General features: G+C 36.5%; 2 protein-coding genes and 1 long non-coding RNA gene across 12 annotated transcripts; all 3 read left to right on the forward strand.

Moving 5' to 3' along the window:
* The first annotated feature begins 11,253 nt into the window (after nucleotides 1-11,253).
* ALKBH8 (alkB homolog 8, tRNA methyltransferase) lies at nucleotides 11,254-83,042 on the forward strand. 4 transcript variants are annotated; one of them, XM_058545296.1, is made up of 14 exons: nucleotides 11,254-11,311; nucleotides 17,921-18,056; nucleotides 22,238-22,475; nucleotides 24,510-24,641; nucleotides 25,306-25,401; nucleotides 28,000-28,104; nucleotides 29,223-29,293; nucleotides 42,642-42,748; nucleotides 52,034-52,185; nucleotides 54,632-54,888; nucleotides 60,825-60,974; nucleotides 61,645-62,177; nucleotides 64,230-64,284; nucleotides 80,303-83,042. In XM_058545296.1, the coding sequence occupies exons 2-14, from the start codon at nucleotides 17,928-17,930 to the stop codon at nucleotides 80,441-80,443; spliced, it is 2,166 nt and encodes a 721-aa protein (XP_058401279.1). In that variant the 5' UTR covers nucleotides 11,254-11,311; nucleotides 17,921-17,927; the 3' UTR covers nucleotides 80,444-83,042. The 4 variants fall into 4 exon arrangements, with proteins under 4 accessions (XP_058401279.1, XP_058401281.1, XP_058401282.1 ...); XM_058545298.1 differs by having other exon boundaries at nucleotides 11,255-11,311; nucleotides 64,230-64,298; nucleotides 80,303-80,400; XM_058545297.1 differs by lacking the exon at nucleotides 11,254-11,311 and adding an exon at nucleotides 14,021-14,224.
* Nucleotides 83,043-108,386: 25,344 nt separating this feature from the next.
* On the forward strand, nucleotides 108,387-233,137 carry CWF19L2 (CWF19 like cell cycle control factor 2). Of its 4 annotated transcripts, none has more exons than XM_058545300.1 (19): nucleotides 108,387-108,509; nucleotides 110,094-110,204; nucleotides 110,921-111,043; nucleotides 123,586-123,690; nucleotides 124,396-124,518; nucleotides 131,833-131,926; nucleotides 136,856-136,971; nucleotides 143,109-143,764; nucleotides 146,366-146,398; nucleotides 156,929-157,025; nucleotides 158,880-158,972; nucleotides 175,990-176,106; nucleotides 177,866-178,003; nucleotides 211,784-211,996; nucleotides 215,523-215,639; nucleotides 222,506-222,661; nucleotides 224,570-224,650; nucleotides 229,537-229,638; nucleotides 232,447-233,137. In XM_058545300.1, the coding sequence occupies exons 1-19, from the start codon at nucleotides 108,417-108,419 to the stop codon at nucleotides 232,588-232,590; spliced, it is 2,712 nt and encodes a 903-aa protein (XP_058401283.1). In that variant the 5' UTR covers nucleotides 108,387-108,416; the 3' UTR covers nucleotides 232,591-233,137. The 4 variants fall into 4 exon arrangements, with proteins under 4 accessions (XP_058401283.1, XP_058401284.1, XP_058401285.1 ...); XM_058545301.1 differs by having other exon boundaries at nucleotides 124,399-124,518; XM_058545302.1 differs by lacking the exon at nucleotides 146,366-146,398.
* Nucleotides 233,138-259,061: 25,924 nt separating this feature from the next.
* LOC131408485 (uncharacterized) lies at nucleotides 259,062-274,708 on the forward strand. 4 transcript variants are annotated; one of them, XR_009220773.1, is made up of 4 exons: nucleotides 259,062-259,170; nucleotides 261,260-261,341; nucleotides 264,834-264,937; nucleotides 274,440-274,708. It is a non-coding gene; the product is annotated as an uncharacterized LOC131408485 (long non-coding RNA). The 4 variants fall into 4 exon arrangements; XR_009220771.1 differs by having other exon boundaries at nucleotides 264,834-264,915; XR_009220772.1 differs by lacking the exon at nucleotides 274,440-274,708 and having other exon boundaries at nucleotides 264,834-265,141.
* Nucleotides 274,709-288,358: the final 13,650 nt, after the last annotated feature.

Genomic DNA, 288,358 nt, shown 5'->3' on the forward strand with positions numbered 1-288,358 from the left:
CTTTATGTCTGCTAAGGGGATGGAGAGTTGTTTTTGACAAGCTAACTTGCCAAGAAGACCATGGGTGGACTAGCAGCATCACTTGTGCCTTCCAGGCCCTGATTTCACCCCGGTAACACTGTGGCTCTGTGGTACCTAGACCAGCGGTCGCTGGAGGAGAATGCTGCTCTGAGGCCTTACATCTTCTTCTTCATGGAGGAGGACCAACTCTTGAAGACCAGGCATATGGGACATCGCATCACAGTGCGGCACACCTCCGTGGCAGTTTGACATGTGAGGAGGAGTTACAGATGTCCTATCTAGCTATTTTCCTTCTTTTAGTTTTCTAGGGTGTAGAATCTAGTCATGGACCCTTCTACTGAACACATGAAAATCAGGCTGAAGATCAGGGGTAAGCAACCTGTTGTGTGAGTAACAGCCCCCATGATAGCATTTATAGGCAAGCCCTGACAAATTTGGGGGGAGGGAAACAGTGGTGTGAGAGAGAAGCAGTAAACTAGCTTTTTAATTCTAGGCTAGATGTCCCTGCAATGGAAATTGAAGTGCATCACAGCAGAGAGGAGCTGTTTACAGCGGACCTATGTCAACTGTGGTACTCTGAGAATTTCCCAGCCGTATGTCCACTGTACAGCAAGGGTGGAGATGGCTCACCTCCATATTAAAGGCCTGACAGCTCTCTCCAGTCTGTCTGCTCTATGTTGTCCACTTCCAGCACCTGCACATGACTTGGAACTCTGGCTTCCTGGCCAATGCTCGGTATGGAAACCGCCTTGTTTGGAGGGATGGAGGCTGCATTTTTTTCATATCTTCTTTGAATAGGACTCAATCTTTGTTAACCTTGGCTACCTCTTTAGTGACAGACTATTGGCTAGAGCCTCAGTCTCCAGGTCCATGTAGGACCTCAACTGCAGGCACTTCCTTCTAGCACTTGGGGTATCCTCTAAGTATTTATTTGGCTTGGCATAGCCTGATTCTAACCTGATACACCTGAGGGTTGAGCCTTCCTTTGAATGCTGTCTCTTCCATGGTCTATGGCCTGTTAGTATGGAGACCAGCATCCCACAGCTAATGGATAACATTCCCAGTCTCCCCGTTAGTGTTTTGGGAGCAAGGGGTGTTCTCACCATGTTTTTCATGGCCTGAGGGCCTAGATTATGGTGATCAAAGTCTGAAACCCAAATTCTTCACGGATTTCTACATATAGGACTTCCTTGAGGCTCTCTTGCCCCATTTGTGTAAGAAACAAACCCAGGATACTCTGGCTGTGGAGTACTTTGGTTTTGCCTGCCTTCCATCCTTTACCTCAGGACCATCTCTGCTAAGCACTTGTTCCAAACCTTACCAGGAAAGTATGAGCTTGGATCCTAATGTGAAAGAAGAGAGCCTTGAACGGACTTTTTGGACCCACCAGGAGCTGTTCTGAAGCTGTGCTGTGTATCTGATGCTGAGCACTAGGTCCTATAACTTAAAAGAAGAATGGGTGACTGATTCATGCTTAATCCTGGGCTCTGGACCAGACCAGACAGACAACCCAGTACATGTGGTCTTAACCCTGCTTTAACCAAAAAGTATGGCTAGGGGAAGTAATATTCCTGAAGCACATTTTCTCTCAGGAAAGGCAAATCATTGCTCAAATCTAAGTATTTTTGTTTAGAACATCAAACAAAGATTCTCAGCTCTTCTTCAGTTAATAGTTTGACCCCATTTCTCCACTTTCAGTGTCTCTAGGTACTTACAGCTCCAATCACCATCTCTGCTATAGACTTGTCTAGAAGAACTAAAGACAGGTCTAGATCATCTTGAGATCAAGCCATGTTTTATAAAATGGCCCAACCAAGAATGCAAGGCATTGTACTAAAAGTGAACTCCTTACTGTAATACCTTTCTTTATGATTACGTCTAACACTACCCCACCAATCTCTTCAAGATACTGGGAAATCATTCATTCATTGGCTTTCTTTTATCTCACTAATTGATACCCTGGATTCATTCGTCATCACTGTATTTACTTTAAGAGCTAATGAAAAGGAAGGGGGCACTTGTGATCTACACCATTCAATTTTAGCTGTTCTCATAGACACCTTCAGTATGGCCCAAGAAACTGAACTATCTCCAAATACACGATGGCTCTCCAATGCCACAATACCTCCTAGCCCAGACCCATCCTCCCAGGGACGCCTGCCCATATGGTCCCCAACACTACCTTAATAATTGGGAGAACCAAGGGCCCAGCTTAGGTCTTTGGCACTGGCCACTGTGTCAACATTTTTGGTTCCCAGTTAGATTTGCTTTTCACTCTGTTCTGTGATCTGTGGCTGAAATTCTTGTTCATCTTTCTGCTGCTTCTTGCAATGCTTTGGTGTCTGTTACTTCTAGTTGATTTTTCTTGGTATAAACTGGGCTGACTTCTGAGAGATCCTTTCTTACCATGGCTTGGTAACATCTGCTCAATACTCCTAACCCTTTTTTTTAGTACTTAGACTCCTATTTGAACTCTGAATGGAAGAAGCCTCGGATCACTTCAGTGATGTGGCACCTCATAAAGGCTTCCACAACAGCCAGAAGCCTTTGGTGATTCTGGAGCTCTTGAGGCAGGATTCTGATTTCCAAATATTGATATTTGCCCAGGACTCCTTTGTTTGTTTTTTCCCTATAAGTTCCTGCTTCCACTGCTGCCATCTCCTGGTTGAAGGTGCCTGCTACATTGAAAGGAATATGGCTATGAGCTACTGTATTTCTTGAGGTCCTACACTCCCATTTCTTTAACAATTTGTCCCTATCTCCTTTTGTTTCCTGAATTCTCAGCCAAGGCTTATCTAACAACCTCACCCCACCTCAATCTCCTTGGGTTATATTAGAACCAATTAACATGAAGCCACTGTCACAATAACATATTCATCAGACTGAAAGAGCATTTACAACTGTGGAGGAATCTGCAATAGAGGGGATGACATAAGAAATCTGTTAGAGACTCATAAACCCCAAATAATTATTTTGACAGGCATGGAAGACATTTTTTAACTTGAGATCGTGGTCTACTATATCACCACCTCAATAATTCAATTACACTAAGTTTCTTGTTTCAAATGATTTTTTAAAGCTATCTATTTCCATTATGGTGTGTTAAATTTCACGAAGAGTTCCATAATCGATGCTAACTAATTATTAATTCCTCATCCTGAGAATGTCAACAGCCTTCGTAGAGATGTTGAAAAGTAAATTCTGGGTCTCATTAACTTCCTATAAACCACATGGTCCCCCAAACCATGATTTCAAATAGGTGAGAAAATGATGATATCCAATCTTATTTATGACACACAAAGCTAGAACAACAGAAGAAAACAAGACAATGCTGCTTGTCTTTTTTTAAATTAATAATATAGCATCTAAACTTTCAATTAAGATTCTGGACACACTGTCTTTATTGAAGGTTTAAAAGTTATATTGTGTAAATTATGCTTCAATGTGTTTGCTTAAAAGATGCAACCATTTAAACATTTTTCACATTTGTCATGTCTATATTTTTCTCATAACGCTTGGATAGACTTCAAAATATCAAAAAGAGGACATTTTCTCTGCAATGGTGTCCATCAGCATAATGCATTCAATTGGAAAAGAGGAGAGACTTTGGGTAGGACTCCTGCCTCTTCACTGTGTGATCTTGAGAAAGTTGCTTAACCTCTCTGAGCCTCAGATTCCACATTCGTCAAACTGAGAACATAAAATTTACTCCTAGGGTTGTTTTTGTTGCTGTTAGGATTAAAAATGTAAGTTAAGTGTTTAACGCTTAAATACTTCACTAAAAGGTAGTTGTAGATAGCTATGTTTTTAACTTATAAAACTGAGCCCTTTTATTCACTTGAGAACACAGACATGAATGTAAATCACTCTCTTAAGAAATATCTCCTGCTTAAACAGCTTATACACTTTGTTTTTAAGTCTCAGTTGCTACATTTGTAAAATGGGATATGGAAATGCCAATAATTAGAATTGTTTTGAGACATAATTTATGGGTTCTTTAATAATTTGATAATTCGAGTGCTGTATCATCTGGCTTCTTGGTCCCTTGTACCTTATAAAATTAAAACATTTCACCTAAAATAAAAATCCCAAATATATTAGAAACTTGGCAGTTTGTTAGTCTGGGGCAGATTTTTAAAGAGCTCTATCTTGATGAATAATATACAGTATGTTTCTTCGATGGTTGAACACCTGCAAAAGTAGCAAGATTGCTTGTTAAGCATGCAGATTGCTGGGCCCTGGTCCCAGAGATGTTGAAATGCATGCTATAATCCATTGGGGTTCAGAGAAACTATTAAAACTAACATTTGTTTTTAGTTGACTCATTATGTCTAATGTGGTCTGGAACTCTGCATTTTTAACAAGTACTCCAGTAATTCTGATGCAGCCAGTCTAAGGACCACCTTTGAGAAGCATGCCCTAGTGCAGTGGCCTCTAAGGGACAGTAGGTACAACTTGGGTACCTGAAAGAATATGTTGGAAACCCTATTTATATTTTTATCTAAAGCAAACTATTCTCCACTCACATTTAGTATACTGGAGGCTTCATTAGGTCTGCAGGTCTGATTGTCACATGTCACAGACTTTGAGAGGTGCTCTAAAAGAAGAGTGGAGTGGGAGTTCGCAGGCAGGGGAGCTGCCTCTGGCATCCTCCCTCCTTTGCTTTAAGCAAGACATGATTCTTGTGCCTGGTAAATGCTTATATAATCTAAAAACTATTTTTGAAAAATGGACAAGTGGGTTAGAAAATTCTAAATTCCCTACTGTGAAGATGAATAAAGATAATAATTTAAGCACAAGTAACCAACAGAAAATGGCAAAATTGATGCTCCTAGTATGAGGTCTTAGTTAGCCATACTGCAAGTAAAAGCTAAGACCATCTAATCAGATCTAACAAGAAATCGCCCCAAATTAGAAGTGATCGTGAAAATCATATGAAATATGGATTTACATCCAGTATAATTAATGATGAAGCTTGCCCTCTTTGGGCAAGTATCTTTGTATTTTTGGGTCTTTGAGAGATTAATGATAGTATGAAGCCATCAAAGTAGTTAGACATTTTATTTTATTTTTTTTTGTGAGGAAGATCAGCCCTGAGCTAACATCCGTGCTAATCCTCCTCTTTTTGCTGAGGAAGACCGGCTCTGAGCTAACATCTATTGCCAATCCTCCTCCTTTTTTTCCCCCAAAGCCCCAGTAGATAGTTGTGTGTCATAGTTGCACATCCTTCTAGTTGCTGTATGTGGGACACGGCCTCAGCATGGCCGGAGAAGCGGTGCATCGGTGCGCGCCCGGGATCCGAACCCGGGCCGCCAGTAGCGGAGCGCGCACACTTAACCGCTAAGCCACGGGGCCGGCCCAAGTTAGACATTTTAAAATGAATTGTTTATAAATTTTTAAGAGAATTTTTTTCTTATAGTGTTAAGGAAAACATTTAAAAAAATTGTTTCATTTTATCATAATCTTTAAAAATCCACAAATCCCACTCCTCTGGCCATCCCAAAGATTTTCCTGCATCCTGAGTTGTCTGCTGTCTCTTTATTCTCTATTTGAAAAGTATGTTGCAGAAAAATAATTATTCTGTGAAGTAAGCAGGTCTTCAGCCTCAAGAATAAAACCATGGAGGGGTGGGGGTGGTGGCAGTTAATGCTTTACAGCTAAAATGTAATGTTTTTCAACTGACCAAAAAACAATCCTCCAAGCAGAGTTTTATATTTTGTATTACAAATTAAAGGCTGGCCACCTTTCTTTTTCTTTTTTTTGGTTACTTTTGCCTCTAATTACTGCATGGAAATAATTTCACCATATGACTTATAAAACTACAAACTTTTCAATGAATTTTTATCACCATGGCATGAATAATGCATTCAGTCCTCAAATGTCACAGTGAACATCAAATGGTTTTACATAATGCATTCTTGCTGGAGTTGCAAGATGCCAGCAATCCAGGGAAGCAGCAGAGAAGACAAAAGTTTGGAAAGGAAATTCGATACAGATTTGTCATTTACCCAAGAGGGATAAAATAAGTAGCAAAAGAATAAGTGGAGAAGAAAGACTGAGAAATGAAAGTGTTTTTGTTTTTAACCATAAATAGGAAAAAAAGCAAAACTACTATAGTTGCTATTGGCGACAGGTGGGGGTGAAAAACATAAGGTAGCCAAAAAACATGGTCTGGGTGGGGGAGAAGGGGAAGGGAAATTAGGAACCTCCTAAGTATAGGAATTGAATTTGAAACTGCAGTGGAACAGTATCACATTTTGGAACCACAGTAAAAATATAACAATTTTTAAGGGCTGTGGGGAACATTTTCAATCTTTTCTGATTGAGGAATCTTGAAGTAGAAATATAATAACTATTAGAATTCTATCTTTGAATGCTTTATTAGTTGATGAGAGTGCTCATCTTTCTAGCATCCTTTTCTCTTAGGTTTTGAGATAGACCACATTATGATAATCCAGCCAGATGAAGTGTTCAACCCCCTCATGGAACATGCTGTTAATTGTCTACCCAACAGCTGTTATCCCATTTTTCTTGCTAATAGAACCCTAATTTTATTTTTCTCCAGATAGAGTGTAGGCTATCAAGGTCTCTTGATCTCAGGGAGGATGGGCCTCATCCCAGCCCTATGGAATTAATCATGACTGGCCTAAAGCAGTTATAGTAATTCATTCTCTTTAGCTAGTGATTGGTCTGGGGTAAGCATATGTAATAGTTTTTGATTACTACTGTAACAAATTAGCACAAATTTATTTTACAGTTCTGTAGGCCAGAAGTTTGGGTTGGCTCCTGGTTTTTCTGCTCTGAGTTTCATAAGGACAGAATCAAGGTGTTGCCTGGCTAGGCCCTTATCAAGATGCTCTGGGAAAGATCTGCTTCCCAGCTTATTCAGCTTGTTGGCAGAATCCAGGTCCTTGTGGTTGTAAGACTGAGGTCCCTATCTCCTTGCTGGCTATCAGCTGGCGGCTGTCCCTAGCTCATAGATGCCTCTTTCCAGTCTTGCACATGGACCCTTACATCTCAGAGCCAGCAACAGTGTTTTGAATCCTTCACACTTAGAATCTTTTTGACTTCTTCTGCTTGATCTCTCTTGCTCCAGCCAGAGTAAATGTTCTGCTCTTAAGGAATCATGTGGTTATATTGGACCCCCTGAATAATCTATTTTAAGGTCTGCAAACTTAATTATATTTGCATATTTACAGGTTCCAAGGATTAGAGTGTGGATATCTTTGGGGGCCCATTATTCTGCCTATCATAGTATGCAACCCACGGGGTCAAAAAACAAGAGGGAGTCCATTGGGAGCTTCATTTCCTGGATTAAAAGACAGAGACTCTGCTCCTTTTTTCCAGCTAGAGATGCTAGTATGAGGACAAGATGTCTGGAGTGGCAGCAGCCACTTTGTAACCAAGATACATCAAGAATGAGGATAAAAAGTCAACCTACCAACGATGATGGAGCAGGAGAGTAGAAAGCACCTGGGTTCTTGATGACATTTTATTTTTTTAATTGAGGTCATGTTGGTTTATAACATTGTATAATTTCAGGTATACATTATTATATATCAGTTTCTGTATAGACTGCCTCGTGCTCACCACCAATAGTCTAGTTTTTTCTTTTGTTTTTTTGTTTGTTTTTGCTAAGATTCACCCTGAGCTAATATCCATGCCAATCTTCTTCTATTCTTTAGTATGTGGGCTGCCAGCACAGCATGGCTGCTAACAGAGTGGTGTAGGTTGGCACCTGGGAACCAAACCCAGGCCACTGAAGCAGAGCATGCTGAACTTTACTAGGCCACAGGGGCTGGCCCTAGTCTAGTCTTTTCTTGATGACATTTTTGAACAGCAGAACTAATGCCAATGATTGCTTTTGTCTGGATGGCTTGTCATTTGAGGAAAAATAACTTTGGTTTAAGCAGTCAGTTTTCTGTCACTGGCAACTAAAACCAATTCTAAATAATATGTTGTTCCTAGCCCTAATTTCTGGAATTCTACTGTGAGACAGACCTCCACTTTTCCATGCTTTAAAATGTAGTGTTGGCTAGTCTGATTAAATTCATTTATACTGTAATTCCTAATAAATGTCTTTAGTGGTGGCACCAATCTTAGCTTCACCTTAAGACTGTGCTCACGATGACAGAGTTCAGGTGGAGGGTCCAGGGGTCAGCAAACTATAGTTCATGAGCCAAATTCTGCTGGCATAAGCCAGGAGAGCTACGAAAGGTTTTTACATTTTTAAAGGATTGTTAAAAAAACAAAACCAAAAAATAAAAAAATGTGACCAGAGACCATTTGCGGCCACAAAGCTGAAAATATTTATTATCTACTTTTCTATGGAAAAATCTCACCAACCCCTGCACTACTCGCACAGAGGACACATCTCTCGTGAAGATGAGGTGAGGGTTTTACTAAGGAAAGAGTCATTAGGTCAGCATTTAATATCTTTGAAAAAATTATTATAGATCACCATGTAAAGCATTTGGCACAAGTGAAGGTGAATCCTGTCTTTATGTTTCTTTTCAGTCCAACATTTATTGAATTCCTCTTATTACAAGACTATGGAAGACACTGGAGTTACATAATGAACAAAACAGGGTCTTAATGTAGCTGAAAATTGCTTCAAGGAGTCATCTTCTCTGGGAGAAATGATCCATGCAATATTCCAGGCAAAAGATAAAGGCCTACATAAAAAGGACTGCATGCAAAATTTTATATGTATCTACCTTTTTCTAAGGATATGGAGGCAAGGATGGACAGCAGGTGGTTGGAGATTTGGGCCTGTAACTCAGGAGCACAAGAGTAGAAAAGGAATGAACCACCATTGAATAGCTACTTTATGTATGGTAGTTAATTATGACATCAATCAAAGGTAAATGCTGTTTTGCAGTTTCTACTTCAGGTCAAACTCTAATGCCCCTATTATTTTTCACTAAACCAAACTGCCTCCTAAAGGGAAATGATAAGAAATTTTCACATATTGAAGTATATGGGGTAGCTATTCTGGTTTAAACCTGAATTTGGCCTGAACTGTATGTGAACGGAAGAAGCCAGATTTATGGCCTGTCAAACATACGTTGTGTATTTACTTTAACCATTAAAGTAATGGATGCATTAAACATTATCCCAAAGTACGGAACGCACTCTTTGAAGATAGGGATGCATACTTCCTTTCTTAGGACACCAGTATCAGTACTCCTTTGATAATAAGTTTCTTTTCCCAGACATCAGGGTCATGTGGATCTGCCAATCTGTAACTAAATATCTCTCTGAAACTTTGAGGTCTATGTATCCTAGATGTGTTTGATGTATGTTCTTTGTTCTAAAAAGGTATAACTGTACTGAAAACCATGCTTCTCTGGAACGCTTTCTTCCTTTGTGGAGACTGCACTCCCAGGCTAGTCCTCAGCTTGGCTCAAGTGAAACTCACCTTATCTGTCCTATCTGTAGATTGGTGATTGGTTATTTGCATCAACAGAAGTCAGGGCTGAAGGAAAAAATTAGGGGATGATTCAAAAAACTCTTTAAAACTCTGGGGAGGCACACAGGGAAAGACTGAGAATAAGAGAAAAGAGTCAAACACAAAACGCAAAGGGTTGCCTGCATTTAATTGTGGAAAGAGGGAGGAAGCTAGTGAAAAACTCTGAAAACCAGTGATCAAAATGTGAAAAAGAGAACTAGGAGAGAGTACTTCCATGGAGGCTAAGAAATTCAAAAGTTTTAAAAGCTTTAGTATCTTTATGCAGGGTGGATACAGAGATGAAATCATTGAATTTGGCCAAGAGGAGATACGGGGATATTTTATGCTCCTGTCCAATTTGGTAGCCACAAGCCACATGCAGCTATTTACATTTAAACTAATTAAAACTAAATAAAATTCAAAATGCAGTTCCTTAGTTGTACTACCCACATTTGAAATACTCAAAAGTCACATGTGGCTGGTGGCTACCACATTGGACAACTCATCAACCATTTCCATCACCACAGAAAGTCCTATTGGAATGTGTTTCTGAAAGCATCCAGTAGTGCAGAAGCAAGACTGCAATGGGGAGATTGAACATGTTTTCCCTATACCCTCTTGAGTAGTTTGCAACGTCTGGTTGATCTGACCTCTCTAGCTTGCACGTGCCTCTTCACTTTTGCTATTCAGTTTTAGCCTCACCCTTTCTTTCCTGGACTATCACAATGGCTGCCTATCTGCCTCCCGACTTCTGTCTTTTCCCCCTTCTAACCCATTCTCGGTACAAATCATTCCTCCACTCAACAACACTCTCTTGTCAGGGCCACTTGTCCTGGCCAGCCCCCCTTAACTTGCACTGATAGTCCACTGTGGTGGGGTGCGGATGGGGGCACCCTATCAGCACTATAGAGAAGTGATTTCCTCCCTACTCCCAAGTTTCCTTCCCTGTTCTCCCACAGCTCATAATCCAGTGCAGGCAGAATGATTATAATACATTCATAACAACATTAAAGCAGGAACAATGGCTCATCATCACCCTCTCCTGTGTCTTTTATTTCTGATCTGTTACCAAATCTTTTCCTTTCCGCCTTCACTGCTGTGCCCCAGTTAACAGTTACTTTTCACTTTACCACTGCAATAGCCTGTGAAATAGTCTTCTAACTTTTAGTCTCTCCTCCCACCTTCTACTAGAAGTTCCGGTCATATCGCTCCGTTTCTTCCAGGGACCCCCTTAGGCTTGCAGAACAGAACGGCCTAAAGTCGTCTATTCCGGCGCAGCTCACCTTTCCTGCCCTACCTCCCTCAACATTCTTCCACACATCTTCCTATCACTCTGTGGTACTCACCATTCCCCTGGCATGTTCATGCACATTCACCTCCCTCGTTCTCGCCCATACGATGTCGTCTTTCAGACCCCAAGCTCCTCTCCCATTCCTCTAAGATTCAGGAGGAAAAACGAACAAACCCCCCCTCGCGGGGGTGGGGGACATTATTGAGGAACCGAGGGACACAAACCTGTTTAACCGTGTCCATTTGGGGACCTAATAATAAGCTGCACTCCCTACCCTTACTATTCTCCCAAATATCACAATCTAATTGTCACCGTAGCGCACAGCGCTTGACGGCCCAAAGCTTCCCGGCAGCGAAAGAGTCGAGACGAGGCTCCGGGGTGGGGGCGAAGGGGATTGTGGGAGCTCCGTTCGTCGCCCTGCAGACTCATGGGAAATGTAGTGCGGCTTTCTCCAACATGGCTGCGCCCAGGTGAGGTGGTGTGCCGGTAGCCGTAGCTGCTTTCTGAGATAGCTTGGAGAGGCTGGTTAAGGAGAGAGTGCCCGCGTGGTGAGAACCCAGCCTGAGTCGAGGCGGGGGGTTGTGGCACTTCTTACTGGCGGGAATGATGGCTGCAAATCGCCGCTCTCTCCTGTCGGCTTCTTCCGGTTTCGTCTATCTGCCTCACTGACGTGTGGCTGAGAACCTAGGGAGGGGAGGGATGGCCGGGGCGGTGGTCTGGTGCAGTCCGAGGGCAGTAGGGTGTCTGGCGTTTGGTGATCCTGTCCGTGCGTGTTTGAGGTGCACGTGTTTGTGTTTGGTGCGGATGCTCACGTGGTGTCTGTGTTAGTGTTCTGTTTCCTTTGGGGTTTTGGACTGGCGGTTGCAACTTGGGGAGTGTTAGTCTGGCGCTTCTGGGGCTTTTCTGACCCGTGTCAATCCAGTGAGGAAAAGGCATTGCTGGTGGTCTTGTAGCTCACACAGCTGAATCTTCCTGTGCTCTTATTTGAGTAAATCCGGAGACCGTTGGGCCTCTGGTAGTGTCAGCTTCTGGTTTTGACTGATTTCATTTAACAAATACTTACTGAGTGCCTGCTGTGTGCCAGGCACTCAAGTCTATGCTTTCAAGTAGGTGACAGCCTTCTGGGTGAGCCCATCACACAAACAGGTGATTATAATACAATGTGAAAACTGCAGAGATAGAGATACACACCAAGTATTAGTGAAAACACTGAAGAGGTCCACCAAACTCAGAATTCTGAAGAAGAGGTTTAGGAGGTAATCTGATAAGGTTAGTAGGTTTAGGTTTACTCAGTAAACGTTTATTGAATGGCTACTAGCTGCTAGATCTGTTCTAGGTGCTGAGTGCTACAGGATGGACAATAAAGACAAAATTTCTGCTTTCATAGAGCTTACTTTCTAGTAAGTTAGACAAGGAAGACTGAATAAAATTAATGAAGGCCTAAAAACAAATAGCGAGTAGGTGTTCTTCAAGGAATGAGAATGGGGTGATATGACAAGTGATGGGGTTAATTTTTTCTAATCATTTAAAATTTTTATTTTCTTTCTTAATGAAACTTGAATACCTACTAAATTAAAAAATTAGGAAAGAGGAAAGCTCCCTCACATTCCTGTACCAATTTACCCATTTCCCCTTTTTGGAGGCAACCCATATCACTAATTTCTTGTGTGTCCTAGAGATTTATATGTATACCCTGTATACCTGTGCTGTACTTGTTAATCAGGCCTCATTTGAGAGGAATTTAAGTTCTTTCTAATCTTTGCTATTAGTTAAGTATAATTTACATACAAGCACAGGAACATTTGTCTATACTGCTTGGTTCATTATAGGCACTCTGTTGTTCAAGGAGGGCATGGACACACGTGCTACTATTACCACTTAGGGCAATATCCAATAAGATATATTGGGGTTAAATTTACTAGTAGAGCATGTGTGATCTCTAAACTCTTGTTATCCTACAGAGAGTGTGCTTAAGCTGAATGTGATTAGACTGGACTCAGCATGGCTAGTATTCTAGTAGTAACTCCACTTCCGTGACATTCCATAACACTCCCATAGCATGGTGAGGGGCATCCAAGCCTTTGTGCAGTGGTGGAAATTCTTTGGCCAGAGAAGTGGCTGTGTTAGAAAGGGGGCATCTCTAGACCTCAGCAGCTAGTCTCAGTCTATTCCTTGTTGAGGTGATCAGACCTGCTGGGCCAGTGCATTGCCAAGTCATTGGAATGGGGAACAAATGAGCCTCTGGAGCTATCTGGATTTGTCTTTCTTCACCTGTAATGATATTGCATGACTGAGGAAAGGAGAAGGGAAAGGGATGAGAGAAATGTGATTATGAGGCTCCATCTGCTGGTGCTGGACACTTAGTGTCAGACTTTTAAAAAAATGTAGTCAATATCTTTTCTTTCTCATTTCTTCCATTTGCAGTCTTTGTCCATGTGACATATTAAGAAAAAATTCTTAGTGCATTCATCCCTTGTTCTCTATTGCCTACTGCAAAGATGCCATTCCAAAGATGATGATCTTGGAATGGAATGGCAATAAGATAGTTCCTTTGAGGGCCTTCAGTTTTTCTTTGTCTTCTTAAACAATTCTGATCTGGCTTTTCTGGAAATGAACAGTAATTTAGTAATTTGTTGTTAGTGCTGTGGAGTTGATTCTCACTGCTAGCGACCCTGTGTACAGCAGAGCAGAACCCTGCCTGGTCTTTTTTGTACCATCCTCTCATCCTCCGGCACTATTCATAGGGTTTTCATGGCCAATTTTTTCAGAAGTGGGTGGCCAGATCTTTCTTCCTAGTCTGCCTCAGTCTGGAAGCTCTGCTGAAACCTGTCCACCGTGGTGACCCTGCTAGTATTTGATATACTGGTGACATAGATTTCAGCATCACAGCAACAGGCAGCTGCCACAGTATGACAACCAACAGATGGTGGTGTGGTTCTCTGACCAGGAAACGAACCTGGGCCTTGGCCGTGGGTGAGAGCACAGAATCTTAACCACTAGACCGCTAGGGCTGACGTAATTTAGTAATAGACATAGTTAATACTTTTAACAAAGTTATGAGATAGTATCGAAGATTAACACAGCCAGACATTAGACTGGTGAAAACATTTTTTTAAGTAACTACTGACAGTAGGGGAAAGAGCTGAGCTCCATTCCAGTTTGTGTGGAAGTGATTTGGGTGTTTTAAAGGGAGCATGGAGAGGGGCATGGAGCAGGGGTTCAGTAGACTCAGAGAAGTGAAAAATTACAAAGGATTGGTCAGTGCAAATGCAGTTAGGCCAGCTGTGTTTGCTAGCTGGCAGTTATCAAACTTAGGATTCTCTCCTGCCACAGAGACTGGGAGACAGATGCCCTGTCCTTCCTGATGATTACATTTCAAAGGAATGGCTCTGTTATGAGAGGTTTGGGGATTCGATCAGAGACGTAAAAGAAACTTTCCACTCCAAACAAATGGACTGAAGGTATATTTTATTTTATAGAGGATAGTAAAGGCGATAGTCCGCAAACAGATCCGAATAGGTCAAATAATAAGAGGGAAAAAACACCAGCTCGACTGGAAAGGGAAAACATCCACATCGGCTGAGATAGCAGCAGATCCGAATAGGTCATATAATAAGAGGGAAAAACATCAGATCGATCGGAAAGGGAAACACCAGATCGACTGAAGGGAAATGACACAAATCAACCGGAAGAGAAACACCAGGTTGACCGAAAAGAGAACACATCAAATCAGTTACTTTATAGTAAATCAATTACTCACATCAAATCAGTTACTCACAATATCCACGCCCCACTGCCGGGAGAGCCCTGTCAATCGACGCGGCTGGGCAAGGATCACACGTCCTGGGCAAGGTGTCCCTTCCACAGGTGGAACTCTCACCGGGTCTCAGTCTCCAGCAGTTTATATAAGCAGTTACAGAGTTTACAGAGCAAGCATCTAGTGTTTCCATGCACAAAACAGTTATCAGTGGCGTACGTGCACTGAGCCCCTTGGCTAACGTCCCAGCCCAGTAGTTGTGTACGTGCATTGTTTTCTTTGGTTATCGTCTTAGCCCGGCACAGATGGCCAGTCCATCCCGTGCTACGACGCTCCAAGAGCCTTGAACTGTTACAACTTGCAACTCCCTCCATGGGAGAAAGGCCAGTTGCCGGGAAAAGGCCAGTTCCCACCACACAGAAAGCAGCTTTGTATTTCTTTGTGTGCTGGTGGCTATAGGTCAATGGAGCGGCCAAACATGGCTGTACTCATGTCAAGACAGGCTCTCAGATCTTTGAGAGAGACACTTCTGAGCTGCAAGAGATACATATTCACAATTGTAAGCCCCTTTTATTTAGCAAATGTTCTAAGAAAGGGAGGCCAGGGGCCTATTGTCAGGTGTTGCTAGAACAAATAGTAAGATTTCCTGGCAGCATTTTGAGTTTTCTCAGGCAGGTTTTTTCTTTTTTTGGCAGGAGAAGATTCTCCCGATGCTAACATCTGTGCCAATCTTCCTCCTTTTTTCTTCCCCCTCAAAGCCTCAGTACATAGTTGTGTATAGCTGTAAGTTCTTCTGGTTCTTCTGTGTGAGCCATCGCCGCAGCATGGCTCCTGACAGATGAGTGGTGTGGTTCCGCACCTGGGAACCAGACCTGGGCCACCGAAGCGGAGTGTGCCGAACTTTAACCACTAGGCCATCAGGGCTGGCTCTTAGGAAGGCATTTTAATGGTTAACTGGGGTCATCCTAGGGACATGCTTTATGCTGCTAGAAGCTGTGCTAGAGTTTGTTCAAGTTTTTTAGTGCAGGGATGGATGGAGTTATATGCCAAGAATAGGCACTATTATCCTTATTTTACAGATGAAGAAACCTAAGCACAGAAATAAGTAATTAACTCACACAGGATCATACAGCTGATAAATAGTAGAGCTGAGATTTGAACCTAGAACCTGGACCCCTAAACACTGTGTTATACTGTCTCATGGCACTGAAGGAGGCTCTGGGGAAACAAAGAAAAATATGATTTAATCTTTTCCTCAAAGAGCTCTTCGTCCAGTGGAAGGGGACAAACATTAGAATAAATAATTATAATTAGTGCAATATTAAAAATATCCATTCAGCTATCCCCTTCCTGTCTAATGATGACTCCTAAGGCTTTTCTCTAACTTTGTTCCCTCTCCTTTTAGCCACTTCATATTGTCATCTGCCAGCCAGACATTGCAACGATGTATCTCACCACTACCTCAAACATATTATATCCTAAATCTGACTTATTACCTCCCTTGCTCAGCAGGTCTTCCTGACCTTTTCCTGACTTTCCAGTTTTGAAATGACGTCACTAGCCTCTCAGTCATTCAGGCTCTGTCCTGTAAGTGATCTGTGCTTCCTCTCTCCCTCATGTCTGAGTAGTATTCGCACTGATTGTACCTGAACTTTTCTGTTGCCCTCCTACTCTCCATATTTCCTCGATTCCTACAGCCTCCACCCTCCGTCAGGCCAGCATTCTACTTGCTAAGCTGGATTACAGCAGGTCCTCTTGCCTCTCACTTCCCTGCTATGCTGTCCAGCCAGTCTGTGTTACCGGCCTTACCTCCGGTGCCGTGCAACCTGTGTGTTAGTTACGCTAGATTACTGTTCTTTCTATAGACTCCATTTTTCTTCTATACATAAAGATTAGTAATTCGAGTTTTGACTATTTATGAGTTGTTTTGGCATTTGATTTTATTTAACTTCCTGTATTTATTTCGTTTGATGACTTTCAAGTGGGTGAAGAGTGGGATCGGTGGATCACCCAACATTCTCTGCTTTAAAAAATTATGCCTACCTCTCACTGTGTTTGCCAGACACATCCATTCCTGTTTTTAGCTTCTACTCTTTATTACCTTACTGGATACCCTCCCTTCCCTATGACCCTGTATTTTTCTTGTCTTTCAGTACTCAGCTCAAGTCCCCTTCTGTTTTGAAGTTCTCCCAAACTTTTCTAGTCAGCATCGATCTTTTTTGTTTGTCTCTAATTCATGTCACACCTAAAGACTCTACCATTAACACTTAATTATATAAAGATGTGTCATGTTCTTTCATTGTTTAGTGTTTGTCTGTTTTCCTCAACTAACTTAGAAACTTTTGTTGAAAGCATAACCTGTGTGTTGTAATTGTATGCCGCAGAGCACTGAGACCATAAATAAGCACGTGTGTGTTCACCCGTTATCATTCATTTATCCCTTCAACAAATTTTTATTGAGCACCTTCTGTATGCTGGCATTCCTGCTCTCTTGGAGTTTACATCCTGATGGGGGATTTAAGCTAACAAATGAATCATCACAAATTGTGTTAAATTCTGTGAACAAAATAAAATAGGCCACTGTAATAAAGCCTGGTGTGGGGTGCTGATTTGGATGGTATGAAGGCCTCTTTGGGAAAGCACTTAGTGACTACTTGCTGATTTATTGAAATATGATTGACATATTTCAATAAAATGAAAACAATTCCATGGGGTTCTTAATATCTGTTATTTTAAAAATTATAGATATAAAAATATATAACGTGTACAGCTTAAAAAATAAACACCTAAACCACTATCTAGCTGAAGAAATACTTTTGATGCTTTTATGTATTCCTTTCATGTTACATCCTGCCCCATCCCCCTGAAATAACTTCTCTCCTGAACTTTGTGTTTATCATTTCCTTGCTTTTCCTTCATATGTATTTCTAAACAATATATGGCTTTCTTTTGGGTTTTGGACTTTATGTGAATGGAATCATACTGTATATTCTTCTGTGAATTTTTTGTTTTTTTTTTTCTTTCCTAACATTGTGTTTGTGAAATTTGTCTGTGGCACATTTTACCTAGGACTTCATAAGTAAAGGGCTGTATCATCTATGGGTAAAACAGCTCACTTAGTAGAGCTCAAGCACTGGAACATTTTGTAGAACCCCCAGAGCTGCTATTAGGTGTTCTTGCTTCTTTGTTGCCTTCTTAAATAGTCCTTTATTGTCCAAGCATCTGTTTGTTGTCACTTCTCTTGGTTGGTGAAATGTAAAGTAAGCATTTTAAAAAATTGTCACATAGAAATATTTATAAACTATAGAATGTATGTAGAATATATGAATAGCATCATTATAACTGTCCCTTCAGGGCTCTTAAGGTTGACATTTTGTACTGGTTTCTTTTTTTTTTGCAGCATTGCCATGGACAGCAACCATCAAAATAATTACAAACTCAATAAAACTGAGAAGAAGTTCTTAAGGAAACAGATTAAAGCCAGGCATACTTTGCTGAGACATGAAGGCATTGAGACAGTATCCTGTGCCACTCAGGTGACCTAAAAACTATTATTGTCATTTGAATGTAAATGTATTACAGTGTTAATGTGTTAGAGTAATATTTGTTAATAATTGCTCAGAGAGGAAGGCTTTAATTGTTCAGTCATGTGTTATGTTTATATTAAGTATACATCTGATAGGACCTGATAACTTTCTATTTTGGGACATAGCCTAGTATAGTTTGAATTTCCATTGATTATGTTGGTTGAACTAGAGGAAGTTGTGGGTATGTATTAATAACAATAACACTGTACAACTGTTTACAGTTTACGAAGCATTCTTACATTCATTATTGTATTTAATTCTCTAAAAATCCTTATGAGATAGGTGAGAAAACTAAGGTTCTGAGAGGTTGTGATATGTCCATTGATGTAAGGTGGCTGAAAAGAGACTCAAAGCTAGATCTTTTGTATCCTAATCCCTCTTCTTTCTTGTATTCCTAACTTCATCTATATGATAAAGTGTTTTGATTATATGCTATAAAACATTTTTTATTTATTAGACCTGATCTACAAAGCCTTTTCATTATCTGATGGCAATAATGAGGAACTATGAGACTTCCTGGGCTTTGAATTAGAAGAATTTAGTTTAACTCTCAGCTTTTCCACTTATTTGGGCATGAGCAGTACTCTATGACCTCAGCTTTCTTCATTTGTAAGGACATAATATTGCTTACCTTTTTATCTCATTAGATTGTTAGATTCTAAAGAGAACATGTATGTTACAGTACTTACTAGTCATTAAAATACCATATAAATATAAAGTGTTCTTATGATATTCTTTCTGGTTCTAAGTGTGTAAGAGGAGGAGGGAAGCTTAGCCATCATCTAGCTGAAGGGCCAAAGACATACAGTTGAGAGGGTGGAGCTAGGATTAAAGTTGAGGTCTCTTGACTCTCAGACCAATACTATTCTCTTATATCATGCTGATGCTGTCTTCTGTGCTGCATCATAGTTTAGGAATGAGTAGTCTGTTGAGGTAGATTTAAATTTAGCAGGTAAAAGGTCCACACTTAGATTTTGTTAAATATTAATGACTTTAGAAAATTTAAACCAAATTCCTATGTAAAGGATAGGATAGATAATAGATTAGAATTAATACGTCTGCACACACTTTCTGCCAAAAGCCACTGAGGCTGTGAGGCTTTTAGAAGATTAAACTGACATACCCTGCTCTCATCTCTTCCCAAGCTTACCTTGCAGAGGTCATGAAGAGAAGTGGTAAGAAAAGAAATGGGTTAAGTTTCTTTGCTGCCTCTGAAGCTTGTTTCTGGTTGAGTCTGTCTTTTCTTTCAGATCTCTAGAAGCTTTGATCTCACCTTCATGGCTTCCAAAGTGTCATCTTATTTGGGCTTGATTATTTTTTTATCCACAATATTTTTAAAGGAAAAGAGTAAAATTGTAGAAGACTCTCCAATTATATATTATCTATCCAGGGGAGAACAAATGCTCTTTTCGCAATGCATTATAAGTATAGATGTCTTTGTGCAAATTTATAGCCATTGTGAGATTTTTCTAGAGTGGTGATCTTCAAATTGTCAAGACTGAAGATAACTTAAAAAAAATTCTGAATTCTCTACTTTGTATTTTTGGGAAAATTGCTTGGCTGAACAATTATAAATAAAACAATTATTGCATTTAATTATATGGTATAACTCACATGTAGTAGGAAGTAAGTTCTTTCCTTCCCTCCCTGACTGCCCTTGTTTTTGTATGATTTGCCTTTAGAATTGCCCACAAATCACTTGGACAGCATCTTTGAGGTCTGTCAGTGTTCCTCACGTCACACCTCACCATCTTCCTCTGTTCCTAGATGGGGCAGTGGACTCTTGACATTTGCAAAACCTTTGCAGTTCCTTAGATTTGGGAATATGGAAATGTTTTTGTAACTATGGGTGCATGTAACCAAATTATTTTGGTACTTTAATTTACAAACTTCACTGAAGGAGGTTCAGAGCATGCCATCTGAGACTAAATTTTACACCATATATATATATTTTTTTGGTGAGGAAGATTGACTCTGAGTTAACATCTGTTGCCAGTCTTTCTCTTTTTTTGCTTGAGGAAAATTGTCCCTGAGCTAACATCCTGTGCTCATCTTCCTCTTATTTTATACGTGGGATGCTGCCACAGCATGGCTTGATGAGTGGTGTGTAGGTCTGCGCCCGCGATCCGAACTTGTGAATCCTGGGCCGCTGCAGTGGACTGCCAGACCTTAACCACTATGCCATCGGGCAGGCCCCTACATCTTATTTTATAGTGTTGTATTAGTGTGTTTGTTTAGTATGTGTATGTGTATACTTAAATTCATATAAAGTATTGGCTATCCCATAATGGAACAGAGCTTTACTTTCCTTACTATCCAATTTTATAATAATTCTATTACATTCTTTTAAAACAAGGTTCTAGATATTCCTGTTTTGTGTATATGAAACTAATATATTATGTTTTAATTTCTAGCTTAGTATAAATCAGAGTTTGACAAACTGCTGTCCTCAGGTCAAATCTGGCTTGTGAGCTAAGAATGAGCTTTACATTTTTAAAACATTGTTAAGGGGCTGGCCCGTGGCTTAGCAGGTAAGTGTGCGTGCTCTGCTACTGGTGGCCCGGGTTCGGATCCCGAGCGCACACCGACGCACGGCTTCTCCAGCCATGCTGAGGCCGCGTCCCACATACAGCAACTAGAAGGATGTGCAGCTATGACATACAACTATCTACTGGGGCTTTGGGGAAAAAAAAAAAAGGCGGAGGATTGGCAATAGATGTTAGCTCAGAGCCTGTCTTCCTCAGCAAAAAGAGGAGGATTAGCATGGATGTTAGCTCACGGCTGATCTTCCTCACAAAAAATAAATAAATAAATAAAATAAAACAATAACATCTTCTTTAAAAAAAAAAAAGTTGTTAAAAAATAAAAAGAAGACTATGTGACAGACTTACATGACCTGCAAAGCCTAAAATATTTACTGTCTGGCCCTTTTCAGAAAAAGTTTGCCAATACCTGGTATAAATGATGAAACTGATGAGAGTAGGCTATCAATGGTTTGCTTTTCTTATGCTACAAAGCTTTTAGGAGTCATAGATCATGAATTAAAGATCTTAACACCATGTAGAATGTTTTATAAGTACAGTCATCCCTTGATAACTGCAGGGGTTGGTTCCAGGACCCCTGCAGACACCGAAATCCTCGTTTGCTCAAGTCTCTTAGTTGGCCCTTTGAATCCTTGGGTCCTGCATCCAAGGATTCAACCAACCAGGGATTGTAAACATAGTACACATCCTGTTGGTTGAATCTGCAGATGCAGAACCCGGGGATATGGAGGACCGACTGTACAAAAACTGTAAGGGCACTAGGCCATAAGCATCAGAATAAAAATAGGAGACCTCCTCTGTACCCCCGCAAATCCCTTGAATAATGTTTAGGGCAGGTCTGCAAATGACGAGAAGTAAGCATGAAACTTACAAAGGAAAAATTTTTAATTGCAAAATGACCGAATTACTCAGACATAGAGGAAAATTTTCCTATTTTATGTTTAGTAGAACCTGTAATTGGTTTTTCTTTGAGCCAATACTTTGCTTTTAGTTTTTAGTAAACCTTATATAACGGTTCTGTCAAAAGTGTGGGTTCTGGGAACTGACAGAAATAGCTTTGAAACCCAACTCCTACTAATCATTACCTTAACCCAATTTTTCTGATCTTCAGTTTCTTCCTCTGTGAAGTGGGGCTAATATTACCCACTTTGTAGGATTGTTGTGGAGATTATGTTAATGAGGATTAAGTAGGAAAAAGCATATGTCTGACAAAAAGCAAGTATTATGTAACTCCTTGTTCCTTCTCCTCCTCTCTCCCTATGCTTTCTCTTTCATTATGTTAAATTTATATATATGAACAGTAAAAAAATTATCTTTTAATTTGTATGTTTGGTCATTAAGAAATAAATATTTTACTGAAAAGTTCTATTTTAAAATTAATATTTACAACATAGGATTACTTTTTAATCTCCAAATATTTAGTAAATTGATTTATATAGTTTGTATGAAATTAGAAAACCAAATAACTACCATAAGGAAACGTTTTTTAATTACACTTTTGTGGAAATCATCTTATTTTGAAATCTTATTTAAAAATAAACAGGTTGCTATTGATTGCTCATGTTATTTTCTTTTTTCTTTTTTAAGATCCTGGTTGTTGCCAATGGTGGTTTGGGTAATGGTGTGAGTAGGAACCAGCTGCTTCCGGTTTTAGAAAAATGCGGACTGGTGGATGCTCTCTTAATGCCGCCTAATAAGCCTTACTCATTTGTAAGATACAAAACTACAGAAGAATCCAAGAAAGCCTATGTTACCCTCAATGGAAAAGAAATAGTGGATGATTTAGGACAAAAGATCATTCTGTACTTGAATTTTGTGGAAAAAGGTATTATCCTACTAGTATCTTTTTAAAAATAGTTCTTGCTTTTGTGTGAGTTTTCTTTTCATGCCTAGGTTGGGAAGTTAAGTTGTTATGAAATAAAATAGGACATCAGTTAAGCAGCCCCTGTTCATTTAACAAACATTCTTTAAACACCTGGTTTGTGCAGGCATGGGACTGATAGTTGGAGGGAGGTGAGTCAGACATAGTCTGCCTTTAAGGAGCTGCTTCAAAAAAATACCAACCTATCAATGTATTTATTATGCATGTTACTTATTTTGGAACCCTGCTATGTAATTGTATCCTTCAAAATTTAATGTTGAAGGTTCAGATCACTAATTTATTTTACAGTGTCTACCCAGAAGCTTTCAATTAATCACTTAAGAATTAATTATGATCCAAGTGATTATGGACAAGCTTCATATTTATGGAGGAACACGTTTAGCCACCAAAGATCCCTAAAGCTTTATAGTGGTGCTGTCTACTAAACTTTCTACGATGGTGGAAATGTTCATACGTTCATATCTGCACTGTCCAACTCGATTGTGTGATTGAGGAATTGATTTTTTTTTGGTGAGGGAGATTGGCCCTGAGCTAACATCTTCGCCAATCTTCCTCTTTTTGCTTGAGGAAGATTGTCTCTGAGCTAACATCTGTGCTGGTCTTCCTCTACTTTGTATGTAGGATACTGCCATAGCATGGCTTGATGAGCAGTGTGTAGGTCTGCACCTGGGATCCGAACCCATGGACCCCGGGCTGCCGAAGCAGAGTGCGTGAACTTAACCACTACGCCACTGGGTCCAGCCCCCTCATACTTGTTTTATATCTACTACCAGATAGCCAGTTAATCACAAATACAAAAGATTTTTTTTAAATTCATTTTTTAAAAAAAACTATATTTAGAAAACTATGAATTACTTATACTATGAATTACGTGTCTTTACGGAATTCTTCCCATAGTTTTCCTTATATAATTTGAATAAATAATATAATGCCTGGCATATAGTAAGCACTCAGCAAATATTAATCAGATGATTCACTATTTATATTTCTAAAATTTTAATAAAATCTAGTAGATATTTATATTATTCTTGTGAATTTTTATATTAAATGAGTCAAAAATGAAAACCGTTCTGCAGAACAGCCTCAGAAATCATGTCTGTAACATGATCAGCTCTCTAATAGTAAATATGAGTTACACTGTTCCTTTTATCTAATCATAAATTCTTTTTTTCTTTGTCTTCTAGAGCTGTACTTATCTAAAACTTTGAAAGACATAGAGACTTAAATTATTTTAATATATGCTAAATAATTCTTCATACAGTGATATTTTTATTTCTTCAGAAAATTTTATGTTATTTTACATTTTTCTATTACTTGACCATAGCTAGTATCGAGAACCTGAGAGCAAATACGAGCATTTAAAATTTTTTTTTCTTTTTTGTGAGGAAGACTGGCCCTGAGCTAACATCTGTTGCCAGTCTTCCTCTTTTTGCTTGAGGAAGATTGTCACTGAGCTAACATCTGTGCCAGTCTTCCTCTATTTTCGTATATGGGACACTGCCACTGCATGGCTTGATGAGCAGTGTGTAGATCTGGGCCCGGGATCCGAACCTGTGAACCCCGGGCCACTGAAGTGGAGCAAGCGAACTTAACCACTACGCCACTGGACCAGCCTAGCATTTAAATTTTTGTATTCAATATTTAGAGATAATCAGACTTGGTTATAGAGGGGCATACTGTAGATATTATGAGAAACCTTGTTTATTAGTGAGATTTAAAAGGTGGGTCATTCATGTTCAAACAGAATACTTAACTAAATACTGTACTATTTGATAAATGCAGTGGATAAAATGTACCATAATTTTTATCTTGGTCTTATTTTTGTACTTTTAATATATCACGTGCCTTTTATCATTCTTATTTATGAAAATGAGGATTGGGAGTTTTATGAACTGAAAAATGGCTATTGGGACAGAATTATTTGTATATAGGAATTTTAAGTTTTTTATGTGAATATTTTAATTTGGTTTCCCACAGCACAATGGAAAGAGTTAGAGCTTCAAGCTTTACCTCCAGGCCTCATGGTAGTAGAAGAAATTATTTCTTCTGAGGAGGAGAAAATGCTTTTGGAGGGTATTAACTGGACAGAAGATACAGACAGTCAAAATTGTAAGTAAAACTTTTAAAATCTGATATTTAAAAGTTTCTGCAAAATGGTCATGGTACTGATCCTTCTTTCCTTCTCCTCCTTTCGTTTATTAAAACTGTAATATTTCCTTAAAATTACTGAAAGTAGCCTGGATCCAATGTTAGGCAAGTCATACCAACAATTCTTAGGAGCATTAATAATAAATAACATTTATAGAGCTATCAATTTTAAACTCCAAACTGATTAATATTTATTAGCCAGCTTTGTAGGGCTAACATTTATAAGCCCTTTTACATATATTATCTTATTTGATCCTCTCCACCTAAGGCAAATTTCCTCTGAGGAATCAGCAGTTCAGTGCCATAAGGTAGTAAGAACTTCCTGGAGATATTTGCAGATTAGTGACTGCCTCTTTCCAGATCATTAGCAGTTTTGTGAGTGGCAGTGTACATGTTTAGCTCTTTCAGATTGATTGGGTAAAGCTCTTTAAGCATTTGTTACAATTTTATACTTAAAAGAACAGCAGATATGAGAAAAAATGGTTAATTTTATTAAAGACGATAATTTATCAGTTAACAAAAGTTACCATTGCTAAACTAGTCGTTACTTATAATGTTGACTTTGAAATATATGAAGGAATGAAATTCTTTCTCCCAAGTAATTTACTTTCTTTTCTTCATACAGTTCAAAAATCCTTAAAACACAGAAGAGTAAAGCATTTTGGTTATGAATTCTACTATGAGAACAACAATGTAGATAAAAATAAGCCATTACCAGGGGGTAAGTAATTGTTAATAAACACTAAATGCTGGTTCAGAAAAAAAGATTTAATATATTCGAAGTACATCATAGTTGAGGGAATGTTTCATTTGTCATTTGTAGGTAAACTTTTGAAACAATTGTTTAAATTTAAAACATTTTTTTGTGTGTGTGTGAGGAAGATTAGCCCTGAGCTAATAGCCGATGCCAATCCTCCTCTTTTTGCTGAGGAAGACTGGCCCTGGGCTAAGATCTGTGCCCATCTTCCTCTACTTTATATGGAAGGCCGCCACAGCATGGCCTGATAAGTGGTGCGTCAGTCCACGCCCGGGATCCGAACCAGCGAACCCCGGGCCACCGAAGTGGAGCACACAAACTTGACTGATATGCCACTGGGCCGGCCCCTAAATTTAAAACATTTTAATTAGCTAAATGGTGCAGTTTTGTGTTAAAGAATTCATATATACAGATAATGCTCAAGTTCCTCTTGAGCGCTGTCCTTACTCCCATACTTCTCAGAAGTAGTACCAGTAGCAGTTTAGTATACATTATTCCACTCCTTTAAAAAACGAGTTGACGTTCAAATATAGATACCTAGAAAAGTATATAGTAGTTGTTAACATGTGGTAGTATATTGTGTGCTATCAGTTGTATAATCATATATAACATGTATCACTCCAACTTGCTTTTTCCCTTCACAATATGTCTTGGAGATCTTGCACATAGTTTTTCATTTTATTGAATGTTCAATATTAGCTTTTTCAGTTAGTTCCCTTTTTTTTTTTTTTGAGGAAGACTAGCCCTGAGCTAACATCCGTTGCCAGTCCTCCTCTTTTTTTGCTGAGGAAGATTGGCCCTCGGCTGGCATCAGTGCCCATCTTCCTCTACTTTATATGGGATGCTGCCACAGCATGGCTTGACAAGTGGTGCGTTGGTCTGCGCCCAGGATCTGAACTTGCGAACCCCGGGCTGCCGCAGCGGAGTGCATGAACTTAACCACTACACCACGGGGCCGGCCCCCAGTTAGTTCCCTTTTGATAGACATTTAGGTTATTTCTAGTTTTTAGCTTTTAAAGTAGTGAATATCTTTATACACGTCTCTTTATGCACTAAGCAAGAGTTTCTCAAGGGAGATTGCTAAATTAGAGTTGTGTCAAATTTACATTCATTTAAAAATGTTAATAGGTACTGACAGATTGCCCCCAAAACAGCTATGCCAACATATTCTCATCAAGTGTGTACCCACCCCTCCTCCCCCCACCAATGTGTGATATTGTAAAACTTTTAACTATATAATTACCTGATTACTAGAGAGGGTGACCATTTGTATTTTCTTTTCTGTGAATTATTTTTCATATCCTTTGCTAGTTTTTTTCTAATGGGTTGTCTAAGTTATTAATAAGAATTTACTATATAATCTGGATATTAATCCTTTGGTAGAATTCCTTGTTGAAGTTAAATTTATCTATATTTTTATGACTTTGGTCTTATTTAAGGGTTTCTTTCCCTCATAAAATAACATTTATGACTCTAATAAAAGTAAGTTAGTTCCACTTTGATAAGTGTTTTTTAAAGAGAACTAATTTAAAATAATTAAATTTGAAATAAATTAAATAATTTAAAATAACAAAAAAGAAAGTGGCCAGGCTAATTTTCAGTATATTTTCAGCAAATTTTATAATTTTATTGCTGTTTTACAAAATAGTAAAATTGTCAGCAAAATTGTTCTTTTGGATGTTTTATTTGATAAAATCAATACAATAACCTTAAAAGATTCTTAAGAAGGTTTTATTTTTATTTTGCTTTGCTTGTGGGTTTATTGTTATATTTAGATCTGACTTCTAAATTAAAAGCTGTGTGATTTTTATCATAACGGCTATTTTTTTCTTCTTGGGTAAAACATGCAAAGTAAATATTTTAATATGTTTTCTTTTATTGATGTCTTAATAGTTTATAACATGAAATTTTGGTTGTAAAGTTTTGTTTGTCAATCACCATATACATGCCTCCCTTCACCCCTTGTGCCTACCCTCCACCCCCATTGACCCTGGTAACCACAATACAGTTTTCTCTGTCCATGTGTTGGTTTATATTCCACATATGAGTGAGATCACACAGTGTTTGTCTTTCTCTTTCTGGCTTATTTCACTTAACATAATACCCTCCAGGTCCACCCATGTTGTTGCAAATGGGACGATTTTGTCTTGTTTTATGGCTGAGTAGTATTCCATTGTACATATATGCCACATCTTTTTGATCCAATCATCAGTAAAGGGACACTTGGTTTGCTTCCACTTCTTCGCTATAGTGAATAATGCTGCAATGAAGATAGGGGTGCATAAGCCTCTTTGGATTGTTGATTTCAGGTTCGTTGGATAGATTCCCAGTAGTGGGATAGCTGGATCACAGGGTATTTCTATTTTTAATTTTTTGAGGAATCTCCATACCGTTTTCCCTAGAGGCTGCACCAGTTTGCATTCCCACCAGCTGTGTATGAGGGTTCCCGTTTCTCCACATCCTGTCCAACATTTGTATTTTTTTGTCTTGGTGATTATAGCCATTCTAATGGGTGTGAGGTGATATCTTAATATGTTTTATCTTTATGATTATTGACTTCAGGTCTTCCTGACTTTTGTGATAGCATTTTGGAGAAATGGTTAAAGGAGGGTTTCATTAAACATAAGCCTGATCAATTGACTGTAAACCAGTATGAACCTGGGCATGGTAAGTATTTCTTCTTTTAAAATTCCAGTCATATATTTCATAACTAAGTAGATTATGTAACTCTCTAAGATCAAAGACGTTTTTTATCTCTAACTCACTCAGAGTAATTTGCTTATGTTTTTTACCTGTGTTGACTTTAATCACTTGCAAATCTACACATCAATCATTTGAGGAACTTGCGTGTCAAAGTGGAAACAGACCGACACAGTTGCTATTTGTGATTTTTTTTTTTTGGTTCCCTCTCACCATTTTATTTAGAGAGGGAGAAGATTGCTTTAAAAACATGAGACATGTATAATGGAAAAAACCAAATAATTTACAGATACAGAGAAAAGGCTAGTTAGTTGCATGGTCTTGCTCTTCCTCTTCTGTTGAGAATGTGGAAGATAATTCTAGGATGACATGTTAGTGAAAAATCTTGAGGTTATTGATTTTTTGCACTTGTTAGCAGCATCTTCATCTGATATTTGTAGTAATCAAATGATTTCAAGAGTTTTATTAATGGCAGGAGTTGTGCGGGTTTTTTTCCTGCATTTATCCTGATGTATTATGATTGCATATTTGCCTATCAGTCTTTCCACTGGTGTCTAAGCTCCTTCAGGAAGGGACCATGTCTTACTAGCTTTATATGCTCTCACCATGTAGCAAAGTTCCTTTCAGTTAATAGGTGCTCAATTAACAGAGATTGAGAGCTTGGTGAAGGAAGCCGTATCGTATTGTTATGCTTAGTCTTCACACCTGGTTATTGCTTTTGTTCTACAAGAACTTGGGAATCCAGTGTTCAAGGGAAAAGATGGCTTTGTTATTTCTCTTTCACATCTTTCTCTTGGGCTGGGATTGGGTAAATGTCCTAGTTAAGCAATGACTCTCAAGTCTTGATTTTCGAATCCAGTCCCAATGGCACTTTAAATCATGAAGTTAAGATATTTTTAGTTCAGATTTAGTTTAATTTTATTTGGTCACATTCACTGTAAATGTTTCCTTTTAACTAAAATTGTAGTACATTCCTGATTGTCAAACAATGTTTTCACCATAATAGTGTGAGGCTATATTTAGAGTCGTCTTAAATCTACTAAAAGGAAAAATGAAGTGATGTGTTATCCTATCTTCTATCTCAGGAATTCCCGCTCATATTGACACGCATTCTGCTTTTGAGGATGAGATCGTTTCTCTCAGTTTGGGGTCAGAGGTAAATGTTCAAACATTTTTATTAGCTATCAACAAATGTCTTACCTTATACAACACCCTTTTCAGAGAATTTTCCACATTTCTTAATTCAAATTAAGATTTTTAAAATGAAAGTAAAGGCACCATTAGCACTTTCATTTCTTACAGAAGTGAAATTATCACAGTGTCTTCTTTTAGATGGTCAAAGTTTTATCTATCAGCTCATCAGATGCCAGGAAAAGCCATGTAATTTAAATTTTTACACATTTTCCTTTTAAAAGTTGAGTAAAATTCAGACTTCTCTTGGCAACAACTTACTGAAGCAGCATTGCCATCTAGTGGCAAAAGATAGTAGCTGCAGGCTATGCAAAAAGGAAACAAAACTAAAATATGTCTGGAATTCTGATAAACTTTTTCACATATATTACCTGATTCAGTCCCTTCAAAAACTTTGAGTGGTAGAGGATAATATCCTCATTTTTACAGATGAGGAATAAGAGGTTCATGTTTATTCATTGACTTGTTTCTATAGCTGTACTTTACTTGAACTGCTAAGGAAGCTGTCAAAAACATGATTTAAAGTGATCCATGCAAACTGCAGATAGAATTTTACATAGAAATCAGAATTTAAATCTAGAAGAATCTGTAAAATATAGGGTCATCTAGTCTAACTAGAGGTTGCTTGAAAATCTGATCTTGTTCCTGGAGACAAATATACTATTTACTAGCATTTTTTAATATTTGTGTAGATCCCGTCACTGAGGCTTCCGAGCTTGTGTGATCATGTTGATACTATGACTAGAGATTTAGTGCTATTTGTTGATAAGACAAAACGATCTTATCAACTACATGTGTGGGGTCTTATTAAGTGCTTTGAAAAATAATGAGGATGTGAAGGGAAAAAAAGAGTCTTCTGTGTCTAGTCTATTTTCATTTTACCTCTTATCCTGGCTTGTAGCTTTAGGGGACCAGTAAAAAACATCCTTGTCTTTTCTTCTCAATTGTGAAACCAATTGAGAAAGGAGACAGAAGAGCAAAAGGAGATCAGAGTGTCAACTTAACTACTAAGAAAGCATGGAAGAGTGTGGCTCTAGATCTGTAGCCAAGTGGACTTGTTATACTTCACCTCTGAATTAGAGAGACATACCACCTTTTTTACTGGCATAGCCAGACAACTGGATACCTCCTCCATAGGACGTGAAGAATATACTAGATTCTGCAAACCAGCTGGATCTGAAAAAGAGACAGGAGAGGGCTCAGCCAAACAAGCTTGCTTCAGGCTAACCAATCAGTTAAGGCTTGCCTTCTCTCCTGGGGAGCTGGAAGTGAAGGAGTGGACATGTGTTCTTCCTATACTTTCACTCCCATGGAAACTCCCTCCCCTCCTGGGGAAATATGAGGAATGGGGACTAAGTGTTCCTCCAACACCCTACAAGGTCATTATGTAGTTTTCAATTAAAAGTAGTAAAGAAGGGAAAACTTGCCCTTTAGTTGCACTGAAAATCTGCTGTAACCGTTATCTCCATTTGGTGTCTTTGGGGGCATATAATGTTTAGCTGCCAGTTTGAATGATGGAGTTTGTGATTAAAGCCGTCTTTTTAATAGTGGGAACACATACATGTTATAGGTTATGACAAGAACAGTAGATTTTCTTGTAAAAGATAGCTTTTGAGGGGAAGTGAATCTTTGTAATTTTGAAAAAAAATATTTACTAAACATTTAAGTTTATCATGCTATTTAAAACAATCTGCTATATTTGGGGCCCTTTATTTCATCTGTAAAATAGGATTAATAATACCTCTTGCCTGGCTGAAGGATTGTGATGGGAATAAAATGAGTTAATGAATGTGAAAACGTTTTTCAAACTCAGTGCAATCCATACATGTAAAGGCTTATTAAGATATGCTGCCTCTTGGGCTCCTTACTTGAAGGCTTCACTCCTGTAACAAAGGGAATCTCATGTTTCCATTGCCTCGAAATAGGATTTCAAGTGGTAACCAGAAAGATGGCTTTCTTCTTTTCTTCTTGCATTTACCCACTGTAGCACTCAGTGCTGTTATGGTTTTTTTTTGTCCTCAGGAAGATTTGCCCTGAGCTAACATCTGTGTCAGTCTTCCTCTATTTTGTATGTGGGTAGCTGCCACAGCATGGCAGTTGTTGAGTGGTGTAGGTCTGTACCCGGGAACCAAACCCAGTCTGCTGAAGCAGAGCATGCCAAACTTACCCACTAGGCCCTGGGGCCGGCCCCCTGTTTGTTTTTGATGCTATGTAATTACTTAAATTCTCTCCTAGACCTAGAATCTGGGTCCCATACTTATGTCTCTTTTTCTTTATCGTCTCATCATTAACATCCTTAATTGTTTTAAGAAATTCACTGTAGTGTTTACTCCAGCTTCCATTTCATTGTAATAATTTGTTAGTGGCATCATTGTTTTTTTTTTTTTAGTGTTTGTTTTGTTTTGTTTGTTTCTCTTTGGCTAAAATCTTGAGGTTATACTTTAACTTTTTACTTCTCTTTTCCAAAAAATTTCTAAGATCTCTTAACTCTTAAATGCTGCAACACAAGGTGTTCCCATGAGGTATTCTTAACTGGTATATAAATCTTACTTAAATGCCTTATCTTTATGACTACTTCATATTCTTCTTAAAACTCTTACAGTTCTTCTAAAAGATACTGTACATGTCATAGTGAGCCAAAATTGTCTTTATTTTTTAAAATATATTAGTTTTGCCTTTACAATTAGATTGTAATCTTCTAAAATGTTTTTGTGCCTCCAAAATTGTTACAGATATACGTATATATGTTATGTGATGTGTATATGTTAGGATGCTTTTAGCTGCAAATAACAGCAGAAAACCCAATTAAAAATGATTATACAACAAAAACAAGTTAATATCTCGTATAACAAGATGTTTTAAGGAAGGCTAATTCCGAAAGTTTTAATTTGTTTGCTTAGCTCAGAGATTTCATCAAGGAACCAAGTTCTTTCCGTCTCAAATGCTCCCTGCTCCCTTACCTAAGGACTAGCTTAGGGAAATATCCAACAAGGAGTAGGATGCATCAGGACATGTGAGAATAAGCTACACCCTGTGGAGTCAAGTAGGCTTTTGCCTGTAAGTACTCCTTCTCTGATAGGTTTGTCCTGCTGTAAAATCCAGTCTGCCTTTGTTGGCCATGCGTGTTTTGAGATATATCCTTGACGTAAACCTCCTTGTGATAATGAACTAGTAGTGTTGTTGGACAAATAATCAGTTCAGCAAGTACCGTAAGACTTGGTCAGCTAAGGATGAAAGTGACCATTTAATGTGCATCTACAGAAAGCCAGAACCAAACTTTTATTGTAAATAAGATAAACAATTTTTTGATTAAGATTTACTTGGAAAAATGAAACTAAAAATTATGAAGACAGTTTAAAAAATTTTTTTATTTAACACATTTAGATTATATTTCAACTATACACTAATTTTTAGAGCAAAGAATGAGTCATATGAGCTTTGTTTTGGTATTATTTTTCTGATAAAAATATGATAGTGTGTTAAAAATTCCCTTAGTTAGCTTTTTTTATAGCTTGATTATAAAGAGCCATTTTTTGCCAAAAAAAATTAATGAAGTCTTTGTCAGTTTTTCCAAGAATCTCTCTTAATTCTTTGATATCCAAATTATTTCATTTTGAAGCACGTATTGTATATCATTATTGTTTTATTTTCTCTTCTTCAGTTGTGCACTTCCTGACTTTGCCAGAGCTCCAAATGTTAAATGGCTTTGCATGTGATTTAAGTGGTTCTGCGACATTTATTTCATCAACTTCTGAAAGTCTTCTGTCTTTTGTCAGAATTGTGATTTCGATTTGTTTTGTATTTGCATTGCATTGGCTAATATTTATAGGATCATGATTTACTGAAAGACTGACAACTCTGGTATTGAACAGAGAAATATTGGGGCAAGTACTAATTTTATAAGAAGTTGGTTCATCAGTAAATACTTCTTATTATGATGACTTTTACAACTGAGTGGTCTGGGTAATTGGGTATTTGGTTAATGAAGTAACCATTGACATTCAACAGGCATCTATTGAATGCCTACTAGAGGGCTACATCTTTCATTATATTACCTGTTCTCTCTCCAGGGTCATGCTTTCAGCAAATAGTTACTGAGTCCAGCTTGATCTCCTGAAATAGAGTATTGAATAAAAATTTTTTGTGAAATGTCTTGAACTCCCGATTGCTCTATTGCCAGCTGAGTGGTTTTGTAGCTTCCTTGGGTTTTTTTCAACCTGGTCTCTGTATAGTTTGCCCCAGAGATGTTCAATTCTCATTTATCAGGAATGACTCACAGGGTACTTCTCTTTTAGGAGTTTATTGCTTTAACGGACAAATGTTTCATCATTTTCTGATCTTCAGCACAAACTGGGAAAAAATACCAAAGATACTTTCTTTATAAAGCTTAAAACAGCAAATACAGTCTGGACCCTGGGCATATTGACCTCATCTCCAACCTCAAATTCAGCCCTCAAATTTGCATATATAAGCAATATTTACAGCCTCAGAAGCCAGACAATTTATTCTTCCCATTTTGTCTTGATTTCAGGCCTCAGACTTGATTCTTATCTTCTCAGATAAGAATATTCTTGCAATATTTACATTTTCTGAAGTTCTGTCAAATGGATTGTTTGTACTGAGTAGCTCCTTTCTCCCTTCTCTCATCCTTTGTAGCACATTTGTGATATTTTCCATAGTTTCAGTAGTGCCCTTAGCATTAAAAGGATAGTAATATGCCATCCTAGTGGGTGTGTATTTCTGCATTTGTGTGTGTGTGTGTGTGTGTGTGTGTGTGTGTTTGTATTCATAGCCATGGTTACTTCGATATGGCTGTATATATTGATGTAGTTGCAGAAAGAGAGCATAACTCTCACATGGGATATTTGGTTGCATCATAGTACAATCAACATGGCATTAGGCCAAATCTTCATTTTTCTTTTTATCCAACATGTCTCTAATATTGAAAACTTCTATGGCCAAGTAGATTCTGCTGGTTTGTGGGCCAGAAATAAATGCTCTACCTTATTTGATCATGTTCGTTGTTGTACATTGAGTTCTTTTTTCACTTTTAAGCATTTTCCCTACAAACTTATGTTCTGAGGCTCTTCTCTTTCTGCATAATTTTCTTATCTTTCAAGATCTCTTGGAAGGCAAAATTCCCTTTTGTGTAAATTGGGCAAATGGGATTCTGCTGACAGTTCTTAAAGTGTACTCTTTATCTCCTTTAAATGGAGTAAAATCTCCTTTATTCCTGATCCTGTGATAAGGATAATGGCAAAGAGATATACCTGTTTCAGCAAGCAATTTGCTAACAGAGTCTGCTTCACAGTGTGGCGTCATAAAATAGAACATTTTGCTGTATTTGGAGCCTTCAGGCTACTGATTATTCTACTTTTCAGTTAGAATTTGTGCATTTACTTTGTAGCAAAATAGCAGCATTGTATCACTCCAGTTATATTGTAGAACTAGAATAAAACTTACCACCTGAATGCAGAAAACTACAGTAGAAGCCTGTTTAGGAGATGTAGTTGGAACCAGTAGTTTGCTAATTGAAAAGTCACTTAAATTGGGGAATAATAATAATAAAAGATACATATGTATTGCAAATATTTTAATTTACATATAAATTCATTCACCAATATTTTGATGTAGGGTCTTTCTTTTCTTGAGGGTCCACAGTCTGCCTTCCAGTTTCCATTTCTTTAAAATGAAGCAAAAGCTTAAAGACGCCTATGAAACCATCTGAGTGTAGGATTTTATGTTTTGATGTTTTTTTCCAAGGTTTTATTATTGACTTTTCGTATCTGTTGTAACAATTTATAATTTTGTTCACTTTCATTGAGTCTTTCAACAATATTCAAATTAGTTTATATGGAAGAAAACCTATCTTATTCTATTTTCACTGGTTTATGTAAATATTTAATTAGATTAAATAATTGCAATAACAAATGTAACCAGCACAAAGAGGTTTGGGAATGCACACAACTGACTTGTTAAGCATATAGCTGAACTGCTGAGAACAGAAGTGCATGAACATGTTGGAGAGCTGCCTATTTTCCATAGACACTCAGGGCATGAGTGTGCTTCACAGAAGAAGTGAAGCATATTGGTTGGTGAAACGGATGTCTGTTAAAAGAGCTTTTATTTATGTGACCAGCATTGTCCCAGCCAATGTGGATGATACAAAAATATTTTCAGGCTTAATTTTTTTCCCCCTCAGATTTTCAACCCAAATATCCAACTCTGTAAAAGACATTTTCTCTTTTCTAAATCAAAATTCATTATCTTTGTCTTCAACCATTTACCACCCACTGCTATTCTCCCATAGAAAAAAAATTTTTTTGCTCTTCCTGGGTTTCCTGCTCTGATTAATTGTCTGCCAATTGATCAATTTAGAGCCTGGGAAATATTCTGGACATGTATTTTTAAGATTATGAATTTTGCTCTCAAGTACTAAACAGTATTAACTGAATCCCACAATGTATTTTTTAAAAACAGGTTTATAGAGGTGCAATTGTCAAACAGTAAACCACACATATTTAAATATGTACTCATTAAAACTTGACCACACTGAAGATAAGGAACATATCCATCATCCCCAAAAGTTTCATCATCTCCCCTGTTCCTCAAGCCCTTAGATTACTTAGTATTTTCTAGAGTTTTTTATACAGGAATCATACAGTACATTTGTTGTGCGGCTTCTTTGACTCAACGTAATTATTTGAGACTCATTCAAAGTCTAGCTTAATTGTTATCTTTACTTTCTTGCTGGACAATATAATAACTTTAGAACACTTAAACTCCATTACACCCTTCTAAATTATATGCTGTTATTATTGTGTATTTGAATTCTCTTAAATTTTTTAGATATTTCTTTGATTTATACAGTCAGTGTTCATTTAGATTTATTTACTGTTTTCTTTGCTCTTCATTCTTGTATCTCGCACATTCCATCTGGAATCATTTATCTTTTGTGTAATGTACAACCTTTAAATTTCCTTTAGTCCAGGTCTGCAGTTGGCTAACTCTGTTTTACTTTTGGTCTGCAAGTGTCTTTATTTCACCATCATCCTTCAAGGATATTTTCACTAGGTATAGAATTCGAGAGTGGCAATTATTTTCTTTCAGCGCACTAGAGATTTCATTTACCCTCTTCTGGCTTACATTATTGCTCTTGTTACCTTTGAAGGTGACGTTTGTTTATTTCTCTGGCTTCTTTTAAGATTTTTTTCTTTATCTTTCACTTTCTGTAGTTTTATTTGATGTGCCTGATTATTCTGTTTATTTTGGTGGGTTTGTTTATTCTGCTTGGGATTCATTGGGTTTCTTGAATCTATGAATTGGTTTTTTCCATCAATTTTGGAAAACTCTCAGCTATTATCTCTGTAGATTTTGGCTGGTGTCCCATTCTCTCTCTTCATCTACCTTTTCTCCATGTACTTTATTTCACTTACTCTGTCTTCGTTGTTTTCTGTCTTTTGTCTCTCCATGCTTTACTCTAGATAGTTTCATCTGTCACTAATTCTTTCTTCGGCCATGTCTGATTTGCTGTTAAACTCATTCATCAGTGGCCTAATTTCAGTCATAGTATTTTTCTGTTTTAGAATATCTGTTTGGTTTTTCTTCAAATTTACAATGTCCTTTTTTTTTTTTTTATTATTTCCATTTCTCTGCTGAAATTTTCAAGCTTAGCGTTTATATCTTTGAACATGATAAGCATCTTTGTTTTATAGCCTGTATTTGATATTTGAATATTTGAGGTCCCTGTGGTTAGTTTCTATTCTCCTTGGCAGACTGTCTTCTTCCAGAGCAGATACTGTGGTTTATTCTGATTCAGAATGTCTGAGATTCAGGCTGGTTTTCTGTATTTATAGAAAGCTCACAGGCAATTGTGATATTTAGCTAGGATTTTGAACCATTGAGTTAGAAAATGCTGAAATGCTATATCTATATAGTATGAACTCCAAAGGCAGCAAGATTTCAGATTAAGCTTTCAGATAAAGAATAAATAGAAATGAAGTAATATAGGCCTCAATGGCAGTTCTAATCATCATTTAATTAAATAATCCAATGCAGTGCTAGAAACTGAAAACGTTAAAGTCTGTGTGTCTTGCTTCCAAGTCCTTAGGTGTTTGCGCTGAGACTGGATTCAGCATTGGACAAGTCAGGAGACTTGGGTTCTAGATCATTCCTATTTGTAACTTTTAATGGACCATGGAGAAATCACTTCATTTCTGTGCTTTCTGTCATAAGTTGAAGTTGGCATATAATTCTTGAATTTTAATTGTCATAAGCAGTTGATAAGCATTTAATAATAATGATAGTAGCTACTGTCGCTTTCATTCCTACCACCAACACTACCATTACCATGATCATCACCACGAGCAACCACCTATTGTTTTTTTTTTTTTTTTTGGTGTATATCTTGTAGTTGTTTTTTAAACAATTTTTATTGAGATATAATTGTCATAAAACATATTAGTTTCAGGTATACAACATAATGATTTGATATATGTATGTATTTCAAAATGATCATCACAGTAAGTCTAGTTAATATCCATCACCACACATAGTTACAAATTTTTTTTTATTTGTGATGAGAACTTTTAAGATCTCTCTTAGCAATTTTTATATATATAATACAGTATTATTACCTATAGTTACCATGCTATACCTTACATCACTAGGGTTTGTTTTATGACTGGAAGTTTGTATCTACTGACCACCTTCACCCATTTTGCCCACCCTTCACCCCCCACCTTTGGCAACCGCCAATCTCTTCTCTGTATTTATGAGTTCAGTTTTTTTTTTTTTTTTTGAGATTCTACATATAAGTGAGATCATATGATATTTGTCTTTTTCTGTCTGACTTATTTACTTAGCATAATGCCCTCAAGGTCCATCCATGTTGTCACAAATGGCAGGATGTCCTTTTTATGCCTGAATAATATTCCATTGTGTGTATCTATCTAACTATCTATCTATCTATCCATATCACATTTTCTTTATGCTTTTATCCATCGATAGACACTTAGGTTGCTTCCATGTCTTGGCTATTATAATAATGCTGTACCTGGGGGTGCAGATATCTTTCTGAGTTACTATTTTCATTTCCTTTGGATAAATACCCAGAAGTGGAATTGCTGGATTATATAGTAATTCTGTTTTTAAATTTTGAGTAACCTCCATACTGTTTTCTATAGTGGCTGCACAAATTTACATTCCCACCAACAGTGCACAAGGGATCCCTTTTCTCCACATCCTTGCTAAGACTTGTTATTTCTTGTCTTTTTGATAATAGCCATTCTAACAGGTGTGAGGTGGTATCTCATTGTGTAGCAACTACCTATTCTATGCTAGGCCTGTGGTAGGTACTACAGTAAGTGAGTTTTTCCTTATGAGGAGGAATCCAGGGCCTCAGGATACTTTTGGGTGTATCATCTTTTGCAGAGAGACAGAAAACTCTATTTGTTTTATTAAAAATGTTCAGAGTTCCTCTTCTCCTCCACAATAGACTAATTCTCTCACGCTGTGGTGGGATTCTATATTTGTAAATCCAAGGAAAGTATGTAAACATACATTTTTGACATAGCTGTATTTCTTTGTAAATAGTTTGTAGTTTCAATCTTGTGTCCTTGCAATTGAGTCTGTCTCCCTTTTTCCTTCTCTCCTTTCCCACTTGTCCAAACATGGTAGACATGGCCATGATGAGGTATGTAGAATCAGTTGTTTTCTATTTAAAATAAAAAGTAAACTCTTACTTCATTTGGGTCCAGTGAAAACGTTAGTGCAACTACAGAAGATTTATATTTGGCAGGCTATGGGAAACAGATGGATTTCTCTCTATTCTGCTAAATTCTCAGCTATGGAATATTTTCTCGAGTTAAAGATAGTAACGTCTATCCTCTTAGCTTTCATCATTCTCTATGAATCACACATCATTCTTCACATCATATTGTCTCTTGTCAATATACCCTTCAGGGTTTCAAAAGGTTAATGAGCTCAGCCTATTTCTAACCAATAAGAATCGGGATTAAGTTTGTCTTCTTTCTCAGAAGTGTTCCCAGTAGCAATATACTCTTCATTTTCCTGTTTAGCCAACGTGGAGAACTGTTTATTTCTTCATGTACATTTCTGTCCTGAATCTTATCTTGACTTAAGTGATAGAGTGATAACTGTGTCTGGGGTTTTCACTCTATTGTATTTTGACTGTGTAAAGGTTTTATAAGATCAGAATGTCTAGGGTTTTTTGTTTGTTTGCTTTGAACTGAACATTATCCTCAGTCATGCCCCATGAGCTTGCTGGGAACTTGATCTTTATTGACTCTGCCATCTCAGCAAATAAAGAAAATAGGTAAAACCAAAAAGAATAATAGGAAAAAGCTCCTGTGGGACAAGGCTGTCACATGGCAGAATGATTCAGCAATTTTAGGGGAGCGTTACTGATTATGAATCCTTAGTGAATTTTTTTAAAAATCTTTTTTTCATCTTTTAATGAGCATTATTTAGTTAAGATACAGGTACTTTAAATAAGATGATATTGATAATACTTTATTTTTATGATGGAATGTTTTAAGAAAAATTTAATTTTCATAGAGAATGTACATTTAATTTTATAAATAGAAATTATTTCCTTAAATTGAAAAGAACTATACTCTCACATTATTTACCTGTGAGATAATAGAAAATATATATATTGGTTTCTGCCCCTGGTTCCTGGCACAGAACTCCTAAAACCCTTGTAATTTCCTAACTGATAAGAGCATCTTTTGTTCTAATATTTGGTCTTTCACCCTGGTTCCTGACACACAGTTCCTAAATCCCTTAGAATTTCCTGAGTGATAGCAGTGTCTTTTGTTCTAATGAGATGACTCTTGATGAGCTCCCAGATGGGGGCTGGTCACCAGTAAGACTGAGCAATGATTAGAAGCTTGGAATTTTCAGCCCCACGTCCCCATTCTCCAGAGACTGGGAGAGGGGCTGGAAATGGAATTCATAATTGATCATGTCTATGTGGTGAAGCCTCCGTAAAAATCCCAATAGTATGAGGTTTGGAGAGCTTCCAGGTTGGTGAACACCTGGAGGTGCTGGGAGAGGGGCATGCCTGGACAGGGCATGGAAACTCGTGCCTCTTCCCACATACCTTGCCTTAACGTGTCTCTTCCATCTGGATGTTCATCTGTATCCTTTATCATATCCTTTTATAATAAACTGATAAACAGTAAATAAACTTTTCCTGAGTTGTGTGAGCCTCTCTAGCAAATCAATAATGATCATCAATAATAATCATTAAGTATTCTGTACATTTTCTAACATAATTCCTATTACATTTGGCTTATTTGGTAGTGCATTTTTTTCCTTGAAACTTGGCTTGTATATTTCAGGACAAGTGTTTCCAAATTAATTAGCGTCATGTTCATACTTCCCTTGTCAGTTCTAATCATTTGTTTAAACTGAGATTTCCCTATTTTAAGATCATTACTCTCTGTTGATAGGAGGGAATGTTTGAATTTCACAATAATATATGTATTGTGTATTTGAAAACATGTTGAATATTGATTAGTTAGAAATTGTAACCTCTAGGTGGGCAGAGAACATGTCTCTTATTCACCATTGCAACCTTTGCTGCCTCACACAATGATTAATAAATATTTGTCTAATGAATGAATTGAAATCTAGTCTCTCAGAATATTTTCCCATCAATAGTTTTCATCCAGACAGTTTTCATTCTTTTAAACCACAAATGATTGTCTCTAATAATGAGCATATTTATTAATTATTTTATTTCCTATATGTGGACCTTAGTGTCTACTCAGAAAATTGAAACCTATATATATTGATTTAAAAATGGGCCACAGTGGGTTTTTTCCCCTTTCCCTAACATTTTATTATGAAAAATTTCATACAGAAAAGTTGAAAAAATTGTTCAGTAAATACCTATATATCCACCACCTAGATTCTACAGTTAACATTTTAATGTATTTGCTTTATCAAATATCTATCCTTCTATCCATCCTCTATCAATCCATCTTCTTTTATTTATATATTTCAGAGAAATCACAGGTATCAGTACACTTCACCCCCAAAACTTCAGAATTCATCTACAGTGTTTATAAATAGAATGCTTTTGGAGTGTGACTGTTTGAAATTATGTGGATCATTTGGAACAGATAATTGCTGGAAAATTAAATTCTATCATCTTACTTTGTTTTCCATACTGAGATTGGAAGAGCAGATGAGAAAAGGAAAAAAAGCAGCTTAGATCTGTATAATTCTTTATAGTTTACAAAGAAGTTCCATGTGCATTATCTAATTTGATCCAATATTATTAATAGTAGTAGTAGCTAACAGTTACTGAATGCTTGCTTTGTGCCAGGTGCTCTGCTAAGTTTACCTTTAATGAAGGTACTATGCTAAATTCTGTTTATCCCACTGACAATTGGTTGTCATTTATTTTTCAAATGGATTGATTTGTTCACTTAAAAAAATGTCAGCCCTGTGACATGTCTTTTAAATTCACATTTGTCAGCTACTGCTATAGAGTGAAGTCTTTGGTATTTGGGTTCCTGAGGACAAAAATATTTTCTTGGTGTTCTATCTTTATAGGTTGCTATTCATAATAATATTTGAGCACAACTTAAGAAGAGTTGCTGAAAATGTTCCTGTGTTCTTTGATTATCTCATATATCTCAGTCTCTAATATCCAAAATGTTGCATGACTTTAAAGGCAAAATGGATTCTATAAAAATCTGTATCTAATAGTTATTTCTTCTTGGATTATTAATTAATTATTAATATGTTATGAATAATAATAGCTACCATCTTTTGTATTTACTATGTGCCGGATCCTGTGATTTATATCCATTCTATATTTAATTCATGTGACAATCCTGTAAGAGTTGAGGAAGCTAAGGCACAGAGAGGTTAAATGGCTTGTCCTGGATCATATGGCTAGTAAATACAAGAGCCAAGACGTGAATGTTTCAGCTCCCAAGTCCTTGCATTTGACCACTACCCTAGTGTTTTGCATAGTATATATGATCCTCAGACCACCTGCATCATAATTTCCTGGAGTGATTATTAGAAATGCAGATTCCTGGGGCTCACTCTAGACCTGTTGAGTCTCTCTATGGACGAAGTATGTTTTTAGTCATTCAGTTGATTCTTTTGTGCACTAAATTTTGGGAACCACTGTGCTGTGCTGTTCTATAAGCATTATCATGTTTTAATCTTTATTAGCCTAGAAAGATAGCCATAATCAATGAATCATTCTTTTCCTTGGACTACATGACATTTTGGATTGATCTTTATGCTTTTATCTTCACTTCAAGATTGTCATGGATTTTAAGCACCCGGATGGTGTCACAGTGCCAGTTATGTTGCCTCGTCGGAGTTTGCTCCTGATGACAGGAGAATCTAGATACCTTTGGACTCATGGGTATGTATTGAGGTGACCTTGATAACAGGATACCTTTTGCTTTGTGAGAGTTCTCATTCTTTTCTGCCTGAGCCACCAGAACCATGCCCCATGCCTGCACTTGAGGCTTCTGGGTTTAAATCCTCAGGAACATCTATGTCTTTTTTTTTTTTTTTTTAATTAACCTTTTATTTTGAAAAAAATTTAAATTTAAAGAAAAATTGCAAGCATAGTACAGTGAACTCCCGTCTCCTTTCACTTCGATTTACTAATTGTGAACATTTTACCATGTGTTTATTTCTTTCTCACGTGTTATCATTATTATTTTTGCTGAGTTATTTAAGAGTAAGTTGCAGACAACCTATTCTCTTTACCTTTACATGCTTCATTGCATATTTCCTAAGAGCAAGGACATTCTCTGTATCAGGAGTTGGCAAACTATGGCTTGTGGCTAAATTCAGCCTTTAGCGTATTTTTATACAGTTCTTGAGCTAAAAATGGTTTCACAGTTTTAAAGGGTTGTGAAGAATAAAAACAAAAACAACAAAAAATATGTGACAGAGACTATATGTGGCCCTATATGCTTAAAATATTTACTATCTGGCCCTGTTACAGAAAAAGTTTGCCAATCCCTGTTCTATGAAACTGCAGTGCAATCCTCAAATTCAGGAAATTCAACATTGAAAAAATACTCTGATCATTCTCTTATACAATCCAGGTACAAATTTTGCTAGTTGTGCTGCATAGTACTGTCAAAGAAAAGCCAGGGCCTGACTAGTTAAAGCAGCAAAGACAGATTGTACTCAGGAACTATTGCAATAGAGGAAAAGAGACCACAGTTTTGAGCTGAGCTTAATTTCAAATACAGCAAGGAAAAGTGGGGATTTATAGCCACGGAGCCTGGGATTAGGGGTGGGGCAGTGTTGGTGGATAGAAAATTACTAAGAGGAAACATCAGTGGTAAGGGGGAGATCTGGCTAAACCGACTACAGGATTCTTGTTGAAAGCAGGCCAGGGTGATCAGATATCACCTGGGGGATAGTGGTGGATGAGGAATTTGGTCAGATATCAAGGATAATCGGATACCGAAGGTAGGGGATTCTGGCTAAACTGACTTCGCAGGATTCTTGCTAAAATTGAGCTCTTGGAGGGCATGCCCAAGGCTCGGGCCTAGTCGGGCTCAGAGGAGCCTGAGTAAAGTTTGGTGAAGGAGAGAATCTTTGTCAGGACTTCATGGTAAGTTTTCCCTCTGATCTAGAATTTGGTCCGTGATCCTGCATTACATTTAATAGTCAGTTCTCTTTAGTCTTCTTTAATTTGAATCAATTTCTCAACTTTTCTTTATCTTTCATGACATTGACACTTTTAAGGAGGCCAATTGTTTTATAGAATGTCCTTCAGTTTGAGTTTGTTTGATTGAATCTAATCTGAAGGAAATGGATTATGCACTTTTGGTGGGAATTCATCATTCATTCCTCCTTTTGAGGAGGGAACATCACACTGCTAAAATTTGCATATATTTTCACTCGAAATATTGCTGAGTTCTGTACTTATTAATACTGTCCTGCTTAGAGATTTTAGCTGACAGATTTTTATAAGAATTCAAGGAAATGAACGTGTAAATGAATTTGTAACCTGTCCTAAATGTGCGCCATAAAAACAGATGGCCTGATTTTGTGCACTGAGGCTTAAATTTACCTGATTTTTTTTTTATGGCCATTTTGAATATTTTTACTTACAGTACATGAAAGTGATAATGTGATCCAATGGTTTCAAGTATTTCTGGAATTTTGAGAATATTCATATTTTCTTTTTTAAGAAGCATTTTTACTATCCATGACATTTAGACTTAAGAGTAATGCTATTACAGCAAATACAAAATAAAAATTACTTTTCATAGGCATATGTTATGAAAATATTTTAATCTGTTCTGGGTAATGGTACAGATTAATTCTCCTAAACATTTTTGATCACATTATTCTGTTGTTCAAAGCATATTGTGCTGTTAAATATTAAGAGTAGTATCTCTGGAAGATTGAATTGCAGGTAATATTTATTTTTAAACCTTTCTCTAGAATCAAAATTCTCTACAAAAATTTCAGGGAAGAAAACTTCAGTATTATTTTTAAAGGTTTCCGTTGATAGCTGTTGCCTATAATGTGATTTTGTGTGTGTGTATTAGGAAGAGAGAGAAAAGGGGGCACAGATAGAGACAGAAACTGAGAGAGACTGACCAAACAAATGGCATACCAAATATTGAGATATTCATCAGAATCCCTGGGTGGAAGGGAGAAGAGATTGAAAAAGTACATTTAATATGCTTAAAAATATATGTAAACTATAGGAAATAAACCTTGATAAAAAATATTTTGATATCTCTGCTAAATTTAAAAAACACTGTTAAGGGATCTGAATTGAAGAAAGTTGATTAACATGGCCTTATAATATTAATTTGAAATACTTTTAATTTGATCTAGTTCAAGTTCACTATTCTGGCCACCATGCCCTAAATCAAAGGTGGCCAACTAGCAGCACATGGGTCAAATACAGCAGTCAAGCTATTTGGCTGGGGCAGTAGTGGTCCATATGGTAGAATTTTTTTTTAATTGCCTACATATAAAAATCAACAGGTTTCACATAAAAATCTCAATTTTCAGTTTCCTTTGAAAATTGAGAAGATCTGACAACATTGGGCACGGTATCACTTGGCAGCAGTGGCTGAGACTATCAATGGTCTTCCTTAGAAGAAGTCTTCATTTTCAAGTTCTCTACAGTTCCTGCCACTTTCTGTAACTCCCTGAACTAAGGCTCAGTATCAGTTGTCATTTATCACGGTGCTTGCACTATTGTTTTTATCTTATAACAGAGTTAAAATTAAATATTTCTTCAACTCATGTTTGTATTAAAAGTAGGAAATGGAAAGCTAGAATGAGTGAGTATGTGTGTTTTAAGAAAAAAGAAAGAGAACACTTTGTTTTTTGGACATGAAGTTTATTCCTATTTGTTTAGTGGCAAACAATATGTTTCTAAACAAATCCACCTGCTTCACTCTTTTTTGTTATTTGACTGGCCTTGGGAGGCATTAGTTCATGAGTTTATGTGAATTCTCCTTTTAAATTATTTTTGGAGCATTTTCTTTGTGCCAGGCATTGTTCTAAAAGCTTTACATATATTAACTCATTTAACTCACACAGTCACAGTGGAAAGTTTGTTCTATGGTTTTGTCCCCATTTTTAAAGGAAATTGGAGCATAAAGAGGTTATATAATTTGTTCAAAGTCACAAAACCATTAAGTGGCAAAGCCAAGATCAGAAGCCAGGCAGTGTGGCTTCAGGATCTGTGTTCTTAACTGTAATGTTATAGTTAAACTGGTTTGCTCCCTTTCCTCTGAATTTATATTGTGCTTTCTAGCCTTTGCACTTTTGCCAACTCTTAATGCAGTAAATTTCCTTTTCCTTTCCTTTCACTTAATTTTTAAGATACCAAACTTTTACTTCCTTTATAATTCATAAAGCTTTTTCTAACTACAGTAGCCTGCAATAATTTCTCCTTTATCTTAACTCCTAAAGACTGTGTTCTCTCCTACCACCTTGCAATGTCTTTTCTATTGTATTGAACTATTATTTAAGTCTGTAAAAATATTTTTATCTTTTTATTAAATATTTTCTCAGCTAGATTATAATTTGAGTGCAGGGGGGAAAAAGATGTTCAGAGTTGTTTAAGGAATTCATTGTTCTTAACATATGGATTAGCTATTCCTAAAACTCTGAGATTGGTGCCAAAAGCAGTTAAGTACAGGTTGACCTTTGCCTAAAATTTAACTCTAGGCAAGTGAAGTAACTGACTTAAAAGAGCCATAATAGAGAACTACTTAGTTCTCAAGAGAGAAATTCATTTGCTAATAAGAGTTTCAAGATACTCATTGTTGTAAAATATCTTGACTTTGTTCAACACCATAGTTTTGATCATTTCCAGCTATCAGAGTAACAATCATATAAATTCAGGCAATGGTTGCTTAATTTCCTTTAGCACAAACTCTTTGAAAAGAACCATTCTTGCAACTTGTTTTATGAGGCTGGCATTACCCTGACACCAAAACATGTCAAGGACGTTACATCAAAAGAAAATTACAGACCAGTATCTCTCAGAGATGAAAAAAATCCTTGACAAAATATTAGACAACCCAATCCTGCAATATATAAAAAAGGAAATACATGATGATTGAGTGGAATTTGTCCCAGAATTGCAAGAATGGTTTAATGTTTGGAAACCAGAGAATGTAATTCACCACATTAAAAGAACAAAGGAGAAAAAATATAGAATCATCTTGATTGGTGCAGAAAATATATTTGACAGAATTCAGCATCCATTCATGATAAAAACTTGGCAAACTAGGACAAGAAGGAAACTTTTTCAATCTGATAAAGGGCATCTATGAAAAAACCACAGATAACTTCCTACTTAATGGTGAAATATTGAATGCTTTTTCCTAAGATATTGAACAAAGCAGGGATATCTGCTCTCATCACTTCTATTTAATATTATATTGGATGTCTTAGCCAGTATAATAAGTCAAGAAAAGAAATACATATCACACAGATTTGAAGAGAAGTAAAGCTCTTTATTTGTAGATTACATGATTGTGGATGTGGAAAATCCTAGGGAATTTACAAAACAAGTACTAGAACTAAAAAGTGAATACAGCAAAGTTGTAGCATACGAGGTTAATATTCAAAAATTAATTTTTTTTTTTTTTGTGAGGGAGAGCAGCCCTGAGCTAACATCTGCCAATCTTCCTCTTTTTGCTGAGGAAGACTGGCACTGGGCTAACATCCATGCCCATCTTCCTCCACTTTATATGGGATGCCGCCACAGCATGGCTTGCCGCAGTGCGTCGGTGCGCGCCCGGGATCCGAACCAACGAACCCGGGGCCGCCGCAGCGGAGCGCACACACTTAACTGCTTGCGCCACCTGGCCGGCCCCCAAAAATTAATTTTTGGAAAATGAAATGAAATGCTTTTTAAAATAGCATCAAGACCTATAAAATACTTCTTTTCAATACTCTGAATTAATTAGTTAATTATGATGTGGCTTAAAAAGCTATCAGCCTGGGAATTCTGATTCTTTTTTTTTTAATTGAGATATAATTGACATATAACATTATATTAGTTTCAGGTGTACAACATAATGATTCTATATATGTTTATATTGCAAAATGATCATCACAATAAGTCTAGTTAACAACCATCATCACACGTAGTTACAAATTTTTTTTTCTTGTGATGAGAACTTTTAAGATTTACTCTTTTAGCAACTTTCAAATATACAATACGGTATTATTAACTATAGTCACCATGTTGTACATTACATCCCCAGGACTTACTTATTTTATAACTGGAAGTTTGTACCTTTTGACCACCTTCACCTGTTTTGCCTCCCCCCCAACCCCCCATTCCCCACATCTGGCAACCATCAGTCTGTTCTCTGTATCTGTAAGTTCAGGCTTTTTTTTTTGTTTTTTCTTTTTTTAGATTTCACATATAAGTGAGATCATACGGTATTTATCTTTCTCTGTCTGACTTCTTTCACTTAGGGTAATGCTTTAAGGGTCCATCCATGCTTTTGCAAATGACAGGATTTCTTTCTTTTTTATGGCTGAATTATATTCCATTGTGTTTGTAGGGTGTGTGTGTACACACACCACATTTTCTTTATCCATTCATCCGTTGATGGGCACTTAGGTTGTTTCCATGTCTTGGCTTTTGTAAATAATGCAGCAATGAACATGGGGTGCATATATCTTTTTGAGTTAGTGTTTTTGTTTCCTTTGGATAAATACCCAGAAGTGGAATTTCTGGATCATAGGTAGTTCTATTTTTAATTTTTTGAGGAACCTCCACGCTATTTTCCATAGTGGCTGTACCAATTTACTTTCCCACCAATAGTGCACAAGTGTTCCCATTTCTCCACATCCTCACCAACACTTGTTATTTCTTTTTGATGATAGCCATTCTAACAGGTGTGAAGTGATGTCTCATTGTGGTTTTGATTTGCATTTCCCTGGTGGTGGTGATGTTGAGCACCTTTTCATGTACCTGTTAGCCATCTATCTCTGTGTCTTCTTTGGAAAAATGTCTACTCAGATCCTCTGCTGATTTTTTTAATTGGATTGTTTAAATTGACTATTGAGTTGTATGAATTCTTTATGTATTTTGGATATTAACTTCTTATCAGATATATTATTTGCAAATATTTTCCCCCATTAAGCTTTTTAGTTTGATGTAGTCCCACTTGTTTCTTTTTGCTTTTGTTGCCTTTTGGGAATTCTAATTCTAACAACAGATTGAGTGAAACAATATAACAATGACAAAATGAAAATTAAGAATTGAATTAGATTACATTTTTTCATTTTAGGATCAAATTCATTTTAATTATATGATTGACTTTTTGTCTTTTCTAGATGTGTAGAAAAAACTTATCTGGTGTTTAATAAAGAAATAGCAACAACTTAAATATAAAATTATACTTTTTTATAATTTGCTGAGATCTTTCAGGCTTAGCACATCCCTGTGAATATGAAATCCACTTCTTCAGAGAGATGCTCTTGCTAGACTAAATCAAACAGAAAACTTAGCCTCAGAAGATTTAAGTCTTAGGAATAAATTTAACAAAAGATTTACAACACATATACACTGAAAATCATGAAACATTGCTAAGAGAAATTAAAAAGGATCAAAATAAATGAAGGGATAGAGATGCCATGATAATGGAAGAAATTTAATATTGTTAAGATATCAGTTATCCTCAAATTGATCTATGGATTCAGTGTAATTCCAATCAGAATCTTGAGGCTGTTTTTTAGAAATTGATATACAGATTCTAAAATTTATAAGAAAATATGAAGGATCTAGAATAATCAAAACAATCTTGAAACAAGAGAACAATGTTAGAGAATTTATTCTACTTGATTTTTAAGATTTATTATAAAGCTACATAATCAAAAAAGTGTAGTATTGGTGTACAGATAGACAAATAGCCCAGTGGGGCAGAATATATCCACACATATGAGATCAGTTGAGTTTTGACAAAGACACTAATGCAATTCAATCTGGAAAGGAAATTTTTCAACAGATGGTGATGGAAAATTGGATGTCCTTGTGGAAACAAAATGAACCTTAATCTACCTCACACCATTCATAAAAATTAGTATAAGATAGATCATAGATTTAAATGTAAAAGCAAAAACTATAAGATGTCTGTAAGAAAATACAAGAGAATATTTTTGCAACCTTGATGTAGGCAGTTTTTTAAGAAAGATTTCAGAACACACTATGAAAGAAAAAAAAAAGACAACTGAACTTTATCAGAATTAAAAACTTCTGCTCATCAAAAGGTACCATTAAGAAAATGAAAAGGCAAGCCACACATAGGGAGAAAATATCCACAGTACATACGTATATCTAACAAAGGATTAGGCAAAAGATTTGAACAGATCCTTCACCAAAAAAGGGATCTATGAATGACTAATAAGCACATGAAAATATATACAACATCATTAGTCATCAGAGAAATGCAAATTAAAACCACAATTTCATACCACTTACCACTTGCCAAAATGGCTAAAATTAAAAACTCAGACAATGCCAAGTGTTGGTGAGAATGTTAAGCAGCCTATAACTCTCATGTATTGCTGGTGGGAGTGTAAAATTGTGTGCAACCACCTTGGAAAACTGGTAGTTTCTTAACCCTATGACCCAACTGATTTCACTCCTAGGTGTTTACCCAAGAGTAATAAAAATATATATCAAAAAAGATATGTATAAAAGTGTTCACAGAAGCCTTATTTGTAATGATCCCAAGCTGGGAACACCAAAATGTCTATCAACAGGAGATTTTTGAATAAATAAATTATGGTATGTGCATACAGTGAAATATGACTCAGTGACAAAAGGCCTGTGAACTACATGGATAAATCTCAAAATCGTTATGTTGAATGGATAAAGCCTGATACAAAATAGTGTTAATTGTATATGAAGTTCAAGAATAGGCAAAACCATACTGATAGAAATCAGAACAGTGGTTGCTTCGAGGAGGGGAAAGATTGACTGTAAGGGGGCATGAGGGAATTTCCTCGGGTGATGGAAATGTTCTATATCTTGATTGAGGTGGTGATTACGTGAGTGTATACATTTGTTAAAACTCATTGAACTGTACACTTAAGATCTGTGCATTTCACTCTGTAAATTTAACTTTAAAAAGGGCCTATTTTCTTACCAAGTGATTCCTTTTTCCCATTTGAAAATTTGATCTTATCAAGGATTCCCTTTTTTATAATCCACAATTGTACTTCTCCCTTCTTATTTTTCAGTCTTTGTTTTACATATTATATCTATATTACAAAATTTCAGAGTTAATCATACACTTTTTCCCCATTATCTCTTGTTTTCTGATGTTGATGTCCTTGATGCTCAACTAGATTTTACTTACTGGAAAAGATGTATTAGAAACTCCAGTGATAATTATGTATTCGTTTATTTCTCATGTTAGATTTTTTATCACTTTTTGCTTTATATATTTTGACGTGGCATTATTAGTTAGGTGCATACAAATACATAGAGTTTTTAGATCTTTCTGTTGGATTGACCCTGTTATCATTATGAAATTTTACGAATTTTTCTCTCTAGTAATACTTACTACCTTAAAGTCTGCTTTGTCTGATTAGTATAGCTATACCACTTTTCTTTTGGTTTTGCTTGGTATAAGCAAAATGCTTGTTTTTGTGTGTTACATCTTTTTTTCTTTTTATTTTCAATTATTCTCCTTGCTTATATTTAAGGTATGTCTCTTGTAATCAACATATAGTTGGATTTTATTATTTTATCCAGTCTGATGATCTTTGTTCTTTAATGGGATTTTTTAGTCCTTTTACATTTAACGTAATTAATGATATTGGATTTAAATTTGCGGTCTATTTCTTTCCTCTTTGCCCCATCTGTTCCTTAGGTTTTTTTGTTGTTGTTCTCCTTTTTGGAATTGCTATTAATTAAATATTTGTTATTAGTCCATTTTTCTCCCTTGAATAATTTGTTAGTTGTACATTCTTTTAATACAATTATCCTGAAGATAACTTCCTTAAAGACACTTCTATTTCTTTGTTTTTCTACAATGCTTAACAATTCAGAGAATCCAACAGATATTTGTAATAAATTCTTCTAGATTTGTTCTATTCCCTTAATATTTTTAAACAACTTGAAATATTTTTATGAATACAGCGTTAAATAAATTATTTTGACTGTTGTTTTTAGAATCACACCCAGAAAATTTGATACTATTCAAGCATCCAAGGGTCACAAAAGTGGAATTATCACCAGTGATGTTGGAGACTTAACTTTAAGCAAGAGGGGAATACGGACTTCATTTACATTTAGGAAAGTGAGGCAAACACCTTGTAACTGTAGTAAGTACATAATTTTGTTTCTACTATAAAATGGAGTAAATCTAGTATGAAAATCTATTAAAATCCATCAGAACCAAGGAGAGCTTTGTCTTAACTTCTCTAATGGCAATTTCCCATATTCTGCCTTATGTTGTACTTACATATACCTTTCTTAACCACTCCCATTAGAGTTTACATTCCTTGAAGTACTGTATCTTATTCATCTTTATTTTCCCCAAACGTAGTACTTGAGCATGGTTAGATGCCAAATAAATATTTTATTTATTGAAGTCACAGTTAAGAGCGCTACAGTTGTAGGACATTAAAATATCACTTGTACCAAAATAGGTTTTTTTGGAAACAGCTTGTCAGGTTTCTAAATTACTTCTCATTAACCCAACAGGAAAGTTGGAGATGAGGAATTGTTCTATAGTAAGTAGATAACTCTAGGGAGATAAACAGTGGTTTATATTTTAGTCAATTTGGAAACCTAGAAGGGAATAAAAGAAGTACTCAAAAACTTGTCAAGAGGAAGCTATTTTGAATTGTCTATACAAATAAATCATGACCTGTATTTCTTGGACTAAAGGAATAAAAACCCCTTTTATTTTATAAATAATATTTTATAATGACGGTGATAGTAAGATCCTTTTTATATCCTGGGGGTTTCACTTATGGGCGGTATCTAGCAATAGCTTTTGGATTTAGTCATAATCTTAAAAACATTTAAAATGAAAAACCCTTATTATATCTACAAGGTGTTATCCTGTTAGAAAACTTGAAATCTCTATATTTGATATCTTGATGTTAGTGAAGCTTCATTTGTTTCTTTTGCTAAATGTGTCATGAGGCCTTAAAACATTTAATTTTCTTTCTCAATTAAAAATGTTTATTTAGTATTTGATGAGTGTCTAACACTGCCAGTAGCTTTACAAGATATAGAAAAATGAAGCGTGGCTTCTCTTCTCAACGAACTTGAAGTTGGAGAGGCAAGCTCCAACTAAATTTAAGGGATACTATAAGAATTAAATGTAATTAACGTAAGGGATGCTATAAGAAACTCTATATATCAGTGTACAGATTTTCTTTTAAAGTTCAAGGCCATCTTTTGGATACTTTGGGCCAAATTTTGTGGATTTATAACTGATAAGGGTTGCTCCTCCCTTTAGAAAACTTAGATGTTCACAATTTCCAAGAGAATAAAATTTTACTAAGACTAGGTTAAGATAATGGTAATATATATTGTAGTATAATCATAATTCTTACTTAACCAACATAATGTAACCCATCTGTTTTCACATGTATTTTTTCCTTGAAGCTTGGGAGAGCTTGAGCCTTTTCTTAAATGTCCACTTAAAATGTTTAGAGCTTTACTTCACACATTAGTAGGGGCTAGATACTCCCACCCCCATTCAGGCTTTCTCAAGATTTGGCATTCTTTAGTTATGTATATGCAAAATTCCTGAAGCCATCAACGCCGCAGTCCAATTCTTTGCTGCCACGCAATTTCTAATTACTGCCTTAGTCTTGTCTGTGGTTTCTCTGAGAACACTACTCCTTCTTCCTTTATTCTCTAGAAATACTACCTATAAAAAGATGTGTGTCACAGACTTTGGCTGAAGACAAAGGGCAATTATAGCATAGCAGAGAACAAGCAAGGATTTAAAATGAGCATTAGACATTATTGCAGAAAACAGGGAACAACTTAAAAATTAACGTGAGACATTATATCCTAAATGTCCTCTCTCGTCTCCCTGCTTGGTGGTGGTCTTTTGGGGTTTGCTCTTTCTGTTGAAGGAGGCAACACAGTGTAGTCATTGAGAATGTGAGTTCTGGAATCTCCACTGCCTGGGTCAAATCCTGGCTCTACAACTTGCTATCTTTTTCACTTTGAGATCATTATTTAACATCTGTGCTTCAGTTTTCCTCTTCTGTAAAGTGGGTATAATAGTACCTATCTCCTAGTGTTACTATGAGAATTGAGACAATATATATAAACTGCTTCAAATAGTGTTCATTAAATGCTTGTGATCACTACCAAATGACACTTTGCTTCCAGATCTTGTTATTCTTCTGAGAGTTCTAGGGCCCCCAGAATTTCTGTCTCTTTTACCTGCCAAGAGAAAAAGCCTAAATCCTGTTAATTTAGCTGAATTTCGTAGGCCAGGCCCATCAAAGTGCTTTCCTGAATAAGAGGACCCTTAGGCATCGTCATTATAAGGCAGATACAGAATTGCAGTCATATTTTGTTTCAGATGAATTTTTACCCCTTCTTTTTATAGTAGATCCTTCACACATATAAGTGGACTTGGTAGGTAACAACTGTTCTTTTAACTGATAAATCAGAGCCTACTCACCCCTAGTCACCAAATTGGGATTGATTTTCTTTTTCTTTTAAGAAAACTTGATACCTTATGAATCGTTTGGATAAAAATGAAAGGTTTATGTTGTCCTATTTTTTCTTTAGGTTACCCTTTGGTCTGTGACAGCCAGATGAAGGAGACTCCCTCATCATTTCCAGAGAGTAATAAAGAAGCCTCACAACTGGAGCAAGAATATGTCCATCGAGTTTATGAAGAGATCGCTGGGCACTTCAGCAGCACGAGACATACCCCTTGGCCACGTGTCGTGGAGTTTTTGAAAGCTTTGCCAAGTGGTTCGTTAGTGGCTGATATTGGATGTGGAAATGGAAAGTATCTTGGCATCAATAAGGAGTTATATATGGCAAGTAATTGTTGCTTCTGGCTTTCTTTTTGCTTTATTTTCAGTGGTTATTATCACTATCTTTCTCATGATATAATGCTGTTTTTTTGGGTCATTGCAGAAAAATTATAACCAAGAGATTGAAAATTAATGAACACTCCTATTCTTTTTTATTCCCCTAGAAATTTATGGGCATGCCATTGTTTGTAATTTTTTTCTCTCCCTTTAGATTTTGCTTTCTAAGAAGATTATTTTATCAGTAAAACTATCTTATATTTATAAAACTCTTTACATAAGAAGGATTTTTATAGAAACCATTTTCTTTGGTTAAATCCTCCTAAGTATGAGAAAGATAAAGTAGATATTTTCATCCATCTTTTATAAATGAAGAAACTGAGGCTCACAGAGGTTATATTACTTCCATGAGGTCATATAATTAGGGGACATAACTGGAACTTGAACCCCTGCCTTCTGATTCCAAATCTAGTGTTCTTTTACTCATAGTAGGAAGAAAAGAAAGGTTACTATTTGTTGGTGTCTTACTGTTGAAGAAACTAAGGCTCAAATAGATTAAAAAATTTGACCAAGAGTACAGTGCTAGACCCACGATTTAAACCCTTCTGTCCGATGCCAAAGTTTCTGTTTTCAGTTGCTTTAATTTCCTTTTTTATGTACACTTTTTTTTCTGCTATGCTAGGAAGTAGGAAGTTCTCAATTGTTGTTCTCAGCAACAATGCGCTAGTGCATTGTTGTAAATACTCACGTCAACCCTGCTCTGTGAGGACTGGAGCTTCCCTTTCTCAAGATTAGGGCAGGAAGGACTAGAGTAAGGGAGATGGGTAAGGAGAATGAGGGTAGTCTACATTTTTGGGCTATTGTAGTATATCAGGTTGCTTATAGTCTATTTTTACCTCATCCTAGATGTTGTGCACCTACATAGAGAAAGAAAGTTGCTACTGCAGTTAAGGAAAGGTAGAGTTTGTGGATTCAGATAAAAGAATAGCTTTTCATCAAGATAAGACATTAGTGTTCACATATTGTCATCACGTTTAAAATTAAACTGTAGTTTATAAAGAGTAAGGTCTAGTGAGTTAAATTTGTTCATGTTAAAAAGGAAGTAGGTTTTTGATGTGCTGCTTAAAATCACAGCTCTAACCACGGTTCAAAACCAAGTGATAGCTTCTGGTGTTTTAAGGTACTATACAAAATGTTTCTCAGTAAGCTCTGCTTTTGCACTTTCTTGATAATAACCCATGGCTTTATCCAGCTAGGTATCATTTGTGACAGTGACACTGACTTAGTCATAATGAGAAATAGAATTATGTATTATAAAAGGGAAGCCTGCGCTTTAAAGCCACCGAGGCTCCAACCTGGATTGAGAAATGATACTTGAGTGTATTTTGAGCAGCCATCTTTGAGCGTGAAAATATGTGCATTTCTTGACATTCGTGAGGGGATGTGACTTGAGACGTTCCTTCTAGGTATTCGAATGTAGGATAGTCTCAGAATCTAAAAAATTATTAATATCACTTTACATATAATTTTCTTAACAAAATGCATTTTTTAAATACCAGCTTGGGCTCTCATGAAAATAGTTTTATGAACTGCTCTTCATTTCTGTAAGAAGTGTATGTAGTGAATCTGTTCTTATCTGATCTGAACTACACTTCAGCTCGCTCTTCTCTTTAAAATTTCTATGTTCTGGTTAAGAACTTCAGTTACTCTTCATTTCTGTCCACTAGCTGTTGGCTTTATTTTCAGAGTTAAATTTTATAAGCAAAGATTTTATACCTTCAAGAGACTTATTGCCTTTCTAGTAGTACCAATAATAGATGAGATGTACATACCCAGAGCTTGGCCTGGCTCATTCTCGCAGTGATTGTTCTGTGCGTTGATCTCAGAGCACATTCAGTCCAAATATGTTTCTTAGATAAATAATTACTTAATATGTGGTATGGACTTTCTTAGTTGCTGTAAATAGTCGAGATTGCAAATATAATAATAATGTCAGGAGTCTATTTATAATTATAAGAATTGGAGATATGTTTATATAGGCCTCTTCTGCACATTTCTATTTTTGTTTGTTTTTTAACTTTTGACTACCTCAATAAAGGAAGGGCCAGAGAGGGAACTAATAAAGTCAAATACCTTCTGTGTGCTAAGTGCTGTGGTGTGTTTTCTCACATACGTAGTCTGTGAGATTGACTACTCCATTTTACAAATGGCAAAACTGACAGTCAGGTTATGACATGCCCAGGGTTTTTAAATAGTGTCAGGGCAAATAATAGAACCTCATCTCCAACTCCGTAGTCCTTATTCTATGGTGCTCTGCTAAGAGAGACCTTACAGGCCAGCTGTGGTGACAGAGAGCACCAGGCTGTAAAGTCAGACATGGCAGGAATCACGTCTTTTTTGTTGTTCACTTACTTGGCATGTAATAGAAGCTTACTAATTTTGTTTGTTTATTGAATGGTGAGGAGCAAACGTATGAATTCACTTTCAATTTCTTACATGAAAACCAGAATATATACAGTGCTGTGTCCTACAACCTTGAAGGAAATGTGACAACCTCAAAATGGGTGGACCGTAACTCAGAGTAAGATACCTTTAGGATACATGGATTTCTCTTCATATCTAGAATCCAAAACAAGAGTTTTTTCCCACCTCTTGTTACATATAGTGATAATAACTAAAATTGCATAGCAATTTTATGGTGAGTGAAATATTTAATATACCTTATTTCATTTGATTCTCATATTAACCCTGAGAAGTAGGTAATTTTATGATGAGTAAACAGAGGCTCTGAGATATTAAGTAGTTTTCCTAGGTTGTTTAGCTAGTTATTGCTGAAGCCAGACTTCAAATTGAGAGTTTAGTATGCTCTTTTTACTGTACTTTACTGCCTTTGCCTTTCTCTGCACTTTAAACTATGTATTGCCAGTCTGATTTTCCTGTAATTGCATATTTTATTAATAGTTTTTACAATGTTGTATATTTTTAAGAAATAAAAATAATGTGGCCACAATTCAGAAAATAGATGAAAGGTATGCTCCTATAATCCTAATACTAGTTTATTAAACCATTTTATTGTGAGAAATATTCTTCCAATGTTTTTCCTATACAATTTTTATGTAGTGATAAGTATGCATACAATTTGATAACTCATTTATATCACTTAATATTTCCATTTTGATATGTAGTCTTATATAATTCCTGGACTTTATAATATTGTAAGAGGTAGATGTTACTTGTCATTTGGTTGTGTTCAGTTTGGAGCTGTTATAAATAACACTGTAATGAACATGTTGCGAGACAGTGTGGCAAGAAGAAAGAACATGGATGTTTGGAGAGAGCAAGACCCAGGTTAAAACCCTGGGCCACCACTTAGCTACTGTTTGACTTGGGGCAAATCACTTATCTTCTTTGAGATGAAGTTTCCTCATCTGTAATATGGTGATAATAATACCCAACTCCAAGTGTGTTATAAGGGTTCAGGACGTTAATACAAAGAATCTTATTTACTACGTAGTGGGTACTCAGGAAAGGGCAATTTTATTAACCTGTTTAGCTTTTTCCATCTTTTGGATTATTTTCTTAGGATAAATTTTTAGAAGAATAATTATTTGGTCAAAAGTTGTGAACATTTTTATCTTTTTTAAAAAGTGGTTTGCCAAATTACTTTTTTAAATTAGTTGAGCCAGTTTGTACTGTCACCAACACTTTATGAGAGTAAGGCTTATCACACTGCACATTTTAAGCTCAACCAGTATGTGTTTTTATGTCATTGATCTCCATCCAACACACACAAATATATAGCTTTACATGAGTCCTTTACTATCTGTGAATATTTATAAATAAGCTATTTTCTGTCCTGTTGATATTATGCAGCATTATTAGGGAGAATTTCAAATACCTGGTGTTATCCTTGGTATAAAAACTTGAGGGAATTTAAAAATAGAAAAGGATGAGAAAAAAATAGTGATGATTTGACTGTAATATATGGAAGACTCAGGCAAAATAAGTGACAGATGAAGGTACAGAGCCAGGCATGAGTCAGGTCTACATGAGACCTCGTGCTCTGTGACTGCAGTTTCCCTGTTCTCTCTCGTTGGTAAAAAGGAGTGTTCTGTACAAATAACCGTAAGGGCCTGGCCGGAAGAAGGACATTTTCTCTTGTTTTGTTTGGCTATCTTTCTCCTTGTTCTGTTTTATCTGTGGTTCTCAGATAATAACTTTGCTCCTTTGAGTAACTATCAAGCTCTGTCTCTGGGGATTTGTTTTTATAGGCAAGTTGGATTTCTTCCTTTTTACATTTAGCAAGGTATAGAAATCCATCAAAATTGGGAATACTTGAAACTTCTGATTCCATGAACTGAATTTTATTGTAACAAAAGCTGGCAAGCACCAAAATTTAATATGCATATTATTTGAGTGGTATTGTCATCTTGATATTGTGACTGTTGGCTTAGTGGCATAGAATATTTATGAAAATAAAGAAAAGTAAATAAGCCAGTTATGTATCTTAGACACATAAAGGGAGCAATTAATTTTGAATTGTGCCACTGTTGTTGTTTACGGGCCCTTAGTACTTTTCCATCTTAAAATATATCAGAGGGAAATTGCTATAGTTTACCTCTAGCTTGGTACCTTTTATTATTCCTCAGAAATTAATGCAGCTCTGGGATAGAATATAGAAACTGTTTAATCCCAATTAGAAATTGAGCAAATTCATATTAAGTATGACTAGCATGGCTGTGTAATTTAACTCAGTAAGAATTGTTTTGACATGAAGATTCATATTCTATATTCTCAGATGGACTGAGGGAACCCTAATAATCAATGCTTTCTATATCAAAAATTAAATGAGTAAATATAAGCCTGAGGTGGCTACTTCTGTTTGATGAAATCTACTTATACATTTCTTTTCTCTATTGTAGAGATTGGGTTAAGAAGAAATCTCTGGCGATAATTATTAGTTATGATTTAACATATTTAACATCTTCCCCTCCCATTCCTCTCTTAATTTACATGTGCACGTTGCTTGTGCTCTCTCTCTCTCCATATATGTATCATATTCTTAGAACTAAACAGCAAAACTGTGTACAAAAGCAACAATAACAAAACTAGAGAGAAGATAGGTAGTCCTAGCCCCCAAACGGTTCCCACAGAACCAGACACACGCCTAAGGCATGTTATGCCTCACCTACTTGTGGAAATGAAAGGATACTAATAGCTGCCTTCAGTGCTATCATTCCCATAGGATGGTTTGGTTATACTAAAAGGTTTAATTAAGTAGCATTTTACAAATTTTGAATTCAGCACTTATTCTTGATATATATATATACAGGTTAGGTGTTTAGCAGAACAAGACTGAATAGCTTTAAAAAATGAAATAAATTATTTAACTTATAAATTTTTTTGGAATTTTATCTTCTGATTGTACAAGTAATACATAGTGAAAAGTATAAAGAAGTGGGAAAACAATCAGCCGTCCTCCTGCTATCTTGGCCATCACAGTATGGTTTATATAGTAATGAGAGATACCTTAGATCCTCTTATTTGTAGTTCCCCCCAAAAGAATAAATGTCTACATTTATGGGGTAATTTCCATTTTTAAATGTGTGATATTGCAAAAAGATCTAGATTCTGAATGGTGATTGATTAGATGCCAATTAGGACTCTCATTTCCACCCCTGTCATTTTCATTTTAGTCATTTTGTTACATTCATTAATTTGAGTTCTGTTTGATACTTGTTAAGGTAATAAATGCTGCCCTGTAAATTATATATTCTGACTTCATACTGGTTGTAAGAACTGATAATATCATGGTCTTAAACCATTTCACAATGAATATGAAATCTGTCTAATAACTTTATGGTGAGGGTTAAACCCATTGCTCTTAATTTCTCATGACATTTAAACAAGATGTTATGAAATTCTTTTGTTCTCTATTATAGATTGGTTGTGATCGTAGCCAAAACCTTGTGGATATTTGTAGAGAGAGGCAATTTCAGGCCTTTATCTGTGATGCGCTGGCAGTACCAGTCCGCAGTGGGTCTTGTGATGCCTGCATCTCTATTGCTGTTATTCACCATTTTGCAACAGCAGTAAGTATTGTCTTTTTCCCTCCCAGAACTTGTGACTAAAGTGGCAGGAAATGTCACTGAATTTTAGTGATTTGGAACTTATTTTAGCGTTTCATTTATTCCCATCCTCTTTTCTTGTTGTCATTTAATTTGCCCCATTTGTTAAGAAAGCGTGTGGAATGGAGATGAGCTACATGGGAGCTGTGCTACTTAAACAGAGGCCTGGCGGGACTCTGTGCTTTTATTTCTGCATGTTTCTGCCTTTTTCCTGCCCTGAGTCTTACTTATCTTCAAATGCCTTCCTCAAATCCCAGAGTCACAGAAATTTAGCTATAAGAGACTTTAAGAGGTCATCAGCTCTAGGCCTCTTGATACACTCTGTCCTCAGCCTCTGATCCTCTTCTCTATTTCTGCTTCTCAACTTTCTCACTTCTTACTCGCATCCCTGATATCTGAGTCTCACTTTCTTTCTGTTCTGTTTTTCCTCTTTCTCTCCTTTCCTTTTTTCCCCCTTCAATCACAGAATATAATTCCTCTTCCGTTTTTTTTCTTTTTTGTTATATATAATATATGTTAGATTTTTCTGGGCTGTTCATCTTAATTGAAAACAGTCCTATACTTGGTTATATTTTCCTATTTCCTGTCTGTATTGCCTCCTGGATGATAAATGGCAATATTTTTTTCTTACTAGGAGCGTAGAGTGGCAGCTACCCAAGAACTCGTTCGACTCCTGAGACCTGGTGGGAAGGCACTCATTTATGTCTGGGCAATGGAACAAGAATATAATAAGAAGAAGTCCAAGTATCTTAGAGAAAATAGAATTAGCCAGGGAAAGAAAGGGGAGATCAACAATGATACATCAGTGCAAGAGTTGCTTGTGGAGCAAATGCCTGTTGTGGGCAACCAAGATTCAGCATGTTCTGTCCCCTCCACTAATGATTTTCAGGAGGGAGGATGTAATTCAAGGGAAGTTACTAATTCTAAGCTGCCTATTCACACGAACAGGACTTCTTTTCATTCTCAAGACTTACTGGTTCCCTGGCACCTTCAGGGAAACCCTGGTAAAAACAAACTTGTTGAGCCATTTGGTGCAGTAGGATCCCATGACCCAAGTCCTGTGTTTCATCGTTACTACCATGTGTTCTGTGAGGGAGAATTGGAAGCTGCGTGCCAGACTTTGAGTAATGTCCGCATTCTGCAAAGCTACTACGATCAGGGGAACTGGTGTGTGATTCTTCAAAGGGTCTGATTATCTCTATGAACGTATCCTATACAGGGAAGAAATGCTGAGCTTTTTTTAAAGACGACGACTAAATTAATTGTCTTTTTAGTTAAAGAAAAAACTTGTGGAAAAGCACCAAAAGAGAGTGCCTGGGAGAAATTTGGAAGTAGAGATTAGTTAGGAAAGTGTACTACTATCACTGACCTCATTTTATCCATAAGTATAGGCTTCTCCTGTAGGGAGAACAGGGGTGGTTTTTAAAAGCGATTGAAGTGGTTTGTGAAGTATTTGAGATCCTGGGGTAAAAGTACAGCATTTTGAAGATTAACTTTTGTTATAAAATGTTACTAAAGGAACTAAATCATGTAGAATTTTAGTGAATTAATCATATAATATTTTAATAAAATATTCCTGTTTAGTAGAAAATTGTCTGAAATTTTATCTGTAATTGTTAGCTCCATAAAATCATAGATGGTAACCACTCTATCACCACACCTTACTAGCACAGGGCTTGATTCATAGTAGGTGCTCAGTAAAATTTGAGTCAATCAGATAATACCCATATGTTAGCAGGAGCTTCATTCAACAAGTACTTATTGAAGCCCTACTATGTACCAGTTACTATTTTAAGTACTGGGAGGGGAACAGGAAACAAGAAAGAACAAAGCCCTTGCCCTCATGAAGCTTATATTCTAGAAGGGAAGACAGACAATAAGCAAACAAATAAATAGATACTGTGTGCCAGATAGTGATAAATGCCATGGAAAAAAAATAGAAGGGGGGTTTCACTTGGGAACAAAAGATTATTTTTAAAGGGCTGAAATAACTACTAATCCTGACTGTAGTTTATTACCAAGAGTTAATTGATATACCTAATGCATTGATCTATGTGCTAAAGGCAGCCCAAATATGCTTTTTTAACTCCTTATTGAAATAGCAAAAGTTAGAGTTGTCAGTCAGACCTAATTATGCCCTTACAGCCAAAGCTATGGTGTCATTATTGGGTATTTCTTGTTCATTCAGAGTTTGTTGCAGTCCAGGTGCAATCAGGAGTTATTTCTTACCTACAAATATTTCATAGTTACCCAGTTAACTTACCACTTAGATCAAGTTTCCAGAAGGAACAAAGGTAGAAAGTTAACCATAGGTCAAATTATCATGCTGAAGGGAAAGGTTTTTCTTTTTTTAATACTTTACTCCCAGCATGCATTGCTTTTGTAGTAGTAATGATTAAGACTACTTAAAGAAAAATTGACTTCTGTGAATGATGGCTGCCTAGATAATTATATATCTTGTTACTAAATGTTAGTGATGCATATCTTCAAGCATCAAGCTTGCAGAAACTTGTAGTGATGAATAATAGGTCTTAGATGAGATAATGATTATTTTTTCATGGAATATCAGTACAAGATTATAATTGTTCCCTCCATATGAATTTATGAGGTTTATGATATGGGAAGAAATAATATAGGGCTAAAAATAGTTTTATTTCTGATACAAATTCTGGGACTTTACATCACAATTTGAAGTTCAACTCATACTAATAAATTTTAAAATCTAGATGAAGTAGATGATTTTCTAGGAGATGCAAATACCAAAATTAACTCAAGAAGAGATAGGAAATGCAAGATGTTGAAGAATAGCATAAGAATTCAGAACTTGGCCCTTGAATCAGATTTCGTAAAGTCGCATTCTTGATCTGCCATTTTTTTAGCTACAGGACTTGGGGCAAATTCCTTAACTTTTCTGTTTCAGTTTTCTTAACTGTAAAATTTGAAAGGTTGTTATGAAAATTAACTGAAATGATATTTGTAGAGCTCTTAGAATAGTATAAAAATATAGTATGCATCTGGGAAATGTTTATTATTATTACTCCCAAAGAAGGCCCACAGGAGTTTTAGATATTGAGTGATGTCAAATCCAATATGTTAATTGTGTAATAAAAATCTATGCTTTTACTGATTTTTTTTTTTTGTCTGCTTGTTCTTATCAGTTGTGACAGATGTATCAAAATTTCCCACTATGATTGTGGATTTCTCTGTTTTTCCTTCTAGGTCTGTCAATACTAATAGTGCAAAACTGGAAAAACTTCAAATGTCCATCAGCAGAGTGAGTAAATTATGGTCAGTTCATACAAAATGTTACTACACAAGCAATGAAAGAGAATAAACTATACTTACAAGTTACATTATGAATGAATCTCAGAAACAATGATATGTAAAAGAAGCCGTACACAAAATAATACCATAGGATTTCTGCAGAGTTCAGGGGTCTTTAAGACCACCCTCACTTCTGACACCAACTACAGAGTTCAGGAGTCCCCAACAGAAATAAGACCACCCTTACTTCTGTTGCCAACTGCAAATTCAGGGGTTCCCAAGAGCATCCTCAGGTTCTATAATTTGCTAGAAGGGCTCATAGAACTCACTGAAACTGTTATACTCATGGTCACAGTTTATTACAGCAGCAGATTACAGATTAGAATCAGCCAAGGGAAGAGGTGCATGGTGCCAAGTCCAGGAGAGTTCCACACATGGAGCTTTCAGTTGTCCTCTCCCATTGGAATTGTGGGCAGCGCTGACTTTTCCCAGCAACCATGTATGACAGTACACATGGAGTGTCACCAACCAGAGAAGCTTGTCTGAGCCTTGGTGTTCAGTGTTTTTATTGGGTTCACTCATATAGACATGGTTGGCTATCCATGTGGCTGACCTTTAGTCTCCAGCCCCTCTAGAAGTGAGGTTGATACTGCTTGGTGCAAGGGCCCCAGGTAAACAGACACTTATCAGGCAGGACATTCCCAGGGCTTAGAGATCACCTCCCAGGAGCCTAGGGCAAAGGCAAGACCTCCCTCTGGATAAGGTTAACTCTACTGCACAATTTCTTTTAGGTGAAAGTTCAAAAACAAGCAATATCAAATTATACTTTTACAAGGCTGGATAATAGTAAACTTTTGAAAGGGGGGAATGAGTGGGCTTTCTAGGGTGTTCACAGTGTTCTCTTTCTCTGGGTGGTGTTTACATGGGTGTTTGCTTTGTGATAATTCACCGAGCTCTACACTTATAATTTGTATACTTTTATGTATGTATAGTATAAACTTCAAAATTTAAAACAATTTATAAAAGAAAGTTATTTTAGAAGTATCTAAAATAAATGTTTTAAATATATTTTAATATCGGCTTTAACGAGATATAATTTTATATATAACATTCACCAATTTTAAGTGTGCAATTGGATGAGTTTTGATGAATTCATATAGTCATGCAGTCATCACCACAGTCAAGATAGAGAATATTTCCATCACCCTAAAAAGTTCCCCCTTGCCGCTTTACAATCAGCTCTCTCCTGTTATGGCAAAGACTGATCTTTGTATTGCTATACTTTTGCCTTTTTCTAGAATTTCATATAAAGGGAATCATACACTTTTTAGACTTGTATGTCTCTTTTGTTTCACTCAAGACAATACTTTTGAGATTCATCTATGTTCTTGCATATATCAATAGTTTGTTCTTTTTTATTGCTGAATAGTATTCTGTTGTACAGATACATCGTAATCTGTTTATCCATTCACCAGATGATAGACATTTGGGTTATTTCCAGTTTAAAACTAATAATTTTTTTAAAAAGCTGCTATGCACGTTTAGAAACACATATTTGTGTCTACATGTTTATATTTCTCTTGGGTAAGTACCTCAGTGTTGAATTGCTGGGTCATATGGTAAGTGTATGTTTAACTTTTAAAGACACTACCAAACTGCTTTCCAAAGTGGCCATCCCAGTTTGCATTCCCCTTAGCAATGTTTGCGAGTTCCAGTCATTCCACATCCTTGCCAACAGTTGGTATCGTCAGTCTTTTTAATATTAGCCATTCTAGTGTGTGTGTAATGGTATTTTTCTATATTTTTAATTTGTATTTCCCTAAACACAAGTGATTTGGAGCATTTTTACATACACTTATTTGCTATTTATGTATATTCACTGGTGAAGTGTTGGTTCAAATCTCTTGTCAATTTTTAAAAATCAAGTTGTTTGTCTTTTTTTTTTTTTTTTTTTGGTGAGGAAGATCAGCGCTGAGCTAACATCCATACCAATCCTCCTCTTTTTGCCGAGGAAGACTGGCCGTGGGCTAACATCCATGCCCATCTTCCTCTACTTTATATGAGACGCCGCCACAGCATGGCTTGACAAGCGGTGCATCGGTGCGCGCCTGGGATCCGAACCTGCGAACCCTTGGCCCGCTGAAGTGGAGCATGCACACTTAACCGCTGTGCCACCGGGCTGGCCCCACGTTGTTTGTCGTTTTAATGAGTTATACAATTTATATACATTCTGGATAAAAGTGTTTTATCATTTTTATGTCCTACAAGTATTTTCTTCCAGTCTGTGGCTTGCCTTTTTATTTTCTTAGCAATGTCTTTTGAAGAACAAACATTTTAAATTTTGAAGTCCAATTTATCACTTTTTAATTTGATAGATTGTGCTTTTTGTGTCCTATTTAAGAAATGTTTGCCTAACCCAAATTACTGAGATTTTCTCTTATATTGTCATCTAGAAGTTTTATAGTTTTAGCCATTACCTTTAGGTCTAAGATCCATTTCAAATTAATTTTTGTATATGATGTGTTGTGAGGGTTGGCTTGTTTTTTTGCATGTGGCTATCCGGTTGTTCCAGCATTATTTCGAAAAGATTCTTTCCCAAATGAATTTCTTGACACCTTTGTGGAAAATCAATTGACCATATATACGTGGATATATTTCTGCATAGTTTTTTTGATCTATATATCTGTTTTTATGCCAATACCACACTGCTTGGGTTATTGTATCTTAATAATAAGTCTTGGAATCAGGTAGTGTAAAGCCTTCAACTTTGTTCTTTTGTGCAATTAATAACAGCTTCAAAATACGTGAAGCAAAAACTAATATAACTGCAGGAAAAGTAGACAAATCCACAATTATAGTTGGAGATTTCAATAATTGATAGAACCAGTACATAGAAAATCAGTAAGGATATAGCTGACTTGAATAACACAATCAACCAACTTAACCTTACTGACATTTATAGAACATTCCAATCAACAAGAGCAGAATACACATTGTTATCAAGTACACAAGGAACATTTACTGAGAAAGACCATCTTCTGGGTCATAAAACAAGACTAGATACATTTAAAAGGATTAAAGTCATACAAAATATACTCTCTGGCCACAATGAAATTAAAATATAGATTGACAACAAAAAGATCTCTGGAAAAGCCCTCAATAATTTTGAATCTAACCCATAGATTCAGAAAGAATTCAAAATGGAGAGTATTTTGAACTGAATGAAAAGGAAAGGACAACATATCAAAATTTGTGCAGAAAAAAGTTAACATGGCAGGCCTCACATTGCTATCCATAGAAAGACCTGCTTACAAGGTTAGCCTTTGGCTGGGATCTGAGAGCTTGGATTTCGGGGGGTTCCTACCACCCTAACTGATAAGAGTGGCTCAGTGTGCCTAAACTGTTTATGCAAACTTTATAGTTTAGCTGAACCCTGCTTTCCTTCCGGAAGTCTGGAATTTGGGTACATGCCAGGCAGAGGCTGCCTACATGGCTAGCCCCCAATAAAAATTGTGGACATTGAGTTTCTAACCAGCTTCCCTGGTTTGCAACATTTCACACTTTTTGTTATAACTTCTTGCTGGGGGAATTAGGCATGTCCTGTGACTCCACTGGAAGAGGACTCTTGGAACTAAGACGATATGCTGAGTTCTGTGAGTCCTCCTAGTGACTCATTGAACCTAGAGTGTGGACTTGGGGCCTCCCCACACACTGCTGAAGTGGTACTTAAAGGAGATTTATAGCACTAACTGCCTATATTAGAAAACTTTCTTCTTAAGAAGGTAGAAAAAGAACAGCAACTGAAATGCAAAATAAGCAGAAAAAAGGAAACAATAAAGATCGGAGCAGAAATCAATGAAATAGAAAACAAAAAAACAATGAAGAAAAGTCACTGAAACCAAATGTATGTTCTTGGAGAAGACTAATAAAATTGATAAACTTCTAGCTAGACTGAGTTGAGCAGGGAGAGAATTCTCTGATTTTTATAATTGCAAAATTCACTCAATAAAACATGATGAAGAGGGGCCAGCCCGTGGTGCAAGTGGTTAAGTGTGCGCGTTCCGCTGTGGCGGCCCGGGGTTCACCGGTTCGGATCCTGGGCGCACACCAACGCACCGCTTGTCAAGCCATGCTGTGGCGGCGTCCCATATAAAGTAGAGGAAGATGGGCACGGATGTTAGCCCAGGGCCAGTCTTCCTCAGCAAAAAAGAGGAGGATTGGCATTGGATGTTAGCTCAGGGCTGGTCCTCCTCACAAAAAAAAAAAAAAAAAAAAAACGATGAAGATAGATTCTCATGTGTCCACTTTTCAAGGACTAACAGTTGATTGAAAAGGTTTATTATTCAATTAACAAAGACTTTTTCAAAAATATTTGCAGCGGGATTACTTCAAACGACAACACAATTTAATTAGGCAATTTTTCTATAATCTATTGAGGAAAATAAGACACTATTTATATATTAAAGAAATATGATCTTAAACAGTTGCTAAACATAAGTTTGAATATTGTGTTTGAGAATTTGAGATTCCAGATAAAGCAAGTAAACCATGTTGACTGACAATAAAAATAACAATATAACAATAAAAATTCTTAAAATGTACTATTTATTCTTATTGCTACTTTGATTATTTCTGTATTCCCTGACATTTTAAAAAGAAAATTAAGAGAAATTTTTTCTTTGCATCATTTCCTTCATTGCTTTTCTGCTTTGAAACAGCAACCTTGGCTGTCAATCAAGAATATGCTAAGCTGTAATTCCATTGTTCTTGCCAGGACATTAAATCAACTTGCTAAATGTTTTTCACTCACATAAGTGAGCAGAGAACATATTCTTTCTCTCTACACTGCCCATTTCCAGCTGCTTCTCGATGTCTAGCTCTGTGTCTGTAGTTTGTCTTCCCTTGAAGCTGAAGAGGAATCGTCAAGGTAGAATCTTGCTGGCCTTCTCCTAAAGAGTCTTCTTAAATAGAGGTCTTGATTTTGTCATAAAAGAACTCCCATAAAGGAATAGAGAATATAAGATATGGCTTCCAATTAACTTTTGTCAGTTATGACTCTAATTTTGAAGAATCATTAGAAGAATCATCATTCTGTAATTAATGAGAGAAAGAATCTTAAGTTTTAGTAGAGGGTGTTGAGGACCGTGGTGTAGTGTGCCTTATAATTCTTCACTCCTCCCTCTACTGTGTTTGATCAGCTGTTGAATGAAAATCCCTGGAGGCTGAGCATAGGGATTATTTGGTTAGAAGTAGTAGCTCCCCAAATGTGACTTTAAAACCTTGTTTATGGTATAGAAGATAATCTGTTCAAATCAGCACTGGGTAAGATAAGATGTAAGTATAAGAAATAATATCAGCTATGATGACCTGAATGATATTTTATATGCTTTAAGAATATATCTGAATCTTTGAAAATTAGCCTTGTTTATCAGATATAGTGGCAGCTGTGTGCCTGCTTTATTTTTTAGCATCTGCCTTGCTAAACACTCTTTACCTGGTGTACTTCTGACCTGAGGCAAATTGTTCTAATTGTTCTGGGAGGAATAAAGCATTTTCAAGTCAGATATGGATTTGAAACTGAACTCCACTACTTACTAGCTGTGGGACCTTGGGGAAATACGGATCTGTAAAGAGAAGATAATAATACCTGCCTTGCAAGTTGTTGGGTGGATTATGTGAGGTAGCATGTAAAATATTAAGCATAGCACTTATTACATAATAGATGGTCAATAAATGCCAGCTTGTATATTTATTGGTTGCCTACTACGTGCCAGGCACTATTTTAAATAATGGATACATCAATGAACACAAAAAGATCCTACCCCCATTGAACTTACATTCTCCATTGTCTCCAGGGAGCTTACATTCTCCCTTTAGTTGGAGGAAGTAGTATGATGGGATGTGGTGGAATAGACAATAAGCAATAAGCATAATAAATAAGTAAACCATATATTATGTTGTAAAGTGACACACCTTTTTCTTCATAGAGAAAAGAAGAGGTAGGGCAAGAAAAGAAGTTAAGGGATGGTATTGCAGACGTGTTCCAATTTTTAAAATGGTGGTCAGGATGGCTCTCTGTGAGAAGATGACATTTGAGTGAAGACTTGGAGAAGTTGGAGGGGTTAACTATGTACTTACCTGGGGAAAGAACATTCCAGACAAAGGAAAAGGCCAGAGCAAAGACCTAAGGTGAAAAGCCTAAGATGCAGGACTGCTAGGAGGCCAGTGGCTGGAGGAGAGTGAGTGAGAGTAGTTGGAAGTAAGGTCTGAGAGTTATATGGGAGGTAAGGTAGACCATGTAGGATATGCCAAAAAGTGTTTGGTTTTTACTCTGAGATGGTGAACTATTTGAAGGGTTTTGAGTGGACAAGTGACATAATCTCAGTTCCATTTTAAAGAGATACTCTGGCTGTTGTGTGGAGACTAGACAAGATGAGGGTAGAAGCAGGGAGACCATTTAGGAGGCTTTGCCATAATCCAGATGAGAGATGGTGATTGGCTTGTAAGAGTGTGGTAATTAATATTGGAGTTGATGAGAAATAGTAGGCTTTTGGGTATGTCATTTGAAGTAGAACCATCAGGATTTCTGATGGTTGGATGTGGTGTGTGGGAGAATAGAAGTCAATGATGTCTGCACACTCATGAGTGTGGAACTTTGCTGCAATTCTTAGTATCTGTCCTTTGGGCTGCCACCCTTTAGTTCAAATCCAATTTTGGTCTGCCCTTTGCTTCACCTCATTTCTTTTTAGGCATGGGTCCACCATGGTGCTGCCCTGAGCAAATCTCCCTGGTGATACATCTGTAAAAAACCCAGCAGGTACTTGGAGCTCAGATAGTCCATGCACTGCTGAGCAGTTGGATGTTCAATCAGTGTGTGAAAATAGAAATAAGCAGAATGCAGTGCAAGGATCGTGATCATAAATTCCTTTAGGGACCATTAGACCAAGATACACACATACATCCAGGGATTCAAAATCATTGTAAGCAATGGAAAGGCAGGTGATTGATGGTACTTTATTTTTAGTAAATCACTAAAGAGAAAATGCTTCTCCAAGAAGAGCCAGGTATACACAAGCATAACCTTCAAATGCCCTTTGCAGAAGCAAGAGGGAATAGATGGTGATGAAAAGAGGGAGTTAAGAGCTTTATTGTTGTCTTCCTTCCATAGTAGTTTTATTTACAGGTTCCAGAAAACCTGAAAAGCAAGTGTGAAAAAAAAAAGCCAGATATTCTGTCAGAGAGCAAAGTCTCATTGTCTTCACTCTTGCAAAAGCAATTGGAGTTTGTTATTGATTAATAAGAAATGGCAAATAAGCCTCTAATGCAATTTTTTTTTTTTTTTTTGTGAGGAAGATCAGCCCTGAGCTAACATCCGTGCCAATCCTCCTCTTTTTGCTGAGGAAGACCGGCTCTGAGCTAACATCTATTGCCAATCCTCCTCCTTTTTTTCTTCCCCAAAGCCCCAGTAGATAGTTGTATGTCATAGTTGCACATCCTTCTAGTTGCTGTATGTGGGACGCGGCCTCAGCATGGCCGGAGAAGCAGTGCCTTGGTGCGTGCTCGGGATCCGAACCCCGGGCCGCCAGTAGCGGAGCGCGCGCACTTAACTGCTAAGCCACCAGGCAGGCCCCTAATGCAATTTTAAAGAATGTTCACTCTGGCTTTTGTAGTTTCCAGCAAGGAAAATAGGACAGTTAAAGAAATAAAAGCCTTTAGAAGCTGTTTTAAAGTATCAGCATGAAGAGCTAAGAGAGCTATGTAGAGTTAAGGAAGGAGTTCTTAACCTGTGGTCCATGAATAGTCTTCAGAGGGTTTATGAATGACCCATAATTGTTTATAAAACTTTGTGGGCAGGTGCACGTGTACATCTTCCTTGGGAGAGGGTTCATATTTTTTCCAAAAAAAGTTCAAACTCACAAACTATAGACTCCAAGCTTATATAAGCTCCCTTGCTTATAGTCATGAAATTTAAAGGCAACCCCAAAGTCTAAGGACCAGAGGCACTGATAAACTAAGATGTAAAGGTGCCCCCAGGATTTGTGTAGCATGCAAAGCTTCCAAACATGTGTGGCAGGGGTGTGTGTGTGTGTGTGTGTGTACGTGTGTAGGGGGTAGTATATCTGGATGATTATTACTTGACTCAGTCCTTGATCTAGCCTTTTGGATACATATTTGGATTCTATGTGGAAAAAAGACTTTAAGTGAAAACTAAAAGTGTATGTGGTTATATTCCTTAATTTGTGATCAACTTTGGGCAGGGATAGGAAAGTCAAGATAGATGATATCGGGGATTTTCCTACAGAAAACTCTCTTTTTTCTCTTGGACAGCAAACAAAAGAAACCAGACTAATAAGTCTCCTTGTTAAGTAGAGCAATTGAACCAATAGTAATGAAACCCCCACACTTTCAGGCAGACCAGTGGAAACATTAAGCCAATTAAAAAAACCCCATTCCACAGATTGTTACTGGTTGCTGGACTGTATAGTCAGAAGACTGGTGGTATAGGATTATCTTTGATCTGTTGTACTGTCACTGTGACCAGGAGAATGGAGTGCTGATTGGCTCAGGCCTGGGTTTTGTGCAGTTCTCTGCACCTAATGCTGTAGCCAGAGGAATGGGATACCTTGATTGGCTTAAGACAATCAGGGCCCTCTTGTGTATCTTTAGGTAGCATCAGTACTATACAAACTATAGGATTGAGAATGGGGAGAAGGTTTCCCAAAGGAAATTTGACCTATACTAACCAGAATGGCAACGGATGCTGGGCTGCAAACCACAAGGATTTTACCATTGCTCTGGATCCCCTCTAAAAAAAAAGGGGATCCTTTTTTCCAAGTAGCAGCCAGAGAGACTTCAGTGCCACGCAGAGCAATGATGACAGCAGGCGTAGGGTTAGCAGCAGGGAACCTCCAAGGAGATCTCAAATTTGTGAGAAGACTCCAGCATCCTTGAAGAGCCATGTGGTCATTCTTCTCTGAAATCACAGTGGGAACTGCTGCCAACAAACTGGGATCCCAAGTGCAATGGGGATAATTGAATTCCTGGGTGGCAGGGGCTAAGTGTCTACACTTAAGCACCAAAGGCAAGGTGGATGTGGTTACCATAAAGGACAGCACAGTCAAAGCAGCAGTCAGAATAGTCTGACGCCCAGAGACCTACGATGCTGGCTAGTTGAGTATAGCATCCTAGAAGACAATTAGATGAGAATCTACTAAATTTTAACTTGATCAGTATAAGCAGAAAACTTATAGTGTAAGTCTAATTTGAATCATCGAAACAGAGTCATGGCCTCCCAATCAATTCCCATATGTGAACCAGTATACAGATCCAGAACCCCTTGAATGAAAGGGAGCCTGGGTCCCTTGAGGAAGGCCCCTGGTACACTGCTAAAAATTTATGCTGTTAATCTTTCTCCCAGCCTTCCTCAAAGGGACATACAGCCTTCATCCAGGTGACTGTCCATTGGGAAAAAGGAAACAGTCAGACCTTTTGGGGCTTATTGGATACTGGCTCTGAACTGACACTAATTCTGGGAGACCCAAGACATCACTGTGGTCCAACAGTAAGAACAGGGGCTTATGGAGGTCAGGTAATCAATGGAGTTTTAGCTCAGGTCCGTCTCACAGTGGGCCCAGTGGGTCCCCGAACCCATCTTGTGGTTATTTCCCCAGTTCCAGTATGAATAATTGGAATAGAATACTCAGCAACTGCTAGATCCCTGCATTGGTTCCCTGACTTGTGGTGTAAGGGCTATTATTGTAGGAAAGGCCAAGTGGAAGCCACTAGAACTGCCTCCCTAAGGAAAATAGTAAACCAGAAGCAATACCACATTCCTGAAGGTGAGAGAGATTAGTGCTACCATCAAGAACTTAAAGGAGGCAAGGGTGGTGATTCCTACCATATCCCCATTCAACTCACCTTTTTGGCTGGTATAGAAAACAGATGATCTTGGAGAATGATGATCTTATCATTAACTTAACCGGATGGTAACTGCAATTGCAGCTGCTGTTTCAGATGTGGTTTAATTGCTTGAGCAAATTAACACATCCCCTGCTACCTGGTTTGCAGCTGGATTAACTACCAAAATACATTTCCAACTCCTTTTATTTTTTCTTAGATTAGCTAAATGACTGTATTATTTGAGTAGTTCAAAATATTTAATATTTAATTTAGTATTTAATATTTAATTTAGCTCTTTTAATGAAATGAGGAGCAAGCCACGTTTTGGATTCTTGATCTGTACTTGAATACAAAGCTTAACGCTGAAATTGTTCTTTAACACTGAAATTGCGATTTACTTAGCAGCAAGTAGCAGCTCCTCAAGGACTCACAAAGGCACAACCTCATAACTAGGAATTCAACTTCCCAGGCCTCTCCAGCCGTTATTAATTACGCCCTGCCCTGAACTCCATACCACGTACAGCCTGTACCTCTAAATTTAGTACTGTGAATTGATGATGTTTTGTGCTGTTCACAATCATTTCTTGCATTTGAGGTCACCAAGTCCTGCTGATTCCTACTCCTAAGTATTCATGCATTGATTTCTCCCCTGCTGTAAGCCTCACTTCTCTCTGATTTTCTACACTGCTGCCAGAATGAGTTTTATAAAATCTGAAGATGTTTCTCCTTAATTGAACTCTGTCAGTGACTTTCAATTCCTAGTAATGAAATCCAAACACCTGTAAATAACTGATGTGACTCTTCATAACTTCCCTCTCAATTCTCTCTGCTCCTGACCTCACACCCAGGGCTCCATTCATACCAAATTATTTGCTGCTTTCCATGCATGCCTCATACTTTCCCTGTATTGTTCACTGATTCTTGTTCTTCCTGCTGCCAAGATGTCCTTCTCTGTTATTTTCACATACTCAAATCTTATCCATTATTTAAAACCTACTTTAAATGTTATCTCCTCCATAAACCTTTTCCCCATTCCCCCAGATGGGAATAATTTCTTTTTCTTCTGATTTCCAAAAAATTTAATCTGGGATGCTTATGTTTATTCCTTTGTACTTTATTATATTCATTTGTGTATATGCATTATCTTCTTTATTTTAGAATGTAAGCTCGCTAAGAACCCTGCTGATATATAGTAGGGAATTAATAATTATTTGTTGCAAGAATGTCATATTAGAGCTAAAGTTTGAGAAGGAAATATTAATGAATTTGATATTTATTATATCAAATGTATCAAGTTTAATCATCTCCCAAGATACTTACAGGTATGTAAAAAAAAATAATCTGGTATGATAGATAGTAATGGGATAAGAACTATATCATGCTCTCAGGTTTTAAAAGAGGATACATTGTCACTCTTAGTGCTTGCATCATTCATTGGTTGGTTCAATATGCAACAAATAATTATTGAATGCCTGCTATGGGCCAGGCCCTGTGCTGGTCCTGGATAACACACTTGCCTTCCTGAAGGTTACAGTACTGTGAGAAGGACAAACAATAAACAAGTTAATATGCAAATTACAAATTCTGACAAGTGTCCCAAAGAAATAAATTGGATTTGCTGATAGAGAATAAAAGCAGGAGAGCTCCTACAGAATGAAGGGGCTACCAAAAAAGTAAATGCATTTTTAGCTTAAAAATTTTAATAAGTAATATAGTCACATGGTTCAAAACTTTTAAAATACAAAACGCTATTTAATGGCTTCATCACTGAGTAGCTTTTCACTGAAAACCTTTTCATTATTTTTAAATTTTTGAATTCTGTAAGTGTATTACCTATTCAACACCTGGCATGCAAATGCCCAATTCCCAGCATCTTGCTGTTTCCAATTGTGGTAGCAAATAGCTCCCAGTGATCCCTGCCTTTTGGTATTCATGCCTTTGTATAATCCCTTCCCTTTGTATGTGGGCTGGACCTAGGAACTTGCTTCTGACAAATACAATACAGCAAAAGTGATGGGATCTCAATTCCATGATTAGGTTGCAGAAGACTGACTTCTGTCTTGCTAGCAGACTCTATTTTCTTCTTGGCTAGCATGCTTTGGTGATGCCATCTTCCGTGTGGGAGAGGCCACATGGCAAGGAACTGAGGGCGAACTTGGCCAACGGTCAGTGAGGAACTAAGGTCCTTAGTCCAAAAACCCTTGAGGAACTGATGCTGCCAACAACCACTGAATGAGTTTGGAAGTAGAATCTTCCCATCGAGGCTTCAGGTGAGACTGCAGATGCTGGATTGACACGTTGATGGCAGCCTTGTGAGAGACAGTGAGGCAGAGGACCCAGCAAAGCTGTGCTCAGATCTCTGATACATAGAAACTGAGATAGTAACTGTATATTGTTTTAAGCTACTAAGTTTTGGGGTAATTTGTTACGCAGAGGTAGATAACTAATACATCAATCTTTAGCTATTACAAAAATACGTATCTACAGCCATAAGCTTTTATATACATCAATAAATTTGTATATACATCAATAATATATCTATAGGATCAACTCTAAAATGTGGGATTGCCAGGTCAAAGGGAATGTGCATTTGTAAATTTGTTTGATCTTTTCATATTACTCATCAAAGAATTCTTACCAATTTACAATCCCACTGGCATTATGTGGTAATATCTCCCCATCTAAATTTGTTATTAAAATATTGGAATTTTGCCAGTCTGATAGGTAGAAAATCATAGGTCAGAGTATTTAATTTGCATTTCTGTTATGAGTGAGGTTGAACATATTTTCATGTGTTGTCATTTATAATTCATTTTCTGTGAATTGTCTGTTCTTGTCTTTTGACCATTTTTCTATTGACTTGTTAAGTTTTTCCATATTGATTTTTATATTTGTGATATAAATTGTGACTATGTTTTCCAGCTTCTTGCCTTTTTACTTTGCTTATGGTATAGTTAGCCATATATGGGGCTTTGATGACAATCTTTTTTTAATAGTTTTGAATTTTGAATCAAACATAAAAATTTTTCCCATCTCAAGATATTAAGGAATTGTCCCATGTCTTCTCCTCCATTCCTACCCCATACTTAAATTTTAGTAATCTTTGGCTTTTTTATATTTAAATATTTGATCCATTTGGAGTTTATCTTAGTGCATAGTGTAACATAAGGATCAAATTTATTCATTTATTCCAGATGGCTACTGTTGACCCAATACCATTTGTTAAAGTGTTTTATATTTGTCCCACTGATTTGAAATGCCACATTTACGATATATTGATCTTCTATATATAGTTGGATATATTTCTATCTATAAATAGAAATATATCTTTCTATATGCTTTCTAATTTGTTTCATTATTTCTCTGTCTACACATGTACTAGTCCATAAAGTTGTTTTTTTGTGTGTGAGGAAGATTGTCCCTGAGCTAACTTCTGTTGCCCATCTTCCTCTGTTTGCTTGAGGACAATTGTCCCTGAGCTAACATGTGTGCCAATCTTCCTCTATTTTTTGTACATGGGACGCCACCACAGCATGGCTTGATAAGCGATTGTAGGTCCGTGCCTGGGATCCAAACCCATGAAGCCCATGCTGAAGCAGAGCATGTGAACTTAACCACTACACCACCAGGCTGGCCCCCCATAAAGTTTTAATTTTGAAGATTTATAATATCTGGCAAGTCTAGTCACCTTGCCCCTACCCAACAATTTCTCTTCTTCAGTTTCTTCTGTCTTTTTTTTTATGTGAACTTCTGAATCATCTTTTCTAATTTAAAAAACTTGTTGGTATTTTTATTTGGATTGCGGTAAATTTATATATTAACTTAGGAAAAGTTGGTTTTTTATGATGTTGAGTCCTCTAATGCAAGAACATGGTATGTATTTTAACTAGTCATTTTGTGTGTGTGTGTATGATCTTTAATTTTTGTGTACTAATTTTGTACCTTCCAGTTATAATACCTCCAGTACAATGTTAAACAATAGTGGACATAGTGATTATCTTTACCTTATTCTTAACCTGAGTGGAAATGATTCTTGTGATTTCCATTAAGCATGCTGCTGGTTTTGAGGCTGAAAGGGCTGAAATTTTATTGTAGTATCTAGTCTATTCCTATTTTATTGAGTTTTTTTTAAACAAGAATTTTGTTAATTTTTTAAATCCTATTTTAGCATCCAAAGATATGAATGTAATTATTTTTCCTTATATCTATTATCTGACAAATTATATTAAGAGATGTTTTAATGTTGAATTATTTTTTAAAAAATTTTCAGGTGAACCCCACTTGGTCCTGTTGTACTTTTTCTTTTCATGGGCTAATATTTTAATCAGGATTTTTCACTGACATTCATAAATGAGAATTGTTTGTAGTTTTCTTTTATCTGCAGTCTTTGTCAGATTTTAGTATCCATGTTATATTCTCTTCATAATAACAATTTGGAAGTTTTCTCTCCACTCCCTCTCTTCCCTCCACCTCATTCCTCAAGCTCTAAGATAGTTAAATAGCATTGGAATAATCTGCTCCTTATAGGGTTTGTGGAATTCTTTCATGAAGGAATCTGGGCCTTTTTATTTTATTTATTTGATTTGTTGGGGGGGGGTTAGCTCTTTGACAAATTTTCTATTTCTTCTGTGGAAATATAATTAGATTTTCTACCTCTTCTGGAGTCAGATATTATATTTTAGAACATTATTCCTTTTACCCAGATTTTCATAATTGTTTGCACAGAGTCCAGTTGAACAAAATGGTCTTTTATGATTCTTTTAACTTTCTTTTCCTGTGATTACTTTTTCTTATCTTGTGTTTCTGTATTTTCTCCCATTGTCACTTGATTCAGTTAGTAGTTTGTCTAACTTTCTCTCCAAAGAATTAGCTATTAGATTTATTCCTTAATACTTTTAAAAAAAATTTTCTAACTCATTAATATTCTTCTTTCTGCTGTCCCTTTTGAGATAGATGCTTAATTCATTTATTTTTATTTTCCTCTTATATTGATATAAGTTTTCCTTTTTCCTGTAAGCTCTTCTCTAGGTTCTGATAATGTCATGTTTTCATCATCGAGTTTAAGAAATCTGGCAACTTTCATTGGTATTTCCTTTTTGATCAAAGAGTTACTTACATAAATGACCTTTAAATTTTCTAGGCACAATGGAAACTTTTATTTTCTGATTTTCTAATTCATTTTTTTAAATTCCCTAATTTTCCTACTCTTACTGCATTTGTGATCAGAGAATGTTGTCTGTGCTGTTTCTACTTTTAATAATTTATTGAGACTTGGTTTGTGGCCTAACATATGGTTAGTTTTAGTGAATGTCTGAATATCTGAAAAGAAAGTGTTTATTTTGGGGAGTATAAAGTTAGATATATATCAATCAGATCTGCCTTACTTATCATCCTATTTGAGAACTTTTTTTCGTTACTTTCCAAATTTGATTAAAGCTAGTCCTAGCTTCTTTATACCAAGATTACTAGGAAGTCCAATATCAGTAAAAGTAGCCTGTTTAAGGGTTGCCTTTTATATAAGTCAGGGTCCCAGCAAACAGCACAGATGACACACTCAAATTAGGTAATAGGGGACTGTTTACAAAAGTGTGGGCAGGGGCCGGCCCCATGGCTTAGCGGTTAAGTGCGCCTGCTCTGCTACTGGCGGCCCGGGTTCGGATCCCGGGCACGCACCGACGCACCGCTTCTCCAGCCATGCTGAGGCCGCGTCCCACATACAGCAACTAGAAGGATGTGCAACTATGACATACAACTATCTACTGGGGCTTTGGGGGAAAAAAAGGAGGAGGATTGGCAATAGATGTTAGCTCAGAGCCGGTCTTCCTCAGCAAAAGGTGGAGGAATGGATGGATGGATTAGCATGGATGTTAGCTCAGGGCTGATGTTCCTCACAAAAAAAATAATAAAATAAATAAATAAACAAAATTAAAAAAAAAAAAAAAAGTGTGGGCAAAGTTAAAGGAAACCATCAGAGAGAGGTGAAGCACCCCAGGCTGGCAACAGTAGCTGTAGGAGAGGGCTGACTGACAGGAGCTGTGGCCTTTGATAAAAGAAGACAGACATTTTAATCTGCAGCCATACAGGTAGGAAGTCAGGGGAATAAATGCACCTATTTCTCTCTTTTCCAGGCCCCAGCCTGTGTCTCTCACTGGGTGACCCCAAGAGGAAACCAGAATGCAAAGGAGCCCAGTGATACAGTCCGTAAAAGTCAGCTTCCTGGGGCACGGAGTAGGGCAAAAAAGGTGTGGAGTGGATTTCCCCACACCTGAATGACAACTAACTCCCTTTTGGCCCGAAACCCACAAGTTAATTAGTTTCCTACTTCCCTTTCCAAGGAAGTAAAAGGCCTGGGTACCATTTTGGAAGTGGAGAAAATTCTTTTCAGAGAGAAAGACACAGCACTAAGTAATTTACCAATACCAATGCCCTGTCAGCTTATACGAGGTATTATTGTTATTACTGCTCAGACCCTTCTGACCTTCCTCGGAAAACAGGATTCTGAGAGGTGGGAAGGGGAGAAGAGAGACGTTCTTTGAGCTCTAAAGTCAAGTAGTGGTCAAGAGAATTGAGAACCCCTACTCTATTTTAAAATTCAGTTTAAACTACACACAAGGGCTCATCCGATACAGTGTACTATCCTCTGTCTACGTAGTGCTACGTAGATGAGGGAATATTCCCTTAAGGAATGAAGAATCTACATGCCTCCAGTCAGAGAATAACCTTTATAAAAATCCTGCTTGAAAAATGAATAGACCCAAGTAATCTTGAACTACACAAAGTTCACACAAGCAAGCGAGGATATTGGCGACGTATTTGACCTGCATAAGACATTTCATGCCAAATTGGCCAAATGGCAGTTTTTATCTTGGGTGATACCAAAAGGACATCTTCAGAATGTCAGGGCTGTGAAACAGTATCTTTTAAAATACTGGCAACTTTTCCCACAGAAGCAGGTGGTCCTGTTTCTAATCTAGGCGGATGTTTTTTCCAGGCAACCTTAATTGCCCTCATCAACTGAACAAAATGTCAGTGAAGAGTCTCTCATGAGGGAAATTTGGTTTGAAAACTCCAAGCCAAATGAGTTCCTCCAAGGCCCTCTGAAATAAGAAGTGCTACAAGTGACCTATATGCCTCCCAGAGGAGACGTACAAAACAAGCACACCTGTCACAATTCAGAGGGAGGAGGTCTGCACTGACCACAAAGCGAACATCTGGTCAACCCAATATCTGCTAGTCTGGAAAACCAACAGATGTGGTTTTAAGAAGCAACTTTCACAATTACAGAGAAAATGCTCTTGGGCACAAGGGCTGTGATCTATACCAGCCAAAAAATGCTTTCCCCTCTATTGATTCTTAATTGTTGTTGAATTATCATTTTACATGGGTAATATGGCCCTTCGGAGGTTTTCCCACAATCTCCATATGGTGTGTAATCACCTAGAGCAGTTTTTCTCAAAATGTGGCCCCTTATCACCTACATAGGAATCACCGGGCAGTGCCTGATGGAAATTCAGGTTTCTGGGCCTGTGCAGCCAGATGAACTAGAATCTCTGAGGCTGTGTGTGCATTTTGACAGGCTCCCTAGATGATTGTGCACTTTAACAGTAAAGGGGGATTAGATTCTGTTTCTGTTTTAAATATTTCCAACAAGATCACCGGGCTCAGGAGACCCAGGCTCAGGTTGCAACTTTGTCATTTACCAACTGTGTGAGCTTGGGGAAAAAACTCACATATACTCCCTGAGCCAGAGTTTCTTCATCCATAACTTGGGGGAGATAAAACCTCAATTATATAGCAAGTAGAAAAAGATTAGAGGATAGATTCATGGAAGAACTTTGTGAACTGCAAAGACCTAAATAAATGATAATTGGTTATAACAATAAGAGATTGTGTACAATCTGGAACAAATTGGTGTAGGAATTTAGAGAAAGGCTGAGGTAACACTTGGCTAGGGTAACCAAAGAAGCAAGTCATGGAAGGAGTGGCGTCTTAGCTGCACTTTGAAGAATGGGTATGGACTTTAATAGGTGTAAATGGTGAGGGAATTACAAAAAGTGAAAGCAGAAATGCACACACCTGCATTTTCAGTCTGGTTTGACTAGAGGTTCTCTACCTTCCTACACATCAAAATCACCTGAGGAGCCTTTTAAAAATAAAGAGGTCTGGGACAGGACACACCGCAGCCAGTTAAACAAGAATCTCTGAGAACTGGGGTTAGGCCTCGCCAAGTGATTCTAATGAGCAGCCTGGGTTGAGAACTCCTGTTCTAGGTGGTGGTGTCTGCATGGAAGAGAGGAGAATGGGAGATGAGTCTGGAGAGAGAGGTGGGGTTAAGAATACAAAGGGCTTCAAATGTTAGTTAAGGAAAGTGGAACTTAGGAGCAGAGTCCTAATAGTTTTCTGAGCAGCAGAGTGATTAAATTAAAGCAGCAATTCGGGAAGATTAATCTGGTAGAGGTGTACAGAATGGGCTGGAGTGGGAGGAGGAAAGGCAGAACAGGGTGCCAGGAGACTAGTTAGGAGGCTAGCAGAGTAGTCCATGAATGATGTGCAAGTCAAACATATAAACTTCTCTTAGGAGAAAATTAGATCAGAAAAATGAATTTCTTCTTTAAGGAAATGTGCGGCTTCAAAGCAGTGTAGTGCTTGACAGCTAGATTAAAGGTTAAGGAAAAGGTGTCACCATGAATGTATTTTTGGTTCCTTTACAGTCTAATAATTGATCTGTAACCTCCTAACTTAAAAAGAAAATAAGATAATTCTTCTAGCACTCAGAAACCTGATGGTTTACGGCCTTTGAATTGTTTCAAATGCTTCTTAAACATTGTTCAGATAAGTATACTTCAGGAAACAATAGTAAATGTGAAAATTAAAGGTGATTTTAAAATTTGTTGGTTGAGTTAAAGAAAATCTAAAAACTTACTAAGCTTTTCTTAAAGGGGCAGCATATTCATAACTTCTGAGTTCCATTTGTCTTTGTTGTGTTCAATGAACAACTCATCACAGTAGAGATAAAAAATGATTTGAGAAGTTTTCCTGAATCTTAAACAGTTCAGAAAAGTTTTCTTTGCTTAACTGGCTCTGACAATGAAATGATAAGAAACTGAAGTGGTTGGGTAGCAGTGGGAAGGAAAAGGAAGAAATGGTTGTGAAAATCCTACAAAAGAAGATTTAGCAACTACTTTGACAAGTCAGAGCAAGAGCAAAAGAGCATAGTTGGTGTCCTTGAGAAGTCCAGGTATTTGAAGGAGACCTCATTGGCTATTGGGAAAGATAAATCCAGTGTCAGTTACTCCTGAGTTTGAGGTGTCACCCTCCCTTCCTCCTTTCCACATCTGTCTCTTCTTCTTTCTTGGGCCAGGTAGAGAAGATAAACCTAAAGATTAAAATTTTATTGCCCTCTAGGAAACTAACAAATTTTGTGTCTAATTTAGCAGTCTTATTTCGGCATTTCTTTCCTAACAGACTATAAATATCGGTAGTTCACATACTCCTGGAACCAGTGATCTTGTCCTCCGGCTGGTTCTTTCATTAATAGGTTGAGTAAAACTTGGTCTGAGTATTTTGTATTGTAGTATCTGACTGTTAGTAACTCCAATCTGTAAATATAGTCACAGTTAGAAGACCTGTTTTATGTCAGCCAAGCTTTTTTTATGAAGCAGCATCTATGGGTCATAAGCATACCTAGGCCTTTGGCAGCTGTTGGTCTCCTACAGTTTACTGACTGATAGAAAGAAATTGCAAACTATCGTCATCCCCCAGTCCTGATCACCATGAGGACCTTGTCATTTTTCTTCAATGTTGAGAGCTATGGAAGCACCAAGAGGACTTTTTAATAGTTCTCTGGCACAGACAATTTCTGAAACTCTTCTTTCTTATAGAGCTGCATTGTCTAATATGGTAGGCACTAGCCACATGTGGCTATTTAAATTTAAATTATTTAAAATGAAATAAAATTTAAAAATTCAATTCCTCAGTTGGACCAGTCACATTTCAAATGCTCAATAGCCACAGATATAGAACATTTAATTTACATCATCACAAAAAGTTCTATTGGGCAGCACTGGTGTAGGAAATTTCAACCTTAAGTGAAAATGTACAATACAGCAGGCTACCACAATCTTGGGAGTATTTCTCTGGAAACCTGGCTCGAGGGATGAAAATATTAAAAAAGGCATCAGTATTCTACACCATGCCATGTTGTACTTTTCAAACTTTTCCCCCTTTGGTAAAAGCTATCTTTCGCAGTGACACTTGTTTACGAAAGCAACTGGATGTCAGCTGCAACGTGAGCTCTCAATCTGCATTACAACCATGTGAGCTAAGGCACTTTGAAGGGAAAGTGTGCTATATCCTAGCAAATAGGATGAGGTTTCCAGAACAGACTCCCTCAATAGTGGATATGATTGTTCTTATTAAATTCATTCTACTTATTTTCTAGAGATACATTGACACTGTGAGTTGTACAGGTTTTTGTGACCTGTAGGAAACAGTCATAAGAAATTAGGTAAAAGGAAAGTAATGCAGCCCTTGGCATTTTCCTTCGAGAAAATAGGTCATGATGAAAAATAAGCTAGTCTTAGGATATAAGCAGAAACCATAGAGAAGTGGTAGCACTCAAACCTCTGCATTATAACCCTCTTGGCATATGACTATATGTGGCACCACTGATATCCTTTCCCTTGGAGAGTTGCCTCTTTTGATGACAACCTTAGTGGGGATTGACCATGTTTACTTTGTGAGACATCTAGCACCTGCTCACTAATGGCACTCAATTAATATAACCTAATATAAAGTAGGGAGTTATAAAAGTTATTGCAGTTATAGAGCAATAAGAAGACTTGCTGCCTCTCAGGGCCTCCTACTTGAGGTGGAGGGTGCACTGGTGATTATTAAACTCCAAGTTTTGGCCTCAGGTTTGCAGGGCAACCAGAGTTGACCAGGAGCAGGGAACTGAGTCCCAGTACCCAAGGTCATAAGAGACTGGTTAAGTCCCTTTTGTTCCTGTATGATGGAAGACATCTCTTTTCAGAGACTAGACTTCGACAAATAACATTTGTTATATGTTCTTACTTGTAGTTCCAGGTACTCCCTTGTTAGGATTAAGGTTCTTAGGAGGTAGAGTTAGTCCTCAGAAGATGCATGTGGAATCCATAGAATAAAATGGAAATGGTGTCCCCTAGATTTGTGCCATGTGATGGCCTGGGAATCATAGCACAGGTAATTGAAGAGTTTTGAGGGACGTTTTTCTTATGCCGTGATAAGAATTGACAAAACATAAACGGTTCACATTTCTCTGGTGATTGCATGTCAGAGTCTCTGCTTTTTCCTTTGGGATGATGGCTAATGCTGGTTTTAGCTTTTTCCTTTTCTTGGCTCCCAAAGACTGTTCCCTTTCTATCACATGGTTTTTCCTCAGATGTAGATCACCTCAGCCCCAAGCAGGGACACTTTTTAAAAACATAATCTGCTCTGACCTGTTGTTGTAAGTAACCTAGATTGGACTAAAATGGAGATAGAAATATAAATATGTTCTCCACTATCTATCACTAGTTTCTATTTAGCATACAAATTATGTTTTATCCAAGATTAAAAGGGTTCAATCATTGCAAGGAATATTTTTTCTTCTTTGATGTTCTATTAAAGTTATACTCAACATCTCTGCCTTTTTATTGCGAAAGGCAATAGAAAGTAAATATTGGGTAATAATATTGATGTTGAAATCAGATTATCTTGGATTCTTCTATAACTTGATTTCTCTGTATTACCCATCTGTAAAATGAGAACAAAGATCGTACCTTCCTAATAGGATTCTTGGCATGGACAACACACTCAGTAAATATGAGCTCTTCTCCTCCCCCTCCCTCTCCTCTTCTTCTCTTTCTCCGCTTTCCCTATTGTCTCTCAAAGTTTTGATCAACTATTTTAGTATAAAATTATTTTCATTATGAAGTAAACAACCATGGTCCCCAAACATGTGAACACTGCAACAAATTGTCATCCAATAAATGTATTCTCTCATTTTTTCCTTTCTGCCTAGGTTGTTCTCTTTTTAGCATTTGGTTACTATAGCTCTCCACAAATTCAATTCCTCACTCCACATTATACCCCACTTCCACCCCTAATCCCACCATATGATCTTGTTACATGATGTCTCAAGCAGTCACAACAACTGACTCTTCAACAGATGCATGGGATTTTTCTATAGTAAGCATCTAATCTAAGTATCTAAGCCAAGACTGACTGGTCCCTGCCACTGAAGAGGTTTTTGTGATGTCTCCTCCTATGATTATAAAGCTCAGTGCTCAGGGAGAGCAGACTCATTTTAATAAAATTACAAGCACAGCATAACTAGCAAAGTAAAATCTACCGCTGGGGAAAATAATAGGGTTTCAAAGCATATGTGATTTAGGACAATGTTATATGGAAATATGACATTACTCCCTTCCATTACCATGGATAATTAACAGTTGATTGGTACTTAAAACACAATGAGCTTCATGCATGAGAAAATACAAATTCAGTTTGTTATTCCTTGTCTTCCTTGCTTAGAGGACTAAAAATCTGCTGACTGTAGGCTCAGTCAACCCAGGTCTTGAACCAGTGAAAGCCTCACCTGGCAAAACAGTAGAAGTCTCAAACCCACTGAGATGAGTGGGATCAATTGTCTTGACCCCTAGCCACACAATACACCAGCGTATCTGTTGAGTGGGGAGCACAGTGAATACTACTAGTTTCTACTGGGAGAAACTACTAAGAGCAGAGGATACGCCTACCTCCACGGAGAAACAACATTCTTAAGTCAACAAGATCAAGGAAGTTTAACCAATTCTGCTCTGATTAGGGCAGGTGTCAATGTCCAAGGGATTCAGGCCAAGGGGAAGACCATGGGGATTCTTAGTAATCTGGTAGGGATCAGTATCATATACATTGGGAGAGCCATTCAAAACAGTGTGAGAGATAACAAAAGCAGGGTCCAGCCCTAGGAAAGAGGCTGGCAGGTGAGGGAGATTCCAGAGCCCACCTCCAGCTAAGCTGAGACTCTGGACGGGTTCCAGTTCCTGAATCCAGCCCCAGATTTACCCTAACGGACAGAAAACCAGAAACTGGGGAGGATGGGCCACATGGAGTGGGATGCGAGGAAAGCATCCAGTGTGCCAGATTCACCTCCAGGAACACCAGATGCTGGGTGGAAAAGTAGTCACCTAATTCCCTAGTACATGAAGCACTCCCAATATTCTGCTAGTTTAGACTTTGGTTTAAATATTGTGTGGAGCCAAACTTGCCAGTGGCAGGCCTCCAGTGTTTACAGTAGACAGGATATGTCAGACGGAGAGAGAGTATTTTCAAAGCAGTTCTACTAAGGCAATGGACAATAATGAAAGAGTTCATCATAGTGACATCTCAAACCTTAAAAGCAATTATTAGTTAAAAAATCAATCAATTAAAATTAAATTAAACACATTAGCACTTAACTAATGTGGACCAGGTGAGGCGAAGGTGATCTTTGGACAGTATGGTCTCTAAATACAGGCTAGCTGCTTTGTATGATGCTCAACCAGAGAAACAGCGGTCTGTGCCAATTCTGGAGAGGGACTGGCATGGTAAACTTATTGAGAAATTGTTTTCTTAGTTTCCTACATGACTTATAAATGTGAATGTAATGAATCTAGCCAGCATACATGCCATAAAGATGAGGAAAAAAATGACTTACTGTGGCATCAGGTAATTGACAAGGTTATGATAAGGCCTCAGTGAAGTCTAAAAATAATTATTGCTGACATACACTGAGCACTTACAATTTTGAGGCATTGTTCTAAGGCTTATAGGTTTTAACTCATTTAATTCTCACAGATGTTCTATAAAGTATGTATGATCATTATCCGCACTTCACAGGTGAGGAACCAAGGCACGAAGCAGCTTATGTAAACTGACACAGCTAGTAAGTGGCAGAGTTAGTATTTAACCCAGGAAGTCTAGCTTTACAACTTGTACCTAATACCTTTAAATAATTACAGTAGTGGCTGGAAGACAGGGACTTTTAAATCTGTGTTATTGACTTCAGCACATTGTTAGAAAAGGCTCTTGGCTTTTCCTTGAACTCTACTTTCATCTAAAGATAGGCAGCCTTATATTGAAAATAATTAAGATTGGTTTAATGGTAGGGCCATATGATATATTATCCAAATTGGGACAGTTTCAAAAATAAAAAAAGGTGCTATTAGTAACTTCCCCAGGAAAACTGGAACATATGGTCATCCTATTTACAAGATATGTTTCAATCTCAAAGACATGCAGAGTACTGGTGAAGTTGCATATTACTGTACACATTACATATTAATACACGTATGTTACCATATATGGTTGTTTTCTCCAGACCATGTATGTATATTTTCTGGGTAATTTGAAGGATTTTCAAGGATGATCTTGACTGTGCTTGACATATGCCTTATACACAGATGATCGAATTTAGCCTCTATGGAATGTGACCTCACAATATAGATAGGTTAAGCATTTTCAAACAAGTTCTCTTATCTAGCAGGCTAGCCAATCTGTAGAAAAATGTTTTTGAGATATTTTGTACAAACTGATAACTTTTGATTTCCTTCAATAATTAGCATGAATTCTAAATAAATAAGGTTTAAAAAGAATGTTTTTAAACTATAAGTGGATTAATACATTTCTTTAAATAAATTTATCCGTTCACCAAATTTGTTGAGCTCCCACGTGCCAGGCACTTTGCTAGATGCTAGAGATACAGTAAGAAACAAACAAGCAGATAAACAATCAAGGTAATTTCAGGGAGAAATAAGTGCTCTAATGAAGATAAAATAGAGTGATATGATAGAGTAATTGGGGAGTAGTGTCAGGGAAGGAAAATTAGATTGTGTTGTCAGGGAAGGCTCAGGAAGCGAGACATTTGATCTGAGACATGAATGAGCAAAAGTTGCCGATCATGTAAGAGATCCTGGCAGAGGGAACACCAAGTGCAAAGGCCTCAGGAGGGAAAGAGAACAGAAAGGAGTGGCATGTGACTCAGGCACAGTAGTTGGGAGGAGAGGAGGGAGGAGATCAGCGAGAGAGGCAGTGAAGGGATAGCAGCAGTGCAGCTCCTACGCCCTGCACGTCTCCATCATCATTTCAAGACCAGATTTCAACATCTCATGGTCCCTTGAGCCGTGGCTGTCCTTAGTGAGGAATCGGACCGAATAATGTCAGGATCTGGAGGGAGGCAGGCCTCACCAGTCTGTATATCTCTTTCCACGGTGGCGGGGACAGGGCAGAGCAGACCCTGTGAGATGAATGCAGATGCAGGCCACTTTTGAGTGTGAGCCAGAGCATGGTGGGTGGCTCTGATCTTAGCTGTTAACAGTATTGGGTGGTCTTTCCCCTAGATTGGGTGATGGGGTGGGGGAACAAGAATGGCAACAAAAGAAGTAATAACATCTAGTCTTTAGTTTCCTGATATGCCCATTTCCTGTGATTCTTTCAGTAGAAGGGCTCATGGGTGCTTCGATAAAATGAACTTTCAAAGCCCTTCTGACGGATAGAGATGCAAGGTCGCTGTGTAAACCGTACAGAGTGGTTAGACAATATTTCATGCATGCTCTCTTGTATGCCTTTGGTACTGGGTGAGCAGGTGCAGCAGCCCCTCCAATCAAGTCTGCCCTGGCTGGTTACCCTGACCTGAGACGCACCAGCTGTGCAGTGTGCAGCCTCCCTAATAAAGTGAATCAAAACAATCTCCAAGAGGCCGTCACTGGTTTTGGTTGTAACCTACTCTGGAGTTTAAAAGATGGAATTCATAGCCTAGAAAAGTGAAAAGCATATGGCTTCTTCCAAATTCTTATTTTAGACATATAAGTCCAGCTACGTATCAGATCCCTTTCCTTGGATATACATGTTTCAGATATACCTGTTAGCCAGAGGCAAAAAGGAGAGGAAAATGGCTGATGCCAGTCTTCCTTTATCCACCTACGTGGGCCAACTGAATTAAGCATAACACCCAGCCTCCTGTGCAGCAACCTGTTTATTGGGGATGTGAAGAAGACAAACAAGGTGGGACCTTGGTCCCTTGGTGGGAGATAATCTCATAACTGGGGCATCTTTCCTCATGGTGATGGAAACTCCTCTTGTACCTAGGCTCAAGCAGCACTAGACCTTCAACTTCTTTAGATGTTTGAAAAAACGAGCCCAGGAGGAGAGTCAGGTGTCAGAATGCCATTCAGAGTTAGAATTCTTCCAAGGTTGCCATATCAGAAGAAGGAATCATTCAAATTCACTCCTAGCTAGTTTGTTAGACGTGGGGGCAGTCAGTTCACCTGTTCTTTTCCCTTGAATGTGCTGTGTTTTCTTGTGTCTCTATACATTTAGTGACACTGTGCTGTCTGCCTAGAAGGCACCTCTTCTTCTCCCTCCCATCCCTTACCCTGCCAACTTGTACAGGTATTTCAAGATTTAGTTTAGGGTTACTGCCTATGGGAAGCCTTTTCAGAAATCTCACCACTGGACTAGGAGCATCCCTACCCCAGCCCCACCATCTGCAGTCCTAATTACCCCAGGGATTGCTCTATCAGAACCACATGCCTAGAAATTCATTCAACAAACATGTATTTACGGTAGACACTGTTTTAGGCACTGAAGCAAAAATAGACTAAAATCCCTGCTCTAATAAAACTTATTTTTGGTGAGGGAAAACAGGCCATAAATGAATGAATAAATTCTTATAATAGGATACTGTGCAGCTGTAAGAAGGAATCAGGAAGAGATATATATCTTGCAATGAAGTGATCTCCAGGATGTATTATTTATCTGGCAAAAATCTGGCTTTGGTCAATTGCTTCTGTGTAATGTCACTTAACCTGTTTCTCTAGCTAGATCTCTAGTTAGATCTAGTTTGGATTGAATTCATTTTTTTTTTGTTTTTTGTTTTTGGCAAAAATGCCTCGTCAGCGATACTGTGTACTTCCTATTGTATCACATCATAAGGGACATAATGTCTGACATGCTTCTTTTTGTGCCCATGGTTTTACAAGGAAACTAAAAAAGGATAACCAAAGCCTAATAAAAATGATTACCTATAGGGGAGTGAGGGAACAGGGATATAAATAAGACTTCTCTGAGTGTGTCTTCTTGAAACTGTATAAATATTTACATAATTTACATACTTACATAAAGAGCATTCCAGGCTGAGGGAATAGCATGTGCTCATGCCTGGTCTGTTCAAGGAAGAGCAAGGAGGTTAGTGAGTAATTTCTGGTTTACTTGTTTGCCTTCCCTGCTAGACTGGAAGCTTTTGAAGACAGGGCCAATGGCTTTCATCTTTGCAGTCTCAGCTTTTATATAGTGCCTGGCACGTACTCTATGCTTGATACATGTTTGCTGAATAAATGAGTAAAATGTTGTTTGAATCCAATCATTCAGTGTCCTGGACAAGGGGGAGAAAAAAGAAGAGTGAGACACGCTTGGAACCTCATTGCCATAAAATCATGATTCTATAATTTTCCTTGTTCATCTTCTCTGATGAATCAGAGCAAGATTAGAAAGTCTCTAAAACAGGATAACTGAAGCAAAATAAAAATATCAACATGCTATTAAAGATCTTCAACGTACATGGAAAGCCACAAGCCACACTGCTCTTTGGAAAATAACACTTCAGAGCCATCTTTCTTTTTATTAGGTATACCTGCATTTACTATTACAACTATTTAAAGGCAACAATTTAGTAAAAACAAAACATAAAAACTTACCTTATAAATAAATAAGATAAAAAAATTAAAGAAAAATTTTAAAATAAGTAAAATTAAAATTATAAACAAATACATAATAATAAATTAATTTAAAATTAGCAAATCATTAAAATCATAAAAAATAATTGAAATGCATAAATAAATTTATTTCCTAGGTGAGAATAAAATTAACATCTCAGTCCTCTGATCTTGAGCCCTCTGTGTCCACATGTGCATACACGTACATCATCCCTACCTGCTAGCCTACTGTACAGGGACTGAAGAAGAGCTGAATGAGGTGGGACCTAAGGGTCACTGTTGTTCTTTCAGTTTCTCTCTGCCTGCATTGAGGCACCTAATTTAATGCGTAAAATATGTGCAGAATAAAGGAAAGGGAACATTTTATTGGCCTCTGAAGGGTTGGAGATGCATATTTAGAGTTTCTGGATATAGGAGACTGGTTAAAGAAAGGTGAAGGAAGATCCCTTCTTTCCGTTAGAATCTAAGCTCAGTAAGGGCAGGGGTCCTCAAGCCCCAGGGCTTAGCAGAGCATTTGATATATCGGTGCTCAGTAAATACTGAAGTTCTGAATGAATTCAGTGCATCCATTGGTGGCACTCGTCTATATTATCCTGCCTCATTATGTTTTATTCTGCTGTGAAGAAGGGAAGAAGAAAAATCAGGAGCCTCTAGGGGTGATCTGGGATGAGGGAACTCATTTTCTTCAAAAATCAATTTCCTCCTCTTTGAAATTATGGGACCAGATTATCTTTAAAGTTCTTTCCATCTCTAATTGACAGGTTATCAAAGCACCCACTTAGTACCTCTGTAATCATCCTCTCAAGTTGATGATGGAGAAACCAACACATTGTAGCAATGCATGAAAATTAACAACCATAAGCCATGTAAATGTCTAATGAAAGGGCTAATAAAATTCTTACACCAGTGTTGTCTAATAGAACTTTCTGTGATGATGGAAATGTCCTATGTCTGCACTCTCTAATATGCAGCCACTGGCAACATGTGGCTATTGAGAATTGAAATGTGGCTAGTGTGATTGAGAAACTGAGTTTTACATTTTATCCAATTTTAATTCATTTAAATTAAAATAGGCACATCTGATGAGTGGCTACCAGAGTGTTAGTTCCTCCATTAAAGCCTAAATTCCTTAAAGGCAGCAGTTATGTTTTTATAAGTCATCTTTGTTTTCCCAGAGCCTAGAATGGAATGGAACAGAATGACTGGCAGAAACATTAGTCTGGGAAGGCTTACTAGTGAAAGTAATTCTTGAAAAAGAGAAAAAGGAGTGCTTCTGTAGTGAAAGATTAAACAAATCTGAATTCAATGAAGAAAAGACTTATTTAGAATTGCCATGTGCCAGACACTGTGTGAGGGACTGGGGATAAAAGGTAAATTTGACATGATCTCTGCTGTATAGGGCTGTGTGTCCAGGCGGGGAGATATATACAAAAGTAAATAATGACAATGATGTGTCAAGTGTTTGTGGTAGGGACTGCTAATTATTCCCTAATATCTATTCCACCTTCTACCTTTTATTTATAGAAACTCCATATCTTTGCTCAGCTAGGAACTACATTTTCTGGACTCTCCTGCAGCTAGTTGCCATGAAACTAAAATTCTAGCCAATAGGATATGGACAAAATGATATATGCAACTTTGGGATCCCATCTATATAAAGAAACTGCTTGTCTGCCATGTGCTCATTCACTCTTCTTGTGGGCTGAAATTCAGATGTGGTGGTGCTGGGCCAGCTTTGACCTTGTAGATGAGGACAGTACCCCAGAGGCTGGGCAAGCAACAAGGAACCTTGGCCTCTGGATGATGGAGGAGGGCCCCTGTCTCTAACTACCCTCCTACAGTTGGACCAGTATACAACAGAGCATTAACTTTTGTCTCACTTGAGCTGCTATATTTTTGGATCCATTTTTCACAGAAGCTTAGCCTGTATCAGAATAAATACAGTGATATGACAGAGGAAAGGAAAAGTGGTAAGCAAATATTCCAATCCTGTGGGATGAGACACATTCATTTGAAGAAGTGGTTTTTAGCTGATTCTTGAAAGCATGGATTGAATCAGTGATTATATGTAAAAACAATACCAATAAAATATCTTGTTTCTAAAGTTCTGAATACTGAAAATGAAATTTAAAAATCTCTACCTAAGCTTTATATTTGATATAGACAGCAGCTGTCAAATTTTACTCAGAAAAAAAATATGAGCTCTTTGATGCCAAAAGACCAGCATTTCATAGGCTGTATGTAGTCTTTAAGAAGGAAAAGGTACCACTGTGGTCATTTTGCTGCTGTAACTCTTTTTTTTTTTTTTATAATTTTATTTATTTATTTTTTCCCCCAAAGCCCCAGTAGATAGTTGTATGTCATAGTTGCACATCCTTCTAGTTGCTGTATGTGGGACACGGCCTCAGCACGGCCGGAGAAGCGGTATGTCAGTGTGCGCCCGGGATCCGAACCCGGGCCGCCAGCAGCAGAGCGCGACCGCTTAACCGTTAAGCCACCGGGCCGGCCTCTGCTACTGTAACTCATTGTTGTGATAAATGCCAGCCCCAAAGAACTTGCACTAAGGAAATATAACAAAGTAATAACACGAGAAGAAGAATCACTTTTGCCCCTAATAACTGAGCCCTCATTCTCCATCCAGTGCCTGGTTCTAGAACATGTGTTGTAATTATCTTAGAGAAACATAGATTAGATATAATCATCTGTTGAGGGTGGTCATATTAAAATGGAACAAACATACCATAATGTCCAGTCATTTAAATTTTGAGCCTAAGCAATCAAATTTTATAGGCTTTTTCTGTGACTCATAATTTTATTTTTTATCATGCAAATCTGCCAAGTGGATTTTACAATGTGAAACTCATTTGGCATGATTAAGATTGATTTACTCATTTCTGAGTCTATTAAAAAGTAGTAGAAAAAATCTGGGGAATGACTTGTTCATGGTGGACCCCTTCAGATGTTTGTAGAATACGTAAATGAATGATTTACTTTGTTAAAATTATTATGAGACCATTTTCACTCATTGACAAGCAAGAAACGACTCAATAAAGGCTAAGTTTCTCATTTGTCACTGAGAGGCAATGTAGAATAGTGGTTAAGCACACACACAGGAGAGATAGACTATCTCAATTCAACGTGTGGCTCTATAATTTACTAGCTATGTGAACTCTGAAAATTAACATTTCTATGCCTTAGTTTCTCATCTGAAAAATAAGTATTATCATAATAACGGCTATAGCACAGGGTGGTGTTAAGGATTAAGTGAATTTATTTTTATAAAGTACTTAGATCAGTGCCTGGTACATGTTAAGTTGTATATGTGTTTGGTTACTAAGCTACATGCAGGAGCTAGGATTTTGAAAATGCTAATAGAAACAAATGATGTTTCCGTGTGGTATGGAAGGTATAAGGCAGGAATGCTCAATCAGAAGCTTACATCCCCAGGGGGCATATCAGAATCTCTAGCCTTAGACAGTTTGAAGAATTATATTTAATATATGCAAATTTAATATCATAACATATTTCCGTGTTTGGAAAACTTAATCTAGTTTTTAAAAATATGGACTATAGAAAATAAAATGAGACAGTATCCTCAGCAAGCTATTTTGTAGATATTGACAAACTGATTCTAAATTTTATAGAGAAAGAAAAAAGGCCTCAAATAGTTAACACGATATTGAAGAAGAACAAAGTTGGAGGACTCACATTACCCAATTTCAAGATTTACTATAAAACTAGAGTAATCAGAGTAAAACTACAGACAGTATGATTTTGGTGAAAGAATAGATCTGTGGATCAGTGGAACAGAATAGAGATCCCAGAAATAACCCACACAAATATAGTCAATGATCTTTAAAAAAGGATCAAATGCAATTCAATTAAGAAAGGATAATTTTTTCAATAGATGGTGCTGGAAGAATTGAAAGACCATATGCAAAAAATGAACCTAGACACAGACCTTTCAGCTTTCACAAAAATTAACTCAAACTATATCATAAACCTAAATGTAAAGTGCAAAAGTATAAATTTCTAGAAGGAAACATAGGAGAAAAATCTATGTGACCTTGGGCTTGGTAATGAATTTTTTTAGATATGACACCAAAAGCCCAATCCATGAAAGAAAAAATTAATAAGTTGGACTTTATTAGAATTAAAAAATTCTGCTTTCTGAAAGACATTGTGAAGAGAATGAAAAGACAAACCACAGGCTGGGAGAAAATATTTACAAAACACATGTCTGATAAAGGGCTTCTATCCAAAATGTACAAAGAACTCTTAAAACTCAACAGTAAGAAAACAAACAGCTGAACAGACACTTTACTAGTCCAGCAATTCCACTCCTAGGTATTACCCAACTGATTTGAAAACTTACGTCCCCACAAAAACTTACATGTGAATTATAGTAGCTTTATTCATAATTGTCAAAAACTAGAAGCAATCAAGATGTCCTTTGATAGATGATTATATACATAATTGATGATACATCCATACAATGGAATATTATTCAGTGATATAGGGAAATGAGCTGTCAAGACATGAAAACACATGGATGAACCTTAAATTCATATTGCTCAGTAAAAGAAGTCAGTCTATAAAGGCTACACACTGTATGATTCCAATTATTTGACATTCTGGAAAAGGCAAAACCATAGAGACAGTAAAAAGAGCAGTGATTGCCAGTGGTTTGAGGGGAAATGGGAGGATGAATAGATGAAACACAGGGGATATTTCAGGGTAGTGAAACTATTCTTTATGGTATTCTAATGGTGGATACATGACCTCGTGCCTTTGTCAAAACCCATAAAACTGTACAGCACAAAAGTGAACTTTAATGTGTGCAAAATTTTAAAAAATCATATAAGAGGTGTAGGTATCCAAGGATGAAATGCAGAACGACACACACTGTGTTACAAATGTAGGAAACAACCTCACTGACGGGGGTGGGGAAAAAAGCACTGACTTAAGTAACTGGAAATAAATGGAATCTGTAAGACTAAAGTAAAAGACACTGCACATAAGCACTGTTCTCTAGTTGATAAACTGGAACTGAACAATTAAGTAAATGGGTGGCAGATGGTGGGAGCCAGGTTTCTCATTGCTGGAGTGAGAATTTACAGATCAGCAAAGGGAGGAGGCAAGAATGATGTATGTGGTAATAGAGTTGGTAACATCAGTATGAACTCATGTTTATCTTAATATAGCTACAGATGGTCAAATATAGAAATATTTATAGATGTGTATGCACATGGCTTAGTATATGTATAAACATATTCGTCTTTGCTTCATCAGTTGAGGGGGCCTGGAAAGAATGACACTACAGTAGCAATAGGCACACCTTACACTCAGATTTTGGTTTCTACTACCATTCTCCAGTAAAAGGAACCAGAGCTTTTTGGAGAAATGATCGATCCTAGAACTGGGGCAGGGAATATACAAGATGACCCTGGAGCATCTTGTCACGCCAAAAAGTAAGGGAGTGCTAAAACAAAACAAAACCCCACAATGATGAGGGCATGTAAGAGGGACACAGGAGCCAACTGAAAGAGCTCCCAATATCCAACGGTGGAACAGTTTGAATAAGAAAATAACATAGTATTGGATTTAACTGAAAACATACAATAAATATCCATGAGTCCACATTGATAGAAATAAATAAATAAATAGGCGAGAAGAGACAAAACTTTGATGGAGAAGAATTCCAAATAATTGATGTAGATACTCCACCCTGAAGGAGGTCAGCATAAACCCCTACTCCTTACATGTGGGCTGCAGATAATGACTTTCTTCCAAAGAGTATAGTCTTCAAAGGGAGAGAAAAAAAGAGCAACTTCATAGTGCAGACGCCTGACAAATACTACCTCGGACAGGTGATCAAGGTTAACATCCTCAATGATGATCATTTTGATAGCATCCTTGATATAATGTGGTGAGAATTCCATTTTACCTCTGTAGTCTTCCTTCCCAGAGCCCATAACCCAGTCTAATCATGAGAAAAATCCCAATTGAGGGGCATTCTACAAAAATATCTGACCAGTATTCCTTAAAACTGTAAGGGTCTCAACTGTAAAAGTCTGAGAAACTGTCATAGCCAAGAAAAGCCTAAGGAGACATGATGACTACATGTAATGTGATAAACTGGCTGGGATCCTGGAACAGAAAAAGGACATTAGGTAAAAAAGGACATTAGGTAAAAAATTAATTAGGACATTAAATAAAGTATGGACTTTAGCAATACTACTGTAAGATGTTAATAATAGGGGAGACTGGTTGTGGGGTAGATGGGAACTCCCTGTACTATTCTTGCAATTTTTCTGTAAATCTAAAACTGTTCTAAAAATAGTTTACGAAATAAACAAACAAAATGTGACTATCTTTTTGTCCAGTGGGGAATCAGAGAAGGTAAGATGAGAGAGCATTTCTGAGTGATGTCTAAAATTAACATGGAATGTAAAACGAATGTGAATGTGTGATGCAATTTATATTGCGTTTCCTATAGCATGTAACAGATATACTATAAACTATAGTAATTAAAATAGGATGCTATGGCATCAGGAATAGAGTTGTCAATTGGACAGACTCCAGAAATAGCCCCATATACATAGGATGTGATATACCCATACACATGGGTATGTGATAAAAGTACCATTTCAAATCAGTGTGGAAATAATAAAGCAAATCAATAAATGATGTTGGGACTTTTAGATATCCATGGAAAAAATGTTAATATCCTGTGCAGATATGATTAGCTGTCTACCAAATCTTTTTGCTCTTCCTAGTATAGATTTTTAACTGGGAACTGGCTGCAAAGCCACTTTTCCCATCTCCTGTGCGTGTAGGGGAGGCCATGTGACTAGTTCTTGGCAATGTTGTATGAGCAGAAGTAATGTGTTCCATTTCTGGTTCAAGTTTTTTTAAGAAATGGGTGTGCTTCTCCAACACTTTTTCTTTCCATTGGTTGGATGCCAAAAAAAGATGCCCTAGGTGATGGCTGAGACACAAGATGAAAGAAGTCTGGGCTCTTGAATCACTCCATGGAGCAGAATTACCCACTGGGAGGAATACCTACCATGGGTTGTTAATAAGAAATAAACTTCTATTGTAATTGAGCCATTACACAGTTTTGTTAACCACAGCCTAGTCTAACCTAACTAACATAGGACCCTTTTTCACATCATTTATATAAAAAATTTCCTGATTCATGAAAGAACTGATCATAAAAATAAAATCTAAGAGGCAATTCACAAAATAATTATAAATAGCTAATACACATATGGAAAGGTGCTAACCTCAAAAGTAATCAGGAAAGCGCAAAAGGAAACAACAGTGATATAGCATTTTAATTTCATCCATCCATTTCACAAAAACTTAAGATTAGTAATATACAATATTCATGAAGGATTAGGGCCATAACTTCTGTCATATGCTAATGGTGGTAGTGTAAATTGGTAGATTAGAAAGCAAGTTTCACAACAATATATATGGTTTAATCCCATTTATGTATGCAAATATGTGTGCATAAACACACAAATATGGGGCAAAGTGGAGAGGAAGATAATGGGAGAGTTTATATTGTTGGAATTTTTTACAGTGGAAAATGTATTATTGTAATTTCGTATAATAAAAAAACAAAATATTTTGAAAACAGAAGAAAAGATTAGTGAGCAAGGAAGCTTGCAATATATAATTAAATCCAAATTGATGATAATGATGTTTATAAGAAAGAATTTTTTGAAGCTGAAGAGGTATAATGTAAGGGAAACATAATAGTATCCTATAAATAACTTTTTAAATTTAGAAAACACAAGAGTGTGTACATGTGTGTGTTTGGCGATGGTGGGGCAAGGGTGTCCAAAAGGCTTAATTTTGATGAGAATGAGAGGGTAGGACAAGTAGATGATCCAGGTGAGGATACAGGAGTAGTTATTACCTTAATAATGAAGATATAAATGTTTAATTATATTAGATAAGAACAGTAAGACAACTCTTAAGAGAACTAGAATACATAGTAGGATTTTCAAATCAATGAGGGAAACCTTGACCAAACCCAGTGAAAGTAAGGAAAGGGAAAAAGGAGAAAGAGAGTAAAATTAATAGTACAAAGTAAAATTTAAGATAAGCATAAAACAAGAAGGACTAATATCTGGTATATCAGTCATTACACTAAATGTGAATGAACTGATTTCTTAAAAAATAGGGTAAAAAAAATCAACATATGGCTACATAGAGAGTAAAGGAATTTGCCTATAACAAAAAGACAAAAAAAAAAAAAGGTTGAAAATAAAGATATAGGCAAAGTTATACCAGGAAAGTAAAAACAAACAAACAAAGCTAGCAGTGGTAATACTAATATCAATTCAAGGCCAGAAACATTAAATAGTGCAATTAGAGACATTATGTATTAATAAAAGTTACAACCCAACAAGAAGCATAAGTTAAAAAAAGGATTGTGCAAGAGAGAGGGAGGATCGCAGCACAGGTGGCATAATTTTTGAATCTCTCCAAATTTCCTGACAAAAACATATAGAGCAACTAGGAAGGCAATATTTTAAACAAAATTAGGCAAAAAAATATCCCAACAATAAGAGAATTTGAGTGGGGGTGATCAATTCATCTACAACTTCAAGAGCTATGAGGAAGCAGCAGCTGTGTGGGAGCAAAAGGAGAAAAGGTGGAGGGCACTTCTGAGTGTCCCAAGAACTGTGGACCCTGAAATCAGCAACAGTTACTCACTTCAACGCGAGGGCCCCCAACTCAGAGTGGAGGAATTATCCAATCTGGGAGGGGCTTCACAGACTCCAATCTGTTACTGAGTACGAACAAGCGGAAGCAATTTCTGAATATGTTGAGGCAGCCTGGGTCCTCAAGGCTCTCAGAAACGCCTGTAAAAAATAGAGCTCATAGGTAGGAGCAACTCCTGGGAATAGAACCTGTATTGATCAGGGCAAGAAGGTAAGGAGAGAGAATGATCAGATACTAGTGGAGGAGGTGCCAGAGGATGGATATACAAAAACGTGAGGGAGAGGGAGCGAAAACACAGAGCCACGTTTTCTCATGTCATGGCAACAGTGAAAAAGGGCATCCTAGAGCCATGAAATAAGTTATCCTGACCCCACAAATCCTCCTTCTAAAAGTCCAAGACACCCCATCTCACAGAAAAGGATTATGGTGAAACTTCATAAAGGATATTGTAAGGGGAAAAAAATAGAATAATGATTTGACTGTCATGCTGATAGAAAATGATATACCAGAAAAACATAGCCTTAAGGAGAAGAAAACTATAATCCAACATTTTAAATGGAGCTGTAGGAAATTAAAAAAACAATACAAGCCAGGAAAGAAATACATAGATCAGAATTAGAAAAGTTCAGAAATGAGATGGCTAGAAACAGGGAGACATATAAAGAATGCTTGAACTCAGGAGAAAATCAGAATTCAAAGAAAGGAAAACATTTCAGAAAGAGGTATCATAAAGAAAACAGGAAGAAAAAGAGAAAAGTGATAGAAAGTCAAACAGAAATAAATAAGGTAATAAAAAGATTTGAAAGGGACAGTTATATATGAGAGTTGAAGAAGATCCAAAAGGAATCCAAGAAGAAAAAAGAAAATCAAAGCAATGGAACATAACAAATAATAAAGCTATAATTCAAGAAAACTTTTCTTAAATAAAAGCAGAATTAAACCTACACATTAAAAGTACACACTGTGTACTTGAGAAAATCAATGCAGAATGGCCAACATTGAGACATATTCCAGTAAAACTTTTGGATTTTAGAGGAAAAAAATATCTTGAACAGACAGGCAAAAGGATTGAGTCAATTTTAAGAGAAAGAAAATTAGATTAGCATCGGATTTTTTTTTGAGAGAAACACTTTATACTAAAAGACAACGAAATAAAGTATTTTAAGATAGCAGGAAAAGAAACTGCTAGCCAAGGATTTTCTAGCTAGCCAAACTGACCACCATGCATAAAGGCTACAGAAATACTATTAGAAACCTGCAAGAATTCAGGGAATATTGTCCCTATGAGTCCTTTCCCAGGCTCAAGAAAAGACTGGAAAAGCTTTGGTATGAGGACTGATGGTGAACATTGAATATGTGTAACAGTAGAGCTAAGACTAAATGATGGGGATAAGAGCGACAGAATTGTATGTAATTATTATATACTCTCACAATGCAGATGTAATACAACAAATAAAAATAGAGGGAGAAGGGAGAACGTACTGGCAAGTAGAATACTAGGTATTTATTGAGAGTCCAAGTATCCCTAAAATGATACTGGGGAGAGTGGGGAGAGGGAAGAAGAAAATACTAGTTAATTTAATTATTGCTCAAAGTACAAAATCAATGGATGGTGTCTATAAAAGAAGGGAATATGGCTGTATATAAAAGTATTAACATAAAGGCAACCATTTGAAAAAACATGTAAGCCTTCCTAAATACAAAAAGAAATATTAAAAAAGAGAGAGGAAACAGAGCACATGAAGAAAGATTATATATATACTGTAAGCTTAACTATAAATATATATATGTATATATATATATACATATATATATATGAAAGATACACACATTTTCAAAGAGTCATCATGGAAAGATTAAAAAAAATCTTTAGGGGCCCGCCCGGTGGTGCAAGCGGTTAAGAGCACGCGCTCCGTGCTTGTCTAAGCCATGCTGTGGCAGCGTTCCATATAAAGTGGAGGAAGATGGGCACGGATGTTAGCCCAGGGCCAGTCTTCCTCAGCAAAAAAGAGGAGGATTGGCAGATGTTAGCTCAGGGCCGATCTTCCCCACACACACACAAAAAATCTTTAACATATGCTCGTATTGGGGGGGGGGGGGAGTGAGAGAACAGGTAGAGAGAAAGTTTGAGACAAGGATAAAACCTAAACCTCTCCATGTCCCTTATTTTTAGAGTTTAGATTTTGGACTATGTAAATGTTTTTTAAATTAATTTAAATTAAATTTAAAATTAAAACAAAATTAAATAAAAGAATTTAAGAAAACCATAAAGTGAAAAGCAAATAGTGACAAGTGACAAGAATCTAATTAGATATCAAGTGGTGGCATAACCACACTGGAAAGAATCATTTTTAAGTGATTTTAAAATATATTTTGACTATAAATTACTGGTGGGATATATCTTAAGGACAAAAATAATCACAAATAAATATAAAATTGCATTCAGTTGTGTTATTGTTAGGAACATTGTTGATATTGTTTTTTAAAAGGTATAGATATAAGGATAAAACAAACAAGTTTTACCATTAGGTAAATGTTAATACCATTAGGAACCAAAATTTTAATTTGTGAATAGTGACACATATATAAAATTAGAGGTAAGTAAAAAACCTTTCAATCCTCAATTCAAATAGAAAATATCTGTATAAATTCATAACTTATTTTTCTCTTTTGAAAACATGCATATTTCTTAGCTCTGTCCATTGTAAAGGCCTTAGGAATAATGACCACCTTGCAGCAATGAACACCATTAGTGCCGAATTATGGTATCTCAGTATCGTTTTCCACTAAAAGTTACTGGGGCTCCTTGGAAAATGACTGCTTCCAAATCTGGGGTAGGAAATGTAAAGGGTCAGGCTCATTTGGTGCCAGAAAGCAAAGAAGCTACAAGGCTATTGGAGTCATGTCAAAAGCATACAGGAGCCAACTTGAAGGAGTTCCCACTAGCCAAAGATGGCCATTTTTGAGAATCAAAAGGAACAATGACTTCAATAGATTGAAACAGTTCTATATAAAAAACAACATGACCTCATAATGACAGAACCCCTCCCCGTCCCCTACATAACACTGATCCCTATTGGAGACTGCTAGGGAATCAATTAATTGTTTTGAAGATTGATAAAGAGAAATATTTAACCATATATCTTTCTTTCCTGTATGGCTTGTATTTCAGGGTATCAAATAGTTGATGAGGGAAAGTTCTTTATATAGAAGGACTTCATCTAATGAATGCAGAGGAATAGTAGAATTTGAAAATCACCATCTTATAAGCACTAGTAAAATAATAGGTCTTCACAATAATCATCAACAGATACTAAAACTATTAAATTAATGGGGACCCTGATAATGGATGAATTCAGGCTGACAACACTTGAATCCACTTATCAATCTTAACTTTATGAAAAGTAGAACTATGATGTGCTTCAAGACATGATACAGTAGGAACGAGACAGAGGTATTTTTGTAAAAAATATTGAATCTGAATCTAATCAAATCTCTAACTCTAACTACCAGATTATAAGAAACAGGGGATAAAGAAACAAGTTAAAATAAAATTTAAAAAAAAGAAGATACAGGGGCTGGCCCGGTGGCGCAAGCGGTTAAGTGCACGCGCTCCGCTGCTGTGGCCCGGGGTTCGCTGGTTCAGATCCCCGGCGCACGCTGGCGCACCGCTTGGCAAGCCACGCTGTGGCAGTGTCCCATATAAATTGGAGGAAGATGGGCACGGATGTTAGCCCAGGGCCAGTCTTCCTCAGCAAGAAAAGAGGAGGATTGGCAGATGTTAGCACAGGGCTGATCTCCCTCACAAAAAAAAAAAAAAAAAAAAGATACAATAAGCTAAACCCCAAATGTGGGATATTCTAATAGAAAAGGAACCCAATCTCTTCAATAAATAAATGGCCTGAAAATAAAAGAGGGGTGAGTGAGAATTGTTATGGTTTAAAAGAGGCTTAAGTCATCTTTCTCTTTCAGTTCCTTTCCTTTTCATTTTCTTCCAGAACAATTCAGTCCCAAAGTCATTTGGTGGGCTGAATGAGGTAGGCATCTGTGTCGGTGAGTGGAGGGGAAGTAGCTCAGAGCACAAATGGGTTGAGAAGGGTGCTCATGTGGATTGAGGGGCCTCTGGAACATGGGAATCAGGACCCAAGCAGGGTGAGGAGTGTATCTGTGTGGGAGGATGGCCTGGTTCAGGGTGTTGGAGCCTGAGTGGGGTAACCTGGCACAGGATTTCAGGGTTTCAGAGGGGTGAAAAGGGCATCTGTGCAAGAGAGGGGGGTGGTTATGGCAACAGATACTGGTTACATACTGGATAATTGATCAAATAAGTTAATATATTAAAGATAATGGGAATTAGGTTTATCCATGTTGGAGAATGGAGTTACAAATGTGGAAATGAAGAAAACTAGAATGAACTCTGTGGTATTGAATTGGAATTGGAGGTATCTGTATGAACTCATGGTTTCAATATATATAGACATATATAGAAGTATAGTCATTTATGTGTGTCTATATCTAGATCTTTGTCTGTATCTATGTATCTTTCCTCCTAGCTCTGTCCATCGAAAGGACCTGGGAGCAACAACACCCCAATGTTAATGAGCATACCTAGTGTCCAGATCTTGGCTTTGACAATTTTGAACTTAACCTGAGCCCTGTGCTCCTGTGCTCTTTCCTTACCAAAGTCTGGATTTTTTTGTTTGTTTGTTTAAGCCGAGGAAGACTCCCCCTGAGCTAACATCTGTTGCCAATCTTCCTCTTTTTGTATGTGAACTGCCACCACAGCATCGCGACTGACAGACAGTGGTGGAGGTCTGCATCCAGGAACCAAACCTGGGCCGCCAAAGTGGAGCACACCGAACTTAACCACTGGGCCACTGGGGCTGGCCCTAGATTTGTTTTTTATTTGACAGTTTCTAAATACCACCTTAAACAAAAATAAACCAGGGATTCTTGGAAAATGGGCTGATTCCAAGGCTTGGGCAGAGAAAATACAAAATGAAACTAGGTTATCTTCTTGTACTAGCAAATAAAGAAACACTCAAAGAATATGGAGGCATGTGAAAAGGACACAGAAACCAGCTTGAAGGGGCTCTCCCTGGCTAAAACTGGGACAATTTGTGCATCAAATAAATACTGATAACAATGTATTATTATCTCACTGAATAAAAATATGAATCTACTGAATAAAAATAGAAATCGAGTCCATATTGATATAAAAATAAATAATTTGAAAGTCTGATGAGAAATTTGCATAGTTTCAAAAAACTGCCTCACAAAATACTTGCTAATTACAAAGGGAAAAGGAGTAATCTTACAGTGGAGAAGTTTGGCAGATACCACTTTAATTAAATGATCAGAGTAAATATCACTAGTAATGAACAAATGGAAATTGTGTGTTACCTGATAGGATGCAATGAGAACACAGTCACATTTCTGTGACAGTTCTGCCCAAGATGGCTAACCTGAATCTAACCACAAAGAAACCTCAGACAAACCCAAGCTGAGTGTCATTCTATATCCTAACTGTCCTGGAATCTTCATGACTCTTCTGTAGTTAGTTGTGGCCATGTGATCTACTTCTGGTTCATAAGATTTAAATGGGAGAAAGTGGAGTAGGCTTTACCAAAGTCATCATTGTTCTACTTAAAAATGGGGTAGGCTTGGGGCTGGCCCCGTGGCTTAGCAGTTAAGTGTGCAGCTCCACTACTGGCGGCCCGGGTTCGGATCCCAGGCGTGCACCAACGCACCACTTGTCCTTCCATGCTGAGGCGGCGTCCCACATACAGCAACTAGAAGGATGTGCAACTATGACATACAACTATCTACTGGGGCTTTGGGGAGAAAAAGGGAAAAAAGGAGGAGGATTAGCAATAGATGTTAGCTCAGGGCCAGTCTTCCTCAGCAAAAAGAGGAGGATTGGCATGGATGTTAGCTCAGGGCTGATCTTCCTCACAAAAAAAAAAAAAAAGGGAGTAGGCTTAGCTGGCATACACTTTTTGCTCTATGACAATTCCTATGTCTTAATCGATGACATATGCAGATATGGAAGAACGAAACGCACTCTTGCGACTATGAAGACTTGAGTTACAGTCTAAGTGTTACAACGCAGAAAAGGAGAAACAACCTGTTTCCTTCAGCAACTGCACCAAGCCTGGACCAGCTACCTTCAGGCTCCTTATTACATCACCCCTTGTTTGATTAAACTCTGGATTTCTATTAGGTGTGGTCAAATGCAAACTAGTCAAAACAACTTGCTTTTCCCTTATTTTTCTATATCACCCCATCTAGCTCCCCTCTCTGATCCCAACATTTTTTTGTTGGCAATTTTACTGGTATTGCATTATATTTGCAAATTAATTTATGGACAATAGATTTCTTTATGATGTTGAGCCTTCTTCAAGCACATGCTATACCTCTCCATTTGTTCTAGTCTTTTGTGCTGTAAGTAGGGTTGAAAGTTTTTGTCATATAATTTTGCATGTTTCTGCTATAATCACTATTTCTTTTTATTTGCCCCATAATTGACGCGGGGGGGGGGGAATGATGTTTTTCTGAATCCCAAGAGAATCTGAAAGACTTTAATGCCATTAGAGTTAATTATGACATAATCAGTCAAGGCACAGTTAGTGGGTTAAATATTTCAAGGCCAATTCGTAAATTAAAATTCACTTTTCTGTAACAAAAATAAGAGTACATTCTATTTTGTATATCAAACGTGTAAACACTGCATGCTCAGAGTTAAGATTTTCATAGATTAGGTAAAGTAGAAACTCCTGGGAGAGCTTCTTGCAAACACAAATTCAGTTTTATGAAACCTGAAAAGAAAGCGTATTTACCTGTCTAGTTTATGTTAACTCTTTTTAATGTCATTAAAGTATCTAGTTTATAATTATTGTCCAGTCTTCTTTATCTTTATGATTATAAATGTAAGCTCAGTGTTTTATACTCGCAAAGCACTTGATCAGTGCTTCAGAATGTCTTACTCAACATGCAACTTAAAGTTTTATGTTTGGGAGAGAGATTTTACGTTTGTATCATAAAACAAAAAAAAAAATCACACAAATAAATCGGTAATTGCACACTGTAATGAATAATGCTTGGATGGATAAGTACGAACATATAATATGAGGTCGGAGAAAAAATAATGTGAAACAACAGTTTAAATAAGCACGGATAAATTATGAAGTATAATGCAAAATTCACAAGACTTTCTCATATACTTAAGAAGTAGTTCACCAAAGCAAAACACCGACTCTTCGAAGCAATTTTGCCCTCCTGCTAGCTTGCACAGCCTTTCTGGCCAGCCTCCCTTCAGCCCATTTCCCCAGCACAGGGAAACTTTGGCGAGAAGGGCACTTCGGTAGAAATCTTTGAGAGGTACGGATTTAACCTTTATGAACTTCTAATTTACTCTGGTGATTTTAAGAGGAAATAGGTGAGAATGCCGTTAGTATTGCCCAAAGTGCGTAATAAATGTACTGTGACATTAATCTTGCTCGGTGCGATCTCAATATACGAAGCTGGGCAACTCCCGAGTTTGGTTTTCAATTATCCTTTAAAACCTGGAGCTGAAGGGATCACCAGAACATTAAGCAACACTCAGATCCGCGCATGCTCTGTTAATGGAGCAGCGCCCCTCCAACCACAATCGGAAGTCTCCGTTTGTTTATTAAATTACGACAGTCGTAAACAGATTTCGTGACGGCTTCCTCGCTTTACGACGACAGCGACTATGGCGGCTGCGTCCGGTAGATTTGAAAGTGCGAAGGGCATCGAAGAGCGTAAGGAACACACCCGGATTGCTAGGGCCGAGGTGTTGCGCCAGGTACCTCCGTTTTGGGGCTTTTGGAACCATTTAGAATTGTGAGAGGGGGGTTCCTGGGAGCTAGGCCTCTGCCTCTCCTCCCTTCCCGCCCCCTCTCTTCTCTCACCCCCTCAGTATCTCACCTTTATTTGGGTGCGTGGGTGGGGTCTCCCTTTGGGATGCCCGTAAGCTCTTGGGTACCTCCCACCTCCTAGGTGCTCTGGCAAGCTCCGGTTGCTTACACTCTTTTTCAGGAAGGCTTGTTTCTTTCTTCTGAGTTTCTTTGCCTTTTAAATCATCCATTCTTGACATTTCTGGCACCTTATCATTTGGGCTGCGCACTTTCCAGGGACGCCGCCGCTAATACCGACTCTCCTAGCATATTTCATAGCCTCAGTCCTCGTTTTTGCAGTATTTGAAATGAAATTTTCCGTGTTCAGGAACTCATGTAAGGAGCATTGGAGTAGACTGTGTTTGACCGTTTTATTCTTCTGTTTACTATTGGTATCAATTTCAGGCTTATTGTAAACCCTTACTGGTCAAATCAAGGATTGATGCAAGAGAACCAGAAAATTTAGTCCCCTGAAAAATGTTGGGAAACATCGTATTTCTCATTGAGATTGAGATACGTATAGGTAACTTATAAAGAAAGGAGGAAGTAAACTGTACTGAATTATTTGACAAGATGTAAGAAGTATGGCAACGAAGGAGAAAAGTTGTAGTTGGAGAGAAACATATGGTATAACAAGTGAGGGTTTTTATTTTTGCTTAAGATGGAAGAGTTTAAAACGAGTTTAAATGCAAATGAAAAGGAGCTGGTAGAGGAAACAGGAAGGAGAAGGCATAATGACTACAGCCAGATTTTAAAGGGGAAGAGTGGGCTGTCGGTCTTGGATAGGTGAAAGGTTGGTATTGATCCCTGATTGTACCATATTTAATATATAATAAATATTCTTCATCCTTGTCTCTTTGATATTTCAGGTGTTTTTTTGGAGTGGGGTTTGTAAGCTGTGATAAATTTTATAGTAGAGCTATGCATAGAGTTTGAGAAGGACCAAACCCAGCTTTGGAGTTTGGGGAGAGAATGAAAGGGCAGGAACAACCTCCTAGGAAGAACTTACTTTATTTGACAGTTGTTGAAGGTTGAATAAAAGTTAGGAATATAATCATTTGTTTTGAGAAAGATGATTCCTTCTGAAGCATTTTGGGAGTGTGAGTAGAGGGGTATGGGCATTGAGGATTAAAAATGTGCAGGTCAGTCTCCTAACATTTACAAAAGTCTCAGGCAGTAGCAGTGGGATGGTGAAGATAAAAGAGATTCAAGTTGTATTTAAGGTAGGGGGCTTAGAGAGAGAAGAGGGTCTGGAATAGGTCCCAGATTCTGTCCTTGATTGGCGGCTGAATTCACTAGAGATTGATAATATGATTGGTCATGTGGAACGAGAGATTTTTGTTTTTTAAACCTTTATACTTTGGTAGAAGCACATTCCTGGCGAGGGACAGACAATTCATTCATGAGCCTTATATGAAAGTGAAAGTTTTTGTTTTACTTTTTGTGAAAAGAGATTGGATCAGTTGTTAATTTTTCTTTTTTCATTGTTTTAGGCTAAAGCCAATTTTGAAAAAGAAGAAAGGCGTAAAGAACTTAAGCGACTTCGGGGTGAGGATACATGGATGCTACCTGATGTGAATGAGCGAATTGAACAGTTCTCACAGGTGAATACTAACATGTTTACCTGATGTAAGCATGTTTGTCTTTTTTTGTACTTATTCAAGTTAGTATTGGAGGAGCAACTTTATCGACTATTTTCACAAGTTTCAGAATGAATATCCCATATGGGCATTATTGAATAGTTTTTCTGGCATAAATAATTTTAATATTGTGGGCATTATGACGTTGGAAAGATTTTGTTACTTGAATTGGCAGGTAGAAAGCTTAGCTTCAAATTTCTGGCCCACTTGTAGCAAGCTTATGTGTCTAAAAAATTATGCATTTTAAACTTAATGTCTTTTTTTTTTGTCTGAATCCTTGTTTTCTCTTCCTGTAATTTATGCTATCTTGTTATATTTTATATGGTTAGTAATCTGTAAATACTTTTGGAGCCCTAGAAAGATATGTACGTATGTATGTTTATGTTTGTGTGTATATGTGTTTATTTGATTATATCTGTCTGTCAGATGTATCTACAAATAAAACTAAAACTTCTCTCATTTTTTTTGATAAGAAATCTCAGCTATATGACTTATTAGTAGTGCATATGTTACAGAAGCATGTTCAAGTTTCTTAGAAGATTTTATTTAGTTATATTCCTTGTCTCATTTCATGAAAGATATAAAGTTTTTTGGAACATAGATCTTTTTTTCCCTTAAAATATTTCCTTTTAAAGTAAGCTAAAACTAAATTCCTTTCTTACTCTTCAAAATGATTATAGGAACACTCTGTGAAGAAAAAGAAGAAAAAAGATAAGCATTCAAAAAAAGTAAAGAAAGAGAAGAAAAAAAAGAGCAAGAAGCAAAAGTATGAAAAAAACAATGAGTCAACTGATAGTTCATCAGTAAGTATGTACTAAAACTGACCAAAGCAGCTACTTGAGAAAACTGTATTTAAAGGAACAATGTATGGGAACTTAAAATATATGAGAACTTAAAAAATATTACCAGTTAGGGTGTGAAAATACCTGGGAGACATCTACTTGGAGATGTTCAAGAAATATTGGAAATAAGGATCTTAGGTTACAGAGAAAGGTGAGAGGATGGAGGTATGATTTGGGAATCACTGCTCGTTGAAGCCAGTAGAATGGATGAATTGCCTAGGGAAACTGAAAGGAAAGAAGAACACTCAACACCAAGGAGCTAGACAGGAAGTAAAGGACACTGAGTAGAAGTAGCTGGAAAATTAGGAGAAGCAGGAAAGAGTAGTACTGTAAAAATAAGGGAAAAGAGTTCCAAGACATTTGAGAATCTGTTACTTCTGTTTGTTTTTACATAGAAAAAAAATTTTGAGTCTTTCAAATAGGATGTGTTTATATATTTATCTTTGGGGCCAAAAGGAAGAGAATGCTGGGTCTGCTGTGTCTCTAGCCAGTTCTGGGATGAGAGGACTCACAGAGGAAAGGAAAGCAGGGCAAACCCTTGGTGCTTGTTTTCAGGAAGAAAGAGGTATATTGTTCTTAGAGACTGATGAGCTAGAAATGTTTAAGGATAATTGGTCTCCTAGGTGTGATCTTTAGAGGGTTATACTCTCAGTTGAATCCCTGTATTTCCAAAATCTAGCCCTCTTGTAGTTTCGGAAGCTGAATTTTTAACATTATACCCCGAGACGATAATTGGCTCTTGAAAACTTATCTTATATGAGAATACAGTATATTAATTTATAGCGAAGTATGCAACTGGATAGTTTTCTCGAGTAGCCAGCATATTTTGTAATGGTAGGAATGTTTATATTATTTAGAAAAAAATTTTTTTGAATATAACTCAAGACGAAGGGAGTTAGAAAATCTTAAAGTGAAGATAGAGGAACTCTTTCCACAATTGTGGTGAGAATCTGACAAAAGTAGGTGATCCTTTCTCCAAAAAGGAATTTACCATACAAAGTTATTTATTTCAGTGGGGCTTATAACATTCCCTAGAGTTTATGCAGGGATCACAGATTAAAAATCCCATGGGTATAGATCTGCAAGGCTGCCTGCACATTTATGTCATTTGATTAAGGGCACTTGCTTCCCCTTATCAGAGACACATTGTCCTGTTCTTTTTCTTTGTTCTTTCTTGGAAATATAAATCTTTTTGTTGCAGCATACAGTATGTATACATATACATACCTATTAAGGTGTATCACATATACCTTAAAGTAGTTTGAACGAATGCTTAGTTCCCACATCACATTGAAGTGAATTGAAGAAGGAAAGAGAAAGCTCATACTGACAGTGAAGGGAAGGAAAGACAGAAGGATAGCTAGAGGAGACAAGGTGGTTGGGAGGTCTTTTTGAGAAAATGTTTTTAGAGAAAGAGGGGTAAATAGTATTGAGAGGAATGATAAGTTTGGGTTAGCAAGGTCTTAGGGGAAGGAGTAAGCTTTGATCAGGAGTAGGAGCACCTTCTGAGCTAGGAGGGAGTTGTGAAGATGTGTACAAATGCAGATAAATGAAGAGATATGAGGAGAAGGGGAGCGGATTAATGATGGTGTTTGTGTTTGTTCTGTTTCCTTTGTGAAGTAGAAGGTAAAATCAACTAGAAGATAATTTGGGAGTATAAGTAGGATAAAGGATTGAGGAAATAGTATAGATTTGAAACAACTTTGCTTAGGTAATAAAAGAGAAGCAAATGAGTTGCTGAGCAGCATTGAGGATCCATATGAAGTTGGAAAGCAGACCTTGACAAAGTCAAGGTCTCTTTTTTTCTTTTAACTTTTAAAATCAACTTTACTGAGGTATAATTTGCATATAAAAATGCTCCTATTTTAAGTATACTATTTGATGAATACTGTACACCTGCTTAACCCTGTCAGTTAAGATATAGAACATTTGCACTCCCCATAAATTTCCTCATGGCCCTTTGCAGTCAGTCCTTCCTTTCCCTCCTTCCTCACCGGCTCTGGGATTGGGTAGCCATGGATCTTCTTCAGTATACTGTGGATTAGTTTTTCCCTGTTCTAGAATTTCATGTAAATTGATTCATATAATGTGATCTTTTTTGTGACTGGCTTCTTTGCCTCCCTGGCTTTTTTGCAACCCATTCACCTTGTTGCATGTATCAGTAGTTCCTTACTTTTTATTGCTGTATTCCGCTGTATGAATATACCACAATTTACTTATCTGTTTATTTGTTGAAAGTCGTTTGGGTTGTTTTTAGTTTGGGGCTATTATGAATAAAGCTACTGTGAACATTTGTGTGTGTCTTTTTGTGGACAAGTTTTTGTTTCTCTTGGGAATATGCCATTGTTTTCCAAAGTGGTTGGACCATTTTACCCTCCTACCAGCAGTGTATGAGAGTTCCAATTATTCCACATCCTTGCTAGCACTTGCTAGTGTCAGTCTTTGTAATTTTTAGTCATCCTACTGTGTGTAGTAATATCTCAAGTGATAGTTCCCTGAAGACCAATGATGTAGAGCATCATTTTAAGTTTTTATTGGCCGGTCTGTGTTTTCTTTTGTGAAGTCCAATTTATCAATTATTTTCTTTTTTCATTATTTATTTTTAGTTAGGCTTTTGGTATCTTAATCTTTGCACATCTCAGGTTGTGAAGATTTTCTCATGTGTTTTTTTCTAGAAATTTCATAGCTATGGCTTTTTTCTTTATCAGAGATCCATTTTGAGTTAATTTTTGTTTATGGTGTGTGGTAAGTGTCAAAGTTTATGTTTTTTCTATACAGATTTCCATTTTGTTCTAGCATCATTTGTTGAAAAGGCTGACCTTTCTCTGTTGAATTACGTAGGCTCCTTTGTTGAAAATCAGTTGAGCATATATTTGTGAGTTAATTTCTAGACTTTATTCTGTTCCATTGAGCTACATGTTTCTCCTTGGCCAATAAACACAGTCTTAATTACTGCAGCTTTAGGGTAAGTTTTGGAATCGGGTGGTGTAAATTCTATGGTTTTGTTCTTTTTGAAAATTGTTTTGGTTACTCTAAGTTCTTTGCATTTTAAAAATAAATTTTAGAATCAGCCTATCACTTTTAACAAAAATTTCTGCTGATTTTTTGATTGGAAATGTTTTGCAGCAATAGATCAATTTTGGGAAAATTAATAGCTTAAAATAGCATGTCTTCCAACCAGTCATTTACGTGGTATCTCTCTCCATCTAAGTCTTTAATTTCTTTCACAATGTTATAGAATTTTCACTGTAGAGGTCTTACATATTTTTTTAAACTTTATATTCTTGGGGTGCTATTGTAAATGGAATTGTTTTTTTAAAATAAATTTCATTTTTTATGTGTTTGCAGCTAGGATATAAATTTACAATTGATTTTTGTATATTTACCTTATATTTTGTCACCTTGTTAAATTCACAAATACTAGTGTTAGTAAGCTTTTTCTGTTGATTTCTTAGTACATCATTATGTCATGTGTGAATAAAGACACTTGTACTTTTTTCAGTCTGTATGCCTTTTACTTGATTTAAGTTTTTGTTATCTTATTTCACTAGCTACGACTCCCAATATAGCGTTTGAATAGAAGTGGTAAGAGTGAATATCCTTGCCTTGTTCTTTATCTTAGGTGGAAAGCATTTAGTCTTTCACCTTTAAGCATGATGTTAGCTGGAAGTTTTTCATGTATGCCTTTTCAGATTGAGGAAATTCTCTGTTTTATTTTTCTGAGAGTTGGTATCTCGAATGAGCATTGAATTTTATCAGATTTTTTTTTGCATCTATTACTATGATCATGTGATTTTTCTTCTTTATTCTGTTAATATGGAGAATTACATTGGTTGATTTTCCAGTGTTACACCAACTTGCATTCCTAGGATAAAGCCCATTTGGTCAGTTATTTATTATTTATTTATTTATAAAATATTTTATTTATATATATATATACATTTTATAATATGTGTTTTTTTCTGGTTTTGATTTGGTCACAATTTGTTGAGAGTTTTTGCATCTGTTTATTGGGTTTTGATATAAGGTTAATGCTGGCCTTATATATGAATTAGAAAATGTTCTGTTGTCTTCTGTTTTCTGAAAGAGTTGGTGCAAGATTGTAAGATTTCTTCCTTAAATATTTGTTGAAATTTACCAATGAAATCATTTGGGCCCAGAGGTTTCTTTCTGGGATGGTTTTTAAGTGCAAATTTAATTCCTTTAATATCTATATTAAATATTTTCTATTTATTCTTGAGTTAGTTTTGTTAATTTAGGTTTGCAGGGAATTTATTTCATCTGAATTGTTGAATTTATTGTCATAAAGTTGTTCATAATATTTCCTTATTGTCTTTTTAATGTTTGTAGCATCTGCAAGTGTGTCACCTCGTTCGTTGCTGATTTTGGCAGTTTCTGTCTTCTCTGTTTCCTTAGTCAGTGTAGTTTGAGGTTTATCTTTTTTTTTTTGTATTATTTTTTTTTGAGGAAGATCAGCCCTGAGCTAACATCCATGCCAATCCTCCTCTTTTTGCTGAGGAAGACCTTCCTTTGATTTGATTCCTTTCCTTTGATTTTCAATCAAAGGATTGAAAATCCTTTTCAAATTATTTTCTAATTGACTATTTTTTTTAACTTATAGATTATATATGAGTTTTAAAATTTCCAGATATTTGTGGATTTTACTAGTTTTTTTGGTTATTGACTTTGAATTTAATTCTATTATTGTCATAAAACATACTGTGTATAATTTCAGTTTTAAAAAAATTACTGAGATGTAATTTTAGGGCCTAGCCTTTGATCCATCTTGGTGGAAATTCCATGTATACTTGAAATAATGTGTACTCAGCTGTTGTTAGATGTAGTGTTCTATAGATGTCAGTTGGGGAAAGCTGATTAATAGTGTTAAGTTCTCTGTATTTTTATTGATTTTCTGTTTTCCTCGACTCTTAGTTACCAAGAGAGCAGTATTGAAATCTCTAACTATAATTGTGGATTTGTCTATTTCTCCTTTCAGTTTTGTCAGTTTTTGCCTTATGTATTTTGAAGCTTTATTAGGTGTATACACATTTTGGATTGTATATCTCTTTGTGTTTTTTTTGGTGGGAAGATTCGCTCTGAGCTAACATCTGTTGCCAGTCTTCCTCTTTTTTTTTTTTGCTTGAGGAAGATTAGCCCTGAGCTAACATCTGTGCCCATCTTCCTCTATTTTTTACGTGGGTTCCTGCCACAGCATGGCACCTGGGATCCGAACCCATGAACCTGGGCCATCAAAGTGGAGCGTGCTGGACTTAACCACTACGCCATTGGGCCTGCCCCTGGTATATGTTATATCTCTTTGATGAATTGACAGTTGTATTGTTATGAAATGTTCCTCTTTATCTCTTGTAATATCCTTAAGATCTACTTTGTCTCATATTAATAAAGCCTCTTCAGTTTGCTTATTATTTGTGTTTTCATGGAGTATCTGTTTTTATTCTTTTAGTTTTAATATATCTTTCTTTTATATTGCAAGCGTATTTCTTGTAGACATTGTGTATTTGGGTCTTGCTTTTTAATCCAGCCTTTTAATTTCTTCCTTTTTAATGAGTAGATTTTCTGCACTAATATGGTAGTCATATGTGACTTTTAATATTTTAATTAAAATTATATCAGATTGAACATTCACTTCTTCAGTCTCACTAGCCAGATTTTAAGTGCTCAGTAGTTACGAATGGCTAGGTTAGTGGCTACTGTATTGGACAGTGTAGGTATAGAAATCCAATTCTATTGACTAACACTGGTTTATATTACTTATGTTTAATGTAATTATTGATATAGTTGAGTTTGTCTACTATCACACTATTCCCTTTTCTGTTTGTCCCATTTTTTCTTTATTCTCTTTTCTCCTTTTTTCCCTGCCTTCTTTTGGATCATTGAGATTTTTTTTTTTTTAACATTCCGTTTCATCTCCACTATAGGCTTACTAGGTGTACCTCATTTTTTTTAAATGACTGCTTTAGATTTCATGTGTCTTTTAACTTACCATGCTCTACCTTCAAATATATCATTTCACATTTATAATGAGTACTTCACAACAATGTACTTCCATTTCTGCCTACCATATTTTGTACTATTGTCATATATTTTACTTCTACATATGTTATAAATCCCACAATGATGGTTATTATTTTTACTTCAAAGTTATCTTTTAACTTGAAGTTAAACCAGTGAAAAGTCTTTTATATTTACCCACAGATTTATCATCTCTGGCATTCTTTATTATTTTGTGTAGGTCTGAATTTCTGTCTAATATAATTTTTGTTCTGTCTGTAGAACTTGAATATTTCTTATAGTATAGGTCTGTTGACAATGAATTCTCTCCGCTGTTGTCTGAAAATTTATTTTATTTTGTCTTCATTTTTTAACAGTATTTTTGATAGATACAGAATTTTAGGTTTATAGTTCTTTTCCTGCACTTTAAAATGTCATTCCGTTGTTTTCTGGTTTACATTGTTCATAATGAGAATTCTGCAGTCGACTTTTTCCTCTTTATATAATGTTTCTTTTTACTCTGAATCCCTGTAAAATTTTTTCTTTACCATGATTTTTTAGTGAATCAGTTATGGTGTATCTTGGTAGTGTTTTCTTTGTGTTTTTCCTGCTTGGGATTCATTGTGTTTCTTTGATTTATGAATTTATAGTTTCTATCAAATTTGAAACTTCCTGGGTGTTGTTTTGTGAAATGTTTTTTCTGTCCCCTCTTATTTTGCTGGTCTTCTTAATACTGTCCCACAGGTCATTGAGCCTCTGTTGACTTTCTTTCTATTCTTTCCTCTCTGTGCCTCGGTTTGGATAGATTGATTGCTTTGTCTTCAGCTTCAAGTTCACTGGCCTTTTTTTTTAGCGACATCTAGTCTTCTGTTATTCCCATCCAGTGAAATTTTCATTTCAGCTATTGTATCTTTCGTTATTTGAAGTTTCAATGGGATCTTTTTTATATCTTCAATTTGTCTCCTTATTATATTCACGTTTTCCTTTCTTTAAGCATATTTATAGTAGTTTGCTATGTCATTATCTCTTATTTCTTATTCTGTGTCAATTAACTGATTTCTATTTCATGTCTTGGGTCACATTTTCCTGCTTCTTTGAATGTCTAGTAATTTCTTATTGGATGCTGAACCTTGTGCAAGTTATATTGTAACTGCAGGATTTTGTTGACTTGCTTTGAAGGGTGTTGACTTTTCTTTTGGCAGGCAATTAGTTACTTTCGGATTAGCTTAATCCTCTTCAAGACTGGTGTTTCCTTGGTATGCATCTAGAGTAGCCTGTACTCTAGGGCTGGTTTAGCCTTTCTACTAAGACATGCTAAGACATTACCCTTGTGGGGTCTCTGCTATTGTCCTGGGTGTTCAGGATATTTGGAGCTCTTTTCACCATAGCTTGCTTTTCACTGTCATGTTGGCTTGAGATTGTCATATGTCAGATTGTCATAGTTGGCTTGAGTTATTGCTCCTTATGCCATGGTCTGGAAAGTACCTCCAGGCAGAAAGTCGTGGAGATTGTAATTATAGCATTCACTTCATTTGTTTCCCTTTTCTCAGGGGTTGTAGTCCTGAACTGCTGAGTTTCAATGTCTGAAACTAGTTGTTTCATATATTTTGTGTTTTTATTGCTATTTCTGTATATTTCTTGTCTGATGCCATTTAGTTTGTCATGGCCAGAAGCAGAAGTCCTCAAGTTCATTTGATTTTTACTGGTAGCACTTTTCTGTCTTGGTTCCATCTTCCAGGTTTTGACTGCTAGATAGGATTAGCGATATGGTTAGTTATCAAAGCTATACTTGAGAAGGAGAGTCTTGGGAGGCACAATAAGCACGATGATTTTTGAGTTCTTCAAGGTAAAATAGAGGATTGAAACTAAAATCATCAAGAGAACTGAAGTCATAGCACACTGGGGAGAGAGGACCATCAAGCTAAAGTGGTAAAGTGAGTGCATAGTAATAAAAATGAGCAACAAAATTAACAGAAAGGGAATGCAGGCAGGAGAATTGTACAGAATGGTCCAGGTGTCACTGTTCTGTAAATGAATAATAAGAATACTAACTGTATCACAGATGCTTCTTTCATTCACTGCCTGGTATTTAATGCTTGAATGTAGGCTGCTGCTTAAAATTTCTGACTAGGGCTATTGAAGGAGTAGAAAAAGAGGGTTCAGTTAATTTTAGTGCACATTTATTGAATGCCAATTCTTTGCCAGACTCTATTGTAGACATGGGGAATATAAAAATATAGTTTTTCCCAAATCTTTGGAGAACTCATTTTCTAATTAGATAAATTGATACGTAATTTCAATATGTAATCTCATGATGCCATGGCAGTACAAGGTATTAATGGAAGGAGGATTTCATCTGCAGACTTATTGAGGAAATAATATCTGAGGAAATAATATCTGAGTTGAGACTTGAAGAATGAGTAGGAATTAGCCAGGCACAGAAAGGTGTGCTTGGCATTTTGTGCACAAGAATTTGTGCATGAGATAACATGGTGTGTAAGTATGTGTGTGTATGTAAGTAAATATACCTATAAGCAATTTGATAGCACTAGATTATAAAACGAGGGGAGAGAATGGAGATGAAGCTGTAAAAGTTGATAGGGCCTTGTAAACCAAGAGCTTTGACTTTATTCAGCAGGGAGTGTATCATCTAATTAGGTTCAGTTGCATTTATCAGAAAATCTCAGAATAGCGTTGGTTAAATAAGTTAACTTTTCTCTCATATGAAAGAATCAGGTAGGCAGTCTAGGGCCAGTGTAGTTTTCTGGGACCAAGGCTTCTGCTGTCCTGCTCCTCCCTCATCTTTACAGCATTGCCTCTTCGTCTAGAGAACAGGGAAGAGGATACCTTCTCTTTCTTAACTGGACTTTCAGAAAGTCCCACACAGTACTTTCATTTCCATCTCATTGGACACTTGAGCATACGGCTTCATTTTCTGGCAAGGGAGGCACATTATGTATCCAAATAAAACTGGGTTCTGTTGGTAGCAAAGAGGAGCAGCTCCTGGCAGTCTTTGTGACAGGGAACCATAGAAGAGGAGTACTGTGGTCAAATGTGCCCTTTAAATTACTCCAAATGTATTTAGGGTGGGGGTTGGAGAAGGAAAGGGAGCAGGAAAGACTGGAGTCCAGGAGACTAGTTTGGTTGTTCCAGTTGTCTAGATGAGAGATAAGATATGATCTAGGGTTGCTGCTTTAAGGATGGAGAGGAGGGGATATGTATTAGTTGGGACTCTTGGTTGCAGGTAACAGAAACCAAACTTAAAGTGGCTTATTAAAAAAACGGGGGGATTTATTATTAGAGTACAAAAGTCTCTGGGCTTCAAGAATAGCTGGAATTAGAGTTGTGAATGCTTTTGAGTCTTCTTGCCATCTTCCATTTTTGTTTTTCTCTGTGTTCTGTTTTTTTCTTGATACAGATCAGTTTTTGCTCAATTCTATTTTTCATGACAGAAATGGCTTCTGCCAATGCATTTCCACTTCTCCTTAGTTTTAGTGAAGTCCATTTAGTTTTGATTTCAAATTCTTGGAGAGTGACTCAGATTGCTATGAATTGGGTTAGATACCTACTTCTGAACCAATCAGCTATGGCCAGGGATGGAGGTGGCCTGCTATGGTAATCATGTGGTGGTTACTGTATGGTATATTTGAGAAATATTTTGGAAATAAAACTAGTCGATTTAGATGGGAGGGGTAAGATGATCCTGAGGTTGTTGGCTTGGGTAAGGTGGTTGGTGGTGCCAGGTAACTCAGTTCAGTAATACAGAAGGGGGAACAGGTTTTGTGGAAGAAGATGATGGGTTTATTTTTTGTTCTAATTGAGTTCAGCATGGCATCCAAATATAGTAGGCAGTTGGTTAGATCACTGAACCTTTGTGTAAACAGATTTGAAAGATATCAGTACAATTGATGGTAGTTCAAGCCATGAGAGTGGTTTTAGTGGCCAAAGGGGAATATTTAGAGATTAAAAAATGTAGTGGGCAAAGAATGGAACCCCAAACAACATTGATATTTAAGGGCTGAGCAAAGGAGGAAGAGTGCATGATGGAAATGGAGAAGAAACAAAGAAGGGGAGGAGAACTGAGAATTGTCATGGAAATCAAGAAGGTGAGTTATCAATCGAGTTGCATTCAGCAGAGAGGTCTAGGGAGATAAAGACTGAAACATTTTGCTGAATTGGGCAAAGTGGAAGCCATGGTGACCTTTGAAGAAGTTTCAGTAGATTATTGGGGACAGTAGTTATATTATAGAGTTTTGAGAAATGGGTGGACGTGAGGATGAGAAGGCAGTGGATATAGACTACTCTTTCAAGAATTTGGCTTAGAATGGAAATTGGAGAGATAAATTGCTGCTGCAGGGAGACACAGTGTCAAGGAAGGTTCCCTTCTTTTTTCATTCTCACACACACGCACACACACATAAAGGATAGGAAGTACCTGAGCATATATCCGAGCCAATAGAGAGCTTTGATTGAAGCTACAAGAGAATGAGATAATTGACGGAGCAAGGTACTGGGGGAACTGGAATGTTTGGGATTAAGATCTTTGGAGGAGCACCTGCCTTGAACAGGAAGCGTTCACAAGAGGTAAGGATAGGCACAGGTATAAATAATTTTGTTGGAGGTTGGGTAGGAAGCTAAGGTGGCCTCATTTTTCTTGATCAAGGAAGAGGAGAGATCGTTTGCTGAGTATGGGGAATGAGAGTTGGTAGAAAACTTGAGGAGGATGTTTAAGAAGATAATGATTGTCTACTATCTGCCAAGGTATTAAGCGAGGTCCTTAGGGATACAAACTAGGCAAAAGCAGATGTGATTGCTGTTCTAATAGAACTTACTGCCTAATGGGAGAGTTAGACATTAATCAAGAAGTCACACAAATAAATATAAAACTAATAAATGCTTCAAAGGGGATTAAGTGAAAGGAATGGAAGAGAGAACTGACTAGGGACCAGTAAGAGGAATACTGGTTAGGACTGAGAGTCTAGCTCAACTGAAGTTGTAGGTCATGATAATTGGATTTATCCAGGGTTGGAGATTGGTTGCAGCTCTGGTGGTGAAGCAACTGATATCTCTGGTTAGTGAATTTCAAGTGATTGATTAACATCTAGTAGGAAAATCTCTAGGAAAGAAAATCTATAGTTTTAGAAGAAGATCTTTCACAGACTCCTGTGGAACACTAACTTTTAAATTTTTTTTAGTTTCATCTTAGCAAATTGGCACTCCTCCAAAGAACATGCTAATTTTTTCAGATTATAAACTCCGTTTTTAGTGGATAACTTCAAGTGGTAGGAACCAGGACTCTCTTAATTGATTTGACAATGTAAATATGAGTAGATTATAATGATTATCTTAAAAATTTTTTTAATTTAAACTATTTAAATAAGTAAATTTAGGTTTCTGTAAATCCAAATCAAGGCCTACATGAATGAATGAATGAATGAATGAATAAAATCTGCTCTGTATTGGGAAATAGTTGGCAGTTGAGATGCCAGAGCACAAATATGTTTACTCCATGTGGATTATGCCTTTTACTAGACATATTCTTGTTCTCTAGTTAGGTAATTTTCAGGAACTTCACGAAATGAAAGAATATTGGTCTCATTCAGGAAACCCATTTTCCCCTCTTGGCCTCGAAGTGTCTTTGTTGTGCATTAACAAGTGGTTGCATTAGGTGATTTCTAGGTTCTTTCCTACACTTAAGTTGTAGAGCTCTAAAGTATAGATTTTAAAGCCAGACAGATCAAGAGTTCTACTCTGGTTCTCCTACTTGGATACTGTGTAACCTGGGCAAGTTACTTAATTTTGAGGAGCTTTTCTTACCTGTAAAACCAAAATAATATTTTATGTAGGGGTGTGTTAAGGAGTCTGACAGCATATGTGAAAGTACTTATTACAGTACTTAATACAGAAGAGTTGATTGATATATTTGTTGAAAACAAAACCCAAAACCTGGCGTAATGCTGAGCACATAGAGGATGTTGACTAAATACTTCTTAGTTGATTTAATAATCTGGTATTTAAACACAGTAAGCCAAGTGCTTTACCAGCCTGGCTGTTAACTGAGATCTCTGCATTTTTAGATATAGGGAAATCTCAGAATTTGAAACTTAGAGGCCAAGTCATTTACTTGGGTGTTGTGTCCCTTGTTCTAGTTAAGCAAAGATGTCAGTATTACTTGATGTTAGTAGAACTGCAACTCTGTGCTGAAATGAGTTCTCTACCTAGCAGTTCTAATCTTTGGTTTTTTGCTTTCCCTGGCTTGATAATAAACTACTAAGAACATAGAAATAATTTGGTTGGTACTTTGTGAGCTTATCCAAAAATAGTGGGTTTACATGTTCTTTCTTCACATTTTCAATGTAACTTTTTAAAGGGGAAGTATACTGTAAGAATTTTCTCTAGGAAGCTGAATTTCTACCATTTAACAACAGCATAGAATTTTTATATGAAAGATGCAAATTTGAGAATTTCACTTATATGCTAAATATTCTTAGAGCTCTGAAGATGAGTGGGTTGAGGCTGTTCCATTCCAAACTCCTGGCAAAGAAAAGGCCTGGAAAGTGAAAGATGAAAAGGCAGAAGACAACCAAGTTATTCAGGTAAGTCACCTGATTTTAAACAAAGTGTGTACTTCTAAGAATAGATAAATGTTAAAATCAAAGATGATTATAATTTTTTCAGGAGAGAAATTAGACTTTGAAAACAGTATACTTTTATGAATAATTTTGACAGTAATGCTGTTTGCTGAGCCTTTAGACTCCCCTTCTTCTCCTTCTGTGAGAAAGTGAGTGCTTATCTCTGTTCTAGTCCCTCAGAGGGTTTCCTACTGCTGGTTGTTGATAGAGAAGTGCCACTTTCGCCTTATGTCCTTGAAGCCTTGTACTGTTAACTCTGTCTGACCTTTCTACAGTGAGTAGAGTTCAATCACAGTTTTCTCTCCCTTCACCTCATGCCATAATTTTTTTAGCAATACTTAATAGTTGAATAGTTCACAAATTTTGGGTTATAGTTTATATGTCTGAGGAACAATGCAGGTTATACAGTGTGAGCCACAGTGAAGGAAGGAAAGTGAAAAGGATCTAATGTTTGAGTGCCTGTTGTGTGTCAGGCATTGCACTGGATGCCTTAAATCTTTTTCCTTGTGTACTCTTTAGAACAGTCGTGAAAGGTAGGGATATCTCAAATCTTATCTCATTTTATAGAAGAGAGACTAAGAAACTTGCTTCAAGTTTTACAGCCATGTGGGATTTGATCCAGGTGTTAAGTTCTAATCAATTTAGATCAAAATGACTTGTTTTTTTTAGCAGAGGGATGAGTGGATGACTGTTGATTTTATGTCTGTTAAAACTGTGTCATCATCGTCACTCAAAGCTGAAAAGGAAACTGTAAGGAAAATAGAGCAAGAGAAAACCCAAGCACTTGAACAGGTAAGAGAATATTTAAAATGCTTTATCTTTCTAATTTGCCTTTAATAAATCGATAAGACATTTATATAAATGCAGTTTTATGTGTGAAATATTTTATATTTTGTAGTATAAATTAAGTAGGAACAACTATGAAATGTGGTATTAGTTCTTTTAAAATAAGTTCCCTGTAGGAAGTCAGTTTAATGGTTTGCTAGATTTATAAATCTAGGGCATATATCTAAATATTTATGATTCTAAGGTTTGAACTATGCTACCTGTGTGGTCTGAAAATCTTTAAGGTGAGAATTTATTTTAAAATGTTCTTGAGTTGATAGTGCCTTGAAGTGTTTGGCAGAAGCAACCATCAATCCTTTCTAGAGGATCACACTGTCAATGCAGGCATCACAAGTTTCCCTGAAATAAGTTCTATGGAATATAAACTCATAATCTAAAAATCACAAAATACATGAAAATACAGGGATAGTCCTTGAATGAGAGTCATCTGAAACAATAAAAAACAGAATTAGACCCACAAAACCTTTATTGAAATATTTAATAGCTTTATACAGTAACAGTAGGTATAGAAAATATGAGTAAGGAATCAAAGATTATTAAGCCAGATTTGAGAAAGAGCCAATAAGAACTTCCAGAAATGAAAAATATTACAGTTGAAATTAGAAACTCTGTAGTTGGTTAAACAGCAGATTATACAGCTGAATAGAGAATTAGTGAGCAAGAAGATAGTCTTTAAGAATTTACCTTGATTGTGGTATAGAGGGACAAATAAGTGAAAAATATGAGAGTGGTCATAGAAGTCCTATGACTCCAATGTTGTTTTCTGTCTCCTGCTCCTCCTGGTTTGATATTAATTCTGAAAATGTAGATGTGGTAAATTGTATTGGCTTATAATTAAGCAACTATCCATATGGAATATTGGGGGCCAGGAGATTTTGGAACATCTTGACTAAGTTCTGTAAAATATCGTTGTCTCTGAGACGTGAAGGAATTGGGATTTGTTGTTCTAAAAGAGGAAAGGAAAAGTACACCTAGCAATAGGCGGATAATCAGTAGATAGTAGAGCAAGAGATGGGAGCTCTATGAAGTCTGGAGTTGATTTTACCCATTACCATTACACGCTTGCTGCTGAAATCATGCTCTCCTGCTTGTGGACATTGTTGGTCTGGCGTGTTAGGGTACCTCTGGCTTATGGTCCGGCCTGTTCTCCATATCAAACAGTAGAACATAGTAGACTCTTGAGTATCTTTAATAGATTGAAATAGTGATCAATTATTCTTAGAAATACTGTTAAATAAAACCATCTTCACTTTCCTAAGAGACTAATACCTTTGTCTTGCTTGTTTTACCAACTTTCCAGCTTTGAATTTTAGGCTTTCTAATTAACATAATCTTTTCTTAAACATTCTTATATAAACTTCTCTGATTGAATTAAGTTGGCATCTATTGATCTGCTTATTTGCTTATGTAGTTTTTGTCTTTTGTATCTGTATTATCTTTTTCATTCCTACTGCTGCTGCTCTAGTTTGAATGCCACTTATTAGTTGTATGTGTTACTTCACCTCTCTGTGCCTCATTTATCTCGTCTGTACTGGAGTTGAGTTAATACGTGTAATGAACTGAGGACAGCCCTTGGAACTAAGAGCCATTGAAGGTTAGATATTATTATGGTTCAAGCCCTCATTTCCTCTTGCCTGGGCTATTACAATAACCTCTTGATTTGTTTTTCAGCATCCCACAAATGATATCAGGTTAATTTTTTCAAAGTACAGTTTTGATAATGGTGTTATTCTGTTTAGAAGTCTTCAGTGATTCAAGTTAAGGAGACTATGTCTTGCCATTTCTAATGTTTCCTTTCTGGTGGAAGAAGCTCCACTAGTGGTATTTCATGCCACCACCTTTTCTCATTTTGTCCTTGAGGATATGGACAAAATTTTCCATTGGTTAATTTGGAAAGAATAAAGTGGGCATATTTGGTTTAGCTCTGCCTTTCCTGCTTATGGAACAGGCTGCCTGCAGAGACCATGTGGGGAATGAGGTGAGGTGGGGGTTGGTTCAGTGCTTTCTACACTTGGGAAAGTCTGCCTCAGTGTGAGGTTCAGCCCATCTGGCTTTCACTGAAAGAAAAATTCTCTTCTAATTGTCTTTTTTTTTTTTTTTTTTTGTGAGGAGATCAGCCCTGAGCTAACATCCGCCAATCCTCCTCTTTTTTTGCTGAGGAAGACGGCCCTGGGCTAACATCGGTGCCTATCTTCCTCCACTTTATATGGGACGCCGCCACAGCATGGCTTACCAAGCAGTGCGTCGGTGCGCGCCCGGGATCCGAACCAGCGAACCCCGGGCCGCCGCAGCGGAGCGCGCGCACTTAACCGCTTGCGCCACCGGGCCGTCCCCTCTTCTAATTGTCTTTTATCTCCTTTGCTTTTATCTCTTAACTTGTTCAAAGCCTGGACTGAGAAGAAAGGTCCTATATGTACTGTTTTTCATTCAAGACCCCAAAAAGCTGCCTGCAAATGGAGTCCAAACTCATTAGATTGATGTTTAAGGCAAAATTTTTTCTCTTAGGTAATTTGTACCTCAACCAAACTAATCACTTTGCCTCATATTTCTCTGCTAATTCCTGTCTCTGAATTTTTGTTTATCTGGTTCTTTCTAAGTGAATTTCTTCTGTCTCTGTATGTCTGCATCCTGTTTATCCTTCAAGGCCTAACTTGATATATACTTTGAAATTCTTCCTGTTTCCCTTGACTGAAATAAATCTCTTCTTCCTTTATGTTTTCATAGCACGTTATTAGCTCCTTTGCCACATAGTGCTTGTAGTTTTCTGTAAAGTACTGTAGTTTAATAGTCTTGTCCTATTTCCCTTATGAGATTATGAACTTTTTAGGAAACTGTTTTGTTTATATTTGTATCTTCCTTAGCAGCTAGTATAGAACTCTGCATATAGTAGGTGCTTTTTTATTTTTTATATATTTGAAATTTTAGAAGAGTTATTATTCTTTTTCCCCATGAATTTACCTTGTTGCTCTGTAAATCCCTGGATTTAGTTCTGAAGTTTGATAACTTATAGGAATTTTTGATTTTTGCTTAGGTAAGAATTCAGATTGTTGTGTAGAAGTTAGTTATCTAGACTAGTGAGTGAGAGTGAGACTAGCCCCCCCCTTTTTTTTTTTGTGAGGAAGATTAGCCCTGAGGTAACATCTGTCACCAATCCTCTTTTTGCTGAGGAAGACTGGCCCTGGGCTAACATCCATGCCCATTTTCCTCCACTTTATATGAGATGCTGCCACAGCATGGCTTGACAAGTGGTGTGTCGGTGCGTGCCTGGGGTTCCAAACCCAGGACCGCTGCAGTGGAGCACGCGCACTTAACTCCTATGCCACTGGGCCGGCCCCAGAGACTAGCCAATTTTTAAACGTCTGCACGTCAGTTTGGGTATGTTGTTGTCTGCACATCATCATATTCTTAACACATGATAAATATTTGGTTTATTTTGAGAAAGAAATGGCCCCTTGCCTTAAAAACAAATGTTAATTCTTGTAACGGGAGTGGGGATAAAGTGAAGATAATGGGAAGAGCTCTGAAATGATCCTTCCCTGAGCTTCTGTGTGAGGCATGTTGATTTTACATCTCTTCTTGATATTGAGGATATCATTTCTTTGGTGTTCTAGGCTAATGTTTCTCAAAATGTGGGTCATGAAATTAATTTATTGCAATCAGCATTTGAAAATATAAAATATCAGTATGTATTACGTGTAATAAAGATATATTTTGTTTCCTAAAACCGTTGTTTTGGACACACACACACACACACACACACACACACACACACTCTCTCTATAAGTCAAGGTTATAAAAAAGTTTGAATACCAATGCTCAGACAACAGTGTATCTGTATCCTCTTGGCTCCTTATACCCGCATTGTGCTATAAGCTTTAGACCTATGGCATTTATCGGTAGACCCAGTTTGTAGCGTATAGAGATGCATACCAGTTTTTTGGCTTTGTTTCACAAGCAGATCTCCCCCACTCCAGTCCTTGGCTTCGTGTGGTGAGATTTATTATCTTATACACTATAAACTATTACAAAGAATGCCACAATGGAGGTCCTTGTATGTATGTTCTCATGCACATGTGTGCACATTTCCCCATGGTGCATATCTAGAAGTGGAATTGCTAAGTTATAGAGTATGCACCTATCTTTTTTACAAATACTTGCGAAGAGATTATAACAATTTATATATTGCTCCCACAATGTATGTTTCTGTAACATACTTAGTATCTGTATTGTCAAACTTTAAGATTTTTGTCATGCTGATTAATGAGTGAGAAATGGTATTTCATTGTTTTTATATGCATTCATCTGATTACTGTGAGAGATCTTTTCGTGTTTTATGGTCATTCAGATTTCTTATAGTATGAGCTGCTTGCTTATGTTTTTTGCTTATTTTTCTTCTGGGGTTGTCTTTTTCTTTCTAATTTGTAGTAGTTCTTTATATATTTGCTCTTTTTGTACATTTTCGAATAGTATCTCATAATTTATCTAGCCTGTTGTCACTTGTCCTCCTCAGCCTTTTTAAAAATCCTGTTGAGTATCTGATGTGTATCTCTTTGAGTGTCTAGATAAGACCACTGGAAGAAATTCCTTGATTATAGATACTGTGAGATTTTGTAATAGACTAACAAGGGAGGTGACAGAATCTTTTTTGGTACAAACTACTCTAAGAAATCAAATCCTTTTGGTTTTGTTTATCCCTCTAAGTTAACCTTTAACTTAAATTTTGTCTTTTAAAGGTTCTGTACTTTTTTTGTCAGCTATGGATACTTTATAAAAGCTTTTTTAATTTTTAATTTTTTAATTTTTGTTTATTGCAGTAACATTGGTTTATGACATTGTAAAAATTTCAGGTGTACATCATTGTACTTCTATTTCTGCATAGATTACATCGTGTTCACCACCAAAATACTAATTACAACCCATCACCACACACATGTACCGAATTATCCCTTTCACCCTCCTCCCACCCCCCTTCCCCTCTGGTAACCACCAATCCAATCTCTGTCCCTATGTGTTTGTTTATTGTTGTTATTATCTACTACTTAATGAAGGAAATCATACGGTATTTGACCTTCTCCCTCTGACTTATTTCACTTTGCATTATACCCTTAGTGTCCATCCATGTTGTCACAAATGGCTGGATTTCATCGTTTCTTATGGCTGAGTAGTATTCCATTGTGTATATATACCACATCTTCTTTATCCATTCGTCCCTTGATGGGCACTTGGGTTGCTTCCAAGTCTTGGCTATTGTGAATAACGCTGCAATGAACACAGGGGTGCATGTACCTTTACAAATTGGTGTTTTCAAGTTCTTTGGATAAATACTCAACAGTGGAATAGGTGGATCATATGGTAGTTCTATCATTAATTTTTTGAGGAATCTCCATACTGTTTTCCATAGTGGCTGCACCAGTTTGCACTCCCACCAGCAGTGTATGAGAGTTCCTTTCTCTCCACATCCTCTCCAACACATGTTGTTTCCTGTCTTGTTAATTATAGCCATTCTGACGGGCGTGAGGTGATATCTCATTGTAGTTTTGATTTGCATTTCCCTGATAGTTAGTGATTTTGAACATCTTTTCATGTGTCTGTTGGCCATCTGTATATCTTCTTTGGAGAAATGTCTGTTCAGGTCTTTTGCCCATTTTTTAATTGGGTTGGTAGTTTTTTTGTTGTTGAGATGCATGAGTTCTTTATATATTTTAGAGATTAAGCCCTTATCAGAAGTATGGTTTGCAAATATCTTCTCCCAATTGTTAGGTTGTCTTTTCGTTTTGTTGATGGTTTCCTTTGCTGTGCAGAAGCTTTTTAGTTTGATGTAGTCCCATTTCTTTATTTTTTCTATTGTTTCTCTTGCCTGGTCAGACGTGGTGTTTGAAAAGATGTTGCTAAGACCGATGTCGAAGAGCATACTGCCTATGTTTTCTTCTAGAAGTTTCACAATTTCAGGTCTTACATTCAAGTCTTTAATCCATTTGGAGTTAATTTTTGTGTATGGTGTAAGGTAAGGGTCTACTTTCATTTTTTTGCATATGGCTATCCAGTTTTCCCAACACCATTTGTTGAAGAGACTTTCTTTTCCCCATTGTATGTTCTTGTTAAAAGCTTTTTTTAAAAGAATTTTATCCAACATTTTGTTTTCAATAGCATAGTTGTTTGATATTACTGGAAACTAACATTTAACTCTTTCTGTTCTTCTCCATCTGATTGCCATTATTAATTCTAATAATTGCCATTATTAGTTCTGTAGAAGCATTTCTGACCTCCTACGGTCAAGTTAGGTACCCCTAGTATGTGGTTCTATAGAACCCTTTACTTTCGTAGCACTTACCTATGTTAATATCGCTTAATTGCTTTTCCCCTTTCTAGACCATAGTTTCTTGATGGCAGGGACTATACCTGGTTTATTGTAGCCCCAGTGCATGGCATAGTGCACAGGAGGCACTTGAATTGTGATTAGGCTGCCATCATCTCTTTCCTGATTACTGCCTTAGTTTTCTGACTGGATTCCTGCCTCTAATCTTGCTCTTCTCCAGTCTTTCCTGCACTCTGAAACCAGTTTGCTCTTTGTGTAATACAAAGCCTCTCACTTGCGTGACTCACCATTGCCCCAGCATAAAACCCTAATAGCAGTTTAAAATGGCCTATGTGGCCTAGTTAATCTCTTGTCACTACTCACTCTTGCTTCTGAGTTTTAGCCAGTGGGAATTACTTTAAGTTCCCTGCAAGTTCTGTTTCCTCTAGAGTTTTATGAACACATTGTTATTCCTTCGACCTGGAGCATCTTTATGCCCTCTTCCCCCAACAAAAGAAAATGTGGGTAATTCCTGTTCATTCTTAGGCCTAAGACTGCACATATTACTTCCTCTAGGAAGTCTTTGATCTTTCAGTGAGAGAGGGGTTTGAATTGTGTGCGGCTTTAGCACTCTGTGCTTCTATCTTCAAAACATGTCTCAGTTACTTGTTTATTGTCTGTATTCCTCAGTATCTCATAATCTACCCAGGGCTGAGTTAGGCATATTGACTCTTACATCTTGTGCATCTAGCACAGTTCTGATTCATGTAGGCATTCAATAAAAGCATTGAATGAATGCTAATTTAGACATTATTTCCTGCAAGTTGCAGAAGAGTGTCTTAAGAGTGTTTTAAATGTCTGTCCAAGGTGACAACTGTTAACCAAATCTCAGATTTATTATTTATTAATATATTTTATGGTGAGGTTATTTTTAAATTGTGACCTCTGAAAGTGTTTTCTTCTAGGCCAGACTGCTAGAAAGAGAACTGAATCCATACTGGAAGGATGGTGGGACAGGTCTTCCACCAGAAGACTGTAATGTGTCGTCAGTTACTAAAGGTATTCATATATTTTGGTTGTAGCCACACAGGCGTTTCTTATTACTTGGTATTAAGAGAATGATCTGAGTTTGTTGGTAGATTGGCAAGATGTATTATGAATTCCAAAAATGAATAATAACCCAAATCAGATTTTGAGATGTATTAAATCTAAAGTTTATGACTGGTTATTTAAATATTTCTGCTTGATGCTGTAATTTTGATCAAGTCTGGAATTATCTGTGTCTGTTTCTATATTGGCAAAACAACGATAAGTTTATTGATTGAAATTTTGTTATTGATGTGAAATTTGTATGGTTTCGTATTATGAGCATCTGTGGATGATTTCTGAAGGTTCAGTTTACATATGACAAAGCGTTGATAAAATGTTTGCTGTCTTTTGAGGCCTTATTTAAATTATTAGTACTTGGGAAGATTATTTTAATTATGATATATATGGGAGCAAATTGATTGGCTATATATTTTTATACTTGATAATGTTTTCGTATTTGAGTTTCTGTTTTGAATGGATTAATACAACTGTGGTTCTGTGAGGATAATAATAATGCTTTAGTTTGTTACATTCTATAACAAAATGTAAAAAGTATTGTCTGTGAAATTTCATATCTTCAGAAATTCCTACTTTGCTAGCATTCATCAAAATTTTATTGACCGTAGGATAGTGCTGTTATTTTCCAGTAGATGGAGACAAAATATCTGTATCACAGAATCATAATTTATTCCATAATTTAAAAAATACTTATATGCCAAATAAGTGTTGCATTGACAACTCTATGAAAAGTGTATTTAATTATAATTAACCCAGTAGATAGATAGTATTGTAGATTATGATGTTATCTTTTCATCTTAGGGATTTATCTGTAGAATATTTTCCTGCTTTTTATGCATAGTTTATTTTCATTTTGGCCATTTGTTAAAATTCTTTGTATTTTATGTAGAGATGTCCCTAGAGCCACCTTATAGTTTCCTTTATAATTTTTATTTAGCAGTTTTACTTAATAGTAATTGTAACGTTTTATTGCCTTTCAGCATAGGCAGATATGTCTCTGCTGGGTTTATATAATATTAACTGTAGTCATACAATGGTCTCTTTGAAATACTGTTTTTTAGAAACTTAAATAGTAGTTTGGGGAGCAAGTAAGTTACCTCAGTGAACCATTACTATATAGGACTGATTTTATGATCCAGATTTTTGCCACCCCTATTGTCAGAGGACAGTCAATATGTTCATCTGCGGGGAAAACTTAGAATTGACAAGCCCAGTCTTTGAGTATTTGCAGTCATCAGGTTCTTAACTTTACTGAGTGGAGAAGACCCCAAGTTCTACCTTAGGTGGTATCTTTCACCTGGCTGAAACAGCAGTATCAAAGACACTGGGAGAAAAATGACCTTACCTACAGCTTTTAGAGAGCCTTTCTCCCTTCTCCTTTCGTATCACCACTTTCCTTTCCCATAATATATTTATTTAGAAGGAGAGAAAGTGACACAAACCTTCTGTCTGTCAGAGATTCAGATCCCAGAGTTGAAATTAAGTTTTAAAAAATGATCTGCAGGTTTTACTGCTTATGCAGATATTGGAGTTTTTGTGTTTAGACCATTGCTTGGGCTGAAATGGTTAGGCACCAAAGGTGTTGTAACATTAGTATTAAGGAGGTACTTGGAGGTGACAGTGTGTGTATAGTTAAGGACTCAGACTTTGGAGTTTAGCTACTTGGGGTTAGAATTTTGGCATTTCCACTTATTAGCTTCATTGATTTTGGCAAAGTTTCCTGACCTCTGTGGGTCCAATTTACTCATCTGTAATAGGGAATAATGATAATACCTATCTTACTTAGTTATTGTGAGGATTAAATGAGAAAATCTTTTAGCACAGAATCTGGGATATTCAGAATCAGAATATTCAGTAAATACTCAATAATGATGACGATAGATTAAATGTTTTGGGAACATTTTATCAACAGTTTTTTGTACTGATTGAGGTGCCGTATTTTCAATAAATAATTCATTACTCTTGATTTTTTTCCCTTGGGGAAATTTAGGTGGAAAAGTAAGTAAACCATTTTCAGGGTTCATGCAAAATTATTTTTAATCATATTTTAGTAATGGGAATATTTGTACAATTTTAAAGTTTACATGGCATATTTATATATCGGTTTATTTTCATAGCAACTATGTGAGGATAGCAAAGTAGATGTTATTGTCCTAATTTTATAGCTCAGGAAACTAAGGCTAAGAGGGGCCAGGTAATTTGCCTGTAGTCATGTGATAGTACTAGAACCCAGGTCTTCTTAGTCCCAGTCTAGTGTTAGTTACTCTGGGTTCTTCATTAGAAGACTGTATTTGTTACCAGGTAGTTGGTAGCAATTCTTGTTTACAAACTCTTTCATTGTGTTTTTGTTCTTCCTATTGATTTTTTTCTTCTTTTTTTTTTTGGCTTTCTCTTTTAGAATCTTTTGAGTTGGAAGAAATTTCAAAGGTGGTTTAAATCACCTGTCTTATTTTACAGATGAATAAGCAAAGGTTCAAAGAAGTTAATGACTTGCTTAAGATCTTACAACTATTTAGTAGTAGCAGCAAGACTAAAATCCAGGTCTCCTGTTATTTAGTGTATTGCTATTTTTATATTATCCTGTCTTCTGAGAAAAATAGGGAATGTAGCCTAGCCTAGGTTCATTTGGTTGTATTTCGTCTGTAACAATATAACTTTCAATTATGATGGAAGCATATACTTCAGTCTCTTAATTTTTGACTTATAAAAAACAGATTTTAGATACAGGTATATATTAAGTGCTGCATACCAATGAATTTATTATAATTATTTGATATATCTTTATCTCAGTATAGAGGACAAGGGACTGTGACTTAAGTTTTTACTTCCTCCTGTGTATAACAAATTTTCATATTCATAGTAAATATTCACTAAATATTTTTTGGATTGAATTTCGTGATGGATGGTGCTGCAAGTTGGTATTTTTTGTTTGCTTTTTAAATATTAAATTTGGTGATTTCTCTTGTTAAAAATATTTCATTATTGATATCTCTAATTATAAGATTAATAAGACTATTGAAATAGAACGTATATTTAACTAAAGGTAACATTATTATATAAATATTTCTAAAATTGTAGATTTTACTCCTGACTGAATTGGCTAAAAATTTTTATTCTTGTTAAATTTCCTTGATAAATGTCAACACAGAGGAATAAAAGCAGTCTTACTTTTTCTCTGATATTTTTTTTCTCTGAACTATGTTAATATACTGGTGATTGTTCAGGAAATTTTCGCTATGCTTATCAGCATTTCATCAGTCACAGATAACTCTTTGGAGTAAACAATTTATTTAGCTGGGACATTACCATAGGTATTAATTACAATGGGTTTTTCTTATCACTATGTAAATTGCAGATTTAGAGTAACTTCCTTGAGTAGTTGCATTGTTAATTTTGAACTCAAACTACATAAATAAGAAAAAAAGAGCAAGAGCAAAATAAACTTGAATGAAATGTGAATCATTAACTAGAGATCTAGGTTTTGGTACAAAGTATTTTAGACCTGTAAAGAAAGAACACATTATCTTAGAAGAAATTGATTAGTAGAGATAAACTTTTGAGACTTAAATGAGGGACTGGAATTAGTTTGAGGATTGAAAAATCTTTTTTTTCTTTCTTTAAGTAAACTTTTTATTGAAGTTTAACACATATACAGAAAAGTACACAAAACGTAAGTATATAGACTGATCATTTTCACAAAGTGAAAACATCTGTGTAATCAGCACACAGTTTTAGAAGCAGTTTTAGAAACAGAACATTATTAGCATGTCCAGAGCTCCCTTTGTGGCCCTTCTAGTGACTAGCTGTTGCCAGGAGAGTAACCGCTGTTTCTAGCACCAAAAATCAGTTTTTCCTGGAATCATACACTGTTCCCTCTTTTGTTTCTTGCTTCTTTTGTCCACATTTTCAGATTCATTCGTGTTGTTGTGTAGAGTTGTAGTCCTTAATTCTCATTGCTGTATAGTAGTCTATTTTAGGAATATGTCATGATCTGTGGTATATATATATATATATCCATTTTACTGATGATGAACGTTTGGGTTGTTTTCAGAGTGGGATTACTCCAGATTTTTCTGCTAAGAACATTCTTGTACTTGTCTCTGTTGGGGTCTGTGTGTGTGCATTTTTGTTGGTTGTAGAGCTGGGGTGATGTAAAGCAGTCCTATTTTTGGGTGAGGAAAATAAGGAGCAGAGTTTTGACTTAAGTAATTGATTAGATTTCCTCTTTATGCATATGAAAAGTGTGATGTGTATAGAAGTAAATATAAGCTTAATAAATTTTGTTGAAGACATTCAGATTTTAATAGTTGGTAATCACCACTAAAGTAGAATAATTTGGTTTATAAATTTCAGCATTATTATCTATAATTTCCTTGTGTGTACTTTGTGCTGTATTTGAAGTAGCCTTTTCCCCCTTGTGTGTTCCTTTATTCGTTATTGGTTTCTGGGAATGCCCTGCTTGTTCTTATCTTTCTTCATAGAAATCCAGCTCATTGTTTTGAGCCTGGTTTGTGAAATTTTCCCTGACCTCTCATTTAGAAGTAATCCTTCCTTTTCTCATTTTTCTATAACTCTATATCTTTTTATAATATTTATCACATATTATCTTTATTGTAATTATTTATATTCTTTTATCTTCATTCTCTTACATTGCAGTATTTTTGAGGGTAGTTTTATTTATTTTTTCCTTGCTCATAGTTGCAAAACTCTGTACCTTGCATATTTAGGTACTCAAATATATGTTGAATTTAAATGCACTTATGATTTTATATGTTCAAGGAATAATATTTAATTTTATACTTTAGAAGTCATTATAGAAGCAATAAGTATTCTGTCATAACCACATGAGAAGTATAACTGACATTTAATATTGGAATTTAGTTTCAGTAGTAGAAGATGGTGGTTTAAGCTGGCTAAGGAAGTCTTATCAAAGAATGAAGGAACAAGCTGAGAAACAAAATAGAAATTTTGAAGACATTGTAGCTGAAAGATATGGGGTGAGTATTGGTATAAGGAGATATATATTATTTTCAGAGTTATATGAGAATTAGGTGTCTAACTTTGTCAGTGTTATGTGTCATGAAACACTTTAGGATTAATTGACATTAAATTTCAAATATGTGTATACTGTTGAAGCTATTTTCTGCTTTTCGTAATTATGTAAACTTATGTAGCATATTTTTATTGACATAATGAATATAAAATTTAAGTATGTAAAATGTAAGTGTATGTTTAATATAAAAATAACATTTTCTCATTGTGAGAATATTTAAATAATACAGGAAAGCCTTCATACTACACCTCTAGAGATAACCACTGTTGAAATTTTGGTATATTTCGGATTATTTGGTTTATTGCAGAGTTTTTATTGTATTTCAGAGTTTTGAAATATAACAGATTTTCTTTTTAAGAATATGCTTTTAAAACAATGGAACCATGCAGCAGTATGTGATATTTTAGAGCCAGCTCCCCCATTCACCATGTGTGGATAATCTTTGTATTTCAGTAGCTATTGATGTCTTTTTTTAATTATTTCCAGAGGAAAGCAGGTATAGAAAGTAGTAAGATTTTGAAAATATAGACAAGCAAAAAATAAATAAAGGGAGAGAGAAAAATCATCCTAGTTTTAAGAGAAATTTTGTTAACATTTTAATATATATTTTTCCAGATTTTTTTTCTCTTTATACTTTTAAAATAAACAGTTTCATAAAGTAGGCGCATAGAATACTTCCTTCTTCTTTCACTTAGTAATGTAGACATAGTTGGATGCCAGTAAATATATACATTTTAGTGGCCTCCTAATACTTTCACATATATTTATATGGTTTTACCATTATTTATTTATTTAATTGTCAACGAAGGGACATTTATAGGTTTTTGTCTTTCCCCTGTTAAGTAACACTTTGCTGACCATCTTTGTCCAATGCATTTTGCATACTTATCGAATAATTTTCTTAAATTAATTCATAAAAATGAAGTTGCTGTTTTAAAGGATATAGACACTTGAAGTGAGATGTATATTGCCAAATTTGTCGACAGAAAGAATGAACAAATTATACTCTTGTTACAGTCACTCTTTTATCACATGATTTTCTTTTTTTTTTTTTTTTTTCATGAGGAAGATCCGCCCTGAGCTAACATCCGTGCTAATCCTCCTCTTTTTGCTGAGGAAGACTGGCCCTGAGCTAACATCTATTGCCAGTCCTCCTCCATTTTTTCCCCCAAAGCCCCAGTAGATAGTTGTATGTCATAGTTGCACATCCTTCTAGTTGCTGTATGTGGGACGTGGCTTCAGCATGGCTGGAGAAGTGGTGTGTCGGTGTGCACCCGGGATCTGAACCGAGGCTGCCAGTAGCAGAGCGCACGCACTCAACCGCTAAGCTTCGGGGCTGGCCCTATCACATGATTTTCAGCAGTAGGATTCTCATTCTTTATAGTCTGTGCTACTGTGATTGATAAATTTTTTCTTTGTTTTTATTTTTATACATTTGTTTACTAGTGAAATAAAAAAATTTTTTTTGGCTATTTGTGTGTTTAAGTGAACTGATTATTGATAGTATTTACCCATTTTTCTTTTGGGATATTGATTTAAGATCTTTAAATAAATCTGATGAAATTTCTTCCTCTTAGTTTCATGTTTGTTTTTTACTTTGTTTATATGTATGCGCTATGGATACATTTTAAATGTTTTTACCCAACAAAATCCATCAGCTTTTTTTTCTCGTGACTTAATGTTTCTGGTGTAATTCATTGACAAGCCTTCTCCACCCTGAAAATCATAAAAATGTGCACCTATATTTCCTTTGAGTACTTGTTCAGTTTTATTTTTTTATGTGCATCTTTAATCTTTCTGGAATATGTATTTGTGTATGGTGTAAAATAGGCATCTGACTTGCCTTAAGTTTTTAGATAGTTGTTTAGAATATATTAAATGAATCATTCTTTCCCCACTAATTTGAAGTGGCACATTTATTGTATATTAAATTGTCTTTTATAGAATGGGTCTGTTCTTTACTCTTATATGTATTCCATTAATTTTTCTGTTGTTTCTGGAGTTAGTATTGTACTGTTATAATTATTGTAGTTTTCAGTAACTCATGTAGATAGCAAATAATTACTGAACACCTCCTCGGTGGCAGAGCAGGTCATCTTTTATTAGTCATTAAAAAATTGGCTTTTCATTCCTATGTGCTTATTTGTTAAATTTAGAATCATTTTGTCAGGTTCAAGCTCAACAGAAGCAAACGTTTTTCCAAAATCCGTAATAAATTTACAGCTCCTTTTGGAATTTTGATTTAAATTTAACTAAACATTTAGATACATCAAGTACAATTAATATCTTTATAATGTTGAGATATCTCATCCTAAAATACCGGGTATTTCTCTATTCAAATTTTCATTTATATTCTTCAGTAAACTTCTCTGTGCAGTTATTACACATGTGTTGTTAAGGTTGTTTTTAATTCTTTTTTAAAATTGTATATTAAATCTTTTTTCCCTTATGTTTTTTGACTTGCTGTTGGTGGTAGTCCACCAGTTTTCTAAAGTCTTGTCATTAAATCTAATGCTTTTTTTTAATTGGGTTCTCTGAGAAAATAGTTACATGCAAGTGATTGTTACTTTTGCTTCTCCTCCTCGCTATTACAATATTGAAACTTTCTTGTCTTATTGAGATAGAATTTCAGAACTTTGAGAAAAGCACTGGAAGCTAGTTTTCTTGTCTTTCTGTGTTTAAATTATGACTTCCTGCATTTAAGATGATTATCATCTTTAAAAGGTATCTTTGCATTCAAAGTTTAGTCAAAGCTGTTTTTTTGTTTGTTTGCTTTGTTCTTAGATTAGGAATGGGTGTCTAATTTTTATGAAATAACTTTTTTTGAATCCTTTTAGATATGATTTTTTTCTTTTACTTGTTAATGAGATGAATTGCGTGAATACATTTTCTAATGGCGGACCATTCTTGCATTCTTTGAATGACTCCTATTTGATCATGGCATTTCCTTTAATATACTACTGAATTAAATGTGTTCATATTTTATTTTGAATTTATATCTTTATTTATATATATATGGCCTTTAGTTTTCTTTTTATGTTATTTTTATTGTTCTTATAGTAGGGGTTATTGTAAGTTTATTATTTGAATTGTGAAGTTTTATATAATTAGTTAATGCTTTAGAACAGTTAAGAATCACAGAATGAGGCATTTTGACATAGTAGTTAAAAACATTGGCTTTGTAATCAAATAGTGCTGAATTTCAGTATCAGATTTGTTATTCTTTTGCTGTGTGACCTTAGTTTCATTTTTTTTTCCATTTTAAGAACACTACTATTAGTATCAACCTCATAGAATTGTTGTGAAAATTAATAATTTGAGTGCTTTTCATGTGCCAAGCACTGTTAAAATGCCTCGTGTGTGATTAACTCGTTTAATACCCACAACAGTACTATTGTTTTGTGAATGAGGAAACTGAGGCCGACAGATGTTAAATAACTTAACCAAGATTACATGGTTAATAAGTAGATTTGAACCTAGATGTTGGTTCTAGAACCCACTTAAATGATGTAAAAGATGTAATATAATAAGCATTGGATAAATTGTAGTAATTGCTGTTTTTGTTGTTTTTATTATTACCATATTTTATTGAATCTAAGAAGCTACTAATTATAGACACACCATTATTTAATGTATCACTAAGAAAGGAAAAAGCTACCTGAGAGGCAATGCTTTCTTTATGAAAATATTATCGCCTCACTGCCATCATTTCTATTCTATTCATGTTGCCATTAAATTTAAGAAACACGTTAAACCTGTATTTTAAAAATAATTTTTTAAAAATTTTTTGTGAGGAAGATTAGCCCTGAGCTAACATCCGTTGCCAATCCTCCTCTTTTTGCTGAGGGAGGTTGGCTCTGGGCTGACATCCGTGCCCATCTTCCTCTACTTTGTATAGGACGCCACTACAGCATGGCTTGACAAGTGGGGTGCATTGGGGTGCGCCCAGGATCCGAACCTGTGAACCCCGGGCCGAGGAACTGGAGTGCGCACACTTAACTGCTGCATGACTGGGCTTGCCCCTTAAAATGTGAAATGTTATAGATTATCTCTGCCTAGGCTAAGATGGTAACTTTAGCATATTTTGATCCTCCATCTCACTTTTCAGATTTTACTGAAATAAGATGAAATTTTCATTCCAGTTTAATACAAATTAGAAAAATATGAACTTCACAACTACAAGAACAGTTATTTACACTTAACCATTATATTTGCCATTTGGTTTGTAGCATGCCTTCCATTTTTCAGAGATCTTTGCCCTAATTCATTTATGGTTTGGCTTAATGATCCTGAGTAATTGTTCCCCCAGGATTAGTAAGTGACTTGCTTTCTGATTCCTGGCATTTTTTTGTTTTTTTTTTTTGGTGAGGAAGATTAGCCCTGAGCTAACATCTGTTGCCAATCTCCTCTTTTTGCTGAGGAAGATTGGCCCTGGGCTAGCAGCTGTGCCCATCTTCCTCTACTTGATATGCAGGATGCCTGCCACAGCATGGCTTGATAAGCAGTGTGTAGGGCTGTGCCAGGATCAGAACCAGTGAACCCTGGGCCACTGAAGTGGAGCGCGTGAACTTAATTACCATGCCACTGGGCCAGCCCCAGATTCCTTGCATTTTTGAAAGCACCTTTCTTTTGTCCATACCAGGCAAGGATACTTTGACTGTGAATTGAATTCTCTATATAGAATTATTGCCGTATAATTTTTTTTCAAAATTTTATCTTTATTCCATTATCTTCTAACACTTAGTGTTGTAGATGAAAAGTTGATAAGTCTTTCTTTCTTTCCTTTCTAGGTAATATGTTATTTACCTACTCTCATCTGTTTACATGCTCTTTACTCCCTCCTTTCCCTGACCCAGTCTTTGTGAGGAATTTTGTGTATGTGAATTTTGAGACTCAGGAATTAAGAGTTTTTTATGTCTGAGTCTTTGTATGTTTCACTCTCTCCCCTCCCCTAAGACTATTGGATGAGCCCTTCGGATCTGGAAAATTATCTGAGGAAATCTTCTTATATTATTATTAGTATTCTGTTAATGCTTGCTTCCATCATCTTTGCTCTTTCTTTCTGGTGGTAGTAGTACATGCGTATTAGATTCTTTAGAATTAATTGTCCATGTGTCTTTTTCCCTTATAACTTACATCTATTTACCATCTTTTCCTAAATATAGAGACTTTCCTGGCTGATGTTGAATTCACTAATTTGGATTCAACATTTTCTATTCTTCTATTCACTATCTGCATGTTTTTAAATACACAGTCATTTGTAAGGCTTTCTTGTTCTTGAACTGCTCTTTTTTTCATCAGAGTCTGTTATGTTTTAGCAATGTAGTACCCTCTTGAATCTCACTGATAGTAGAAATTATTTAAAAAAATTTATATCTTTTCTGTTTTCTATATTATATTTTGTTTTAGTGCTTGGCATTTGGTCTAAGTGGCTTCTCTTGAGCTCTCAGATTTTTTTTGTTATTTTGGTAATTTTTCATTAATTACTCATATTTTTTTTAAGTTCATTTTAGGGTAGTGTATTAGTTTGCCAGGGCCGCCATAACAAAGTTCCACAGGTTGGGTGGCTTAAACAATAGAAGTTTGTTTTCTCACAGTTCAGGAGAATGGAAATCTAAGATCAAGGCGTCAGTAGCTTGGGTTTCTTCTGAGACCTCTCTTCTTGGCTTGTAAATGGCTGCCTTCTTGCTGTGTCCTCACATGGTCTTTTCTCTGTGTGTATGCATTCCTGATATCTCTGTGTGTGTCCAAATTTCTTCTTATGAGGACATCAGTCAGATTGGATTAGGACCCAACCTAATGACCTAATTTTAACACAATCACCTCTTTAAAGGCCCTGTCTTCAAGTGCTGTCACATTCTGAGGTACTAGTGGTTAGGGCTTCAAAATATGAATATTGCAGGGGGGACACAATTCAGCCCATATCAGGTAGGATGATTGTATGGGTCTTTTATCCTCTTTTGTTGAGTTTTTCTGTCATTGTGCCACATGACAGTGTATTATGACACAATGGCATATAGGGTACAAGTCATTGAGCTTTTCTTAATTTTAGATATCTTGTTTGATTTTTCTTCTTTGTAGTCAATGGAAATATTTCAGTCAAAATTAGAAGAAGCTGAAAAAACTGCATCCAAAAAAGAAGACTGTACACGAGAACGGTGGAGGAAACCAGTATATTCAGATAAAGCACAAAGTAGTCAAGAAGGTAGAAGATCAGACTTGGTAAAATATAATAAAACTTCAGGAGATAGATATAGCACAACAGATACTGCAGACAATATCAGTAAAGATAAGTTTAGCGGTGATGAAAAAGATAATAGATCTGGGTCTTTAGAAACATGTAGAAGACGGTCTAATCCAAGGCAAAATCAAGAGTTTTCTTCTGGAAATTTGAGACGTAAATTCTTAAAACCCTCTGATGATGAAGAACTGTCATTTCATAGCAAGGGCAGAAATTTTGAACCATCTAGTTCATCTTCAGCACTGATCTCTCAGGATTCTGTGCGTTGTGGTTTTCGAAAACCCACAGAGAACAGTGAAGAAAGTGTATCATCATGGCATCGATCTGATGGGAGAGAAGGAGACAGGAAACATTCATGTCGAAAGCCACTAGAAACCAGTTGCAGTGCTGATGATCGCCGCATCTCAGAAGACACAAGAGAAAAATCACAGGATGAAAGCTGGAGAGATGACTCTCTGAAAAAAGAACATCTACAGGACACGTCTTCATTTTCTGGGTATTTTGTCATTTGTTTTTTAAACTGATAAATGAATGTTAAGGTCCAGAGGATTCAAAGAACTGAACTGTATTTTTAGAACATCAGTTATTGGATATGAGTTATCTCCTGTTTTTTAAATTTGATGGAAGAGATATATGCATGTTTAACAATTTAGTAGTTTCATTTTATGGGTTGCATTTTATTTCACAGTTTTATTTAACAAAAAGAGCTAGAAGAAGAATTCAGTAGCTAAATGTGCTCAAACTTTGTTGCTTTTTTGCAATCTAAAAACCAGTGAGTTAATAATCCTTTGAAATGGACATGCGAAAGGAGATATTTCGGTAGATTTTGTCACTGCTGTCATATTACTTTCAAAGGAAATTACTCTGTTGTTAAATATAATCATAATTGTAAATATAACATCCCTGCTGGATTACTGAAGGAAAATGTACTGCCATAGCCCAAATATGAAGTGAAAAAGATGTGTGAAAGATCCTGCAGAGGGAAGCATGAATTATGGTGATTGTTTTGCAGAGAAAGAAATAATCCACTTTTGACAATTGACAAGTTTTGAATATAATGTTAGTGTTTTAAAAGTGAAATATGGGTAGGATAGTGGTTGTACCTATAATGATTATAAAAATAGGTAGCACTTACTGGTTTTATGATTCTTGTACCTGTTGTACTTATATATAGGGCTGGGAAAGTAGAACAAGAAACCCAAGTTGAGTGGGATCAAACCTGGGAAAATTGATTTAGCCATCGACTGGCCCTCTTGGAGATAGCCATAAATAGAAAACAAATATTCAAAGGATAATGAGTAACTTATTTGAATGATCATTAAAATATGTTTAAAAAATACCACCAAATGAATGGGACACTAAAGGAAGAGGTTTTAGGAAATAATAGAATTGAGTGGTAGGTTTAAGCGTTGTGGTTTGGGGGTGAGAGTCTAGTCAATTGCTTTTGTTAATGACTCCATCTGAAGCTGTGGATTATAAAACACAGTGTGTAGCTTTCAGTGGGAGGTAGCTGAACAAATCTGGACTGAGTGTTGGGAGCCCCAGGCAGATGGGCTCTGGTTCAAGTCAGGGCTTTGCTCTCAGGAAACCAAAGGAGAACTCTGGTTGTACTGACTAGATAAACATGGCAGGGATTAGAGAATGTCTCAGGCTGTATACATATGTAATTGTTTAGGCTTCACTGGAGGTACTCTGGGAGGTAGACTCTTTCCAGGCCACAGCTGCTAGTGGGATGAGGCTCTTATTTCCTGATATTATTAGGGTTGGCTTAGCATTTGGGTGATCTGTGGGTCTTGACTTCTGTAACTGCAGCTAAGCAGAGTATGTGAAACAGTCTTGCACTGTTAATATTCCATCTGATTCTCTAATAGCTTCATATTTGTATGTCGTATTTAAATTGTAAGTTTCTGATACGTGTACTGTAATACAGGCACTCACTAAAAGCTGTAATTTTTGGTCTGAAGGCAGTATTCTTTGTTTTGTGTTAATTTTAATGTTATAGTTGGTTTGAGGCTTTCCATGAATTCCATGATTGACTGGAGAGGGAAAGAAAAATCTAGGAATCATCCACATATATGTGAAAGAAAAAAAAAATTCCTGAGCATGTAGAGTGGTATAAAGTAAAAGACCAAGGTAGGACCTTGAAGAATGCCTATTTTCAGGGACTAGCAAGATTCAGTGAAGAATTGTTAGAAGCTGTTAGTTTGTCTGAACATTATCCTGAGTATATGTTGAATTCTTTATAAAATGCCAGAATTCTAGAGACCTTTAGAACCAATGAATTTTAGTACCTGGAAAAAAAAAAATCATAAAACTAATTTTAGAACTAGAAGAAATCACAGTCTGATCCCTGCATTTTCCAGATGTGAAAAGTGAGGCAGCTGAGGTTGTGACTTGCACAGTGTTATGTAACTAGGGTTGCCAGATTTAGCAAATGAAAAATAGTAAGTCCCTTGCAATATTTGGACATACACTAAAAAAATTCATTGTTTACCTGAAATTCAAATTTAACCGGGTGTCATATATTTTATCTGGCAACTGTTTGTAACACTTAGCCATTTCCTGGGTCTGTGACTTTTTTACAAGAGATAATATATATAATATAATTATATATAAAAAACTTAATACGATATGTATTTAAGTTAGATAGCTTTATAACGTATACTCTTTTCAACCTTGTTTTTTTCCAATCAGTGCATATTAAAGATCTTTTCACATCAGCCCATATGTATGTACTTTTGTCGTTTTAAAGGCTCTTTAATATTCTGTTGTAAAACTTAGATATAAGCTAGTATTTCTCATCAGTCTCCTATTGATGGACTAGGTTGTTTCCAGTTTGATGCTCTTATTAAACAATGCTGCAGTGAATAGTTTTGTATGTGTATCTTTGCACACTATTTAAATATAACCGTAAAATAAGTTCCAAGGATTATATTTATATTTTGTTATATTAACCAATTTACATTCTTACCAGTCATATGAGAATGACTTTTCCTTCACGTCCTTGCCAATAGTATTATTAAACTTTTTTTTTTGAACTAAAATATTAATTTTATTTTATTTTATTTATTTTTATTTTTTATTTTTTTCTATTTAGAATTTTATTGGATATTGTGGCCAGTGAAATAATGTAAGTACAAAAGGAATAGAAGAATAAACATAGGAAAGAAATAAATAAAATATATTTCTATGATGTCATGATTAACTTTGCCGTATACATAGTTGAGAAACATAATCTTTTTTTGATTTGCATTTTTTTAAGTAAGGGTTAAATTTGGCCTATTTTTATGAATGTTTATTTTTATTTCTGTTTTGTTAACTAGTCTATGTTTTGCCTACTTTCTGAGTTCATTATTTGTGAGAGCTATTTATAGTTGTCATGTAATGCAAATAGTTTTTTCATCATTCGTAGATTTCTTCTTTCTTTACTTTTCTTTTTTCATCTGTTCTTTCATTCATTCATAATGTGATCAGATTTATCATTCTTTTCCTTTGTCCTTTTTAGGCCCTGTGATTATCTTAAGTAGCTAATAAACATCCTCCAGTAGTGACCCATGTGATAAAGAACTTTAAGCTTCTTATTCTTAGTACTAAAATGTGTTTGTATTTATTTTTATTTTGTTGGAAAATATATTAGCTATGTACTTTCAATAGTTTGAAAGCTAGTGTAGTATGTAATATGCACAAAAACTAATATGATGTCCTTAATTTAGATTTTATAAAGTTAATATCAGAAACTAACCTGTTTTATATAATATTTTAACCTTTGGATGTCAGTCTTAGCAGAGTTTGCTGTGGTAGCCCAGAAGGACAAGAGTAGAGATGCCAGGTTCTGGACGCTTAGAGTATGGTCTTGAGATCCTTAGGGGAGAAAATTTGAGAACAGGTGGTAAGAGAAGAATAATTAAAGGGAGGAGATCTGTGAACACTGCCATCAGGCAAAGAATAATTGTAGTATACTCAAGGTTTCTGAAATGTCATTGGGCTAGAGCTCTTTTAATTACTTCTTCAGAAGTTTTCAGCCAGAGGTGTGTGTGTGTGAATATATGTGTGTGTGTTGTAAAGAGAATACATTTTAATGGGAAAATAGGGTTTGCTTTTTAGAAATTAATTATAAACAGGATTTCTGATATATAGAAGTAATTCTTGAAAATGAGAAATGAGAACTTTTTTCTTTTTTGTAGGATAATTGCAGATGTCATGGTGATGTTTCTTTCAAAGCATATGCTCATCGTTATAAACACTTAGGGGAAGTAAGAAGAGTCTATTCCTTGCTGTTTGCTGCACAGCAGTGTCTTTGCTGTGGTATTAACAAAATAAAATAATGTATTGTTCAGTCATTGTGTGCCCAACAACTCTCATTTTAATGTCTTTATTTGATATTTATTATTCTATTAAGTGTGTTGAAGTATCTGTTAATATTGAAAATACTAGTATGAGATATTCAGAATTCTTGTATATGATCTCATTTATCCTCATCTACTTTCCATCTACTAATAAATACTTTAATTCCTGTTAGAAAATACCCCCCTCCCCCCCAAAAAAAGATGTATGGAGTATGAATTTCATGACATTGAAGGTAGCTTCTTTTAAGGGTTCCTTGAGATTCCAATTATCTTCTTGAAACTTGTGAGCTTTGGCTGGACTTCAGCACACCTTCTTGCCCTCTCTTGATTAAATCTTTTGAGCTTGCGTAATAAGAAGTGAAGGGAAGACTAAAGTAAAATGTCAAAGATGTGCCTTTGGATGAACAATAATAGAAGTCTTTGGCAATTTCATCAAAAATATTAATCATTGTAAAAGATGATTTATAACCCAGATTTCAGTAGACTAAATTATGATTATGGGTTATGAGATGGTAGAGATGGAAAGTATACGTGGGAGACGTGGGTTAAATGAAGTGCCTCCCTCACTATCTCCGTTTTTATTCTTTTAGAGTGCAGATACTTGAATATATTTATAGTTTAATGGGAAAGAGTCAGTATCAATTTTGGAAGAAGCTAAAGATATAGAGAAATGATAGATGGGATAATTGAGCAAGATCCTAAGGTCAGTGTTGATGAATGTAGGATCCAGTATACTCAACAAGTAGAAGGATTAGCCTTGGGTGGAAATGTTAAAGAAGAAGAAACTGGCTACAGAGTGTGGGTGACAGGAGAAAATGATAGGAATTCTTGCTTGATGACTTGGGTAAGTGTTTTTCAACATATGATCCCCAGAGTATTGGTGTTCCTTTTGGTCTTTGTGTTGACCACAATGAGTTTGAAAGCTTTAGGAAAGAAAAAAGTGATGTAACAATTTGGTTCACACACAGCTCACAAAATTGAAATGTGCTGTCATTGTTATGACTTATTCCTATTAGCTTATTTTATTTTATTTTTTGCTGAGGAAGATTCACCCTTAGCTAACACTTGTTGCCAGTCTTCCTCTTTTTTTGCTTGAGGAAGATTAGCCTTGAGCTAAAATCTGTGCCAATCTTCCTCCGCTTTGTATGTGGGTCACCATCACTGCATGGCTGACGAGTGATGTAGGTCTGCTCCCAGGGTCCAAACCTGTGAATCTGGGCCACTGAAGTGCGCTGAACTTAACCACTACACTGCGGGGCTGGCCCCTAGCTTATTTTATTTTTACCAAAAAATGTTGATGAACCTTTGGAACAAAATTGCCTTAAAATTATTGATCTATGTGCACATCATATTTCCTTTAATTAATCCTTGGAAACTGAAAGTTTGGAGAAACAGAATGTTTCTTTTACTCATTCAAATTTGAAAAAAAGTGTCTTGTCTGGTTCAACAAGGAATGAAGTAATAAGGGGAGGTTATTTGTGTATCAGAGATGTACTTTGGAACTTAAGTTAGATGACTTTGACAAATTCTTTCTACTATTCATCTTAGGTTTACTGAATGCTTATATTTCCTAGGTCTGTCTGGTGGTACAAAAGTAATTATAACACAGTATCTGCCTTAAGAAACTCAAAATATCCAAGAGGCAGTTATGTAGACGTGAACAAATATGGTACATAAATGCTATGATACTTATAGTTACAGGTATAGGTATAGAGGCTTACAGCTACAGTACTTACATACAAGAAGGGGTGATTAACTCCTCTAGGATAAGATTAGAGGGAACAGAGTCAAGGAAAGTTGTGTAGGGAAAGTTGTGAGGTCTTGAAGGATGAACCTATTTAGGCAGTAAGTGGGAAAGGGCAATCAGCATGGAGGGAAAAACATGGAGACATGAGACTGTGTGGTATAGTTGAGCATTTGTAAACAGTGTTTTGGAGTGTTGGATGCAGTAGCTCCCTGACGGAAGGGTATGTCTCTTGCTAGTCTTTCCATCTCTAAATCCTGGTAGAGTGCTTAGCACACAGTAGCCTCTCAATAATTTATGGAATATAGTTGGTTGGGAGGAAGACGGGTAGGCAGGTAGAGCAAATATTGCATTGTACACCCTGTAAACAGCTCCAGAAGTCATGCTTATGAGTTGGACAGTATTCTATGAGTGATAGGAAAGAAGTCTCTCAAGGATTTGAAATAAATCAGATTTGTGTTTTAGAAAGATTCCAAGGTAGTGTGAGGGTTAAATTGGGAAATGGAACAGAATTAAAGGTAGGTATACTGGTTAGGAGGCCATAGCTGAGAGACAAGGAGTCTTGACCAAAGGAGTGAAAGTAGAGGAGAAGAGCTTGAGTTGGCATCCATGGCTCAGTGATAAAAGCTTTTAATTCTGTGGCCTCTTGAAAGGATTTGGGTATTTCATATCTGTGCACCAGTGCTAGCCATTCTTTTTTTAACTTGAAGAGATTTCACCTCTGGGTTTTAAACATGGTGAATGCAAGACTGGTTTGAGTATTCTTCTTTGTGTAATTGGCTCTCAGTGGCAAAGAGAACTAACCATTACTGAGGGCCAGGTTAGAGGCTGTGTTTGGAATTTTATTATATTACTACCATTATTGTAATTTTATACATTACTGCATTTAATTCTGATAATGTGTAGGTATTAATCATTTTCTTGATTTTATAGCCTCAGAGAGGTTAAGGTACTTGGCCAATCTCATGAAGCTAGTAAATGACAAGAGTCTGGACTTGAACCCATGTCAGTCTAACTCCAAAACTCCTTTTCTTAAAATACTAAGAGGATTTTCCATTTCTTGCAAGCAAGATGCAAGGTCATGATTGGCATTATAAAGAAACACTTTTAGTGCTTCATAAAAAACTTGCATTAGGAACTCTGAGAATTTGATTAGTAGTCTGTTCTTTAGGTATTTATACTTTTATTTTTACCCGTATTTATTAGTAGGCATAAATATATTGATATTTGATATAGTAATTTGTTAACATCCCTAAAACTTTCTTCTCAAAAGGAGCTAGATTGATGGATGGCTTTTGGCCTTCATTCTTCTGATCCTATCAAACTTAAGCTTGCTTATAAAATGGCTAATTTTCTGAATGACTGAGCTCAATAAGAAATCCTGTGTGCACTTGTGTCTGGATTATAGTAAGCATTTATTGCATTAACAGAGAAAGGTTTTGAGAAATATTGGGGAAACTACCCCTTTATCCGTTTTATCTTTATTCAGTTCTTTATTTTCTCAGTTGGCTGGTGTTGAGATAAAAGATGGATGACCTAGACGTAACTTTGTTGGAAAGAAAAACCTGGTCAGGCACTTAGGTATTTGACAGTGAAGAAAGGCAGAAAAAGCAGAAGAAAAAGCAGCCAGGAATTTTCTTACTTAGGAAGCTGGGCAATTTGAGAGGCAGACCCGGGAGCAAGCTGACTTCATGGGGAAATAATTGCACTGATACTCTTTAGAAAGGGCGTGAGCTGTGGTTCTTTAGTTTGTTTTGCATTATACCTATGTGTGAAAATTTAACTAATATTGATAATTTCCACATAAAGGACAGGAACAGTAAAATTTCAAAGCAGAGAATTTTCGAAAATTAATTGAATGGGAAAGAATGCAAGTTGAGAAAAATTGTGTTGATTACTAAGTCAAAATTTTTATAGAAATATGATTGGGTTGCCTGAAATTCAAATAAATTACATTTACAATACAATAAAAATGATGTGTACCTCAGAATTTAATTTGAAAAAAGTTACTGAAAAATATTTTCTATACAGGAAACTGCAACTAATGATATAAGCAGTACCTCACTCCACAGAAGCATATTGAAAGTAATAATGTTCTCCTGCTTACACGAGTGCACTGCTCCTACTGTTCATCGTAATTGGTTTTTAAAATGTAGACTGAAAGAACTTGAGGGGAACAAAAATATATTACTTTATAATGGTGCTTTACCTGAAATATTTCTTAGTTCGAGCACCAGAGTATTGCCTTTCCTTTCACCATTATGAGAATAAATGGAATAAATAAATAGAATTTCTGCAGAGATTAGCCTTTTTTTAAAAACTCAAATGCTATCAAAATATTTCTATTTTTTTGCCGGAAAGGAATTAAGTAAAAATAATTTCCATATATGATTGTTAGGTCAGCTTTTGATTTGGAAGTCCGTTTATATATTTTACTATTATTTGCTCAGAATGTATGTTGAAAACTCAGGTTAATTTCAGTAGAGTATGATGAAATCTAGGAATTCAGGGAAACTGTCACCAGCTACCTGCCCCAAGTTGCTTCAAGAGTTACTTAGGCTTAAAGAGTTGCTTGTTGCTTAGTTGCTTAAAAAAGAAAAGCCCTGTCAGCAGTTAGCAGTTTCTCCCAGTAATTGGGAATGCCTTAAAACAACTTTCCATACCTAGCACTTGTTTTTAAGTTATGCTTGCCTACAGGAACTAAGGCGGCACATTGAGACAAAACGTTTTCAGACAGGAAAACCACAGAACCGGCCCAAACCAAAAAGATCCAAGATAGCGATGGGGTGCCATGCGTATGAAGGGAGATGTGCGCAAGCCCCAAGATAAAGTTTCCTCTTTACATATTCACTCCCTACCCCAATAAAAGGCCCCGGCTTCCCCTGCTCGGGTAGCCATAGCTCTGTGAGATTACTCCTTATGGTCTCCCTTTTCTTTACTGCATGCCGCAGATAAAATTTCTGCTTTGTGTGATAGCTGCTTCTGGTGTAGTTTGATTTAACTCTCCAGGAAGGAGACTCACGTTTGGTCCGGTGACAAAACTAGTAATATCATAGATATATCCCTTATATTTGAGATTGACAGAGGTTTTTGCTATTTAAAAATTTTTTTCAAATCACTCCCCTTTGAGGGTTTAAAAAACAACTTTACTGAGGTGTAATTGACACATAGTAAACTGCGTGTATATATATGTATATGAAGTGTACAATTTGGTAAGTTTTGAAGTGTGTATATTTTAATGAAACCATCACTGCCCAGAGTTTCATAGTACCCTTTCATAATCCCTCTCTCCCACGTCTCTGCAGACCCTCCCAACCTCCGAGACATTCATCTTCTTTCTTTCATTATAGACTAGTTTGCATTTTCTAGAGTTTATTTATATAAATGGGATCATACGTTATGCACTCTTTTTTGGTCTGGCTTCTTTGACTCAGCGTAATTTGTTTTGAGCTTCATCCATGTTGTTGCATATAACAACAGTTCATTACCTGTTATTGATGCGTAGTATGCCATTGGTAGATATTCCACAATTTGTTTTTCCATTCACCTGTTGGTGGACATGTAGAATGTTTCCAGTTTTTGGCTATTATAAATAAAGCTTCTTTGAACATTCAGGTATAAGTCTTTGTATGGATGTATGCTTTCTTTTCTCTTGGGTAAATACCTAGGAAAGGAATGGTTAGATTATATGGTAACTGTATTTTGTATGTTTAAATTTTAAGAAATTGCCAAACTATTTTACCAAGTGGTTGTATCATTTTACATTACCACCAACAGTGTATGAGACTTCCAGTTCCTCTACATTCTTGCAGGAAGTTGGAATGGTCAGTCTTTTTAATTTTCGCTATTCTAGTGGATGTGTAACAATATTTCATTACAGTTTTAATTTGCATTCCCCTAATCACCGCTCATGTTGAGCATCTCTTCATGTGCTTCTTTGCCATCTGGATATCTTTCTGTAAAGTGCTTAGAATGTGTAGTGATTTTGCTTGTCTTATTTCTTTATTGGTAATCTGTATCTTTTTTTTCCCTGATAAATCAGGCTAGAGATTTATCAATTTCATTGATTGTCTTAACCAGCTTTTGGTTTCATTGAATTTCTTTGTTGTGTTTCTGTTTTTTGTTTATTTCCATTCTGATTTTTATTATTCCTTGTATTCTGCTTCCTTTGGGTTTAATATGCTCTTCTTTGTCTACTTTCTTAAGTTGAAGCTGAGATCATTGATTTGAGATCTTTCTTCTTTTCTAGTCTGAGTATTTAGTGCTATAAATTTCCCCCTAAGTAGTGCTTTAGCAGCATCCCACAAATCCTGATATGTTGTGTTTATATTTTTATTCAGTTCAAAAAATTTTTTAATCTCTCTCTGATTTTGTTCTTGACACATGGGTTATTTACAGGTATGCTGTTTAGTTTACAAATGGTTGAGGATTTTCCAGAGATCTTTGTTAATGATTTCTAATTTAATTTCATTGTGGTCAGAGAACATAGTTTGTATGACTTGAATCCCTTTAAGTGTGTTGAGACTTGTTTTATGACTCAGAATATGGACTATATTGGTAAATGTTTTGTATGCACTTGGAAAGAATGTGTATTCTGTTGTTGGTGGAGTATTCCATGAATGTCATTAGGTCATGTTAGTTGATAGTGTTATTCAAGTCTTCCATATCCTTGCTGATTTTCTGTTTACTTATTCTATCAAGTATTGAGAGTGGGTTCTTGAAATCTGCAATTGTCATTGTAGATTTGTCTGTTTCTGTTTGCAATTCTGTCAGTTTTTGCTTTATGTATTTTGAAGCTCTGTTATTAGATGTGTAAATGTTTAGGAATTCTTCTGCACTCTTGATGCATTGACCTCTTTTTCATATGAAATGACTTTCTTTGTCCCTGGTAATGTTTTTTGCTCTGTAATCTAATTTGTCTGACATTAAAGGAGCCACTTCAGCTTTCCACTTCAGCTTTCTTTTGACTAGTGTTAAAACATGATACATCTTTTTCCATCCTTTTATGTTTAACATATTTATGTCTTTATATTTATAGTGCATTTCTTCTAGTTGAGTTTTGCTTTTTTATTCATCTGACAATTTCTGCCTTTTAATTCAGGTGTTTAGACCATTTATATGTAATGTGATATAATTAAGTTCAAATCTGTAAAAAATCTGTTTTCTATTGGTCCTATCTGTTCTTTATTCTCTTTTTGCTCTTTATCTGGCTTCTTTTGGATTAATTGAGTATTTTTGTGGTTCTAGTTCTTTTTTTGTTTGTTTGTTATTTTAATGGTTTCTTGAGCTTTGATAGTATACATTTTTAACTTGTCTACCTTCAAGTGATATTATGCCACTCCTGTGTAAGAACTTTACAGTAATTTATTTACATTCTCCCCTCCTTTCTGTTAGTGTTGTCATGCATTTTACTTATACTTTGCATAAACCTCTCATATATTGTTCTTTTTGTTTAAATAGTTATCTTAAGGAGACTTAAGTAATAAGAAAAATGTATTATATATTTATTTGCCCTTGTAGTCATCATTTCTGTTGCTCCTTCTTTTGTGTTGATCCACGTTTCAGTCTGGTGTGATTTTTCTTCTGCCTGAAGGCCTTTCTTTAAAATTCTTTCAGCTTTTTATGTCTGAAAAAGTCTTCATTTTACTTTTGTTTTTGAAAGATATTTTCACTTGATATAGAATTCTAGGTTGACAATTTAAAGGACTTTAAAGATGTTGTTGCTCTCGTTTTGCTTGCATTGTTTTTGATAAGAAATCTGCTGTCGTACTTATCTTTGTTTCTATGTGCATAAAATATCTTTTTCTCCACCCTATGGCAGCTTTAAAAATGTTCTCTCTATCACTAGTTTTGAGCAATTTGATTATGATGTGCTTTGGTGTAGTTTTTTTCATGTAGCTTTTTTTGTACTTGGGATTCCTTGAGCTGCTTGGATATGTAAGTTTTTTAGTTTTCATCAAATTTGGAGACTTTTGGCTTATGTTTCCTCTGTCTCCCATTCCTTTCTTTCGGGAACTCCAATGACATGGATAGTAGGGTATTTAAGGTTGTCTTACAGCTCTTGGATGCTCTTTTTCGTTTTTTAAAATTCCTTTTTCTCTGCTTCATTTTGCATAGTTTCTAATGCTTCAAGTTTACTTACATTTTTCATTTGCAGTCTGATTTCCCATTAATCTTATCCAATGTATTTTTAATCTCAGACATTGTGATTTTCCTCTTTAGAAATTCAATTCTGATCTATTTTATATCTTAGTTGTCTCTAACTTTTTGAACATATGGAATACAGTTATAGTAATAACTTTTAATGCCCTTGTCTGCTATTTCTTGCATCTGTGTCAGTTCTGGGTTGATTTTGACTGATAGCTTTTTCTCCTAATTATGGGTCTTATTTTTCTACATCTTTGCTTGTCTGGTAATCTTTGATTGTGTAGTAGATATTATGAATTTTACTTTGTTGAGTGCTGGATATTTTTACATTCCTATAAATATTCTTGAGCTTTGTCCTGAGACACAGTTAAGTTAATTGGAAACTGTTTGATCCTTTGGACTCTTGCTTTTAACATTTGTTAGGTGGGCCCAGAGCAGCATTTAGTCTGGGGCTAAATTATTTCCCACTAATAAAGCAAGACCATTAATACTATACCCAGTGCTTTCTGAATTATGAGTTTTCCTAGTCTAGTTAGTGGGACCAGGCACTATTCCCAGGAGTGCTGAATACTGTTCCTCTAACTGTTTGGGATAGTTCCTTCCCTGACTATGAGTAGTTGCTTGCTGAATACTCAAGGGGAACTCTCTGCAGTTCTCTGGGATTCTCTCACTGTGCAGCTCTCTCGTTTTTAGCTGCCTTGGAGTTCTTGGACTCAGCTATGTCTCCTTCACTAAGGAGTCCTTCAGGCTCTGCCTGGGTTCACCCTCCCTGCACTGTAGTCTTGAATCGTCCTTAAGGTAATAAACTGGGGCATTTTCTATGTGCCAGGAATCTGACATTGGCTGGAAATTCTCTTTTCTTTTGGGAAACTTCCATAGTATAAGTTTGGCATGTGATCTTAGTTGTAAATTAGTTTGTGTTGTCTAATTCTGGGTTGACTTTGCAAAAGAGCATGTGATCGTTGTTTTTATTCTTTGAGTGCAGTTAAATATGTCATTTCCTGGTTACAGTTTCTTAGATTATCAATAACTTATCACATTGAATGAGAAGAGTTTCCCCAGATATCTAGAATTATGGCCTGATTCTAGTGTTTTTATTTATTTATGTTTGTTTTCTTTTTAGAATGAGTATGTGAATATTAAATAATGAAAAATAGTTGAATGATATTATTTACCTAATTGTTACTGGGACTTTGGTCAGTTATTATTATAACTACTGTAGGCCATCATGGCATTGTAACAGAGAACCTTAAACTATTGATTTATGGTGGAACTTGAAGGTTTTTTTTTTTTTTTATTGGAATCATGATCTGGTGGTGCTGAGGGCTTTGTTGAGATCAATTAAAGTAACATTTGAGTCTTGATGTTGTTCCTTGCATTATACCTATATTTCATATGCTGTTAATCTGACCTGTTCAAACAGAAGTAGTCCAGAGGATGAGGCTATCCACATCCTGAGTGTTGATGAGAAGAACAAGTTGGGAGCTAAGATTATCAAGGCAGAAATGATGGGAAATATGGTAAGATTTATAAGTTGTTCTTTTGGAGAATAGTAATTAAATATTTAACTTCTTACGATTAATTTTGGAAGTTCTTTAGCAGTGTGGATGTAGCACATTTTGAAAATAACTGCTGCATATTGATTCTTTAAAGAAATTCTTGAACACTTCTAAAAACAGTACTATGCCTACTTCTAAATAATTTATCTACTTTTTTGGTTTTTTTGTGAGGAAGATTGGCCCTGAGCTAACATCCGTGCCCATATTCATCTGCTTTATATGGGATGCCACCACAGCATGGCTTGACAAGCGGTGCATTGGTGCACGCCCGGGATCCAAACCTGCGAACCCTGGGCTGCCGAAGCAGAGTACACGCACTTAACCACTACCCCACTGGGCCAGCCCCTAAGTTATCTACTTTTTCTGACAGATTTCTGAAATTTAAGAACCTAGGAAACTAAATGCTTCTTTTTTACTTTTGCTATTTGCTTTATGCTTACATTTCTAGCTTATTGAGCATATTTGAGGGAGATAAATATGTCTTCTTTCCCTTTTTTAGTCATATATTATTAAGAATGTTGATTACTTTCTTAAATTCCCTTACTTAGGAACCTAAAAAATGAGCTCCTAAAAAGGATGGTTAATTCACTTTTTCAAATTTTAAAGCAGTGTGTTTGTGCCTGATAATGTGTTAGAGGTTTGTATAGGTTAGCTCATTTAATTCCCATAATATTGTTGTGATTTAAGACTGGTTTACCTCAGAATTGACTCGAAATAAGGAGGATTTGGTAAAAACTGCAGCTACCTATCTATTTATTTATTTATTATCTTGTCACATTCATGTTATACATGTCACGTTGCACATGGTAGAGTGGTAAAGCCGGACAGCTTTCCGTGTCTTGACAGAATAGATTCCCTTATGGTCATACGTATGTACTTATCTCAAACCCAAATATAAGTGATCTTTAAGTAGTCTTCTGTTTTGGTATACCATCAGTATAACACTCTTCAGTAGAACAAAAGGTGGCCAAACAAGATACTTCTGTTTTTATTAGTTCGTATGTCTAATAAAAGGCATGTCTTGGATATGCTGCTCTCCCTCTTTGAATCTGGTCTTTGGTAACCATAAACTTCAACTCAGAACTTCGGCCCAGAGATTGGTAAGAGAGACAAACCAACAACAACAATAACAATAGCAAGAAAATAATGTTTGAGTTTTGAAAGCACAAAAGAATGAGTTAAAATAGTGAAAGAGAGGTCACCAAGTTAGGAGGTTACCTTATGTTAAAAGAAGTGTTCCTGTGCTCATGGAACCATTTCAGTGGAGAATGCTTTTCTTTGCTTGTTGTATAAATCTATTTATTTAATTTATTTCTTTGTGATTTATTGCCTTATATGTCACTTGTTTTATATGAATTCCTATTGACTTCCTAGAGTAAAAATGAAATATATTCAGAATTTTTATCTCAATTACTTATCAGTAATAAGGTAATATTTTACATGTTGTGATGACTTCCTTGTTATAAATAACTGAAATTTTGAGTATTGGAAGTTTATAATATCTAAGGAATTATAAAAATGTCATTCTTAAGGTTATGTATTTCCTCCATCTCCCTATCTCCCCTAAAATATATGTCCTTGTAATTATTTACCTTCAAAGCATAAACAAATGCCACAGGTATTTGAGAAGTTTGTAACTGAGATAAGTTCATTAAAAAGTAATACACTAGGCTGTGAGTTGGTAACTGAATTTACGTGATGGCTGCATGGGTGTTTGCTATGCTATTTTCCTTTCTGTTGTATAAGTTTGAAATATTCTGCAATGAAGAATTAAACTATATATCACACCTATTTTTCTTGCTTTTCTTTTTGAAGGAATTAGCTGAACAACTTAAAGCCCAACTTGAAAAGGCAAATAAATTTACAGAAACTAAAACACAGATATCATCGAAAAAATCTGGGGTAGAGGTAAGTAATAAAACTTTGTTTGTAGGTATACAATTGCCTAATATAATATTACTACTTGGAAGTGGTAGTATTTTAATATGAAATGTATCTGTATCTGTGTGGTATGTATATTTGTGTGCTTGTTTGTTTGCTTGTTTTTTAAAACTTATTTTCATATGTATTCTCTTATGTTCCACCAGTGTATCCTGATGGAAAAAAGCTTAGGCCAAGGAAGCCTGGTTTTATTCTGAACTCTGTCATTTACTGACTGTTTGACCTTGTACTAGTCAAACTGCTCCTTAAATTCTTCCCCTGCAGAATGAGAGACTTGAGTTTGCATCCATTTCATATAAAATAAATTATTTTGTTCCATGATTCATTCATCCATGTATTAAAGCAGATAAAAACACCTGCTTACGTGGAGTTTCACTTGGGTAGAGAGAGAGAGACAATAAATGATAAAAATAAATTATACAGCATATTAGAAAGTTATACATCGTGTGACAAGGTAGTGGGGATCTTGAGTGCCAGATGTGCTGGTGACTTGGGGTACACAGGCGAATTCTCACTGAAAAAGTGACATTGATGCAAAGACTTGAAGTAAGTGAAGCAGGAATCTGTGTATCTGAGTGACGCTTTGGACGTGAGGAACAGAGAATTTAAAGGTCCAAAGATGGGAACATGTTTATGTGTAGAAAGAAGAGCAAGGAGACCAGTGTTGCTGGAGTGGAATGAATGAGAGAGAGCGAAATAGGAGATCCAGGTTGGAGAGACTATGGGGGGCCAATTCATGTTAAACTTGAAAGTCAGAGTAAGGAAGTAGCCTCTTATCTGGGCAAGAAGAAAAGCTGTTAAAGGATTTGGAGCAGAAAATATATTTTGACAGGACCATCCATGGCTACTTTGTTAAGAATAAATTGAAGGAGAGTAAGGGCAGAAGCTGGAGTCTAGTTAAACTTTTGCAATAATGCACACAAGAAATGATAGTGGCTTTGATCAAGATAGTAGCTGAGAAGATGGTTAGAAGTGATTAGATTTTGTATATGTATAAATGTTTTCTGTATATATTTTGAGAAGAGAGCTGACAGGATTTTTATGATGTTTTAGGTGGGAGAGGGATATGAGATAAAGAGAGGAGGCAACTCCAAAGTTTTTAGCCTGAGCAGCTGGAAGAATAGAGTGGCCATTATTTGAGATGTGGAGGAAAGAGGAGGAGTAGGTTTTCAGGTGAAGATTAGGAGTTCTATTTTTGATATATTGAGTTTGGGTGTCTTTTAGATGTGGAACAAGCGGAGATGTTAAGTAGGCAGGCAGATATAGTTGGGCGTTAGGAGAAGCCTTGGCTGGAGATAGAAATTGGGGACTTATTAACATATAGATGGTATTTAAATCCACAGTACTGCATGAAGTCACCATGAGAGTAAATGTAGATAGAAAAAGTTGAAGGGCTGAGTTGGGTGCATTACAGTGTTGAGAGGTTTATGATGAGGTTTATAACAGATTTTAAAAGACTGTTCTCAAAGATTGGTTTACATAATTTAATGTCAGTATGAGAGGAGATGAGAATGTATGAAGTCAAGTTCCATAGAATTTTCTTAAAGCTAACATTATTAATGACTTAGATAATAGTATAGAGAGTATGTTTATGAAATTGGCTGTTTTTACTAAGTTGCGCTAGCTAATGTTTTAAAAACGTGGATAATTTAGAATTTGCACAGATTAAGGAATTGAGAACGAGAAACTACAAGTAGGATTAAAAAGGAGGAACTAAAAGAGGATAGCTAAAACTAGGTGTACTTGACAGTCCGTCTTGTACACTTCTGCCAAATTTATTTTCTCGAGTGTCCTTGTGGTCATAATACTTTTGTACTCTGGAATGTTTATGTGGTTTCTTAGTACTAACTATATTAAATACTGCATCTTCCTACAGTATAGCCTTCCACAGTATAGCCCCATTTTCCAGCCTTACCTCCAAGGCTCTCTTACACATAACCTACATGTCTCTTTGATATTTACACATGCTGTTAATTGTGTGTGTCAGCTATCACCCTCTTGAGACTTGTCTACTTTTCAGTTTGTCTTTATCTCCTTCATAAAGCCTTTTTTCTAATCCTTTCCTACAGTTGTAATTTTTTCCTCTTTTGAAATTTCAAAGGTCTTTAAAGTATTCTCAGTGGAATTTATCTTTTCAAATTATATATATTTATATTCTTGTCATCCCCCTCTAATCTATACCTCTCTCTTTCCTGACACTTGTCGCTTTATATGAAAGGGTTCTAAAGCTGTGTCTGGATTTCAGGGGATTCTTGAAATTGAAAGCAATTCAACTGAAAAAAAATTGAAGCAGATCTTATGGTAAATAACATTTCCTCTACTGTTTTAAGGATATTGTAGAGTAATTGACAGACTATATCTCATCCCTTGAGCATATAACTCTAAACTATTACTGATGTCTTTATGATTTTTATCTCCTCCTGACTTTTGAGTGTTGGACCTTATAACTCAGTGGAGTAGAATTCAAAGTTGTATTCCAAGTAGTATACAAAGTAAAATTTCTATTCTTGAGCCTCTTTTGGAAACTGTATAGCCCTTTGAATCTTCAAATACAAAGGTTTTTGTTCTAAGGATTCTTTGACCAGAAAGAAAAATTTTCATCTTCTCTGCAGAGATGGGACACTTGCACATTTAGTTCAAGCTTTACCAGGTGTATACGTAAAACAAACTTCTGCAATAATTCTGAAAGAATTCTCTCCTGCCATTAAAGTCGTTTATTCCATCAGGGCTAGACCTTTGACTTATCTGGCTTTCAAAGTAGTTTTGTTAAGAAATGAGAGTAGAAAACAAAGTTGTTTACTACAACACAGAAATGTGCTGACTTGTTAGAGGAAAATCTTGAAATACTTCTGATAGAAATTTTGCCCTTTCAGAGAAAAGAAAATCTCATTTGTAGAACAGTTGAACAGGGAGGAATGCTTTCATTTCTTGGCTTTTTTGTTAGAAATGTTAGGTTGTATGAACAAGGTAAATCTCTAGATTCAACGATCTATGAATATCATTTTGGCTTTAGTGAAAAACCATCAGCACTTGTAGTTATTGGTTTGCTTCTTTCTCTTCCCTTTTAGAGGGTGAATTATTTAGTATTTAGGGCAAGGGCTGTTTCTTTCAGTTCATATCTAGTGCCCAGGGTAATTCTTGGCACATTGTAGACAGCCAAGAAATACTTGAAATATTTGTTGTATGAACGTCTTCAATTTATTTTCTTCTCTATAGTTTTATAAATCTTAAAAATGATCCAAGAACTTCGAAATCCTGTATCTGGCCTTCCCACGAGTGTAGCTTCCTTATTTAAACAATAACCCAACTACATAGTATCTCTGTGTAACTTGTACTTGGACACTGAGTGATGAGAGCCATTGAGTTTTGGAAGATTGCCAGTTCTATATGAGAAAAAAATCTAATCTTAATTCTTTAATATGTTAGATCCTAAGCTGCCCATTTATAACTTCTACTTGTTAATAGTACTTCAATGGAATCATATCAGGAACACATTTAATCTAAGGGAATTCAGCTCTAAGCTTTTTTTTTTTTTGGACAGTGTAGGAAATTCAGCTCACTATTTGCAGTAAATAATGAAATAGGCACTGCATGATGGTACAGTGGCTTTAAAGTTTAGTTCACACTGCTGGCAAAAAAGAGAAATACATTATTAAAGCGGACAGCTTTGTAGGGAAGGTTTTCATAGACATTCTCTTGAAAGAAATTGGGGAATTAACTGAAGGCCTTAGAGGGCCATAGAGAAACATTAACTAATAATTAAAGACTCATCTGTGGCAGTTTGTACATAAAGTCAGATACTTAACTCATGATTTTAAAGTATTTCCAATAGTTTGACCATACTTGATTATTGCCCTAACGCTATCTTTTGAATCTGACTCTTAGATACATTGTAAGTTCACTGTATTACCATTGCTGTGATTCCAAGAATATGTGTACATCTAGACTGTTTTTCTGTGTTTTAGCATACCAGTTTCTACAACTGATCCCCATAAAAATAGTAAAACAGAAAAAAAAATTAATTACAAGATTAAAAAACTATCGTGTTGATGATCTGCCTTTCATTTTTAAGCAGTGAGGTTTGACCTTTATTCAACAAATACTGTTCACTTCCTTCTTTATAGAAGCACTTGCCTTCTCAATTTTCTAAATCAAATATTTTAAATCTGAAATAAACGTTATTGTAGCTTTGCATTTATTCCACTATTTAGCACGTTATATTACCATAAGTATACTTTAGTTGATAGTATAGCCTTTCCTGATACAAGGTAGGTGCACAAAAATGTTATCTCTTTTTAGTCATTTAGCTAGTTTCTTCCTCAGCCAAGCAAAATAGGTCAGTGGAGTTATAGTTTGTATACAGTTCAGCCTATTTTTTTACCCTCCCTAAAGTATCCCTTATTTCTGTGCTCTACAGTTAGAAATAGTATCTTATGTGTAACTATAGGGTTCATTTCTTTAAATAGACTATTGCTAAAGAGCAAACATTTTAAGCTAAATTAAAGCAAAATAGTTTCGTAGATGATATAGAAATGTGAACACATTTTATAGTAGTATATAGAATCTTATATCTGTTCACTTTTCTCGCATGTCACATTGAGTCCATCATGAAATAGTGTCAGTTGTACCTGCTAAATATTTCTTTCTTTTTTTTTTTTTTTTAATTTTTATTTATTTATTTATTTTTCCCCAAAGCCCCAGTAGATAGTTGTATGTCATAGTTGCACATCCTTCTAGTTGCTGTATGTGGGACGCGGCCCCAGCATGGCCGGAGAAGCGGTGCGTCGGTGCCCACCCGGGATCCGAACCCGGGCCGCCAGCAGCGGAGCGCACGCACTTAACCGCCAAGCCACAGGGCCGGCCCTGCTAAATATTTCTTAAATTTGCTGTTTGCTTTTCTTATCTACTATGCTAAGATGACCATCATTTCTTCCTCAGCATCATCTGGCCCTCTGGAGTAGCTGCTTTCCTTCCTGCCTCAGTACCTTTGCACAAAGTCTTTGCTTAGAATATTCTTCTTTCCCACTTTTTTCTTAGCTGCCTTCTGTTCTTACTTGAGACCTTAATTCAGGCATCATATTTTCCTTTGGAAAACATTCTGTCTGGAAGGAGAACATATAAATAAGATTAATTATACAAATAGATAATTACAGCTTTGATGGTGCTCCAAAGGAAAAGTATGAACATGAGAGTGTAGTGAAGAGGGCCGAATGCAATCTGGGCATCCAGAGAATGTTTTGAGGCTATAGCCATTATTTTTGGATCTTATCATTTTTGTAACTTTGCCAAAGGAAAAGCTATTCTCTTTATGACTGCTATCTGTAAGACTTATGGCACTGTCATATGGCACTGACATATGGCACTGTCATTGTGGCACTTTTCTGTGCCACAGAAAAAGTCTTTAACATGGCTGCTGAGTATTATCCTAGGTGGGAGAGATGACCCATAGGCATCAATCATTGAATAGGAAACACCCACTAGTATGACTATAGGGCATATTTTATTCATTCTGGGGCAGTTTTTTTTTTTGATTGTTTAGTGAAGAGTATTCTCCTAAGTGTAATCATTTAGAGAAGCTTGTAATTATTTGGGGTAGTTGTGATTGTATATTTATTAAGTTGAATTTTGAGGTGAAAAAACATTTTGTGGATTGTCTCAAATTTTGAACCACGGCTCTCCAACAGATATTGAAGCCATAACTAGTTGGTTTCCATGGAGAGGGAAGAATGACCCAGCAGCCTCCACCAATTTGCCTCTATCCCCCCAAGTTTTTTTTTTTTTTCCCATTAGCTTTTTTCTTACTAAGTCTACTATCATCAGCATTTCATTTCTTTTTTGGTTGTATAATTAAATTTAAGGGAAAAATGAAATGTTACTCCATATATATGGGAAATAGTGAGTCCTTATAGTATTCAATAGCATTTGAGTCTTTTATGTTCTCTTGAAGGGTTTGATTCTTATATGTTGTCTTTCCAAATTTTTTAGGGGGGAAGTGCAAGGATGATGTCACATATTTATACTGTATATTTGCAATTTAAGGGGAAAACATTTTAATTGAAACAAATCAACCCCAAAGTAAGTTTTATCCTTGTATATATTTAAAAATTACTTTAACCCTATTGTAGAATGCATAACAAGTTGTTGAAGATAGTTATAAGAAGTCAAATTTAATTAGTTTTTAGAAAAGCTAAAAATGTAGTTTTCATTTTTTTGGTACATAATAAGTATGCAGGTACCAAGCAGGTTCTGACTAGAATAATTGTAGTTGACAGTTGCTAATAAAGATTTGTGAGGAAGAGAAAATAAAATCAGTTGAGTAAAACTGAATACCACCAAATCCCAAAAAAACAAAAGAAGGCAAAAACACTTGAAATTATATCACAATGAACCATAGAAAAAATTTGTGGTTTTTGTTATGTTCCTATCTACCCAGAAGTGCTAAGGAAATCGTCTGTATGTGATTCTTTAAGTCTAAAAATAATGTTATAAATTATGGTTTGGTTTAGAAATTCTTGCCATCTGAGCATTATAGGATATGTTTAATAAAGAATTATTACATTAAGAAAACCAATTTGCTTTTACTTCCTTTAATAATATCTTATTTTTTACTTAGGCTCTATTTCTAAATTTATTTCATTGAATTTCAAGACAATGATATTAATTGACATCTATAGTAATACTACCCCTGTTACCATTATTATTACTAATAGATGATTTTTTTTGGAGGCATACTGTGTGCCAAGACTTGTTTTAAGCACTTTATATAAATTTATTTAATTCTTGTTAAAATTCTATGAGGCTATTTATCTTCATTTTTTGAATAAATTAAGTGCAGAATGAACTGAGTCTCAATTAAGTTTTAATTTGATGGCAAGAAATAAGGTTAGGTGTGTGTGTGTAATTTAAAATTATTAAGATAAATAAAAATTATTCAAAATAATTGCTTTGACTTAGATTGATAAGATAATGTTTGAAATATAAAAAGAAAATCTTGCCTAGATGTTAAAACCAATTTTATATGCAACAGTTATGCAAGCTCTAAACACAAAAATTTAAGTTGTCTAGAAATGCTCACATAATTTAATAGAAAAATTTCTGTTAAAGTGATTTTATATATGGGCTTGAAAAAATAAAGTGTGTTTTTCTTTATTTATCCATTCTTAGATGACTTCTAATTATAATATATATTCTTTGTAGAAATGTGGAAAATGCAAGAAAACCATAAAGGGGAAAATAAAAATCCTCCCGCATCCTACCGTTCAGGGATAACTCTCTGATAAATATTTTAAAAGTATTTCTCTCCAGATTCTCTTCATTCTTTTCTTCTTTCCTTCCTCCTTTCCTTCCTTCCTAATGATATGTTAAATATTTTTGCACAGTTAACAGAACAAAGCAAAAAAGAAATCCACATTCTCTTTATTTTTTTGATATTTCCCTCAAGCCTCTGTCCATTATAAATATGTAAACACATGCATAATTTTACATAATTGTAATCTTTTTTTTTGTTTTTTCCTACTTATTCTATCAGCAGCATTTTTCCATGCTACACAGTATTTATCATTAAATGAAATTGTAATCATATCAGTGTATTCAGTGTCCCAATAATATAGTTTCTAGAATTTGTTTGAGGAAAGGAGACTGAAGAAATTCAGAATGACCTATTTTTCCTGCAGATTTGCTTGCAAACAACAACAACAACAATAAAAACTCTTACTTTCATTTCTTCAGCAGTTACTCGAAACTATCACCATTCTCCCCACATTCCCTGCTTTATTCTTAGTAATCACTTTGCTTCCTACCTCACTGGGCAAATAGAGATTGTAAGTTTGAATGTTTTCGGGGAATGTCTACGATCCAGGAACGGATGGTTAGGAATGTTTGAAATTTCTGTCTATTCTCCCTGAAATTAATCTTTCTGCATCTCTCATCTGGTAGTGGGAGCAGCGTTCTCATTTCCTTTAGGGCCAAGTTCTTCACCAGTGCTCTTAATCGCATTCCTTTTCCGTCCCCTGGAACCATTTCCCGCCGGTTATCTCTTCTCTTGTGTGGAGTTTTCAATTGCTTTCTCTCTGTTGGCCCCTTTTTCATTACTTGCAAATATGCTTAAGTCTCTGTGTTCTTAAAACAAACAAAAAAACAACTTTCTTTTCCCTGAACAACTTTACCATCCTCTTCTGGCAAGTCAATAGGAAAGGGTGATCCAGGCAGGGCAGCATGGGTAAGGGTGCAAAGGTGAGGGCGAGATTGTATGTTTAAAGATGGTATGTTGTTGTGAGTGGTTATAGAGTAAGCTATGAGTGAGGGTATGGAAAGATGAGATTGGATAGGTAGACAAGGATCAAATCTCTATTCTCATCCTGACTATATCTCCCAGTTTCATGGTTTCAGTTGACTTCTTTTTGTGAATTTGAATCTCAAATCTTTAACTCTAGCTCTGAACTCTATGCCAGGCTCTAAACTAGTATTTTCAGTTGTCTGCTAGACTTTTATGGGTGTACCATAACTTCAGAATTTATAAAACCATCCCCTTAATATATAATTTCTCTTCTCTTCATTGCATGATCATCCCTCTGTTTTTCTGAGTTAAAAACCGTGGAAATGTCCTTAATTCCTTTTTCTGGCAGCATATTCAAATTGTCACCAAGTAGTGTTGTTTTACCTTGCCTTCCTTCCTGTACATATCTCATCCTTTTAATTTCTGCAGTCACTGCCCTAGTTCAATGCCTCATCATCTCTTGCTTAGAGTATTACAATGATATCCCAAGTGATCTTCTTGCCACTATTCCTTTACTCACCAAAGTGTCCTTTATTTTTTTTTTTTATAATTTTATTTATTTATTTCCCCAAAGCCCCAGTAGATAGTTGTATGTCATAGCTGCACATCCCTCCAGCCGCTGCATGTGGGACGCGGCCCCAGCATGGCCGGAGAAGTGGTGCTTCGGTGCGCGCCCAGGATCTGAACCCCAGGCCGCCAGCAGCGGAGCGTGCGCACCCAACCGCTAAGCCACGGGGCCGGCCCCAAAGTGTCCTTTAAATTGCCATCAGAATCTAAATGCGATTGTGGTATAGTTGAAAGAATTGTGGTATAGTTGAAGAACTCTGGATTTGGGGAGTTAGAACCTCAGGTCGCGTGTCACCTTTTTTACTCCTTTAGCTAAGTTATTTATCTTGAGACAAGATCCATTAAAATATTATTGAGAACTTTGAAATGTAATATAAATTTAAAAATTTTCTAAAACACGAATATACCTTTGCTTAGAAATCTTTAAACACTACTGGATCTTTGTGCTTTTGTTTTGTGCTTTTCCCTTTACTTCTAAGCCCTTTAGCCTTCCATCTTTGTTTCTGAAGACCCAGTTCAGTTGTATCCAAGAATGAATCCATTTCTCCATCCCTTCTGATCCAGTACTACTTGATTTATACTTTATCTTAATAGTCTAATGAAGTTTATATAAACCCCGATTTCTTTCTTCTCCCCCCGGCCATTTTGTTTATGATTCCTTACAACTAGAACCATATCTTTTTCATCTTTTTAGACACATTCATGCTATTGGATTATATAGTGATTAAAGTAATTCTGAGTGTTATAAGTTTATTGATCAAATGGAATGAAATAGAATATTAAAAAAAATGAAAAGTCTGCAGTATTTTTGATTTACTGTTTATAACAATTATGGACATACCTTTTCAGATTGCCCACAGTTTCATCCAAAGCCAGATAGCCTCAAAATTTATTAAACCAACAGTTATAATTTGGCTTTGTTGTTGAGTCCTTAATAAGATACTCAATCATTCTCAGTCAAAAGATGGGCAAATTTTCATTTAGGTGAAAGAAATTTTCCATAACTGAAAAACAGATCACCAGTTATAAGAGCATTGTTAACTTACTTTTTGTTTTCAAAAAGTGACAGTGTTTACTGAAAAGTCATTTTTACTAACTCATTTTATGAGAGAAATGGAGTAATACAACTAGCGTGTAATGGAAATAGCATGGGATTTTGAAGCCAAAGATCTAGAATTAGGGCTGGAATTTCATCATTTATTGTATGTGATCCTTAGTATCTTCATTAGTAAAATGTGGCTTAATAATGCCTATGTTACAAGGTTACTAAAATAAAATGAAGTATATTTTACAACTTTATAAAATTATATCAATATTAATTTCTATATGAAAAAGTTGTCTTGGTTTGTTTTTAAATAGGAAAAATATAAGGCAGTTTTTAGATTTCATTGCTATTGTTGATATAGGAAATATAACATTTGTGGTCCTTAAATTTATCTATTTTATAACTGGTAAAATAACTAAAAATTTTTTCACATCTAAAAGAATTCTATTATTCTAGTGTGAAAAAAATTCCAAAATGTCAGTCAACATTTAAAAAATTTCTGAATCTTCTCCTCTCCTCTCTTCCCTCCCCACCCCATACAGCAAATGCTGCAAGGAACCTGGTTAAAAATATAAAGTTATATTCTCATAGCTAGCTTCATATTTAAGGATTACAAAGAAGCAATGATGAACGAAGGAAAGGAGACTGAAGAATTGAATTGGCTTTTCATATTATGTTAGAGCCAGATATTACACTGGCTTTAGAAAATATCTGCTTAACATAATTAAAATCAGTAGCAGTTAAACATGTCCTCAAATAATCCACTTTTGAAATTGTGAAATGAACTATAGTCTAGTCTTAAATATTACTCATAAATTTTTTAGTAGTGATCCTTTATATTAGTATTAAATTTTCTTAAGCTTATACATGTTAGTATCTATTCTGTCAGCAGCGTTATGAGTGCGAGATTAGGCAGGTCATGACTATACCAATTTGACAAGAAATAAAACTGAGGCTAAAATAAATATGTGCCTTTATTCTAATTCTGGAGCATGCTCTAGAAGAATTCCAGGATTGACAGGTTGGCTTGAAGAACTTAAAAGATGTGGTCATGAAATATATTTTCAGTTTGTGTCTGAGTTATCTCTTATCTTCTGAATCTCAGTACTGATACAGAGTTTGCACAGTCATCTCTACACCCTAAAGAGTTTGGAAATTATTGAGCAACATTTCTGAGTGCTATGAATAGAGAGGTACATTAGTGCTTTGAGGCCTTCACTCTATAAAAACATAGCAGTCACAGACAAAATATAAAAAGAGAAAATTGGAAGAGATGTAACATGGCTCCAAAATAAAGCTGCACTTCTCTGTGGATGGGAAACTGAACAGAAACATGAAACAATAAGGAGCTGGAGCTTGCAGGGATCCAACTCCAAAAATAGGCAGAGCGGCTGAGAATTGAGCTCATCTGAGATGATGGCAATTAAAAGGTCCCCGCACAGCTTCTCTCTGCCTGACCCGGGTTTGAAGGTTTGTGTGAGGGGTCTGGAAAAGGCTTTGAGTACTTAGATCTGTAGCTCATAGGAAATTGTTTATGATGGAAGGTGTAGAGAAAGCAGACATAGCCATGCAGCCATTATTTGGACTCTGTGAAATATCCCCAGTATCACAGTTTGAGATATTGTAAGAAGTGGGAATCCTGGGGGATTGAGTGGAGACAGTGTCAAAGCTACTGATTAGTGAAGGGAAGAGTAGGCGGAGAGATGGGAGGGAAGGAAAAAAAACTCCCACTTAAGATAAGCTTGCACACCAGCATACCAGAAAACATTAGTTTTCCCTCAGATAGATGATAAAATGTAATTGGGGTATAAACATTCATTGCCAGTAAATTTAAAATGGTAGTGCAGTCTTAAAATGATTTTAAGGGGCCAGACCAGTGGCGCACCAGTTAAGTGCGTGCGCTCCGCTTTGGCGGCCCAGCGTTCACTGGTTCTGATCCCAGGCACGCACCGACTCACTGCTTGTCAAGCTATGCTATGGTGGCGTCCCATATAAAGTAGAGGAAGATGGGCACGGATGTTAGCCCAGGGCCAATCTTCCTCAGCAAAAAAGAGGGGGATTGGCATTGGATGTTAGCTCAGGGCTGATCTTCCTCACAAAAAAAAAAAAAAAACGATTTTAAAATTGAATATGTTTAGTAGCTTCAGTTATGAGGACAGCATAATATTCATAAGAAGAAAATGATATTAAGAAACAAAACCAGGCAAAAGTGAAACAATAATAGGTAGATATGAAGAAGAAACAATATTCTAGGAATTTTGGAGATGAGATGGGATAAATCCTAGATAGGACTCAGTCAAATAAATAAAGAATTAGTTAAATGAAAGGTAACTAAAAATTATAGCTAAAACTTATTGATGACTTTATACCTAGGCATTGTTCTAAATACTTTACATGTATTAATTTATTTGATCCTGAAAAACACTTTATTATTTTGTTTGTTTTATAAATGAAGTAATTAAACAACTTGCAAGGTTGTATAATGAGGCAGGATTGGAACATGGGCATTCTGACTCTAGAGTCAAAACAAGCACGCTGTACTGCCTGTGGCATTAGCCGATAACCCAGCACAGCAGAGGTGAGAGAAAATGTATCAAAGAGTAGGAATGAGATATGAAGGCTAGATAAAAGCTGAAGTTACTGAAATAGAAAACCAAAAATAAGTAGAAATGATCAAAAAAACCAAGAGTTCATTCACTGCAAAAAACTAATAAAATAGGTAAGCCTCTAGGAAGGCTGATCAAGGGGAAAAAATAGAAAGAAGACACAAATAAACAGTGTTAAGAATTGAAAAAAGGAGGCATAACTAAGGCTTCTATGAGTCCATCTGGTGCCGTTGTGGGATTAGAAAAATGTGCCTCTTTGAGCAGATGAAGTCCTGTAAATACCTTTGTACGAGTTAAAAAATAGCCTTGAACCAGGATACGCATGTCAGTGAATATAATGTAGTTTGGTGTTCAGTCTACTTGCTGCCTTGGTTGGGTCCTTGTGTGTAGTGAACAACCTGCTGTCTGTGGACATAATTAGAGGTACAGTAGAGATTGTTCAAAACTCATGAAAATATTAAGAACAATGATAACTGCTTGTTTGTTGAAATTTTAAAATATAAAAATGGAAACAGATGTTATATGTCCTTCAATGATGGCAAACTTGCAGAATACCAACTGGTGGGAAAATTTGATCTAGTAGAAGAGTTTTCCTTTATTTTCAAAATGCTAGAAAAAGCTTTCAAACAAGCATTTAGAATTTTTAATACTAGCTTTGGATCAAAGCAATGTATGCTTTTTGCTTCTCTTTTCTTTTTAATCAATGTGTTACGTACAAATAGTGCTGAAAGGCCTATATCAAAGGATAACAGTGTCTTGAGCCCTTTCCAGACCTTACCGCAATCCTGGAGGCAGCCAGTTTTAGTTCTTAGCTGTTCCTCTGGCTTTTACTTCTATATTTCTAAACAAAGTTATCTCTTGATTCTGTAAATAGACACTGCTAAGCCAAATTATATTATGACTACCTTTCTTTTATGTAGAAGATTTTGTTCTTAATTGTCATTAATATTTGCTTCATTTTTTTTGTTTGTTTGCTCTATTTTCTTCGCTAGATCTTCTCTTACTTCCAACAGGCTGTTAAAATATATGCCAGTTCAGTCAACAAAGAAGCTGAGCTCTGTTTGGATTCCCCCTTCCTGCACTTGAACCTGTAAAGTGCCTCTTGGTAGAAAGCTGTGGCAATCCTAGGGCTCATCTTGCTTGTTTCCCTTCTCTCAGGGATCACAGTCCTTTACTGCCTGGCGTCCACTGTCTGAAAATGGTGGTTTCATGAATTTTGCCGTGTTATCTAGTTTTTTTAACAGTGGCAGGTTATATCTGGTTTTTGTTATAGCTGTTATGGCCGACAGTGGAAGTCAAGCATGTTTCAACAAAATAAAAGAGCACTGGATCCCATTCTCTTACCCTAGCTATTACCACGAGGATCTGTTTGTAATACTATCAAACAATTGCAAGGTTTTATCTTGCTTGTTCTAAGGTAGTAAAAAGAATCATTGTGTCAGCTGAAGAATAATATAGATCAAAAGTTTGCAGACTTTTTCTCTAGAGACCAAATAGTAATGTTTTAGACTTTGCGGGCTGTCCAGTCTGTGTCACAAGTACTCAACTACACAACTTTCATGCTGTTGTAGCATGAAAGCAGTCATAGATAGTACATAAATGAGTGTGGCTGTGTTCCAATAAAACTGTATTTATGGACACTAACATTATAATTGCATATAATTTTCATTTGTCATAAGATCTTATTCTTTTGATTTCCCGCCAACCATTTAATAGTGTAAAAACCATTCTTAGCCCCTTGGCCAGGCAGCAGGCTGGATTTGGCTTATGGGCCATAGTTTGTTCATCCTGATATAGATTCTTAAGTAAGCTCCGTATTCTGTATTAATGTGGTAGCAAATATGGAACTTAATATTTCTGGTGTTCTCAATATTTCTGTCTTGGGTACCCAAAGTGGGAAAACTTAGTGTCCTTTGTGTTGGCATGTGTGAGGAACAGAAAGTAGAAGAGCAGGGAGAAGAGGAAAGTAGAAGGGACAGTGGGTCAGCTTTGAGAGTATAATTAATATGTCTGAGGCACCAACTTGTTAATTCCATTTATCAGGCATTTCTTGAGACCCGCTGTTTTTTGACACTGTGCCAGATACTATAGATACCAAGTAATGTATAGCTTGGTCTTTGGCCTAGAAAAGTAGCAAAGGCAGATAATTGTAAGTAGACAAATAGTTACTGAAAGGATTATGGTCTAGTAATATAAATATGCTTAAAATTGTTTAGGAAGTAAAATCTACAGTAAGTTTACAAAAATTATGAAGAGCTAGAAAAAAAGTGAGTTTTAAGGCCTTGCATACTATGTTAAGGTGCTTGGCCTTGATTCCACTATCTAGTACAGTGTTTGTCAGACTGTCGTGTAGAATCAGACTGATTGTTTTTTCTTTTCAGTTTTCCAGTCCATCATGGACTAATAGTTTCATAAAACACAATAAAAATGGTAGAAAAATGAAATAAGAATATAAAACACAGGTCTAAATTTTTATTTAGATTGAACCAACATAAAAGTACTCTTTAAGATTGCTATAAAAATTTATAAACACTCAATTTTTGTATTTAACTCGTCACAGACTGGTAACAAATATTTCATGGCTGGTAATTCTCAGACTGGCACTGGTCTGTGGGCCGTGCTTAGAATGGTATTCATCTCCTAGGTGATATGGGGTCTCTGCAGATTTTTTAGCAAAGAATGGCATAATTATATTTGTGTACAACATAATGAATTTTTTGGCCGTATGAGTGATAATTAGGTTTTAGACTGGAAGATGGAAACCAAGGAACCCTGGAATCATCAGCATTTGAAGGGTGGCTCGAAATGGAGAAGTGAAATTGACTTTCTTTATAATGATAATTCATGTAGAGAATAAATTTCGCTGTAGGCTATAAGCTTCTTGTAGGCAGGGACTGTATTTCTTTTAGTTACTACGTAAGGTAGGCACTTTGAAAACTATTTAATGCATGAATGAATGAATGGGTCAGAGAGGTAAGACAGAACCAGAAAAGAGTAGGGTGTTTAAAATTGGAATAAGAAGAGTTTCAGGCTGAGGATACAGAATCAAATGCTTTCAAATCAAGGAAGACGATGGTTGATAAGTATTTATTAGATTTAGTAATTTGAAAGTCCTTAGAGAGATCAGCTTTAGCAGTGTAATAAACTTAGAAGCTAGATTATAACGTGTTGCCCATTTCTATTATCCACTAAGAGAAAGAGTAGAGATACCCTTTAAAATGTAACACTTCATTAATTAATGTTAGTTATTTAATTGAAGAAGAAAAGTAGTGATAATATCTTTACTATTCACTTAATATTATGTGTGAATGTAAGATCAATAATTGGTATATATATTTTTCTTCCATTTCAACAGGGGAACTAAAATCTCTATAAAATGGAATTGAAATTGATTTTTAATAATTGATTCTGATTTGAGAATAAAATTGAAATGTGAATAATTTGCTTGGTCTTATTTCAAATTGATTTTTATAAAATAGTTATCTTTTATATTTTTTAAATTATTTATTTATTTATTATTTTTTTTGTGAGGAAGATCAGCCCTGAGCTAACATCCATGCCAATCCTCCTGTTTTTTGCTGAGGAAGACCAGCCCTGGGCTAACATCTATTGCCAATCCTCCTCCTTTTTTTCCCCAAAGCCCCAGTAGATAGTTGTATGTCACAGTTGCACATCCTCCTAGTTGCTGTATGTGGGACGCCGCCTCAGCATGGCCGGAGAAGCTGTGCATCAGTGCGCACCCGGGATCCGAACCCAGGCCGCCAGTAGCAGAGCGTGCGCACTTAACCGCTAAGCCACGGGGCTGGCCCCTAAAGTAGTAATCTAATATTCTTTATGTGATTTTTTATTAGAACCTTTCCAATAACGTTCTGTTTTCATCATAGAATAAAGTTTACTCTTATTCTCTATCGTACCAGGCATGTATTTGGCTAAAAGTTTGTAGGGAAAACATTATGGATTGAAAGTGTGTGGGATATAACTTTTCTGAAGAGTTGTAAGTGAAAAGCATTTGAGGGCTCTTAATGCAAAGAATAGAAGTTGTGTGGAGTGTCATTATAGTAGCTAATTTAACAGGTTTTGTCATTTAGTTGCTTTATTTCTTATAATCAAATTTTAGTAGGATCTTTAAATTGAAGAGAGATCCATTAAACATGACATCTGCTGCATAAGTGATGGGCATTCTCATACAATGCCTGTGGTAATATTGGTACTTGGTCATCTTTTAATATTGTCCAGATGAAAACTTTTTTTGAAGTTTGCTTCTATGATTACTTTTCTTAAAAAAATAATAAAATAAGCTTTGGATATTTTTTCCCTGAAAAGATTATGATCATTTTACATCATAGTGGGTAATGAAAGTCCAGGAGACTTAAGGTAATCCATAATATTATGTGAAAGCTAGAATCTTTTTTACGCTTTTTTTTGTTATTAAATATAACCATTCAACACTGTCACAATAATTTCAAAAGTTATCTCTAAATCTTTGCATAGAATGAAGACCAGCAAGAAGTGATCCTTGTCAGAACAGATCAGTCTGGAAGAGTATGGCCTGTGAACACACCAGGAAAGCCTCTGGAACCTAAAGGAGGAAGAAGGAAGAGACAGATGGTATGTTTAACATATGTCTTTGTTTATTAATTCAAAATGTGTTTTTTCCCCTTGGAGCTTTCTTTGCATCAGACTACTTCAATATATTATCTGAAATGTAGCTTTATAATGCAAACATTAGAAAGTAGTAAATATGTTATTACTTTTACTCCTAATTATATCCTTTTGCCTTTTACAGTATGAAATCCAGTTCAACTACGATTTTCAAATAACAGAACATTGAATGTTTAAGGCAATTTTCATTTTAGTGTACATTTCTTTGACATTGTTTCTAGCTGCTTTTTGCGTATTTACCATAGTTCTTAGGGAAACCTTGGTCTCCCAGACCTGTTATCTATGTTAGCTAATTTGAGACCTGGTGATGGGGTATCTAAATACAGTAATATCTTAATTATGTAGTTGCTGTGACCCTTTATAAAACCTAATGTTCTTTTCTATCTTCCAGCTCTAGCAATTAGTTTTTAGCACTACCTTGAGGCTCTTGAGATGGCAAAAACAAAGTAGTCAGTTTTCCCAAGTTAGATATTTTGTTTTAAATTTGAAAGATCGTACAAGTGGTAATTGGGTCCACAAAAGATTTGTTCATTTAGAATTTTTCTGTCAAATGTTTGTCATTTGCCTGTTGAGTGCCTGTGCTGCTAGAGATAGTATATAATTCATTCAGCAAACAGAATTGGGATAGATACTTCTTCTAATGAAATGGGAGGAATTAGGGGTTTGGAGGGGAGATGTGGCAGGAGAATAGTAAGGGTTTGAATTATATGACATGACGGAGCTGGCTAGGGATCCATAGATGCATTGCCAGATGACATCGAGGACTCTTCGAGTTGTCTACTACCGAGCAACTTGGTATGGGAGTAAAGAGGGCAGACACATTCATTCAGGATTGAGGTTTGCTTTTTAAGTATAATGAAAGGATAAGAGGGCCCGAAATTAAGGGTCTGGAGGCAGGGAGTAGTTGAAGTCATAGAATATGAGATTTAAGCTAGTGAAGATAGGAATAGTAATGTTGGGTAAAAATAATTGGGAACATGTTTCCAAAGATCTCAAAGAAGTAAAGAGCAGGTTTTATTTGGATAAGGGAATATGAGAACAGTATTGGGGAGATTTGATTTGGGAGGAAATAAATAGCATTTTTCTTTTCCACACGTAGGTATGGAACCAACTGATAGGGGAACTCAGGATTGATTTAGATGAGAATCAGAATATCAGCTTTGTTTCTGATAGAGCTGTTTGAAGTGCATTTGCCTAATACTTCACTTCTGTTTTCGATATGCTTACTTGAACCAGCTGATAGGGGAACTCAGGATTGATTTAGATGAGAATCAAAATATCAGCTTTGTTTCTGATAGAGCTGTTTGAAGTGCATTTGCCTAATACTTCACTTCTGTTTTCGATATGCTTACTTGAACACTGGATAACTGCAGACTTCCCTCCATAGTGGTGGGGAATTTTTACTATAAAGAGGAGAAGAGCAGAGAGGAGAGAAGAACGGATGAAGCAATTCTTCCTTTTCCTCAAAACTCAGAAATTAGATAATGTCATGCTTCCTTCCATCCCTGGGGACGAGGAAAGTCAAGGGGCAGGAGAAGTAGGCAGTGTTATTCCAATGGAAATTCTTCCACATGGAAGCAGATAGAGTAGAGATTGTGATACATAGTGGCTTTTTTACATTTAATATCAGATTTATAGGTAATTCATTAAAAATACTTCAGAAACTCATGTTTTCACTAAATTAATAATGTTCATTTTGTCATAGGCTTTAACCCATGAGGAAAAAGAAAGGGTCAGATACTTTCATGATGATGATAATCTAAGCCTAAATGATTTAGTCAAGAACGAAAAGATGGGAACAGCAGAAAATCAAAACAAACTTTTTATGAGAATGGCATCTAAGGTAAGATATATTCCTCGGATACTTTTGAATTTTGAGAAGCTGGTTACTCAATCTAGCAATGATGTACTTTTCAAAGAGAGCTGGTTCTTTCTAATCTTGATTTATTTTATTAAATCCTTTGTAAAACATATTAGGAACATGCATTTTGGAATTGATTTGATTGGTAAATGTACCATTGAGATTTAGTTTGTTTTTAAGTGTGGACTCTGGTTTAGTTTTGTAATGTGTTCTGTGAAAGTGTTAATTATACATTTGATGTATCATTTAAGGGAAAGTTTTGGGCCAGAGTTTAGTGTTGACAGCATGCTGCTGTGTTAGTTAGGTTACCAGTCTGTTTTGTTTTAATGTTCCTCCAGTTCTTCATAATTATGCCCCCAGGAGTATATTTGGAGTAACATATTATGAATTATAGAGAAGGCATCTTGGAATAATCTTGTCTATTTATATGAAAATCTTATATTTATGTGAAAATGTATATTACTACATCATTATGGGCAGTAGGATGAATTTTTCTTTCAAATAGCGTTCTTTGTTGCAGTCCCTTCCAAACACTACTATTAAAATTTTTTATAAAAGAGACATATTTAAACTTAGCTCTATGTCAGGGTTTGACCCCACTTGAAAAATTCAGCTCATTGCCTATATTTGCAAATAAAGTTTTATTGGAACGCAACTACACATATTCGTTTACACGTTGTCTAAGGCTGTTTTCACTGTGTAACTGCCGAGTTGAATAGTTGTGACAGAGACTTTATAGCTCACACAGCTGAAAATATTTACTGTCTAGCCCTTTACAGAAAAAATTTGCCATCCCTGCTTTATGAGACCAGTGGTTATTTTTTGGTGGTGCGAGTTTGAACTAGGTATTTGAAGGATAGGAGGGACACTTTGTACTGGATACTTTTTCAGACTTTTTTTTTAAACTGTGAATATATTTCCTGGTGAAAAAATTAACTTAATGAAAACTAGAATAAAGGTACGAAGGTATCTGTGCTTGTATGTGTGTGTTGAGGGGAGTAAAACAAACTTGGCTTTAAATAGAAATGGTCGTTCTTTCTATCTCCAAGAATTGTATGGGATCTTAAATTTAGCCCATTAGGATCATTTTATGTCTCTTTATTTTGGAGGAAATCCAGAAATCTAGGGTCTGGAAATTCAGTGCAGAAAGGACATATTTTTATTAAAGTTTCCTTTCAGAAATGGGACAGACCACTTTATGTGGAAGTCTGAATTAAATATAGTTTTAGTAATCTTATCATAGTCCATTCAAGTTTATACACAAGGTAAAAAACCTTGTTAAAAATTGTAATAGGCATTTATTAATTCAGTAATTATTTATTGAACTAATTTGTGCTAGTTTACATGCTAGGTGCTGGATGTAGAGAAGCGATCAGGTCAAAGTTTCTTCCCTCAAGGAGCTCGTATTTCTAGGGGATGAGACAGAAAATGAAGAAATACGTGATATAAAATGTTACATAACATAAATAATATACAGTCATATGTCGCTTAATGATGGGGATATGTTCTGAGAAATGTGTCATTAGGCAATTTCGCCATTGTGTGAACATCATAGAGTGTACTCACACAAACCTAGATGGTATATAGCCTAGTACACACCTAGGCTGTATGGTACTAACCTCATGAGACTGCTGTTGTATATGCAGTCCGTTGTTGAGTGAAATGTGGTTATGTGGCGCATGCCTATATTACAAAATAGAAACTATTTTTGTAGGGAATAAAGCAAAATAGAAGGAGATAGGGTGGTGTTTTCAGTAGAGTGTTGAAGGAAGGCCTGTCTGTAGAGGTGATGTTTCAGCAGTCTCTGAACACAGTGAGGGAGTGGTCCATATCTGGAGGAAGAATATTCATGCAGAAGAAACAGCAAATGCAAAGGATCTGAAGCAGAGTTAAGCTTTAGGAACATTAAAAGACCAGGAAGATGACATGTGTGACTGGGAATAGAAGGAGAAAGGGAAAGAGAAGTAGAAATTGAGATGGGAGATATCCTAGCAGGAGTCAAATCATGTAAGGTCTTAGAGGCTGTGAGGTAAGAACTTTATGTTTTAAATGATGGGAAGCCATTTGAAGGTTTTTAGTAGGACAGTGTCATGATGGTTTATGCTTTATAGTTGTCCCACAGCTCTTATATATGCTGTTCTGTTTTTTTTTAGGGTTTGATCTCTCTGCTTTTCAATTGTGGAAGTTTCTATTGTCATGTCCTCAAACTCAGAAATTCTTTCCTCAGCCATGTCAAGTCTCATAAACCCATCAAAGGCATTCTTTATTTTTATTATTGTGTTTTTGATCTTTAGCACTTCTTTTTGGTTGTTTCTTAGAATTTCCATCTCTCTGCTTGCGTTATCCATCTCTTCTTGGTGAGCCTGTGCCCTTGGACTGTGAAATTCACCTGTACTTCTCAGTCCGCTCCCCACCATTAGTTGGAATAGGATCACTAGAAGAGGCTGGAGTTGGGTGTTGCCCTCCTTCAGGTGGGTTGTGCTCTGATAAAACCCCAGCAAGTTAAGCTCTGAGGGCTGGCCTTGTTAAGAACAGAATGCTCTGGTGTATTTCAAATTGGTTCATTTTTCCCTCCCCCTGCTGGAAGCAGGAGTGGATTTTTTTCTGATTGTTACTGTGAGGACCTGGTAGAGCTCCTAGAGATAAAACTCACAAAATTATGGGGGGCCGCCTATGATTGGGTCCCCCTGGAGTTTTTAACTCTCAGACTTGTCCACAGTGAGTCTCCAGCAATTTGTCACGTTCAGTTTAGGTTTTCCTACCCTGGCACTGGTTCCTGTAGAACCACTGGTTTCTGCACAGATAAATTGTGATTTTCTGTACCTACCTGTCACTCTGATTTTTGGGGCAATCACTTTCCTGATGGATCCAAGAAGAATTGTTTATTTTTCAGTTTGTTCAGCTTTGTGCTTGTTGTTGGGGCAGAGTGGCAACTTCTCAGCCCTTTAAATGCCAGACTGGAAACTGCTGGGTTATGTTTTGAAAAGGTTTTTCTGGCAGCTCTTTTGAGAAGGTAATGTAGAGAGGCAAGACTGGAAGCAGGGAGACCTCTTAGAGGGTATCTCATTAATTCAGATAGAAACTTGGATTAGGTGGTAAACTGGTGAGAAGTGTTAGGATTTGAGGCAATGCTGGTGTCATTTATTAAAATAGAAAACTTTGCAGGGGGACCAATTTTGCAGGAGATGGGAGATCAAGAATACTATTATGGATATATGAAGTATGAAATGCCTGTTAGACATTTACATGGTGGTGTGGAGTGACTGCCTGTGGATCTCTGGGTAGACGTTGGTTCTCCCACATAGATTTGGATGTTGTTAACATTTCAATGTATTTAAAGCCATGGGACTTAAGAAATTATTAGTGAGGAAAGTCTGAATACTAAGCCCTAGAGCATTGTCTGGAAGAGAATAAAATGGATTCAACAAATGAGATTGAGAAGGTACAGCCAATGAGTTGGAAGGAAAACTGATGGTATGGTGTTTCAGAAGCCAGAGAAGACAGGAAGGAGGTTGTGAATTAACTGTGTCAACTGCTTCTGAGAGGTTGAGTTAAGATCTTTGAAGATGGAAGAGTGACCATTAGATTTGTTATTGTGGAGGTTTCTGGTGACTTTGATGAGTGTGATTTCCTTGGTTTGATAAAGAGAAAAGCCTGATTTTAGTAAGTTAAAGAGTGAATGTCAGAACAGTTCATGAAGACATGGCCTTAGAAAGGAGCCGATTATTCTCCATCAGTTAATGACCGGAGGAAAGGCAGAGTATTAGTGTACAGATGCAGGTAGGTTCGTAAATGTGGTAGTAGAAAAATGAACTAGTTTTTTTCTTATTGCTTCTGTTAGTGTAGCGAAACGACTAAAGTTATCAGCTGAGAGTGATGGTGAAGAATGGGTATTAGGGTTTGAGAAGAAAGTATGAAGTGGTCTTTGAGAGAACCAGTCAGTGAAATAAAGTAGGATTGCCAGGCAATGCTGAACGTCCATCTGAGCTTTATGGTTATAAATTTAAAATAAAACATGTCAGGGTGTTTGTGTATTTTTCTTCTACCATGTTTGGATAGAGACTTAGTTTCATTGAATCATGATATGAGGATCATGACTTGTTTTGTATTTTTCATATTTCACCATCATTGTTCTTTGCTTTAATGGTACAAATAATAGAACATGTTTATAATATGTTTTCCTTTTCTTTTGTGTGTATATTATGAGGTCTTTTAGTAATATTTGTATTACGTTGGATTATTTTTATTATTAACTGATTTGGCGATAATTGTGATTGAAGATATGAGACTAGTTTCCCTGAACATTTTAAATCTTTGATTTTTTTTTAAATTCAAGTTTACTAAGCTAGAACATCATAAAAGATACTATAAAAATTTACCAATGAGATGTCACCAAAATAACAGAGTAAGAGACCTCAGCCTCTCTTCCCACACAAAGATCAACAATTAGGTAACTATTCATGAATAAAAACGACTCTGGGAGAGCTCTGGGGTGTACTTAAGAAACCAACAACATAGTGGAACAAAAAACTTGAGAATGACTACCCAAAAGGGAAGGAAGACAGCTTCATTTTACCTGGATCATCCTATCCCCCAAGCTGGCAATGCTCAGCACCAAGAAGCAACTCCTCAGCTAGAAAGAATTCCCCTTGCAGGGAAAAGAAGAGTGGGGTGAGTGACCAGCTTCCCCAGCATTTGTGGCACCACATGAAGGTCCTGCTTCAGTTTCACCCAAGCATAGAGACTGGCAAAGCTGAGACATATGGAGATGGCTAGGAACAAGGAAGAAAAGCAGGGACTGCCAATAGCAGCCATGTAGTGGGAGTGATCATGGTTCCCAGTGAACTGCTTTGCAGACAAACCAAGCAGCATTCACCACTGAGGAAACCAAGGGCCAGCACAGCCACTGTGAAACCCTTGCAGATTTCACCAACTTTCACCCCACAGATATTCACATTCGCTGACACCAGCTGCCTAATTCCCCTCATGCTCCCTACCTCATCCACCTCCAACTCCCCCGAGCCCGGGAACCACACTGGCAGCAAGCCCAGGCCACTGCAGCTGCATGAGTGCAAAATGCCAGCCTAGACCCCTGTGGCTGGCCGCTACCACCATGTACACACTGGGGGCTAACCACTCCATATGTGCACTTGGCACGCTGCTGACCTGACACCTGTCACCAGCCTTCACTGCTGTACGCGTGCCCCAGGGGAGACTGTGTAGCCACAGGAGAGCATACTGTACAGCCAGGGTCCCTGCAGCTGCTTCTGGACCCGGACCAGGCCCTGTCTTCTGTCCCTGCCCTGTATCACTGTGCTCACCTGCAGCTAGCCCCACTAGCTGTGTACCTGCACAATTCTGTCCTGACCCCCATCACTGGCATCCATTGCCATGTGCCTGTGGTGAGACCCAATAGCTATGGTAGTGCATGCAAACAGGCAGGACCCCTGTAGCTGCCAGTACACCTATAGTTGACCTCAGCCCTTACCGTCTGTTCTGGCACCCACCACTACATGTGTGATTGCCACCAGCACCTGCCACTGCATAGGCACCTGCAGCTGGCCCCCACATCCGAGTGGTGCACACCACTGGCTCTGGCCACTACCTCTCCTTGTCCTTGTCCCTAGCTGCGGGACCTGGAGGCACTGGTGAGAACCCCAACAGCCCTTGCAGCCTCTGTGGATCCCCTGTAGTGCCTTCCAAGGATCACGTAGTTGTCAGTGCCGTGGACCCCAACAGCTTGTGCCGATGAGCCACCACGCTCCCCTGGACCTGGTGCTACCACATGCCTTCACACTTGGCTCCCTGCACCATTAGACCTGGGGCTAATGCTCCAGCATGCCCAGCCTGCCCCCACCTGAAAGTGAACATTTTCACTACTGAAGTCAGTCCATAAAGTCTGGAAGAGGTATCTGTTTCTTCCAATGTGCAGACATCTATGCAAGACTATAGGGATCGCAAAGAATCAGGGAAACATGACTCCACCAAAGGAGTAAAGTAAACCTGCAGTAACTGGCCCCAAAGAAAAGGAGATACAGAATTACCTGACAAAGAATTCAAAATAATTGCTCTAAAGATGCTCAGAGAGCTATAAGAGAACACAGATTAACAATTAACGATATCAGGAAAACAATACAAGAACAAAATAGGAAGTTCAACAAAGAAATAGAAAACACAAAAAAGAACCAAACAGAAATTTTGGAGCTGAAGAATACAATGACTGAACTGAAGAATTCAATAGAGAGCTTCAACAACAGACTAGACCATGCATAAGAAAGAATTAGTGAGCTTGAAGACAGATCATTTGAAATTATCCAGTTAGAGGAGCACAAAGAAAAAGAATGAAAGGAATGAAGAAAGCCTATGGATCTTATGGGACACCATTAACAAAAACAGTCTATGCATCATTGGAATCCCAAAGGAGAAGAGAGGGAGATAGGGGTAGAAAACTCATTTAAAGAAATAATGGCTGAGAACTTGCCAAACCTGGGGAGAGATTTGGACATCCAAGTTCATGAAGCTAATAGGTCACCCCAAAATTTCAGTCCAAAATGATCTTCTCCAAGACACAATAAAATAAGACTCCAAAGTCAAAGAAAAAGAGAAAAATTTTAAAGCAGCAATAAAAAAATTTTCTCTCAGACAAAAGAACCTCTGTAAGTCTATCAGTGGATTTCTCAGCAGAGACCTTTCAAGCCAGGAGAGAATGGGATGATATATTCAAAGTGCTGAAAGAAAGAAACTGCCAACCAAGAATACTTTACCCAGCAAAGTTGCCACACTTCATAAATGAAGATGAGATAAAGACTTTCCTAAACAAACAAAACCTGAAGGAGTTCATCACCATTAGACCTGCTTTAGAAGAAATGCAGTTGTTTAGGATGAAACGAAAGGGCGCTAAGTAGTAACATGAAAATATACAACATGCTAGTAAAGGTACGTGTATAGTCAGATTCAGAATCCCTAATACTGTAATATGGTGGTGTGTTAACCACTTAACTCTAGTATGAGAGTTGAAGGACAGAAGTATTAAAAATAGCTATAGCTATAATAGTTTGGTAATAAATTCATGATATAAAAAGTAAAGTGTGACATAAAAACATAAAATGTAGGGGTTGGGGGAATAAAAGGGTAAAGTTTTCCTGTGAAATAGAAGTTATTATCAGCTTAAAATAGACTATTATATCTATAATGTATTTCAAGTAAGCTTCAGGATAACCACAAACCAAAAACCTATAGTGGATACACAAAGATAAAGAGAAGAGAATCAAAGTATACCATTATGAAAAATCATCAGTTCACAAAGGAAGACAGCAAGAGAGGAAGAAAGGAAAAAAGAAACTGCCAAATAGCCAGAAACCATTAACAAGATGGCAGTAGTAAGTTCTTACCTATCAATAATTACTTTAAATGTAGTGGATTATATCCTCCAATAAAAAGGTGTAGAGTGGCTGAATGGATAAAAAAACAAGACCCAACTATATGCTTCCTACAAAAGACTCACTTTGGTTTTAAGGCCACACACAGGTTCAAAGTGAAGGGATGGAAAAAAATATTCCATGCAAATGGAAACCTAAAGAAGAAGGGGTACCTGTACTTGTGTCAGACAAAATAGACTTTAAGTCAAAAACTGTAACTAGAGACAAATAAGATCATTATATAATGATAAAGGAGTCAACTCATCAAGAGGAAATAATAGTTGTAAATATATATGCACCCAACATCAGAGCACCTAAAAATATTAAGCAAATACCAACAGATCTGAAGAGAGTGATAGACAACAATACGGTAATACTAGAGGACTTCAGTGCCCCACTTTCATCAGTGGACAGATCATCCAGACGAAAAAAGCAGTAAGGAAGCATTGGACTTGAGCTATACTTTAGACCAAATGGACCTAACAGACATATACAGAACATTCCATCCATCAGCAATAGAATATATATTTTTCTCAAGCACACATGAAACATTCTTTGGGATAGATCATATGTTAGGTCACAAAGTAAGTCTTTACAAATTGAAAAAAATGGAAATCATACCAGGTATATATATATATATTTTTTTTGTGAGAAAGATTAGCCCTGAGCTAACATCTGATGCCAGTCCTCCTCTTTTTGCTTATGAAGATTGGCCCTGCGCTAACATCCGTGCCCATCTTCCTTTACTTTATATGGGACATTGCCACAGCGTGGCTTGACCAGTGGTGCGTCAGTCCACGCCTGGGATCCGAGCCTGTGAACCCCAGGCCACTGAAGTGGAGCATATGAACTTAACCCCTACGCCACTGGGCTGGCCCCCACCAAGTATTTTTTGAGACCACAATTGTATGAAACTAGGAATCAGTAACAAGAGGAAAAGTGAAAAATTCACGAATATGTGGAAATTAACACACTCCTGAACAAACCGTGGTCAAGGATGATATCAAAAAGGAAATCAGAAAATATACTGAAACAAATGAAAATTGAAACACGCTATACGAAAACCAATGGGATGCAGCAATAGCAGTGCTAAGAGGGGAGTTTATAGTGATAAACACCTATATTTAGAAAAAAGATCACAAAAAAAGATCACAAAAAGATCACAGCTAGCTATACACCTCAAGGAACTAAAAAAAGAACAACCTAAGCTCAAAGTTACCAGAAGGAAAGAGATAAAGATCAGAGCAGAAATAAATGAAATAGAGAATAGAAACAAAATAGAAAAGATGAACTAAATTAAGAGTTGGTTTTTTGAAAAGATAAACAAAATTGACAAACCTTTAGCTAGACTTACCAAGAAAAAGAGAGGACTCAAATAAATAAAATTATAAATGAAAGAGGAGACATTACAGAAATACAAAAGATGAACAATTATATGTGTACAAATTGGTCAACCATGGTAAAATGGATAAATTCCTAGAAATATATAACCTACCATGTCTGAATCATGAAGAAATGAAAAATCTGAACAGACTAATAACAAGTAAGGAGCTTGATTCAGTAATCAAAAACCTTCCAACAGAGAAAAGCCCAGGACCAGAAAGGAAAGGAAGAAGTAAAACTATTTTTATTTGCAGATGAAATGATATTATATATAGAAAACCCTAAAGAGTCCACCAAAAAACTGTTGGAACTAATCAATGAATTCAGTAAAGTTCAGGTACAAAAACCAATTACAAAAATCAATTGCATTTCTATGCACTAATAACAAAATATCAGAAAAAGCATTTAACAAAATTTAACATCCTTTTGTGATAAAAACTCTCAAGAAATTGGGTATAGAAGGAATATACCTCAACACAATAAAGATCATATATGAAAAACCCACAGCTAACATCATACTTAACAGTGAAGGGTTGGAAGCTTTCCCTCTAAGATGAGGAACAAGACAAGTGTGCCCACTCTCACCACTCCTACTCAACAAGATAGTGGAAATCCTAGCCAGAGCAGTTGGGCAAGAAAAAGAAATAAAATACATCCACATTGGAAAGGAAGAAATAAAATTTTCTCTGCTGATTATATGATCTTGTATATAGAAAATCCTAAAGACTGCACCAAAAAACTGTTGGAAATAATAAACGATTCAGTAAAATTTCAAGATACAAATCAACATACAAAAGTCAGTTGTATTTGAATATACTAGCAGTGAACTATCTGAAAAGGAAATAAAGAAAACAGTTCATTTACAATAACATGAAGAATAATAAAATACTTAGGAATAAATTTAACCAAGGAGACAAAAAATCTGTACACTGAAAACTGTTAAGACATTGATTAAAGAAATTCAAGACAGAAATAAATCGAAAGATATCCTATGTGCGTGGATTGGAATAGTTAATAGTGTTAAAATTTCCATACTACCCAAAGCTATCTTATAGATTCAGTGCAATTCCCATCAAAATTCCATTGGCATTTTTCATAGAAATAGTAAAAACAATTCTAAAATTTATATGGAACCACAAAAGACCCTGAATTGCCAAAGAAATCTTGAGAAAGAAGAAAGCTAGAGGTGTCACTCTTCCTGATTTCAAACTATATTACAAATCTATAGTAATCAAAATGGTATGGTACTGGAATAAAAACAGACATATAGACCAATGGAACAGAATTGAGAGCCTAGAAAGAAGGCCCCGCATATATGACCAACTAGTATTTGACAATGGAGCCAAGAATACTCAATGGGAAAAGGATAATCTCTTCAATAAATGGTGTTAGGAAAACTAGATATCCACATGCAAAAGAATGAAGTTGGACATCTATCTTACACTTCTCACAAAAATTAACTTGAAGTGGATTAAGGACTTAAATGTAAGATTGGAAACCATAGAAGTCCTAGAAGAAAACATAGGGAAAGAGCTCCTTAACATTGGTATTGTCAATGAATTTTTGGATATGACACCAAAAGCACAAGCAACAGAAACAAAAATCAACGAGTGAGACTACATCAAACTAAAATTCTTCTGCACAGCGAAAGAAACAGTCAACAAAATGAAAAGGCAAGCTAAGGAATTGGAGAAAATGTTTGCAAACCATCTCTCTGATAAAGGGTTAATATCCAAAATATATGAAGAACTCATACAACTCAATAGGAAAAAAACCAAACAATCCAATGTAAAATGGGCAAAGGATTGAATAGACAACTTTTTCTAAAGATGACATACAGATGTCCAACAAGTACATGAAAAGATGCTCCACATCACTAATCATCAGGGAAATGCAAATCAAAACCACAATGGGAGGGCCGGCCCCGTGGCTTGGCGGTTGAGTGCTCGCGCTTCGCTGCTGGCGGCCTGGGTTTGGATCCCGGGCGCGCACCAACGCACCACTTCTCCGGCCGTGCTGAGGCCGCGTCCCAGATGCAGCAACTGGAAGGATGTGCAGCTATGACATGCAACTATCTACTGGGGCTTTGGGTGGAAAAATAAATAAATAAATAAAAATTATATTAAAAAAATAAAAACCACAATGGGATCTCATCTCACACTTGTTAAAATGGCTGTTATCAAAAAGACGAGATAACAAATGCTGGTGAGGATGTGGAGGAAAAGGAACTCTGGGGCATTGTTGGTGTGAAGGTAAATTGATACAGCCACTATGGAAAACAGTATGGAGATTCATCAAAAAATTAAAAATAGAACTACCATATCATCTAGCAATTTCCACTTCTAGGTATATATCTGAAGAAGATGAAATCACTGTGTCAAAGACATCTCCACCCCCATGTTCATTGCAGCATTATTCACCATAGCTAAGACAGAGAAACAACCAAGTGTCCATCGACAGATGAACCGATAAAGAAAATGTGATACACACACACGCATACATACATAAACACACACAATGGAATATTAGCCATAAGAAAAATAAATTTTGCCATTTGCGACAACATGGATGGACTTTGAAGGCATTATGCTAAGTGAAAAAGTCAGAGAAAGACAAATAGTGTGTGATCTCACGTATATTGAAATCTAAAAACATCAAACTCCTAGAAACAGAGAGTAGAATAGTGGTTGCCAGGGACTGAGGGGTACGGGAAGAAGGAAGATGTTGGTCAGAAGGTGCAAACTTTCAGTTATAAGATGAATAAGTTCCGGGGATCTAATGTACAGCCTGGTGACTATACATATTTAGTAGTTAACAGTACTGTATTGTATACTTAAAAGTGGCTATGAGAATAGAGCTTTAATGTTCTCGGTATAACAGCAACAATAAAAAATGGTAATTATGTAAGGTGAAAGATGTGTTAACTAACACGTTTATTTATTGTGGTAAACATTTTGCAATATGTATTATCAAATCACATTGTACACCTTAAACTTTCACAATATTATATGTCAATTATATCAAAAAAACTGGAAAAAAACTTTATCAATGGTATTTTACTCTTAAAAGTTCCATTCCCAGTCTATATTAGCTACAACAGAAATTTTTGACTTATAATGTCCCAATTTTATAAAATGACATATTTTGGATTAAATAGTGTGAAATCATCCTTATTAAATGGATTTATAAGAATTCTTCCTAGGATAGACAGCAGGCACTCAATAGATCTTTCTTTCCCACCTAATGTTCATTTTTTATACTATTCATAAATAAATACTTATTATTTTTTTATGACTTAGATATTACCTAATAATTTTTGGCAGAAATCAACCAGAACTGATAGCGATAAATAAACCTACAAACTGGACAAACTTTTGATTGTGCAACTGATACACCTAAAATCCAAATTTTTAAAAAAGCGTTGATTGATTTATGTACTGTTGAATTTGTAGTTGTGTTGTATTAAGATTTTGACAAGATTGTTGTTTTTATCTGAGCAAATTGTTTTCTTTGTATTATTTAATGAAGGTGTTAATTTGGTTGTAGCAGCTAAGGAAATGCAGTAAGCGCCATCCCATTTCCCCTTCTGCAGTCATTTTAACTTTTTCAGGTCTTCTTTCTTTTTGGCTGAAGATTGATTTATATATGATAGCAGAAGGAAGACGGTTGGCTTGAATCATATTAGGTAATTTCTCATAGAAAAGGGTAAACATTTTTTAAATACATGGAGTAATGCCAGTCCCTACCTATATGCATTGGAGCTAATAGACTTACAGGTTACTCTAGAAATGCTGAATTGGCATTGTGATTTTTGTTCATCATTGCTAATAATTAACCATAGCATAGGAGCAATTTGTTTTGTATGTTTAATAATTGAAATAAGCTGTGCTAAATATTTGAGGTAATACTAAAAGCTTATAAAAAAACAAAGTATTTGGAGTATTGACCATTTCTATTAATACTGTGCTTAATCCCTTCACTCTTAAAAGTTTATGAAACAAGATAACTGTTATTGCATTTTTAGATAGTAATATCATTAGTATATAGTTTAGATATGTTTAATATTTTCATGAAGAGACCACAAAAGCTCATTACCCTATATTTCTTCTTTTATTAGTTGAAAGGCATTAGTCTGGGATAGAGGTTGGCAAACGTTTTCTGTAAATGGCCAGGTAATAAATATTTTCAGCTTGCGGTTGCAACTACCAGTTCTGCTGCTGTGGCACAAAAGCAGCCGTAGGCGATTTGTAAATGACTGAGTATGGCTATATTCCAACAAAAATTTATTTACAAAAATGGATGGCTGACCTGATTTGGCCAGTGGGCCATGGTTTGTCAGTCTCTGGTCTAGGATATCTAAATGATATATATTTTCATGGCAAGTGTCTTTGAATTTGGGTACTACCCTTACTTAGTAGTTACCCTGAAAATGAATCTTAAAACACCCTGGGAGTAGTAACCAGTCAGGAATGGTTGATATAGATCAAGATCCTGTTTATTTGTTTATTTAGTCAACAAATGTTAATTGATCACACTCAGTGTGTGAGGTATTCTACTTGGGGATACACTGGCACGTTAGGAAGACATGATCCTTGCCTTTAGGGAGCTTGTAGGCTAGTGAGGAAAAAGCAGCATTCTGTAAATAATTGTAAGAAATGAGTTCAGTAATGATGGATGTGCAAATTACTGTGAAAGACAAGTGGAAAGTCTTTTGAGAGCAACACCAGGGTGTCCTAACCTAGACTGGGAAGACAGGAGATATTTCAGGTTGGACAGCAACTTTGAAACTACTTCTGGTCAGTATTCAGTTCTACCCCGTTGTGCTATATTTATTTACGTATTTAATTTTTACTGTCCATCCTGTTTTTTGTAATTCTGAAATTCAGATTGTGTTCACTTTCTTTCCTATTGTATTTCACCACTGAATCTTTAATAGCATCTCTTTCTTATAACCAGGTTAAGAAAGGTGTGTCATGCCAAATATCAACTTGATTATGTTTTGTATTTGGATAGGGGAATTATGGTTGTTAGTTTTTTTAATCCTTTCTATGTTTTTCAGGTTTTTTTCCTGAGTATTTACTACATAGTTAATGAAAAAAGAGAACAATCAAAAGAGAACAATATCTTGACAAAGAAGGGAATGTACATCTATTATCATACTTGTATCTTTTATTTGTATCTTAGAATATGGATGACAGTGTATTTATTATGATTTCTTAGAAGATAATATCTTAGAAGATAACAATAGTAACTTCTTTTTGGAATTTTATTCCTTTGAAATCATAGAACTAAAGAATATTTGATTCTAGAAAGATATTTTACTAATCTTGCTTAACTTGCCACATTTTACTGATGAGGAAACTAAGCAAGTTAAATGGCTTTTGCAAGGCTAAGTAGCTATTCCAAGTTCCCACAGCTAATGAGTTGCAAAAGCCAGCACCAGAAGCCTCAGCTTTTAACTCCCAGTCCAGCTTTCTTCATTAAACGATACTGCCTTTCAAATGACTCAGGTCAATGGATAGTTGTTGATTGTTGCCTAAATTTAATTGTCTTTGTACAGTCTCCATGTGTCATTTATTGGTATTTGAGAATGAGTAGTATGTGCTTTGCTCTTTCTTAAAATACATTCTATTGACTCCAACATTCTTTAAATATAAACTCTTCCATTTAAAATCTAAGACGTCAGTGTTTCCTTGACAACGTAAACTTAGGCGCATCTTCATAAGATCTATATACGTCTTTCCTCATTAATTTTGTTAGCACCGTGGGCAGTAATTTTATCCTTTTTGTACTGATAGTGCTTTAAAAATGGACTGGAGGGGAGGGAAAATGGAAAGTACAAGAGAAAAATAGGAAGAGAGAGAAAGACTCAAAGTAGTTAGGGTTTTACCTTAAATTGTAAGAAAACCAGATGATTTTATTGTCTAATAAAAGATGCTTGTGTTTCTATTGGTAGTTTTATTTTTTCTGAGTTTGTGACACTTAAGACAATATATTTTCTGATGGAAATAGTCTTTAAAATACAAAGTATGTATTTTCATAATATGTACTAGAACCTAAATCCTTTATTTTTAGTAAACTGTCATATTAATAATAAATCTTGAGATATTAAGTGACATACCTTTCTTAAAGGCATACTTAGAAGAAGTAAGAAATGTCGAAATTGCCAACACACTGCAGCATCCTTTGGTTATTTCAGTTCTCATGGTAGCCATTTCCATTCTCATAGACTTCACTGATATGGGGTGAAATTCGCTTTGGAAGACTCTAATCCAAGAGTGTGAAATCATGTATATTTTTCCTGTGACATCCTCTAAAGAAAATTTGAAATTTGGATGTCATAAAATGATAGAAGTGATATTTTGCTTTTACATGGAACTGAATACAATAAATTTTGATTTAGTTTGTTCATTTTCCAAAAGATGTAGGCCTGAATCCAGTCCAAGCTGCTTAACAAAATAGTTTTTGTTTTTCTGAACATATCTTAGGTTGGGAACACCAGAAAAGTAATTTATTTAACGTTCTTTAGTTCAGGTCCTATTTCTTTTTTTTTATGGTAAAATATACTTAACATAAAATTTAACATTGTAACCATTTTTAAGTATACAATTCAGTGACATTAAGTACATTCACAGTGTTGTGCAACTATCACCACTATCCATTTCCAGAACTTTTTCATTATCCCAAACAGAAGTTCTATACCCATGAAACAATAACTTCCCTTCCCACTCCTGTATCTCCCTTAGCTCCTGGTAATATCTATTCTATTTTTGTCTCTATGAATTTACCTATTTTAGGTACCTCATAAATGGAATCATACAATATTTGTCTTCTTGTGTCTGGCTTGTTTCACTTAGTATAATGCTTTCAAGGTTTGTCCATGTTGTAGCATATATTAGAATTTCATTCCTTGTTAAGGCTGAATAACATTCCATTGTATGTATATACTACTTTTTTTTTTTTTTTTAATCCATTCATCTGTTCATGGACATTTGGTTTGTCTCCAACTTTTGGCTATTGTGAATAATGCTGCTATGAATGTTGGTGTATTAGTATCTTTTTAAAGAATTCCTACTTTCAGTTCTTCTGAGTATATATCCAGATGTGGAATTGCTGGATCATGTGGTAATTCTGTTTGACTTGCTGAGGAACCACGAAACTGTGTTCCACAGCAGCTACACCATTTTACATTCCCACCAGCAGTGCACAAGGCTTCCAGTTTCTCCATATTCTCACCAAAACTTATTTTCTGTTTTTGTTTTGTTCTTTTTTTTTTTTGATGGCAACTGTCTTAAATGGATGTGAAGTGGTATCTCATTGTGATCGGGTCTTGGTTCTTGATCATGGTGAGATTTTAGGAGAACTGTAGGCAGTTCTCTCAGATTTTGACCTGTTAAGTTTAAATTGTTGATAATTGGGTATACTCATTCAGTAGTTTAACTATCCATTTTCCTTTTTTTTTTTTTTTTTTAATTGATATTTTAATGGTTTCTAACATTGTGAAATTTTGGGTTGTACATTTTTGTTTGTCCATCACCCCATATATGACTCCCTTCACCCCTTGTGCCCACCCCCCACCCCCACTTCCCGGGTAACCACAGTCCAGTTTTCTCTGTCCATGTGTTGGTTTATATTCCACATATGAGTGAGATCATACAGTGTTTGTCTTTCTCTTTCTGGCTTATTTCACTTAACATAATACGCTCCAGGCCCATCCATGTTGTTGCAAATGGGACGATTTTGTCTTTTTTTATGGCTGAGTAGTATTCCATTGTATATATATACCACATTTTCTTAATCCAATCGTCAGTCGAGGGACACTTAGGTTGCTTCCACTTCTTGGCTATGGTGAATAATGCTGCAATGAACATAGGGGTGCATAAGCCTCTTTGGATTGTTGATTTCAGGTGCGTTGGATAGATTCCCAGTAGTGGGATGGCTGGGTCATAGGGCATCTCTATTTTTAATTCTTTGAGGAATCTCCATACCGTTTTCCATAGAGGCTGCACCAATTTGCATTCCCACCAGCTGTGTATGAGGGTTCCTGTTTCTCCACATCCTCTCCAACATTTGTTGTTTTTTGTCTTGGTGATTATAGCCATTCTAACGGGCGTGAGGTGGTATCTTAGTGTTGTTTTGATTTGCATTTCCCTGATGATTAGTGATGTTGAGCATCTTTTCATGTGCCTATTGGCCATCTGTATATCTTCCTTGGAGAAGTGTCTGTTCATTTCCTCTGCCCATTTTTTGATCGGGTTGTTTGTTTTTTTGTTGTTCAATTGTGTGAGTTCTTTATATATTATGGAGATCAACCCCTTGTCAGATGTATGTTTTGCAAATATTCTCTCCCAGCTGGTTGGTTGTTTGTTCATCTTGATTCTGGTTTCATTTGTCTTATAAAAGCTCTTTAGTCTGATAAAGTCCCACTTGTTTATTTTTTCTTTAGTTTCCCTAGTCTGGGTAGGCATGTCATCCGAAAAGATTCCTTTAAACCCAATGTCAAATAGTGTGTTGCCTATATTTTCTTCTATGAGTTTTATAGTTTCAGGTCTCACCTTCAGGTCTTTGATCCATTTTGAGTTAATTTTTGTGAATGGCGATAGCACATGGTCCACTTTCATTCTTTTGCATGTGGATGTCCAGTTTTCCCAACACCATTTATTGAAGAGACTTTCCTTTCTCCATTGCATGTCCTTAGCACCTTTGTCGAAAATTAGCTGTCCGTATATGTGTGGTTTTATTTCTGGGCTTTCAATTCTGTTCCATTGATCTGTGTGTCTGTTTTTGTACCAGTACCATGCTGTTTTGATTACTATTGCTTTGTAGTATGTTTTGAAGTCAGGAATTGTGATGCCTCCTGCTTTGTTCTTTTTCTTTAGGATTTCTTTAGCTATTCGGGGTCTTTTGTTGCCCCATATAAATTTTAGTATTCTTTTTTCTATTTCTGTGAAGAATGTCATTGGGATTCTGATTGGGATTGCATTGAATCTGTAGATTGCTTTAGGTAATATAGACATTTTAACTATGTTTATTCTTCCAATCCACGTGCATGGGATATCTTTCCATTTCTTTATGTCATCGTAGATTTCCCTCAATAATGTCTTGTAGTTCTCATTGTATAGGTCCTTCACCTCCTTGGTAAGATTTATTCCTAGGTATTTTATTCTTTTGGATGCAATTGTAAATGGTATTATCTTTTTGAGCTCTCTTTCTGTTAGTTCATTATTAGCATATAGAAATGCAACTGATTTTTGTAGATTGATTTTGTACCCTGCAACTTTGCTGTAGTTGTTGATTGTTTCTAACAGTTTTCCAACAGATTCTTTAGGGTTTTCTATATATACAATCATGTCATCTGCAAATAGTGAGAGTTTCACTTCTTCGTTACCTATTTGGATTCCTTTTATTCCTTTTTCTTGCCTAATTGCTCTGGCCAAAACCTCCAGTACTATGTTGAACAGGAGTGGTGAGAGTGGGCAGCCCTGCCTCGTTCCTGTTCTCAGAGGAATGGCTTTCAGTCTTTCCCCGTTGAGTATGATGTTAGCTGTGGGTTTGTCATATATGGCCTTTATTATGTTGAGGTACTTTCCTTCTATTCCCATTTTATTGAGAGTTTTTATCATAAATGGATGTTGTATCTTGTCAAATGCCTTCTCTGCGTCTATTGAGATGATCATGTGGTTTTTATTCTTTGTTTTGTTGATGTGATGTATCACGTTGATTGATTTGCGGATGTTGAACCATCCCTGCGTCTCTGGTATAAATCCCACTTGATCATGGTGTATGATCTTTTTAATATATTGTTGTATTCGGTTTGCCAATATTTTGTTGAGGATTTTTGCATCGATGTTCATCAGCGATATTGGCCTGTAATTTTCTTTCTTTGTATTGTCTTTGTCTGGTTTCGGTATCAGGGTGATGTTGGCCTCATAGAATGATTCAGGAAGTGTTCCATCTTCCTCTATTTTTTGGAATAGTTTGAGGAGGATGGGTATTAAATCTTCTTTGAATGTTTGGTAAAATTCACTGGAGAAGCCATCTGGTCCTGGACTTTTATTTTTTGGGAGGTTTTTGATTACTATTTCAATCTCTTTACTTGTGATTGGTCTATTCAGATTCTCCATTTCTTCTTGGTTCAATTTTGGGAGGTTGTATAAGTCTAAGAATTTATCCATTTCTTCTAGATTGTCCAATTTGTTGGCATATAATTTCTCATAGTATTCTCTTATAATCCTCTGTATTTCCATGGTATCCGTTGTAATTTCTCCTCTTTCATTTCTAATTTTATTTACTTGAGCCTTTTCTCTTTTTTTCTTAGTTAGCCTGGCTAAGGGTTTGTCTATTTTGTTTATCTTCTTGAAGAACCAACTCTTTGTTTCATTAATCCTTTCTACTGTTTTTTTGGTCTCAATATCATTTATTTCTGCTCTGATTTTTATTATTTCTCTCCTTCTGCTGGCTTTGGGCTTTGTTTGTTCTTCTTTTTCTAGTTCTGTTAGGTGTAATTTAAGGTTGCCTATTAGGGCTTTTTCTTGTTTGTTAAGGTGGGCTTGTATCGCTATGAGTTTCCCTCTCAGGACCGCTTTTGCTGCGTCCCATATGGTTTGATATGGCATGTTATCATTTTCGTTTGTTTCCAGATAGTTTTTGATTTCTCCTTTAATTTCATCAATGATCCATTGGTTGTTCAGTAGCATGTTGTTTAATCTCCACATTTTTGTCACTTTCCCAGTTTTTTTTTCCTGGTTCATTTCCAGTTTCATAGCCTTATGGTCTGAAAAGATGCTTGTTATGATTTCAATCTTCTTAAATTTATTGAGGCTTGCTTTGTTTCCCAACATATGGTCTATCCTAGAGAATGTTCCATGCGCGCTTGAGAAGAATGTGTAGTCAGCTGTTTTTGGGTGGAGTGCTCTGTATATGTCTACTAGGTCCATCTCGTCCAGTTTTTCATTTAAGTCTAATATTTCTTTATTAACTTTTTGTCTGGATGATCTATCCATTGCTGTAAGTGGGGTGTTAAGATTCCCCTACTATTATTGTGTTGTTGTTGATTTCTCCTTTTAGGTTTGTTAATAGTTGTTTTATGTACATTGGTGCTCCTATGTTGGGTGCATATATATTTATAAGTGATATGTCTTCTTGATGGAGTGTCCCTTTTATCATTATATATTTCCCTTCTTTGTCTTTCTTAACCTGTTTTATCTTGAAGTCTACTTTGTCTGATATGAGTATGGCAACACCTGCTTTCTTTTGTTTGCCATTAGCTTGGAGTATTGTCTTCCATCCTTTCACTCTGAGCCTGTGCTTGTCTTTAGTGCTAAGATGTGTTTCCTGAAGGCAGCATATTGTTGGGTCTTGCTTTTTAATCCATCCTGCCACTCTGTATCTTTTGATTGGAGAGTTCAATCCATTTACATTTAGGGTAATTATTGAAATATGAGGGTTGAATGTTGCTGTTTTGTCACTTATTTTCTGGTTCTTTTGCATTTCCTTTGTTTCTTGTCCCATTTGTTTTGGACTGCCAATTCAGTTTGGTTGTTCTGTCTTATGATTCTCCTAGTTTTCTCTTTGTTTATCATATGTGGTTTTAATTTGATTATTTGTTTAGTGGTTACCTTGAGGTTTGGGCGAAAAATCTTCTGTATGAGATAGTCCATTATCTGATAGCCTCCTATTTCCTTATACTAAGTCAATTCAGTCACTTTCCTCTTCCCCTTCTAAGTTGCTCTTGTTATACCTTATTCTATCTTGTGTTGTGGCTGTGTGTTTACAGTGATGAGGTTAAATTTATTTTTGGTGAGTTTCTTCCTTTGATCTTTGAGTTTAGTATTTAAGTGGTTGCTAACCTATTCCGGTAAAGATCTACTATTTCTCTGATTTTGTCTACCTACTTTTCTCCTTACTCCAAGCTTTGTGTTCCCTTTCTCTTCTTGTTTTCAGGCCTGAGGGCCTTCTTGAGTATTTCTTGTAGTGGCGGTCTTGTGGCCATGAACTCCCTTAGCTTTTGTTTATCTGGGAGAGTTACTATTTCTCCATCATATTTGAAGGATATTTTTGCTGGATAGAGTATTCTTGGCTGAAAGTTTTTGTCTTTTAGTATTTTGAATATATCATTCCAGTCTCTTCTAGCCTGAAAAGTTTCTGTTGAGAAATCCGCTAAGAGCCTGATGGGAGTTCCTTTGTACGTTATTTTTTGTTTTTGTCTAGCTGCCCTTAATATTGTTTCTTTGTCGTTGACCCTGGCTAGTCTTACCACTAGGTGTCGTGGTGAAGGCCTTTGTCTGTTAATATATATAGGAGTCCTGTTGGCTTCGCTTACTGGTATTTCCTGCTCCTTCCCCAGATTTGGGAAATTTTCAGCTATTATTTCCTTGAATAGGCTCTCTGTTCCTCTTTCCCTCTCCTCTCCCTCAGGAATACCTATAATTCTTATGTTACATTTTCTAATAGAGTCCGATATTTCTCGGAGTCTTTCTTCATTTCTTTTTAGTCTTAGTTCTCTCTCTTCTTCCATCTGGAGTATATCTGTATTCCTATCCTCTAAAGTACTAATTCTTTCCTCCATATTGTCAGCTCTGTTCTTTAAAGATTCCAGATTCTCCTTTATCTCCTCCATTGTGTTCTTCATCTCCATCAGCCCTGATAGGTTTTTCTTTATGATTTCAATCTCTTTTGTGAAGAAACTCCTAATCTCATTTAATTGTTTGTCTGTGTTGTCTCGTATTTCGTTGAGTGTTTTTATGATAGCTATTTTGAAATCTCTGTCATTTAGTTTATGGATTTCTGTGTCTTCGGGGTTGATTTCTGGGTGCTTGTCATTTTGTTTCTGGTCTGGTGATTTCATATATTTTTGCATTGTGGTTCCTGTGTTGGTTTTGATTTTCCTCATCCTGGAAGTCTCTGGTTGCAATTTCCACCTGCCGCCACTGTGTGGTGGTAAAGGGCTGTGTAGTCTAAGCCCCCTGCGCTCTGCCCCAGTTTTTCTGCTGCGATCTGCAGTTTTGTTTTGTTTTGTTTTGTTTCTTTTCCCCACTGCGATCCACGGGTCCAGTCCAGTTTATTCAGGTCTGCCTCGGACCGCTAGATCTGGTCGAGCTGCAGACTCCGGGTTGCGGGGAGGGAGGAGCTCTCTCTTTTGCCCTCTGGGTCCCTGACGTGGGAGGCTTCTCGTTTGCCCCTCTTTATCCGCTCTCTGGGTTGCTCAGATGTTGATGGTAGCCCTGTGGCTCCTCTGAGCCCTCTGTGCGGGAGTTTCCCACTGGCTGAGAGAGCCCGAAGAGCTACAGTTTCCCGCCGAGGGCCGCCCCTCCCCCCTCTCTGGGAGCCGTGCGGACCGGATCGCTGATCTGATGGGGAGGGAGCGGAGTTCTCCTTACCTCTCCCCACTTCCTCCGGGGGCCCAGCACGTTCCGCTCTCAGATGTGCGGCAGTGTGGATCCCTCCGCTCCAGCTTTTGACTGTCTGGGATTCCGTTGTTGGTCTGTGGCTGTTACTTTTGTTGTATTTTGTGGGGGAAGAATTCACGGGAAAGCTCACTCCGCCATGATGCTGACGTCACTCTTATCCATTTTCCTTTTTAAAGAAAAATAGTCCAAAATTGTGTGAAATTTATATTTCATCAACTAATTCATCTTTTTCCAATGAATTTGAGGGCTTGGAGTTTGAAGGATAGTTTCACAGTTTTGATCAAAATTTTGATTAAAAACTTGTCATAAAACTTGAAATGCTTTTGTAAGAATTAGACTGCAATCTATTTTTCTTTGTTGATAATCCGTGTGTAATAGGGATATTGTGCAATACTACAGTCACATGTCCCTTAATGGCGGGGATACGTTCTGAGAAATGTGTCGTTAGGGGATTTCATCATTGTGTGAACATCGTGGACTGTACTTATACAAACCTAGATGGTATAGCCTGCTACACACCTGGGCTATACGGTACTAATCTTATGGGAACACTGTTGTATGTGTCGTCCATCGTGGACCGAAATGTCATTATGTGGTGCGTGACTGTAATTAGATTTTTTGCAAACCATTGTTTCTATGTAATGATGCTACAAAAATCTTTCAGTTTTCGGTCTTCATGGAGTTTTTCTGAGTATCTGATTTTCTATAAGATGCCAGTTTGTTATAGTTCAGGTTTTTTTACTCAAACATCAAAATGGGAAAACAAATTAGTTTTCATAGTTAGAAGACATTTAACATTTTTGTATGCTTAGTATTTTGGCTGTTAAATCACTAACATCTTCAATTTTCAGGCTTGAATATGGAAACTATTTGCTTGATTAAAAAGAATCTAAGTAATAATTCAATTTAACTCCCAATTCATGTGGATGGTCATTATCATTAATGGATACAAAAGAACTTTCCTTGCTGCAATAATGTAATCATAATCCCTCTGGAACAGGGTTTCTCAACCTTGGCACTAGTGACATTTTGGGCTGGCTAGCTCTGTTGTGGGAAGACTATTTGTCTGTTATAGAATGTTTAGCAGCATCCCTGGCCTCTACTCAGTAGATGCCAGTAGCGTCCACACTCACCTGTCACGTTGTGACAACCAAAAATGTCTCCAGACATTGCGAAATGTCCCCTGGTGAGAAAGTTGCCCCCAGTTGAGAATCCTGCTCTGGGAGAGAATAATAATAACTACTGTTTTTTGAGGACTTGCTCTGTATCAGGCTTTTTACATACATTGAAGCTTATAATTATCTGGCAGCATTAATATTATTAACCCCATTTAATAAACAAAAACTGATGCTCGGAGATACTCAGTAGCTGCTTATGGTCACATATCCGTTTCCTGAACCCAATTCATTTTCAGTTTTTCCTTTACCAGTACATGTTACTATGATCTAGCCTAGGTCAGAAAGCTTGGAGTCATCAGTGATACCTCTCTCCCTCGTTTTCCACATCAAATCTGTCGCCGATCTTGTCCTCCCCCTACTCCTAATCAATCTGCTTCTCTTCATTCCCATTGCTACCATGACTTCTTACCGGGTCTATGAAAATAGCCTACTAACTGGTTTGCTGGCATTCCTTCTGAACTTCTCCCAATTCTCTCTTAACTCTACCTCACTGAAGCCAGAATAATTTCTTTTTTTTTCAAAATGGGTGTCTTATCCTTTGGCCTCTATGTGAAAACATTTCAGATGGCAGTTACTTGCTATTAGGTTAAAGACCAGATTCTTTAACATGACCTAACTAAACCTTGAAAGCTGGTCTCGACCTCTCCAGCCTCCTCTGAATCTTGCTCTCTTTTGTTTTGCTTCCTCTGTTCCAGCCGTGCTGACTTTCCTTCAGTTCCTCAAATGTGCTGTGCTTTCATGCTGTAGCCTCTTTGCACATGCTCTTTCTGCTGTGCTTGCCACCTTTACCCCCTTCTATCTTCCTATTCACACACATCTCACGTTTCTCATTACTCCTTCAGGGAAACCTTTTTCACTTCTCTGAGCCACTGTGGAAGTGGGAGGTTTTTCTAATTGTGTTGAAGAGCCAGTTTAGCTTATGAGTTTATAGTGGAAGCATTTGCAAGAGTTAATGACTTTTCTATAATAACATGGCGACTAAGGCATAAGACCACAGAAGGGACTACATTCAGATTAGATGATACTAAAATAGTATTATTGGATTTGGTCATTAGACATAGTGGACTGAAGCAGAAAAGAACTGGTTTTATTTTATTATTTCATTAATTTTCAACCATCTTATTATACAATTGACATTTGAAATATCTGAATTTCATATACTGTTATATACTATTTTTGAACAGTGGTTAATGATATTAAAAATAATATTCTTGGAACATTCTTGAAAAAATGTTGTATAAGCAGAGAACAAAACAGCTTCTTATTGCTATTTATAGAAGGTTAAATCTGTATTAGTCACCTTTCAAGCAGAGAAACAGAACTACTGAGAGACACATAGACACAGATTTCTTACAGGGATTTGACCTTATGCAATTGTAGGAGCTGGGTAAGCAGTCTCTTGAAGGCTCTTGTGTTTACATGTGATATGGGAGCTTTAAGTCCAGAGGGCAAGAACTTGGGAAAGAAAAATGAATATAAAGAGGAGAGAACAAGAACAAGCTGAAACTCACAAGCATGAGCTGGATGGACAGAAACATGTGTCAGTTCTTGTTGCCTTTGACCTTCGTGGTATGGATATCCCTATAGACAAGACTAGGAGCTAACTACACGCATCTGGCCTGGAAGTCAGAGAAGCTGAAGGAGGATGGAGGGAAAGGTAGAGCAGTTGCAGACTTAGCTGCTGCCTTGTAACAGGAAGTGAACCAGCAGATAAGTGACAGTGTATGCAAGCTGTCACATGGCTGCTGCTTCATTTCTACCCTCCAAGTCTCTCATAAGAATCTCTTATGTTGCCCATCCTAACCAGAAACATACAGAAAAGAGAATTCTGGTAAATGTGTGTCAGACTAGTCAGTTGTCAGAGTCACAACAACCCATGCTTTGTAACCTTGGCACATCTCCTTAAACTATATTTAATCTCCAAATAAAAAAAATGACCAGTCATGCTTCTGTCTAACATGATACAGCTGTCCCACATAGAAGCAAAAACATGCTAGCCCTTTCCCCATCATAGAATGCAAAGCTACTATTAATACATTTTATGTTAGATGGTAAGGGGATGAGAGAGGGGAAGAAAAGAAAAAATTTTGGTTAATATTTAAATGTATATTCCCATGAACATATTCATATCAAAATATTGAAGGGGCATTATAACTCTTATGGTAATTTCTGAAACTGGTTATGTGGTTTTAGCTAGTATTTATAACTGTTCTCCTCTCTTACCCATTCCATATTCCTTTTGCCCTCAGCAGCACCTTAGCTGGTCATGGTTCCTTGCCTGGTGGGGTGATCCAAACCTTCATTCTGAAGGTCTGGGCCATTTATTAGCAGTTCTGCCTTAGTTGAGTTGTAGCTTATTATTGACTTTAATCCTAGGCTGTGAGAATACTAAGAGGTGCCCTCAAAGATCTCCTACATTTAGGATATATTTCCCCTTACACATTGTGTAGTAGCAGCCCAATTTGCCCTTGGTAGAATCAATCAATCTAGCCAGTACAGTAGCTCCCTTCTTTGCCTTTTGATTCATTCAGTGAAACGAGGAGCCAGAGCGTCCAGGTGGCAGTCTCAACTTCAAGTTCAGTGAGTTATTGTTGGGAGCTTTGGTAGAAGTATTCCTCCCTTTGGAATTAAGATCTCTAGACCAGTAGGGCCTAAAGTCACAGGGATGGGAAGCAAAAATTTTGTTGGTTTATTAAAAGGGGTAATAGTGAGATGGGTCACTCCTATTTTTTTTTCATAGATTCCCAGACCTGTGAATCCCGGCTATGGGAGAGACTGCATCATAGGTTGGATGCTAATTTAGAGCACATACTACATCCTGGAGGACATTGCCCTAGCGCCACAAGATGTCACCTAGCCAGCACTTGTAATTTAGTCATGAAAAGGCCAGTTCACTGTTCTGTCCAGCTAGCTATTTCCGGATAATGGGGAACATGGTGAATTAAATGGGAATGGACCATTACCTGGTGGTCATCATTGCATGGTGAATTCAGTGGGCATGGACCTATGAATTAAATGGGCATGGACCCATTGCCACATTTCATTTGCTGTGAAATTAGTTTTTAGATCAGAAGCATGTATATGATACCATGATGATATAAGTCCAGAGATGGTAGTTTTGGCAGAAGCATTGCATGTAAGGAAGGCAAAACTATATTCAGAGTAAGCATCTGTTCCTCTAAGAACAAAGTGCTGCCCCTTCCATGACAGAAGCAGTCCAGTGTACCCAACCTGCTACCAGGTAGCTGGCTGATTCCTGCTAAGGGAGTGGTGCCATATCAGGGGCTCAGTGTTGATAAGTCTGTTGTTGGCAGATTGGGTATTCTGCAGTGGCTATGGCTAGATTAGCTTTGATGAGTAGAAGTTCATGTTGCTGAGCCCACACATAACTTCTGTCCCTACGTGACCACTTTGTTCATAAGCTCATTGGGACAATGGTAGGAATGGCTAGTGACATAAATATTTTCATCATATGAGTTACAAATATCTTTGTACTCTATCTGTTTGAAGAAGTCTTTTCACGTACCTCTTCCTTAGACCTCCTTGTTGCTAATTCTCTAATTGTGTTCCATCCAGAACCCTGACCCTCTAGCCAAACCATTAACACCAGTCCAAGAATGAGTATAGACCTGTACCTCTGACCATCTCTCCCTCCGGGCAAAATGAACAACCAGATGCACTGCTCCAAGTTCTTCTTGCTGAGAGGATTTCCCTTCACTACTGTCTTTTAGGGCCACCCCAGAGTGGGGTTGTAGTGTGCATCTCTCCACTTTTGGGTGGTGCCTGTGTATTAGGCAGAACCATGTATTTATTTTAAAAATGTTAATGTATAACCTATATTTAAGTTTTTATGGCTTTTTTTTTTTTTTTTAGATCCAGGATCTGATCAATGTTTTATGCATTGTGTTTGGTTGTTGTGTCTCCACGGTGTTAGAGTCCCCAAGACCACCCTCACTTCTGACACCAGCTGCAAGTTCAGGGGTCCCCCAGGCTACCCTCAGGTTTGATATTTCACTACAAGGACTCACAGAATTCAATAAAAGCTGTTATACACACAGTTTAGGTATATTGCAGAGAAAGAATACAGATATAAAATCAGTCAAGCAAAGAAGTGCATGGAGCTGAGTCTAGGAGAGTTCCAAGCATGAAGCTTCCAGTTGTTTTCCCAGTGAGTTGTGGACAGCACTAACTTCTCCCAGCAATAATGTGTGAAATACGCACAGAGTATTGCCAACTAGGGAAGCTCCTCGAAGCCTTGGTGTGCAGAGTTTTTATTAGAATTTGGTCACGTAGACATAGTTGATTGCCCATGTGCATGACCCTAGTTTCCAGCCACTTCGGAGGTGGAATTGATACTGCATGGCCCAAAGCCCCCACCATAAATCACATTGTTAACATAGGCTATCTGGTGTGGCCCAAGGCCCCCAGGTAAACAAAGCCACTCCTATCAGGCAGGACATTCCAAGGGTTTAAAGATTACCTTCCAGGAGCAGAGGGAAAAGGCCAGACCTTTCTTTGGGTCAAGTTAATTCTCTTTTTTTTTTAAACAGCTTTATTGAGATATGATTCGTATACCATACAATTCACTCATTTAAAGTGGATAGTTCAGTGGTTTTTAGTATATTCACAGGTATTTGTTAACAGTCACCACAGTCAATTTTAGAATATTTTTATCACCTCAAGAAGAAACCCTATAACCTTTAGCTGTCTAACCCTCTAACTTCTCAGCCCTCCTCTGTCCCCAGACCTAAGGGTCTAGGAATCTATTTTCTATTTCTATAAGTTTTCCTGATCTGGACATTTCACGTATATGATTGTGGTTTTTGAGACTGGCTTCTTTCACTTAGCATAATGTTTTCACAGTTTATCCATGTTGTAAGAGATGTCAGTACTTCATTTCTTTTTTATAGCCAAATAATACTCCATTGTACAGATCTTACACATTTTGTTGATCTGTTCATCAGTTGATGGACATTTGGATTATGTCCATCATTTGGCTGTTATGAATAAATGCTGCTGTAAAGATTCACATACAAGTTTTTGTTAGACATATGTTTTCATATCTCTTGGGTATATACCTAGAAGTGGAATTGTTGGGTTATATGGTAACCCATATGGTTAATTGTTTATTAATTAATATATATTTAATTGTTTGAGAAACTACCAGACTGTTTCCAAAGCAGCTGCACCATCTTACATTCCCACCAGGAGTGTATGAGGGTTCCAGTTCCGCCCCATCTTTACAATACTTGTTATCTTACTGTTTGATTCTTGCCATCCTAGTGATCGACAAGTGGTAACTTCATTGTAGTTTTGATTTGCATTTCTCTGTGCTTATTGGCCATTTGTATATTTTTCTTGAAGAAATGTCTGTTTAGATCCTTTGCCCGTTTTTTAATCAGGTTGCTTGTTTTTTTTGTTGTTGAGTTGTAGTTCTTTATATATTCTGGCTGTAATTCCCTTATCATATAATGTGATTTGCAAATATTTTCTCCCTTTCTGTGGGCTGCTTTTTCACCCTTTTCATAGTGTCTTTTGGTGCACAAAAGTTTTTAGGTTTGATGATGTCCAACTTATCTATTTTTTCTTTGTGCCTGTGCTTTTGTTATCATAACCAAGAAATCATTGCCACATTCAGTGTCATGAAGCTTTTTCTCCTATGTTTTCTTCCAAGAGTTTTAAAGTTTTAGCTTTTATGTTTAGGTCTGTGATCCATTTTGAATTAACTTTTGTATATAGTGTATGGTGAGGGTCAACTTCATTTTTTTTCGTGTTTATCCAGTTTAACCAACACCATTTGCTTTAAAGACTCTTATTTCCTTATTCAGTGTTCTTTGCACCGTTGTTGAAAATCATTTGACCGTATATGAGAGGGTTTATTTCTAGGCTCCCTAGTCTATTCCATTGGTCTATATGTCTGTCTTTATGCCAGTATCACACTGTTTTGAGTACTGTAGCTTTGTAGTAAGTTTTAAAATCAGGAAGTCTGAGACCTCCAACTTGGTTCTTTTTCAGGATTGTTTTGGCTATTTGTAATTGCTTGAGATTCCGTATGAATTTTGGGATGGAATTTTTTATTTCTGAAAAACAAATCACTGGGCTTTTGATAGGCATTGCATTGAATCTAGTAGATCACTTTGAGTAGTATTGACATCTTCCCTCCTTTCTTTTATCTTATTTCTTTTAGTCTTATAACCACTTCACCGTATTTTTCTGATTTATTTGGAAACGAGATTCTCACAGTTTTAAAATTTATGATGTATCATCTTGAGCTTGTGCCATACCATTAGCTTTCTTTAGGACTCTATCTAAATAATGCAGAGGCCTATATATATTTATTTTTTTGTGTGAGGAAGATTAGCACAGAGCTAACATCTGTTGCCAATCCTCCTCTTTTTGCTGAGGAAGATTGGCCCTGGGCTAACATCCATGCCCATCTTCCTCTACTTTATATGGGACGCCGCCACAGCATGGCTTGACAAGCGGTGCGTTGTCTGTGCCTGGGATCTGAACCCAGGATCTGAAGCTGCGAATCCCCGGCCGCCAAAGCGGAGCAGGCAAACTTAAACGCTACGCCACCCGGCCGACCCCCAGGAAAAGGCATATTTTCATACCCGCGTTTTCTTTCTTCATCTCCTTTCCTCCATCGATTATTTTCACTTTTCCCCTTGTTAGACTTAATACATTTTCCACTATCTGTTAACAGTCTGTCTATTAAAAAATGTTGATTATTGTTGCCAAGTATAGGAAGATGGTGGGCTGAAGGTCAGAGAAGATGTGTACATGACTGATAAATTAAAAATATTTTGGATTAAACCCCAAAGAGAAGATAATGGGAAAAATGCAAATAATTAGAGAGTGGGAGGAGGGAATTATAGTTATTGTTCTTGGATACATGAATACCATATTTCAGTTGTGTTGAGGAATCGTTCAGACTTAATTGGTGACACTATACCCTACTTAATTTAAACACTGTATATAAATCATAGTTTGGCAACATCCATGGAACATTGATTTAAGGAATAGAAATATTATCTTCCATGTACAAAAGATTTTATTTGAATTGAATATATTCCCTGATCAGTTATGAACTGATTTTTAATAACAATGTTTTATATGAAGTATATATCAAATAGTTATATATAGAAGTGCATATTCTGCTCCTACTAATATATTTTAGATAAGATAAATACCTATTATATATTTATGTTCTCTTGGATAGGTACCTTAACTCGATTGAGTATGTTTATTCCAGATGAAATTTAAGTTTTCTTCTAATTCTCTATTCTACTTCAAAGGCTCTATTCAAAATATAACCTTTCTATGTTTTAAAGATGGGTTTCCTAAGTGAGAGAGGCTCACTATATACCAGGCACTCTTCAGTTTTATAGTCAGATCATCCTATGTTTGATTCCTCATTCTGTCTCTTAATAGCTATGTGATTTTGATTAAGTTATTTAGTCTCTCTTAGCCTCTGTTTTTTAATCTGTCAAGTGAGGATGACAATTCCCATATTGGAAGGATGTTTGAATGAGAGAGTGCTTAAAGTTTTTATTAATACCTAGCATGTAGTTGGTTGCTATCATGAAAAAGATTAATGACCGGTTCTGATATTTCTCAAAATGTAATATATTATGGTTGAGATAAAAGTCTGAAGTTAAAATAATAATTTGTAAGTCAGGGCAATTCACATAAATAGACAAATCTGAAAGCATAGAGAATTATACAAAGATTCATATGGAGAAAAAGAAGAAGATAAAAATAAGTTCCTAGTATGGACAAGGAAGTTAATGTGCTCTGAGAAATATCTAACTAAAAATAATGTTTTTACCTGATTGTATCAATAATGACATTTTAGGGATTTTCTTCTATTTACATTGTTTCATTTTCTTTTCTTACTCTAGTTTTTAAAGGTGGAGGTTGACATCATTGATTTGAGGCCTTTCTTGTTTTCTAATATAGGTGTTTAGTGTTATAATTGTCCCTCTGAGTACTGCTTTAGCTGTATCCCACAAATTCTCATATATTGTATTTTTGTTTTATTGCAGTTCAAAATACTTTCTAGTTTTATTTTTAATTTTTTTGTTGATCTGTGGGTTATTTGGAAGTACACTATTTCATTTCCAAATACTTGACAGTTTTCCAAATATCTTTCTGTTATGATTTCTAGCTTAATTCCATTGTGTTCAGTGCACATACTTTATGTTACTTGAATCTTTTTAGATTTATTGAGGCTTGTGTTATGGCCAAGAATGTCATCTATCTTGGTAAATGTCCTGTGTGCACTTGAGAAGAATGTGTATTCTGCTGATGTTGGATACAACTGCTATCACTGTCAGGTCAAGCTGGTTGATAGTTTGTTCAAGTCTTCTATATGCTTATTGATTTCCTACTTGTTCTGTCAATTTTTGAGAGAGTGATATTTAAATCTCTGACTACAGTTATGGATTTGTCTATTTTTCCTGCAGTTCTATAAGATTTTGCTTCAGTATATTTTGAAACTGTTATTAGGTGCATAAAATTTAGGATTATTATTTCCTCTTGGTGGTATGACTCTTTTATCATTATGAAATGACCTTCTTTATCCTTCCTAATTTTCTTTGCTGTGGAATCTACTGACGTGAACAGAGCCACTCTAGCTTTCTTCAAATCTTTTAAAATGTCTGCTAAGATCTAAGCATCTTGTTATTGTTTTGTATTTGATAATAAAGAAAAAATATTTCTCATTTTGGTACTTAGTAGACAAAGTAGAACTTAGAACTTACTCTAATGGAAGAAAAACACAGGTTAATGAGCAATTATGATACAATGTGGTCATCATGCGACTGATGGGAATACAGAACTTGGAGGAGCTCGGAAGATCTAGGAAAGTTCTTTTATGGAGGTGACAACTAAATCTAAGCCTCAGGTTGAAAAATGAGTAGGAGTGGAAAGGCACAGTTGAGGGCAAAAGTGTTCAGAGAGCAGTCTCTGCAAAGCCTGAAGTAATAGTACTTTTGGGGACTGAAAATAGGGTGGCTCGAGTGTAGACTTTGAGTAAGGATGTGATCACATGTAACTGGAGAGGTCGTCAATGCCAGATCATGAAGAGATTTGTAATAATAATTAATGGTAGCTCACATTTATGAGTACTTACTGTATGATTAAGTGAGATAAGCTTATTAGATAGATAATATTGTTATAACCATTGTAAAATGAGGAAATAAAGTATAGAGAGAAGACAGAGAGAATTAAATAACTTGCCCAAGGTTATAGAGACAGGAGATGGAGTTTTACCGTGGTCATTCTAACTATAGAATGTAAGCTTTTAACCACTATGCCTTTCTGTGCCTATGATTTAGTAGGCCAAACCGGAATTTGAACTTGATCCTGTTCACAATATGAAGCTCTTTGAGGATTTTAACAGGGACGTAAATAAAATAAGTAAATACAGTTTGTATTTTGTGTCTCTTTGAGGATTTTAACAGGGACGTAAATAAAATAAGTAAATACAGTTTGTATTTTGTGTTTTTAAAAGCATCACCCTGGCTACAGCTTATGTTGGGAGAAGTGTGGAGAAGGTGCCAGGAGATATAGTTGAAAAATGTTTTATGTTCTGTATAGAGCATATAGCCAGCCCTGGTGGCCTAGTGGTTAAGATCTGGTGCTCTCATCACTGCCGCCAGGGTTTGTTTCTTGGTCAGGGAGCTATACCAGCTGTCTGTTGGTTGTCATACTGTGGCGGCTGTGTGTTACTGTGATGCTGACAGCTATGGCAGCAGTATTTCAAATGTCAGCAGGGTCACCCATGGTGGACAATTTTCAGCGGAGCTCCCAGACTAGGACAGACTAGGAAGAAGGACCTGCCCACCCACTTTTGAAAAAATTGACCGTGAAAACCCTATGATGAGCAGCGGAGCATTGTCTGATATAGCGCTGGAAGATGAGAGGATGACACAGAAAAGACTGGGCGGGGTTCTACTCTGCTGTACACAGGGTCGCTAGGAGTCGGAATCAACTGGACAGCACTACCATAGAGCATATGCTAATTTTAAAGTGAAAGTAGTTCTTAATGTCTCTGTGGTTCAATTTCTTCATCTAGTAAATGGAAATGGTAATAGTCCCCTCCTCATAGAGTATAAAATAATCAAATCACATGGAATTGCACATAGTAAATAGTAGACTTTAGTTGTGACGATGATGATGATGACGACGACGACGGTAGACGCTTGAAGGTCAAGCTTAAATTTTAATCCTGTGTTTCCTTTTTCTTTTTCTCTTTTTAATGTAAGAGTTTTATCATAGAACTTACAGATATGACTTCAGTATGCTGCAGTACGATAAAATCTTTACTACTACCTTCTACTCCCCACTACTGTTATTTTGGTTTTTCAGTTTATGGGAAAAACAGATGGAGACTATTATACTCTGGATGACATGTTTGTCTCCAAAGCAGCTGAGAGAGAACGTTTTGGTGAAGAGGAAGAGAATCAGAGGAAAAAAGCTATTGCTGAACACCAGAGTCTTGCTGCACAAATGGAAAAGTGTCTGTATTGTTTTGACAGCTCTCAATTTCCCAAGCACCTTATTGTTGCAATAGGTGTTAAGGTAAGAAATATAACATTTATTGCCCTAAGAAAATGATTTAGTGGTATATGTGGATTTGCCTCTTTCTTTATACTGTTGTAAACTTCCTAAGGAATCTGTCTTCTCTTATTCTATGTTTCAGATATTTTTCTTTTCTAAGTTCCTATGATTCTTAGAATCTTCTTTAGCGTGAGTATAAATGTTTAAATGACATGAAGCTCACATGATTCTACTCTTTAGAGAGACAGCATTGGATAGTGGTTAAGGCCTTGGACTATGGAGCCAGACTAACTGGATTCAAGTTCTGGCTCTGCCATTTACCAGCTGTGTGACCTTATTTTCATGATTGGCACCTGATTCTCAGTATTGCAGTCACTTCAGAGATACTCAGTCTAGATTGGCTTCTCCTTCTTCCCTTCCTTTCTCATAGAACCTATTTGTTTTTTCATAGAATATCTCATAATTTGAAGAAGTTTATTGTATTTTGTTTTACTTGTTTGTTGGATCTCTCCCCCAATAGTCTGTAAGTTCCACGAGGACATAGATAACTTTTACTCATCATTGTATATACCAAGCATGTATCCCGTTGTGTAGCAAGCATGTATGTTCACACTCACTTATTTCAATAAATATTAATAATCACTTATTTAATAGTCACTAGTTATAGTCATTTATTTCAATAAATATTTGGTGATTTAATTTTTATATTAAGTAAATAATTATTGTGTACCTGATATATACCAGACCGTAATTAGTCACTGGGGAAAAGTAGAGACTCAGATATATGTGTGGAGCTTGTGCTCTAGTGAAATAGGGCAGAAAATAAACAAAGTAGTAATTGCATTGATTTAAGAAAGTATTAATTGTCATAAAGCAAATAAAGCAAGGAAATGGGACAAAATGTTAGGAGAGTATTTTTTGAGAAGGTAGTCTAGAAGGCTCCTCTGAGGAGGTATTTTAGTAGAGATATGAAAGATGAGAAGGAGCAAGCAACATGAAGATATGAATGAATAATGTTTTAGGAAGGGGCATCAGTGAATTAAAAGCCTTGAGGAGGAAATGAGCTTGGCATTCATGCAACAGAAAGAAGACCGGTGTAGCTGGAGTGGAGGGAGTGAGAAAAAGTGATAGAGGAAGTTGAATGAATGAATGCTAGTTTCAGGAACTAATAGTTTGGGGAATACACATATATATATTCATTTATTTTATTTATTTATTTATTAAGTGTATACACACTTACTTACACACACACACACACTCTCTGACACGTACGCATACCCTTATGTATCCAAAGAATTGGCTTTTCCGTTCCAACTCTAGTCTTTAATATCTTTAGGTCATTAAGAAAGTCAGTTTATCAGTTTGAATTGTGGTTTCTTTAACTTTATTTCCTTACCTTTCTTTTTATTCTCCTTTCTTTCCCTTCATACTTTAACAAAAAGGTAAATGTAAAAATTCTGTTCAAAATGTAATCAGTTAAAAAAACCCCACCTTAACCAATTACTTGTATTAATTTTTCTACGTTCTTTTCCAGACCTTTACATAAAGAATTACATTTTTATAATTCTGATATTATCTATAAATATTTCATTCTGCTTTAGTCTGATCCCTACCTTTAAGAAATGTAAAAATAAATTAAACATGAAATAATACTTAAATTTTTCCTACAGTGCCTTAGGAGACGTTTGGATTATTTTCAATGACTTCATTGTCTTTAGTGCACTGAAGAAGACAGGCTGGGTCCAGGGAGGCACAGAGGTTTTAAGTGTACAAACCTTTTGTTAGCCTCCTGCTTTGTTGGCTGCATCCCAAAGTTGGCATTTCTCAATTCACTGGTCAAAGGAAACTGTTAGCCAGTAATGGACATTTCTATTTCCTCAACTCGTACTGCTATCTCATACATTCCTTTTCCCTTCTCAGATTTCCTCTTCTGCTGTGAGATAATCCACATTTTCCAATCAGTCATTTCTAGTAGTATTAAATTCTTCTCTTTGCCTTCAGCTTACTGAGAGTTGGCTGATCTGTTTCTTCCCTCTTGGATTAGTCTTTTCATTCTGGTTTCCTTTTAAAACCATTTGAGTCTCTCCTTTCTCCATCTATACTTTAATATGCTATCTCTGCTCTAAAAACTACCATCTACGTCAGCCTTTCATCTGTGAATATTTTAATAAAGAAATATTTGAAATATTGATTAGAAGGAATTCATCGATCTCCAACATCTGAATGCATATGTATTGTAGCTAATAGGTTATTTTATTAATAGGTTATTTTATTAATGAGTAAACAAGGACAAATTATTCCTTTTAGTTATTACCTAAGTTAATCATATATGATTATGAGTTTCTAAGGAATTATTTTGCCGTTAAGTGGAAATAATAAGCAATATTTCAAAGCAATTCAGTAATTCTTACTCAGCTTGAATTTCTAATATTTAAAATTAATGTCTTAAATCCAAATGTATTAATGAAACTATATTAGTAGTCATTAGAATCAGTTAAATAACTTTCTAATCATCAGCTGTCCCAGCCTTCTCCCTCCTTTTTTAAAAATAAAAGTCATCTGTCCACCTCCTTGTCTTAATACTATGCTTTACTTTTTTAAAAAAAATAGACTTTATTTTTTAGAACAGTTTTGGATTTACAGGAAAATTGAGAAGATAGTATAGAGTTCCATATACCCCACACTCAGTTTCCTCTGTTATTAACATCTTACATTAGTGTAGTAAATTTGTTACAATTAATGAATCAGTACTGATACTATTTTTAATTGTGCATATGATTGTCATTTTACTGTGAATTTAGGTAAATATCCATATCTACTCCTACTTTGTCCTCTCTCAGCAAAGTTTTAAAAATCTGCATTATTTTGTTAAGTAAATATTGTCTGCCATACAAAATATTTCTAAATAATAGAAAATAAGATCAGGGCCCTTTGCAGAATATTATTTATGCTCCTCATGAACACCTTTTGCTCACGACATACATATTAATTGGCCTTTTTTTAAGACAGTTTGTGTATAATGGAAAAATGGCACCAGCTTATAGGTAGTACATATATGTAAATACATAGAACTTAACCAGAGCAGTAAAGCCATACAGAGGTCATTTTCTTTCTCTCTTAATTAGGTTAATTCTCTTAGCCAGTAAGAGAAGGAAGGTCTGATTAACAGGCATCTCTGTCATCACCAGGCCATGTATCTTTTTATTCTTGCAAAAATTATGTTATTTCAAGGGCTTTGAAAGCATTTAGCTTCCTCAGATTGAGGATAAAGTATCTTTCATTCTGCCCTTAGGTAAGCTTAATCTGTGGGTGATATATAACAGTTAAAATTGAGACTTATACTATACATTTCCAGTTTATTAAAAGCTATCTTTGTGACTTTTAAAGTATTAAAAATATTAAATATCTTTAGAATATTAAAATAAAATATATTGCTTATAAGCAAGTATACTTTATTAAATGTTAGATGAACCGTACTAGGGGCTTATCTGTCACAACTGAGAATAAAACGTAATAATATTTCACCTCTGGAATTTTTTTCCTATAGGTTTATTTATGTTTACCCAACTTTCGGTCTCTTACTGAGGGGCACTGCCTGATAGTCCCTTTGCAGCACCATAGAGCAGCTACCTTATTGGACGAAGACATCTGGGAGGAAATTCAGGTCAGTGTGATAATGCTCATTATCATTGTAATACTCATGAGCAATTTTTGCAGACTATGGTGATAAATTCTAACAGGTTTTATATGTTCATCCAATGATTTTGCTTTCTGAACTTAAACACTTGTGTAAATTTCCATAGTTGTGTATACCTGCGGATCTTGATATTTTCGCCAGTGACTACCTTTTTTTTTAATTTCCCTTATGTACTCCATGTTTTGAAAGCTTTATTTAAAAAAAAAAATTTTATTGAGGTACAATTGACATATAACATTATATTAGTTTCAGGTGTACAACTGAAAGGTCTTGTCTGCTAAATAAAATGTGACAAAGTAATAATTATTTTCCTTAAAAAATTAAGATTTCTGGGGCCGGCCCAGTGGTGCAGCGGTTAGGTGTGTATGCTCCACTTCGGTGGCCCAGGGTTCGCAGGTTCAGATCCCGGGCGTGCACTGACGCCCCACTTGTCAAGCCATGCTGTGGCGGTGTCCCATATCAAGTAGAGGAAGATGGGCACGGATGTTAGCCCAGGGCCAATCTTCCTCAGCAAAAAGAGGAAGATTGGCATCAGATCACAGGGCTGGTCTTCCTCACCAAAAAAAGAAAAAAAAATTAAGATTTCTAATCTGTGCTTCAGTGGAGCATGAGATAATCATTCTTACCACAGTAAACTAATAAATTACAGCCAAAAGAAAAGATATTTTCAGATAATAAAAAATAAATTTTAGAAGTCAGAGATTTATATTCAGCGGTTGTCATATTTTCCCACAGTGGAATTGGCCTTCTCTGCTGCTGTGATTTTTTCACCAGCTTTAATTTTTGCACTTTTTCCCTTTATAACCTGGCCCAGCTTTTGGATTCAGGGATTTTTTGTGTGTGTGTGGCTGAATCTTCAAGAGATTGAAAGGCACAACATGGGTGAAATTGCTGCTGAATTATTTCAAGACCTCATAATGACCAAAAAAAAGAAAGAAAACTTGTTTTTCTAATGCCTAACAACTGAATAGGCATTACAGGGACCCGCTAGTTAGAAAATGTGAAAATTGTAAGACTTCAAAAGAGACTGTATACTAGTCTTTGTGTCCTGCTGGTAAAGGTGCCAAAAGAGGAGGTATTTTGACTGTATTTCATGAAATTCAGTTTCTTACTCCTTGTGATCTTTAAGTTTATGCTGTGAAAGTTGAAGGCAGACAGTTTTAATGCATCTATGGCCAAGCAAGGGTCAGAATGTGAACAAATACATATGATGTAAAAATTTTTTTTTCTAGTAGTGGATGCCAATGCAGTAAATAATTTAAAGAGGAAACTATGCAAATTTGGTCTTCAGAATTATTTTGGGACTTTAATGGAATGCCTTTTAAAAATTTATACATGCAAAACTGATTTAACTTAGAGCAAAATACAGTGCCAAAAAGATTCTAAGTAATACAGAAATCTAGTCTGTGTGTTTTATATTTTTGTAAGAAATTAAGCTACTTGATGAAAAACATTGAGGTGGATAAAGAAGAAACTTATTCACTTCAACAGATACTGAGTAAATGATTATAAAGTAATCCAGGTATTGTCAGAAATGCAGAGATAAAATCATTCATTAATTCTGCCCAGTGGCAGAGTATATTCTAATACAGGTTATATTATAGTTTAGCTGATTTTATAAGCCAGCTGCATTATGGAAAATTGAGGGAGGAAAAGCCAAATTGTTTTATGCAAATAATGATATTATAGCTCTTTTTGTGTGATAAAAGAAAAAATTATTAGAAGTTGTAAATTACTGTAAGATAGTGAATGAATAAAATATCTGAATTATAACTTATTTAAAAAAATGTAGATTTTTGAATATTTGTTTTTACTTACAAATATGTACAAAACTTTAGATTAATTATGGCCTGGTGAGTATCCTTATGGTCATTCACCTCTTTTAGAGTATATATACAAAAAATGATTTGACTTGGCAAAAAATATTGTTTGCAAATGCAGGAGCCACTTCTTTCAATTGATTTTTATTACCATCCTCTAGTAACATTTAATTGTAGACCTTATATTTGACAGAAAATGCCAAGATCAGTTTCAGCAGAGCATATGGGAATAGTCACAAGTTTTGAATGAATACGATCCATATTTTTAGTTTTATTAAATATGTAGTGAAACTTGTTCCCCTTTAAGTTTATTCTTATCGGTTTGACAAATATGCTCGAACGTATGTCATAGACACTGTAGGTCCGTTTTTTAAATATCTCAAATTGGCGATGTGGTGGTGGGGTTGTTGATGCCTGTCTACAGTGGGCTTCACTGTGGAATGATATGATGGAGACATTTCATTGGGAAACCTCTAGTGTTGGTACCTTTAAGTCTTTTTCTTGGGGCTAGTCAGACTCTCCAGAAAAGACTCTTTCATTCTCTTGCCTACAGCATGTAAGTCTGCTTGCCAGAGTTCTAGGAGCTGAGTAGGGGAAGAAGGCTGGGGTGGCAGAATGTTGCACATTGAAGAACATTAATTAACATTTGCTATAATGCCCCTGTGTTCAGACTGTATGCTCTCAACTGTGTCTGGTTTTCCCAATTCAGTAACTTTATCCTTTACCTTCTCTGAAGGATAATCCTACAGTGTTCTGCTGGTGCGGAGGAGGGGATCGGGCATGTCAATTGCTTTTTTTCCAAAAGACTTTCATCTACACCATCTGTTTTTCACCACTCCTTCACGTCTGTTTCCATAAGTACTTGGTGCTGCCAATTCCTGAGCCTTTTGAGGATTCTGCAGTGCAGTGTGGCTTTATTCTTTACTATCCCTGCTAGGCCCCCTCCCCCTACACCCCCGGGCATGAACCAGCTTTCTAGTGTTTAAGTGAGATATTGCGGGGTGATCTGATTTTCAGTGTATCTTCTCTCATTCTGTTTGTTCCAGTTGGTTTGTGCTGTTTTAAAAATTAATGTCATTTTTGAGGAGTCAGTCCGTGAAGGGTATAGAGTTAAATGTGTATGTTCTATCCTATCTCGTAATATTTATCTTTGGATTATTTTATCTTTAGACATGTTCTATTTAGAAAACTTGAATAAATTATAGTATTAATATTACATCATCAACCCTAAGTAGCTTTATATTTTTAAGGAAAATACTTTAATTTTCATTTCAAAATTTTTGCTCGTATTTACCTGATTTTTTTGTAATGTGATGATACAAACTAAGAATTGCAACACTTTATAGTATAGTTTACTTATTTATTAGTAATCATAGTTTAGGAATGCAGAAAATAGTGATTACCGAAAGGATGAAGTATTTTCTATTTGGAATATGGGAATTTTATGTCATCCTCAAAACATGGGATCTCAGTATCTTTCTGAAGCATAAAATAGTTTTGGTATCTTATGATAATGAACTAAAAAACTTTATTGTTTAGTAGTCATATTACTTTAAAAAAATGAATATTATTTAAATATGTATAGTGTATTTGTTATATTGAACTGGGGGAAATCTTGCTTTAATGGAGTTGCTAATCTCAAATTATACCATTAAACTCATATTTTTAAATTAAAGTCTTTTAAATACATGGAGGAGAAGTACTTAAATGTGTGTGTCTCCTCGAAGCTATTAGTGTGATGTTTATATATTTTATAATTGTGAACTATTTTTGCATCACTACTAATTTAGTACTTTTGAATTTTCATTTATAATCCAAGTGATCTTGAGTCTGACGTCACTGTTGTCCAGATAGAATCTAGAACAATCATCTAACAGTTAAACCAGGAAAAGACTATGAACAAGCATGAAGTAAGGAAGTTTGTGAGATAATCTTTGGATTATCTAAATTTTTATTGTTATTGTTGCTGCTGCTTTTTATCTACTTTTTCCCTTCTTCAAAGAAGTTTGGTTTTCAAATATATAGTTCCACTCTAGTAATGATTTTCCTTTTCCTAGTATATAAAATTATCTTCTCACCACAGAACTAGATAATGAAATAAATAACAAGTCATTGCAAATATTTATAGTAAATAAAAATTCACAAATATAATAACAACAAAATAGAGACAGTCTAAAGAACTATATTATTAAACCAAATTTGCATATTTTCCCGTTTGGTTTTGTTGTTTAATTGTTTTGTGCATGTGATACTAGGCATGTAAAGATAACTATCTAGGATATACAGTTGAGTAGAGGGGAAAATAGGGGTTAACTCTTGTTACTTTCTGGTTCATCAGCAGCTTCAGTCATATCACTGATGTCGGTGAATTTGCCCATCTTACTATTCTTCACTGTTATTGCAAACAAAACCTAACTCACAGTACCTGAGACAGCAAAAGTTAATTTCTTATATCATAGTCCAGTGTAGGTTGGGCAGTTCTCTAAGACAGATGGCCTCCAAGCAGTAATTCAGGCATCCAGGCTCCTTCCATGATAAGGCTCTCCTGTGGTGGAGTCCTTCTCTTTCAGCCCCTTGGATGGAAGAAAATGAACATAAGAAGACACACTACCTCTTAACTGCTTTAACACACAAATGACACATATCATTTCTACATGCATTACCCAGAACTAAACATGACCCCACCTAAGTCTTAGAGACGATGGGAAATTTAGTCTTCTTGTTTGCCCAGGAAGAGAAAAATGAAACAGTACGTGAACATAGCCTTTTTGGAAAGAGTTTTTATCTGCAGAAGTCAGATTGCGGACAAGGCAGCTATAAAATTTGAATGACTAGTTTTACCGTGTAGATATCTATACCAATATTCTATATTTTATTTTTTTATCATATTTTAGCCTCAGTTGTATGTGCATTATCTCCATTAAAGTGATTTCATGAAGTATAATACCAAAGTCAGGGAATTTTTAAAAGGAGAATCAATTATCTATAATAATCTATAATGATTTAGCTAACAATCACCTATACTGTCATACATCACTTAACGACAGGGATACGTTCTGAGAAATGTGTTGTTAGGTGATTTCATTGTTGTGAGAACATCATAAAGTGTGCTTACGCAAACCTAGATGGTGTAGCCTACTACACACTTAGGCTGTATGGTACTAATCTTATGGGACTACTGTCGTATGTGTGGTCCGTCATTGACCAAAACATCGTTATGCGGTGCATGACTGTAATGAGATTACAGATGTGAAGTCTGCAACCCTTTACGCTATTAGCCAAGACTTTGAGTTTAACAACAAATTGAGTGTCTAAAGAGCCTATGCTGAATTTATGTACAGCTGTGGTCAGAAATAAAAAGCGAATCTCATATCTGTTGCTTACTAGGTACCTTTCTAGTTCACCTTAAATTATAATTATTTGATTTTCTTTTTACTTGTGCTTACTTTATAAAATGAGTGAAAAATAGAAAAGTGATGAGGGATCAGTACTAAGTGATCAGTAGAGGCCTGGTGGGAGCCCAGAACTCCCATCTTCCACCCAGCAGTAATAAGAATCCACTTTTTGGGTATCAACAGAGATTAAGTGGGGAACCTGAACTTCCATCTCCACATGGCAGTAACGAGGCAGTTTCTTGACAAAAACCTGGTTCAATCTCCAGGAAATTATGGTGGGTGGAATATGCCAACCCCAAAAGATTACATGATTTCATTTATGTAACGTTCTTGAAATGAAAAAATTAAAGAAATAGAGAACAGAATGGTAGTTGTCAAGGGTTAAGAAAGGGGGTGGAAGTGAATGTGGTTATAAAAGGGCAACAGGAGGGATCCTTATAGTGTTGGAATTGCTCTGTATCTTGACTGTATCAATGTTAATATCCTAGTTGTGATGATGTACTATGGTTTTGTAAGATGTTACCGTTGGGGGAAACTGGGTTAAGGGTACATGGGTCTCTTTCTATTATTTCTACATATGATATATAATCATAATAAAAAAGTTTAAATAAAATATTAAAAAGTTATAAATCAAGCTAATAAATCTAAATAAAAAATGTTTCATCCTCCTATTTAGACAAATACACTTGAATAACACTCTACAAGGCCAAGTTTGAATTTCGAATTCTCGGATACCTTGAAGGTGGTCTACACATGGTGGTGTGGGGAGAGTTGGCTTTTGGCTCCTATCCTGCAGCCTCTCCTTTTTCTTCCAATCTCTGGCTTTATGCTATACTACAGTTTATCCTGTGGATGCATGTGAACATCCTGGACTGCATGTTTAAGCTCCATCCAACCACCCTATATAAGCAGCTGTCCCTCAGGCCTACAAGTGTGAAATAAATAAATAAATAAAATAAATAGATAGATAGTAAAAAATAGTAAAAAAAAAAAAAAAAAAAAATGGGGATTTTATGATGATGCTGAGCTCTTGTGGAAAACACTCTTACTTTTCAACTTTAGTATATTTGACTTTCATACACTTGGTAGGAGTGGATTATATGTGAAAATAGGAGACCGCTTGAATATACAAGGTTACAAGTGAAGAGTCAGCAGACGTATAAGTGAACCTGCAAATGAAGATGCTGTAAGCATAGGGAAAGAATTACAAGTGATTTCCTCTTGTCTGTTACTGAATTTAAGGATGCCTGCCTGCCCAGAGTACCTCTTTTGGTTTATGGATATTTTCCTATGATTTTACTGTCAGTTCTGCATATTTTGAAAATTAACTAAATTTGATTTTCTTTCTTCCTTTTCTTATTTTAGTTTACTGGAATCATTTCCAATATATACATAAAACTATGTAGAGTGAGTTTCAGTTTAAAAAAAATGTTGCTTGAATATGTGAAATTATGTAGTGAATATAGAAAGTAAAGTAACTATAAGGTAACATTACAGAGTTCAGATGTTGTGTACTATTGGTTTTTTATTTTAAAGAGATTTATTGTACTTTTTATTATTTTCATATTTTGAATCTCCTCTAAGTACTTTATTTACCTAGCCACTTTCCTTTCTTCAGATGTTCAGAAAATCATTGGTAAAGATGTTTGAAGATAAAGGTTTGGACTGCATCTTTTTAGAAACTAATATGAGCATGAAGAAACAGTATCATATGGTTTATGAATGCATTCCTCTCCCGAAGGAAGTGGGTGATATGGCTCCTATCTATTTTAAGGTATTTATAGATAGTCTTTGCATGCATACTTATTATTTTGCTACGGTGCTTGTTTTATGAATACAGTTATCTTTATTCCTGTGTTTTTTCCTCCTATATACTTATATCAAATTTTATATCATGTAAAGAAACGAAGTAAAGCACAAAAAATTCTCTGTATAAATTTCTGTAGAAAGAAATTTGGGATTTTGACCTTTAAACAGCATGCTTATTTACAAGTATGAACATACTATCAAATGGTAATTTATAATTTCTATTTTAATTTCTCATTTCTTAAATAAAAAATCAGCGTTTTACTTTGAAGTACTTTCAAGTCAAAATTATCGTTATAACTCTAGAAAGTTTATTGAAATTCCCAAGAACCAAAGATAGTACATACAAAAAGTATAAATTACAATTGCTGAGACAAGTTATTGCTGTAAGTTTTAGTATTTAATACCTCATCATGCTATTTGTAAAAACTGATATCTAACCTTGACATACATTTTTGGACATATAATGAATGACTAGTGTTCTTAATCAATTAAGTGTCATTATAATATTCAGGCATCTTTTACTCAATAGCATATGTTTGATGCTGACCTGAATATAATATAATTTGTAGACTAGTATAAATGTGTAAATGTAGAACCATATATGAAATAGTAACATACGCAGTGAAAAAAGAAGGTAATGTTTTGTGAGGTGGTATAAGAATCTTGCAAATGCAACATTTAGACAGTATAGAATGGTAAAGTTTATTAATATGGGCTGTAAATCCCAATAAAAAGGATTATAAAACCTATTAAGATTATTGAGGTGGTGAAAACCTACTTTCTCTCTAGAAATTTTTAAAAACGATCTAATTATTTGATTTGAAGAATTATGCTATTAAAGTATGAGATAATCCCAAAGCCAGATAATCTATCCCAGACCCATGCCAGTCCTATGTTAAACAAAATCAGTTACGAAAAAGATTATTATACTTTTATTCAATTTTTGTTTTTTTATTTCCCCTGTAGAGTCTTAGATGATTGTGAGTTTAGGCATTGAGGCATAGGGCACAACATAAGAGCACTCGCTGTTGCTCATGTTGGGTGACAGAAATGTCATCTCTTAGCAGAATGGTATGTTGGCTTTTCTACTCTAAACCTTTTATATGATCATTAAAGATACATTTATTTGATTTGGCTTCAATTTTATAGTGAATGTGCTACATTATGGTGTCAATACAAGCAACCCATGCCTTTTAAATAGGGAACAACAGTATATCTGATGTATTTAAATTGTGCTTATTTGAATGTTAATTGCATTTTAAAATTTGCTTCATTAATAATAATACTGTATAAAAATGCGATTATTTTATACTCATCACCCTACCTTTTCTATTAAATATTTTTTTACCATAAATACAGTCATTTTCCTTAGCCTAGAAAGTCTTCTAATTCCATTTCTACGTATTTTTTTCCCTGCATTTTTATTACTATTTTATGGCCAGAAATAGTTCTAGAAAGCATATAAATTACTCTTTGACTTTTGGACGAAGAACAGTAAAACAAAATGAATTTATTTGAGTAGGTTTCTATGAATGGAGTAAGGAATTTGTGAACTTTTCTGTTCACAAATTATGTTCAATATTAAATTGCTTTGTCTTACTAAGGATTGTTTCTGTCATGTAAAGTTGAGCTGAAGTTAGTACTAGAGTTCAGAATGAGTATGATAGTATGCTCATTGGCTAAACATAGGACTTTAAAAATATCAAGAACTTCCACTTTTAAATAATAGAAATTAAAGCTTTAATCCATTCAAAATAATCATCTACCATGTATAATATACCCTGTAATTAATTCATTATATTACTTTATTTTTAAACTGTGTCTTTGTATTTGCTTATTTATATTTTTTCATTAACAAATGGCTCTTTGTTAGAAAGCCATAATGGAATCTGATGAAGAGTGGTCTATGAACAAGAAATTGATTGATCTTTCTTCAAAAGATATCAGAAAGTCTGTAAGTATCATTTTTTTCCCCTAATACAGGAGTTTACTCTAGTGTTTAGGATCATCGCTGATTTCCACATCTTATTTGGGAAAGATACCATTTAGCTGAGTAACCAAAGGTAAAGAAGAAATTATTTTCATCCTACCTGGTCTAGCAAATGCTTATTGTTCAATTGCTTATTTGAATGTTTGTTTATTCCTGACCTGGCCCTCTGCCGTTTTAGTCTCTATAATGGGCTTTGACAGCCATCAGACTCTGCCATGAGAGCTCCTCTCATGGGCTTCTCAACGTCTGTGGGTGGTGAGAGGGGCCTTCTTGTTACTGGAATTATAATGAGAGAAACATTTTCCTAGAGGCTCTATTTTGAATTTGGAACTTTTCTTTTTTTTATACAAATGTTCCCTGTGTTCCTTTAAAACAGTAGTTGAGTTAGATTATAGATTTATTATTCTTTTAGGAACTTTCTTGATCATGTTTCATAGTTTAATCTCAGTTTGCAGATCAACTTTTAGATACAAGTTACACATAAATTGAGTACTTCTGTAATGACCTCTCTCTCCTAGAAATATAAATGATATGGAATAGAGATATAATAGAATTGTGAATTTCTTTTTGTTTTTCTATTCAAAAAGTAATTTATTCTACAAATGTTTATTGAGTGTCTACTATGTACCAGATACTGTTCTAGGTGCTTTTTATACATGGTGTAACAAAACAGAGATGATCCCTGACTTTATGGAGCTTATATTTCTAGCACAAGGGTTGGGAACTCCAGCCTGAGTGCTAAATCCAGCCTGCTGCCTGTTTGTGTAAACGAAGTTTAATTGGAACACAGCTACACCCATTTGCCTATGTATTGTCTTCAGCTGCTGTCATGCTACAAAGGCAGAGTGGACAGTTGCAATAGAGACTATATGATCTGCAAAGCCCAAAATATTGTATTTAAATTGAAACATAAAAAGTTTTCATAAGCTTTTTTAAGTTTGCCAACCCCTGTTCTAATAGATGTCACTAGAATATTTCTCTCCCATTTCTTCTTTTGGAAAGCCAGACTCCTGATCCATGTGACTGATTGGATTCCTTATTACATTTATTATATCCCAGTTAAAAGATTCAAATTTCATTGCATTATTGAAGATAGCTTTAATTCAAAGGTAAAAACATGTCTACAGTCTTTTTCTTTCCCTTGCTGGTGAATTGGGCCAGACAATATATTAAAAAACAAAACAAGAAAACAACCGCCTCCCATGTCCTATTTACTTCTGTCTTTTATGAACCTATAGAAAAAGATATCTAACATACATATATCTTTTCACTTCTCATATCATAATTTCCAGTGCCATTAAATATTCTTTTAGAACATGATTTTAATGGCAATTGAAAATATTTCAAAGTAGAAATTTTAAGAGAAATATATTATTCTCCATTTGCTACACTGTATATGCAGTTTTCTTACTAGTAAACCATCTAGTACCTATTTTAAGTTTGTTTCTTAAAACCTGGATAAGTACCTGAATTAAGTACCCAGAGTGTTTTAATATTTTAACTTAACCAATATGGACAATAAGAAACAAATACACATCCTTGTAGGAATGGTAGTTGGTATATTCAACTTGGAAGCATTTCAAAAATAGCAACAGTTGCCTTTTTTTAAGTCACCACATAGTGTTGTGTCTGAGACTGTTTGAGAGTCACAGCAGATGAGGAATGAGCCAAATGACCTCTTGAGGTCCCTCTTAGCTTTAGGATTCAATAATTACGTGGATGGAATTGTGAAGACAACTTGAGTATAAGAATAATTCTAAAGGAGGTCACTTTTTAGGCTAAAAAGCTTTCCAGTGTCTTTTTAAAATGATAAAAGTGTTTCTGAGGAGGAAGTGAACAATCTTGAGTTATTTTAACATTATTTTTATTCTGAAAGAACCTCATTATACTTCTTTTAATAGCTCTATGTCCTTGGTAGTTTCATAAAGTACTTTACCTGTTTCATTGGGGGTACGGTGATTGTTTTTCACAGTAGATTCTTGGCTTTTAGTAGAGATTTCACATATTTGTAATTCATTCTGATTCTTTGTTGATGTATGTTTTTCTTTGCTGTGTGAATATAAGCTTCTCTTTTTATGTCCATTTTGTTTACTTTCTCTGAGTCATTTGGTTTCTTTTCAGTGTAGTGTGAAGTTCATGGAAATATACAAGGGAAACAGATCTGAATGTTCATTGCAGAGGAGTTGCAATGATATTAAATAACTTGTCAAGAAAAGTGGTCATTTTTCACAAGGCTATTTTATTGAGATTTCATGTGAATTCTTCCTGAACTTTATTAAATGTGATTTTTAAGTTTAATTTTGTGATAAATATAGCAGTTGAAAAACATGTAGCACATTTAGGGACTGATTTTTAAAACTAAGAAAAGTCTATCTCAAGGAAAATTTGGGTTTGTCCAGAGACCTTCAAACTCAAGAACAATTATAGGAAATCAGGAGTAACATCCGGAATGTTAAAAGAGGAAAATTCAAATACTACTGTTTTTCTACCATCAATAAAATTTTTTGCTGTAATTCTGTCAGTACCTTTCAAGAGTGGTACCAAAGTTCCAGCTCCTTTCCCTCTGGCTGGTCAAGGCAGGAAAAGGAGAGTGCTAAACATGCATGCATTTTGGTACTAGAGCCTTTGCTATGCTTACTGACTAACAACTCTTCTAGCAAGACGGTAGGTTTTACCTTTTGCAGCCTGCAGTGAGAGAGCAGAGAAGCTTTTGACAGCAGCTGTTCTTTGTGTGGAAGTAGTAGTGTGTTCATTATGCTGTCTTGGCAATTATGCCATAGGTTGTTGAGCCTTGGTATGCATATTAGTTTCCTATTGTTGCTGTAACAAATTACCACAAATTTAGTGGTTTAAAACAACAGAAATTTATCATCTTATAGTTCTAGAGGTCACAAGTGTGAAATGGGTTTCACTGGGCTAAAATCAAGGTGTTGGCAGGCCTTCATTCCTTCTGGAGGCCGTAGGGGAGAATCTGCTCCCTTGCTTTTTCCAGCTTCTAGAAGCCACCTGCATTCCATGGCTTGTGATCCTTTCCTTCATCTTCAAAGCTAACGGCGTAGGATCTTCCAGTCTTTCTCTGACTCTGACCCTCCTGTCTCTCTAAGTACCCTTGTGATTACATTGGTCCCACCTGGATAACTCAGGCTACTCTCCCCATTTCGAGATCCATCACTTAATTGTATCTGCAAAATCTTTTTTGCCACATAAGGTAACATACTCATGGCAAATAGGGGGTTAACAGCATTGACATATTTAGTGGGCCGTTATTCTGCCAAACACAATAAAATAAAAGGCATAGGCACTGTCATCACCACTTGTTTCCTCAGTGTTCTCTCTCCCTCAGAGTAACTGTCCTTTAGTTGTTGATGTATTTCCGTAACATCGTTTGAGCTATTCAGATTCGTGTTTCACACATGAAGATCTACTTCAGATAGCAAAAATATTCTAATGGAGCCTTCCATTCTTTATTCTTAGACCACCAGGTTTGCACAAAGTGCTATTGTATAGGAGACAGAAATGAAAGTAATGTTTGAATAATCTTCTCTGTGCCAAGCATTGGGCTATGCGCTTTATGTGCATTTTCCTGTTTGATCCTCACAGCAAACCTCTGAGTTCTTCATATTTCTCATGAGACTCAGAGATGTTAAATAGCTTGCCTGAAGTTACTTAGTTATAAGAATCAGAGCTGCGATTAGAGCCTCGTCTGTCTTTTTACTTTATTTTTTCCTATAATTATCTTCCTATAATTGTCTAGGTCATACATGTTTATCATATTAAAAAATGTGAAAATATGAAAAAATACAAAGCCACAAAACAGAAGCCCATTTCTCTGCATTTTATGTTACATACTATTTTGTAAACTGATTTTTTTACTTATGCTTTTCCTATAACATGAACAACTCTTTATAAGCTCTAATTTTAATTGCTTTATACTATTTCAGTATAACCACTCTCCTTCCACCATACCATACTATTTCTTTCCAAGTCTTGCCTTCTTGAGGACAGAATACAAAATATATATAATTAAGAAGAAATATGTGAGTCAGGGCCAGAATGAGTAAATGCTGACTGTATGAGGGAATTAGAGAGGAGAGATATTACTATAAATTGACCCACCTGAATAATTTTTAGTGACAGAATTGGGGCTTCAAGGAAAAACTTACAAGGACACAAGATCTATTTAATTGATAAAGCAAGAAATTATGGCCTTTTCCAATCAAGATAGAGTTTAAAATACTTCGTATGTGTGTATGTAGAAAGAAGGAAGGAGGGAAAAAGAGAGGGAAAGATAATAGTTAGTCCTGGAGATATTTTGATAACTAAGTATTGCTATGTCCATCTCACCAGTTAATAAAAAATTATGATTGTTCAAGTTTAATTTATCTTTGATAAATAAATACTAGTAAAGTCTTAGGGATATTATTAAACAAGCTCTAAGTATCTATCTAGGCCCCTCTTCCTATTCTTCGTTGTGAAGAAAATATAGGAAATCATATCCTTATTCTCTATCTGTGTAGTCTAAGGAAAGTTATTCTGCAAAGTTATTCTGCTATTATATAAAAAAAAAAAAATACCTTTTCTTTCCTGTTTTCCCCAAAGACAGGAAAATAATTGGTTTTGATTGTAATTGCTAGGTATTGTGAAGATTTATCTGGCTGAAAGACTGCCAAATGAAATGTTTTACTTAGAAAAGTTAGGTCATTGCTTAAGTATCTCTAAATTGGAAATTCATTGTATATGTTTGTCTTGAGGGATGCGTAATTACTGTCATGTCAGAGAGCAGGAAGAGAGATTAAACATAACTTTCTGATTTCATGCTGTATTCATGTATGATTTATCTGTTTATTTAGGTACCCAGAGGCTTACCTTACTTCTCTGTGGATTTTGGCCTCCAAGGAGGATTTGCCCATGTCATTGAAGATCAACACAAATTTCCTCATTACTTTGGAAAGGTATGCTCACAAATTTAATAAAATTCCAGAGTTTGGCAATTTGGTAACACATTCTTTGAAGGGAAATAAAAATTTTGGGCACAATATACAGTGGAATTGGTGAGTACTGTTCTACTGAATTTTTAGAGGGAGAACCTAGTAACTATTTATACAAACCTCCCAGAATATTTGTAACAGTTGAGAATGCCACTTTGGAACCAACCATTTGTTGACAGTGTCAACAGTGACTGTGATGTTTTCCTGTGGAGTCAGCCAGTCTTGTACTGAGAATGATAATTGCTAACATTTATTGAGGGCTTACAATGAGCCAGGTACTGTTCTGAGCATTTTATGCTCACAGTAACTCTATTATGAGATATTGTTATTACTTTATTTTACAGATGGAGAGACAGCTACAGAGAGGCTATATAATTTGCCCAAGGTCAGGCACTAATAAGGGACAGAACCAGGGATACATACACTCATAGTTGAACTAGAGAACCAATCATCTCACCTCTTCATTTATAATTAAGCACCATATAGTCCAAGAAGAATATATGACTCATTTCATACTGATAATTTCTGGGCAGATATTAGAGTGTAGATCTTTCATTTGCCAGTCGATTCTTTCCATTACAAGAGATTGCCTTCTAAGGGTATAGTTCTTAAGTTGAAGGTCTACTGAATATCTGGGAAGTATGTGTGGTAGTATCAGGGACTGGAATGCAATTAATGTAGCCGTTGAAGCAGTCAGAAGGAGTCTGGGGGATAACAGCTCTAGAAGTGACTAGTGCGTCTCAGGCCTTTCTGCTCATGTCATGCTCTAAATTAGAGGAGCCTTGATGAACTCTGCCCAGGGTTCCCTGTTCTCCCTCCCCACTTGCATCTACGTAAGACAGTCTTCTACAGTGAATAGGGATGTGTCAAGAGGAATCTCAACTCCAAAGATTGGATTCAAACTTTTTATGCTGTTGTCCTTAAAGAGTTAACCTGAGACCCAAAATCACATTCATCTTTGAACTGTTGAGATATATTACAGAAACTTGTTTGAGAATTCTTCAGAATATTTTTTTCTGGAGTTAACTAGAAAGAAGTTTGTTTTCACTGCTCTGAAAAAAATTCTGTTGTTATTCAGTAGAGCTTTATAATTGAAGACTCTATGACTCTGGATTTATTTATTTATTTTTTTTTAAAACTTGATTCTATTGAAAACAAAGTAAAATGTTCATTTTTTTAATCTGTGTGATTTTAATTGAGAGATTGCCCTCCCTCCAAATATTATGCATATACTGTGGTTTATACAGGACTATTTTAATGTTAAAAGTAAAGCTTCTTCAGTTAGCATTGTATCACTGATCCATTTTCCCCAAAATCTGCTTTCAGGAAAAGTCTGTGAGCCCAAGAACTCCCTTCCACCTGCTACCTGAGCAGTTGCTCAGAGAGCAGGAAGGATGGTCTCTTTCCATCAACATCTGCTTCAGTAGCAGAGCAAGAATCAATCCTGTGTGGTACACATAAGACAAAACTTGACGTTTTATAGAGACAATTTTAGATGAGTTTATAAGCTAGGCGTCCTTAAACTATATTGCTTACTTGTGCTGATGCCAAGAAACTCTTTTGCATTAGATGTAAATTTATCCCATTTCTCTTGATGTCTTCTACAAACTATTTTCTCTACTGGCCCCTTTATTCCCCTTTCCCAGTAAGAGTCCCCCCCCGCCCCCCAAATTCCTTTTTCTTGAAGCTTTTCTTGATTTATCCAGCAAATAGAATCTTCTTTTTTTGAGTTTCCATATAGTCTGCTTGGGCATTTACCTTATTTTGCTTTTCAAGATAATCCTGTATATAGTTTCGGGTTATTATTCTGGCTCCTACCGCAGCTCCATATTCGGTGATGAGCTCTCTGAAGACAGACAGATGTGTGTTAGTTATCTTTGAATCCCCTACAATATTTGGCACTTGCTTGTAGGTCCCCTCAGCGTATTTGTTAAGAAGAAGAACCTATGTCTTAGATTACATGCAAGATCTCACCACACAGTCCTGTGGAGCTAGACTGAATATGCAGAATTCGACCCTTAGTCCAGTGTTTTTCTGTATTACCATACTGACCTCATTCTAAGCATTACAAGTCTTCTCCATATCTTTCTGTACATGGATACTCACAGGCATATATTTGATTAATTTCTGTAGCTAACACCACAGGAAGAGGATCATGAAGGAAGTCATCTAGAATAATAAGGAGACAATCAAAATCTATTCCTTTCAGGGCTCGGGAATGTGACTTTTTAAATGAAGATGATTTATAATTTTAAATTCTTGGTTTACTTAGATTAGTATTAAAATATGATTTTGTTTCCTGAAAAATGATCTCCAGCTAATAGAAGAAACTAGTTTATAAATATACTGGATAACAGAGAGAACATTAGCCTGAGATTCAACTGTAGTTGAACAACAAAGTTAATAATTGCTACATGTTGATTAACTTTCCTCCAAACTGTTTACCAGAGCAGCTAATAAGGACCAAATGAATTAAATTCACTTTCTCTTCCTCCCCTTTGCTGCTGTCTGGTAGATGTGCTAACAAGCAACAAAATGGACAAATCGCTTGGCCGGAGACACAGCTAGGACTCCTAGAATTACAGGGTTTGCATAGTTAGAACTGATTGAAAAGATTTTTTTTAACTTGAAAGTAATATTTATGTAAAAATTTGAACATCCTCATGGAGAACTACTTAATGTTATATTTAGCAGCAAAATAAACAGAAATAGTTTCATTCCTATTTTCAGTGTTTATATATACATGTTTGTATTTTTCTCTTTCTTTGAAAGGAAATCATTGGTGGGATGCTGGATATAGAACCAAGACTTTGGAGGAAAGGGATCCGAGAAAGCTTTGAGGATCAGAGGAAGAAAGCCCTTCAGTTTGCTCAGTGGTGGAAACCATTTGACTTCACCAAAAGTAAAAAATGTTGAGTCATACCTTTCATTTTTTATTTCTTCTTCCGTTTCCTTTCAGTTTTATTTCCATGGCATCTAACTAAACAACTGACCTTCAGGTCATAGGGAAAGAGATTCATGCTCTGGTTCTCTGACAGCTGTACATCGTTGGATTGTGTCGTTTCCTTCCCCACCTGCTCCTGTGGACTTCACTGTACTAACTGGGGAGTAAGACTAGATATATTGGGTGACCTGCTCACATTCCTATTCTGTACCTACGTCTTGGTGTTCTGAACTGTTCAGTTAATATGCAGAAGAACTTTTCTGAAGGATTATCTAGGAAGTATAGCAAATCATTGGTTCAGAGGAAACTGAGTCCACTTCAAGGTTGTTAAATCTATCGACTGACTTCTTTTGCATTTTCTAAACTAAGTTGGCATATTCAGTAATTGAAATTTCTTTTCATAGCATTTTATAGAAGCTCTTAATTTTCTACCAGTAGCATATATATTACTGCTATTCTTTTTATTAAAGGAAAAAGAATGTCCCCAAAGTAATAAAGAATTAAATGAAGTATAACATGTTCATGATTCATTTGTTTTTATTTCTGGATTTTTAAATAGTGTCTTTGAATTTTAGTGATTTTAAAAGTAGTTGTTCCAAATAACACAATTTACAGTTGTTTGGGGTTTGTATGCAAGTTAAAAATTTTAGCAAAATCATCATTTTGGGGTTGTATTTATTATTACAAAATCTTAAGTAATGAGAGTATTCGAAGTGACAGGAGCACATTTTTTTGTCCCCCACGTGATCTAAGGTTCTTCATTTTTCTTTGTTCTTATGCTTGTTGTCAAGAGAAAACCATATACTTATAAAATATGGCCATGGTATAAGAGTGCTCCTATTTTTTTTAATATGGAAGATATTTTTGTAGTTAGCCTTTTTCAAAGATATTGGTTTCTTGGAGCTGAACTTTGATATTTTGTTATGAAATATTGAATGTCTAGAATCAGTGTGATGCATACTTTAGAGTAACTCATAACTGTAAGTAGTTATTTTTAAGCTTGGCATCTCATTATTTCTTTAGTATGTTAAAAAAGGAGAAATGTTTATGTTCTATCTGTAGTTTTTAAATTTCACATATCAGTTGAAGTTTAATTGTTTCAGTTTCTCAATATTCGCAAATTGCTTTAAGTATATTTATCGAACAGATACTTGAGAATATTTTACTTATTGCTATTTTCAAACTCTTTTGGCTTTACTGCAAAGTCTTAGAGGAATCTATAACATTTATTTATTCCATCAATGAGTTAACAAATATTTGTTTGCAGGGCATTTTGTTACATGCTGGTAGTGCAAAAATAAGAAGTACTTCTTCTACCTTATTTTGTTTTACAGTTTAGTGGTGACAGAGACATGTACATAAATAATTACAGCACAATGTAAGTTCTAAAGCGAGATACATGCCAAGTATATTCTAGTACAGTGGTAAAGGACTATTTTACACCTCTTCTGTATTCATTCTTAGCTGATGACCTTGCTTCCTGTTTTACTGAGAAAATAGAACCAGAAGGGAATTTCTGCCACATCTATCTATATACCTGCATCTATATCCATGCACTCTACTTTTCCTCTTGTTAATAGTAGATAAATTATTTTGTTGTTCTTATCTGTGGCTACTTCACTTATTTACACTGAATTTCATCCTTTCTCACCTACTCACTTGCCCCTCCTTTCTCTGTAATATTAGGTTTTTCCCTGTCTATAAGATTATTTCCATTAGTATACAAAAACATTTTACAGTATATCAGCAACAAACCCGGGCATCATATCCCCCTCTGGCCTTTTATCTTCTCCAGTTGACAGCAAAACTCATTTTAAAAAAAATCCGTTTTGGGGCCAGCCCCGTGGCTTAGCGGTTAAGTGTGCGCGCTCCACTACTGGCGGTCTGGGTTCAGATCCCGGGTGCACACCGATACATAGCTTGTCCGGCCATCCTGAGGCGGCGTCCCACATACAGCAGCTAGGAGGATGTGCAACTACGACATACAACTATCTACTGGGGCTTTGGGGAGGAAAAGGGAAAAAAAAGGAGGAGGATTGGCAATAGATGTTAGCTCAGGGCCGGTCTTCCTCAGCAAAAAGAGGAGGATTGGCATGGATGTTAGCTCAGGGCTGATCTTCCTCACACACAAAAAAATCTGTTTCTTCTCGTTTCATTTACCTCTTATTTTCAGTGTAGTTAGACTTCATCCTCACCATTCTACTAAAACTCTTTATGTCGGGGTCCTCGGTGAACCTTCCACATTGGCATATTGGGGAATTAATGCTCAGTGCTTATCTCACTCTTCCTGTCAGCATCATTGACATACTTGATCACTTTCCCTTCTTGAAACACTGTTTTTTTCTTTGCTTCTAGAGAGCGTCTCTTATTTATTGTCCTTCCTTACTGGCTGCATCCTCTCAGTCTCCTTTGCTGGCTCCTCTTTATCTTCTCAACTTCTAAGTGTTGAAATGCCCATTCTCAAACCGTATCTTTCCTCTACTATAGGTAAATCTCTCCCAAGGTAAATCTCATCACTAAAATGGTCTTAAATACCATTTTTAAGTTGGTTCATGTTTTCAGCAAATATTTGAGTATCTTCTATATACCAGTCACTGTTCTGCATGCAGGGGATACATTAGTGAATAAAACAAAAATCCCTGTCTTTGAGGAGTTTACATTATATCAGGGAAGACAGACAGTAAAAATTAGACATAATAAATAAATTATCTAGAAAATGTTAAGAGGAGATAAGTACTATGGAAAAAGGAAAAGTAGAACAGGACAAGGAAGATGTCTCCCAAATTTAAATCTTCACTCTGGACCTCTTTACTGAATTCCAGAATCACATATCCAGATTCCAACTTGACATCTCTAGTGTATCTGTATCTGGAATAGGCATATCCAAACTGAACTCCTTTGACAGTTATTTACAACAACCATTTTATTATATCTCATGGTTTTATACTTGAGGAATTTGGTCGGGGCTCAGCTGGATGATTTGCCTCTGCTGCTGATGTCTGGGACCTCAGCTGGAGTGGCTCAAACATCTGGAGATGACTGGGGCTGTATGTCTAGGGCCCCTTGCTTCATATGGTGTATGTTGGAGCTGGAATAGTTGAAATGGCTCTTTCACTCACATGTCTGGTGCCTATACTGGAATGACTGGAACAGGTAGGGACTTGCTGTTAGTACTCTCTTCTCCTATGGCAATTTCAGGGTATTTGGCCTTGTTGTATGGCTTCTGGCTTCCTCTAGAGCAGCCATTCCAAAAGATAGTTCCAAGTGATAAGAGGTGGAAGGTGCCAGTCTCTTAGGGCCTGGGCCTGGAAATTGGCACAGTTTCATTTTTGCTGTATGCTATTTGTCAAAGTTGTCACACAACTGACCTACATTCAAGAAGAGGGGTTATAACCCTACCTCTTGATGGGAGTAGTATCAAATAATATGTGGCCATCTTTAATCCACTACAGTACACCCTCTAGTCATAAATTTACACTCCTCCCGTGTAAAAAATACATTCAAATCCTCCCAAGAAAGTTTCATCCCAGTAGGGCATTAGGCTTAGGCTCAGATTCACCTAAATCAAACCCAGTTGAAGATGAGGTTAGTCAGATGCTTCAGGATCTGAAGACCAAATTTAAGAGACAAATTACTTGCACCTCTTACACACAGACATATACACATACAGACACACACACCAAACGTACAATAAGAGAAGCATACATAACCACAGTAGACACATTGATTGAAAAACTTGAGGCACATTGCAGTCACTGTTCACTAGTAGTACTAAAATTAAGTCGAGCATGTGTTGCCAGTTGCTTGATTAGGGCCCCCGTCCTGCTTCTTGAGATGGATTCCATGGGACCCTTTGCTCTGCGCTGTGTACTCTTGGTTCAATCCTGAGTCAGCCTTTCATTTTCATAAGAAATAGCTCAAGATTTATGCTTCCATCCCAGATGAAGTAACCACATTATCTTCCTGCCAAAAACAACCAAAAAATTAGACAACATGTATAAAACAGTGGTTTTCAAGACATGGGATATTAGACAAGAAAGTACAATGATCCCTAAGAGACAGGAAAAAAATGAAACGAGTCCTGTGACTGCCCATCTTCTTGCTTTGAGGGAGTTTCCATTTTGTGGTACAAAATGGGGAAATCCAGGCAAAGCCTATTGAACTAACCAAGTTGAGGAAATAGGGCTATGAGTCTGGGGAGACCAAGACAACAGGACTGGTTACTAGAGAGGGGTTTGCTGCACAGCGAGAGAACTCTAGAGATCTTTAGAGGAACCCCTTCAAATATCTGAGCACTGATTAGTGCATGCATGTGAGGAAACTACCCCAGGCCGGGCAAAGACTGACCTACCTGAAAGGAAGAGAGGTAAGATTTCCCACTAGCTAGAAGAAAATTTCAAGATTGACCAGGAATTGGGTAGAATACACAGAATGGTAATGTGTAATGTAGAATAGTTATCCCAAGACTTAGCACTGATCTAGTCTTGACAAACAAATCTTAAAAGCAAGAGGCAGAAGAATCAAACTGTTTCCAAGTAACTTAACTGCATCCCAGAACAAAGCTCAAAAATATTTGTAGGAATAAAAGTATGTCCAGTAGTCACAGCATAAAATTCAAAGTGTCTGGCATCTGGTCAAAAATTACCAGGCATGCAAAGAAGCACTGAAATGGTAACTACATGGGTAAATATATAAGAGTTTTTTCTTATTCTCTGAATTTCTTTAAAAGACATTTTGCTATGTAAACAAAAACAGTGTGAGGTTTATAACGTATGTAAAGCAAAATAAATGACAATAATAGCACAAATGTGGGAAGAGGAGAAATGGAAGTATATTATTATAAGGTTATTATACTATATTTGAAGTGGTATAATATAACTTGAGTGTGGACTGTGATAAAGATGTATAATTATGAACTCTAATGGAGACCCTGAGATAAAAAACAAGCAAATAAAAGATTTATAGCAATAAGCCAACAAAGATAAAATGGAACATAAAATAATACTCCGTCTAAATGAAGGCAGAAAAAGAGGAAAAGAGAAACAAAGTACAGATGGGACAAATAGAAAACAAATAGCAAGATGATAGATTTCAACCTAAACATTATATCATTAATACATTCATTTTTTATTGCCACATAGCAAATCACCACACACTTAGCAACTGAAAGCAACACGCATTTATTATCTCTTGTGTGGGTCAGGAGTTCAGGCACAGCTTGACCTGGTCCTCTGCTTAGAGTCTCACCAGGCTGTGATCAAGGTGTGAGCCAGGACAGAGTTGTCATCTGGAGGCTGAACTGGGAAAAGAGCCACTTCCCCACTTATGTGGTTCTTCGCAGCATTCAGTTCCTTGCAACTAGTACTGAAAGCTTCGGTTTTTTGCTGGCTGTTGGCCAGAGGCTGCCCTCTGCTCCTCTAGGGCATCAGCAATTCCTTCCCACGTAGAGTTCCCCAACATGGCCACTTGCTTCCTCACAACCAGCAAGGGAAAGGGAGAATCCAGCAAGGTGGCCACTGAAATCTTACATAATACTATCACATAATCCCGCAAAATCACATATATTCATTGCCATATACTATTGATTAGAGCATTTTACAGGTCCTGCCCACACTCAAGGGGATGGGATCACGTAAAAATGTGAGTAACCAGGATCAGAACGTAGTGGAGGCCACCCTAAGAGTTTGTCCACCAAAAATATGCCACTTCATATTTTAAGAACCTTGAAACTTCACTCTCTTATTTTTCCCATCTTATCCTTTATTTTACTTCTCTATTATAATCCACAGAATGCATTGTTATTATTTTTACTTTAAACACCTAATTCTATTTTAAAGTGATTTTTTTAATGAGAAAAAAGTTTTTTTATGTTCATTCAGATATTTGCTATTTCCAGTACTCTGCATTCCGTTTAGTTGATCCAAATTCACATTTGGTGTCACCTGAATAAATGGGCATAAAGTCATTTTGATTTTTATCAGCCTTGCCTATTGTGTTTCCTGCTGTTTCTAATTTATTTATTAATTCTGTAGGGCTATTGTTTGGTCATTTTTTTTTTTGCTTGCTCATTTTTTGTAGCTCAGTGATCTCTCTAATTCTATTTTTTAACCATCATCTTGTTTTTGAGCTTTTTTATTACAGATTTTCATCAAGTTGCTCAAGAAGCAATTTATAGAAATTTCTTTTGTGTGAGTTTTCTTCTGGTCTTGTTCTTTGTAGTTTGCATGCTTTGTTCTAATTCATTTAGACATTTATTCTCTCACTCATTTTCTGCCATGGTGTGTATGCAGAGTTGCCAGGATGTGTTTTTTCATCTTGCTCATGCTTGAAGGTGTGTGCTGTACAGTCTCTCAATGTTGATATTGCTTGACTTTCCTCCCACTTTCACTTGGACCAGTTTGCTTTCCAGTCAGCTCTGTAGTTTGAGGCCTGGATATTTCATATTCTGTCTACTTTTTTATAGCCTGAGGGAATTTTGGGGAAAGGTGGAGAGTGAAAGTGTGGTTAAGATGGTTTCTTATATTGTTAGAATTGCTGATCTCTGTGGTCTTTCTCTGAGATATTAAATATTTTGTATCAGAGTTCGTGTTACCTAGTTAGGAATCTTTCCTATTCCCATTTGGGAAGATCTGTAGGATTTAAATTATTTCCCAATTCCTTATATAGCACTGGAGCATTCACTTCAGAAAGTCAGCTCCATTGTTCACTTTTTCATAGGTTAGCCCATTTATCTCCGGCCATTTTCACTATTTTCTCAATAAGAAAAGGGAGGCAAATAAGAGGGAAAAAATATGGAAAATGATTGTGTTTGTTTCTTTTCAGAATGGGGGGTATTAGATAGTTTTGAAAATTTAGTAAACTCGTCAAGGCTGTCCTTAATTTATGAATGTAATTCATTTATTCTTTTGTCGATAAATATTTTTCTGGTTACTTTTAACTACATCTCATAGATTCTGATAGATAGAAACTGTTTTCATTATTATTTTTAGAAATTTTTACTTTCAGTTTACATTTCTTATTTTCACCCAAGGGTTATTTAAAATAAAGTTTATTAATTTCAATAGAAGATCGTTTTTGCTTTTTGAATTTCTTAATAATTTCTAATACTACTCCATTGTGATCAGAGAACTTTTTTGGTAATATTTCTACTCTGTAGAACTTCGTGACCTCATATATGATCAATTTTTGTAAATGGTCTATATGTAGTTTAGATGGTGTATAGTCTTTTATCAGGATGTAAAGTTTGATTTACAGTCATAAAGTCTACCTTATTAGGTTTCTTAGGTCTTCTATAGGCATACTCATTTTTGGTCCACGTACTTTGTCTTGTACTTTGTTTTGTTTGTTAACATCTCCTATTATTAAAGCATTTCTGTCTTTGTTTTCCTGCATCTCCTGTAGTTGTTGTCTCATGATGATAGTTACAGTGTTATTTGGTGCATAGATATGTAATATCTTTGTTGTGAATTGTGACTTTTAGCATTAAAAAGGGGCTTTCTTTATCACATTTGTACTTTTTGGCTTGGATTATACTTTGCCTAATGTCAGGAGTGCTATCCCCTACTTTCTTATTGTTTTTGTTTACCTGGTGTTCCATTGTCCATCTCATTATTATTTTTTTTTTCATGAGGAAGATCAGCCCTGAGCTAAAATTCATGCCAATCCTCCTCTTTTTTGGTGAGGAAGACCAGCCCTAAGCTAACATCTATTGCCAGTTCTCTTCCCTTTTTTCCCTTTTTTTCCCCAAAGCCCCAGTAGATAGTTGTATGTCATGATTGTACATCCTTCTAGTTGCTGTGTGTGGGACACCACCTCAGCATGGCCGGACAAGCGGTGCGTTGGTGCACGCCCGGGATCCAAACCCGGGCCGCCAGTAGCGGAGCGTGCTGCACACTTAACCACTAAGCCATGGGGCGGGCCCCCATCTCATTCTTTTTAACCTTAAATCACTTTGTTTCTTATATGCAGCATACCATTGGTTCTTGCTTTGAGAGCCAAATGGAAAGCCTTTTTCTTTTAATAGGTGAGTCAAGCTCATTCATATTTATTAATATGACTGACCGTTTGGTCTCAAGTCTGTCACAAAATTTTATGTGTTAGCTATGTTTATTTCTCCATGTAATGTTCATTATTTACTATTTTATTAAAAAATTTTTATTGATATTCAGGAAGGTTTGAATTTTTGTTTTAGTGGTCACCGTTGTGACTTTATCCCCTATTTTCTTATTTATATGTTTACTCTCTGATTTATCAGGTTTTTCAAACCCTTGATTCATATCTATTGCCTAAACAGCAGTCATTGAGCTTGTTCTACTTTCTTCTTTCTGCTCCATTTTCTAGTTGTCTTATTTCTACCTTGGTCACAACATATAATATTTATATATTGGTTTTGTATTCTCATCCCTACTGTTCATTTAGTCTTGAAGCTACTATTAAACACAATAAATGCTCAGCATGGTTTTTTTTTGGGGGGGGGCGCTGAAGTTTTCTCAGTCATCTCTTGGTTGAATGAAGCTCATTCATTAGTAGATTCCTCATGAATGGCTCATGGGTACATAATTCTCTAAGTTCTTATGTTTAAAGATGTTTTTCTGTAGTATTGATACTTGAAAGATGGCTTGACTGAATATAAAATCCTTGATTCACACTTTTTCAGTTTTTTGAAAATGCTATTCCATTGTTGCCTTGCTTTATATATATATATATATATAATGTTATAATATATATAAAGATATATAGATATCTTTTTTGAGAAGTCTGGTGCCAGTCTAATTCTTTGGCCTTTATAACTTGTTTGATCATGTAACCTAGAATTGTTGAAGATGTAAAAAAAAATTTCAAGTCTAAATAGTTTCACAGGATATGTCTCAGACTTGACATTCTAGGTTTACTTTTCCAGTTACCTCGAGATCCCTTTAAAAATGTAGATTCAGATCTTTTTTATTTCTGATAAGTTTTCATAGATTATAGTTTTAAATATTAGTCCTGTTATATTGTTTTCATTTTCTTCTTCAGAGACACCAATTATATATGTGGGTTATTTCTCCTTTGTCCATCTTCCGTTTCACTTTCTTTCTGACCCTTTTTTCTTTCTCAGATTTATTCTCTTGCTTGTTTTTCTGCATTTCTTCAATGCCTCTTAAGTTTTCATTTAGTCTTTTCTCCCTTGGGCACCTTGTAATTTAATTTTCACGTATGATCTGATTTTGCCCTTTCTTCCATTTGTTTCTTGAATTTAATCTCTTTCCTTCAATTTATTTCTGTTTTTTTCCTATTTCTGTTTTTAATTTTTTGAATTTCCAAACCACGTTGCTTTTTCATATCGCCAAATGCTTGTTTGAATGTTTTCGTTTAGTTGGATGTGTTGTGTTACAGTTTTCTTTGGCTGCGGTGGTTGTTTTTTGGTAGAGAATTTTCATCAGTTGATGTGTGTTGATTGTTTGCTGATTTCTTGTACTACCATTATTCAGATTTTTTTCAATTTCCATTCATCATTTTGGATTTGGGATGGTTACAAGATTCCTTTTTCAAAAGCACTCTCTGTCAGTATATGAAAGTAGTACAGTTTCTTTAGTGTATTTTTGAAATTTTGTAGCGGGAAGAGGAATTACGTGTACTCTGTTTTTCTTTCTTTCTTTTTGTCTGCAGCACTCTGAATTTCCTCCTTTTGCTTCTCCCCTTCACTACCTAGTTGCCAAAGGGCACCTTATCTCTTCATTTTGTGTCCCTCCTCTCCAGGTATCCTGAGTAAGTGTTCTGATCTACCAAGGACTTTTTCTGTATTTTTATGTGTGTGTGTGAGGAAGATTGGCCCTGAGCTCATACCTGTTGCCAGTCTTCCTCTTTTTGCTGAGGAAGATGGGCCCTGAGCTGATATCTCTGCCCATCTTCCTCTATTTTGTATGTGGGACGTCGCCACAGCATGGCTTGATGAGGAGTGCATAGGTCCACGCCCAGGATCTGAATCCGTGAACCCTGGGCTGCCAAAGCAGTACAAACTTAACCACTACGCCGCCGGGCTGGTCCCCACTTTTTCTGTATTTTTGTAGTTAAGTTGGCATTTCTATTTCTACTGTGATTTTAGACCAATTTTAGGCCTGCCACTAGCTCATTTTTGTTTCTTCTGTGCAGTTTTCCTTGGACTTTTCTTGCTTGCTGCAAAGGCTTGTGGTAGGAAAATGAAAGATCACTCACTTGGTTTTGGTGCTTTTAATTTTTTTGCTTACAGGTAATTTGAAGTTTGGGTATATCTGTCTTCTCCTCAGGCTGAGGGTATGCTTTTTGTGTCAATTTATTTGTTCTTCTTCTTGTTCTTTATTGTTTCTGGTAAACGTGGGGAGACAAAGATGTAGGTACCTCCCATTCTCTTTTACCACCCTGAAGTTCTCTCCTCTTCACTCTTAAATCCACTCACTTAGGTATCCGATAGCTACTTATTTTTGGAAGTTACAGTAGCATTGCTGATCACATTGCTCAGTTCAAAGCAAAGCAACCAAAAAGATTTTTTTCAGTCTTCATCTTGGTTACCTTCTCTATAGGACTGAACATTGTTGAACATTACTTGAAACTCCTCTTTTTACTTAATTGGTGGTCCTGTCTCTATTTTCTTATTCCTCTCTAATTGTTTTTTATTGATATCATTTCTGGTTCCTTTTTCTTTGTACTCTCCTTAAATGAGTTCTCTACCTAAATAATGCATGAGGTACTTCAGAATCAACATATACAAAAGAAAACACACTTTACTCATCTCTAAATTTTTTCTTCCTCCAGTTTCTTCCTCCACCCGTAACCCAGTAACCCAAGCTAGAAATTTGAGTCATCTTTTGCATCTTCCACATTCAAACAGCAATCATGTCCTGAACAATATACTTTTTAACATCTCTCAAGTATCCTCCGTATTCCCTTTGGTATAGCCTCACTGTAGACCTCTGTCGTCTTTTTTCTGGATTACTGTAGTAGCCTAACTATTGTTTCGCCTTTAGTTTTGCTTTTTTCCTTTCAATAATATCAGAATTATTTCTCTAAAATATCCTGTCACGCCTCTTCAATGGTCTTCATCATCGCCTGTGTATGAAGTCCAGATTCCCCGGACATCGTGAGAGAATGTTTTTCATGTGACTGCATCCTGCCTTTCTGCTGTCGCTTGTTTCTTCTCATGCCCATCTCACTTCAGCTCCCATTCAAAGAAAGTCATATTAAACTACTTTAATTCCCCTAACATGTGATGCAGTGTTCTCTTTATCTTTGTTCATGCTGTTTTACTTGGACTACTTCTCTACCCCCTTTCCTCAACATACTAATTTTGAACACCCTGTTTCAGCTCAGATGTTAACCTTCTTAATGGAATTTTTACAGACACCATGGGTAGAACTGATCACTTTCTCTTTGTGCTCTGATTGTACCAAGCACAGCATTCTGATGTAGCACCTATAAGAATATTATTTGATTTATTTGTTTACATTTCTCCCCTTATATAAATTTTTAGGACCTGTATCTGAAATATGCCAGGCTCACCTTACTGGCACTTTAAAAAATAAGATAATAGTTTTCTTAAGGCTTGCTTTGTCTCTTTCCTGATCCAGACTCTACCATTAGCATCATCAGAAAGAACTTCAAATAGTATTATTGATCAAAGTGTTCTAGAAGTTACTGCAGGTTACCCATCAGTTTACTTTTGCCTGCAAAATAGTTCTGTATCTAGAAACACAAACAAATAATTGAAGAGGAGATAGCAGAACTAAGAGAAGAATTACCAAAAGAAAGAAGCACTGAGGTCAAGAAACATTTGATAAAATTTAGGCAATGTCCTCAGGTGCCAGAGGACACAAAAATATCCCAAGGACACTTAACATGATCTTTAAGAAATTTCTTTCAGCATCACTAATTATTAGGGAATTGCAAATCAAAACTACAATGAGATGTCACCTCATGCCCATCAGAATGGCTATAATTAACAAGAAATAAAAAGTATTGGAGAGGATATGGAGAAAAGGGAACCCTCATATGCTGCTGGTGGGAATGTAAACTGGTGCAACCACTGTAGAAAACATTATGGAGAGTCCTCAGAAAATTAAGAATAGAACTACCATATGATCCAGCTATTCCACTTCTGGGTATTTATCCAAAGTACATGAAAACACTAGTCAAAAAGATATTTGTACCCTTAAATTCACTGCAGCGTTATTCACAATAGCCAAGACTTGGAAACAAACAAAGTGCCCATCAATGGATGAATGGATAAAGAAGATGTAGTATGTATATAAACACAACGGGATACTACTGAACCATGAAAAAAGGTGAAATCTTTCCATTTGCAACAACATGGACTATTATGCTAAGTAAAATAAGTCAGGTAGAGAAAGTTAAATACCATGTGATTTCACTCATAAGTGGAAGATAAAAGCAACAATGACAACAATAACAAACAGACATATAGATACAGAGACTAGATTGGTGGTTACCAGAGGGGAAGGGGGGAGGGAGGAGGGCAAAAGGGGTAACAGGGCACATGTGTACGGTGACAGATGGTAACTAGTCTTTGAGTGGAGAACATGATGTAGTCTACACAGAAATTGAAATATAATGATGTACACCTGAAATTAATATAATGTTATAAACCAATGTTACCTCAATAAAAAAAATAAATGGTTAGTAAAATAAACATGTCAAAGAAAAATTTCTGCTGCTATTCTCGTACCTTGAGCAAACACGATTGAGATGGGTGCATTAACTTTTTAAAGGCATAAATTGTTCATTTTGTATAATTTAGCATCCTAATGTTTCTATTCAAATATTAAAGTTTAATATTAAACAGAAAACACTTAATATTGTTTATCTTTCTGCTCTATTTTCTGAAGTTAATTCAGTTAAGAACTCTCTATATAGGTATGCAGAAATGGTCTTTAGATATTTTCTAAAACAAATATTGGGAAAGATATTTTGTTTTTACGTGACATTTTATAATGTGAGTTTGACTATAACTTTGTATTAGTAAACGTCTCAGATTGTACACTTAAATTCAATAAAGCTGTTTTTTTAATGTTAGATATGCTTGTGCAGGATACTAGAAAATGAATACAACTTCTCACAGACTAATGCCTATTTTATTATTCAGTAATTTTACATGAGAGTATTGTAATTTGAAAGAAAATTATGCATGTTTAAAGCATTGTCTTCCAATTTTATAATTGTGTATACCCATTTAAAAATACTATAGTGTATATTTCCTTCACTTATTTTAATTTCAGCTTGCTACTGTATTGCTACCAATATGAAAAACATAAAGAATTTGGTCGATTCTTTTCTAGAGGGAAATTTATTTGTTGCGAGTCTAGTACTGGGAGTTACATATTGCTTCCCTTTGTGGCTTTGAATAAAACCCTATTTTCTTGTCTATTCTGCCTCAAATAAAGAATTTAAAACGACATTGTCTAAACTTGGGAGTACTGTGTAGATCAATTAGTATAAGAAGTTTCTTTCAAGACATGTATCTTATAGAGTTTAAGTATATAACATCACCTCTTGATTACACACATAAAACATAATTGAAAAGTAAAACCTGCCATACATATTAGTACAAGCACTCAAAAATGGATTGATTATAGCTTAATTTAGGGCATTAGATTTCATATTATCTACATTCTTACTCCTTTTAGTTCCTTTGCTTCTTCATTGTTCTCTACTTTTCTTTCTTTTTTTTTTTGGTGAGGAAGATGGTCCCTGAGCTAACGTCTGTTGCCTATCTTCCTCTTTTTGCTTGAGGAAGGTGGTCCCTGAAGTAACATCTGTGCCAATCTTCCTCTACTTTTTTTTTTGTTTATGGGATGCTGCCACAACATGGCTTGATGAGCAGTGTGTCAGTCTGCATCCTGGATCCAAACCCACGAATCTGGGGCCGCCAAGCAGAGCACGTGAACTTAACCACTATGCCACCAGGCTGGCCCCAGTCCTTCACTTTTACAAGTCTAAAAATAATGTTCCTGGCATTTTAATGGAACATTCCTAAATTTATAATCATATGAATTGATCAAAGACCAACCTTAATTAGTAAAAAGTCTAAATTTTTAGACTTATTGAAAGAAAGAAAATTTTATTTTTTGAATGCAATAAACAAAAACAACTGCTAACAAAGTGTAGTGAAGACTGGCCAGGCTAGCCAGAATTTTCTCTTCTTGGACAGATGGTTCAGCTACATTTCAAGCCTTCCTTGTAGTGGTCAGGTGATTGGGTTCTAGCTAATGGAATGTGACTGGAAGACTTTCATCTCAAAAAAAATCCCTCCCACAATCTGCATGCTCTTTCCCTTTCCGTGGCTTGGTACAGACATGCATGGTGACTTTGAAGATGGTGGAGCCACAAGATAGAAGGAGCCTCAGCCCCTGAATCATCTCTAGGAGGGATATTGCCAACCCATCAGTAACACCTGTTTTGGACTTTATAAGAGCAACAAATAAACTCTACCCTTTAGAGTCATTATAAATTTAAAATTTTTGTTGTATCAACAAATGTTGCCCGAGCTAATATAGAAATTGGTACCTTGAAAAGTGGGAGTTTCTGAACAAAACCCTTTGAGACATGTGGCATTGATTGAGTGGTAAAATCTAGTTAAAATTAGCTCCATTGATAATAAAGATATATACAAATTTTCATGGCTAAGCTGACATGTCATATATATGGTATTTTATAACACTAAGAGAGGAGTAACCACTGCTTTAAGAAAGTGTAGCCTTCTGTTTTTAACACCCTGGTTCCTTGCTATCCAGGGTCTTTGGATAGCCCTTATGATATAAATGTTTACAGAGCTCTGGTTCTGAATTTGTTTATATTCTTTGCTTTGAACATGAATTATTGTTTTTACTTGTAAGATACATAGAGATCGTATATGACACCAATTCATTCATTTGGTGTAACTTTAATAATCAATTCATATTTGGCCTTTGGGTTACCTATTATAATAACTACTCAGTGCTCATTAAGGGAATTTGATAAAATAAATACTACCATTAAAATGACAACTGTGAAAACAGTTTTTTTTACATGTTAATGTAGCGTTAAGTTTAAAAAGGGAACACTAAGTTGTGTGTCAAGAATTATTTAAAGTTCAGTGTGGATGTAAAAAGGGAGAACTATCGGGGCCGGCCCCGTGGCCTAATGGTTAAGTTTGGTGTGCTTCACTTTGGTGGCCCGGGTTTGGTTTCCAGGCACAGACCTACACCACTCATAGCAGCCATGCTGAGACGGCGACCTACATACAAAATAGAGGAAGATTGGCACAGATGACAGATGTTAGCTCAGGGTGAATCTTCCTCAAGCAAAAAGAGGAAGATTGGCAACAGATGTTAGTTCAGGACGAATCTTCCTCAGGAAAAAAAAAGGAAAGGAGAACTGTTTTCAAGTGTAATTATGGGTGATTTTTTAAAAAAAACTTTAAAAACATACATACATAATGTAAAAAGGATAAATGAAAAATTAGAATAACATCACCTCAGTGCTAGCCAAAGAACACTTAAGTTACCAGGCTGCTGCTCTAGATTATGCAGGATTTTGCTGGAACACGTTTCAATTTAGAGACAGTAAAAAAGGAATCTTACCCATTTTCCAACACTAAAAACCTAAGTTTTTGTTTTGCGAAGACCTCTTGAATTACTAGTGCTTCTTTGCTAATTTTTATTCCACTTTTTAGGCAAATCATTTCAGGATCCTTGTTTGTGTTTTTATTGATATTTATCGTGGTCTCAAAGTATACCATTTTTTTCTGAAAAATTAAAAACATAATGCAAAGTGAGGGTGATGAAATTAGTAGATAACAGCCCAGCCATTGAATTTGATTAAGCAAATATTTCTAGAGCACTTTTCTATGTGTAGTAAAAGCATTGGCTCTTCTGAAGAAGCTCCAGATTCCTTCCTGGGTGTTACAACAGAGTCAATAAGCTTAATATAACTAGTGTACTTCTCTTAAGTCAACTAATTAATTTCATCCATTCTTTACCCTCACATTTTTCTTAGAAGTCTTGGTAAATGAGTGACAATTCAAAAATAGTTTGAGGATGATGGTAGTGACAGTGATATAGTTTTTGAACCTCACTAAATCCTTCTATAAATAGCAACAAAGCAACTAGAATAGCAAAACCAAAGACCCTCAGACTTCATCTTCAAAACAGTATTCCCATAGCCACCAATTACAAGCATGTAGGGACAAAACACCAAAATCAATAGGATCTGCATAAGATCAGCATCTGTACAGAAAGAAGTGGAGGGAAAACAAGTGGGCTTTTGACATCCCCAAGTACAGAAGGGCCCCCAAATTGCCATAAAGTGCTTACTGTAAAGCATGACAGGTTAGTCTGAAAACAGCAGCAGAAATTGGAAACAGAATCCCAATTGTGGGTGAGTGTAATGAGATCATAATATAACATCTGATGGCTGTGAAGTAATAAAAGCTACTCTGGCCTGTTCTTCCCCTTAAAAGTAGAGGCAAACTTCCTTCATTCAAAACAATAAGTGACAGAACATCATCACAGTTAAATCCTATACAAAGTTTTTATAAGACGAGAGAATAAGGAGCCAAATAATGTTCCTACAGACAATGAGAGTTCACAGATAGACATGCCCCCAAACAGATGAAAACTGTAATTCATTTCATAATGAGCTTAAAAATTTAAGAAAGTGATAGAAAGTATGAAGAAAAAACATAGAACTGTAGAAAATCAGAAATGAGGTGAGTGAAGAAAAGGAAGATGTTAAATGAGAGCTGCTAATACCCAGGAAAGATTTAGAAAGAAAAAAATATTTCAGAAATGAAGGCAAACTAGAAAAAACACAAACAACAGATGATGACTTAGAAATATAATAAAATGTAAAGAAAATTTTTTAATAAAAGATTTGAAAGATTTAAGAGAAGGTGATAAAGAAGTAGGCTAAGCTCTAACGTAAATATAATAAAAAACTTTGAAAAAGAAAACCAAAGCAATAAACAGAACAAAAAGAACTAGGCCCAGATAATCTCATGGGATTTTATTAACCCTGTACACATACAATGATCCTAGTGCCACCTACACTACTTCAGTGTGTAGAAGGAGGAGAACTTCCAAACTTGTTCTATGAAGTGAGTATGCTATGAACCACTAAGCTTGACAAAGATTGCACCAAAAAAGAAAACTGCACATCCATATCATTTATTAATATCAATGCAGAAATTATACATTAATAATAGCAAACATTATTCAACAGCATATTACAAAAATAATATATCATAACCAAATGAGCTTTATTCCAGTAATGTAAGGCTGGTTCAATATTAGGAAATTTAATTATATAATTGATCATATAACTGAAAGCAAGAAAAAACTCATATGGTCATATTCTATAATTCAGAAAAAGCATATAAAAAAACTGGCACACCTTCATGTTACAACATTCAATAGAAGAAGAATTGGTGAATACTTTCTTTTTTTTGGCAGAGGAAGATTTGCCCTGAGCTAGCATCTGTTGCAAATTTTCCTCCATTTTGTATATGAGCCACCACCACAGTGTCGCCACTCACAAGTGGTGTAGGTCCACACCCAGGAACTGAACCCAGGCCGCCAAAGCAGAGTGCGCCAAACTTAACCACTAGGCCACTGGGGCTGGCCCAATGGATACTTTCTTAACATTAAAAAGTAGGTATGTTTTAGTCCAAAAGCTTGCGTCTTATTTATTAGGAAACACCAGATGCTGTCCAGCTAAAATCGGGAGTAAGACAAGAATGCTTACTCTACTATTCTTTTTTGTTAGTTTATAAAAACAGCTTTATTAAGATATAATTTACATACCATACCCATCTAAAGTGTATGGTTCAGGGCCAGACCTGATAGCCTAGTGGTTAAAGTTTGGTGTGCACCACTTTGGCAGCCCTGGTTTGGTTCCAGGTGCAGAACCACACCACTCGTCTGTCAGTAGCCATGGTGTGGCAGTGGCTCACATAGAAGAACTAGAAGGACTTACAATTAGAGTATATAACTATGTACTGGGGCTTCTGGGAGGAAAGAAAAAACAAAAAAGAGAGGAAGATTGGCAACAGATGTTAGCTCATGGTGACTCTTTCCCAGCACAAAAAAAAATAAAAATCAAGTATATGGTTCAATGAGTGTTATATATTCACAAAATAGTACAGCCATCATCACAATCACAAAATTTTAGAACATTTTCATCATCCCAAAGAGAAACTCTGTACAAATTTCCCTCACTCCCCATTTCCCCCAGCCCTAGGAAACCACAGAGTTACTTTCTTTTTCTGTAGATTTGCCTATTCTGGATATTTCACATAAATGGAATCATACAATATGTGGTGTTTTGTGACTGGCTTCTTTCACTTAGCATAATGTTTTAAAGTTTCCTACATGTTGTAGTATGTATCAGTACTATTACTTTTTATTGCTAAATAATATTCCATTGTGTGTATATACCACATTTTGCTTATCTGTTCTTCAGTTGATAGACATTTTGGATTGTTTCCAATTTTTGGCTTATGGACAATTATGGCATTATACATAATACTGACATGTGTATACACGTATTTGTGTCGAGAAATGTTTTCATTTCTTTTAGGTATATAGAAAGGAGTGGTCATATGATAACTTTGCATTTAACCTTTGGATGAACTGACAGAGTCTAAAGTGATGGACCATTTTGCATTCCCACCAACAATTTATGAGGGTTCTAATTTCTCTGCATCTTTGTCAACATTTGTTATTACCTATCCTTTTGATTTTATCCATTCTAGTGGATGTGAAGTGGTATCTTATTCTGGTTTTGATTTGAATGTACCTAATGACTAATAATGTTGAGCATCATTCATGTACTGATTGGCTATTTGTATGCCTTCTTTGGAGAAATGTCTGTTCAGCTCTTTTGCCCATTTTAAAAAATTGGGTTATTTGTCTTTTTATTATTAAGTTGTGTCTTAGTCATTGTGGGCTTCCATAACAAATAACATAGACTGGGTGGCTTAAACAACAGAAATTTATTTTTTCACAGTTCTAGAGGCTAGAAGTCCAAGATCAAGGTGCCAGCATAGTTGGTTTCTGGTGAGAGCACTCTTCCTGGCTTGTAGATGGCCACTTTCTCACTGTGTCCTCACATGGTATGGGGAGGAGAGAGAGAGAGCAAGCTCTCTGGTGTTTCTTCTTATAAGGGCACTAACCGCATCACGAGGGTCCCAACCCTCATGACCTCATTTAACCTTAAGTACCTCCCAAAAGCCTCATCCCCAAATACATCGGGGCCCATCTTGATAGCATTGGGGTTACAGCTTCAACATATGAGTTTTTTGGGGGGACACAGCCATTCAATCCATAACAAATTGTAACAGTTCTTTGTACAGTCATGTATCACTTAATGATAGGGATAAGTTCTGAGAAATGTGTTGGTAGGCGATTTTGTCATTGTGCGAACATCATAGAGTGTACTTATGCAAACCTAGATGGTATAGCCTAGGCTATATGGTACCGATCTTAGGGGACCACCATTGTATACATGGTCCATTGTTGACCAGAACATCATTATGCAGTGCATGACTGTATATTCTAGATACAAATCCCTTATCAGATACATGATTTGCAAATATTTTCTCCTATTTTGTGTTTTTTTAAACCTATGTATGGTATTTTTTGAAGCACAGAAGTTTTGAATTTTGATTGTTTCATTTTTCTATGTTTTCTTTTATTGCTTGTGCTTTTTGATGTCACATCTTGGAAGGCTGTGTCTGACCTAAGGTCACAAAGATTTTCTCCTATATTTTAAGAATTTTATAGTTTTAGCTCTTATGTTTAGGTCTATGATCCATTTGAGGTAATTGTTTGTATTGTGTGGGAAAGAGGTCCAAATCCATTCTTTTGTTTGTGGATATTCCAGCCCTATTTTTGTTATCCTAGCACTCTTTTTTGAAAAGAATGTTCTTTTTCCCCATTGAATTTTCTTGGCAAGCTTGTTGAAAGTCAATAGACCATAAGGGTAAGGATTTATTTCTGGACTCTCAATTTTATTCTATTGATCTATGTCTCTCCTTATACCAGTACCACACAGTCTTGATTACTGTAGCTATAACAGACTTTTTTTTTTATGGATTCCTAGAAGTGTCCTATATACACAGTCATCCCATCCATGAAGAGAGATTGTTTTCTTTCTTTCTTTCCAACCTGGATGCTTTTTGTTTAGTTTTCTTGCCTAACTGCCCTTCTAGAACCTCCAGTACAATGCTGAATAGAAGTTAAGAAGGTGGGCTTTGTTGTCTTATTTCTGACTGTAAGAAGTATTCTGTGTTTCACCATTAAGTATGATCTTAGCTGTCGACTTTTCATAGATGTCTTTTATCAGGCTGAGGGAAGATCCTTTTTGTACTAATTTCCTAGAGCTGATGTAACAAATTACCACAAACTGGGTGGCTTAAACAACAGAAATCTGTTGTCTCACAGTTCTGGAAGCCAGAAGTCTGAAGTCAAGGTGTTGGCAGGGCCACATTCCCCCTGGAGGGTCTAGGGGAGAATCCTACTTTGCCTCTTCCGTCTTCTGCTGGCTGTTGGAATTCCTTGCCTTCCTTGTCTTGTGGCGGCATAATCCAACCTCTGCTTCCATCTTCCCAAAGCCTCCTCCTCTCTGTGTCTGTGTCTGCGCCTGTTCTGTCTGATATCAGGACACTTGTCATTGGATTTAAGGCCTACTCAAATAATCCAGATGAATTTTACTTCAAGATTCTTAATTATATTTGCAAAGACTCTTTTTCTAAGTAAGGTATAATTCACAGGTTCAGAGGATTAGGCCATAGGCATATTTTTGGTAGGAGAGGGGACACCATTCAGCCCACTACAGTCTGCCCTCTGGCTCTCCACCATTCACATCTATTCCCGAGTCCCCTGTTTTATTCTTGACTTTAGTAATTGGAGTCTTATCTCTTTTTTCTTGGTTAGCCTAATTAAAAGTTTGTCGGTTTAGTTGATCTTTTCAAAGAAACAACTTTTGACCTGTTTATTTTCTGTTTTCCATTCTCTATTTCATTTATTTCTATGCTAATCTTTATTATTTCCTTCTTTTGCTTGCTTTAGTTTGCTCTTCTTTTTCCAGTGTCTTAAGATAGAAAGTTAGGTTATTGATTTGTGTTGTTTTTTTGTTTTTAAATATAGACATTTGCAGCTATAAATTTCCCTCTAAGTACTGCTTTATCTGTATCTCATAAGTTTTGTTATGTTGTATATTCATTTCATTCATGTCAAAATATTTTCTAATTTCCCTTGTGATCTGACCTTTTAGTTATTTAGAAGCGTGTTGTTTAATTTCCACATATTTGTGAATTTCCCAAGTTTATTTCTGCTTTTGGTTTTTAATTTCTTTCCATTGTGGGTGGAGAACATAATTTGTATGATATCAACACCTTTAAATTGGTTGAGGCTTATTTTGTGACCTAGTGTATAGTCTGTCCTAGAGAGTGCTCCATGCACACTGGAGAAAAAAATGTGTGTTCTCCTGCTGTTGGGTGGAGTGTTCTGTAGATATCTGTTTTAGGTCTAGTTGATTTATAGTGTTGTTCAAGTCTGCTGTTACCTTGTTGATCTTCTGCCTAGTGGTTCTTTATTGTGAGAGAGTTATTGGAGTCATTATTGAAAGTGGGGTATTGGCAACTCCAACTGTTATTGTTGAATTGCCTATTTCTCCTTTCAATTCTGTCTTTTTTTGTTTCATGTATTTTGAGATTCTATTGCTAGGTGTACATATTTTTCTAAATGTTATATTTCCCAATGGATTGTTCCTTTTATCATTATAAAATGTACCTCTTTATCTCTAGTAACATTTTTGTTGAAAAGTCTATTTTGTCTGATATTAGTATAGCCACTTCAGCATTCTATGGTTGCTTTTTGTTTGATATATCTTTTTTCATTCTTTTAGTTTCAACCTATTTGTACCTGAATTTAAAGTGTGTCTCCTGTAGATACAATATAGTTGAAATTTGTTTTTTTAATCCAGTTTGACAGTCTCTGCTTTTTCTTTGGATTGTTTAATTCATTCATATTTAATGTTATTACTGTTATAGTTGGATTTATGTCTGCCATTTGCCATTTATTTTCTGTTTCTCATGTGCTTTTGTTCTTCTGTTCCTCCTTTACTACTTTCTTTTGCATTAAGTGAATAATTTCTAGTGTAATATTTTAATTCTGTTAATATTTTTCACTGTATTTTAAAATTTATTATTGGATGCTCTAGGGCTCACTGAGTACATATTAATTTATCAGAATTTGCTTCAGAATTAAACTAACTTAGTTTCAGCGAGATATAGAGATGTTATCCTATATAGCTCTAATCTCTCGTCCCCCTTTTTGTGCTATTATTGTTACACGTATTATATCTATGTATGTTACTAATGCAACAGGATATTTTTATAATTATTATTTTATATATGTCTTTTAAAGAAGCTGAGAGAAGAAAGGAGAGCAAGTATATATATTTATAGAGTTTGTTATAGTAATCTTATTTACCATTTCTGGTTCTCTTAATTTGTTCCTGTGGCTTTGAGTTATCATCTAGAGTAATTTCATTACTTCAGTACAGCTTTGTTACCACACGTCTGCTTTGTGCTGTTATTGACAAATATATTACATTTCTGCGTGACATAAGCCCAACAATACATTATATACATGTTGTTTTACACAATTTCTTTTGAAATCAGTTAAGAGAAGAAAGAAAAAGAAATATGCAGCTGTACTGTCTTTATAATTACATAATTACCTTTATCACTGCTCTCTGATTCTTTTGTGTAGATACATATTACTATCTGGTGTAACTTGCTTTCAGCCTGAAAAACTTCTTTTAGTACTTCTTGTAAGGCGAGTCTGCTAGCAACAAATGTTCTCAGTTTTTGTTTATCTGGGAATGTCTTTATTTCACCTTCATTTTTGAAAGACAGTTTTGCTGTATATAAAAATCTTGATTGACAGTTGTTTGCTTTGAGCACTTTAAATATGTCATCCTGCTGCCTTCTGGCTTCTATTGTTTGTTTCTGATGAGACTATTAATCTTATTGGTGTTTCCTTATACGTAATGAATTATTTTCCTCTTTCTTCTTCCAAGATTTACTCTTCATCCTTCAAAATTTTTACTTTGTTGTATTTGGGCATGGAATCTTTTGCATTTACCATACTTGGAGATTGCTAAGTTTTTTAGAAGTATAGGTTAATATTTTTCATAAAATTTGGAAATATTTAGTTATTATTCCTTTGAGCATTTTTTCTGCTTCTTTCTCTCTTCCTCTCCCGCTGGTACTCCAATTACATGCTTTTAATGTTCTTAATGGTGGCCCACATTTCTGTGAGGCTCTCTTTTTTCTTGGTCTTTTTTCTCTCTGTTCTTCAGATTAAATAATCTCTATTGATTTATCTGCAAGTTCTCTGATTCTTCTGCCAGCTCAAATCTACTGTTGTGCCTCTCTAGTGAAATTTTCATTTGTTATTGCATTTTTAACTCTATTATTTCCGTTTGGTTCTTTATTATAATTTCTATCTCTTTATTAATTCTCTCTCTTTGCTGAGACATTATCATTATATAATTTTTTACTTCTTTAAGCATTGTTTCCTTTAGTTCATTGAAGCTATTTAAAATAGCTTCATTTGCATCTTTACCTGCTAAGTCTGACATCTGGACCCTTTCAAAGGCAGTTTCTGTTGCCTGTTTTTTTTCTGGCATATAGGTCATACTTTCCTGTTATCTTTGCATATTCTGTAATTTTCTGTTGAAAACTGGCCATTTTAGATGATATGGTATGGCACTCTGGATACTGATATCCCCTCTCTGGTGCTTGTATTTGGGGACTTGAACAGTTTATCCAAAGAATATTTTTTGCAAGTGGGAAATTAAATATAAACACACATGTAAAATTTTTGTCATGGAAAGTTTCAAACAGATAACAAAATTAGAGAATAGTATAGTGACCCTCAGATACTAGTCAACCAGCTTCAATAATTATCAATACATGGCCAATCTAGAATTTGCTACAAAATAATCTGAGGTCAGGGAAGTTGATGGGGGTCTATGAAACAAAATTGGCCAAAAGTGAAATGTCATTGTTATATATTTGTGTAAAATGTCTTTGATAATCAATTAGATAGAACTCATTTTGTGTATATTAGTCATTTTTACTTCTTGTGTGAATTATTTCCCCATTCTTGACTGGTGTATTTTTCTTTTGGATTCATAAATTCTTCACATGTTAAAGATATAAACTTGGGTGCCATATTTCAGGCAAATATTTAACTCAAGTTTCTTGCCATTACAGTTTGATACTTTTTTTTTTTTTTTTTTTTTCTGCTGAGGAAGACGGCCCTGGGCTAACATCCGTGCCCATCTTCCTCCACTTTATATGGACGCCGCCACAGCATGGCTTGCCAAGCAGTGCGTCGGTGCGCGCCCGGGATCCGAACCAGTGAACCCCGGGCTGCCGCAGCGGAGCACGTGCACCCAACCGCTTGCGCCACCGGGCCGGCCCCCCAGTTTGATACTTTTTAATGTATACATGTATGCATATTTATGAATGAATGCATGTGTGTGTGTGTATGTTAAATCTTGTGTTTCTCTGTGTGTGTGTTAAAACTATCATTCTTCCGTTGCTTTTCTACCTGGAGAGGGGCTAGGAAAGCCTATCTAGAGAATAGATTTTTAAATTCAATAGCAATTTGTTACAGCATATAAATGAACGTTCAACAATGTGCAATGAGAATTTTTAAAAACACCTTCTTTGCACAGAGAGCATTTGGATTAAGATTTTAGAAAATTACAATAATGCTGTTGAGAGTGCATGATACTCACGCTTCCAGTGGAAGTGTAAATTGGTACAATCTTATTGTAAAGCAATTTTGACGTAATGTATCAAAAGTGTTAAAATTATATATGACTTTGATCCTCTAATTTCACTTCTTAGGGTCTAGCCTAAGTAAAATATTAATCAGGCATAGTAAAAAATTTGGAAAATAGAGAATCCAGAATACACAGCTATGTACAGTGTACAATGTAATACTAATTTCCTGTCTCTCTGTGTACATAATCAGAAGAATCAAAAGGGAATGCACCAAAAATTTAACAGTGCTTATCTCTATGTGATGAATTATAGATTTTTAATATCTTTCTGTACATTATAAATTATTCAGTAATTATTATGTCCTACTGTACAATCAGTAGGAAGGAATGCACAGTTTTCACAAAGCAAAAGAGGCGCCTATAATATAGTGAAATTTGTATTTGAGGAGTTAGAAAGCCTAGACTTAAATGGCATCAACTAAGTGGCTCAGAGTAAGTTTCTCTTCTGAGCCTGATTTACTCATCTAGAAAACAATCATGATAATTATTATAATATGCAGTTGAAATGAAAATTAAATGAAGCCAATGAATCTTGCATACATTAGACATTTGAATGTAGGACATTTTCTTATAACAACAAAATCTAACTAAAATTTCGTTGTGTTTTTCTTGTTTGTCTTTTTTTTCCCCTCATATAATATTGATTAACAGTTTGCAAAGACTTATATACTCCTGAATATAGTCCTGTATATTCAAACCTAAGGGAAAAATTGATTGGAATGTTTTAAAACCTCCATTTTATAGTATTCTTTGTGTTCTCTTTATTTTAATAGCTTGACTTCAAGCTTAGCAGAATTTACTCATTCATGCAGAAACTATTGATTGTTTTTTACGTGGAAGGACGCTGTGGAGAATGAAATGAAAAGTAAGCTATAGTTGCTATCCTAAAGGAAATTTCACTCATAAAAATCAACAGATACACAAATGTTAGATTCCATAGGAAGTACAAGTGCAATTTTGGAGTTCAGAAATTGCTTACATCTAGAAAACTAGAGAACATTTCATGGAAGAAGTTGGCATTTGAGGTAGTATTTAAGGGATTTGTCCTATAAATATTCAAATGTTCCAGAAAGAAAGCATGAGATATGTTGAAAATTTCATTTTACCTTTTTATCAAGTAAAATTACACAGTCAATAAAAATTGTAGGTTTTTTATATTCTACTAACAACTCTAAAGATAATAAAAGAATCACAGCCCAACATATACTTTGAGCATAGTAGGTTCTCTATATTTAACAATTAAATCTTAAATGAATCCCAAAGACATCTTTGTCCTGCAAGATGATAAGAGTAATATCAAGAGTGTTCTTTTTTCAACTGATTTGTTTATGTTATCTAACACAGTTAATATAATTTTTTGCTCTGTGTCTAGAACTACGATTAAAGCTTGGCACTTAATATATTTTGTTGATAATAACGTGTGTGTTTTGCATCTTTACTGCCTTGTTTTCTGCCATAGTGAGATTCATATATATATATTTTTTTTAATTCATGAACTCTCTTGTATACTAGATCCTTTTTCAGTTTGCTTCATTCATTTTTTGCTTTATTCACTTTGATATCTGGTGTTAATGGGCTTCTTTGCGATCGTTACATGCAGGAAGTTGTAACGATGTTATCTTCAATCTCATGATTTCCAGAATATCATTTGAAGGATTTTGGCCTGATGTTAGTGCCAGGTAAGTAATATTCATCATAGATTTAGCATGAGAAATTTTGTGCCTCTTCTAATCTGCCAGAAAAACCCAGTGGCCTCGCTAATAATACTACACAGTATATTTAAATAAGTCAGTAATCTGCCAGCAACCATTACAGAATGCATAAATCTAATGTATAAATAACTGAGTAATATGCAAAAAAACTAAAACATTATTTGCTATAAGTGCAAATAAAAACACATGTAACATTAATAAGGGAGAGGATGAAAGTTAATATCCAGCAGAATTTTCTCTACCTGGTACACATGCACTTTCTATAAAGTTAGACTCCAATGTTAAAGATTTGACCAGAGCTTTCTTCTTATGGTAATGGTGGAGAAGGAAACTTGAGCCAACTTCCCCTAAGAGGAAAACTAAAATATCTGGGAAAGTGTAAATAAAACAAACAAAACCAAATCCACCTACTTGAAGGTATAGAAGAACTTAGAAGGCAGTGAAGGTCTAGGGGAGATGAACATCCAGAGAAGTAAGTCCAACATTTGGTATCTCTTTACCTCTGGGGGAGATTGCTGATGCCAAATGCCACGCAGCATCACATCTGCTGCGTTCTATTTGTTGAGGCACTCACAGAGATCGGCCCAGTTGCAAAGGGAGGAGAAATAGACTCCACCTTTTGCTGGAGGAGTGGCAAGTACTATAAAAGAATGTGGAATGAAAATATTGTTACAGACATTTTTGGAAAATACAATCTGTTATGGGAAGTAAATGGATTTAAAATGATCAAAGTCATTGCAGTGAAGAAGGCAAAAGAACCCATTAGCATTAGACTTTGATAAGTGAAAGATGCGTGGTGTAATTGCTGAGATAACCACTATAAGAACAGTTAAAATAGAGCATATCACTACTAAACTAATAGTTGGGGAATATAGAATAATGAAAGAAGATAAGAAAGGAGAGAGAAAAGAATATAGAACACATGGTTAAATAGAAAATCTATAATAAGTTGGCAGTTTTAAATCTAAATATGCCAATAACAAAGATTGTTAATTTGGGTTTAAAAAGACAACCACCAAATTTGACCAATTTTCTGTGAAATCTGAAGCTAAGAAAGAAGATCATGGTTTGTGCTTTGCAATCTAGTCTCCTTCTGTTTCCCACAGTTTATTAATTAAATAAGGGTAGAGTCAAATTAACATATATTTACTGGGTACCTACTATGAGCAACAAAGTGTATTGGGCAGAGTGAAAATGTGAAAATGAGTAAGATGGGCTTTTTGTCTTCAAGGAGATTAAAGTTTTAAGACATTAAATAATGAAAAGTTTAATTATGTTAAAATATTTTATTAATATTTTTAAAAACTAAAGAACTTGCACACCTCATCAAAAAGATCTGAGAGGAATGAGAGCTAGTTCAACTCTGGAATTTCAGATGAGTCAATGGGTAAGATTTGGTCGGACAGAGATTGCTAGGATATGATAAGGTTGGGTGGAATAGTGTAAGAAAATGTGCAAAGGTAGAAAATATACAAGGCATGTTTGGAGGATAACAAGTAAACAAAGTGTGTCTGCAAAAGTCATTTGGGAATTCCCAGGAGAAGAGAATATCCTGAAGGATTTGGGACAAATTTTGGGAAATCTCAGAAATCTAAATAATTATGGCTTTTCCCTATCAGTATTGTGGCTTTAGTACAGATTTTAAGAAAGATAGTAACCTACTTGAAGTAGTGTTTTAAGAAATTAATCTGGAAGGGAGTATATAAAATTCAGGAAAATCACGTAGAAGGTCTTGCAGTCGTCTTGTTATAATGAAATAAGGGCTGGAATAGGTGTTGCAGTTTTGGTCAGACATTCCACAGACATGGCACTGTAAAGATGAAGGAACAATGCCATTAAGGTACCAAAAAGAACAAGAGTTACAGGACTCTTTCAGAGACACTTAGCTATGGATCTTTGATACCTGCGACATTTTCTCTGTCCAGGTAGGGAGGAATTGGAGCAGGCTTCTGTGGTCCCATGGTATACATAATGAGTAGCAGTGAAATGAAATAGAATCACTTACGCTCTTTCCTTTTTCCTTTTTATCATTTGTATTTTTATCTCATTAAAATAGGTTGGTTTACAGTACTTGAGAGAGAATTCATGAACTGTTGACCTCAACACAACTGTAGAGAGTCAGCATTTGGACAGAAAAGGTAATTCCTTCCTTGAGTTAAACATACCCAGAAACTCTTTGTCTTTTAAACATCTTGATAAAAATTGATAAAACTTTGGAATCATTCACTAGTACCTTTCAAATATCACAATCTCTACTAGTAAAAAGGTCATTTTTTTCTTGATGATTTATTGGTATTTCTGGGCTTCAGAATGATCATCTGGGATTTATCTCTATGAAATATGCGATAACAGAATTTATTGCACAGTTAATGCTTTTCATCAATCATACCTTTCAAATTGGTGGTCTCCATTAAGAAACATTTTAATGATAAACAGTAATGCCTGCCAACCTTCCTATTAGTTATCTTCTATGTACTGAATATTAAAGTGTTGATCATCATTTACACAACGATCGTATTTCATTATAGTTACTATCATTTAGTGCAGCTCAATGTCAGACTGTCCACTGGATGCATTATACAAGTCAATAATAAAATATAGTTGTGTGTATTTTGGGCTTTTAAATGAAAGTATTGTAGCAGCAAGGTAAATGCAGCCCACTTCAATTTATTTTGATTTTTCCATTAATATATGGAGTCCTATTTGGAAGCATGGTATAATGTAAAAAGCATGGACTTTGGAGTGGTGTAGCCATATATTAATAATTGTGTGATCTTATGCACCTTATTTAAATGCCCTGTTGTACCTACTATGAGACAGGCACTGTGCAAGGCTCTGGGAATAGAACACAAAGAAAATAAAACCTGGCCTTAAGGTGCTTAGAGTCTAATGAGAATGGAGAGTGGAGGTGTAGCAAGCAAATCTCAGAAACTTGTTTAAATTAAATGAGTTAACGCGTATCCAGTGCACAGACAAGTGCCTGGTAACCAAGACATGTTATAAATATTGGTTCTCCCCTTCCAAAATGTTCCCTATTTGACTTCTTTATGGCAGACCTGATTCCATAAAGTGATAATTTGTTACAATTCCAAATTGCCTTGGTAACTGGAGTTTTGCTGAACATGAAGTCTTATTGGGTCAAGGTGTGAGTTTAAGCTGCTCCCTATAGGCATTCTCCTTAACATGCAACTTAGGTTTCACTGCAGAGAGCAGTTTTTCAAATATCTGATAAAATTTCCTGCCTACTTGAATTCAACAAATTAATCATGTGTTATTTTTTTAATGTAACTCAAAGGAATGAGAAACAAAGCATTGTTGAGATGTATTAAAGTATTAGCTGGCATAATTTTTGAGAATGTCTATACAACTATACAAGATGTTCATAATACTCAAAGGATCTTAATTTTCAGTAAGTAGGAAATAAGCTCATTTTTTAGACCTTATTTAAATATTTCAAGCTATTATGATCTGTTAAGTTTCATCTCTAAATAGTTTAAATGAGAACCAATGGGCCAAATCACAAATCAGCGATTAAGGAATTTTAATGCCCACAGTAGCATGTTATATTCTATTAAAAGACAAAAGCTATTTTTGTCTCAAGGAGTTTACTATAAATTAATTTTATGAATTATTCTTTGAATTCAAAGACCTGCCCCCAGTAAGGCATATTCTTTCAATAGTTTTTACATAGCAGTGATGAGATTCTGCTCATCCAGATACTTACTTATTTGGCACTTAGATTTAGAGCATGCCTGGGCCCAAAAGGAGCTGGACATATAGTCATACAAAGTATGGTTTATAGTTTGGTTAATAGTTTATATTAATAAACACGGCTATATTTAAAAATGCAGTTTGTGGTAGAGAATGAAGTTTATTCAGTCAGAGCACAAGAAAACACGAAATAAATGTAAGTGCATATTTAACTTTTGTTTACCATATCTACTTAAATTCCGTCCTTTTTGAACAAATATTCTATCTTTTAAATGCATGATAATTGAACAATCATGTGGAATATTATTAAGGTAACTTACCAGCAACATCTTAGGGCTGAGCTTCTGGAATCTTCATAACAGCAAGTGAAAAATAGTGAAGAGGGGGACTGCCTGCACTTTTGTGCTGCACATTTGGTTTCCCTCTCTAGAAGAGTATCACTAGCATCCACAATTTAAAAAATTTGCTTTATATACAACACAAACCAATACCTTTTCAATGGAAAAATCTGATGGCTATTTCCTTAACCAAATGATCAAACAGCATTTCCAACATAATGGGATAAAATGGCTTTTTTTTTTCTTTTACCTCCAGTGTGATGCGTTGAGAAACTCACAAGATCGCTTATGTAACATTCCGGCAAAAATTTTTTGACCTGAATCTACTCGTCAGGAAACAATCCAAATTTCGAGACATACTGTAAAACAAGTGGTCAGCACTCTTCAAAAATGCCAATGACATAAAAGGCATAAAGGGGCTGGTGAACTGATCAGATTAGAGAAGACTAATCTAATTAAAGAAATATGACAACTAAATGCAATGTGCGATTCCTGATTAATTTTTGGATAAGAAGAAAACTATAAAGGACACTATTGCAACAATTGGCAAAATTTGAATCGGGACTGTATCTTAGATACTAGTTTTTTAATTAATGTTATATTTCCTGAGTGTGATCATTGCATTGTGTTACGTAGGAGAATATTTTGTTCTCAGAGATGCACGCTGAAGTATTTAGGGATGAAGTGTCAAAGTCTGCAAGCAGCTCTCAAATGACTGAGGGAAAAAAATATGTATATATATAAAGAAAGCAAATGAGGCAAATTGTTGAAACGGGAGAATCTAGGGTAATGGCAAATCAGGTATGCAAGTATTATTCTTGCAACTCTTTTGAATGTGAAATTTTTCAAAATAAAAAAATTTGAAAAATGCATATACGAATAAGAGAGAATTAGATTGGGTGAACAATATAAAGTAGTGTGAATCCAGTTGTTATCAATAATATCAGGCTCAATTCTCATTTTCATAGTAAATATTTTTTAATGCCATCTTTATTCTCTGGATGAAATCCATAGATAATATAACTCTACTTACATATAAATTTTCAAAAATCGATATAATACCCTAACTATAACATAAAAGAGAACAAAAGATTGTGTTCTTCAGTGGGTGAATTCTTGGGCTCTCTTAGAATAATGTCCCCGTAGATTTCCAGAATTTCCCCTAGGGGGTGGTACTGTCTCTGTTGTGAATAACTAGGTTGACTATTTGCTGCAATAGCAGGGATATTACCCTGAGACATCACTGAGATTAAAACACGACTATGTGTGCTTTTAAGAGGGTGAGAAGGCCCATGAGCCATCAATCTGTATGCATTAATTTGCCTGAAGATTTTGAGAGTTTGGCTATATTGGGAAGGAGAATTAGTGGGTGGCTAAGTTACTGGTGAAGTATGGAAAGTACTGTAGGGTGTCTGTTTTCCCACTTGGTTCCCATAGATTTTGTTTAAGCTCCATGAAGAAATGAGCTGAAGAAGCTGTTTTTTTTCTAGGGGTTTCTGAGGGACATGTAGACGCCAGTGTATATTTGTGTATTGATATGTCGACAACACAGCTGAATGCAATTTATTTTGTCTCTCTTAGTTTCTGAAAATTTATACAGTGCAGGAAGTTTTCCCCATGCCTTTGGATGAAACTTGGGAGTCTCATAGCTTTCTGATTACTAGTATGTAACATGTTACCTAATAGTAAGTAACTCTAAGTTGCCCTGATTCAGTAATTTAAAATGTTTACTCCAATATATTAGAAAATTATTCATTCCGAGATACAGACTTGCTATTCTCTGGTTAGGGCCTGTGGTGGGTGGGCCCCTAGCCTCTTGGGAGGAGGATGTGGCTGACTTCTTTCCTCCTTGATCTTTTTTTCTCCTGCCTTCACTAGCTACTCTTGTTATTGACTCCTCCAGATGGAGTTGAACTTGGAGTGGCAAAGGGGAAAGGAGGCCAGAGAGTGTTGGATTCCCAAGGGGAAGGGGAGGGAAATCCCAACTCACCAGGTCTCGGGATGACGCGGGCCCACAGACACAGAAGACCGAACTTGATGCAAACGCAAGAGGTTTATTGAACGGAGCTCCGGGTCGACTCGTGTCCCTCGCAGGAGACAGAGGGGTCGACCCCGAGCCTTAGGGGGCAAGTTCTTTTATAGGATTTGGGAGCATAAAGCGGGAAAAGGTTGGCGCGGTTTTACATGATTGGTTAATTCAAAACATTCAGACAGTTACATTTTATGGCGCGAATTGCTACGGCGCGAAACAGCTATCAAGGTGCACACACATGTCCCCACCTGGGCCCCCTCCACCCCGACCCTCCCAAACTTATCCCTCTGTAGCACTCCCTTGTTCTCAATTTTCTCTGAACAGTTTAGGGTGAGTCTTCCGCGAACAGAGTCAGTTGGGATCGATAGACTCTATTCATAGAAGACTCGCCCCAACTGCCCCTTAAGGTGTTAACATATTAAATTTTTAACATAATTTACATCCTTCATTCCCCACTTCTTCTTTTGTCCCTAGTTCTAATCTTAGAACTTAGTTTTCGGTGTCTACTATTAGTGGCTCATGGCGTGGGAGAGCTTGGTAATGGCGTTGGAGCATCATAGCATGCACTGCATTGACTCTTTTTCTTATGAAAGCAGTAATTCTATTGAAAACACACGGTCCGAAAACCAAAAGTAGACAAAGAATCAGCAAGGGTCCTGCTAGGGAGGATAGTAAGGTCGTCATCCAGGGGGACTTAGTGAACCAGGATTCAAACCAGCTTTGTTGCGCCTCCCTGCTTTGCTGCCTCATGTCTAATCTTTTCTTTAATTTTTGCATTGAGTCTCGGACTACCCCTGTGTGATCTGCATAGAAACAGCAGTCTTCTTTAAGAGCTGCACAAAGCCCTCCCTCCCTTAAAAACAACAGATTTAATCCCCTTCTATTCTGGAGCACTACTTCAGACAGGGAGGTGAGGGACTCTTCTAGCTTAGAGATAGACTGCTCTAAAGTCCTGAGGTCTTCATCTATAGCATTGCTCAGGGCAGTTAATCCTCTCTCCCCTGCAACTAAGGCTGCAGTGCCGGTCCCTACGCCCGCGGCAACTCCCAGTCCCAGGAGCACAGCTAGGGTGAGGGATACTGGTTCTCTTTTCCTTAGTATAGATTTCTGATCAAACTCATCTTCGAAACTATTGGCAGTATGATAGTAAATTCTAGGCACTAACTGCACAAGCACGCAAAAATAGGGGTATGCCTTTAGTTTACCCTTGCGATGGGGGGAGTGGCATCCTCCGGCTTGTTTTGCCCCCCCTCGTCGACCCATGAAATCCCAGTCGGGGGTTCCTATAGCCAGTTTACAAAGGTCAGGGTGTAAGTCCGGCCACCATGTCCAAGGGGAAGCAGTTTTTTGGATTGACCAGGTTATATCTCCTACCTGGGAGACGACTTGCCACGTGAGCAGTTGAGGAGCGTGGGGATTAGGATTGGACGACCTGCTTGCCGTTCCCATGACGCAAACGCAGCTTAAGAGGGTTATCAGTCTTTTCCACCTTCCAGAGATCTGCTGCATTCTGGGATGCCTTCTTTACGTGTGTAGCGTGAACCCAGGAAGTTATACCGTCCACCTTGACTGCTGTGGGTGTAGTGAGGAGCACCACGTAGGGCCCCTTCCAACGTGGTTCTAGCGACCCCATCCGATGTCGTCTCACAAGGACAGAGTCCCCAACCTGGAACTGGTGCGGTATGAGCAGATCACCAGGCTGGTAAGCCTCTTTTAGCTGGTTCCAGATGTCGCGCCTGACAGCCTCGAGTGCTTTCAAGCGGGCTGACAAAGGTATAGAAGGTACAATGTCAGGGTCATGTATCCCTATTTGTGCCAAAGGGGGAGGGGTTCCATAGAGGATCTCAAAGGGTGTAAGTTTTAAGGGTCCCTGTGGGGTGTTCCGGACGCGGAACAGGGCAAAGGGCAGGAGGGCTGTCCAGTCACTATCGCCGGTCTCCATAGACAATTTAGTTAGGGTCTCTTTAATTGTTCTATTCATCCTCTCTACCTGGCCTGAACTCTGGGGTCTATAAGCACAATGTAATTTCCAATTGACCCCCAGTTGACTGGCCAGTCCCTGACTTACCTGGGCAACGAATGCAGGACCGTTGTCAGATCCAATTACCTTTGGGATCCCGAATCTCGGGAGGATTTCTTCCAATATCTTCTTGGCTACTACAGAGGCAGTCTCTTTTCGGGTGGGGAAAGCCTCTACCCATCCCGAGAAGGTATCTACAAATACTAGAAGATATTTATTTCCATACCGGGCCGGTTTGATTTCAGTAAAGTCTATCTCCCAAAAGGTTTCAGGCCTATCTCCCCGGAGCCTCAGCCGCCTTTCTCAAATCTGGTACCTGGTACGGGGAGGCCTCAATAATTTTAATTAGTTTCTGAGGGCTCAAGTGGGTTAGCCGGTGTAGATGTGATAGATATTCTCGCCCTTCTGCAACGGAAAGGACTTTCTCTTCTTTAGTTAGTTCCCCACCGGAGGCAGCTTTGCTGACCTTAGCTCCCTGGAGAGTCAGGACCATAGGTCCTAGTGCCGCCCGCTTGGCTAGGCGGTTCCCTTGAGATATGGGGTCGGTGCCTTTCTGATGACCTGGGCCACAGTCTTATTTTCAGCTAACCTTAACGCCTGTGTCAGGGCGATAAGCTCAGCCTTTTGTGCAGAAGTCCCTTCCGGCAAGCGGCTTGCCCACAGAGTCTTTTTCCCGTCTACCACAGCCGCCCCAGCCATCCTCTTACCTTCTGCCATGAAGCTGCTGCCGTCGGTGTACCAATTAGGGGCTCCAGCCCATGGCTCATCTGGCAGATCGGGTCGGGTCCCCGTTTCTGATGCTAAGATGTCGCCGCATTGGTGAACAGGTACTTCATCATCTGCTTCGGGCAGTAGTGTGGCCGGGTTTAAGATGGCCGGTGGGGCGAAGGTAATTCTCTCAGTTAGGAGCAGACTTTGGTAGTGAGTCATCCGGGCGTTAGTCATCCATCGATCTGGAGGCTGTCTGATAATGCTCTCCAAGGCATGGGGGGCTACTATGGTTATCTGTTGGCCCAGAGTTAGCTTATCTGCATCTTTTACCAGCTGGGCAGTGGCGGCAATCGCCCTTAAGCAGGAAGGCCATCCACTGGCTACCGGATCCAGTTTTTTTGATAGATATGCGACTGGGCGCTTCCAGGGCCCAAGGGCTTGAGTTAGGACTCCCCGGGCGATTCCCTTTCTTTCATCTACATACAAGGTGAAGGGCTTGGTCAAATCTGGTAGGGCCAACGCGGGTGCCTCTAATAATGCCCGTTTTAGAGTCTCAAAAGCCTTCTGGTGCTCTAGAGTCCAGACAAAGTTCCCACTTTCCTTAGTCAATGGGTACAGTGGAGCAGCCAGGGTAGCAAACCCTGGGATCCACAACCGGCAGAAACCGGCCGTCCCCAGGAATTCCCTTACCTGGCGAGCGGAGGTTGGGGCCGGGATCTGAGTCACAGTCTTTTTCCGGGCGTCGGTTAACCACCTTTGGCTGTCTTTTAGTGTGTAGCCTAAGTAGACTACTTTCTCCTGGCACAATTGTGCCTTCTTCTTTGACGTCCGGTACCCCAACTCACCCAACTCGGCCAGGAGGCGCTTGGTTCCTTCCTCACAGTCTCCCGGGGTTTCCGCCGCCAACAGTAGATCATCTACATACTGTAAAAGAGTCACTTGAGGGTTTTTAACCCTATTGTCAGTCAAATCCCTGTGGAGGGCCTCATCGAACAGGGTGGGGGAGTTTTTAAACCCTTGAGGCAGTCTTGTCCAAGTCAGTTGTCCAGCGATCCCCATATCAGGGTCGCGCCACTCGAAAGCAAAAAGTAATTGGCTCTTTGGGTGCAGCCGCAGACAGAAGAATGCATCTTTCAGGTCCAGGACAGTATACCATTTCCGTGATGGGGGGAGGGAGCTGAGTAGGCTATATGGGTTTGGCACAGTAGGGTGTAAGTCCTGCACTCTCTTGTTCACTTCCCTCAAATCCTGGACCGGCCTATAATCAGCAGTTCCAGGCTTTTTTTACAGGCAGGAGAGGGGTGTTCCAAGGAGACCGGCAAGGAACCAGGCATTCCCTTGCCCAGTGTCCTCTCTCCTTACAATAGGCACATTGGTCCTTGTCTTAGGGCTGTCGTCTGCGTGAGCCTGGTCGTGGGGCGTTGCCCAGGTTCCCTGACTGCCTATGATCTGGCCCTGTCGCCTTTATCACTGCGGCCAGTATTTTGGTCAGTTTCTTCTCTTGTCTCCTATCTCTCTTATCTTCCCTCTCTTCAGCCTCCCTTCTCTCTCTCTCTCTCGCTTTTCCTCCTCACTCTCTCTTTTATGATACACCTTTTCAGCCTCCTTTACCACGTCCCGCAAGTCGTAGTCCTGCAGCCCTTCTAGCCTTTGTAATCTCCTTTTTATATCTGGGGCAGACTGTCCAATAAAGGCCATAATGACAGAGGCCTTTTGCCCTTCCGAGGATGGGTCGAAGGGCGTATACCTGCGGTAAGCCTCCATCAATCGTTCTAGGAAAACGGAGGGAGGTTCAGTGGGCCCCTGCTGGATCTCTCTTACCTTAGCCAAATTGGTGGGCCGCCTTGCGGCCCCTCGGAGACCCGCCACTAGAGCCCGGCGATAAACGGACAGCGCCTCCCTACCTTCAGCCGTGTTATAGTCCCAATTGGGCCGGTTGTGCGGAAACCCTTCTTCCGCTTCCGCTATCGTTGCCGGCTGCCCGTTGGTGCCTCGGATATTCTTTCTTGCTTCCTGTGTGATTCTTTCTCTCTCCTCCGTGGTAAAGAGTGCCTGTAAGAGCTGTTGACAATCAGTTAATCCGGCGGGGTTTTCTGAAAAGGGGGGATGGTTATTTTTCCAGTTATACAGGTCTGAGGAAGAGAAAGGCCAGTACTGGAGGGGTGACAGCTGGTTGGGCCCCGCAGGAGCTCCATACTCTCTTAGCGGGAGCGCCACCGTGGTATCAGGCCCGTCCGGAGTGGCTCCGCGGCGGCTTCGGGTTCCAGCGGAGGGACCCGAGCCAGTCGCCCTCCGTCCTGATTGCGATCCTGGAGCGGGGGAGGGGTAAGGAGGAGGCGAGAAAGGGGGCCATTCGGGAGGAGGCTCAATCTCAGGGTAGACCCCGGGGGGGGGGGGGGGGGCCGAAGGGGTCTCCGACTCCGCTGTTCGAGTTGATTTCGATTTTTGCCGTGTCTCCGCATCCTGCAGCGCCAGGACTCGGGGGCTTAGTTTTTCTGCTTTTACCCATGGCTTAACCCACGGGAGTGGGTTCTGCACCAGATCCTGCCACACTGTAATATGTGGTCGTTGGTCAGGATGGGACCCCGGTCTCTCCTGGAAAACAATAGCCCTCACCGCGAGGATAACAGTTAGATTAAACGTCCCCTCAGGGGGCCAACCCACATTGAGGGAGGGCCACTCAGAGGTGCAAAAAGTCTGCCAACGCCCTTTTTTTATTTCTACCGCCAATTCGTGCGCTCTCGCTCTCACTTCAGTCCAGTGGTCTAAGGTCAAAGAGAGGGGGGTCGTCATAGTCTGTCCCATCCCGTCAAATGAGGTCCACGTAACGAACAAAAACAGAACAATGAACATCAAAAACACAGCAAGACAAAAACAACTTTGCCCGGTTGGTGTCTGTACAAGCCAACCGAAGGCGGTTTCAGACGGGAGGGGTTTTCGTGTCCTCCCTGGGAAAAAGAGTGCCGTTTCTTTTTCTACCTGAAAGGGGGTAGTCAGGCTTTCCTGACTCCCCTTGTCCCTTGGGGCGTCCCCCAGGGTTGCAGCCTGCAGTTCCCAGCACGTCTGCCACTGCAGCCGCTCGGTCCTCACGGGCCAAAGCGGCGGCTGCCCGATACTGAAACCAAAACAATAAAACAATACTTTGCGGCGCCGCACACACTCACACACTCAGTCACTCAGGCCTACCTCCAAGGGGTCTTCGGAGTCTGGGGTTACCGCGTGGATCCCGGATGAGCCCCCAAATGTTGGATTCCCAAGGGGAAGGGGAGGGAAATCCCAACTCACCAGGTCTCGGGATGACGCGGGCCCACAGACACAGAAGACCGAACTTGATGCAAACGCAAGAGGTTTATTGAATGGAGCTCCGGGTCGACTCATGTCCCTCGCAGGAGACAGAGGGGTCGACCCCGAGCCTTAGGGGGCAAGTTCTTTTATAGGATTTGGGAGCATAAAGCGGGAAAAGGTTGGCGCGGTTTTACATGATTGGTTAATTCAAAACATTCAGACAGTTACATTTTATGGCGCGAATTGCTACGGCGCGAAACAGCTATCAAGGTGCACACACATGTCCCCACCTGGGCCCCCTCCACCCCGACCCTCCCAAACTTATCCCTCTGTAGCACTCCCTTGTTCTCAATTTTCTCTGAACAGTTTAGGGTGAGTCTTCCGCGAACAGAGTCAGTTGGGATCGATAGACTCTATTCATAGAAGACTCGCCCCAACTGCCCCTTAAGGTGTTAACATATTAAATTTTTAACATAATTTACATCCTTCAAGAGTTTCACTGAGTAGGTCTTAAGATGACTTAAGGCTCTCTGGGTCTGGCAGATGTAGAAAGTTGATTGCCCTGTGGCTGCATTCATGGCATTTTGGAGGTTCCCCTGCTGCACCATACTAATTGTAATGTGTGTGATGAATTCTCTTCTTTGGTTGCCACTTCCCTCTCAGCCCTGGTTTTCTGGCAGGCTCCAGGCTGGCTCAATCTTCCGTTGGGGCCTACATTTGGTCCATGGAAAACATTCATGAATCCTATGACTCATAAAGCTGAAGAGGGCAGGTCAATGCCAACGTAGCTGCCTCTACATTGCTCTCACCATTGGAATGCCAAGCTGGTCACATTGTAATTGATGAGAACCCATTAGATTTCTCAGGCAGGTGTCAGAGTCTAGTCCACTGTTTCTTCCAAACTTCAGAAGATGCCTGTCAAGGTTTCCAGGTGATCCCATTGAAAGTCCTCTCTGCAGGCTAGAGGTGAAGGAAGTAGAGTTGTACTTTTGCCTTTCTCCTTTGGGGAATGGGTGGTTCTCGCAGCACTCAGTTGCTGTCTCCAGATATTTTTACAAATCCTCTCTGACTCTTCCCTGCCTTGATTCTTTTATATTTTTGATGTGAATTTAGAGTTGTCCACCTTCCTTTCAAAGTTTGCACCTTGTTCTGACACCTCACTTTGGAATTTTATATCTATTTTATGGCTGAGCCTCAGTGGAAACTCCCAATGTAACATTCATTCCGTTCTCCTTAGGTTCCCAGGTAACAGTGCAGTGGGACAAGGAAGCTGGAAGAAGTGGAGTAAAATTTAAATTTAACTTTGGATTCTACCACTAGTTTTGTGATCTTGGACAAGTTACTTAACTTATTTGTAAAATAAAGGTAATATATATTAATAGGGTTATTGTAGGAAGATTTACAAGTGATTTAACTACAACCATTAAAACATTAGAGTATTCTGAATTTAACTATATATTTACCTTTACCAGTGAGATTTATACTTTCATGTGTTTTCCTGTTGCTAGTTAGCATCTTTGCATTTCAGCTTGAAGAAGTCCCTTCAAGATTTCTTATAAGGCCAGTCTAGTGGTAATGAACTTCTTTAGCTTTTGTTTGTCTAGAAAACTTTTTCTCTCTCCTTCAATACTGAAGGACAACGTTGCTGGATAGAGTACTCACGGTTGGCAGTTTTTTTCTTTTAGCAATTTGAATATATACTTCCCTTCCCTTCTGGTCTGCAAAGTTTCTGCTGAAAAATCTGCTGATAGTCTTATGGGGTTCCCTTGCACCTAACAAGTTGTTTTTCTCTTGCTCCTTTTAAAATTCTCTCCTTTAACTTTTGACAATTTAATTTTAATGTGTCTCAGTGTGAGTCTCTGGGTTCCTCTTACCTGGAACTCTCTGGGTTTTCTGGATCTGGATGTCTGTTTCTTTCCCCAAGTTAGGGAAGTTTTCAGCCGTTATTTCCTTGAATAAGTTTTCAGCCCCTTTCTCTCTCTCTTCTCCTTCTGGGACCCCTATAATGTGAATATTGATCTGTTTGATGGCGTCACATGAGTGTCTTAAGCCATCTTCACTCTTTCTCATTCTTTGTCTTTTGCTCCTTTGATTGGATGAATTTCACTGCTCTGTCTTTGAGTTTGCTGATTCTTTCTTCCACGTGATCTAGTCTGCTGTTGAACCCCTTAATTGAATTTTTCAATTCAGTTATTGTATTTTTCAGCTGTGAGATTTCTGTTTGATACTTTCTTATATTTTCTGTATCTTTGTTGAAATTATCACTTTGTTGATGCATTGTTCTCCTGACCTCGGTGAACATCTTTATGACCATTATTTTGAACTCTTCATCAGGTAAATCACTTATCTCCATTTCATTAAGGTCTGTGTCTGGAGTTTTATCTAGTTTTTTTTTTGTTTGGAACATATTCCTCTACTTCTTCATTTTCCTTGACTCTCTCTGTTGGTTTCTGCATATTAGGTAAAACAGCCACTTCTCCCAGTCTTTACAGAGTGGTCTCATGTGGGAAATGAAACTTATCATTCAACCTGGCTCTAGCTCTTGGTTGTCTCTCAAACTTTTGTGATTGTCGAAGCCATTTTTTTTATTCTTAGTGGCTCCCAGTAGTTTAGGTGTGCCAAAACCTGTCAGTGTCCCTAAGGGGAGGATCTCCATCAGTGCCTAGATGTAGGGTGATTGGAAGCCAGACTCTCAGGCAGCAACTTTTAAAGGGTGCAAATATACCTCTTTCAAGGAAGTACTGGGAGATGAGTGTTTCTGTTTGCTCTCTCTGTGCTGAGTCATGGAAGGATAGACATAGCAAGTCCTCATGAGCCATTAAGAATCTTTTTGTGGTTTGCTATAATTTGGTGGGTCTTGTGGACCCAAGTCCCATTGGCTTTCAGACCTAGGTGTTTTGGGGGCCTGTCCATCAGATGGATGTCTTAAAGGTTGGGGTGCTAGATGTTGGTTTCAAATCCTTTGCTTCTCAGGGAGAAGTTGGGAGGTGTGAGTTCCCTCCTGTTTATATGTTGCCATGCTAGGTGGTGTGGTTTATTGCAAGAGTGTGTCTCAGCCTTTCCTACCCATTTTGAGTAGATATTTTCTTGTTCACCTGATGTGTAAGAGTTGCTCAGCTAGTTTCTGGATTTCTTTCAGAGGAAATTGCTCCACGTGTTGCTGTAGATTTGATGTGTCTTTGGGAAAAGGTGAGTACCATCTTGGACCAGAACCTCTAAAGACTTTTAATTATCTCATATAACAAGAAGTCTGGGAGTACGCAACTGCTTGTATTGGTTAACTGATTCAAAATTGTTGTCATCAGCCTCTCTGCAATATTTTTGGCCTTCCATCTTGGTCACAAAATGTTTTCTGCCTTTCCAGGCATCAGATCTTTGTTGAAAATAGGAAGAAGTGGGAAGAGTTGCTATTAGTCATATCTGTCGTTTTATCAAGAATGCTAATATTGACAGAAATTGTAATATGCAGTTCTAAAAATAGAATTTCAAAATGAAATTGTAAAAATTCTAGAAAAAAAGGCTTTGAGGGTACAACCACCAGTTTTGTGTATGCTTACACATGCAAGCTTTGATTAGCTGGGAGAATTTGGGAATAAATCTCTCTGAGCTCCAATTTCTTCATCTGTGAGCTGGAGCTAATAATACCTACCTCATATGATGATTGTCAAATGTATGTATGTGCGTATGTGTGTGTGTGGCACGCACATATCTTTGTGAAGATTTATATATATACACACATATATATAGTACCTCTCACACAATAAAGTGCTTAGTGAGTGATATTCTAATGTAATGATATTACTATTATTATTATTAATGGTACTATTATTAATAATGGTGTTATTATCTAATGCAATGGTAATATTAAATATTGCATATTTTTAGATATATAGCACTGCTGACATTGAATTTACGTTAAAGGAGAGTTTACAAACCCCCAAATATTATATTTTCTCCTGAAAAAAAAGATTGGGGGATGGTGTACTTTTGGGGAAGATGAAGAAAGAGTATTATGAGTAGGAGGTTCAGGTATGGATCAGTGATGATTCTGACCAGTTAGAGATTTAAAAGTGTAAACTTTGGGGCTGGCCTGGTGGTGTAGTGATTAAGTTCACACGCTCTGCTTCAGCAGTCTGGGGTTCGCAGGTTTGGATCCTGGGTGCGGACCTATGCACCGCTCATCAAGCCATGTTGTGGCAGCGTCCCACATACGAAATAGAGGAAGATGGGCACAGATGTTAGCTCAGGGCCAATTTTCCTCCTCCTCAAAAAAAAAGTATAAACTTAGAGGAAATGGGCCTAGAATTGCAATTTAGAAGAGAGATACTCTTTGGTGGAGAGGAATAATAAATTTCAGTGTGTGTGTAGAAGTAGGAAACTGAGGAGAGAGGATCATGTGTGGTCTAGAAGTGTTCAAGCTAGAGAGAAGAGTAAGATAGCAGACTTGAGAACCCCCACTGTGAAATTCAATTAATTTCCCTGGTTGTGCACCTTGGCTTTCTCCTTCTCCCAGCTCTCACCACCTCTGGCTCTGCCTTTCCCTTGGTTGGGTTCCCACAAATTTTGGCAGACTCGCAGGGTAGAATCTCATCTGAATCCCACTTGTATTCTGGACGTTGTTTTCTCCTGAGTCCAGTGTCTGTTTTTAGTCTACAAGGTATTGTTCAGCTTCTGATCTGTTTAGAATTTCTCAGCATGGCTGTGTGTGTCCTATTTATACACATACATAAAATGTGTGTGTGCGTGTGTGTGTAGACATATGACATATATGAATATGCACATGTGTATTTTGTCGTCTCTAGGGTTTGTGAAGGATATAAGGAATGTGTAGTGTGTCCAGTTCTCCATCTTAAAACTGGGAGTCCCTTAATTAAGACCTTTTCTATTATGCTGTGGTCAATGACAGAAGCAAAACAAGGGGGACAGAGGAGAGGATAAAGCAGGAAATAAGAAGGAGGTGCATCATGATAAGTTACTGACCAGTTAACACTTTTTTATTATTCTCACAATAAAGAGGTGGTTTTGTTCTTAATAAAGTGGGATTTTATAGTTGTAAAGAATAGTAAAATATTAAATTCTTTAACAAAATCTTCCACCTGCTGTAGAACTGTAGGTACAAGTTTATATTTTCCTTTAAATGGTTCTGCTTTTTTGTTGAGAGAGGGAGGTGGAACCCCACAAATCCCTTCTCTTACGTGGCTGAAGTTAAGAGGAAAAGTTTTTCTGAGAACACAACTTGAATTCTGTTATGAAATCTCAGCGGAATGAGCTATGTCAGTGTGGAGTCCAATGTAATCATTACCTCATTTGTCTCATGCTAAGTCTTTGCTTTCAGTTTTCTTCATTCTTAGAGAAAGCAATCAATCTCTTAATTTTACAGAGTTTTTAAATGAGTTTCCTCTAGATCCATATCACTAACACAGGAAATCATGTACATTATGCAAAAGAAATAGTCAAAAGTCAAAACCCCGGTGACGTCAGCATCATGGCGGAGTGAGCTTTCCCGTGAATTCTTCCCCCACAAGATACAACAAAAGTAACAGCCACAGACCAACAACGGAATCCCAGACAGTGAAAAGCTAGAGTGGAGGGATCCACACTGCCGCACATCTGAGAGCGGAACGTGCTGGGCTCCCGGAGGAAGTGGGGAGAGGTAAGGAGAACTCCGCTCCCTCCCCATCAGATCAGCGATCCGGTCCGCGCAGCTCCCAGAGAGGGGGGAGGGGCGGCCCTCGGCAGGAAACTGTAGCTCTTCGGGCTCTCTCAGCCAGTGGGAAACTCCCGCACAGAGGGCTCAGAGGAGCCACAGGGCTACCATCAACATCTGAGCAACCCAGAGAGCGGATAAAGAGGGGCAGACGAGAAGCCTCCCACGTCAGGGACCCAGAGGGCAAAAGAGAGAGCTCCCCCCTCCCCGCAACCCGGAGTCTGCAGCTCGACCAGATCTAGCGGTCCGAGGCAGACCTGAATAAACTGGACTGGACCCGTGGATCGCAGTGGGGAAAAGAAACAAAACAAAACAAAACAAAACTGCGGATCGCAGCAGAAAAACTGGGGCAGAGCGCAGGGGGCTTAGACTACACAGCCCTTTACCACCAGACAGTGGCGGCAGGTGGAAATTGCAACCAGAGACTTCCAGGATGAGGAAAATCAAAACCAACACAGGAACCACAATGCAAAAATATATGAAATCACCAGACCAGAAACAAAATGACGAGCACCCAGAAATCAACCCCGAAGACACAGAAATCCATAAACTAAATGACAGAGATTTCAAAATAGCTATCATAAAAACACTCAACGAAATACGAGACAACACAGACAAACAATTAAATGAGATTAGGAGTTTCTTCACAAAAGAGATTGAAATCATAAAGAAAAACCTATCAGGGCTGATGGAGATGAAGAACACAATGGAGGAGATAAAGGAGAATCTGGAATCTTTAAAGAACAGAGCTGACAATATGGAGGAAAGAATTAGTACTTTAGAGGATAGGAATACAGATATACTCCAGATGGAAGAAGAGAGAGAACTAAGACTAAAAAGAAATGAAGAAAGACTCCGAGAAATATCGGACTCTATTAGAAAATGTAACATAAGAATTATAGGTATTCCTGAGGGAGAGGAGAGGGAAAGAGGAACAGAGAGCCTATTCAAGGAAATAATAGCTGAAAATTTCCCAAATCTGGGGAAGGAGCAGGAAATACCAGTAAGCGAAGCCAACAGGACTCCTATATATATTAACAGACAAAGGCCTTCACCACGACACCTAGTGGTAAGGCTAGCCAGGGTCAACGACAAAGAAACAATATTAAGGGCAGCTAGACAAAAACAAAAAATAACGTACAAAGGAACTCCCATCAGGCTCTCAGCGGATTTCTCAACAGAAACTTTTCAGGCTAGAAGAGACTGGAATGATATATTCAAAATACTAAAAGACAAAAACTTTCAGCCAAGAATACTCTATCCAGCAAAAATATCCTTCAAATATGATGGAGAAATAGTAACTCTCCCAGATAAACAAAAGCTAAGGGAGTTCATGGCCACAAGACCGCCACTACAAGAAATACTCAAGAAGGCCCTCAGGCCTGAAAACAAGAAGAGAAAGGGAACACAAAGCTTGGAGTAAGGAGAAAAGTAGGTAGACAAAATCAGAGAAATAGTAGATCTTTACCGGAATAGGTTAGCAACCACTTAAATACTAAACTCAAAGATCAAAGGAAGAAATTCACCAAAAATAAATTTAACCTCATCACTGTAAACACACAGCCACAACACAAGATAGAATAAGGTATAACAAGAGCAACTTAGAAGGGGAAGAGGAAAGTGACTGAATTGACTTAGTATAAGGAAATAGGAGGCTATCAGATAATGGACTATCTCATACAGAAGATTTTTCGCCCAAACCTCAACGTAACCACTAAACAAATAATCAAATTAAAACCACATATGATAAACAAAGAGAAAACTAGAAGAATCATAAGACAGAACAACCAAACTGAATTGGCAGCCCAAAACAAATGGGACAAGAAACAAAGGAAATGCAAAAGAACCAGAAAATAAGTGACAAAACAGCAACATTCAACCCTCATATTTCAATAATTACCCTAAATGTAAATGGATTGAACTCTCCAATCAAAAGATACAGAGTGGCAGGATGGATTAAAAAGCAAGACCCAACAATATGCTGCCTTCAGGAAACACATCTTAGCACTAAAGACAAGCACAGGCTCAGAGTGAAAGGATGGAAGACAATACTCCAAGCTAATGGCAAACAAAAGAAAGCAGGTGTTGCCATACTCATATCAGACAAAGTAGACTTCAAGATAAAACAGGTTAAGAAAGACAAAGAAGGGAAATATATAATGATAAAAGGGACACTCCATCAAGAAGACATATCACTTATAAATATATATGCACCCAACATAGGAGCACCAATGTACATAAAACAACTATTAACAAACCTAAAAGGAGAAATCAACAACAACACAATAATAGTAGGGGAATCTTAACACCCCACTTACAGCAATGGATAGATCATCCAGACAAAAAGTTAATAAAGAAATATTAGACTTAAATGAAAAACTGGACGAGATGGACCTAGTAGACATATACAGAGCACTCCACCCAAAAACAGCTGACTACACATTCTTCTCAAGCGCGCATGGAACATTCTCTAGGATAGACCATATGTTGGGAAACAAAGCAAGCCTCAATAAATTTAAGAAGATTGAAATCATAACAAGCATCTTTTCAGACCATAAGGCTATGAAACTGGAAATGAACCAGGAAAAAAAAACTGGGAAAGTGACAAAAATGTGGAGATTAAACAACATGCTACTGAACAACCAATGGATCATTGATGAAATTAAAGGAGAAATCAAAAACTATCTGGAAACAAACGAAAATGATAACATGCCATATCAAACCATATGGGACGCAGCAAAAGCGGTCCTGAGAGGGAAACTCATAGCGATACAAGCCCACCTTAACAAACAAGAAAAAGCTCTAATAGGCAACCTTAAATTACACCTAACAGAACTAGAAAAAGAAGAACAAACAAAGCCCAAAGCCAGCAGAAGGAGAGAAATAATAAAAATCAGAGCAGAAATAAATGATATTGAGACCAAAAAAACAGTAGAAAGGATTAATGAAACAAAGAGTTGGTTCTTCGAGAAGATAAACAAAATAGACAAACCCTTAGCCAGGCTAACTAAGAAAAAAAGAGAAAAGGCTCAAGTAAATAAAATTAGAAATGAAAGAGGAGAAATTACAACGGATACCATGGAAATACAGAGGATTATAAGAGAATACTATGAGAAATTATATGCCAACAAATTGGACAATCTAGAAGAAATGGATAAATTCTTAGACTTATACAACCTCCCAAAATTGAACCAAGAAGAAATGGAGAATCTGAATAGACCAATCACAAGTAAAGAGATTGAAATAGTAATCAAAAACCTCCCAAAAAATAAAAGTCCAGGACCAGATGGCTTCTCCAGTGAATTTTACCAAACATTCAAAGAAGATTTAATACCCATCCTCCTCAAACTATTCCAAAAAATAGAGGAAGATGGAACACTTCCTGAATCATTCTATGAGGCCAACATCACCCTGATACCGAAACCAGACAAAGACAATACAAAGAAAGAAAATTACAGGCCAATATCGCTGATGAACATTGATGCAAAAATCCTCAACAAAATATTGGCAAACCGAATACAACAATATATTAAAAAGATCATACACCATGATCAAGTGGGATTTATACCAGAGACGCAGGGATGGTTCAACATCCGCAAATCAATCAACGTGATACATCACATCAACAAAACAAAGAATAAAAACCACATGATCGTCTCAATAGACGCAGAGAAGGCATTTGACAAGATACAACATCCATTTATGATAAAAACTCTCCATAAAATGGGAATAGAAGGAAAGTACCTCAACATAATAAAGGCCATATATGACAAACCCACAGCTAACATCATACTCAACGGGGAAAGACTGAAAGCCATTCCTCTGAGAACAGGAACGAGGCAGGGCTGCCCACTCTCACCACTCCTGTTCAACATAGTACTGGAGGTTTTGGCCAGAGCAATTAGGCAAGAAAAAGGAATAAAAGGAATCCAAATAGGTAACGAAGAAGTGAAACTCTCACTATTTGCAGATGACATGATTGTATATATAGAAAACCCTAAAGAATCTGTTGGAAAACTGTTAGAAACAATCAACAACTACAGCAAAGTTGCAGGGTACAAAATCAATCTACAAAAATCAGTTGCATTTCTATATGCTAATAATGAACTAACAGAAAGAGAGCTCAAAAAGATAATACCATTTACAATTGCATCAAAAAGAATAAAATACCTAGGAATAAATCTTACCAAGGAGGTGAAGGACCTATACAATGAGAACTACAAGACATTATTGAGGGAAATCCACGATGACATAAAGAAATGGAAAGATATCCCATGCACGTGGATTGGAAGAATAAACATAGTTAAAATGTCTATATTACCTAAAGCAATCTACAGATTCAATGCAATCCCAATCAGAATCCCAATGACATTCTTCACAGAAATAGAAAAAAGAATACTAAAATTTATATGGGGCAACAAAAGACCCCGAATAGCTAAAGAAATCCTAAAGAAAAAGAACAAAGCAGGAGGCATCACAATTCCTGACTTCAAAACATACTACAAAGCAATAATAATCAAAACAGCATGGTACTGGTACAAAAACAGACACACAGATCAATGGAACAGAATTGAAAGCCCAGAAATAAAACCACACATATACGGACAGCTAATTTTCGACAAAGGTGCTAAGGACATGCAATGGAGAAAGGAAAGTCTCTTCAATAAATGGTGTTGGGAAAACTGGACATCCACATGCAAAAGAATGAAAGTGGACCATGTGCTATCGCCATTCACAAAAATTAACTCAAAATGGATCAAAGACCTGAAGGTGAGACCTGAAACTATAAAACTCATAGAAGAAAATATAGGCAACACACTATTTGACATTGGGTTTAAAGGAATCTTTTTGGATGACATGCCTACCCAGACTAGGGAAACTAAAGAAAAAATAAACAAGTGGGACTTTATCAGACTAAAGAGCTTTTATAAGACAAATGAAACCAGAATCAAGATGAACAAACAACCAACCAGCTGGGAGAGAATATTTGCAAAACATACATCTGACAAGGGGTTGATCTCCATAATATATAAAGAACTCACACAATTGAACAACAAAAAAACAAACAACCCGATCAAAAAATGGGCAGAGGAAATGAACAGACACTTCTCCAAGGAAGATATACAGATGGCCAATAGGCACATGAAAAGATGCTCAACATCACTAATCATCAGGGAAATGCAAATCAAAACAACACTAAGATACCACCTCACGCCCGTTAGAATGGCTATAATCACCAAGACAAAAAACAACAAATGTTGGAGAGGATGTGGAGAAACAGGAACCCTCATACACAGCTGGTGGGAATGCAAATTGGTGCAGCCTCTATGGAAAACGGTATGGAGATTCCTCAAAGAATTAAAAATAGAGATGCCCTATGACCCAGCCATCCCACTACTGGGAATCTATCCAACGCACCTGAAATCAACAATCCAAAGAGGCTTATGCACCCCTATGTTCATTGCAGCATTATTCACCATAGCCAAGAAGTGGAAGCAACCTAAGTGTCCCTCGACTGACGATTGGATTAAGAAAATGTGGTATATATATACAATGGAATACTACTCAGCCATAAAAAAAGACAAAATCGTCCCATTTGCAACAACATGGATGGGCCTGGAGCGTATTATGTTAAGTGAAATAAGCCAGAAAGAGAAAGACAAACACTGTATGATCTCACTCATATGTGGAATATAAACCAACACATGGACAGAGAAAACTGGACTGTGGTTACCCGGGAAGTGGGGGTGGGGGGTGGGCACAAGGGGTGAAGGGAGTCATATATGGGGTGATGGACAAACAAAAATGTACAACCCAAAATTTCACAATGTTAGAAACCATTAAAATATCAATAAAAAAAAAAAAAAGTCAAAACCCCATGAAAGTATGAATTCAAACTAACCTAACCTTAAGCTTTCAAAAATAAGGTGACTCTAGATCTCTGGAGAGACTAACTTTATTCTTCTTTTTCTCCTCATCTCTCAGATGGTTTCTCACTCTACATAATTATAAGTCCTGTAGATTACTAACCCTCATTGCTATTAAGGTTTATTAACATGACTATGTGACAAAGGAATAGTCCAACACAACCAGTTTAAATGTCTGAGCTCTGGGTACGTAAATACTAAGGCGGCAGGCAGAAGTACAAAAGCTGCAATGGTGTTTTGGCTTAGAAAGCTAGGTTCGAGACTAACCTTACTGAAATAGGGACATCATCATCATCATAACTGTTAACATTTAGTGAGCACTTCCTGTGTGTCATGTCCTATGCCGAATGTTTTTCATGAATTATCTCACTTAATTTTCACAATGACCTAATTAGGTGGATACACTGAATGCCCCTGTTTAATGCTCCTATTCTACAGATGAAGGAAATGAGGCTTGGAGTAAATAAGTGATTCAAGGCACATTGCCCCACTCCAGGGAGCGCCATCACATCACCTAGGAGACAGTGCCCCTTGTAGCTGAGCAGTTCACACTTTGCACAGTTATCACAGTGGTCCTGTTGGTACTGTGCAGGGCTAACACTCAGGTTCTGCTTTTTCTGACTCCAGAGACCATGTGTTCTCTCTGTTGTATACAATTGGAGTTGTGGGCCCAGCTGGAAGGAACAAGCACAATTCTTAATCCTAGAGGAGAGAAAAGTGAGTCCTGTTAACAGTCTCAATCTAGAATCTGAAGGAAGTGTGTATTATCTCAGGATATTCTGATTTGGAAGTGAAAATAATCACACCCATCCTTTTCCTATGATGCTAGGGTGCTGGTAAGTTTTCCAACATTTTCCAGCAGCCTTCAAAGCTGTAATCCAGAAGAAAGATTGTAATCTAGGTGTAAATGCTGTAGTGAGTTCCTTTAATAAATTTTCTTTAAGTTCGTGACAAACCTGACATATGCTTAATTCTATATTATTGTTAGGGGACAGAGTCTAGAGGATCACATATGTTTGTTTTTCTAAGAATGGCACATGCTAGGATTTACGCACTTCATTTTAGCATACATGGTATAAGACTATTGAACTTTGAGTTGACTGGAAGCATGCAGTGAGTGTGTTCTTATAATTTATTCCATTACATTTCATGGTTAGCTATCTAAATCTTTGGTCTTTTGACTTTCACATTAAACGAAATAGTGTACACAATGCTATAACAGCGTTCATTGTCTTTCAAAGCTAAGAATAGACAATAAATAGTCTGGCATTTTAATTAGATACTTGCCTTCATGTGCATTTCAGCAACAATCTAGCAAAGCTGAATAATAGATGACAGTTTGATCTGACTTCAGACATCCCCATCCCTCCAGTTGCATCACAATAGACAATACAGGAAAGCAGGATGAGAGCAATTTTATTCACTTTTTAAACTGTACCTTGCTATTCTTTCCCTATAGCTAGTCCAATTCACTCAGTGGTTTTCTCTCCTTTCAGCAGTGCAATAATGCTTGTCAGCAGAGTACTTGCTATCTTAATACATAATAGTTACTTTCTAAAACATTGCTATTAGAAGATGAGATAGTGAGATAATAACAATCCAATTTGCCCAGGCACTCCCTCTCTCTTCTTTGTCTCCCACACCTGACAGGTGGTGCTCAGGGTCCTGGGTCTGGGGTTCCCACCTCTGAACCTGGGACAAGGTGACACTACCCTCTCTCGGAGCATGGAGCAGAATAGAGGAATTCACAGGCTGCCACCTTGGGCCAACCTCTATCAAACCTGGACAGACCATCCAATGGAATTTTTGATCCAAGAAAGCTAAGCAGAGAGGGAGAATCTAGGTGGGAGACAATAGGTTGAAAACACGAGGGAAACCAGGTAAATGCTAGAGGAATTTGAAGCGAGTGGTGGGAGCTGGATCCAGGAATTACTGCAGCCTTGCTGTGATAGATGTTTTATTACAATCATAGGCAAGACGTGATTCCTACCCTCAGAAAAGCTTAGATAACAAGACAACTACAATATGGGATGATATATGTTAGAATAGAGGTGTGCACAAGGTATTGTGAAGGAAGTTAAGCTCCTTGAGGTAGATGGGAACAAGAGGAAGGTCAGGGACCATATAACAGGGAAGAAGATATGGGAACTGAGCCTTGAAGGATGAATGGGATTTAAATAAGTGAAAAATAAGGGAAAACATTCCAGAAAGGGACAACCTAGTGCAAATTCACCAAGTTGTCATATAGCAAATGGAGATGGCAAAGGTTTCAAAATGGCTGTAATCCAAGGTGAGAATGGAAGAGATCCAAGAACTTATACTGGTGAGGTGGGAAGGAGCCAGGACGTAAAGGGACATCTATACTCACAAGTTAGGACTTTGTGAGTAATGGGAATCATTAAAGATTTTAAGATAGGGTAGAGAGATAAGATTTGTTGTTTAGAAAGACTGCTTTGGCACCCATGTGGAGGATGCCTCACAAGGACCTGACATCAGAGAAGTGAGATTAGTTCATAGTCATTTGCCATATAGTCTATTCAAGAGATGGAAAGGACCTTGACTACGGGAGTGGCAATAGTAGGTAAAAGATATATTTGAGAAATATTTTGGAAGTAGAATTTTGAAAACGGACCATAGATGGCTACCAGATTTTGGATGGGTGGAAGGAACACAGGAGGAGAACTAGTTTGGGGAGTGGTCAGCGAAGATAAACCAAATGATTTTGGTTGTAAATTTTTTTTAATTTTGAGAGTTCTAGGGCATTCAGGAGGACATTTCAAAAGCAGAATAGACCTCAGGAGAGTGGTGATCCTGGAGATAAATCTAAGTGTCATCAACTCATGGATAGTAGAAGACTTCATAGCCTGAATGAGATTAACCAAATTGATGTGAAATAAGTTCTGGAGATATAATGTACAGCCTGATGACTATAGCTAACAATACTGTATTGTACATTTGAAAGTTACTGAGAGAGTAGATCTAAACAGTTCTCATCACAAAAAACTTGTAACTGTGTGAGGTGATGGATGTCAACTAAACTTGTGGAAATCATTTTTTTTTTTTTTTGGTGAGGAAGATTAGCCCTGAGCTAACATCTGTTGCCAATCTTCCTCTTTTTGCTGAGGAAGATTGGCCCTGGGCTAACATCCGTGCCCATCTTCCTCTACTTTATACATGGGACGCTGCCACAGCATGGCTTGATAAGTGGTGCGGAAGTCTGTGCCTGGGATCCGAACCTGCAAACCTTGGGCTGCCAAACTGGAGCACACAAGCTTAACCACTGTGCCACCACAGTGGTAATCATTTTGCAATATGTACGTATGTGAAATTTTATGTTGTAAACCTTAAACTTATACAATGTTATATGTCAATGATGTCTCAATAAAACTGGAAAAATCAATAAAACAATAAAGGCCGAGGATGAAACCATGAAGAACGTTAATATTAAAGTAGAGAATGGAGAGGATATTGTTATGAAAGCTGATTGTTGTGAAAGTTTTAGAACAGCAGTGTTCAATATCACCAAAGGCATCTGAGAGTAAGTGTAGTGTTGCAAAGCATTGTTAGATTTGTCAGCAGTGGTCTTAGGCAGAGCATTTCAGTGGAGGGTCAGTTTTGGGTTGGGGAGTGAATGAGAGGTAAAGAAGTCAAGATCGTGACTATTCCATTTTTCTTGAAGCTTGACGATGAAGGGCAAGAGAAAAAGATGTATAAAAACTGGATGAGATAGGCAGGTCATGTATTACTTTGATTTAACAGATGACAGAATTGAAGCTCTGAGAGACTGTAATTTGCCCAATTGCAACCGCTGTTTAGTAGCAGAGCCAAAATGAAATCCCTGGTCTTCCATTTCTGAATTCAGATTCCCTTCTACTTGCCCACCTGCGTAAGGATCATCCAGTGCAGTGGACATGATCATAATCAGTTAGTATAAATGTCACTATGGTATATTTTATCCAAAGGCTAAAGTATTATGGGATAGGGGGTCAAAGCGGAGAGGAAGAATTGTTTTCCCTGTTGATCCAAACTTGTGAAATGTGGACAGGAAAACTTTATTTTAAGCCTCATTTGGCATGTTTTCTTGGCTGGGTGTGAATGTTCTGGCAGCCAACTTCTGTTTTCCTCCTTAGCTATAGCCCCGATAGCCTTTTGCTCCTACTGTGATTTCAATTTATGACCCGACCAAGGATGATAAAAAATAATTTGCATTCCCAGGTATATCCATATTACAAGCCAATTTCTTAGCTGTCTGAAATACTATGTCACTTGGACAACATGTGTCGGATAAAACCTTACTTCCTTGATTAAAGAAATGCATTTTATTTGATGTTTTCTTTAGAGATTAAAGCAACTGTTCTTGCAACGATGCACAGGCTGTTGGAGTCAGAACAGCCATCTGCAGTAATGAGGCTTATGTAACGTTCCTTGCTTTCATATAAAGATAAATCTCACATGCAGACATGAAGACACCAGGTTCTGTTCCGAACTCAGGTGCTGTGAGCTTGGGTCAACAACTCTGGCCCTCCTCACCAAGGACCCAGAATTCTAGACTTAGAATTAGATGCAGTGCTTTGCAATGCTTGGAGACAAAGTTCACCTGGAAGGATGGTATCCCTCTTAGAAAGGATTAGGCCAATAGAGTGCATTCATGTACCTTATGAATGAGCCTGGCCTAAAAATGGCTTTTTATGCTATTTACTCAAACCCAAATATCTACTCCTCAAGCAGTCGATTTGCCTCCTTCTGTAAGAAGTAGCAAGTTAAAGAATGATATTTCTTGAAATAGATGCTAAGCTTCTTAAGAGTAGCAATCCTATCTTATACTTGTTTCCTAGTAATAATAATAAATAGTTATATCTAATAATTGTTATATCCCATAGATTAATAAATGTTATGAGCTAATACTTATTATTTGTTTAGCATATAGTCATGCCCAGTAAATCATTGCTGATTGATTTCATCCCATTCTAGATTCCTTAGCAACTTAACTGCAGTTTTTAAGTTGAACTAATGCCCACTCAATCAAAGAAATAGTCCCGACAAGTTTCAAAGAAATCTGCCTTCAGAGGTTGTTGGCTGAAGAGCTATGCTAAATGTGATGCATCTAGGAAAAAACAACAAAAAGATGAATGTTTCCCTTCAATATTTTCCATTTTTTTGGCCTATTAGTTGGATTTACTATCTAGTTACATCTGAGCACAGTGGGAGCCACAGGTGCAAATAAAATAGATATTTATGAGATGTATTTATTTTATACCCATTTATTAAATGGCTTTATGAAATAAGTACTTAGCAATGATAAGATTTTCTTCTCTCTTTCTGCTTCCTGAAGTTCAGTCCTAGCCTGTCTCAACCAATTCTTCCCCCATCCCTTTGCATGCCTGCATATTAGGAGGAAATTAATCTAATACTAAAAAGCCCTAA

The sequence above is a fragment of the Diceros bicornis genome, chromosome 7, assembly GCF_020826845.1.
Source record: "Diceros bicornis minor isolate mBicDic1 chromosome 7, mDicBic1.mat.cur, whole genome shotgun sequence".
Lineage (NCBI taxonomy): Eukaryota > Metazoa > Chordata > Mammalia > Perissodactyla > Rhinocerotidae > Diceros > Diceros bicornis.

What these genes read in the sequence shown, in the direction of transcription:
- ALKBH8 (XM_058545296.1), top strand. Translation starts at nt 17,928, where the DNA reads ATGGACAGCAACCATCAAAATAATTACAAACTCAATAAAACTGAGAAG. An exon ending in AAATAAGCCATTACCAGGGG is followed by an intron (nt 25,402 to 27,999) that starts GTAAGTAATTGT and finishes TATTGACTTCAG; the next exon opens with GTCTTCCTGACTTTTGTGAT. An exon ending in CTCTCAGTTTGGGGTCAGAG is followed by an intron (nt 29,294 to 42,641) that starts GTAAATGTTCAA and finishes CTTCACTTCAAG; the next exon opens with ATTGTCATGGATTTTAAGCA.
- CWF19L2 (XM_058545300.1), top strand. Translation starts at nt 108,417, where the DNA reads ATGGCGGCTGCGTCCGGTAGATTTGAAAGTGCGAAGGGCATCGAAGAG. An exon ending in CAGAAATGATGGGAAATATG is followed by an intron (nt 157,026 to 158,879) that starts GTAAGATTTATA and finishes TTCTTTTTGAAG; the next exon opens with GAATTAGCTGAACAACTTAA. An exon ending in TTATGAGAATGGCATCTAAG is followed by an intron (nt 178,004 to 211,783) that starts GTAAGATATATT and finishes TTGGTTTTTCAG; the next exon opens with TTTATGGGAAAAACAGATGG.